At 46.9% G+C, this 240,727-nt stretch overlaps 5 protein-coding genes, 1 non-coding gene and 1 pseudogene across 16 annotated transcripts; 4 read left to right on the top strand and 3 right to left on the bottom strand.

Moving 5' to 3' along the window:
- The first annotated feature begins 460 nt into the window (after positions 1 to 460).
- Positions 461 to 24,494, top strand: LMAN2L (lectin, mannose binding 2 like). Of its 3 annotated transcripts, XM_045550145.1 has the most exons (9): positions 476 to 693; positions 1,916 to 2,034; positions 4,868 to 4,985; positions 5,780 to 5,862; positions 19,497 to 19,529; positions 20,628 to 20,789; positions 20,881 to 20,995; positions 22,566 to 22,685; positions 23,028 to 24,494. In XM_045550145.1, exons 1-9 carry the CDS (start codon positions 507 to 509, stop codon positions 23,168 to 23,170), a joined length of 1,080 nt encoding a protein of 359 aa, XP_045406101.1. In that variant the 5' UTR covers positions 476 to 506; the 3' UTR covers positions 23,171 to 24,494. The 3 variants fall into 3 exon arrangements, with proteins under 3 accessions (XP_045406102.1, XP_045406101.1, XP_045406103.1); XM_045550146.1 differs by lacking the exon at positions 19,497 to 19,529 and having other exon boundaries at positions 461 to 693; XM_045550147.1 differs by lacking the exons at positions 476 to 693; positions 5,780 to 5,862; positions 19,497 to 19,529 and adding an exon at positions 2,501 to 2,581 and having other exon boundaries at positions 1,950 to 2,034.
- A 1,740-nt stretch (positions 24,495 to 26,234) lies between these two features.
- Positions 26,235 to 78,932, bottom strand: FER1L5 (fer-1 like family member 5). Its single transcript, XM_045550144.1, has 53 exons — positions 78,848 to 78,932; positions 76,425 to 76,477; positions 75,707 to 75,798; positions 74,993 to 75,101; positions 73,558 to 73,612; positions 72,979 to 73,088; positions 71,552 to 71,680; positions 69,864 to 69,926; positions 69,059 to 69,109; positions 65,114 to 65,144; positions 64,395 to 64,510; positions 63,978 to 64,101; positions 63,482 to 63,534; positions 61,853 to 61,921; positions 57,769 to 57,812; positions 57,598 to 57,680; positions 57,426 to 57,520; positions 56,397 to 56,525; positions 54,863 to 55,040; positions 45,937 to 46,061; positions 44,963 to 45,063; positions 44,108 to 44,285; positions 43,871 to 44,026; positions 42,569 to 42,700; positions 40,936 to 41,099; positions 40,496 to 40,610; positions 39,654 to 39,756; positions 38,907 to 39,070; positions 38,641 to 38,811; positions 38,323 to 38,446; positions 38,112 to 38,189; positions 37,030 to 37,211; positions 36,296 to 36,457; positions 35,888 to 35,992; positions 34,733 to 34,879; positions 34,488 to 34,650; positions 34,315 to 34,340; positions 33,298 to 33,348; positions 33,088 to 33,192; positions 32,677 to 32,796; positions 32,003 to 32,164; positions 31,702 to 31,793; positions 31,103 to 31,273; positions 30,749 to 30,897; positions 30,333 to 30,472; positions 28,915 to 29,003; positions 28,560 to 28,655; positions 28,218 to 28,359; positions 27,908 to 28,007; positions 27,324 to 27,517; positions 27,036 to 27,145; positions 26,626 to 26,773; positions 26,235 to 26,514 (listed from the first exon to the last, which is right to left on the bottom strand). The coding sequence occupies exons 1-53, from the start codon at positions 78,930 to 78,932 to the stop codon at positions 26,296 to 26,298; spliced, it is 6,153 nt and encodes a 2,050-aa protein (XP_045406100.1). The 3' UTR covers positions 26,235 to 26,295.
- LOC123637564 lies at positions 50,026 to 50,133 on the top strand. The gene has a single exon (XR_006734932.1). It is a non-coding gene; the product is annotated as a U6 spliceosomal RNA (small nuclear RNA).
- Positions 78,933 to 83,533: 4,601 nt separating the features above from the next.
- On the top strand, positions 83,534 to 137,851 carry KANSL3 (KAT8 regulatory NSL complex subunit 3). 8 transcript variants are annotated; one of them, XM_045550137.1, is made up of 23 exons: positions 83,534 to 83,594; positions 84,653 to 84,917; positions 87,937 to 88,107; positions 97,856 to 97,946; positions 98,074 to 98,259; positions 102,103 to 102,234; positions 102,777 to 102,893; positions 103,122 to 103,223; positions 103,332 to 103,403; positions 104,564 to 104,638; positions 104,819 to 104,976; positions 107,691 to 107,754; positions 108,224 to 108,424; positions 108,638 to 108,794; positions 110,248 to 110,325; positions 112,089 to 112,280; positions 112,749 to 112,833; positions 113,238 to 113,368; positions 114,383 to 114,492; positions 114,911 to 115,133; positions 115,473 to 115,606; positions 122,078 to 122,128; positions 137,726 to 137,851. In XM_045550137.1, exons 2-22 carry the CDS (start codon positions 84,703 to 84,705, stop codon positions 122,096 to 122,098), a joined length of 2,715 nt encoding a protein of 904 aa, XP_045406093.1. In that variant the 5' UTR covers positions 83,534 to 83,594; positions 84,653 to 84,702; the 3' UTR covers positions 122,099 to 122,128; positions 137,726 to 137,851. The 8 variants fall into 8 exon arrangements, with proteins under 8 accessions (XP_045406093.1, XP_045406092.1, XP_045406094.1 ...); XM_045550136.1 differs by lacking the exon at positions 137,726 to 137,851 and adding an exon at positions 124,093 to 124,295; XM_045550138.1 differs by lacking the exons at positions 110,248 to 110,325; positions 137,726 to 137,851 and adding an exon at positions 124,093 to 124,295.
- A 6,378-nt stretch (positions 137,852 to 144,229) lies between these two features.
- On the bottom strand, positions 144,230 to 159,786 carry ARID5A (AT-rich interaction domain 5A). 2 transcript variants are annotated; one of them, XM_045550141.1, is made up of 7 exons: positions 159,678 to 159,786; positions 149,010 to 149,125; positions 147,366 to 147,504; positions 147,008 to 147,060; positions 146,501 to 146,598; positions 146,099 to 146,258; positions 144,230 to 145,779 (listed from the first exon to the last, which is right to left on the bottom strand). In XM_045550141.1, exons 1-7 carry the CDS (start codon positions 159,679 to 159,681, stop codon positions 144,556 to 144,558), a joined length of 1,794 nt encoding a protein of 597 aa, XP_045406097.1. In that variant the 5' UTR covers positions 159,682 to 159,786; the 3' UTR covers positions 144,230 to 144,555. The 2 variants fall into 2 exon arrangements, with proteins under 2 accessions (XP_045406097.1, XP_045406098.1); XM_045550142.1 differs by lacking the exons at positions 147,366 to 147,504; positions 159,678 to 159,786 and having other exon boundaries at positions 149,010 to 149,028.
- Positions 159,787 to 185,359: 25,573 nt separating this feature from the next.
- On the top strand, positions 185,360 to 192,908 carry NEURL3 (neuralized E3 ubiquitin protein ligase 3). Its single transcript, XM_045550132.1, has 4 exons — positions 185,360 to 185,481; positions 190,025 to 190,510; positions 191,448 to 191,519; positions 192,126 to 192,908. Exons 1-4 carry the CDS (start codon positions 185,454 to 185,456, stop codon positions 192,290 to 192,292), a joined length of 753 nt encoding a protein of 250 aa, XP_045406088.1. The 5' UTR covers positions 185,360 to 185,453; the 3' UTR covers positions 192,293 to 192,908.
- Positions 192,909 to 193,642: 734 nt separating this feature from the next.
- LOC123637463 lies at positions 193,643 to 203,632 on the bottom strand (annotated as a pseudogene).
- Positions 203,633 to 240,727: the final 37,095 nt, after the last annotated feature.

Here is a 240,727-nt window from a genome sequence, read left to right as displayed (position 1 = left end):
CGTGTCATTTGCACTTGAAGAGAATGTGTCTTCCGCTGTTGTTGGGTGGAGTTTCTACAGTGTCATCAGGTCAAGTTGGTTATAGTGCTGTTCAAGTCTTTTATAAATTTGATAGTTTTTCAACTACTAATACTTTGTGGATTTATATACTTATCTTTTCAGTCAGACGGGTACTACAGCAGAGGATAGAACGTTTGCTTCGGCCAGAGGAATCGTTTTATCTCTTTAAATTTCCTTTAGAACACAGAAACAAAATGGAAATGACTACATATCCCAGCAGGCCCAGGGGAACGCAGGACAAGTGCAAATAAAGGAGTCGGGGTATTCGGCCACGCCCCTTATCTGGGTTGGCAAGGTAACTGATACTCAAGCCAGCCAATTGGTGATAGGCTCACCTGCGGGGCGGGGACTTGACGAGAGCCAATGGGTTCTGGGGCAGGTGGTTCTACGAGCCAATGGGTTGGGCAACGGGGCGGGCTTTTGAAGAAGGGACAGGAGTGGGAAAGATGGCGGTGATTCTGGGACTCTCTGGGAGGTGGCAGCGGTGGCGGCGACGTTTGTCGGCTCGGGATTGTTCCAGGATGTTGCTCCTTCTCCTTTTGTTGGGGTCTGGGCAGGGGCCACGGCAAGTCGGGGCGGGTCAAACGTTCGAGTACTTGAAAAGGGAGCACTCGCTGTCGAAGCCCTACCAGGGTGAGGCGCCCGGGGCGAGGTGGTCGTGCAGGGGGAGGGATTCGGGGCCTGAGCTCTTCGGTAGAGGCTGGGGCGGCGAAAGGTTTCGTGGCCCCGAGGAAACTGATGGTGGTGGGTGACGGCCCACGGGACTCCCTCCGCGTTTGCGAGCCACAGGTCCGAAAGGCAGGGGTGAGCTCTCCCTTGCTCCCCTCCCCAAGCTCTCGAAGTTTCCAGCAGCTAGAGGCTGAGCTATTGTATGTCACTAGCGGAAGGCCCAGACGAAGGGGAGCTGGAAGTTGGACGGGAATGTGGGAAGGGGAGAGAACTGAGAATGGTGAGGAATGATTGAGCGCCGCTACAATGGTCCGGTCTCGGGATGGACCTGTGGATGTGCTAGAGATAAAGCAAGAGGAAGAACAGGGGTAGAACTTGTCCGGAGTGAGAAAGAAGATAAAATTCTGTTGCCAGGTAGAATACGTGTTCCTCTCCAGTATAGGAGCCCTATTGATAATGAAAGATTCTGGTTAGTTTTGCTCTATTTACGGTCCATAGACCCCTAAACACAGCTTATGACCCGAAAATTGATACAGTTAGCTACAAAAAGTACAAATCAGTGCAAATGGCTTAACTAACACGGTCCTTTTCCCCACTGAGGCATAGATAGGGGGACAGTAAACAATGCAAAGTACAAGAGCTATATAAACTACTACTAAGGATAATCATTTATTCACTTAGCATGGAGTGCCTCCTGTGTGTTGGTCTGTTTGCTAACACTATAGGTTATACAGACACACAGTTTTCACTTTTCTAGGAATTTATAGTCTGAGGGGACAGGGAGAAAGAAGTAGCTTCACACTTGAAGGATTGTTTAAAGAAAGAATGTGATTAAGCCCCAGAGGCCTGAGGGGCAAACTCTTTTTGGTATAACTGGGGAAGTTTTTTTTTCTTCATGGTATTAAAGTTTACTCACATATAAAATGGGAAGGGTGGATCTGAGCTGAGGTTACTGGGGTGTGCATAAAGCGATAGCTCTGATGTGCTTTGGGGGCCTTCACTTGAGAAGGGCCTTGTGAAGAAAGCTGTAGAAATGGTAAGGATTTAAAGTTTATGAGTGACAGAAGACAAGATGAGTGACATGAAAGGGAAAAAAAGATGATGGCTCCAGCTTTCAGAGGCTCTGTGGTGTTTTCTGAACTGGTTGGTGTTGAAGAGTATGAACTTATCTGCTTCTTCCCCATAGGTGTGGGCACAGGCGGTTCCTCACTGTGGAATCTGATGGGCAATGCTATGGTGATGACCCAGTATATCCGCCTTACCCCGGATATGCAAAGTAAACAGGGTGCCTTGTGGAATCGGGTGGTAAGAATCTTTCTCCCTCCTGTGCTGGTGACCCAAAAAGTCCTAAAAAGTTCAGCAGTGGCATATTGACTTAATTTTAGTGTCTATCCCCAGTATTCTGTCTTCTGTGGATATCAAGGATCTTTATTTCCAAGATTATGGTGACTGTCATAATAAAGAAATCAGATACTTAGGCAAATGCTCTCCATTGCCCTAATTATAGCAAGTAATTCATTTTGAATCTGTTTTCTGAAAAGTCTTTAGTTCCTGATTGACCTAACAGTACTACTTCTTGGGGTTTAATAACTCTGTTTAATTACTTTGCTTTGCAAAGTAGGAGACTACTCTGAAATTTATCCCAAACTTCATTACAGTATCCTCCCCTTATTATTTCAGTTTTAAGAGTCTAATTTAAAATTTTATTTTCATGTGAAAGCCACTCTGACCCATTGGTCATTTTATTTGTCCTTCTCTGGACCTTTTCTAGCTACGTTGTCTTCCTTGAGGTATGGCGACAAGAAGTGAATGCAGTATTCCTGGTGTGGCTGCACTGTGATTTTGTACAAGTGTAAGATGATGCTTTCTTTTTAGTTTCCAGGGCTCTTTCTGAATCTTTTACGACCACTTTTGGGGATGATCTTGACATCCTTTGATACTTTCTTTTGGGCTCTCATAGGCTAAGAACTTACTTTTACATGATGTTTCTCATAAGCTGTAGATAAGTGAACCGCAGAAAAGAGAACTACTTCTTTTCCCAATTCATTTTCTGTGTCAGAGAATTCTAAAGGAGCACAGGGGTAAGAGAAGTTTCTATGTGAGCTATCTGCACAAGCTGGCCCCTTAACCCAGATTGTAGTGCTGAGCTTGTTTTTGGACAGAGTGCAGAGCATTTTCTTCAGATAGAAGTGTTAAAGGGCAGCTGAAAGACTTGGGTTCTAGATCCTGCTTTGTCACTGTCCCACTGTGAGGCCAGGCAGGTTATTTAACCTCTTAGTTTTCAGTTTCTCCATCTGTCAAATGAGCTTCATTCTTGTTTTACTTGCCCACTAGGTTTGTTGTGAGAATAAAATGAGACAATAGACATGAAAATGCTGTGGAAAGTTGAAATGGTTAACAGAAATATGGGTTGTTATGTTATTACACTTGTTATAAGTTTCATTTTGGGGGCTCTTATAGGTTATTAAATGATTATGTTCAAGGCTTCATACTTTGCTGCTGTCTTGCTAGCTTTCTGTCTCTGTGTAACTCTTTTAGCAGCAATTCTAGTCTAGCACCTAGTTCTCCCCTTTTTCAGATTCTCTAATACCTATAGTCACTGTAATCTGGCTATAAGAATGAGCCATGGACTTGTTTCTGAGTTATTTGAATAGGATGCATTTGTTTGATCAGTGGTTCTCAAATGTGACTATCCATTGGAGTAGATGCCTGAGTCCCACCCCAGTGATTCTGATTTAGTTGAAATAGGGTGTAGCCTGGCCACTGGGATTTTAAAAAGCTCCGTAGGTGAATCCAATGTACAGCAAAGTTTCAGAACCACTGTTAGCCATAGCCCTGAGTAAAACTGTATAGTATTGTGTTACAAGAGGCTTAGAATCAGTAGTAGACACCTCTTGGCTTAGTGCGAGCTTCTCTGGCCCTGTCCTCTTCCCAGGGACATAATACCTGCCTATTGGCCACAGAGGAGCTTCCTGCCACTAAATTTCATTCTTGCCCTGAAATCTAAATGAAACAACAGAGAGACAAAAGCCCAAAATAACAAGACAGGGACTGGAGTAGGGTAAGCAACTGGAGATTTCAGAGCTGCTTGGCGAATGCATAAGTACCCAGCCTTCTTTCATTTTGACTATGTACTCATAATACTAACACTTTTGGAAAATATCCCAGAAATTAAAAATGAAAACTGAAAATGATCTAGCAATATGTTGCTCAAGAGTCAGAACGATCTATTTGGAGAGCCTTTGGCTGAACTCAGCTAGTCTATCTGTTCCTCCTTCCCTTCTTTCTTCATAGTGGACTTTTAACCAGAAACCTTCCTAAACCAAATACCCACTCTAGTTTCTCCTTGAAACTGCTCAGCTACTTAGAGCACTTAACCTTCCACTTGCCTCCTCCATTTTTGCAAGGTTTTGACACACAATTCAAAAAAGAAAAACAGGAGTTTCATTAGTACCCACATCCTTAATGTTTTCCTGCCAGATGCTGCCCTGTGGTGGAGATGTTGTTCTCCTCTGGTGCACTGATGCTTCTCGGCCATGGGCTTAAGGGTCTGGGGGACTGTAACCTGCCCTTCTTGTGGGAATTCTGGCTTGCCCCTCAGCCTGGCAGAGGGCCCAGTCTAGCTAATTAGAGTTGTTTATAGCATCTGCTAATTATTCCTGGAAACCGTTGCATAATGACTTGGCTTTTCTTGTTCAGTTATAATCATTGAGGCTTTGACCTTTCTTTAAATCCAAGCTTTTTAGACTTTCTGTCTGAGGGGTGATCCTAAGTTGCAAACGAGTATTAATTGAGCCATTTGTATTCTATAGGCTGAGATACTTTGCTGGGTGGATGTAGGATCACAGGAGTCTGGCTTGACATACTCTTGTCTTTTCCAACTTTGGAGTACTATCCTGCTGGGATATGTTGGAAGATAATCAGGAGGTTTATTCACTTTTCATATTAAGTCTTTTGAACAGTTGAATGTCTCAATCCATTTAATTTTATGATGTGAACACTTAGCAAGGCTTAGATTTTAGTTTTAGTCCTTATTATCTAGTATTGCCTGCATTTATGTTTTCCAAGTCTGTAGATTGCTGACAAGGTCTTTTGTATTTCATACTCCTCATTGATTCCAATGTTTTTCTCATTTTAGCCGTGTTTCCTGAGAGACTGGGAGTTGCAGGTGCACTTCAAAATCCATGGACAAGGGAAGAAGAATCTGCATGGGGATGGCTTGGCAATCTGGTACACAAAGGATCGGATGCAGCCAGGTATTGGGACCCTGGGTTGCTCTTGCATGGATGTGATGGGCCTGCCTTTTCACGTGCCCTCTTTTTGAAAAGCTTTCTTCTGCACAACTCCAGCAGTTTTCCCTCTCACTTGATGTCTGTGGATGAACAGTGGCCTGTCTAGTCTCTAGAATGGGGTCCGAGTCTCAACAAGCAGCTAAACTTGACTCATTCTGGGGTGATTCCTTGCTTCTTAATTCTTTCTGAGTTTCCCTGTGAAACCACCTGGCCTGTTGGCTGGTTGAAAGCACAGGTTCTCCTGAACACTGATGATTTCTTCTGGTTATGTACAGTGAATGATCTCAGCACTGCTGAGTCAGAGAAGAGTTATCTATTTTTCCTTGTTGTGTAGGAGCCATTGCTCCACATAGATGGCAGCCTCAACCTGATTTGACCTGATCTCTTTTGCAACAAGAAGTAGAACTTGGGAATTCAGTTCTCTCTTGGGGGCATAGTCTTCACCAAGTGTTTGTGAAGCAGAATTCTGTAGGGGCACCTTAGCAACCAGTTTGTATCAAGGAGCTACCATAGTGCTAAATAAGGGTGCAGTGGCCTTCTCTCTTTCCCTTGCCTTCAGCAACAAACAACTATAGATATTTACTGGGCTCTTGTTACAGGCCATGCACTTTGCTGGGTACTTTTACGTATGTTTCCTCATCTCAAGAGTGGCCTGGGAGTCATTTGAATTTCACTTTTTTCTCCATCATAGTGATATGTATTTCCTTTATCAACTCTTGGCTTTATTTCATTGTTCATCATCTGTTCTCTCTCTCTAGGGCCTGTCTTTGGAAACATGGACAAATTTGTGGGGCTGGGAGTGTTTATAGACACCTACCCCAATGAGGAGAAGCAGCAAGAGGTAATGGCAAGTGTCAGAGCTTAGGTCAGCTGCACTGACATCACAGTTCTTTGCTTCAGGAATGTTGTACAGGAGGGAACAGAGGGGATAGGAAGTGAGGGGTTCTTCATCTGTTGAACTTCAAAAGTTAATGTCCTTTTCAGTATTTTTTCTAGAGAGTACTGTTTATGATTGCACAGCCCTTTAGAAATAGCTATTGTGAACAGGGGCTTTTTTGTGTGTGTTAATAATACTCTGTCTTGTGCACATTAAGTAGCCACTGGAATTGAGCATGCTTGACTGTTTGGTGCTTTGGCTGCTAGACCAGCACCAGAGTAAGCTGAATTTATGTAACTCAGCTCCCCTGACTTTTAATCGATCACCACTGTGCTTTCTTCTATAGCCTGCTCACCCTTTACAGCATCTTTTTCATCCTCTTCTCAGGCCTGAACAGCAGTTCTCCTCACTTATAGGAAAGGCTATAATTATAAGAAAATTATAGCTGGGTGCTGTGGCATGCGCCTGTATTCTAAGCTGCTTGGGAGGCTGAGTCAGGAGGATTGAGTCTAACCTGGGCAACATAGCAAGATCCTGTCTCTTAAAAAAAAGGAGGAAATTGATGAAATCCCAGCATTTTGTTGGAACCTAGTATCTGGTGGTTGGCAAATGTTCTTGCTTTTTATTAGCTGACTCTAAGTGTTCTTTAGTACTTTCTTATATTGGTAACAGATTTGTACTTGCTATCCTATGGCACTACCATCAGATAGTGAGAAAATTATCATGACAGGTTGTTGCTGGGTATCCAATAGCTAAATAATATTTAGCAAGGAAGATAAGATTAGGAATGGAGGCAGAGGTTACTTAATTTTTCCCCCAAAGGTTTATTAGGAAGTTTCTAACTTAAACATTGGAAGAATAGTAGAATGATCGGTGTATATGTTAACACCAAGTTTCAACAGTTGTTAACATTTCTCACAGAGCTCAGTTTATAGGAGGTAAAATGTGAGACCTGAGATTAGGAGAATAACCTTTTGTTGTAGGTCAGTTAGAGTGGCTTCTTCATGTTCCTTCTGGGCTCCTCTTTATTCCACATACATCTAGCACTTCCTAGGTGCCAGACCCTGGGAATTAATGAGCAAGAACAGCAGTGTCCCTGCACTCAGTAGCACTGAGAATGCTGATGGGGGAACTCTGAGGCGCTAGGGGAGGACACAGCAGGAGCATCTAACCTGGAGTGGGGCAGTGGTGATAGATGTGGCTGGGGAGGACTTCTTCCAGGAGGTGACATTTACATTGAGGTCTGCAGGGTAAAGAACCAGTGTTCCATGCAGAGGGAAAAGCATATCTTAAGGTGCTGCTAAGGTGAGAGAGGATGATGAGGAGGAAATAAAGGAGGATCAGAGAGAGATAAGGCTAGAAAGAAAAGCAGGGCCAAGAGTCTTGCCATGTTGCATCCTGTAGTATTAACACCGTTCCCTCTTGAGCACATTAGCTAACCACTGAGACTGAGCAGTGTCTTCTTGGGTTGTTGGTGGCTTGGCTATTTAAACTAGCACCAATGCAGTCTGAATAATATATTTGACTTTCCCTCACCATGTACCACGTGGGGCTGGGTTTTGAAGGGTTGTGTTCCTATTGGGGAGTCTGGACTTGATTCTGAGGGGGTGAGTGCATTAAAGGAGTTTAATGAAGAGAAGGTCATCTAGATTTGCCAGTCATGCTGAGGATATACTGGTAGGTAGAAATGCATCTGAGTAAGAGATGTTGGCTTTAGGACTTGGTGAGAATTTTAAACCTGGTTCTCTGTTTCTCCCAGAAATAAATTGTTCAGACTCTCTTAGCTTCCATTTCACCATGAGATAGTGGTAGTTCTGATTTGAGAGGGTAGACCTGATGGGTTGGTTTTGTAGGGTGAGTAGATGTTAACCAAAAAAGTTAGTTTCAGATGGTAAAAATTGGGACTTCTTTTCTGACTAGTTATTGTGGTTCTCACCTCCACCTGCACATTGCAGTTACCTAGAGAGCTTTTAAAAATGTTGACATCTAGGCCTGAACCCCTGAACCCCTGAACCCCTGATTTGGTTTGTCTGAGGTACAGTCTAGGCAGCTTTATTTTTTCAAAGCTCTCTAGGTGATTCACATGTATAGCCAGGATGCAGAGAACCCCTGGATTAACATCAGGTCCTTGTTTCCTTAAAAAACTAAATTAAAAAAAAATAAAAGCAGTTCCTGTTTACTGGGTGACTGTTATGTGCCAGGTTCTTTGCAAATACTGTCAGTATTATTTTCCCCATTTTGTCAATGAATAAACAGAGGCTTAGAGAACTTAAGTGTCTTGTTCAAGATAATAACCAATATAAGATGATACATAGGTCTACCTGATTGTAGAGGCTGTTGCCTTCTTCTGCTAGGGTGACTTCTTTCTTGAAAATGGAGACATTTAGTCCAGGCGCGGTGGCTCATGCCTGTAATCCTAGCACTCTGGGAGGCCGAGGCAGGAGGATTGCTTGAGCTCAGGAATTGAGACCAGCTTGAACAAGAGCAAGACCCTGCCTCTACTAAAAACAGAAAAATTAGTTGGGTGTTGTGGCATGCACCTATAGTCCCAGCTACTTGGGAGGCTGAGGCAGAAGGATCGCTGAGCCCAGGAGTTTGAGGTTGCAGTGAGCTATGATGATGGCACTGTACAGCAGTCTACCCAGGGCAACAGAGTGAGACTCTGTTTCAAAAAACAAAAAAGAAAATGGAGACATTTATTATTTTCATGTGGTCTTGTATGCAGCTACAGTTCTTATAGCTTATATTCAGTCCAGAGAATGTAGAAAGTGTCTTCCTTTCTGCATACCGACAACCTAGAACCATCTTAGAGGGTAAAATCAAATGTATTTTGTCAGTGGTATGGTTTAATTTGATATCATACATAAAGGTGCCAGGCATTCTTCTAAGCACCTTTACATGCATTATTTACTTGTCATAACAACCCTTTAGGATAGGTATTATTATTATCTCTACTTTACAGGTATGAAACCCAAGTGCATGCAGGAAGGTTACAGAACTTGGTAGTGTCACACAGGTGGTGGGTCTGACCACTGGAGTCCAGAGACTCCAGTCTTATTATTTTACTTTATTATTTGGAGCATACAAGAAGAAAGGTGACAAATATTGTACCTTTTGAAAACTTGCAAATGACTGTGGTATGTGTGTAGAAGATGTGCTAGACAAGGACAAGGAACAGCAGGAGGGTGTTGGAACAATTCATCAGATTCCTCAAAGTAGTGGTAAAAACATTTCTCTGGCTTCTTGTTTCCTTGTCACCATAATGCACGTGACTCTGTTGCTCAACTTACTTTCTACCATGTTTGTTCATGATGAAATATTGGAAAAATAATAGCTACCAGTAATTCATCTGAGAAGGGTCTAAGAGAACTCAGTGTATAAGTGGAGTTTAGGCTTGGCATTCTAAAATCAGGAGAGAGTAATCAAAGATACAGATCCTCAGCTTTCCCATCAGCAGGATAGCAATTGTAGTTTAGATAAGTAAATTAAGAATTTCGACATTTGGGAATACAAGTTACTATCATGCCACAGTGAGGTTACCAGATTGTAAATAGTTATTAAAATGATAATTAAGAAATAGAAGATCTGGATAGACCTATAACAAGTAAAGAGATTGACTTAGTAATAAAAAATGACTCTTGAAAAGCCCAGGCTCAGGTGGCTTCACTGGTGAATTTTATTTAACATATCAAGTAAAATTAATCCCAGTTTCTCTTAAACCCTTCCAAAAAACAGGAGGGGATGCTAACTCATTCTATGAAGCCAATATTATCCTGATACCAAAGCCAGACAAAGACATAACAAGAAAAGTATAGACCAGTATCTCTTACGAATATAGGCATAAAAATCCTCAACAGAATACTAGTGTACCAGATCCAGCAGCATAAAGGATTATACACCATGACAGTATATTTATCCCAAGAATTCAAGTTTGGTTTTACATTGAACATTAATACGTTATTAGCAGACTAAAGGACAAAAACCTTATGATTGTCTCGATACAGAAAAAGTATTTGACAAAATTCAATAGCTCTGTATGATAACAACAGTCAAATTAGAAATAGAAGGGAATTTCCTCAATCTAATAAAGGGCATCTATGAAAAACCTATAGCTAACATCCTGTTTAATGATAAAAGACTGGATTCTTTCCTCCTAAGATCAGAAATAGGATAGGGATTTCCACTTTCTCCACTTCTGTTTAACATTGTACTAGAGGTTCTAGCCAGGACAGTTAGACATGAAAATGATATAAAAGACATCCAGGTTGGAAAGTAGGAAGTAAAACTATTTCTATCTGTGGATGACAGGATATAGAAAATCTTGTCCAGGCAAGATGGCTCACGCCTGTAATCCTAGCACTCTGGGAGGCCGAGGCAGGCCGATGGTTTGAGCTCAGGAGTTCGAGACCAACCTGAGCAAGAGTGAGACCCTGTCTCTACTAAAAATAGAAAAAATGAGTTGGGTGTTGTGGCACGCACCTGTAGTCCCAGTTATTTGGGAGGCTGAGGCAGGAGGATCACTTAAGCCCAGGAGTTTGAGGTTGCTATGAGCCAGGCTGATGCCACAGCACTCTACTCAGGACAATAGGGTAAGACTCTGTCTCAAAAAAAAAAAAAAAAAAGAGGATATAGAAAATCCTAAAGAGTCCACAATAAAGCTGTTATTAATACTAACAAATGAATTCAGCAAGGTTGCAAGATACAAGATCAATATACATAATAAATTTCAATTTTATTTCTGTACACTTGCAATGAACAATGTGGAGATGAAATAACAATATAATTCCATTTATACTATCATCAAAAAGAATAAAATACTTAGAAATAAATTTAACAAAAAAAATTGATGACTACAAAACGTTGTTGGAAGAAATTAAAGAAGACCTAAGTAAATGGAAAGACATCGTAAGGCATGGATTGGAAGACGTGTTATTGTTAAGATGGCAGTACTCCCCACATTGTTTTTTTTGTTGTTGTTGTTGTTTTTTTTTTGAGACAGAGTCTCACTCTGTTGCCCAGGCTAGAGTGCCGTGGCATCAGCCTAGCTCACAGCAACCTCAAACTCCTGGACTCAAGCAATCCTTCTGCCTCAGCCTCCTGAGTAGCTGGGACTACAGGCATGCACCACCATGCCCAGCTAATTTTTTCTATATATTTTTAATTGGCCCACTAATTTCTTTCTATTTTTAGTAGAGATGGGGTCACGCTCTTGCTCAGGCTGGTATCGAACTCCTGACCTCAAGTGATCCACCTGCCTCATCCTCCCAGAGTGCTAGGATTACAGGCGTGAGCCACTGCGCCCGGCCTCCCATATTGATTTACAAGTTTAACACAAAAGCTCAGCTGGCTTCTTTGCAGAAATTCAGAAGCTGAACCTAAAATTCATATGGAAATTCAAGGGACCCAGAATAACCAAAATAATCTTGAAAAAGATGAGTGAAATTGGAGGACTTAACTTTCTGATTTCAAAACTTACTACAAATCTACAGTAATAAAGACAGTATATATCCTGGCATAAGGATAGACATATAGGTCAATGGAATAGAACTGAGAATCTAAAAATAAACCCTCACATTTAATCAATTGATTTTTTACAAGGGTGCCAAGACAATTTGATGGGGAAAGAACCATCTTTTCAACAAATAGTTCCAGGACAAATGGTTATCCACATGTAAAATAAAGAAGTTATTTCCTATTTCACACCATACACAAAATTTAACTTAAAATCAATCAATGACCTAAAGGTAAAAATTAAAACTATAAAACCCTTAGAAGAAAACATAGGGTTAATTCTTCATCACTTTGTATTAGGCAGTTGTTAGATATGACACCAAAAGCAAAAGCAACAAAAGAAAAATAGATAAATTGGGCCAGGTGCAGTGGCCCATGCCTGTAATCCTAGTACTCTGGGAGACGGAGGCAGGAGGACTGCTTGAGCTCAGGAGTTCGAGACAAGCCTGAGCAAGAGTGAGACCCTGTCTCTACCAAAAAGAAAGAAAAAAGACCCAGCCAGCATTGCAGTGCCTGCCTGTAGTCCCAGCTACCCAAGAGGCTGAGGCAGAAGGAAAGGATCACTTGGGCCCAGGAGTTGGAGGTTCAGTGAGCTACGATGACATCACTACATTCTACCCAGGGTGGGAGAGTGATACTCTGTCTCAACAACAACCAAAAAAAAAAAAAACAAAACAAGGCAACTGAACGCCCCTCCTCACAACCCTCCACCCCTTTAAAAAAATATATATAAAAAAGATAAATTGAACTTCATCAAAATTAAAAACTTACAAGCTTCATAAGACATCAAGAAAATGAAAAGACAGCACACAGAATGGGAGAAAATGTAATGCAAACATATCTAATTAGGGACTTGTTTTTAGAATATTTGAAGAACTATTACAGCTCAATAAGACAACCCAATTGAAATTGGGCAAAGGATCTAAATAGATGTTTCCCCAAAGAAGATACACAAATAGCCAAAAAAACATATGAAAAGGTGCTCAACGTTGTTAGTCATAAGGGAAATGTAAATCAAAACCACAATGAGATACCACTGCACACCCACTAGGATGGCTAAAATAAAAAAGATAAGTTTTGATAAGGCTGTGGACTAATTGGAACCCTCATACTCTGGTGGTGAGAATGTAAAATGTATAGTTTCTGTGGAAAACAGTTTGACATTTCTTCAAATGGTTAAACAGTTTATATGATCTAGCAATTCTACCTGTAGGTGTATACCCAAGAAGAATGACAACATGTATCTGCACAAACCGTATATCTACATAAAAACTGTTATGTGAATGTTCATAGCGGCATTATTCATGATAGGCAAAAAGTGGATACAACTCAAATGTCCATCAAATGATAAATGGGTAAACAAAATGTGATATATTCACACAATGGAACATGAGCCATAAATAAAAAAGGAAGTATTGATGTGTGCTCCAACAGGGATGACCCTTGAAAACATGCTAAGTGAAAGAAGCCAGTCACAAAAGACCTACACATGGTATGATCCCATGCATATGAAATGTCCAGAATAGGCAAATCTATAGAGACAGTAGATTAGTGGTTGTCTAGGGCTGGTCATTGTGGTGTGGAGATGGGGAGAGTGACTACTAGTGGGCATGGGGTATCTTTTTGGGGTTATGAAAATGTTCTAAAATTGATTGTGGTAATCGTAATCGTAACTCTGAATACACTGAAAGCTGTTGGATTATACACTTTAGGTGAGTTATGTGGTATTTGAATTATATCTTAGTATTGCTGTTATTTTTAAAATGTTGATTAAAAGATGACCTGGTTGTCTCTTCTTGGCACTATGAAGTCATCAGCTTATGATCATCAGTTTTGCACTTGAACCCAGATGTTGGTGAAAAGTTGCAGGGAACTCAGTAGCAATCTTGGAGTGTAAATGTCTTTCCGTTGAAATCAGACTATAATGACAAGAGGCCTTCTTGGAATGCGAATGTTGACATGCAATCCTTGGCAGGTTTGGCCTTTATCCTTCTCTGTGAGACATGTGGGCCTCACTCTGGGGAGGCAGAAACAGTTGGAGAGTAGAGAGAAGAGCTCTCTGATCTTCTTAGATCAAGCCAACTTGGAAGTTTTGTTTGAGGCACTCCTTATATTTTAGTTTTTTTTTTGTTTTTTTTTTTAGAGCTGGGGTCTTGCTGTGTTGCCCAGGCTAGACTCAACCTTCTGGGCTCAAGCAGTCCTCCCACCTCAGCCTCCCAAGTAGCTGGGACTACGGGTACACACCACTGCCCCAGGCTCCCCATATGTATATTTTTTAACATGATAATTGTTTTTCGTCCTTTAAACTGGAAGAAAATTAACAATACTGTGCCATCCAGGTTTTTTTTTTTTAATTTTAAAAATTTTTAAATTTTTATACTTTGGTAATTTTTTTACACATTCTAGATGGATTATGTGCCATCCAGTTTAAAAACACATTCCCTCAAGTTTTTATCTTGATGAAGACACTGATCTCAACATGGTCTCTTTACTGTTGGTAGAGAGCATCTTCACATTATTAAAGGAACTCCACGAGTTCTTAAGTTCTCAGGGTTTTTTTATGCTTTTTTTTTTTTTTAGTCCTAGGTGGAACAGTGTTTTCTAAGACAGACTTTTTTGGAATCCAGGCCTAGGGAGGATTGGCATGCTCTTTAAATGTGATTTGGCATTGAGGCTGAGCTTGACTGGGGAGAACTGATTTTTGAGGGAAGTATGGAAATGTATGTATGCTAGTATTGGATGACAGCAAGGAGAAAATAATGTTTCTTTTCTGAGACAGTGAAAGAGGGAGAGAGGATGAAGAAAGCAAGAGCCAATGCTCCAGAAGATACTTGACTCTGGGTTAGTTCTTTACTTTTCTTTGGGTTTTGACTCTTGAGAATCTGATGAACGTGTTGGGCCCACAGAAAGATTCACATACACATAGATGCTCATGTATAATTTTAGGTTCATGGACTTCCAAAAGTAGAACTGTAAACAAGATCCCCCGTTCTATAGAATTGATAGCTCTTTTCGTTAACAAGAAGTATTCACATACTATTAAAATAATGGACAGCAGTGAAATTAAGATTTACATATTAGACTATATTCTAAAATTTGGTACTTGTAATCTAGGTGGGTGGGTTATGAACATCAATGTTTGAGGCACACCTCAAATTCAAAGTCTCCTGAGTTTGGAGTACTCTTTGTTGAAGTCTTCAGATTGATTTGGGTTTGTTCCAGTGGAGTCACAAACTAAGATAAATGAAATTAAAATAATTCCATGAGTTTCTTAAGAGATTGTGATTTTGTTCAAGTATGTGAAGGTCATTCAGGCCTGGAAGTGCCATTTTTCCATGTCTGCCAGTTGAGGAGCTGTGAGACCTGGGGACAGAGTCACTAGCACAGGTTAGTGGTAGCCTGGGGGCTTATGGAATGGACGGCTTCTCAGGCTGCCCAATGATGTGATAAGAATCTCACTGATCTTATGATCCACTCTGACTAGGATGCAGATTGCTGAGTTAACCTGTGTCCTCTTTATTCAGATTTCTGCATAAAGGGTTAGATGAAGATTACTGTAGGACCAGCAGTTTATAAAGGTTTGCAAGTCTGACAAGTCTATCTGTGGAAGTGGCAGTGAGTGTATTCCACCAGTGATCCAAGGGAGGGTGAAGTGGAGGTGTGGTGGGAGATGCTTCACATCTAATAGCATCTAGTAGAAGGCATTTTTTTGTTCGTTATTTTTATATTAAAGCTAATGATAGAGAAAGCAGAAAAGCCTGAAAAAACTGTACAGACACCCTTTTTAAAAACAGAATGTTGTATCATATTTTACATACTGTTTTTAAAAGCTTTTTTTAATTTTAAAATCGTCAGATGTAGAAAAATTAAGAGTATGGTGAATACTAGATTCAGATTAATCTTTTTAAAATTTTGATAATAGTTTTAGACTTATAGATAAGTTATAAGGACATGACAAAGAATTCTGGGATGTTCTTCACCCAGATTCCCCACAATGTTAATGTTTTACTACATTTGCGTTGTCCTTTTATTTTACTTGTGTGTGTGTATATCTGTGTTTACTTATGTGTGTATGTATCTGTGTGTGTGCTCATACATGTGTGTCTGTTTTTTCTCACTAAGAGTAAATTGTCTTCATGATGCTCCCTTAATCTTAAATACTTAACTAAGTGTGGGCTTTTTCTAAAAAAAAAGTTCCCTTATATAGCCACAGCACTTTGATGAAAGTGAAGAACTTACCATTGATAACAATACTGCTATCTAATCTATAGTCCTTATTCATATTTTGCCAGTTGTCCCAATATGTCTTTTATAAGGAAAGAAAATCCCAGATCCTTTGTCAGATTCAGTTGTTATGTCTCTTCTCTCCCTTAATCTGGAACTATTCTGCAGTATTTCTTTTTTTTTTTTGAGACAGAGTCTCACTTTGTTGCCCGGGCTAGAGTGAGTGCCATGGCGTCGGTCTAGCTCACAGCACCTCAAACTCCTGGGCTTAAGCGATCCTACTGCCTCAGCCTCCCGAGTAGCTGGGACTACAGGCATGCGCCACTGTGCCCGGCTAATTTTTTCTATATATGTTTTTAGTTGTCCAGATGATTTTTTTATTTCTATTTTTAGTAGAGACGGGGTCTCGCTCAGGCTGGTCTCGAACTCCTGACCTCGAGCGATCCACCCGCCTCGGCCTCCCAGAGGGCTAGGATTACAGGCTTGAGCCACTGCGCCCGGCCTACAGTATTTCTTTGTGTTTCAAGGTACATGCTATGCTGTTTAGACACCTGATAAATACATATGAAAGATTTTTCCATATTGATAGATATTGAGAGCAATGTAGCTTAGTAATTGAGTCAGGGCTCTGGAGCCAGACTGCTTGGTTCCAAATCTAATTTCACTACTTAATACCTGTGTTATTTTGGATAAGTTTTCTTACCTGTGAAATAGGAGTACTAATACCACCTCATAGGGTTGTGGGAATTAAATGAATACATACATGTCCATTACTGAGTATGGTGCCTGGCACAGAGTAATCTCTCAGTAAATGCTAGCTGTTATTCACACCAATCAATGGATTCCTAAGGGACATTTTATAAACATCTCAGCAGTAGCTGTTGTGGCTCCATTCTGTCTTCTTCTCCTTTCCTACCCTTCTTTTCTTCACATCTTGGTTCCAGTAAACAAATGGTCAGCTTACTAGACTATAGTATGATGTGGGTTGGAAAACACTGCTCCCAGATTCTAGTTCATGAACTTGTATTGGTTGGTAACAAGGTTTTCACTGGTCCAAGAATCAGAACAGTGAAGTGATTTTTCATAAGTGCTAAATGTATTCAATTGTTTTATTGTTAAATTATATAATTCTCATTTTTTTGTGTTAAAATGTCATTTTTAGACATTTGTCATTATTGTTTGTTTTGTCATTATTGTATTTTAATGTATGTAAGTGGGCAATAAAATGAAACCAAACTTATTAAACTCCAAAATGCTTTTGAAAATTTTACTGGTCCCTGACAGCCAGGGGTCTGGGAATTACTGCTCTAAGAGATGTGTGTTTGGCTCTGTGTTTATATGAGTACATGTGAACATGTATGTATCTAGAAATTAATGAGCTTAGTCATTAATTGACCATTTATTGACTCCCTCCTGAATGTCAGACACTGCACTAAATGTTTTACATATTTCATTTCATCTTCATAATTAACCCTTTGAGCTGTGTGTTATTTTCCCTGTTTACAATGAGGAAATAGAATCACAAAGAGGTGATGTAACCTACCCAAAGTTATACAGCTATGAGTGACATAACTGCAGATGGAACCCAGGTCTCTGATCACAGAGGCCATGTGGAATTTTGGCATAGAATCCATAAATCCACAAGCTCATGGGTATCTTCTCAATCAAGATATGCTGAAAGTAGAATTATCATGTAGAGGATCTTTTAAAAATAATTTTTTTTTAAAGTGGACTTGTAGTGCAAAAAGTTAAAGCATTTCTCCACCCTACAAACAACAATCATTAGGACAATAAGTGGGGAGTTCCTCCTTTCTGGTGACTCTTAAATTAGGAATGAAACTACCGCCTTGCCTGAATCAGTGTGATTCTTCAACCTTTGATTCCAGCTATATAGGCTGCTGCTTTCCAGGGGGGAAAAAATTTATTGCTGTGTGAAATCAGTGGCTATCCAAGAAACATTTCAAGAACTCCTGACTAGGAATAGAAAATAAGATGGCATTTAAAGACTTACTACTGATGTGAGCTTAAAAATTGAAGGCCAAGTCATGTGTTGCTGAAATAGACAGATTCCAGCTGTAAAGCTGTGGGGCTGTGTGTCTAGTGCAGTGCTTCTTACATTTGGCTGCACGTTCCAGTCTTCTGTGGTGCTTTTGAAAAATACATAATCGTGTGCCCCCATCTAGACCTACTGAATGAGATTCTTTGACTGAGGGACCCATAGATATGTGCAGTTGAAAGGCTCCCGCAGGTGATCCTGAGGCCATACCAGCCTTGGAAAAGTGAGGCACCCTCAGCCTAAGGATTGCTGTCATAGACACAATCTTAGAAGTTGCACCTAAACTTCGATCAGGGTTACTGGAAGTGATAAATGAAGCAAGTTGTCAGCACTCCCTGGGGCATTTTTAAGACCTTCTTTTCTTTCATTGTCTCTGAAATTATGAGCTTTCTCTCAGTGTTTAACGTGCTCACAATTCCTTGTTCTAAGTAATAGAATAGTTGTAGAAGAGTAATTTTGTGGCAATTTGATCATCCACTGATTGATTTCCTATCTTTCTGTATGCTATGTGAATTCTGCCAGTGGCATCAGAGAAGAATGGCTGGGGAGCTGCTCTGAGGCCCACCCAGACTCCTTACTGTAGCTCATGAGGCCCCATGTGCTGTGGTTGCTGCCTTGTCTCATATCAGCCTCTTCCTCAGTAGCTGTGTTTCAGACACATCTGTCTTCTAGTTCCTTGAATATGCCAACCTTATGCTGCTTATGCCCTCAGATCTTTTGGCGGAATCCCTCTAATTACTTGGGTTTCAGCTCAGATGTGCCTCCCCAGAGAGAGGTTCCCTCATCAGTCTCTGTTGTATTACCTATTTTGTTTGCATCGTAGCATTTATCACTATCAAATAATTTTATTTACTTGTTTATTGTTTTTATCTTATGCTCTAATGTCAGCTCCATGAGAGCAGATACCTGTCTTGTTGCCCATTGGACCCTCAGCATCTGGAATAGTGCCTGGATCATAATAGGTGCTTATTGAGTATTACAGGAAAGAAAGCTTTGAGCTCTGCACTGTTGCCTACCCTTCTCATGGGGGAGGGCTGAGCTGGGCTTGTGCAGAATCTCTTTTCTGGAGCAAAGTTATATACCTTTAAGACTGGAACATATTTCTAAGTCTGTCATGCTGCAATGCTCCCACGGAGCTTCTTCCTTGCCCACGTGCTGTAGGGTAGAATGACAACAATTATTTGAAAATATATGTCCATAAGGCTCAATTAGAGGGTAAATGATCCCTTTGGATTAGAGTTGATTTCATAGTCTCTCAAGTGGTGGAGTTTTGTCTTCTGGGCAAGAGCTACATCTTGAGATCCTGAGTGCAGTAAAAGGCACCTTGAATTTAGAAGAATTTAGCCCTGTTTGTCTCTCCTGTCTCTCCCCTTGCTATAGAAATACAGTAGTCTGGGTACAGACAAACTTGTGGCCTAACCTTCTGACTTCCAGAGACATAAGTGGGGCCTGCCGGGACAACGTAACACTGTGTGTTTTATAAAACTCCTTTGGAAAGCTTCAGGACCCTCCATGGGTTAGAACGTTCTTACTAGGGGACCCCTTTGAGAAAATGATGACAGTAATATACCCCCTCCTCAGAAGAATTTACAAGTACCTGTGTATATAGTTCTGCAAATAATTTTGAGGGGTTCAAGGACTTGCTGAATGCCACTAATGGACCCTCAAATTCTGTTTGGGGATTTAGGTTGGTTTGTTCATCTATCACAGCTGGGTCATAGCTCTTCCATGGCTATTTCTTTCTGACTTAGTCTCTTGTCTTCTGTGCCCTCTCTTGTTTTTATAATAACCTGCTGGACCCTCTCAGGCCCAGAAGAGGCGATATTCTCCAGGAGTTCAGGTATTCAGTTCTTGACCCACCATGGCCATCCCTTATTTCCATATGTCCATCCAATATCTGTTGTTGTTTCAAGTCCATGTGGCTGTTGTCTCAGGAGTCCCTAGTCTCTGGTCTTGACTGCATCTCCACCTTGCATGTTGACCTCCTAGGACAGTGGGGAGCTCATGAAAGGAGTGGCATGCCTCATGTTACCTTCTCCTTTCATCACCCTGCCTCTCTGCACTGCCTTGGCACTGGGCTCATTCTGGAATGGTTAGTTCATCATCTCTAAGGAAGAATTTGCTCCTGCAACTCTATTGGAGACAGGGAGCCTCTGAAGTAGATGGGAAAATGAGTGGGTTATGGGGAAACTTTCAGTTTTCTCTCTGTGGGGGTAGAACCTTGCCTTCTTATTAGTATTTTTGGGAGAAGTTATGTGTGGAGGAGGTTTAAGTGGGCTGGAAAGTGTTTTGGCTAAGAACAGTCACTATGGCTAGAAAAGCCCATCCAACAGCCCTGCTTAACAGTGTTCTTTCTAAGTCCTAATCCATGTAGCATCATATGCTTACAGAGTTTTAGAATTTGAAAGCAACTATTGTGAATGGAAAGATTCCCCTGCTCAAACAGGTATTTTCAGAATACCTGCTGTGTACAAAACACTCACCCTGGAGGGGAAGAGAGAGGGCTAAATGAACACGTGCTAAGATGCATAATAAATGATTTTTTTCTTCAAGAAGCTTATGTGGCAGCTGGGGAGACAGGTATATATACATAAAAAGGAAACCCCTAGTACTGGGCAGTATATAAGTGCCAAAAGGTGATCTCTGGGAGGATTCAAGTCAGACTCTGGAGTCTTACTGGGACCATTACGGGCCCATCTGATTGGGAGCGAGGAGAATTCATGAAGGCAAGTATGGAGTTCAGTCACTCCCCGGGCCTGTATTCCCTGAGTGACCATCTGAATGTGGGTTCTCAGGGGCTGCCAGTGATGAGGCAGAGTGGTTGTCTGATCTGCTGTAAGGGGCTCAGCTTGTGTGTGCAAAATTCCTGTTGCTGTTTGCATAGGCATTCCTAAGAGCTCTTCCTTATGGTCTCTGCTTTTCCCTCCCTGCTTCTCAGCGGGTATTCCCCTACATCTCAGCCATGGTGAACAACGGCTCCCTCAGCTATGATCACGAGCGGGATGGGCGGCCTACAGAGCTGGGGGGCTGTACAGCCATTGTCCGCAATCTCCATTATGACACCTTCCTTGTGATTCGCTATGTCAAGAGGCATTTGACGGTGAGTCCTGTCCTGGACCAGATGGTAGTATGGGCTGTCCTGCTCCTGCTCCCGTGGCCTGACCCTGATTTACCCCTTGTTTTTATTCTAGATAATGATGGACATCGATGGCAAGCATGAGTGGAGGGACTGCATTGAGGTGCCTGGGGTCCGTCTGCCCCGTGGCTACTACTTCGGCACCTCCTCCATTACTGGGGATCTCTCGGGTACTGCCATGTGCATACTTTGTTTTTCCCTGACTGAGGCCTCCTCTCAATATCCAGGCCTTGGCAAGCCTCTCAAAGGGTAGAGCAGAGCTCAGGGAAGAGATGCATTCGGGATGCATTCTTACATCTGGGCCTCTTAAGAAACCCAGGCCCAGGCTTTCTTAGTACACTTGTCTCTAGGAGCTGGTTGGTGCTAACAGAAAGCAGTGTTTGCCCCTTCATCCAGCCAGCTCTTCTAGCCTTTGTTGCGAGCCCCTTTCTGTTATTAGGCTCCTCTCTTCCCACCTGCTAATGTGCCCAATTCCCCTCCTCTTGGCAAAGCTTTTCCTTGACTCTGCTGTCCCTCTTTTGACTGACCCCTAGACTGTCCTTTTGCCCAGACTTTTGAATGTGTCGTGTGTACAGGTGCTTTTGTTCCTAACCATCCATCTCCTTACTGTGCTGCACTTAGACCTGTGTCTCTACCTTGCTATTAACACTATTGTCATGAAAGTTACTTCTGTTTTCTTGCCATATACAGTGCTCTGTTCTCGTCCTCACTCTTTGTCCTCTCTTCAGCTCATTTAACCGATTACTCTGAAACTCTTGCTTCCTTGATTTACATGGCGTTAACAGTACCTAGTTCTTTTACTTTTCTTTCTCCTCTGGTGTCTCTTTCTACTCATGTCTGATTCATAGCTTTTTATAATATTCTCTCCATGGACTTTAGCTCCAATCATAATGTCTTTTGGGAAAAGATAAGGAACTAAACTTTTGGCTCTTTTGATTAATTTATTATGGATAAAGTTAGTTTGGAACAGAATTTTCTTGTGGCAAAATGGAAAGGCAACTATCCATCTGAAATGGGTAGCAGCTACTCAGCTCCAGCCGTTGTTGCCAAAAGGAAATATGGGCTCCATGAAGCCCAATCTTCCAGGTTTTCAAGAGAAGCTAGAAATCTGAATTTTTAAACCCTAGCAGCTAATTTTTTAAAAAAATCAACTCTATTGTGTTATGCTTTTTATACAACAGAATACAGTTTGAAGAGTTCTTTTGTTTTGTTTTCCTTAAAAAATAGGGTCTTGCTCTGGTGCTCAGGCTTGAGTACAGTGGTATGATCATAGCTCACTGCACCCTCATACTCCTGGGCTTGTAGAGACAGGGTCTCACTATATTGCCCAGGCTAATCTTGAACTCCTGTTGTCAGGTGATCCTCTTACCTTAGCTTCCCAAAGTGCTGGGATTATAGGCATGAGCAACCACGCCTAGCCAGTTAAGAGTTTTGACAGATACTTACACCTATGTAGCCACCATCATAATCAAGATATAGAATGTTTCCTTCATCTGCCAAAAGTTTCATTGTGCCTTTTTGCAGTATTTAGGGATGGGGTCTTGCTGTGTTGCCCAGGCTGGTCATGATCTCCTGGGCTCAATCTCCATACATTTAGTTGAGAAAATGGAGAGGTTTCAATTATTTTTTCAAGGCCACTTCTAGTTAGCTGTGGATCAGGGCTTAAACTTAGATACTAACTCCAAAATACATACTTTTTTTTGAAGTGGCTTAAGTAATCTTTGTTTCTTTTTTTTCTAGATAATCATGATGTCATTTCCCTGAAATTGTTTGAGCTGACAGTGGAAAGAACCCCAGAAGAAGAGAAGCTGCATCGAGATGTGTTCTTACCCTCAGTGGACAATATGAAGTTGCCTGAGAGTAAGCACAGGGGATCCTGGGAAGTGGTCACATGGCTGGGGAGGAGGTTGCAGTGCTGCATGGGGTCTGAGGTGACTTGCATGCAGGGCAGAGCAAGCGAAGCAGTCCCATTCTACGTTCTTTCTCTGAAGAATATAGAGCACTTGCACCCACCTTTCACTTGTCTTCATGTTACAGAGGAGCAGCAGGAAGGCTGCTTTGTTTTTAATGTGGAAAGGGGAAGTCTAAGCTCTGGTTACCCAGAAACAGGTGTTAGAAACTGAGAACTGGACAGTCTATAAGTTGATCCCCCTCGTACTGGGTGGGTTCCATTTCTGACTTGGTTCTCTCTTGCTTCCTCAGTGACAGCTCCACTGCCGCCCCTGAGTGGCCTAGCCCTCTTTCTCATCGTCTTTTTCTCTCTGGTGTTTTCTGTATTCGCCATTGTCATTGGTATCATACTTTACAACAAATGGCAGGAACAGAGCCGAAAGCGCTTCTACTGAGCCCTCATGCTGCCACCACCTGCGAGACTGTCCCCCATGAGGTGTGGGAGAAACAGGCGCTGGCCTGAGCACACAGCCTGATGGGTCTTCTCTAGTCTCCAGCAGCTGGTCAGAGACTGTGTTCTGTCACTGGAGCTTTGAATGCAGGGATCCTGAATTCACATGGTCATCCATGGGGACATCTAACTCTGGTCTGGGAAGCCACCCACCCCAGGGCAATGCTGCTGTGTTGTGCCTTTTCCTGCAGTCCTTCCACGTGGGAGGAAAGAAGCATGGAGAGAATTTATGCACTTGTGATGCCAAAATCACAGAGCAGAGCAGAATATCATGGCCCAGGCTGCCTTGTTGTTGGACTCAGAGGACCCTTCTGCTTCATTTTTAAATCCACAAAGAATAGAAAACTGATAACGCCTCATACCTTGCAGCAATCCATTCATTGGTTTTTGCTTTTTACCCTGAGGAGCTTTCTTTGGAAATCAGGATGAAAACTTCTTCCCTGCCTCTCTTTCCTCTCTCACTCCATTCATTGTCCTGTGTGCAACCTGAGCTGGAGAAGACATTTGGATGCCTCTCAGTTGGGGCCTGGGACTGCACAACAAACTTAGTTTCACTGGCCTTCATTTGGTGGCCCTAGGGAGAGGGTTTTCTGCTTTGGCTCACTGCTCCAGCTTTCGTTCTCTAGGCTGGGTCTTAGGTCTGTTAGTGTGTCCGTGGCCTTCCTAATCAAATCATTTCAGGCCCTCCATCAAGTTTGGCTGAAAGATTGTGTGCAAGTCAATAGAAGCTTGGAAGACATCATGGATGCCTTGGGATTAACTGTGAAACTGGCCAGCTCCAGGTTTGATACTGAAAGCAACATTTATCGTGTGGTCTGACCACGTGGAAATGTTTCTGGACTCAATAGAGCCTGCTTAGCTGCATGTTTTATAATTATGATTTTGGAATTCCACTTTGAATGTTGAAAGTATGGGGAAGCTTTCTTCTTATATCCCGAGCTTGAATACTGCCCAAAGAGGACATTTGGTGTCTTTCTCTTAATGAGTAAGAAATAGTTGTTGTTTTCGTGTTCCAAGTCTGGGAGCATTAGACCCTTATCATCTGTGCCTAGAAGAGTTTGTTGTCTTTGAGCAGCCTGAGTGCTGTCTTCTATGTGTCAACCCTTATTCCACTGCCTTATCTGACAAGGGGTTACATGCTGCTCACCTGTCTGCCCCACGATTAAATTGGTTACAGGCCAGAGTCTCGTGGAGGGCCTAGAACTCTGTGCTCTCCTATGGACCTCTGTAGCCAAAAGGAAATTCTTAAAATGGCTGATGGAACCAAACATGAGCTTTTGACTCAGTGTCCTTTCTTCTAGGAGTGGGTTTGGGAGAAGTTCCAGGCCTTTTTTCCTGAGCCTCAAGGCCATCAAACCTTGCTATGTCTTCTCCAGGGATGGAAAGCCGCTAGCTTAGCCCAGAAGGAAATGGGGGTCACCTTGGCTGGGCACAGGGCTGTCTCCTTGGGCCTCAATTAAGCAGCACAGGCTGTAGTGCTCTTCTCCTAACACCTTCACAATAGCAGAGTAACTCCAGGATGCCAGAGGACAAAATGACCTAGAGCTTGGCCTTGGGACCAGGGAGAACTGACAAAGAAAATGGTGGTTTTATCTTTTTGAGTTCAAGGGGAGATTGCATGGACATGTGTGATGGGAGGACCTAGGTAGGCTCTTGAGATGGCCTAGGCAGCAGTGCAGGAGGAGGGGTTCTCAGCTGAGGAGTGAGAGATTGAACCTGTGGGGATTGTGTGATTCCAGCTCATGAGTATTTTGAGGCTTTTTTTTTTTTTTTGAGACAGAGTCTTACTCTGTCACCTGGGCCTAGAGTGCCGAGGCTTCATCACAGCTCACTGCAACCTCAAACTCCTGGGCTCAAGTGATCCTCCTGCCTCAGCCTCCTGAGTAGCTGGGACTACAGGCATGCGCCACTATGACCAGCTAATTTTTGCAATTTTTTTTTTTTGTAGAGAGAGGGTCTTGCTCTTTATCAGGCTGGTCTCGAACTCCCATCCTCAAGAGATCCTCCTTCCTTAGCCTCCCAAAAGTGCTAGGATTACAGGCATAAGCCACTGCACCTGGCCACCTTAAGGCTTTTTAAAGAGGACAGAGAAGACGTGAGATGCACTCTTCACCCAGCCTGGAGCTGCCCTTAGAGAAATGTTTGATACAAAAATAACATCTTACCTAACATTGGATGCCCTGCCTCGGCTCTTGATTTTTGTTCTAGAAACAAATGTTTCCCATTGTGAATGGGCTGAATATTGTCCTGGGCACTGTAATCCCGGGTGTGTGCTATAGGAGGGAGATGCCTGGTCCATGATATGGCTCTTCTTTTTTTTTTTTTTCTTTAGAAACAGGGTCTTGTTCTGTCACCCAGACTGGGGTACAGTGATGGGATAGCTCACTGCAGCCTTGAACTCCTAGGCTCAAGTGACCCTCCTGCCTCAGCCTCTTTAGTAACTGGGATTACAGGCATGAACCACCACTCTCAGCTAATTTTTTTTTTTTTTTGTAGAGATGAGGGTCTCACTGTGTTGGCCAGTTTGGTCTCGAACTCCTAGCCTCAAGTGGTCCTCTTGTCTTGGCCTCCCAAAGTGTTGGGATTACGGGTGTGAGCAGCCAGCTGGTGTGGCTCTTCTATGCATGCATAGTAGTGGGGAGAGCATGGGCCTTGTGCTGGTTACCCATGAGGGCCACTTCTTTCCTCACAGTCACCCATTCCCTCCATTGTCTTCTGACTTCAAAGCCTCTGAGTGGAGAGACCCTGTGGACTAGAGGTGGTGTGTAAGGATGATATCACTCCCGGTCCCTGTGAGTCTCGTCTGAAGGGCTGTCGTTTTCAGCCTTTCGTGTTTTCTTCAATCCCCCCAAATTACAAGCTGGCTCTCTGTTATAAAACTTGTTTATTTCAGTGGAAAATTACAGCCCTGTTCTTCTTATTGGAAGTGGTTTTTGAACACAGTAGCCAAAATATCCCTAGCTCCTTGCATGTGTCCCAACGACAGAAACAAGGAACTGGTAGGAAGCTCAAGGGCAGGGCTGCTGGTAGCCAGGGGAGAAAAGCCAGGCAAACATGGGAGAATTAGTCTTACGGGGCTGGAGGTTCTGGGAAAATATCACTCAGGTGATTCCTGGGTCCCTGGAGGAGTTTGAACTCACGGTCTGTCATAGGCTTTAGGTTTGAATCTGGGATTTGGAGGATGGAAGAGTTGGCATTGCTGGTGTTTCGTTGAGTGATGATGTTGAATATTTTAATGGGAGGAGACAGCCGCAGTTCAGGTTTGATCCAGTGCATGGCCAAATAGTGCTAGAGAGAACAGACAACAGTTAGCCTGAGGTAGCAACATGAAGGCGCTCTCCCCAGAGTCATCTCAAGACCAGCCAGTGCCTTTTCCCTGTTACTATGGTTGCCACTCACCGGAGCTGAATAGATAAAGTTGAATAGCAGAAGTGCTGTAATCACTGTGACCACTAAGGCTAGGAGTTTGAAGCGGTAGCGTTTCCAGAAAGCACGGCAGATGTTTCGAACAGGTGACCGAAACCACTTGAAAGAGCTATCAGTGCGTCTGTCCGTGAACAGGAGAGTTGTCAGAGAACAGAGGGCAGAGGGAACCTTTGGGTCAAGTAATCCTGAGCAAAGAGCTTTCTTTTTAAACAAAAAAGCAACTTCTGCTTACCCTGAACCCCACCCTCAAATCTGTTGTCTCCCGTTAGAGCTGCGGTGTTAGGAAGTAATTACCCCTCTCCACGTGTAGGCCCACTGCTCACCACCCCATGCAAACTGAGGACAGAGAAAGATTGGGTGCCTTTGCCCCATAGGACCCTTACAGGGGAGGATGAAGTGTAGGGTATTGGTTGGGTTCCGACTGGCCTCGCCCAGCTGGCTTGATTAAGGCTTCCTTCTCGGACAGCATCTCGAGAGTCATCTTCACTTTGCCCTAGGAACACCACAGGTGGTGGGAGGCTGAGTTCAGATAGCAGGAGTGAGGCAGTTTTAGGACCTCATCCCGGGCTCCAGAGAGGAAAAGGGATTTAGTTAAGGTCCCCAAAAGTCTGCTAAAGCCAAGTTATGTGGCTGAGCAGTCCTATTCAATAGGCACCTTCCCTAGCTCCTACCGACAAGCGCCATTTGCCATCGTCGAGGACCTGACAAGGCCACCAGCCAGTTACAGTCTTCTTCTTAAAGAGGGAGAAGTGCTTGTATTGGAGGAAGGCAGGCCACTTGGAGTCAGCATCCATCATCCTAATGGAGCACTGGCTGGCGTGCCGAGCTGGGAAGGGCATGTCAGACAAATCCAACTCCAGGACCCCTGAGCCCAGAGAAATGCTGTCAGCAAGAAGGAGCTCCCGACAGGGTGCAGTGGCTCATGCCTGTAATCCTAGCACTCTAGGAGGCTGAAGTGGGAGGATCACTTGAGGCCAGGAGTTCAAGACCAGCCTGAGCAAGGAGCAAGACCCCATCTCTACTAAAAACAGAAAAATTAGCCTGGCATGGTGGTATGCGCCTGAAGTCCCAGCTACTCAGAAGGCTGAGGCAGGAGGATCACTTGAGCCCAGGAGTTTGAGGTTGCAGTGAGCTATGATGATGCCACTGCACTCTACCCAGGTGACAGAGTGAGATTCTGTCTCAGAAAAAAAAAAAAAAAAAAAAAAAAGGAGCTTCCTGTCCTGTGGTCATAAGCCCTGTGCCAGGACCTCACCTAGGAAGTCATCAGCGGAGAAGATGTCATTGTCCCAGACCTGGATGATGAGCCGGGCTGGGAACTTCATCGATGTGGGGTCCAGGCTCCAAATGTAATCCTGGAGGATAGCAGAAAGAGTGTCCCTTGAATACTTTATTAGCCCACTACCCAGGAGTGATGGATTATCAAGAAAGAGTTTCTGCCCGAGGACATGTTCCTTATGTTCTGGAACAGCCTCCAGGCCTCTTGGGGATGTGGGGGAGAAGGAGGCCCTGGATCCTGAGGCTGTTTGTATGTTGGGGGCCCTCCACGCCCCCAGGATTGTTACCTTCTGGCTGTGGATGCACACATGCTCTGCTGCCAGGTAGTCCATGGTAAAGATGAACCGCCAGTTGAAGTTGCCCTCCCCAGTCAGGGAGTAGTAGTGGATATCTGTCTTCTGCATGTCATCCTCTAGGCCGTATAGCCACCTAGGGCCAGAGTCCTTTCACCTGGGGTTCGTGTGTACTGTCCCCATCCCTGAGCTGGAGCCCTGTGGGAAGGGCTGCCCAGCTGGCACCAGGCACAGGTAGAATTGGAGAGGTGTTCCCTCAGGATTGGGAGGCCCCAGCAGAATGACAGAACTGGGGGACCACAGGGGCTCTGCCGGAGCCTGACTGCTGTCGCTCACCCTTTGACATAGATGTCGCTCGTCTTATCTCCCCTTAAATTGCTATCCACCAGGTCCACGTTGGCAGTCTGCCAGATGATGCAGCGCAGCTCATACCTGCAGCCACTGTGCTCTGAGGCTTTGCTGAGGAATAGCTCCCCAGCTGCAGCCTTAGTGAGGGAGGAGAGGCCTGGGAGGCTGCCCTCCATGCTCTTGCTGAATTTGGGGACTTCAGGGGAAGAAAGCTCCCAGTAGAGCTTCTTTTCCCAGTAGAGAAAAGAACTACTACACCTAGGCATTTGAGGACAGTGGTGTTCTGCACCCAGGGGAGGCTGAACTGTGAAATGCAGTAGTTAGGAAACGGGCTGTCACTCACCGTTTAGGCTTTCTGGGGCTGATGTTGACTGGAGGGCCAGGAAGCCCCAGCTTCTTAGGGAAGATATCCACCCACATTTGTACCTTTCCCTAGAACCAGGATAGATTAGTTGTTTTGTATATTTCTTTGTTTGTTTTTCTTTTTATTTGGTAGAGATGAGGTCTCACTGTGCTCAGGTTGGTGTTGAACCCCTGAGCTCCAGCTATCCTCCCGCCTCGGCCTCCCAGAGAGCTAGGATTACAGACAAGCTGGGATGGGTTAGCGGTTGGGGGTTGCTGGCTTCTGTTCTCAGCAGGCTGGTCTGGGGGTCCCTGTCCCAGGTTCTGAGGTCCATTGAGGCTGCATTCCCAATGCTCAGGGGTTGGGTATAGAGGTATCAGCGAGGCCTCAGGTGACCCCCACCACTTCCCTTTTTCTTCCTTTTTTTGGCTGAGGCTATAGTGCAGTGAGGTTAGGGCATGATGGCTTCGAGGCTGATGGTGTGGTGCTGGGATTTCACTTAAGACCGGGATTTGGAGGGTTAATGCCACTCAGCAGGTCATGCTAGATGGCCAGATTGAGATCAGGGAACTTCATTTATTAAGGAGCTCAGTAACCCTGAGTATGAGGCAACTAGATGATCAGTCCAGATTTCCAGGTCATTTTATGTTCTGTAACCACAACCTAAGGATGTAAGGCTAGCCACAACGCACAGAGGTCTAAGACAGAAGATAAGGGACAAAAATAGTGAGAAAAGAGAAAAAACATGAGAGGGCAGAACTGCCAACATTGGAAAATAGACGTGTTCTTTCAAAGTACCTGACCTGATTTTATTCTTTTGAAGTTGACCTTGTTTGAGAAAACAGGTTTAATGAGAATGGTTTTTAAAAAAATGCTAAGCAGAGGACTTTGTATCCATAATGTGGTATCAATTTAAGAAATTAGGAGAATGAGATAAGCTGTTATGGTGGCTGCAGGGTGAATGATAATTAGGGTGTCTTTGGGGATTTTTATTCCTCTGTTTGGGGTTCCTTGCGATGGAGAAGAGACAGCCTGCAATTAACAGCCAGAACCAGGGCTGTAATGTCTGCACTGTCTGACCAGCTGCCACCTTCCTGCCCCTTGGGAGAGACTGAAGGCAATGCAGACATTGGCTGGGAGGGCTCCTTAGTGCCTCCCACAGGGGTGCATGGCCTCGTTTCTTGTAGATGACTTTTCCAGCTCTGAATTTCTCCATTCTAAGTGGCACCACTATCACTGGAACATCTTGCTTATTAATGAGTAAAACATACTTGTCTTCTGTGCATGTACAAACCCAAATGCTTAGCCTGGCCTTCCCCTCTCATAGTGGGCTATGTCCTAGATGGGTAGGCACCCTTATCTCCTGATCAAGCCTCATCCCCCCATAGGAGGCAGGAGTGACCTCTCCAGTCTCATACCTGCTCGATGCCTGGCTGGCTGTCGCTGTACAGTGTGCGGGTCTCCACGTGCTCAGGTACCAGCCCCTGGGTGTGCAGGAGGTACAGCGCAAGGCGTTCCATCTTGGGTCCCAAACCATGAACAGTAGGGGGTTGGGGCTCTGGGTTGGAGGGGATGGAAGGAGTGGATCTCCAGGTCATTAGCCTTCCCATCACCCTGGTAGGCCCCCCACCCTCCCTACCCCGGCCTGGGGAGTGGACCTGTTTGCCCTCTACAGGAGTTAAGGGGAAAGTGCTGGGCTGCCCTCTGGCTCAGGGGAGATCTTTCCTTGTCCTCCCCCTTCTCCCAACTCCAATCTGCAGCTCTTAGGTTCTGGAACCTCACAGATTTCAGAGGCATGTGTCTGTGCTGTCTGGCAGTGTGCTGTACTTCTCACCAAAGCTTTTCAGCTTGAAGATTTTCCCATTGTAAAAAACAGAGTCTTCCTCAGGGTTGAACAGAGGCGGAGGCAGCCCTTTTCGCTTGGCATAGCATTCCAGGAGGTAGGTTGGGGACATCTGATCCCGCCATCTAAAGGGCCCTGACCTGTGGGGAGATGAGAGGAAGAGGTGGGGAGGTCTGGGTCCTGGAGGATACTGCTTTGAGCTGCAGGGTAACCAGTGGTGGATGCATGGGTGGAGACAAGGCGGGTCTGGGCCCTGGTTCCTGGGCGGGTGTAGGCCTCTCCCAAGGGAGTGGTGGACTCACTCCTCCCCACCCACACTCCCTTGGCCTGGACGTGCCCACTCACAGACAGTAGGATTTGGAGAGCCCACAACGAGCTCCAAAGCCAGACAGGAGACGATTTTCGAGGTCGATGACGGTGGTTCCAATCTTATCATCGGGTGACAATAGGTCAAAGTCATATAGCTGGATCTCTAGATCCTTCTCCAGGGGGATGTTGCAGGTGAGTTCAAACATCCTATGGGTAAGGGTGTTGGAGCCTGCAGAGGCTGTGGGCCATGTTGTCTCCGTGCCCCGCTTGCCAGTGTCTTGGCACCCTTGGCCCCTGCTCCGCCTCCTTGTTTGTTCATGGGGAATGTGGAGAGCAGAGTGTGGGCTAGGCTGCTGTCTGCCAATAGCCATCTCCAGTTACAGCTGAAAATTTGGGATAGGCCTGGGGTGTGAGGCTCTGGGCTCCCTTCCCGGGCAGAGTTTGAGAAACAGGGTAGAACTGGACCACCTATGCATTTATCTTCTGTCTGTTGAGCACCTGGAGTGGGTAAGACACCACGCTAGGAACTCGGAGGCTGGAGAGGAGCGTGAGAGTTCTTTGCCTTCTGGCGCTGGCTCCTGGCACGGCGTGGGTGGGAGTGGAGAAGTGGGATCGGGTGAGTTGGGGCAACTCACGTGCCAAAGATGGGGTCCAGTGTGTTGGGCTGGTATGTGTCCCGGTTGCCAAGCTCTGTATTCCCCAGTTTCAGGATCACATAAGGGTCACACTGGGTCAGATATAAGCAAGGGAAGGATAGAAAATGGGGAGTCAGTCTCAGTTGGTCAGGGAGGGTGGGAGTGGGGCAGAAATGAGCCCCTCGTGCTGGATGGAGCCTGTGGGGAGTTGGCAGTATGTGTATCAGTGTGAGGGAGCTCCGGGAGACGGGTTCAGGGCAGGGTGTCAGGGGCACCTGTGCTGGGTGCGGGTGCTCTTTACCAGGCCATTGTAGTCCTGGGGCTGCAGGTTGATAGCTCGAACCATGTAGACCCGCACCAAGCACAGCTGAGGGAAGTCCTCTCTCTCAGGCCAAACCTCGAACTGGTTCGGGGGCGTGGGGGCTTCCGGATTCTCAGGAAATGGGTAGATACGGAAAAGGCCCTGGTGGGGGAAGGTGTTGGGGACCCAGCCTGGCAGTGCTGGCCAGCTCTGTAAAGCCCTCCAGGAGGTACCTGCAGCCCACATTCAGGAGCGAGAGGGTGGCAGGGATAGAAGGCCATGAGGACAGTAGAGGCAGGTGCGGCAGAGCTGCTGGGCAGGGGTCACTGTGTTTAGGAGGGTACTGCACAAAGGAACTGCGGTCATTAGGTGAGTTGCTGGTTTCTGCAACTTTCATCGCTTCAGGTTTGGACTTGTTCTCTGGCTCTGCAGCCTTGGGAGACCCAGCACAGGCCAGAGCAGGGAGTGAGAAGGCCCTCACCCTTCCTGTGTGACGGGAGGTCTCCCCGAGTCCCTGTGTTGGGTATTCTCTGCTCCTCTGCTCCCCAAACTTTCTCAAGCCCTCCCTCCCCCATCCTCACAATGAGCTTGTAGAACCAGGGCTTCTATTAGAGTCCTCTGGGGACAGAAAGGCAGCAAGGAGATGGGGCAGCCAAGCTGGGGTGGACACACACCTTGAACTCCCCTACCACAGGGCTGTCCAACTTGGGCTGCTCCTGGTAGAGCCTGAAGGTCTGGCAGAAGTCCTGCAGGCCTTGGAAGGCTGGCACAGCCTCCAGCTCACAGTCATACACCTGCAGGGGATGTGTGGGACCCGGGCTGGTAGGGAGACCATTCCTGGGATTAGGAGATGGAGGGACCACCAGCTCCTGAGTCTTGCTCCAAAGCATCTGCCCAGTTAGTGGCCCTGTCTGCTTTACTCAGGGTGGCTGGCGGAACTGTCTCCAGGAGTCTTGGGAGACAATGTGGGAACTCCCTCACTTGTTGGTTCCCAGGGAATCAAGGCTAGGTCTGCTGGCCTCTCCCAGTGGGAGATTTTATTCCATCTTTCTTTCAGCATTCTCCCCTCCTGGGGGCCTCCAAACCTTTAGAGTGTGGTAGTCTTTATACTTGTACTTGGGGGACTTGTGATCATCTCCCGTGGCCCAGAAAAGCTTGCTCCACCAATCCACTTCGTGCTCATAATGATCCTGGCAGGGAGGAGGAGCATTTTGGCCCTCGGGCAGGGAAAGCCCCCCCACCTCCCTGAACTGACTGGGGTTGTTCTTTGTTCTCTGTGGCTGAGCCTACATCACCTTGGTTGTGCTCAACTTGAAGAAGAACTTTTTGTAGAGGTGCTCTAGGAACTGAAAAATGAGAGGGTCGGCAAGGTGAGGTGAGGCAACCCACAGCGCTCGTTGGCTCTGACCTCCAAGGAGGAGAGGAGTCAAGGCTGGGGCTTACTTCCCTGGCTTCCTTGCCATTCACATAGGATTGGAGAGTAAGGAGAAGGGGAAGCAGAGAGTTCTCGTTTTCACTGCCCATGGCTATAGATAGACTAGACTCAAAAAGGGGCTGAGAGAGGCAGAACCTCCAGCCCTACTCCAACCTACTGAATCAGAATCTGCTTTTTTTTTTTTTTGAGACAGAGTGTTGCTTTGTTGCCCTGGCTAGAGTGAGTGCCGTGGCATCAGCCTAGCTCACAGCAACCTCAAACTCCTGGGCTTAAGCGATCCTACTGCCTCAGTCTCCCGAGTAGCTGGGACTACAGGCATGCACCACCATGCCCGGCTAATTTTTTCCATATATATTTTTAGTTGGCCAGATAATTTCTATTTTTAGTAGAAACGGGGTCTCGCTCTTGCTCAGGCTGATCTCGAACTCCTGACCTCGAGTGATCCACCCTCCTCGGCCTCCCAGAGTGCTAGGATTACAGGCGTGAGCCACCGCGCCCGGCCCCAGAATCTGCTTTTGATGAGAATGTCTAGAGGATTCCTGTACATTAAAGCTTGACAAGTGCTGCCCTAGAGCAGTAGTTCTGAACCTTGAAAACGTTGGGATCGCCCAGGGGCGGGGCGAGGGCAATTGGAAAAAATTCTGATGCCTGGGTCCTACCCCCAGCAGTTCTGATGGAATTGGTCAGTGGCCTGGGTCTCAAAGTTTTTAAGAGTCTCAGGTGATTCTGATGTGCATTCTGGGCTAAGCATCCCTGCTTTAGTGTTCTCATCTCCAGCCAGGCCTCACACTAGGGGCACAGATAACAGGACTCTTTAGTCTACACCCCTCTTCCCTGTCAGCAGTGGGAGAAGGTGGGGCCCCAGGCCCTTACTCACATCTCGGTGTTGCTTCATGCCCAGCGCTGTGTGGAGAGAGTACAGCCATGAGTCTCAGGAGGGCAGAAGGCTGAGGAGGAGGGGTACCAACCACACAGGGGAGCCTGCGCCTTGTCCCACTCCCAGGGACTTGTTTGTGAGGGCTGGGGAAGGGCAAGGAGAGAGGGCCATACTTGGAAGCCGTGGGGGCACGTAGTCCTGAGCCCAGGGGTCACAGAAATAGGGCTGGAGGAAGTCGATGTTGGCTTGACCCACCACAGTCTCCTGGCCGAAGATCCAAACGTCTACCACCTTCACCACAAGGGGCAGCGCGTAGGCCTCCTCTGTGGGCATGTACTGCAGCCCCAAGGACAGGTGGGGAGCATGAGGCCCCCCAAGAGAAGAGAGCTGCCCCAGCCCTTGCCCCGGGGCCTCTTACCACTATGAGGAGGAGGAAGGATTCAGGGAAGTTGGGGTTGGTCTGGAAGTCACTGATGGGTTCTGTCCTCAGGGACTTCTCCCCAAATTCCACAAGGAGCTGTGGGGAGCTCATGTTCTTCATGTTCCGAAGGCCCCAGGCCAAGATCTGCCAGAACAGAGAAGGGCAAGGCAAGGGGCAGGCAGCGCCTCTGTAGTGGGGTCCTGGCCAGCGTGGGGCTGTGCTGGCAGTGATGGTGCATTAGGGAGCATGCAGGGCTGGGGAGTGAGTCTGTGCGGACAGGCCAGAGTCTGAAGGCTCGCCAGGTCTCCCTATCCTGAGGATCGGTGCTTGTCCTCAAGGCCTGGACGCTGTCCTTCCTCCCTGTGAGGGAGGTGTCCTCAGGCCACTTGCTGCATCCTCCACTGTCCTCCAAAGCCCTCAAGTATTGCTCTTCCTCACCCGCCGCCCTCAGTTCTCAGGCGTGAATTCCTGAGGCTGCTGCCTCTGAGGCCCACAGAAACAGTGGGTGCCCAATTTCTCAGGGGTCTCGTGCTGTCTAGCTCATTGGTGACCCATGCCCCACAGAACTCTGGCCTAACAGTGACCCAGCACCCTCCAGGGAAATGTCTGCGCCTTACTTATGAGTGCCACTTCAGGGGCCCAGAGTCGGAACCAGCGGACCTGATCATCTTTTGCTCTTTGCCAAATTTGTGGCAGAGCACATGGGTCCTGATGTGAGGATCTCCGTGCTAGCTCAAAAGAGGTGAGAAACATCCTGGCATTGGGCGTCAGACAGGGCGGGGCCTAAATTCTGGCTCTGTCCCTTAGTCCTTATATCACTGTGCATGGAACATGTTGTCTCTTGGAGCCTCAGTTTCCTTCTCTGGAAAGTAGTCCCTACTGGGCAGGTGCGGTGTGAGCCTCAATTGCGATAATCAATGCTGCAGCCCTTTGTCTACTACTCACTGCAGAGGTTTGCAGTAAAATAATTTACAGTGTTATATCAGAGCCTCTGTTCTTCATTTCTCTCCTGTCTCCCTCCATCTCCCAATAGCATTTCTTGGGGTGCAAACTTTGGATCGGGCAGTCAGGGAGAACCAGCAGAGAGCTCCAGCACACTCCGGACTGCTCAGGGTGATGCTTGCCCCTTGCCCACCCCCCAGCCCCCAGCACCTCAATGGCCATCTTCTTTAGCGTGGGCTGGATGCTCTTGGGGAGTGTGTAGACCCCATTCTTCCAGGGAACACTCAAGATTGGCAGTTGCTTCTCTCTGAGCCTCTGGAGGAATGAGGTGGGAGAGAAGGGAGCATGGGGCGTCTTCGGGCTGTCCTGTTTCTCTGCCCCTCACGCCCAACTCCAGCGAGTCCCTCAGAGGGCTTCACTGGGCTGCAGAGCCCCTGGGCAGGAGCTGGCAGGGGAGAGGTTGGGCAGGCCAGCATCACCAAGCCCGAAGTTTTTGTTCCTGGGCCCAGGCCCTTCCTGAGGGGGTGGAGCTGGGCCCTGCTGGCTGTGGAGACTTGGGGACAGGTGGGTGTGGGGACACTGAGCACTATGCATCCCAGCCAGGCCCTGTCCCAGTACCTCAGTCTCGAGGATCAGCTCACAGGATGCCAAGATCTCACCCTCTTCAGCCCCCAGCTCATTTATAATGGGGTGCCACCTCATGGGAGGCAGGGTCCGGTTATGGAGATCCAGCCAGACCACTGGGGGCCACATACTCCGTCCCCACAAGTTCTCCTTGCCCTGGAGGGGAGTGGAAGTTCACAAAGCATGGAGGCCAAGCTGGCAGGGTTCCAGCTCAGACCCCTGACAAGGAAAGGACAAGGCAAGGACAACAGCTATCTTTTCTTTTTTTTTTTTTGAGACAGAGTCTCGCTTTGTTGCCCAGGCTACAGTGAGTGCCGTGGCGTCAGCCTAGCTCACAGCAACCTCAGACTCCTGGGCTTAAGCGATCCTCCTGCCTCAGCCTCTTGAGTAGCTGGGACTACAGGCATGTGCCACCATGCCCGGCTAATTTTTTCTATATAGATTTTTAGTTGGCCAGATAATTTCTTTCTCTTTTTTAGTAGAGACGGGGTCTCGCTCTTGCTCAGACTGGTCTCGAACTCCTGACCTCAAGCAATCCACCCGCCTTGGCCTCCCAGAGTGGTAGGATTACAGGCGTGAGCCACCGCGCCCGGCCAACAGCTACCTTTTATGTTTACATGTTGCTCTCTGCACATCAGGCCTTATTGGAGTACTTTCCCTATATTTTCCTCTAAAAACTCCAACTCTTCAAGGTAGGTCTTCCTCCCGCTCAGCCCAGCCTGCCTTACCCAGGAGTCACGCTGCCACAGTTCCAGCACCACGAGTGGTGGGCTTTCTTTGGTGTCCTGGGGGTTCTCGTACAGAAGAAGGTGCTGGAAGATGAGCGTCTGGGCCCACGTGGGGCCTGCCGAGCTCCTCAGGGTTTGGGTGCACTGGCTATGGTTTAGGAAGACCACCCGAATGAAGGGCCCTGTAGGGTGGAGGGCAAGGAGAGAGTCGTGTCTTCCAGCTGCCAAGTGAGGCTCTCCTCTCCTCTGCTGCTGTGGCCATTGCACTGGGTACCCAGGGAGGCCCAGGCCAGGCAGCCACTGCCACTGCCAGCTGCTCAGAGGCTGCCTCAGCATAAGCCACAGAGCAACTGGGCCATGTAACCAGAGGTGAAGGGATCATTTGGTTCCATCCACGTGAACTTCACACCTACCATGCTTGAGCCCTGGGCTTCACCAAGATGGAGGGCAGAGGCTCCTCTGGATGGGTTCTGGGGACAGGGCTACATGAGGTTGCCCTTCCCCAGCAGCAACGAGTGGCCCTTTCCATATGGGTGGTGATGCCCAGTGGACACAGCTCCCAGCAGACATCTCTGAAGCCCTGCCACCCACTGCCCTGGCTCTCTACAAACGGTGCTGCTAACAGGACAGAGCTGGAGCACACGGCTCATCTGAAACCCTCAGAGTCTCCCTTAGGTGACCGAGGACAGCCTCCTCCTGCCCAGGGCCTCTTTCCTGCCCCTCCTCTTCTGTTCAGCCATGAGTGGCACACAGTTCCCAAGCATGCCACCCTCTCTCTTGCCTGCATGTCTCATCAGTACTGCCGGGCCAACTCTCTCTTCAGTGCCCGGCTAAGTGGTCACCACTGGGGTGAAGCCCCCTCAGCTCTCCTAATCCACAGCATTGGGGTCATACCTCAAGAGGAGCCCCACCATGCAGCCTTTGTTTTTGCGCTTTTTCCCCAAACAGGGCCATGAGCTGCTTGGGAAGAGGGGTCTGCATCTTTGTCACCCCCATCCGAGCCACATTCTTTATACCACTGGGTGGCCATGTCACAGGGCCCCAGGGCCTGGGGACAGGGACAAGAGCTGCCGACCACCTGCCTTGGAATGTCAGGATGTGGTTGGACATCAGGTTCCGGGCCTGGTAGATGTAGCAGAAGAGCTGGTAGTAGTGGGGCTCTGGCAAAGAGGAGCCAGGTTATCACCTCCCGCCAGCATGCCCGCAGGCTGCCCTCTGGCTTTCCCACCTTCATCCTTCCCCAGTGTGCTGGCCTCTGGGGCGACCCAAGCAGACTCCCAATTCAGTGCTCACTGTTGAAGATGCAGTAGATGAAGGGCATGTTGGGGGGCCGGGTGTCCTCTGGCATACGCCTCATGGAGCCCATCCATGACTTGTTTTCCTCTTCCTTCTTAGCATGCTGTTTCAAATCCATAGCCTGTGCCCAGGACAGTCTCCCCTGAGGCTCTTGGGTGCTTCTTCTAGCCTGGGACTAGGCCCCCTGCCTCCACTCACAGGCCCTACCCTCCGAAGCCTGAGGAGTGGGGGCTCAGTCCTTCCCGCCCCCACCCAGGTCAGGGCCTCGCTCTCCTGGAGGTGGGGTTGCTGGCAGGCAGCAGGCTGAGGCTTTACCAAAGACCCCTCCAGGAGGAATATGGGTGCAACGCCCTTGTCTTTGTCGGGGGCTAGCCTGCGATGCCAGCAGCGGCGGCGGAACCGGCTCTGGGGCTGAGAGCTCAGGTGGAACTTGGAGCGGAAGGTGCCGTACTCCCAGCCCTCTTCTTCCCCCTTGGCCAGGTTGTGCTGTGGGGAGGAAAGCAAACTCATGCCCCCGCCATGGCCCAAGGTGGCCCTTGCCCTGCCATCCTGGCCAGGGCCCCTGCCCGTGGGCCCCTCACCTGCTGCAGGAAGGAGAGGGTCTCCTGCTCAAGGCTCAGCTCCCTGTGGTTCCGGAAGCGTACACGCACCCAGCGCCGCCGGCGGCTCGAGTGGTAGGTCTTCTCCACCGAGTTCCAGACCTGGGGCAGGCCGGAGGGCGGGATCCCCACTCCATACTCCCAGCCTGTGGGGGCAGGACCGTGGCCTCTGGGTCCCCAGGTGACGGCAGGCTGGGTGGCTGGGACAGGCCTGAGAGATGGGCCCTAGAGGGGCAAGCTCAAGGGTCTCTCTGGCCCTGAGGCGTGGGAAGGAGGGTGTGGCCACACTGTGTCACCTGAGTAGCTTGGGCCCAACTGCCCATCTTACAAACAAGGAAGGTGGGACTCAAAGGCAGCCTGTAAGCAGCAAAGCTTGGGTCTTGAGCCCAGGCCTTCAGGCTTCCAGCCCATTGCTCCTAACCTGGAGCTACCTTGGGTGAATTCAGTCTCCACAACCAAGTCTTGCTCTGGGCCAGGCCTCGGGAGGCAGTTGGGAGCTGCGCTGTCTCAAGACTACGGCCATGTGTATGGAACAGGTAGAGACCCAGCTCTCTGGAAGCTAGGGGACCCCCAGGAACTCAGGCCCATCCCACCAAGAGCTTGGCTGCGCCAAGGCCGTTGGAAGCATCCGACACCCCTGCCTGCCCAGAACAGGCCCCAGCAGCTGCAGGGATCTTGAGGCCCCAGGCGCTCCCACCCCCAGCCCTTGAGCCTGACCAGAGAACTGACCCTCATTGTCCACTGCCCGGTTCAGCTCCACAATCCAGTTCTTCTTAAAGTGCCAGCCTTGGGGGCACTTCACATTCTCCCGGGCCTCCACGGGCTGTCCGTTCTGTGGGTGAACATCGAGGGCGAGCCGAGGGGTGCCATGGGCTGGAAGGAGGCCACCTCCACTCCCTCTTCCCACACGCCTGTGTGTGCCTGCTGTGGCTGCAGCGGCCTCTCACCCCTGGCTTGCCACCCGAATAAGCACTTGATAGGCTTTAAGGACTTGCCTTTCTGCAACGTAAACTGCTCACTCTGTGTTGAAAAGCGGAGACTAGCATGTGTTAGAGGTAAGTTAGACCTGTGTTGTCCAACACAGTAGCCACCAGCTACCTGGGGCTTCTCAAAAATTTAAATTAATTAAAATAAGACAAAATTCAAATTTCAATTCCTTGGTCTCACTAGTGCCACATTCGAAGCACTAAATAGCCACGTGTGGACAGAGCAGATATAGAACATTTCCATCACCACAGAAAGTTCTGTTGGCCAGGGCTGGGTTAGGCTAGTCTCAGATTCTCTCCTTCAGCGTAAGCACTGCCTTTGAAAGAGGCCTAGAAAGGAAGCACTGCCTCCCTCTGTTGCTTCTTACAGTCTTATTTAAGGTGTCTCTGGCCTGCCATCTTGGGATACAACCCCTCTCCCCACCCCGAACAGGGCTGGAGCACTCACCCAGTGTCCCCTGGAATGTGTAGGGAGTGGGGCTCAGACTACAGCTCTTTCCATGGGGACACCCCAACTTCCAAGCCTCCACACTTGGTTGCCTAGCCTGCCCTCTAATCCCCTAAGGCGACTTTGGCTCTGCTCACCACGTCCGTGTTCGGGATGGCAGCGGGCACCCAGGCACCTCTGGCATTGCGGCCCTGGTTCTCATACACCTCCTCCAGCACCTGGCTCTTGTTGATGTCTATGTCCAGAAGGAGTCTAGGGCAGGGAGACCCCACATTCCCAGCACATCTCCCTGGACTTGCAGGCCCCAGGGGTGTCCTCTGCCGGTCAATCACGCCCCTACATGGCGTCCCTCCCTACCTTGCCCTGCGCAAGGCAGGACCAGGAAGTCTGGCATCCAGGGCAGGGTGGCAGGCAGGCCCCTGTCTTGTGCACCCCGGCCCACTGGGACCAGGCTCCATGGCTCTGTGCCCACCTCTCTGGGCTGCTGCTGATTGGCCCTCCCAGGTGACAGGAAGTGTCAGCTTCAGTAGGGCATGTCAAAGGGCACACAGGCTCAGGGCCTAACCTCCAGCCTTACCTCCTCTGAGGCTCCACTCTCCAGTTGTCCGACCAGTGCCATCCTGGGGGTGGCTGGAAATCCGTCTTGGGGAGGGCCTTGTTCCCCATGACATCTGAGAAGTTGGGGCAGCGGTACAGCCCCTCCATCCCCCACTGGTCTTTGTACTTGGCCTGATTCTCGTACTGGGGGAGGGAAAGTCTTCAGTGCCTGCCACGTCCTTCATCACATTGTGCTGGGGACACTGGGCCCCACCATGGGCCCCCCACTCTGGCCTGCCAGTACATCCTAAAAATGTGATAGCCAGGCAAGAAAGGGCCACATCCCCACTGCACAGGTGAGCAGACTGAGGCTGAGAGGTCAACCCTGCACTCAGCTGGCAGAGTGGGGTGGATGCCTGAGTCAGAACCCGGGGCCTTGATGCCACCTGCCTGCTCACTCGTCACTGCAGAGCTGGGGGAACCTGGTCCTGCTGCACCTCTGCTGCCCCTGGGCCTTCCCCTCCATATTCCCCTGCTGGGCACGCAGCCCTGCTTCCTGGCCCTCCCCCCCAACCCCTTGCCAGCTCTGCGTCTCCAGGCTGGTTAGACATATTATATATCCATCCACTCATGCAACTTAGCACTGTAAAAATATGTTTTCATTCAGTAAATTAAAAAGCCTGACACTCAAATTTTAGTTCACCTCTGCCATCAGAGTCACCTCCTGAGCCATGTCCTCCCCGGGGAGCAAAGCTCATCACCCCCTCCCTGATTCTAGAGCAGCCTCTGGGCAGCTACTTGCCCACTCCCTGGGTTTATGGTTCTGTGGGCAGATGCCCCATATCCTGCTCCTCTGACCATTCCAGGCCTTCCCCTCCCAGGACCACCAGCCTGGCCAGCCATGTCCCAGGCTGCCATGTGACAGATGAGGCCCCCTACAGTGCGGAGCCTGGTTCACCTCACAGGCTGTGGACTAACTGGGAGGAAGGTCCCAATAAACCTCCATCAGGGAGAGAGTGACCAGGCCCTGGAGGGTCACTCAGTCTCCCCTTGTCACCAAATGCCTATGGCTTGTCTGCATGGAACCCTGAGCTGGCAGCATCCGAGACTGCCCTAGTCTCTGCCACCTCTGTCAGACCACTCTCAAGATTCTCAGACTTTGGCCGGGCGCGGTGGCTCACGCCTGTAATCCTAGCCCTCTGGGAGGCCGAGGCAGGTGGATCGCTCGAGGTCAGGAGTTCGAGACCAGCCTGAGCAAGAGCGAGATCCTGTCTCTACTAAAAATAGAAATAAAAATTATCTGGACAACTAAAAATATACATAGAAAAAATTAGCCGGGCATGGTGGCACATGCCCGTAGTCCCAGCTACTCGGGAGGCTGAGGCAGTAGGATCGTTTAAGCCCAGGAGTTTGAGGTTGCTGTGAGCTAGACTGACGCCACAGCACTCACTCTAGCCCAGGCAACAAAGTGAGACTCTGTCTCAAAAAAAAAAAAAAAAAAAGATTCTCAGACTTGGTCAGTAATGTTTTTCTCCAACTGCAGTGGGTTACTGAAGCTTCGCCCTCCCTTCCCACATGAAACGCCCTGCTGGGAGGCCATCTCTGCCCTGTGAGGCCATCTACCCCCCGACCCCCACCCCAGTGCTCCTGCCTGGGCCCTGGGCACTGCTCACCGTCTCTGCGTACACCACCATGTCGCCCTGGCGGAGCAGCTGCAGATCCTTGCTGTCTGTGACATTGCCCAGCCACATGCAGACCCGGAGGTGGGCTGGGAGCGTGTCCTTCTGTCCTTCACCCTCGGGGTACTGAGCCAGAGATGGGTCAATGCCACGGGGTGCCAGCCCCCTGGGTGCAAGGGAGGGACGGAGCACACAGCCAGAATGGGTCACCCCTGCCCCTCCCCTCTGAGCCCCGGGAGCAGGGGCCCTCACACTGAGCTGGGTGCTGGAGCTGCAAGTGAATGATACGGAGCTCTGCCTTCCAGAGCGGGATGGCTATGCCTGTGAGCCATGTGATGCACAGAGGTGGGAGGGATGGGGAGATGGGCGACACTGCCTAGGAAGCTTGGGAAGGCTCCACAGAGGAGCCGTGATAATGGGAACATCAGTAATGGCACTTGCAGTCATTTATTGTCAAGTATGCCTTGATCCTCATGCCCTGTGAGGCAGGCATCATAATCACCAGGCCCATTCTACAGAGGACCACACTGAAGCCTGGGCGTGGTCAGGAGTTGGCCCAGGGCCACACAAGCCAGTGAGCGGCAGAGGCAGCATGCAAGTCTCAGTGGTTCTTGCGGGATAAGAAGGGACTCGGATGGGCACAGGAGGAGCCTTGCACATTGGTGGGAAGGGCACGGGCCAGGTACGACTGGGGCCAGGAAGCCAGAGTGGCCCGGCTGTTCAGTCTGTGGACCAGAGGGAGCTGATGCAGTACGTGGTGGCCGGGGGCCATGCCAGGGAGGCTGCACCTTCTCAATGCGGAGCTGGGGAGAGTCTCTGGGGAGGGAGGGAGCAACCCCCCACTGCCCAGGAGGACTGGAAGCAGGGAGGCTGTGGTCAGGGCCGGGCTGGTGTTCGGGGTGTCCAGTCTTATCTACAGCTTGATCTGATAGGATGGGCTGCTGCCCAAACCTTACAGGTGTTAAATATTTTAGGGATCACCCAATCATGGTCCAGGGAAGAGATGACAGAGGCTGGACCAAGTGGTGGCCATGGGTATGACAGAAGAGACAGATTTGAGGAACATTTATGAGGGACATGGACTTGGTGTCAGCCCACACGCTGACAGCCACAGGCTCCCTGTCTTCCTCTGGGGACTGTTTAAACCCCATTCAACCTGATAAAGGGCCAGAGAGAGGAAGTGGACCATGCCCTGGGAGAGGCTCCGTGGGGACTGTCCTGCAAGTTCAGGGGCTTCCCCAGGGGTGTTTCTGGGCCCTGTCCACCCCTACCCTGTGAGGACCTCCTGCTCCCCACCTGTAGGAGGAGTGTCTGTATTTTCCCACAGAACCTGCCGGAGTACAGGCCCCCTGCCTGGGAGAACAGGACGGAGTGGGCGGGAACCCGTGCGTAGGCCACTCGCTGCTCCTTGGCCATCAGCCAGATCATCACGTCTGGGAGGCTGATCTGGGGCTGTCAGGGTGGGAGGACATCAGGCCCTATGTGGCCAGGTCCCAGCCCTGCTCCCGCCCGGCCAGTGTGTCTAGTGCCTACCTCAGGGAGCACAGTGTTGAGGTGGTACAGCCAGCCCTCCACGGTGGCCACCATGTCCCTGGGCTTGGCATGCTTGGCCTTTTGGGCCAGTTCCTGCAGGACGAGGCTGCAGAGCTGCCACCTCTTCCTATCCAGGTTGGTGGCTGCGGGCTGATCAGTCATGCAGGGCAGAGGGCGCCTGTGGCCAGGACAGGGTAGCAGGGGCTGGACCTCTCTACTGCCTCCCAATGTCACCATCTCTGGTCCTTGGTGGCCTCAAGATCCTGCCCCATTCATGGCTAGCCTGCCCTGGGAGCCCTTCCCACCCCCCTCAGGAAGCCTGCTCCCTGCGGCTCTGGCTCCAGTTCCTCCTCAGCCCTCTCCCATCCTCCCAGCCCCTGCCATGCACCAGGCCTGTGCCCAAGGACCTCCTGTGGGGAAGAGTGTGTGCTGTGAGACAAGGTCAGGGCTTGGAGAAGCTCTGCAGTGAGTCTTCCAGAATAGGCAGATGCCTGAGGAGGGCATTTTGGATAGAATTAGCCAGGGGTGGGGGGAAAATGTGCAGAGATGGGTCTGTGCAGGCTTGTCCGGAGAAAGAGAAGAGGCTGATTAGTTCGCTGGGAGCCTCAGGCACAGGTGTGGGACAGCAGGGACCATGCTGATGGGGAGGTCAGAGCCGTTTTATGGAGGAGCCCGAATGGAAGGGAGAAGTGACTCTGTTGTTTGGCTCTCCAGTTTCAAGCCGGGGAGAGACCTGAGCAGCACTCCTACTTCTGAGGAGGTGGGCGTGGGGGGTGTTCTGTAGCCACCAGCCCCCTTTTGTAAGCCTGATCTAGCACAGCCCTGGCCGGCCCACCCGGGGCCCCCCAGTCCTACTTGCAGTCCTGTACCAGCTCCCGCAGCAGTTTCTCCCACTGGCGGAGCAGTGCTGGGTCCTTCGGATTCCGCATGGATTTCAGGGTGTCCAGATTGGCTTTCTGCCCAGCAGGAGAGAAACAGCGAGAGAGCTGACGTCAGAGTGGAACTCATCTGGGACAGGCCACAGAGCTGACTGGCCCAAGATGTTTCCAAGGACCTTGGGACCTTTGGGGGGCAACCTGGTGATGTCAGTCCAAGGTTGTCACATGCCCTTGCAAGGCTAGGACCAACCCCCACTGCCACCCTTCCCACTACCCAACAGAAGAAATGAGTGGCAGAGAGGAGCCAGGATGGGGTGGGACTGGGAAGCAGTGCAGCGTCCTGACCCCCTAAATAGGTGTGAGAAAGTCATGTCTGAGGTGGAGGCACCAGGGCACTCCCTGGAGACCTACCCTCCTTGACAGGCACCTAAGACCCCTTATGATCTGATCCCTTCTAGCTTCTCTGCCCTTATCTTCATGTCACCTTCATGCCTTCCCTCCTACCCCCTGAACTTCAAAAACTGGCACATTGCCATGGCTTTGTATATTATTCCCTTCTACATACCTCCCCCACAAACTCCTATGCATTCTTCAAAACCCTGCTGAAATGTCACCTCCTTTGCAAACACCACTGGCTATCCTCTCTTCCTCTCTCCTCCCACACCCCCATCCCTCTGACCCTATAGCTCTGGGTACCTGTACTGCCATTCACTACAGCCCTAGTTGCACTGCACAGTAACTGCACATCCAGCTTCCCCAGATGGTGAGGACGGGGCTGTGTTTCTTCATCCTCGTGCCTCAGTGCCTAGCCCTGCATCTGGCACATTCGTCTCAATAGTGTGGAATGTGTCAGTGAGCTATGTGACTGGCTTCCTATGATGGTGATGCAGTTTGCCAAGTCTCCCACCCACGATCTGAATCCTTCCCTGCATCTGCTTCCACGCCACTCACCAGGCGGTCCCGAGTGAAATGGAGGAGGTTGAGGCAGTTCACTCGGAAGCTGACATCCTCCCAGCTGGAGGTCACAGCCACGACAGGCTTGGTGTTGTACCAGGGCACATAATGGTAGATGTTCCCTAGACACAGAGATACATGGGGTAGGGGCAACTGAGGGACTCTGGGAGGTCTCCTCTCACTGTGCCCCTCAGAGGACTTCCCCTGGGCCACTTCACTCTCAAAGATGTGATCTGCTAACAGTGCTAACTGGAGCCCTCCAGACAGAGGCTGGGCTGGGGACAATTGAGAATGTGTGCTCATTGTGTGCGGTGTGTCATGTCACACGGCCTGTCAGAGTCCCCAGTTTACAGTGGGAAAGTCCAGGCTAGCCAAGGGAAGCAGTGTGCCTGAGGTGGCACATCCCTCTGGTGGTCATATTCTGACCCTCAGGTGAGATGCCAAGGCAAGTGGCATGCCTCAAGGTAGGAATGGGGTCATGGGCATGGCAGACTGGGTTCCCGGGCCATGTTCCTTATTGAAACAAGGGGGAAGCTAGATGAGACACAATGGATTCTTTTTCTCAACTGCACTGCTGAGTTGGCCTCAAAGGAAGAAATCCACAGAAATAAAAAATTAAAAAGACAGAAAGTCTGTGAGGCAAGAGAAACAAAGCTGACTTTTGTCCTCTGACATTCTGGCAAGTTCTTGGAGAACTTGTGTTCCTCTTGGCAACCGCAGGGGCACTGGGGGCAGGAAGGAAAGCCCCAGGCTGCCCACGGTGGGCAGTCTACAGAAGGTCCCATGTGTTACGGGCTGAACTGTGTCCTTCTCGCATGAAGAAGTGTTCAAGTCTGAAACCCCAGTACCTCAGAACGCGACCTTGCTGACAGATGGGGTCTTTGCAGAGGTAATTAGTTAAGATGAAGTCATACTGAAGTAGGGAGGGTCCTTAATCCAATATGACTGGTGTCCTTATAAGAAGAAAGACAGAGATGACAGCCATGTGAAGACACAGAGAAACAGGGAGAACCCCACATGAAGACAGAGGCAGAGACTGGAGTGACGCGTACACAAGATAAGGAACACCAAGGATTGCCAGCAACCACCAGAAGCTGAGAGAGAGATGCGGAACAGATTCTCCCTCGGAGATCTCAGAAGGCATCAATGCTGACACCCTGATCTCTAACTTCTATCCCCCCGACCTGTGAGAGAATCGGTTCTGTTGCTCTAAGCCACCCAGTCTGTGGCACTTTGCTGTGGCAGGCGTAGGAAGCTAACACACCATGCGAAGCTGGCACTCTGAAACCCAAGGCCTCAGGGCCGGAGTGAATGAGAAATAAGCTGTCACTCAGAAGGAAGCAGTGAGGAAGCTTACTTCTCTCCAGTGTGGCCCTGGGTGGCGGGGAAGAAAAATTTCCCCCAAATTAGTAACACGTAGGCTTCACACAGGTTGGCATTCTGAGTTCACGCTATCTGTATAGTCTGAAGAATATCAAACAAAAAATTTAGTGTTAAGTGGTCCCTAGGCTGGGCATGGGGGCTCACACCTGTAATCCCAGCACTTTGGGAGGCCAAGGCAGGAGGATCACTTGAGGCCCAGAGTTCAAGACCAGCTTGGGCAAACACCAAGACCCTGTCTCTACAAAAACAAAAACAAAATTATCTGGGCATGGTGGCCCACGCATATAGTCCCAGCTACTCTGGAGGCTGAGGCGGGAGGATCACTTGAGCCCAGGAGTTTGAGGTTCTAGTGAGCTGTGATGGGACCACTGCACACCAGCCTGGGCAACAGAATAAGACTCTATCTGCAAAAAAAAAAAAAGTGGTCTCTGCTTGGCAGTGCCCCAGGTAACTGGAGGAAGCAAAGGCAAATCCTCTCTGGAGAATGCATCTTTAGCTAGAACCAATGCACATGCTCCCTAACCTGGCACTTTCATACCCCATGGAAAGTCACACAAAACAGCATCAAGAGACATGTAGAAAAATGTTCAAAGCAGCTTCAATCATAATAGCCAAAAATTGGAAACAGCGAAAATATCTCTTAATAGTAGAAGGGATAAATAAATTACAGTACATCCATACAGTGGAATGCCCTCACAGCAAGGGGAGTAAATGAGCTACAGCTATACCTAACGTCATCTAGATTTGTGAACACATTTCATGAATAAAACGACGAGCAAAAGAAGCCAGATACAAAAGAATACATACGATATTATTTCTTTTATATAAAGTTTAAATACACAGAAAAAAACAAAATGGAGATGAGGAGAGTAGTTGCCCTTGGGGCCTCTGGGCTGTGGCCACTCTACTCCATGAGCTGAGCGTTATCACATGGGTACATGTTGGCCTCATGATTCATCGAGCTTGACGCTTTGGTTCATGTACTTTTCCATAGGTATATTATACTTGAATCAAAAGTTGACTTAAGAAATTAAAACACAGTGGAGGCAAAAAAAGGACAAAATATATATGTAAAATACAGTGTGTGTCAAATGGTGGAAAATGCTATGGAGAAGAATAAATGGGGAAGGGGGAAAGGGAGCTGCCACGCAATTTTAAGTAGAATGGTCACCTAAGGCCTTTCCACAAAGATCATCAAGAAGAAATTATCCAGGATGCAGCCCAGAGGGATAACAAGATAAAAATATGGAACAGAGATTTTTAAATATAAAGGACAGAATGAGAAGGTCCCCAGAGGATAGAGTGAGTTCCAAAAAGAGATAAAAGAGAGAAGAGGAGGTCATTTTCAGGGAGAAAATATCGTACAATTTTCCAGAATTGTTGGATGACACCAGCTTCAGACCCTGGCACTGAGTGAATCATTAGAATGATAAATAAACAGAGATCTGTGACTGGGGTTCTCAGTATGAGCATAGGATACAAGATGGCAATTTTCCTCTTCTGCTCTTGGATGGCTTACAAAAGCAACAAAGAGAAGGGAAATAACTCCATTTTCATCAAAACAAGGAGACAGATATAATCTGCAGACCCAAAATACACATAAGGACTGCCAAAAGCAACTGTGATCATCACCGAAGCCCTGGAGGGTAAAGTGCAGCAGAAGCCGCCTGGGGGAAAGTGAACAGCAAGACAGATAGTGGCAAGCACAGCTTGATGGCAGCAGATAGCAGAAAATGCCAGCAAAAACACACTCCCTGAAGGAGCTGTGATGAGGAAATGTGAGCCAGCAGATGAGGAAATGTGAGCCAGCAGAACTCAGAAAACAAGTAGAAGAAAAAACAAAAACATCAGAGAAAGGAAGACACAGAAGAAGCCCATGGGAGATTAGTCCCTGCAGACAATGAATGAGAGGCATAGAAATAAGGATAGAAATAAGAAAAGTGACCAAAATGAAACGGAAAGAGTCAAAAAAGGATCAGAGAGACAGACATAGAGAAAACCAGGGAGAACTATTAAACCTATAAATGGACCCCCTGAAGTAGAAAATTAAAAAATGAAACAGAATGAGCATTTTAACACAGGACTTATGAAAACTCACATGGGGAAAAGATAGGCTTTGCCACCTTGGGTAGAGTGCAGTGGCCAGATCATAGCTCACTGCAACCTCAAACTCTTGGGCTTAAGCAATCCTCCTGCCTCAGCCTCCCAAGTAGCTGGGACTACAGGTTCAAGTCATCACACCCGGCTAATTTTTCTATTTTTTTTTTAGTAGAGATGAGGCTCTCACTCTTGCTCAGGCTGATCTCGAACTCCCGACCTCAAGCCATCCTCCCACCTCAGCCTCCCAGAGTGCTAGGATTATAGGCGTGAGCCACCTGGCCTAGGATATCCTTTTTAACAAATGGTGCTTGAACAATTGGATATCCATAGGCAAATTAATTCAAAAGGAAATCATAGAGCTATATGTAAGAACGAAAACTATAAAACTTGAAAATCTTCATGACCTTGGGTTAGGCAAAGAGTTCTTAGATATGACCCCATAAAATAAAAAATAAATTGGATTTTATCCAAATTAAAAATGTCTGCACTTCAAAAGATGCCATTAAGAAAATGAAAAGACAAGCCACAGACTATTTGCAAATCATGTATCTGATAAAGGACTTATATCCAGAATATATAATGAGCTATTATAACTCAATAATAGTGCTCGCTTTGGCAGCATATATACTAAAATTAGAACGATACAGACAAGATTAGCATGGCCCCTGCGCAAGGATGATACACAAAATTTGTGAAGCGTTCCATTAAAAAAATATATATTATAACTCAATAATAATAAGAAAACCTCAATTAAAAAAATGGGCAATAGATTTGAATAGACATATCACCAAAGAAGATGTATGAATGATTAATGAGCACATGAAAAGATGGTCAGCATCACTAAATATTAGGGAAATGCAAATTAAAACAACGAGATACCCCTATGTGCCTACTATAATAAATACAATAAGAAGGACAGGTAGTAACAAATATTGGTGAGGATATGGAGAAACTGGAATCGTCTTAAGTTTTTGGGAGAATGTGCAGTTACCATAGAAAAGTTTGGTAGTTTCTTAAAAAGCCATTCTGCTTCTAAGTATCTATCTACCCAAGAGAAATGAAATCAGATGTCTGCACAAAGACTAGTACACAATTGTTCATAGCAGCTTTCTTCATAATAGCTAGGAAGTAGGAACACTGTCCATCAACTGATATGATGGAACACTATTTGGCAACAAAAAGGAATGAAGTCCTGACGCTCCACCATGGATAATCCTTAAAACATTATGCCAAGTAAAAGAATCCAGATGCAAAAGACCACATATTGTATACTTTCATTTATATGAAATATCCAAGGAAACTATTATATAGAGACAGGAGTAGATTAGTAGCTGTGTGGACCTGGGGATGGGAACAAGGGAGTGACTACAAATAGGCATGAAGAATCTCCTGGGGTGATGGAAATGTTCTAAAATTGAGCATGAGGATGGTTGCTCAATGCTGTAAATTTACTAAAAATCATTGAATTGTACAAAACAAGTGAATTTTATGGTATGTAAATTACACCATTAAATAAATTACTAACAAAATAAAAGAAGATTTCACTCATAAACATAGATGTGAAAATTCTAAACAAAATATTAGCAAACTAATTCCAGAATGTATAAAAATGGTAAGGTGTACATGTAATTATGCTGTTATAATTGCATTGTATATTATATAATAAAACATAATTATATTGTTTATGTGAAGTGGTATAATAGTAACTCAAGGTAGACTATAATAGGTTAAAGATCAATATTGTAATCTCTTGAGCAACCACTAAAAATAATCTAAAGGTATATAGCCAGTAAGTCAATAAAAGAGATAGAATACAATACTAAAAACAAAACAAAACAAACAAAAACACTTGATTAAAACAAAAGAACACAGGAAATTCCAGTGGGCTTTTTTGTAGAAATTCTCAAGCTTATGCTAAGTCTTATATGAAACAGAAAGAAACAAGAATAGCCAAAATTATTTTGTAAAAGAACAACAAAGTTGGAGGACTTATACTACCTGACTGCAAAACTTGTATTAGAGCTACAGTAATCAACACAGTGTGATAGTGGCATAAGGATACACGAATAGATCAATGGAACAGAATAGACATTCTAGAAAGAGACCACAATACACGATTAATTGCTTTTTAACAAAGGGGCCAAAGTAATTCAATGTGGGAATATGAATAGTTTTTTCAGCAAATGGTGAATTAGATATCTGTATAGAAAGAGAGAGTCTCAACCCCTCCCTCACGCCACATGCAAAAATCAAGTCAAGGGCCTGACACTCAGTGGCTCATGCCTATAATCCCAGCACTTTGGGAAGCCAAGATGGGAGGATCACTTGGGACCAGGAGTTTGTGACCAGCCTGGGCAACATCGTAAGACCCCGTCTCTACAAAAAAAAAAAAATTAGCCAGTGTGGTGGCACATGCCTACATTCCTAGCTACTCAGGAGGCGGAGGCAGGAGGATCACTTGAGCTCAAGAGTTTGAGGTTGCAATGAGCTATGAGGATGCCACTGAACTCTAGCCCAGGCAACAGAGTGAGACCCTGTCTCAAAAACATAAGAAGAAGAAAAAAAAAGTTATGTGAATGGCCAATAAGCACATGAAAAGATACTAAACACCATTAATGATTAGAGAAATACAAGTTAGAAATTACAATTAGGTACAATTTCACACCCACTAGAAGGATTCAAATGAAAAAGTTTGGCAATAGCAAAAGTTGGTAAGGGTGTGGAGCAACATTGTGTGTGAGTGTAAAATAGTACAACCACTTTGGAAAACCCAACTTTCATTCCCTAGCTATTTACCCAAGGGAAATGCAAGCATTTTCACAAAAAAGACTTTTACAAGAATGTTCATAGCAGCTTTATTCATAGAACTCCAAAACTCGAATCAATCCAAATATCCACAAACAGGCGAATGGATAAATAATCATATTTATACGATGGAATACTAACAGAAATAAAAAGGAATGAAGTACTGCTCTATGCAACAAGATGAATGAATCTCTAAAACACTATGCTGAGCAAAATAAGCTATAGGAAAAGTAAGAGTACCACAGTATGATATCATTTATGTAAAGTTATAGAACAAGCAAATCAAATCTACAGTGGTACACATCACAGTGATTGCCCCCCAGGGGCTGGGGAGATTTACTGAAAAGAAGCACATGGCAGCTTTCCGGGGTAACGAAAATCTCTACCCATGGTGGGTACACAGTTACACTTGTCAAAACTCATCAAACTACATACTTTAAATCTGTGAATTTTATTATTTGTAAACAAGACTTAAAAAAAAAAAGTCACCATTAAAAGAATGAAAAGCCAAGCCTCAATCTTGAAGAAGATATTCACAACACACAAGTCTGGCAAAAGATTGTTCCCCAGGAAAAAAAAAAAAGTGCATATCAATAAGAAAAATATAGCCAAATTGAATAATAGATAAAAAATATGAATAATTCTTTTTATAGATGAGGAAAAACAAATGTCTGTATACATATGAAAAGATGCTCAACCCTCATTTTTAATCAGGAAAGTGCAAATTAAGGCCATACGAGATACCATTTCACATCCACCAGATTGGTAAAAATTAAAAGACTGGGCAACATCAAGTTCTAGTGAGACTGCAGAGTAACAGGAATTCTCATACCATGCTGATGAGAGTGTAATTTGGTATAATCTCTTTTGCTTTGAGTTTCTCTTCCACTCCTAGGTATGTAATTTAGAGGAAGTCTTGCACTTGTGACCAAGAGACATGTATAAGAATGTTAACAACAAAATTATACCAGCAAAAAAAAAGATATAACCTAAATGTCTACATATACAACATAATTGGTGGTATAATCATATAGTGGAAAATACACAGAAATAAAAATGAACTGCAGTTACACATACCCATATAAAAAATTTAATGTTGAGCAAAAGGTGTAAGACAGATAAATACAGACTGAAAGAATCCATTTATATAAAATAAACAGTATGCTGTTTAGGGTTTTCTACACAGGTGAAGAATTAAGAAGAAAAGCAAACAGATAATGAACACAAGAGTCAGGATCATGGTTATTTTTGGGGTGAATGGATCTTCAAAGAACAAACAGGGACCTTCTAAGATGCTGACAATTTTCTGTATTTTAAGCTGGGTGGTGAGTTCAGGGGTATTCATTTTATTCTTCTTCTTTAAACTTTACATATACATTTTAGATACTTTTGTATATATATATTCTATAATATAAAAAACAAGTAGAACATTATGCTAAGTGACAAGCCAGTCACAAGGATCACATATTATATGATTCCATGCATACGAAATGTCCGGACTAGGAAAATCTATAGACACAGAGAGTAGACTGGTGGCTGTATAGGGCTGGGGAGGTGGGAGAGAAAAGGGGAGTGACCGCTAGTGGGTACAATGTTTCCTTTTGGGGTGAGGAAAATGTTCTAAAATTGATTGTGGTGATGGTTGTACAACTCTCTGAATATACAAAAAAGCTATTGAATTGTACACTTTATATGAGTGACTTGTATGGTATGTGAATTATATCTCAATAAAGCTTTTATTTAAAAAAGCAGGTAGATAAGTGGGATGCACAGAAAGGCTCTGAATGGGTGACGAAATGCTAAAGCTGACTGAGATGACAGTGAGACAGTATTAATCTGTAGCAGTAGTTCTCAAACTTTAGCATGCACCCAAATTACCTGGAGGGTTTGTTAAAACACAGATTGTGGGGCCTCATCCCCATATTATCTGATTCTGTAGGTTTGGGGTGGGATCAAGAATATTCATTTTTTCCTTTTTATTTGTATAAATTTAAGGGGTACAGTGCAATTTTGTCACATGGATATATTGCTTAGTGGTGCAGTCTGGGTTTTAGTGTAACCATCACCTCAATAGCATACATTGTACACTATTACATTAAGTAATTTCTCATCCCTCACCTCCCACCCTTCTGAGTCTCCAATGACTATTAAGAATCCGCATTTCTAACAAGTTCTTGGGTAATGTTGAAGCTGCTAGCCCAGGGACTTCACCTTGAGAACTACTACTCTATGGTGTCCAATAAAGATGTCCAATAAATACACATTAGATGAGTGGATGAATGGATGGATGCACTGGTGGTTGGCTGGATGTTTGGGTCAGTGATAGCTGAATGGTTGGATGGATAAATGGATGGATAAAGGGTGAATGGATGGATAGGAGGTGGTTCAGAGTGGCAGGGCAGAAGGCAGGGTTGGGGAAGGTGTAATGTGGAAAGTAGTGCAAAGAAGGAGTTGAATTCAAGACCTAGTTTCTACTGAGTTCACCACCTACTAGCTACGCAGTATTTGGCAAGGGACTTCGCCTTCCTGAACCTCATTTTTTCTCAAGTGTGGGTCAATAATGCCTATGAATCTTCTATGAGCTAATACCCTTGCAGTGGCTGCTCTCTACTCTTTGCTTAAATCTGACTATTACCATCGTATATCACTGGGCTGTACTGTGTGGTTGAGACTAGAGGCTTGTAATTCAGGTCCAGCTTGTTTCCATAGTGGCCAATGCTGACCTCGAACTGGATCAGGTCGTTGAAGTTGGGCATCATGGTACAGGAGAGGAAGATAACACACAATCCATACTTTTGGCGGTTCCGGTGCTTCTAAAATGATACCCGCCCCCCATGCCCAGTACATGAGCCAAGGGATGAACAAGACTATACAGACAGGCAGGGAAGCAAGGATGAGGTGCCCTGTTTCTTTCAAAAGCAATCTTTGCTTCTCTTCAGGGTAAGCTAGACCATAATTGAAACCCTCCTCATCACCTGGCCCACTCTACTCAGCCAGCCATGGTTCCTTCCCTTTCTGAAATCAGGCAGGTTGGGGGAATCTCCCTAGTCAGGCTAGCCTCTGAGTTGGGCCACCCCATCCTTATTTCAAGCAGAGGTCCCTCTCCTTTTTTGCCTAAACTCTCTCCCTCAGAAGAGACATAGTGAGCAGGAGTGTACAGCTGGGATTCAAAACACACACACAAACATGCTTACATCTGCTCTTCATGGCTCTTCTCAAGCTCCCCTCCTCCTTCCAGAAAAGGTTAACCTTTCCATTTCCTGCCCCAGCTGCCTACTATCCTTCCAACTTCATCTGTTCCCAGCATGCCTCCCGTGTGCTCAGGCCCTCTACCATCACATCAGCCCCTCTCTTGTTTCTGTTGCCAACCTCCAGTCTATTCTTGCATTCCCCCAGTTTGTTGACTAGTTCAAGTCTCCCCTATCTTAAAAAATAACTCTCCTCCTCCCATCTGAGCCCCTATTTAGCTATCACCTGATCTCATCTCCTTCAACTTTTTAAAAAATGAATTTATTTTTATTTTTTAGAGATGGGATCTTGCCATGTTGCCTAGACTGGTCTCAAACTCCTGAGGTCAAACAATCCTCCCACCTCAGCCTCCTGAGCCTTGCTTTCTTCCACTTCTCAGCTAGGGGAGTCAGCATTACTTCTTATGTCCTGTTGGCCTCTGGCTCTGACCATTCTATTTACAAAGGGTCTCTGGGACTTGCCCCCTCCTCCCAATAAGGCTTTATCCCCATTTCTCTTGATTGAATGACCCCAACTTACTCCCCTCCAGTCTATTGTTAATACTGCCCCTCCTACCCTTTCCTGTTTCAGTGGTCCTCCACTGGCTTCAGGAAGAAATCCAAATACCTTAGATTGTTTTACAAAGCCCCAAGAAACTAGTTTACTAATGGACATTATTTGTCTTTAACTAGATTAGATACTTGTTAAACTGAAATCTTATCTTGTCTTTACTGGATCCTCTGACCATCCGGGACTTGGCACAGCATGAAGTCCCCAGCAGAGGTTTCATAAATACTCAGGCAGATAGATCAAGCATTCTTAAAACCCAACAGCTTGCGCCCAGGGCCTCTAGCAGGGTCAGAGATAGGGACCCACAGTAGATCTGGGGCAAGGAAAGGGAACCTCTGTTTTTCCCTGGGTTACCTGTTTCCTGTGGTTACCTCTATCATGGTCACTTCATGGGAGAGGTCCTTCATCCTGGAGTCTTGTTGGGACTTGATTTGGGTGATTAACTCTAGGAAGACTCGGCCTCGATAAGCTAAACCATCCTTAACAGAGTCAGAAATACACTGGGGCAACGGGGAGGAAAATGGAGAAAAGGGATGAGAGAAAAAGCAGGCAAATCTCCGCCGAAAGCCCCTGTGGCAAAGACAAGGTGGTCTGGTGACTGCTTGCCTAGGGCTAGCTCCAACCACAATCCCAGGGAAGAACTCCTGATAGCCCAGGCACCCCCGTGCCAGGAAACCTCCAGGCCCTGAGCCACGCCCTGAGCACCCACCACTCCCGTTCACACACGGTGCTTTACCGCAACTCCAAGGACCCTGCTCCCCACAATGCTCCAGGCTGGGCGGGTAATGCCATAACCACTGAGTTTGCGCCTCTCTTCTGACCAATCAGGGCATACCCCACCTCCTTCACAACAGTGATTGGTCTAAGGCGAGCACACATGACCTGAGCAGGCCAATTAGAATGCTTCCCGGGCTTCCCTGTTAGAGGCAAGTGACCAGGTTCCCAGCCTGGCTGTGGCAGGAGGGGATAAGGCGAGGGGGGGACGTCAAGAGTGGGAGAATGAGAGTCTCCTAATGGCATCCAGGCTCTGGGGCCTGTGGCTCCTCCTCACTCACAATCCTTTTTTTGTTTAACTCATCAAGAGTCAGGTTTCTGGCGTTTACCACCAGTCTTGAATATCCTATGTGCTTTCCCTCATTTACCTGTGCTGTGTCCTTTGTCTTGCATGTCCTTTACACAAGCTGAAAATCTTACCCAAGTTCTCATCTCGAAGCCCCTTCCTCAGTGAACGCCTAGAGCACTCCATGTGTTCCTTTCTCGTGCCCCAGGTTTCACGGCCTCTGCCAGAGTGTGGTGGATGGAAACCAGGGCCGGGGCCTCCTGGGCATTTCCCAGGCCCCAGTGCTTTAAACGTAGTGGGTTTTACCTTCACTCTTCCCTAGTTGACATGAGAAGCTTACAGCGCCTTCTTCCTGGATCCTGAAAGGGGCCTTTTTCCCCCCATGGAGAGTCAGGAAGCTGGGGCCAAAGCAGGGTAGGAAGCCAGAGGACACTCCTGGAAGAAGAAAGGGTGAGAGGGAGCAGGGCACAGGTAGGAGAGGCGCGGGAGGTAGCGTCCAGGGCTTTGCTTGCCTTCTATCTCTTCTCCAGTGGATGAGATCTGGTTGAGGAACAGGCTGGCAGTACCAATCTCATCCTGGCAATCCCTCCTGGAGCTGGGGAGAAACACACTCTGCAAGCTGAGCCCTTGCCTGGCTCTCATTTCTTCCTTGTGTGTGCTTCAGCCTCTGCCCAGTTGCTCACCAGTCCAAGACTCTGAACTTGATGTAGCTGGAGAGGCAGGGCAGCTGTGAGGGGAAGGAGAGAGGAGCAGTGGGTGCACACTCAGATGGTCTGGTCCTCGTGGAGATTTTGAGAGCAGTTGGGAAGTCCTGAGTCTGGGTCCAAGGCCTGGTTCACTTACTAATGAGCCATTTAATCACAGACAAGCTGGATTTAGCACAGAGCTTATGGAGTTTTGGCTTAGGGTCCCCCACTTGCATGGGGCCTGGGACTTGTCATAGGATCATTTCTTAAATGCCCCCCTAATTACATAAGCTTCAAGACCCTTGAGACGTGGGTCTGGCCTGGCTGTGGATTCACACAGCCCTTCACAGTCTGAATGCACGTTCACCAAACCATCTTCTGGAGAGGTTGTAGGCCTAGAATATCTTCTTCAAGTCTAGCAGTTAACTTTTTAAACAGCAGGACATCTATCTCCTCAAAGAGTAAATGATAATAGCTGCCATTCCAGGAGGATTTCTGTTGTCCCTTGCCTGTTCTGAACAAACTCCATAGACCAGCTGAGTGAATTCTCCCAACAGTCTCATTAACCAGGTTCTATTAGTGTTCCCATTTTCATATGGGAAAACTGAGGCACAGAGAGATTTAGTCCCTGATGTTCTCATGCTACATGAAGGTGCTGAAATCTCAGAGCTCCTGACCAGTCTGCCATAACCCAGTGAGGGCTGTGAATGTCCCTATAAATACAGACATGGAATGAAGCCCATAGAGGCAGAGGGACCTGCTCAAGGTCACACAGTAAGCAGAGGAGTCAGGATTTGAACCCAAGCTTTGGAGTCTTATCTCTAATCTGCGATATGCTTCCCTTAATTATTACAGACACACACAGAAAGAAAGAAAGAAAGAAAGAGAGAGAGAGAGAGAGAGAGAGAGAGAGAGAGAGAGAGAGAGAAAGAAAGAAAGAAAGAAAGAAAGAAAGAAAGAAAGAAAGAAAGAAAGAAAGAAAGAAAGAAAGAAAGAAAAATTTAAAAAACGGGAAAAGAAAAAACCCATGTGTAAAACAGAGCTGCTGTGGTTGAGTCCAGAGTAAGACCTCAAATCCTCTCAGCTGGGGTCTTTTCTCCTTATAGTAGTTCTTGGGACAGAACCTTCCAGTTTTCCACTCTTCTTGTCTATTCTCCCCCTGCCCTGATGGCTGAGGGGCCAAGGAGAATTGAGGAAAGGGTTTTTCAGGTGGGATGCTGGTTAATAAGAAAGAAGGAAATTGCTCAGGTTGAGAAAGGACAATGGAAGGAGAGAGATGGGAACCATAAGGCGGCCAGGTCTTCTTCCTCTTTTTTTTTTTTTTTTGAGACGGAGTCTCACTCTGTTGCCCAGGCTAGAGTGCCGTGGCGTCAGCCTAGCTCACAGCAACCTCAAACTCCTGGGCTCAAGCAATCCTACTGCCTCAGCTTCCCGAGTAGCTGGGACTACAGGCATGCGCCACCATGCCCGGCTAATTTTTTCTGTATATATTTTTAGTTGTCCATATAATTTCTTTCTATTTTTAGTAGAGACGACGTCTCACTCTTGCCCAGGCTGGTCTTGAACTCCTGAGTTCAAATGATCCACCCGCCTCAGCCTCCCAGAGTGCTAGGATTACAGGCGTGAGCCACCGCGCCTGGCCCAGGTCTTCTAAAGTTACGAATCCTCCAAATTCAGATTTATGGCTGAACCATCTTTTCATCCACCCTGCTGAGACTTCTCCTCCCCTTCCTCAGTTCCTCCTCTGGTGTGCCGTCTCCCCTCCTGCCCTGGGACCCTTGGACTGGCCACTGGCACAGGTCCATGCTCAGCAGTGCCCTCAGCTCTGCTCCCTCCTGACCCGTTGGCCTCAAATGCTACCATTTGTGTGGCCCCTCTAAAATGTCTTCCTCCTTTACAAGTCTATAAAATCAGTGCACCTCTAGTCCTAGCTAATCGGGAGGCTGAGGCAGGAGGATCACTTGAACCCAGGAGTTCAAGGTTATAGTGAGCTATGATTGCACCACTGCACTCCAGCCTGGGTGACAGAGTGAGGCTCTGTTTCTAAAAAAATTTTTTTAAAAAAAGAGTCTAGGCCAGGTGCGGTGGCTCATGCCTGTAATCCTAGCACTCTGGAAGGCCGAGGCGGGTGGATCGCTCGAGGTCAGGAGTTTGAGACCAGCCTGAGCGAGACCCCGTCTCTACTAAAAATAGAAATAAAAATTATCTGGACAACTAAAAATATATATACAAAAAATTAGCCGGGCATGGTGGTGCATGCCTGTAGTCCCAGCTACTCGGGAGGCTGAGGCAGAAGGATTGCTTAAGCCCAGGAGTTTGAGGTTGCTGTGAGCTAGGCTGATGCCACGGTACTCACTCTAGCCCGGGCAACAGAGCAAGACTCTGTCTCAAAAAAAAAAAAAAAGAGTCTATAAAGTCATCCAAGGAGCGGGGGATTATGAAGCATGGTTGAAAATAATGACTCACCAGGAGGTAGACTGGGGAAGCTTCAAGAAGCAGTAAGGAGAGGGTTTAACACACTGACTGTCATGTGAGTTGTATTTAACTCAGGCTAGTTTTGACCCCGGGCTGCATGAAGCAAAACCCTGCAATTGGTTCGTAAAAACCTTGCTTGTTGATGTTCTTATTGTTACAATTAATATTGACAATTTAATTCTAAAACCTTGGATTGTGTTGCATATAACTCACGTAAAGAAAACAATAAACAATAACAAATTAGAAAGGATCATTTTGTTTTAATAAAACACCGTGGCCCCAGGAAATTTTTTTTTTCCTAGCGTGGCAGCCAATGTGTTAAAGGAGGGAGGAGGGGAGCTTATTAGCTAAGGTTGTATCTCAAGTAAATTACAGGAAAGCTGAACACTCTTTGGGTAGCAAAATCAATGTCACATAAAATGCTATGCACTTGTACTTATGAGAGAACTCAAGTTCTCCCAGCATTGTTTGTCCTTATTTTACACACAGCTTTTAGAAGCCTGACATAGAGTCAAAAGGCCAATGAGATCCACCAGAGCTTCAATAGAACTGTCTCCTACAAAAGCTGATAGGTGACTAAGAAGGACTGAAACACTATAAAAACCAGACTATAGAACCCCACAAAGAAGAGCAGCTTGGGGCCATTTAATGTAAGGACAAATAGCCCGGTACTACATATAGCCCGTATAAAAACTATGTTCCCATCGTGCCTCTAGGCCATCATCAGAGAGCTATAATTACATCATTCAGAGCAGTTTGCCTAGAAGATAAGAAAATGTATGATATAATTTAGAATGACTCTTTAGAGTGATTTGTTTTGTTTTTTAACGTGTGTGAAAGAGCACATTTAAGTTCTCCAGAAACTTTAGTGTTGCTTAATACTGGATAAAGTTAAACATAAACTATCATACCATCAGTCATTCTTCTGCCACATATTTTCCCAAGAGAAATGAAAGCCTATGTCCACACTAAGATTGGACACAAATGCTTACACAGCTTCATTGTAATAGCCAAAACCTGGACACTATCTAAACGTCCATCAGCAAAGGAATGGAGATGCAAACTGTGGTGCATCCATGCAATGGAATAGCACTCAGCAATAAAAGGAATGAACTACCGATACACACAGCAACATGGATGAGTCTCAGAATAATTAGGCTGAGTGAAAGAAGCCAGACCAAAAAGGGCGCATCTTGTATGATTCCATTTATATGAAACTCTGGGAAATGCAAGCTGATCTATAGTGCGATAAAGCAGATCGGTGGGTGCCTGGGGATGGGAGGAGGGATTGCCAAGGGGCACGAGCAACTCTTGGACTGGTAGATGTGAGAGATAAATTTGTTATCTTGATTGTGATGGTTTCACGGGTGTGCACATATTTAAATGTACAATTTGATACGTGTTAAAATATGTACAACTCACTGTATGTCAATTGTACCTCGATAAAGCTGTAAAAGTAAAGCTTTCCATAACATATCCTGGGCTTCCTCGTGCTCCCTTTCAGCCAGAGCCCCCCTTGCCATGCTTGTTGCCCCCTCTTCCATCCACACCCCTATACCTGAACTTCCCTTCTGTGTGCGGGGCAGTGGGGATGGGGCAACCATACCTGGATCTGGAAGGTCAGGATCTGGTTCCATATCGGGTTGTCAGTTGGGGCCGGTACACGCGTCTTGAGCTGGGAACGTCCCAAAGCATTGTTAGTGCCAGCCTGTCCCCTCATCCCTCCATTGGCCTCGCCTTCCAGCCCTTCCTGTCTGCACCACAGAGGTGAACGGGCTAATTCCTGGTCTAAAGACACCTGGACAATTTCTCAGCAGCTACAACTTCAGTCCTTTGGGTACATATCTCAAAGAGTTTGCCAGATCCAGATTCCTCAGTATTTTTCCTTTTTTTTTTTTTTTTTTTTTTTGAGACAGAGTCTCACTTTGTTGCCCGGGCTAGAGTGAGTGCCGTGGCATCAGCCTAGCTCACAGCAACCTCAAACTCCTGGGCTTAAGCGATCCTACTGCCTCAGCCTCCCGAGTAGCTGGGACTACAGGCATGAGCCACCATGCCCGGCTAATTTTTTTGTATATATATTTTTAGTTGGCCAGATAATTTCTTTCTATTTTTAGTAGAGACGGGGTCTCGCTCTTGCTCAGGCTGGTCTCGAACTCCTGACCTTGAGCGATCCACCCGCCTCGGCCTCCCAGAGCTAGGATTACAGGCGTGAGCCACCGCGCCCGGCCAGTATTTTTCCTTAAATCAACTTTCAACTGACTTAATTTTTAAATAGGTATAGGTATAATAACTTTATTATATAAGTGTAACACATAGATTTTATTAGATAAGTTCCAATATCCCAACAGAAAAATAGGCAAAAATACAGCCAATGGCAGCAGCAATACCCCTTTTAAAACCACCAATTGATTTAATTTTTAAGCCTAGCCTTATTCTAAGCAATGATATCTGTAAAATCAAGTGTTAGTTGGCCTTGTTAAACTTTTTAAGGTACACTAAGACAAACACAGAAATATCAAAATTTTTGAAAAATCTGTATCACTTACCACCCAAGAATATCTCACCTGGCTCCAGGGGTACCCAAACCACTCACTAGGAAAATAATACTCCATGTGGTAGTTTTAAATATGCCCCAAAATTTTTCAGAACACCTCCCTTCAAAACGTGGACATTAATTTCCCTTTCCTTATGTATGGGCTGGATTCAATGACTGGCTAGTAACAGATAGAGTGTGGTACAAATGATGGTTTGTGAATTCTGAGAAAATATATTTAACTTTAACTCAGCATTTGCCAAATTAGGGCCCTTTTTTATGCATAACAGCCATCAGCACACTTTGGAAAATTCTAATTTGTATTCATAGAGGTTCATGGAATGTCAGCAACTCTCTTGCCCAGAACCTTCAATTTACAGATGAAGAAACTGAGGCCCAGAGGGGTGGTGACAGTTTTGATGTTGTTCGTTTGTTGGCATGTTGTTTTGTTCACTCATTCATTCCTCCATGTGTATTTCGTTTTTAGTGGGCACTTTCTCCATACAAGGCCTTGGCACAGCTCTGGCATGCCGAGGGGAGACATGGCCGCCACCTCCACAGAGTTCCAGGTCCAGGTCACACTGCCCCTTAGTGGATGAGCTGGGATACAATTCCTGGGGTCCTGCCCATAAGCCCACTCTCTTCCTCCACACTAGTTTTTCTAGGTGCCAATTTCTCTAGGTCTCTCTTTTCTACACTTACCTTTTCCCCAATTAGTTCCACCTCCAACATAGGATTCACTGACTGCAGTTTCCCTGTGAGCAAGAAGTTAAAAGAATTCTGAGATAGCAGCACTATTTTCTTTTCAGAAGGAGGAAGTGGGGAGGTGATAGAACTTAAAAACCATCCCCCATAATTTAGTTTGGTGCCCCCTGGGCAGACCTGTCTCAAGTTACCACTCTGTTCCTTCTCCATCCACATAAAGGCATGGGGTGGGGGTGGGGGGCCATAGGGAACCCTGAGTCTGCATCTGGGCAACAAAAGGCATCAAAGACAGGTCAGGGGCCGAGGGCCCATTTGAAAGGGTGTCCACGGGACCCTCATAAAACAATTCTTGGTGGATTTCGGTCTCAGCCTGCCACCCCACTCCAAATCTTAAGTTACTGTCAAAAGGAATGGGGAAGCTTCCTGAGGATACAGGGTGCCACTGTGTAGGGAGCCTCAGGGCCACTCCCTCCCCTGCCACCCTGACTCTAACTGAAGTGAAGGTCCTCTGCGCAGTAGATGAAGAACTGTAAATAAGCCATGTGGATCGGAACTGCCGCTGACTTGAAGATCTGAACTTCGGTGTCATCGGCCCTATAGGGCAGCTTTTGATCTACCTGGAGAGACCAGAGAGCTGATAAAGTCAGGGCCATGGGAGGTCACAGCCAAGGCTACCAGATCTTGCTTCCCCAAGCTCCCACTTGGTGCAGGGGGAATGGGACAACCCTGCAGTGACACAACAGGCAAAGGAGGGATGTGAGGGTCCATGGCCAGTTTGAGAGCTGGGGGATGCCCCCAGGAAATAGCCAGAGCCAGGGGATGCCCCCAGGAAGTAGCCAGAGCCAGGGGATGCCCCCAGGAAGTAGCCAGGTAGGAATGTTACTGGGGTGTGGGAGAGGGGCAGCCTCACCGGGGCCTGGTCTCCCACACCAAGAACAGAGATGGTGACTTTCAGGTAGCCTGTCACGCCACTGGCAGGTTTATTTGGCTGGCAGAGGCCTAACCATTTCCTCAGGAGTGAGTGACCTGGAGAGGCAGTGGGAGAAGAGCCCACCAGTCTTTGTTTCAGGAGGAGTGGGAGGTGGAAACCACCTCGTGTATTCCAATTCCCACTCAGTGGCAGAGGAAAATGGGAGTCACTCCGACAACAAAGCAATGAGAGTATACCCTCAAGGCTGCCAGCTGTGGCCTCTAGGAAAGAGGGATCCCCTTTCCACCCTGGGAACCTACTGTTACTGGCCTGGTCTGGAACCAGACACTACAGAGGCAAGCATTTTTCCAAATCTCAACCTTGTATGTATTCTATGGCCAGATCGTGGTGGGAACCTCCACTGAAACTTCAGTCTCCCAGTACTGGCCTCAAAAAATAGAAATCCAACCTAGGCTTGCAATAAAAGGTTAGCATTTGACCCAAAGGGATACCCTGAGTTTGTCAGAGAAAGATGTTATTGTTATAAAGTAAGATAAAATACTATAAAGTACAGTAAAATATTATCAAGTACAGAAAATAATTTGTACCCGCTACTACTCCCCCCATCAATATGTTGAACATATGGGGATTTTGAGGTGTTTTGATCTTTGGCTAGATTTTTCTCAGAAGACATATATGTTTGCAACAATGTTACCTACCTGGAGAATGGTAGACAAATCCAATATCTGTCTGAAAAGACAAGAGTTGGGTGAGGATTAGTTAGGTCCTCCAGCCAAGATTTGTAATACCGGCTAACTGGGTGAAAACACTAGCTACCAGTGTTTGAGCATGTTCTCTGCTCTAACTCATTTAATCTTTACAGCAACCTGGAAGGTGGGTCCATTATCACCTCCACTCTGCAGAGGAGGATACTGAGTTTGAGAGAAGTGCAGAATCTTACAGCTAGGACGTGAGAAAGCCTGTGTGGAAAAGATCCTTAATGCTATGCTGCACCACCCGCCTGGCCAACACAGCCTTGACTCTTCCCTATCCCTGGGTGGGAGAGGGTGTCACCCATCCTGGGGGAAGAGCATGGCCAAGGTAGAGTTGGCAAAGGGAGCACGGGTTTTCCCTTTCCCCTGGGAGACAGTTTCTGATGAAAGCCTGAGGGATGCGGTGCAGGATTGGAGGTGATATGTGCAGGGCAAGGTGCCACAGAGCATTCTGGTGACCCTTGTAACCAACATCTGAAAGCTCCATAGATCAATCCCAACATTGTGTATGTAGGCCTGCTCTAAAACTCAGTCGCCCCTTTGTTCGGTAGGCAAAGACTTCCTAGATACGACAACAAAAGCACAGTCCTAAATACAAAAGCTTGATAAATTGCACTTCATCAAAATGAAAAACATCTGCTCTTCGAAAGACACTGTTAAGAAAATGAAAGGGCAGTCATATACCGTGAGAAAATATTTGCAAATCGTATACCAATAGTTAGAAAACAACCCAATGAAAATGAGCAAAAGATTTGAACAGACACTTCACCAAAGAAGACATAGATGACAAACACATGCAAAGATACTCAACATCATCAGTCATCAGGGAAGCATAAATTAAAATCATAACAAGATACCACCACACACCTTTAGAATGGCCAAAATAAAAAAAGAAGGACTATATCAAGTGTTGTTGAGACTGTGGAGCAACTAGAACTCTAGTACACTGCTGGTGGGCATATAAAAATGGTACCTGTTTGGAATTTTGGGGGAAAAACTGTTAGGAATTTCCTTTAAAAAGTTAAACATAGACCTACCACATAATTTAGTCATTCTGCTTCTACATATTTACTCAAGAAAAATGAAAGTATATGTGCACACTAAGATTTGGACATAAATGTTTACAGCTTCATGGTAATGGACAAAAACTGGACACTATCTAAACATCCATCAGCAAGGGATGGAGAAGCCAACTGTGGTGCATCCGTGCAATGGAATAGCACCCAGCAATAAAAGGGAATGAACTACTGATACACAACAGCAACATGGATGAATCTTAGAATAATTATGCTGAGTGAAAGAAGCCAGACAAAAAAGGGCACATACTGTATGATTTCACTTATATGAAACTGTATGAAATGCAAGCTAACCTATAGTAAAAGAAAGCAGATCAGTGAGTGCCTGGGAGGGGCTGGATGGGAATGTGAGGGAGGGATTACCAAGAGCACAAGGCAACATTTGGGAGCGACAGATGTGATAGATATATTCATTATTTTGATTGTGATGTTGGTTTCATGGGTGTGTACATATTTTTAAATGTATCAAATTGTATATTTTAAATATATGTAATTCACTGTATGTCAATTGTACCTCCATAAAGCTGTAAAAAAACAACACAGAATAAAATCTCAGACACCCCTAATGAAGCAACAGATCTAGGCAGTGGCCATCAATAGCTGTTAACAACATTAAAAGAGAGACCAACATACATTCTGTGCCTCCTGCTGAAGTCACTTTGCCAAATAATTGACCCAAGTCTGACCTAGGCTCTAGAGAGGAAAAAGGGAGCAGGGTATGCAAAATGATCCCCTGGAGATGAAATCAGCAAAATCCAGACTGGGGAAAATGCTATATAGGTCCAACTAGCTGTTTCCTTAACTAATAAACTGCAAGTTAAAAAAAAAAAAAAGGCAGAGAGGATCAACAGAATAAAAAAGACTTAAAATGCCTGTTAACCAACTGCAATGAATGAACCTGGTTTGGATCCTCATTTGAACAAACTAAAAGAAATTTGTAAGACAATTAGGGGAATCTGAACACTGACTAGATAGTTAATGCTATCCAGGAATTATAAAGGTTTTTAGATGTGATAATTGTATTGTGGTTACACTTAAAAAAATCTTTACATTTTAGAGATATGTACTAAAATATTTAAAGATAAAATGATATAATGCCTGAGATTTGATGCAAAATAATCCAGTGAAGAAGGGGAAGGAGGCTGAATGTAGGTAAAACACAATTAACTATGAATTGATGAAGTTGAGTGATGAGGATGTGGGAGCTCATGATACTATTTTCTCCAATTTTGTGTATGTTTGGAATTTTCCAAAATAAAAAATAATATTATGCCTAATATTTTAAAAATTAGCTTAGCGAAGGTCAGGTTTTCTCTGATCTCTACAGCTTATTCAACAGTTTGTTTTTGGTCATTGTCTGGAAATTGTGCAGTGGCCTTTATCAAAAGCACAACATTTTTTTACCTCCTGTCATCTAACCTCTCTAGAATCTTTTCTTTTCTTCTCTAGAGACAGGGTCTCTCTATGTTGCCCAGGCTGGACTCAAACTCCTGGCTCAAGTGATCCTCCCTTCTTAGCCTCCCCTGGTAGCTGGAACTATAGACATGTGCCATAATGTCCACTTAACGTCTCTAGATTTTAATTTCTAATCCTGACTGCTTCTGTAACCACATCAGACAAATCTGGTTCAACTTTTATGTAACAAAGTTGTGAGTTGTTTTTCAGTTGCCACAGACCCCCAGGTTGAAGGTCCCTCTAACTTTCTAAGCTTGCCCAGATGAACCAAGTGTGCAATCATGGGCAGAACCTAAGTGCTCAGACTGAGGAGCAGGGACTGAATTAAGAACCGGACACTGCATGGCAGGATCCAGGATCCAATCAGATTCAACCGTGGCATCACCCCAACAAAAGATCCAATCAGATCATGCCTCATTACCCTCTGACTATAAAACCTGCCCCAACCCCCAACTCCAGGAGACAGATTTGAGTCTGAGTCTCTGCAAGTACCAGGTGCTTCAGTGTTTGGCTTTCCACTGCAGGCAGACAAAGTGAACCCTTCTGTGGGTGAAATGGGGTAAGGGCAGATCATGACTCTTCATGTGATTACAATAAGTAGTGAGAAAAAAACCTTACTTCCATTTGTCCTAACTCTGCCTTTCCCAAGTGTGGTGCCCCTTTCCTAAGGTTGCCAGATTTAGTAGATAAAAAAAACCAAGATGCCCACTTAAATTTGAATTTTTGATAAACAACTACATTGTTAGTATATTTATGCCCCTGCAATATTCGGTGAAGAGTTGTGCAATATTTGGGACTTGCTTATATATTAAAGTATTTTTTATCTAAGTTTCAAATGTAACTGGGAATCCTGTATTTAATTTAGCAACCTACCTTTCCCTGATCTTCTTGGATTTGGAGAATCTTAGTTTACCCCATCATGATTGTGTAAACTCTCATCTCATCTCTCAACCTGTGTCTTTCCAAATCACATCTTTTCACCCTGTCCTCACAGGCAACAATCTTTCTCTGGGTTTCTCTAATACTTAGGTTGGCCTTTTTGGATGCTCTGTTTCCATTTCCTGGAGATTTGAACTGTGTCTACAGTATTAGGGATGTGGGGAATTCAACATGGCACCCAGCACTTTCATAAATGTTGTGTACTTTAATTCTCACAGTGACCCTATGGGTTGGGTATATTATTATCCCCATTTTACAGATGAGGAAGTAGAGGCTCAGAGTAACTTGTTTAAATCATTCAGTTGGTAGGTGGATCCAAGTTTAGATCTTTGAAAATCCAAATCTTTCCCCTAGAGTTGAGCATGGAGCCCAGCGTGGGTCTCTGTGTTTCACCAAACCTGCTCCCTTATACAGTGCTCACTTGGAATCTCCCAATCTCTGCTTTATATCTCATCACTGCGGAGTTCACCACCTAGAAAGGAGTTTCCAGAAACATCTTAATTATTCACAATCCCAATTTCCCTCACCCCCCACAGAATGAATAGTAAGGACACATCCAGGACCCTCCAGAATTTCTCTAATGCTTCCTAATGGCTGACACTTGCACACAGGTTTTCTCATTTAATTCTGAGAGGAATGCTGTGGGGTTTAGATTTTTAGTTCCATTTACTGGTGAGGAAATTTATCAAAGAAGCCAATTCACTTGCCCCTCTCTGGAGTCAACGCAAAGCAAGGTGTTGCACTCAGCTTTATCCATTACATGTCCTGGTGGTTTCCTCTGTGCCTATGTTACCAAGAACATGTAAATTCTTCAGAGGAAGGGGCCTCCTTGTTCTCCTTAGCCCTGTGCTAGGCACATAGCAGGCACCTGATAAACATGTGTTCACCATTGTTACTGGGCTCCCTCTGGCCGGGGAATAGAGTATTCACTCTGAGGAGCCTTTGGTGGCAGGAGAATCCTGGCATGTGGGAAGGGCTGGTATGCTCACTTCAGTGCCTTGTTTAGGGCCTGGCAGTTTTCAATCCATAATGTTTGTTGAATGAATGAATGAAGAATCTGGGGGACCAAGGGGTGAAGAAAGATGGAGATGCTGCTTTGGGGTCCTAAAGACAATCTGGGGTGACCCTGGCTCTGAGGCTGAGGACTGGGGGCTGAAGTGCTTCTCAGTATTGGGGTGGAATAAGAAAGTGGGCCCATCATGCCAGGGACCAGTCTGGGCCCTCACCTGGATTAAGATGATCTCATCGAAGAACTTCATAGGAATCTCATAAAAATTCTGGAAGAAGAGCTGAGGCAGAGAAAATTGGGGTGGAGGAGATAATGTTTCTTCTACTACTTCACTCAGGGACTCAATAGACCTGAAGGCTCAGAATAATGTGCTTCTTTGCCCATTTCAATGACTTTTTTTTTTTTTTGAGACAGAGTCTGGCTCTGTTGCCTGGGGTAGAGTGCCGTGGCATCAGCCTAGCTCACAGCAACCTCAGACTCGTGGGCTCAAGCAATCCTCTTGCCTCAGCCTCCCGAGCAGCTGGGACTACAGGCACGCGCCACCATGCCCAGTTAATTTTTTCTATATATATTTTTAGCTGTCCATATAATTTCTTTCTATTTTTTAGTAGAGACGGGGTCTCACTCTTGCTCAGGCTGGTCTCGAACTCCTGAGCTCAAACGATCTGCCCGCCTCGGCCTCCCAGAGTGCTAGGATTATAAGCGTGAGCCATGGCGCCCGGCCTTCAATGACTTTATGAGTACAGGTTGAGAACCCCTAACCTGAAAATCTGAAATGCTCCAAAATCTGAAACTCTTTGAATCCCGACATGACACTCAAAGGAAATGCTTACTGGAGCATTTTGGATTTCAGACTTTTAGATTAGGGTTGCAGAATCAATATAATGTAAATACTCCAAAATCTGAAAAAAGTCCAAAATCTGAAACACTTCTGGTCCCAGCATTTTGGATAAGGCATATTCAACCTATACTATCATTCTTGGGGGCCTCCGAGGCTCCTGGAGAGTTTTTTGTCCAGAAAGGGCAGGGGTAAGGAATCCCTGGAGAACCTAGCAGTCCAAGGCCCAGCTAGCTGCACAGGATGGAGATTGGAGCATGTACCTCCTTCTAGATTGCTCTGCTAGTTCACTCTACACCTACTCCCTGTGGCAGCCAGAACCTCCTTTCCCAAATGCAAACCTAGGCCTGTCACTCTCCTGCTGAAGTCCTCATGGCTCCTGGGTGCCACCCATGATGAGACCCCAGCCCACATTGTAGGCTCACCTCCAGCCAGTCCCCTCCAGCCACACCCATATTTATAAAGTCCTGCCATTAAGTCATGCTACTTCTTACTTTGAAAACACTGTTCTTTTTTCCTGAATTATTTTCTCCCATCCTGCCATCTTTCCCTGGTAAACTCTTCCTTCAAGGTTTCTGGAGTCTTTTCTGAGTGCTCTCCCGTTCCCCCAGCTTCATTACTCACTCCTCCCAGCTGCCACTGTGCTCATCTTTTATTTGTTTGTCTATGTACCAATTAATTCAACAAGTACTTATGGAGCACCTACTGCGTTCCCGACACAATGCTACAATTTGGGGCTCCAGCAGTGATGGGCTGCAGGTGGTCCGGGGCTGCTTTCATGGCTCCATTAACAGTGCTCCCAGACCTCTGTCTGCCCCGTTGTAATTGCTTATGTGTTCACGTGCTGAGCCCCTACCAGACCACCAGCTCCTCAAATGCAGGACTCTGAATGATCCCATCAGCACTCCCAGTGCCAGGCACAGTGCTTGGCCCTCAGTAGGTGCTCAGTAAGTGCTTGTGGAGCACACAAGTGAAGACATGTGAGTGAAGATGCAAGCTTGCTGGCTGCCAGAAGGAGATGCCCAGCCCCTGGCGGGCCCGCTTGCCGCTGTGCCCATTCCACCCACCTCATCGAAGAAAGGGTTGTTTCCCATCTTGATCCGGGTCTGCTGCTGCTGGCCCCCAATGGACAGCTTCACCACTGGCTTGATGTCATTGCCCATGAGCTGTCGCGCTTCAAACACCCTCACTCGAACCTGCAGAGGAGAACACCTTGGCCCCACTTCTCCAGCAGGGGCTCTTCCCTCAAGAACAAATGTCTGATAAGAAACATTCTACCCACTATGGATAGAGAACTCACAGGAGAAGGCATGGAAGAGGTGGACTTGGAGAGGGAGGTTTGGGTTGTCAAGGGCCTGGGCAGCCGTTGTAAGGAGCTGGGTCTTGTCCCGAAGACATTGGGGCTTTTTTTTTTTTGAGACAGAGTCTCACTCTGTTGCTCGGGCTAGAGTGAGTGCCGTGGCGTCAGCCTAGCTCACAGCAACCTCAAACTCCTGGGCTCAAGCAATCCTCCTGCCTTAGCCTCCTGAGTAGCTGGGACTACAGGCATGTGCCACCATGCCCGGCTAATTTTTTCTATATATATTTTAGTTGTCCAGCTAATTTATTTCTATTTTTAGTAGAGATGGGGTTTTGCTCTTGCTGAGACTGGTCTTGAACTCCTGACCTTGAGCTATCCTCCCGCCTCGGCCTCCCAGAGTGCTAGGATTACGGTGTGAGCCACCGTGCCCAGCTGACATTGGGGCTTTTTAAGCAAGCGAGTGGCATGATGAGAATGACCTCTTTGGCTGAAGAATGGACAGGAGAGAGCTGGAGGCCAGGAGTTCAGGAGGAGGTGACTGATGTGGTCCAGGGAAGCAATGGTGGTGGCTCGGGCCAGGCAGCAGAAATGGCAAGGGAGAGGTGGGGGCAGCTGGTGACATTAAGAGCTAGGACTTGGCATCCAGCTAAGATACAAGAAGAGGGCAGTCAAGGAGACCCCCAGCCTCCTGGGCAAGCAGGGAAGCAGGCAAAACCATGGCTGGAATGTCAGGACCCAGGCTAGAGAGCAGAGGGAAGTTGGTAACTCATGGGATGGGGGTTCCCAAATTCACAACAAACCGTGGACCTTCCCACAGGTCCCCTATACACTTCTCAGCCTCTCCTGTACGGTTAATTTAACTTTGCATGTGCCTCACCTTGTTTTGCCAACAATCTGAGGACTCTGGAAGGTGGGATCCCAGCCTTCCTCACTGCCTCCTCTGCATCTACCAGGGCCTGCAGTGCACAGCTGGGCCCTCCTACTGCCTCGCTGGAGCTGCTTCTAGCTTCAGCCACAGGCAGAAGTTCCCTAGAATGGCCCCTGGAGGAGCAGAGGATGTGGTGAGGGTCTGAGGACCTGAAGCTGGGTCTGAAGCTCTGCCCTTCTACCATGACCTGTGGGGAGGAGGAGACGGCTGGGGAACACAGCAAGGGTTTCAGGTGGGTCACATGGACTTTCAACCTGAATCCTCACCTGGAAGTGCTGAGGCTTTGAGCACAGAGCCCTCTGCATGGCAGAGCTGGGAAGCGGCACTTTCTGCTTGGCTGCCTCTCTTGTCGTTATGCCCAGGCGGTCTTTATACCCTGGGGAAACACAGTCCAGGTGAGCTCAGAGCCCCAGGGCTCAGGAGGTTTGGGGGCATTTCCCCCATTTCATTGTTCCTTCTCCAATGCCCAGCTCCTGGCTAAAAGCACCCCAAGAGGTCCCGATAGCAGCACATGTCCTCCCCAGTACATCCCCATGGGCCCCTCCTACCCTACTCTCTACACACTGGGGCTCTTGGAAATAACCATCCTTGTCTCCCTCTGCAGCCCATTGAAGGCTTATGTCTTATATCTTATGGGTCTTATGTCTAGAGATGATGAATGGACATATTGGGGTGGCCTCAGCCAGACGTCTGCAGATCTGGTCTCTAGCCCCCTGTAGCTTCCAGGGACCCTAACCTGGTCACATTCCTTCTGTAGGCCTCAAAGGCTGGGTCTCAAAGATCCCAAAGAGCCCATCCAGCTCTGCTTGGAGGAGGGCAGGGGTAAGCCCTAGGGAAGGACATACCTGTCTTCTCAATGTCTCGGTGGGTCATGTGGGCTACCTGTAGAGTGATAGTACACTGCAAGGCAAAGGCGGGGGAGCTGTAAGCCAGACCTTGTGATCCTCAGCCAAGTCACAGCACCCAAACCCTGTGCAGCCTGGTTGGGTTTATACCCAGGGTTTATACTCCTGTGGGGAGTGACACTGGCCATGGTAGGAGACCACACCACGGGCACCTGTGCAGTCTGCGTGGAGGGAGGTTATATGCTGGTGAGGTGAGAGCAATGGGTGACAATGGAGGGGATTTGGAGGATAAGGAGCCACATGGTGATGATGGTGGCAGAAGAGAATTCAGGAGAGTGGGGAGGAAGGGCGAGGTGACTCGGGACAAGTCCAGAACCATGGACGCTAACAGCTTTTCCCCTAGCCCAACATCTCACAGCTCATGTGGGCACTCTTGCACACGCCTCCTAACTGACCTCCCGCCTCCAAGCTCTCCTGCTTTCTATCCAGCCTCCAAACATCACCAGGCTTGCCCCCTAAACAACCCCTGCATGTCTTAAATGATCAGAGTAAAGTCATAACTCACTAGCATTGACCACAAGGCCCTTCACCTCTGCCCTGGCCAGCTGCCCAGCTGCAGCTGTCCCACCCCTGCCTATCCCGCTACTGTGGGCCAGGAGTGCAGGCAGTCCTTCCTCTTGTAAGGAGTCAGACTGCTATCTCTAGCAACAATCCAGGAAGCCAAACAATAAAGATCTGCCCCAAATGGCAAGGACTTGATTAATAACTGATGGCTGCCATGGTTTTTGTCTCCATTTCCAACTTAGGACCAACCAAAGAGAGCCGAACATTCCCCCTAACCACTCGCACAGGAAGCCCCATCCCTAGTAACCCACCTTTGGCTTCCCCAGGCCAACTTCCCTTCTGTCCGCTATGAGGCTTTCCCAGTCCCCTGGCTGCCTCCGTGTCTCTGCCAAAGCACCAGTACTGGTGGCCAAGCCTCTTGCTAAGGCGAGTTCTGAATACACAGTCTTTGCTTATTCTTGTTTGGTTGGTCTTCATCTATTTCCATACATCTTAAACATCACCTCCTCTGTAACGCTGTCCATTTCCTCCCAAGCAGAACCCTTGACTCTCTCCTGACCTTGGCACCCTAGCTTTACTGAACCTGCCCAATGTGTGCTGGAGTGCTTGTCACTGTGAGTGGCACCTACTCTAACAGACTGTGGGCTTCAGTCAGTTCTGTCTCCCAGTGCCTAGTACAATGGCTGACTCCCAGTGGAAGGCCAATTAATCCATCTAAATAGATGGGTGGAAGTGGGGATGGGTGGGTGGATGGCAGGAGGGAAAATAAGGAGACGATGGCAGTGTGATGGGGCCCCCCAAGGTGGAGCACATCACCACCTGTCCCCATTCCTCCAGCTGCCCTGCCTGGGCCTTCCTGAGCCTGACTCACGTCTGTTTGACTCATGGAATGGTTGAGCAGGTTCAAGTTCTTCACAAAATGGACCTTTCTCGGATGTTTCACCAACGGCTTGAGCACTACTGTGGCCAGGCCAATGAACCTGAGAAGAGGAGGAGCAGGTGTGAGATCCTGAGGCAGGGGAAAGGGTGTCCTCCTCTGTCCCCGGCATGGCTTTAGCTAGAGATGGTTTTTCTCCCAGAGGCCATGCTGTCCATGCAGGTCGGAGAACGCAGCAACATGGGGCATCCACCAGAGGGCGCAGGGCTCTTAACTCTGGGAATTGGCTTGGGGCTCCCAGCGCAAGTAACAGCTGATTGGACCACGGGGTGTACACCTGGCCAAAGCTGAACCACTCAGCTTCTCTGTCCTAGGAATTTTGACCCTTCATGCCACAGCTTCAATCTCAGCCAGGTGTTGGTCTCACTTGGGCACTAGAATGAGGCTGTGATGAGAAGGCAGGATTAGGCAGAGAAGCAGAGACTCAAGATCCGTGCTGCTGGGTTCCCAAGTTTGTAACCCTAGCTAATTTTTACTCTCAGCCTGGTTACCCTTCCAATATCTGCCCCTCTTTTTTCCCCTTCAGCTGACTGGAGTGAATTCTGGTCCTTGCATCTGAATGAGTTATGGATTAGAGACAAGAATTACATCACCCACCATTGCTTTGGTCACAGGGAGTTAGGCTCCTTCTGCCTCTCTCTGCCTCACCTTTCTTTCTCTTCTGAGCCCATGTCCTGAAGGGTGACTTGCAGGAAGGAGTCATTTTCCAGGGGACGGTTCCAGAGGTGCCAGATTAGGGTCTGTGGGGAGCACAGAGATGTCAATATCCTTCCTCTGCCCTTCCCATCCCATCCTTCTAGGAAATGAGGAAAGGTGTGGGTAATGGGCTGGTGCTGTGTTTCTCTAAAACCAAGGAACCTCCCTCATCTCTAATTCCCTAAGGAGATGGCATTTGCTACCTTTCACTAAGTTGTGGGGCATCCTACCTGAACTTCTGCATCTTAAACTGCAGTATCATGTGCATGTTAGGAGTTAAGGGGTTTGGTGACAGCAGATGGGGGGAGGGCAGCGTGGATGGATGGAAGAGGAGAGAAGATCCTGCACAAGGAGCTTTTTCTCTGCTTTGAGCTTCTAGGAACATCAGGATGCCCCAGTTGGACTAGTTGGTGGGCCATAGAGTGGTCCATACAGTGGTCCATCCCTGAGAGAGAAGGGCCAAGAACAGCTATGGGCAGATGGGACCTTTGTAGCTTTGCTGGATTGGAGGCTACTACTCCCAGGCTAAGATACTACTCCCAAGCCTTGAGGAAAGCTTGTGAGGCTCCCTGTCTGCTCCCTAGACCTCTGAGCAGCTGCCTGAACTCCACCTCTTCCCCCTTGCTATTGGAGTTGTCATTTCCTTCTCTGGGCTTGGCCTGGTGTCTACCTCATTCCATATGGGGTCATTCCCTTCCACCACATGAGTTCTCTTCTTGATATCTGCAAAGAAACCAAAGGGCTGGCATTGGTGGTAGGAAATATTTTAATGTCTGGGTTTGAGTAGAATAAAGAGAGCTAGAACACTCTAAGAAAACCTCAAGTCTACATTAACAGGTATGATATGGCACCAATTTTTTTTTAAGAGACAAGGTCTTGCTCTGTTGCCTAGGGTGGTATTGAACTCTTGGCCTCAAACAATCCTCCCACTTCATCCTCCCTAGTAGGTAGATTATAGGTGCAAGCCACTGCACCTGGCTTCAATTGTTTCTTTCTCAAGGAGTTCCAGAATTTCTCACTTTTTTTCACCCCATGGGACAAATAATGCTATGTGTTCATCTCATTTTCTTCCTAGCTACATATTCCCAGGATCTTGCAGCCAAGTGGGGCTGTGTGACTCATTTTGGCCAATGGGGTATGGGAGTGATATTTGCCACTGCCAGGTTTGGCTCCTAAAATCTCTATGAGACTCTCCAACTTCCTTCTCTCCTCTCCCCATAGACACCATCCTCATGACCTGCTGGCAGGGTGGTGCCAGGGTGACTCCACAGCCACAGGGGGCAAGCAGCTGGTCCCTACACTACTATTTGGAGGAGCCACCCAGGTGAGCTGTCTGACCAGCACCATCCACGCAGGACTTGGTGTGAGCAAGAGGTAAACTTTTATTGTTAAGCCACTGAAATTTAGGGTTTATTTATTACCAGAGCAAAGCCTAGTGTACACTAACTAAGACATCCCAAAGCATCTATAATAGGTTGAAAGCTCTCCATCCACTAAAACCATTCCCCTCAGAAATATTGTTAGCAGACGACAGTCTATAGCCCTTTAAAAGAGTCTCTGAATTGTTAAATTACTTTGAGCTTCTTTCCAGAGAAAGAATGTGAGAGAGTATGTGTGTGTGTGTGTGTGTGTGGGTGTGGGTGTGTGTGTGTGTGCCTGTAGGTGGTGAGAGGTGCAGGGTAGTGGATGGTATATGGGAGAAGAGGCTGGGAAGAACAGGGACAAAAGGAATAAAAAATATCAAACATAAACATGTAATCATAAGAATTTGTGGGTAAACCCAGAGTTCTGGGTTTTAGGCATCTTTGTAGTCTCCTGCCTGGCTAACCATAAAATCAGTCAGTCAGGGCAGACACATACTGAACGCCCACTACAGTCTTTAAACCTGCCAGGGGACATGAGTATGCATCCCCTTGTGAGCCTAGAGTCCCAAATGTCCAGTCTCTGAGTGTTGTCATGTTCAACAAGCAGAAAAAGATGAAAGGAATTTCACTCTTTACTCATGTCTCTTATAGGAACTACTGTGTCCTCTTTTCTCTTGGACCCGACTTTCTCCCTCCCAGCAGTTCCTGTATCCACCTTGCATATTCCCCACCTGTAGACTTTCTCCACCATTTTTTTTGGCTCCTAGCTTTTTGATATCTAGATGTACTTTATATCTTTCATTTTCTCTCATAAATTCTTTCACCTCCATCTTCCCCTTCCTTCTTGGATTTCTTTTTACTTATCTATAAAAAATGGAGATGATTAAACTGGCCCCATCTATCTCTGGAATTGCTGTGAGGAGCAGGCATCAATATATGTAAGAAAAGGCTTTGTTGGCAGGGCGCGGTGGCTCACGCCTATAATCCTAGCCCTCTGGGAGGCCGAGGCAGGTGGATCACTTGAGCTCAGGAGTTCGAGACCAACCTGAGCGAGACCCCATCTCTACTAAAAATAGAAATAAATTATCTGGACAACTAAAAATATATATAGAAAAAAAAATTAGCTGGGCATGGTGAGCGCATGCCTGTAGTCCCAGCTACTCGGGAGGCTGAGGCAGTAGGATCGCCTAAGCCCAGGAGTTTGAGGTTGCTGTGAGCTAGGCTGACGCCATGGCACTCACTCTAGCCCGGGCAACAGAGTGAGACTCTGTCTCAAAAAAAAAAGAAAAGAAAAGAAAAGAAAAGGCTTTGTAGATTGTAAAGCTCCTTCAAAAGTAACTAATATTATTGCACAGTTATTACTAGAAGTTGTAATAAATCCTGGATGTATATTACCTTTTAAAATTCTCATTATCATTTCTATGAAGGAGGGACTTTTTTTCCCTTTAAACCTCAGTTTATGGCAGAGCCCTAGTTCATGGAAGAAGGTCAAGAAGCATTAGTCCTCTTTTTCCCATAGCCTTTCCCTGGCATAACTGGGAAGCAGAGAAGTTATAATAGAAATAATAGCAATACGTTTTGATAAGTTTTGAAAGAACCAGACAGCATCTACTTCATCTTGTGTCACACAGGGCATTTTTTACATGGTAGGGGGCTGTCAAGCTATTTTTGCACTGAATGTATCTTGCCTCTTGGGGCTTCTCTCTCCCATTTGGACCCTGGCTCTCACCTCTGAAGTTGACGGACACGCAGGATCTGGGTGGGGGGGTTAGGGGCGGGTCAATCTTGGCCGACTCCACGACAAGCCGCAGCATCTCGGAGACCTACTTCCTTCCCTCCTTCCCTCTGCAGCGCTACAGCTTCCTTCTTGGAGCTCCTTGGTCCAAGGCTTCCCCCAAGGGCTCATGGGGGTGAGTAGAACCCCCTCTTCTGGTGCCTGTTGCTTAGCAACAGAGGGGATGTCACAAAGGTGGGTGGTTCTTGGTTCTGGAGAGGAACCCAGGGGAATGAGAGGAGGGAGAAGTAGCAATATAGGTGGCTGGGCCTGTAGAAACAAAACAACCTACTGCTTTGCACTTCCTCTTTCTTTTCTCTTTTCTTTTATTCTTGCTGTCCCGTGATTTCAAGATTAGGCATAGGCTAATGTTTTCGCTTTGTACAAGCAAGTTGTCTGGCGTGAATCATTGCCAAAGTCACACAATTTAGATGAGAAAATAAGAGAAGTGAGGCAATCTGAGAAAAGGTATAGGGAAATCAAGAACTGTTTCAATGAGGTCTGTGGGGAAGTCCTTCCTAATGTGGAAGCAAAACATTTGCCTAAATTTAGCTTTTGAATTAACGAGCTCTTATGCTGGCTGGGTTTGTAAAGTTAAAGAAAAACCTCAAAGCCAATACAGTTTTGGGTGGTTGTCTTTATTGCTCTCATCTGTGAAGATGGAGGTGGATCATTTACTCCTGTTGCCCACAGTAAGGCCTTTTTGCTTTAGGGTTGAATATTGTATAAATTACATCACATCCAATGGTTAAAATGAAAATTAATGAATATTTAAAAAAATGTGTATTAGTTGATGAAACAACTAATTAGCAGTAAGCAAACTATGCATTCTAAAAAATGCTTGGCATTCAAAGACTAAAATGCTAGATGTGTGAGTGTGGTGCTAAGATTGCTTTCTACTGCAGCAGATTTAAAAAGAAAAAGTAAAGTACTTCCTGGCAGTTTTTCTTGAAATCTAAACACAACACAATGCTTTTTGGTTTGTCAATGGTTTTCCAAACTAAGCATGACACAAAAGACCCCATAAAGAAAAGGCTGACAGATTTGACTGTGTAAAAAATTAAAAGTTCTTTAACATTCCATTGAATTGATAGAAAAAAATTTTTAATTACTATACAGAAAATACACTTAACGTTAAAAGACAAATGTCAAAGTAGGGAAAACACTTGCAACATATTTAATGCACAAAATTATTTAATAAGCTTTTATAGAGCAAGCTCTTACAATTCAATAAGAAAAAGATGACCCCAAAGGAAAACAGGGGCAAAGTTTGTATCAGACGATTGCCCAACTGGACAAAAAAAGATATTAAAAAAAGTTCAGTCTTTCTAATAATCAAGGAAACACAACGAGATGCTATCACCACTTTGCCAAATTGGATTCAAAAGCCAAAAAGAAAAAAACCCCACAAAAGTCAAAAAAATTCAAGCTCATTAATAAGCAAAGAAATACAACAAGATACCATTTATCCCCTCCCAAATTGGCAAAGAATTAAAAAAATAATAAATGCAAATGTACTGAGGAAGGGAGGGGGCAGAGAAAAGATACAAATCTATTAATATACAGAGTGCTAATGGGAATATAAGCAGGAAAACAGCAGAACTCTGGCCCAAGACAAGTGCCTAGGAGAGAGTTAAGGGTAGAGAGAGCTGGGGCAGGGACTGCTTTTTTTTTTGCTGTTTCTAATGATATTAACCTCAATATTTCTAAATAGTATATTTAACTAGTATTCCTGAATTTTTCAAACACGTCAGGTATTTTCCTAGTTTTATTGTTTTCCCTAGGGTATCCCTCCTGGTGTTCTCTTCTCCTCCAGGCTAGCCTGGTGGTTCCCCAGCCCCAGAGCACAGCTATTGTTCTGGGACTACCCTTCACCGTCACCTTCAGAATCCTCCTTGTCTGTCTCCTGTGTTGGCCCTGCTTCTCAGATCCCATGTCTTCCTCCTTCTCAATTTACAATTTACTCTCTCATCTTGGTGGAACACAGTTTTCAGTAGCTTTCTGAATTTTTTGAGCATTTGCATGTCTGTACATGTCTTTATTCTGCCCACACAGTTGATTGATAGTCTGACTATGTATCAGTCAGGATGGGCTACGTTATGCTGAGTAACAACTCCAAAATCTCAGTGGCTCAAAGCACTAAAGCTTGTTTTTTTCTTTTTCTTTTTTTTTTTTTTAAACAGGATCTTGCTTTGTCACCTAGGCTGGAGTGCAGTGGTGTCATCATAGCTCACTGCAACCTTGAACTCCTGGGCTCAAGTAATCCTCCTGCCTCAGCCTCCCTAGTAGCTGGGACTACAGGTGTGCACCACCACACTGGACTAATTTTTCTATTTTTTTTGTAGAGATGCCTTCTCACTCTTGCTCAGATTGGTCTCAAACTCTTAGCCTCAAGCCATGGCCTCCCAAAGTGCTAGGATTACAGGCATGAGCCACCACACCTGGCCAGTAAAGCTTTATTTGAAAATAGCAGCTTTACTGACATATAATTCACATGCCATAAATTCAGACTTTTAAATGATATGATTCAGGTTTTTAGTATATTTACAAGGTTGTGCGACTATCACCACTAATTTCAGAAAAATTTCATCACCCTAAAAAGAAAACTCATATCCATTAGCAGTCACTCCCCATTTCCCTCTTCCCATAACCCTTGGAATCCACAAATCTACTTTTCTATTTTTCAGATTTGCCTATTCTGGCTATGTCATATAAACAGAATCATATAGTATGTGGCATTTTGTGACTGGCTTCTTTAACTTAGCATAATGTTTTCAAGGTTTATCCATGTTGTAGCATGTATCAGCACTTCATTCCTGTTGGGTTTTATTTATTTATTTATTTATATTTTTGAGACAGAGTCTTGCTCTGTTGCTTGGGCTACAATGCCGTGGTGTCAGCCCAGCTCACAACAAGCTCAAACTCCTGGGCTAAAGCAATCCTTCTGCCTCAGCCTCCCGAGTAGCTGGGACTACAGGCATGCACTCCCACGCCTGGCTAATTTCTTTCTTTCTTTCTTTTTTTTTTTTAAGTAGAGACAGGGTCTCACTCAAGAGTGAGGCTGGTCTCGAACTCCTGACCTCAAGCAATCCTCCCACCTTGGCCTCCCAGAATGCTAGGATTACAGGCGTGAGCCACCATGCCCAGCCTATTTATTTTTTGAGACAGAGTCTTGCTCTGTCGCCCGGGCTAGAGTGCCATGGCGTCATCCTAGCTTTCTGCAGCCTCTGCAAAGCTCTGGACAAATGTTTCTTTTCTTTTCTTTTTTTTCCTTCCTTCCTGCCTGCCTGCCTGCCTTTTGTTTCTTCCTTTTCTCTTTCTTTGTTTCTTTGTTTCTTTCTTTCAGCTTTAATTTTTAGAACAGTTTTAGGTTCATAGCAACTTTTTTTTTTTTTAGAGACAGGGTCTCATTCTTTGCCCAGGCTGGGGTACGGTGGCATGATTATATCTCATTTTAACCTCCAACTCCTAGGCTCAAGTGATCCTCTTGCCTCAGCCTCCCAAGTAGCTGGGATTATAGGCACAACTATTTTTAAGTTTATTTTTACTTTTATTGTGGCTGTTTCTTCTCTTTAAGAGTAAATTTTTGGCTGGGCATGGTTGCTCACGCCTGTAATCCTAGCACTTTTGGAGGCCAAGGGGGCGGGAGGACCACTTGAAGCCAGGAGTTCAAGACCAGCCTGGGCAACATAGTGAGACCCCATCTCTACAAAAAATTAAAACAAAAAATTAGCCTGGCGTTGGGCGCGTGCCTGTAGTCTTAGCTACTCGGGAGGCTAAGGAGGGAGAATTGCTTGAGCCTAGGAGTTTGAGACTGCAGTGAGCTATGAACTCACCACTGCACTCCAGCCTCGGCTACAAAGCGAGAACTTATCTCTAAAAAAAGAAAGAAAGAAAGAAAAAGTAAATTTCTAATGTATAAATTCTTTTTTAAAAAATAAAAAATTTTTTCAGTGACGTGGAAAGTAAATTCTTTTTTTTTTTTTTTTGAGACAGTCTTGCTCTGTCACCAGGGCCAGAGTGCAGTGGCGTCAGCCTAGCTCACAGCAACCTCAAACTCCTGGGCTCAAGCGATCCTCCTGCCTCAGCCTCCTGAGTAGATGGGACTACAGGCATGCGCCACCAAGCTGGCAAATTTTTTCTATGTATATTTTTAGTTGTCCAGATAATTTCTTTCTATTTTTTTTAGTAGAGACCGGGTCTCCCTCTTGCTCAGGCTGGTCTCGAACTCCTGAGCTCGAGCGATCTTCCCCCGCCCCCCGCCTCGGCCTCCCAGAGTGCTAGGATGAAAGTAAATTCTTAATGACTAAATTCATGGGGACTGCTCTGGCTGAGGTGGAAAGTGTGGTGAGCGGCTCGCAGACGGGACAAAGAACCAACAGGGTGGCAGCTACAAGAACTGGGGCTGTAGGAGCGGGCTTCGTCCTTTATCCTCATTCGCTGCTGAAAATGTAGAAGGCGAAAACTCTCGGCCTCCGTGCTTTCAGCCTCGGAGACTGGCGTGCGTTCGGGGCTCTCCTCTTCCCCATTAAATTGTTGGAGCTTCGTCCTTTCCGGGCTTTGCCGCTCACCGCCCCTCCCTTCCCCGCCCATAATCCGATTCCGTGTTTTCCTCGGTGCCCAGAGCTGCCGGGCGTGGAGGCGGTAACGCGCACGCGCGCAGGGGTCTGGCCCGGGCCGAGCGCGCGGCCGGACTACTGCGGTGAGAGAAGGCTCGGCCTTGGGTGGGGGTGGCGGGCCGTCGGGGTCGAGGCCGCGGTTGGAGCGGGCGGGGGCCTCGGCGAGGGCCATTGGGCTCCCGGGGCATGCGAGGACCGGGGACTGGAGCCGGTGGCCGGGGCCGGCCGGGAGCGTTGGGCCGGGGGCCGCGCCTGGGCCGCCGTGACGCGGGCGCCGAGCCCGGCCCGGGGAAGCAGGCGGCGGGAGGCGGGTGCCAGGCGGCTCCACCTAGTCGCGAACTCTCGGTGACCTTGGCCGAGTCACTTCAATCCCCTGGGCCGGCGCCTTCTTCAGTAAAATGCGAATCATAAGCCGTGCCTCCTATATGGGCCGTTTTGAGGTCCAGTGGCGGGAACCCCTGAAGATCGCTGGAGTGGGCAGTTTGCCGGGGACGACTCCACTTAGGGTGAGGGAGAAAGGGCTTCCTGGGGTATCATTTTGTCACGGGCTTTGCGGGGGGAAGCTCTCCTTCTTAATGTCTTAAAAACTCCAGAATATTATGAAGTAGTTGCAAAACTTTTGTTTAACATCAATCGGGAGACTTGAAAGAAATGGAGTCCTTGCCATGGTTAGCTTCCCTGATGCCACGCCGCCTTGCTCCTTGAGTGCTCACACGCCAGCTGCGGACAGGGCCCTGTTCCCGTTGTCTTCAGACAATAGTGTGAAGCAGGACGCCCTTAACTTTTGAAGAATTCATATTGGTGATTCCTGTTGTTTGCCAAAACCCTTCCCACCCACCTAGGAAATTGTGGTGCTGGCCAAGCAGGTTTAGTGTCTGTCCATGTGAGGTGTTCTTGAACCATTTAGTCAGATTTCCAGTTAGTGAATTTTGTAGAGATTGAATATGGAGCAGCTCATGGCACCATAGCGTTTTTTGATGGTAATGTGGGATCTCTAGAACCTGCCCACCATGGGCAAAAATGTGCTGTATAATGGATACTCGACGTGAATGATAGTAGGTCATAAAAGCATATTAGATGGTTTAGATGGGAAGAAATTTAAAATATTGGAATTGACTTACATTGAAATTTTTTACTGCAGGTGACTAGCATGCATATACCCATCCTCTGACTTGCTGTCCCTCCACTGACATGGCCCACCGGGGTGGGGAGAGGGACTTCCAGACTTCAGCTCGGCGCATGGGCACCTCGCTGCTATTCCAGCTGTCAGTGCACGAACGGGAGCTGGACCTGGTGTTTCTGGATCATAGCTATGCCAAGCCTTGGAGTGCCCACCCAGATGCCAGTAGTGCTCGCCCCACTCGCATGCTCTTTGTCACTCCTCGACGGCAGCATGAAAGTACCATGTGAGTTTGGGCTTCTCCTAAGGGCTGCTGTTGCCCTAACTGGACAGTGATCAGATGGGGATTAGAGAGGATTTTCTTGGGGAAGATTGGGGGAGATTGTAGGAGGAGCTTGGATATTTAATTAGGCATCTCTTTCAAGCAGCATGAGGATATCTGTCCTGAATGTGGACATCTGCACATGAGACATCTTCTAACAAGAGTTAGGAAAGCAAGATGTGCAAAGGAAAGCAGACAACCTATTCCACTTAGATAATAGGACTTATGTGGAAAGAGAAAATTGAAGAGGACTATTGTAACTGGTGAAGAAAGAGACTGAAAAGTTGATTTTAAAAAACTGCCACATGGGATAACTTTTTTTTTGGAGACAGTCTCACTCTGTTGCCTGGGCTAGAGTGCAGTGGCATCAGCCTAGCTCACAGCAACCTCAAACTCCTGGGCTGAAGTGATCCTCCTGCCTCAGCCTCCTGAGTAGCTGGGACTACAGGTGCACACCATGCCTGGCTAATTTTGTCTATTTTTAGTAGAGACGGGGTCTTGCTCTTCTTGCTCAGGCTGGTCTCAAACTCCTGACCTCAATCGATCCTCCCGCCTTGGCCTCCCAGAGTGCTAGGATTACAGGTGTGAGCCACTGCGCCTGGCCTCTAATTTCTAACCTTTCAAGATTTGTTGATATGTTTTATTCTGATGATCACATCATGCCCTTACTAATTTTATAAACTTTTGGAGAGAGGTTTTGTGGTTTGTTTTAAATCTGATCTAATGTTTACTCTCTCCTCAAGTGCAGGTTTTAGTTTTGTTGGAGGTTAGAGATCTTGTACTTTGCTTCTGTAGGTCCCCCTATAGCCTTAATATGTTAGAGGTACCACAGTGTATTTTAAACACATGTGGAATAGTGATTTTTATTTGATTTCCCAATGATGTTGGCATTTTGTTGGCTTTTTTGGTTTTACAGGGGGCTGGATCTGTGACTTTAGTTCGGAATAATGTAGCATAATCTTGATGCCTGTAGCCTAGGGCATAACTGAAAAACTCCTTTAAATGGTATTGGAAATTTTTTCATGTTTGCTATGTAATGGCTTCTTGCTGTTGAAACTCCTGTGTCCATATGTCATGATATTTTCTTAAAGTGAGATTCTGTGGACTTTTTTTGGTACTTAGAAAATTAATTTCCTTTTGTAAACCTTGTTTCCATGTATATAGGCCCTGCAAGTGAGAATTTGGCATGTTCTAAGAACTCTTTTAGGCCAGTATGTCTGGAAGATGGTGGCAGTAGGGATGTAAGTGGGAGTTGGCAGAGGCTATCTCATGTAGGACTTTGATTCTAAGAATGGTAAGAAGTCATTGAAGGATTTTAAGCTAGAGATCCAATTTATATATATATATATATATATTTTTTTTTTTTTTTGAGACAGAGTCTCACTCTGTTGCCCAGGCTGGAGTGCCGTGGCGTCAGCCTAGCTCACAACAACCTCAAACTCCTAGGCTCAAGCGATCCTACTGCCTCAGCCTCCCGAGTAGCTGGAACTACAGGCATGCGCCACCATGCCCGGCTAATTTTTCTATATATATTTTTAGCTGTCTGTATAATTTCTTTCTATTTTTAGTAGAGACGAGGTCTCGCTCTTGCTCAGGCTGGTCTCGAACTCCTGAGCTCAAACAATCTGCCCGCCTTGGCCTCCCAGAGTGCCAGGATTACAGGCATGAGCCACTGCGCCCGGCCCCAATTTATATATTAAAAAGATCACTTTGGATTTTTATTGAATAGATTATAGCGCAGGTGTAGAGTTGAGAAGATGAGCTAGGCAGCCATTGCAGTTGACTGAGATGGGCCATAAATTATGATAGCTTGGATAGGGATGGGAATAGTACAAATGGAGATATATTTCCTAGGTAGAGCCAATAGGACCTGTGCTGGTGAATTGGAAAGAGGAGCCAGGGTTAAGTGGAAAGGAAAATTAGGATGCCTCTTAGATTTCTGGCTTGAGCAGCTAGGTTGTGCCATGAGTTAGGGAACATGGGGAAGCTAGGTGTGGGATGGTGGAATCAAGTTCTCTTTTAGCCATGGGTATCCAAGTGCCTAGCCCAATGTCTGGTGTAGTCGTTGGGAATGAATGTAATAAGATCATCAAGGTCGTAAAGGTAACATGATATTTGGTAGATAACCAGTAGACCAGTTTGTTTGGTGTAGTATTGGTAGGTAGCCAGTAGACCAGTTGGTTCAGCATGGTATTTTGGGTGACAAAGTTGGTGTAACGTACTGTGAAGTGGGGAAGTACCTTCAGAGCACTAGGATTTCATTAACATCATTCTAAAATAAGAAAGAACCTTCAGATGTTCAATTAAGTTTGTTTTCTGTTCTTGGCTGTGTACAAAGTGAAGTAAATAGCTAAGGATTCTGCATTCCAGGTGATCTGTCCTAGATAATCACAGGCTTTTATAAGCATATAATAAACTATCAGTTGACTTACTAACAAAAGGGAAAGTTTGTATGAATAATTTAAAATTCTAGACCAGTGCTGTTCAAAGGAACTCTCTGCAATAATAGAAATGTTCTGTACCTGGGACGTCCAGTAGGCACATATATCGGTTGAGCAGTTGAAATGTGGCTAGTGTAACTAAGGAACTGAATGTTTAATTCTATTACTTTTATTAATTTAAATTTAGTAAAATAGTCACATGTGACTTGCAGCTACTATATTGGACATCATGTGTAGGCAATCAATGGAATGTATTTGTCTTTTAAAAAAATAGCTGTTTATCATTTTTTGTATAGACTCATTTTAAAATGACTTTATGTTAGTAGGTATTATGCACCTACTAGTATGTCAGAGAGGGCAGAGATCTAGACAAGTGTAGGAAAGATGACTTTGTATCAGAATCTTCTTGTGAATATAATGTGCTTATGCATAATTTAAAGCTGACTATATTAAAGAGACATTTTTTGCAACCAGATGATTATTAAACACCTGTGTTGTGTGAAGTATGTGTGCCCTGGTCCTATTTCCTCACCTGTTTACAGTGAATCAGACGTTCCAATAGATGTGGAGACAGTCACGTCAACCCCTGTGCCGCTCTATGACAATCAAAAGGCACGCAGCGTGATGAATGAATGTGAAAGGCATGTCATCTTCGCCAGGACTGATGCGGATGCCCCTCCTCCACCAGAGGACTGGGAGGAACATGTCAACAGGTAGGCCACTCCTTGGGAGGATGGGTCACTGTAGGGTTAATGGTCACCATCCTGTAATTATTTCTTGTATCATCATCTTCATGGAAACACATTTATTGGGAGTTTATTTCATTTGCAGCCGCACAAGTCTTAATGTTCTCCTAACTCTCACATTATAACTCTTAGCTCACTATGTTCTGAGCTCCTTGAGAGCAGGGCTTGCATTGCAGCCATCTTTGCATCCCTGATCCTAAGACATTGATTAGCACACAGTAGGCATATAATAAATGTTTGTTGAATAAATAAATGAATTAAATTTGAGAGGCATTTCTAGTTCTGTAGCTTATATAATACAAGTTATGATATAGGGGTCACCCAGACTACAAAAATTAAATGTACATTTGTAAGATACTGTGTTTATATGGTCTATAACTTGGATAATGAAAATGTTTTGGAGTCACATGAAAAGCTAACAGATGTTTGGCTTTTAAAGCAAGATTTGTAATCTGTGGTTTTGAGGGCACACTTAAGCTTGTTTTCATGAGTTTGTTGGCTAGTTTTGTTCCCATGCTTCCTGCCATCCCCAGAGAACTCAGCACTGCTCTCCAAGTCATTTGTTCCTGTTCATTTGGCAAACATTTATTTATCTAATCACATAAGAGGTTTGTGGAGATATTTACATGGCATATAATACACCTATTTAATATATACACTCAATGGCTTTTAGTGTATTCAGAGTTTTACAACCATCACTACTATCAATTTGATGAACATTTTTATCACTGCAAAAACAAACCTCATACCCATTAACAGTCACCTCCCATTTCCCTCCATTCCTTGGGAACCACCAGTCTACCTTCTGTCTCTATGGATTTGCCTATTCTGGACATTTTCTGTAAGTGGAATCATGTATTAATAATATGTGGTCTTTCATGACTGGCTTCTTTCACTTAGCATAATGTCTTTAAGGTTCATCATGCTGTAGCATGTATCAGTATGTCATTCCTTTTTATTGCCAATTGATATTCCATGGTATGGATAGCCCACATTTTATTAATTCATTTAGGATATTTAGATTGTCTCTACTTTTTGACTATTATGGATAATGCTGCTGTGAATATTTGCATACAAGTTTTTATGTGGATCTGTGTTTTCAAGTCTCTTAGCTAGGAGTACAGTTGCTGGATCATATGTTAACTCTGTTTAACTCTGAGGAATTGCCAGACTGTTTTCCAAAGTGGCTGTATCCTTTTATGTTCTTACCAGCAGTGTATGAGATTTCCAGTTTCTCTACATCCTTGCCAACACTTACTAATTTTCTTTCTTATTTTTAAATCATAACCATTCTATTGGTTTTAGTTGGTATTTTCCTGACGGCTGTTTGTCTATCTATATATCTACGGTATGTAAGGGAATGTTACTCTGAGTTGGTAGGCGGTAAACATGCCATAATGCATAATATTGAACTCGTTTTTTTATTTTGGAGACAGGGTGAGTGTGGTGGCATCATCATGCTCACTGCAAATTGAAACTCCTGGGCTCAAGGACTCCTCCTGCCTCAGCCTCCCAAGTAGCTAGGACTATGGGCATGTGCCACTGCGCCCAACTAATTTTCTTAGTTTTTGTAGAGATGCGATCTTGCTATTGCCCAGGCTGGTCTTAAATTCCTGGCCTCAAGCGATCTTCCTGCCTCAGCCTCCCAAAGTGCTAGGATTACAGGTGTGAGCCACCGCGCCCAGCCAATAACTCTTATTTTTTAATAATGAAAGAGAGGTTGGAAGGGAGGTTGGGAAATTGAGGTGATTGACATGATTTATGAGGCCGGTTGGAAGTTGGAAATGAGATGGAGTAGGTATGCTTCTGTGATCAAGACAGTAGCTATTGAAGGAGGAACAGTTCTGTACCTTGGTTGAAGAACTTGGCTGAACACAGTGGCATGTGCCTATATAGTTCCAGCTACGTGGAAGGCTGAGGTGGGAGAATCCTTTCAGCCCAGGAGTTCAAGGCCAGCCAGGGCAACATAGTGAGACCCCATCTCAGTCAATCAATAAACAAACAAACAAACGTGAAGAATTTGGTTGGGGCCTTGAATTGGAATTAATGTAGTTAATTAGAGCTTAAGAAGTTCTTTAGAGCTTCAGATAAAGAGGAAAACTGCTAAGATTGAAGTTCAATTACTAGAATATTGCTGGAGTGGGTGTATTGAACAAAAGAGTTTATCACCGTTGTTACAGTTAATAATGAAAAATAATAACAATGGTAGTAACAAAAAAAGAACTACTATTTGTTGAGTGCTTTCTAGGTGCCAGTGTGCCAAGCACTTCAAATACATTCTCTCTTTTAATTTTCCCAGTAACTCTTGGAGATATATCCCTTCTTGATCTCTGTTTTATAGGATGAAGAAACTGAGCTCAGGGAGTTTAAGAAAGCTTAGTTAGGAAGTGATGGAACAGGGTTTTGTTCAAACCAAGCAGTCTGACTCTGGAGCCCAGTGTTCTGGACTACCATACCCTCTGCCTTAAGGACAATAGAAAGAGAGAAAAACCAGTTAGTGGTAACTGAGCAAGATGGTCTCATATGGTTATGCGTCCCTTTTCGGTATTGTCTACTGCTTGGTCCTCAGTTTGTAATTTCAGGAAGTACATGGGAGAACTGTGTGATGTTTTTTGTCAGTTCACCTATAGCTATGATAAAGAGGTCTTTGTAGATGATTCATGCTTATATCAAAGTGGTTAGAGACTTAATAATACATATAAATACCAGTTTCTTAATTTATAAGGAGAGCTATAGCCACAAAGCATAAGAGACACTGGGGTGGCCTGGTGAGAGTATCCGTTCTCAGTAGGAAAGTCTTGGAAGCCATTCTATTCCAGAAATGGAAAGGTGAGTGGAGAGTATGCACAGGAAGCACAGCAGAAAGGTGCATGTGCTTGTCTTTTCTTTAGGCAAGCTGAGCCCACAGAGTAGGCCAGAGTGCCCCTTCTCTTTAACTGTGGAGTCAGAAACTGCTTTAGAGAAACACTTCTTATCTTTGGCTTGTCTTTCTCCAGTTTCCATGTAGACCTCCATCCTTCTGTTATGATATTGCTACAGATTGATGTGATTCATTATAGCTGAGTTTATCTCAGATTATTTGTCTTTTTAATGTCTGATGAGATTTTGGAGTCATCCTCTCATTATTCTCATTAGCAATAGGCTTACAAATCATCTCTTTTGGTAAATAACTTTTACATATGGCTAATTTCATTATTTGATGATACTTAGCTTCAGTTTCAGAGGTCATCGTTTTATGATCCTGTCCCTAGATCTATAGCCTGTTTCAAGCTTGCGGTTCCCTGTGCTCTGATTATAATGATCTCGTTGCCATTCTTTCCCTTGACTTGATTGTTAATTTGCTGCTTGCTTTCTTCTTTCTTCCTTCTTTCTTCCTGTATAAAGTCTTGTAAAGTTAGTTTCCCACTTTGAGAACTCCATGGACTATAGAACAACTCTCTAGAACTCTGGAGTTTTTCCCTAGAGGGCTTACTGATTGCTTTTTAACTACGGTGTCAGAAACTCAACTTCCTTGTTCAGGCTTTTTTCCACCTCTTGAATTATTTTCAGTTGCAAGTGCTTTCAGATAACTTTATATGTATAGAAAATGAAGCCCTGCCCCTGCACCTGACTATAGCTTTCTTTAGTAATGGCTGATATTTTGTGAAATGGTTTAAATAAATGTCTCTGCCTGGTTTAATTGTTTAGATCAGTGGTTATCTAACTGACCTGTGGGCCAAATCTGGCCCATTGCTTGTTTTTGTATGGAATGGTTTTTATGTGGTTGGAAAAAACTCAAAAGAAGAATATTTCATGACACATGAAATTCAGATGTCAGTGTCCATAAATAAAGTTTTATTGGAATACAGTCATGCCCATGTTGTGGCAGAGACCATATGGCCCACAAATCCTAAAATATTTACTATCCAGCTCCTTATAGAAGTTAGTTGACCGGGTCTGGATCATGTTCTCGTGTCTGCATGCCATGGCTGTGTGACTTAGAGGACTTTGAAAATGTTTTATATTTGCAGGCATAGTAATATAGTCCAGGAGATGTTGGGCCAGCTTTTTTTTTTTCCCTCCAGATATTTGTCGAATGCCGAATTTCATTAGATGCACAGCTTTTGAAAGACATTTAACAAAATACTCCAGCTACATGATACTTCTCAGCATTGCTCAAGTGGACTTTAGGACATTTCTAGCATTTCAGTGAAAGAATGTAGTGTCCAAAGCAGGCTGTCTTATCTTAGAAATCAGAACTTCTGAACTCTAGCCAAAAAAACCCCCATTCTCCTTTTCTGAATTGCTCTAATTATATATCTCAACATTGTATGTATCTATGTATAAATCTTACGTTGGATGTTTGAAATTCTAAGTCTAAGATCTTTAAGTTGTTTATTTTCCCTTCCTCCCTGCCCGCTACCTACTTTCTTTCCCCTTTCTTTTTTTCTTCTAGTGTTTAGGCAAAGAATTTTACAATCTGAAAAAGAAAAGGGTGACTTAGTAAATTTCTCTGATTTTCTTTGTCTCTCCTTGTTTGTCTTTTGGTTAAAAGAAAAAAATCCTTTTGATATTTTAATATTGAATTAGTCTTCCTTGAAACATCCGAGAAATGATTACCTTTGAAAATAACAGATTTTTCTAGGACCAGTGTGATATTTTGGCTGCTTTGAATAAGATGAGCAGAGGACAGCATATTGTTCAGGTACATTCAGTTAGAGCATGAAGAACAAAAGATTATCTGATGTCATCTAAGAAATGAAAAGGCATTTTTGCACTCATAAAAATTGAATAGGTTTAGATGGGAGGGGAGAGCCACCACAGTTCCCATCAGCTCATTTGACTGTGTAGACTTGTATTTAAAATTCTTTAGACTTATATTTTAGACTTGTTTAGACTTGTATTTAAAATTCAATAAAAATTGAATAGGTTTAGATGGGGGGGACTCACCACAGTTCCCATCAGCTCATTTGACTGTTTAGACTTGTATTTAAAATTCTGTCTCCTGTTTTTAAAATTTTCTTTAATTATATCTTTTGCATGCTCTTTATCTTAATCTTGGGTTAGATCATTTTCTTCTGCCCACTTAATTTTCCAGCCTCCCACGAAGCTGACAAAATATAGAGAACATGTTTCCGTTCTTGGAATCACTTTGTTATATATTCAGCAGCAGTCCTAAGAACTTTTTCTGGGATTTTAGACTCTCAACATTGTGGTTTTTAAATTTAAATTTCAGCTGTCATTGGTATGTGGTAGTAATTTCTAAATAGCTTTCTAACCCTCCTCCCCTTTTGTTCACATCATTTTTCTTGCTCCCATCATTTTGGGTTTCAGAATAAATATAGAGTAAGAAAAACAAATAGGGAAAACATCCTGTTATATAATAAAGAACGAGATAATTTTGGAAATGCTGTTGGTGTCTCATAAATAAATTATACCTCTTTCTGTTCTTGGAATTAAAGTTTGCAGCATGATCAGTAGGCTTTGAGAAAACTCTAGAGATTGTTGAATGTGAAGAAATTGTATTCGTTGCTTAACCTGGTTGATTGTAAATGAGTATTACTGCTGGAGGTAAGGTTGTAATATAATACCACTTTCAAAATACTTCAGGTTCTTCATACCTATTATTTTCACAGAACTGGAAATTCAGAAATTTTAACACAGATAACCTTTGATCTTTCATTTCCATGTCAAGAAATTTATCCTACAGAGATATTTGCATGAGTGTATAAATTTAGATAGACAGTGTGTGTGTGTATTGGGGAGAAAGGGAAGGATGGTCTATAACTGTTGATAAATAGCAATAAAAGGTGCATAACTTAAATGTCCAGAAATAGGGTAGAACCTAACCAGCCATTAAAAACAAAGAGTTGTATTAATATGGAGGTATACCCAAGTATCTCTAGAGAACTTTTTCAAACTACTTGTAAGCATCCTCTGTCTCTTCCTGCCACCACCAAATCCTCAAGCCCATGTGAGAATCACTATACATAAGAGAAATGCTACTCATGTAAGTGTGCTGTGCATTTAAATAATGTAAAGGAAAACAAGATTATGAACCAATGGGCTGGAGCTACTCGTCCCAACAAGCCTTCCTGGTCCCAAGGTATCCTGAGTAGCCCTCCCTCTTCCCAAGTCCAGAATCTCTCTGAATATCAAACCACATCAAAAACTGACTGGATCCTGATGAAGTAGCAGTAATTAAGCCAAGAGAACTAGGGAAGAAACAGGATAATCCCAAGAAACCTAAGGCTGCTTCTAGTACCTCCACAAGGAAGGTACAAAAGGGTAACTGCTTTGGCAGTTAAGAAAGGATTTAGGGAGGCTGGGCCTGGTGGCTCACGCCTGTAATCCTAGCACACTGGGAGGCCAAGTAGGGCGGATCATTTGAGCTCAGGAGTTCGAGACTAGCCTGAGCAAGAGCCAGACTCCGTCTCTACTAAAAAAAAAAAAAAAATAGAAATTAGCTGGACAACTAAAAATATATAGAAAAAATTAGCCGGGCATGGTGGCACATGCCTGTAGTCCCAGCTACTTGGGTGGCTGAGGCAGGAGGATCACTTGAGTTTGAGGTTACAGTGAGCTATGATGACACCACTGTATTCTATCTGGGGCAACAGAGTGAGACTCTGTCTCAAAAAAACGAAAAGATTTAGCAAGGAGAGTGCTTCTCAAGAAGACAGTCATCCCGTTCTGTTTCTGTTAGTGATTTTGGCTGGTTTCATAACTTTTACTGTCATCAGTAATCGTAGCTAACCTGAATTTTTTGTTTATTGTTAGAAGGAACTTAGAGATCATCTAGTCCATATCTATTTTACGGACAAGGAGACCCACGGCATACAGCTCTTTATTGCAAAGCTGGATAGAGTCGTAGCCCCTAGTTAGGGTTGTCTGGGACCGAGTAACTGTGTAAGTTGTAGAATTGGAGATGTGGTAGGTAGAGACCCTATTTTACAGAAGGAAAAGGAGTTATTTTCCTCTTTTCTAGAGGATATTTGCTCTATCCAGGGACACTGGGCTAGTTGTACAAAGTGAATAACAAAGGGTGATTTTTCCTCCACCTGCATGCTCACTGGGCCATGTTATTGGTGTTCCATGATGTGTAGAAATTAGGGTATCTTTTTGGGTGAGTTATGATAGAAAGGATGCTACTGTATTATGTAATAAGAGAAATTGAGATTGTTGATAGTGTTTCAAGCAGCTTCCCTGCAGTTTGACTATCTTGGAATTTACTATTGAGCATAAATCATGTTTCTGTGTTTCTCTTTGCCGCACAGTACCCATGTGCTTTGTATGCTGTGGAGTGTTGAGGGCTTGAATTTGGACCCAGCTGTTTATAGAACTTAGAATGCAGTATGCACACAATTCATCCATTTATTTATTCAGCAGATGTTTAACACCCCAGTGTGTGTTGGGCTCTGTTTTGTGTGCTGGGAATAAAGCATTTAAAGAAAACCAACAGAAATACTGGCCATCTTGGCCTTTATGTTCTTGCAGAGAGAAACAAACTAAAATAAATAGAATGGATAGAACATGAGGTGTAATACAGCTGGAAAGCAGGTTAGGGAATCCCAGGGTAGGACTTGGGTGTTGTACTTTTAAATAGGGGTGAATGGGGGAAGCCTCAGTAGTAGGTGACAACTGAGCAGCAACCTGAAGGAGGTGGGACAGGGAGCCATTGTTTCAGGTCAGGACAATAAACAGCAGGAGCCCAGACTGTGATGGGAGTGGGAGACGAAGAAGGGAGGGAGGGAAGGATATGGGCAATGTGGTTGAAGCAAGTAAGTGGGAGGCACTCATGGATGGTGAGGTTGGAGAGGAAGTGGAGTCCACACAGCCACAGCAAGGACTTCTGCTCTTAACTGATTGAATTGAGGCCACTGAAGGATTTTGTGCAGAGGAGTGCTGTGATCTGACTTAGGTTTTTTGACTAATTTACCAAATTGATTTTTCCAAAAGGTTATACTAATTCATACTTCCATCAACAGAATACAGGGTGATTTATTTTCTTACACCTTCATAGCAGCATAGTATTATTAAAAATTCTTAATTTTTACCCATTTGATAGGTAAAAATAATTTATGATTTTAATTTGCATTTAATTTTGAAGTGGGGTTGACTATACTATTTTTGTGACCTACCTTTTCATGTTCTTTTCACATTGAGTATTTCATCTTTTCCTTATTAATTTTTAGAGTCTTTTTCTCTTCTAATGGGATGACAGTTACTGTTCCATTGTGTTTTGACTTTATGGTACTTTTTTTTTTCTTCACTGAAGTTTGAAATTTTTATGCAGTTACATTTCTCTCCCTTTTATGTCTTTTAGGTTTTGGGTCATCCTTAGAAAGGCCTTATTCATTCCAAGATATTACAATTTTTAGAAATTTTTTTAGAAATCACTATTTTTTCTATAACTTTGATAGTTTTATTTTTATTGTTTAACTTTTTATTCCATCTGAAATTTATTTTGATGTAAAGAGTGATACGTAAAGATCAGATTTTCTTTTTTCAGTTGGCCAGTGGTTTTCTCAGCTCTACTTAGTGACCTTATCCTGATGGATTTGAAATGCTACCTTGACCTCATTGCAGAGTCTCTGGGTCTAGCACCCACTTAAATCTTAAAAAGTAATTTAATCGCCAGCTTTTTTTATGTCAGGGAGAGTAGGTAAATATTAATTGAGCATCTTCTATTGCCTTTCTCTTAGTATCTTTAGGAAGGCTACTAGCCAGATTTAGAGTATCAGAGTAATTAAGATTGCTGGGAGTGGGGAAAGGGGAACATTAGTAAGCTCCATATCATGGTGCTGGGTGTCATGAGGTGGGGATGAGAACAGTAGGATGGGTTTCTGATTGCAGGGAGTGTACAGCTGAGTTGGAGAAGGACACACAAAGCCATCCATAAGCAAGGTAGATGTGTGAATGCCAGTGTTACACGTTGGGATAATAACATGTTAGTGTATAGGGGACAGGCAGTTCAAAAATAAATTTGCTAATTGTGTGACATATAGAAAAAAATGGAAAAATATATATGAAAAAGGGAGAGATTAGTATGGGATGGAATATTGAGGAGTGGGAGAATAGCCACTTTATTGGTTATATTTTTGCTATTTTTTTCATTCTTAAGGCTAGTTTAAATAGACTTTTTTTGAGACAGGGTCTTGCTCTGTCTTCCAGGCTAGAGTGCAGTGGTGTCATAGCTCACTGCAACCTCAAACTCCAGGGCTCGAGTGATCCTCCTGCCTCGGCTTCCCAAAGTGCCAAAGTGCTAGGATTACAGACAAGAGCCCCCATGCCTGGCCTAGACCTCTTACCTTAATCTGAGATTTTAGTACATTAAAATGCTTGCTGATCCCGTCTGCCTTTTTGTGTGAAATAAAAACTTAAGAAATTTAAATATGTCTGTGCAATGGTGCTGTGCTTTTTATTTACTAATGGGATTATTTTAGCCGCTAAGTAAATAATTAGCTTTGCTAGCCTAAAAGACTTCATTCGTGACTGGTCTAGGCTGGTAGTTTGTATATTATTAATACAAATATGTGCTGAGGTGATTCATTGGCAGGGTTCTCATCAGAATCTAGGTCTTGTGTTTTAGCTCAGTGGTCTTAGACTTAGTTACTTTCAGTTATACTCTTTCATAGTGGGAACAAAAAACATGGCATAATCTTCTTTATATGGTGTACATACATGGGGAGCATCCCCAGGGTTTGACTATAATTCCTCAGAGTTTCCCTTATAGGACTGGCTGGACAATGGCCCAGAACAAGCTATTCAACAAGATCCTCAAAGCCCTGCAGTCTGACCGGCTTGCCCGCTTGGCCAATGAAGGGGTAAGACACCAGAAATCTGCCCGTGGTGGGCTCTCCTAGTTCAGGCCTCACTGGCTGACTGACTTGTCCCCCCTATTTGCTAACCAGGTGGTCCTCATGTTTTATCACTTCCACTTACATCCTTCAGGCTTGTAATGAGCCAGTGCTGCGCCGTGTGGCCGTGGACAAGTGTGCGAGGAGAGTGCGGCAGGCTCTGGCAAGCGTGAGCTGGGACACCAAGCTGATCCAGTGGCTGCACACCACCCTTGTGGAGACGTTGAGTCTGCCCATGCTGGCAGCCTACCTGGATGCTTTGCAGACGCTGAAAGGGAAGGTAAGGCTGTGATTTGTGTCTGCCCTGTCCTAGGAGTAGCCGGCTTCTGCTGTGGGTTCAGGATGTGGGGTTGGGCAAGTCATTATCTGGTCAGCTTGGAGGGCATGGCTGAAGCTAAAGGGGGTGCTATTAAAAATACAAGATGAGGTAACATTTCATACTTGCATCTGGTGTAAATGTTTTCAGCCCTGCTGTCTCCAGGATGAGGTATGGGGCCTGAAAACCAGAGTGCACATTCAGCTTCTGTAGCCTTACAGCTTGTGGTTTGAGTCATCACTGAATTGAATTGTCATGGGGAGATGAAGGGTTTGCTAGCGAAGGAGTTTGTTGAGAAGGATGTGAGAAGCAGACTGGAGCTCAGGGTGGTGGGGAATTGCAGAGCAGGGAAGTGCCATGCCTCCTTCTCTCCTTGTCGTGGTGTGAGCCTTCAGTAGCAACACTTGGACTTTGATAATTCATTACAAATGTGTCATGACATTTCCTTGCTTTCATACTTAGATGGTATGGCACAAAGTTAAAATACTTTTGTTGGTAATTCCGGTTTATTGTTCCTTTAGTGATTGCATCAGGCCATACTCAGTGTGGTGGAATGTGGATTGTGGAGGCAGATTGCCTGGCTGATCTCAGCTCTGTCACTGATTAGCTGTGTCAACTTGGACTACTTTCTCAGTTTCCTCATCTCTAAAATGTGGCCGATGATACCTAACTACAATTTTTGTGAAAATTAAATTAGTTAATTTATGTAGAGTGCTTGGCACAAATTTGGCACATAGTAAGCCCATGGTAACCGTTAACGATTATATAAGTTCTTGAAATATTTGAGGTGTTTTGCTATGCAAAATGGCCTCAGACTACTTGGATTGATTCCATTCTTGACTTTTTTTTTTTAAATAGTTTTTGTTTTCTCCTTTGCAGGAAGCAGGCCCATCTTGCTGCTATAAGTTGCCTGGCCAACAGCTTTCCCCAGCTATATCCCCAGATACAGCTTTCAGAATCATTGTTTCTAACCTATTTTTAAGTTAAAGGATGCTGAGTTTGTTAGACAGAAGACTGGTATAGTGCTGAAGTAAAACTCAGGACTAGATACATTAATGGTAGGAAACTTGACATTTTTTTCGTGTAATAATTTATTAGTATGTTATGCCTACCATGTGCCAGGCACTGGGATGAGCAGAACAGGACTGCTCCCTGCTCTGGTGGAGCTTATTTTCTAGTGAAGAAAGAGGCAAATGGAGAGAGAGTCCCAGACTTCCCCCGTACTGCTCCTCTACAGTAGAAACCCTGGGTCTGGGCAGTGAATGGTGGGCGTGTGGGGTGTGGGACCAAGACAAGACCCTGGCAGAGGGTGGTGGCCTGTGAGTATTGTAAGCATTTTCAACAGTGTTCTCCACAGTATTCTACTTATGGCAAAAGTACAATGGTGAAGACACTCTAGGGGGATGAGTGGTAGTGACCAGGGTCCCAGTTTTCTGGTGGCTCTGCCTCATTCAACATGACCAGCATGACTTGGTAATTTCCCTAGTAAGGAAGAGTTTGTACTGCTTCCCTATGCAGTTACTGACTGGACATGTCCCATGCGAATGAGGTGGCATTCAGATATGAGCATGACAGAACACTGGAGGACTCCACAGGTGTGCACAGTTGGTTGCTGCCTGGCCATGCTGCTGGGTCATAGTGCAGGTTAGCCAGCATGGTGGAAGGCTCACAGGTACACCAATCAGCAAGAGCCTCAGACTGGAGCTGCTGTCCACGCTGGGCTGTGCTCTCCACAGTGGTTCCTCTACCATCAGACTCTTATTTTCCCATGACTATGTTTAGATTTACAACAGATACTTTGGTTGTTTCCCAAAGCATAGAAATGATTATAGGATTGTTTTAAAGTGCTTGCTGAATGTTAAAAGTGCAGGCAGATGGGGTCGTGCTCCTGTGCCAGCTACTTTCACCATTAGATCCATTATAAAGAGGGCAAAGAAGGTACAGACCCAGCCTCTTACTTGGCTGTTGAGAGTGAATGCAGAATACTGGAAAGGTGAGGGAAGTTGGGTCTTCCCAGCTCCAAGCAGAGAAGTCAGTTATTGATTAATCAATTATTTATTCTGTGTTGACAGAAAGCGAGTTTCAAGGCTTTTTGGTTTCATGAGCGTACTCTACTGCAGGTAAAGCTTTTTAAGTTAATGCAGATCAGATCCTCTGCCTCACAGTGTTGAGTGGCTCACAATTATAGAGTGAATTACAAAGGATGGCCAGTTGGGGTGAAGATCTTTGCAGTTTGGTCTTGTCCTTTGTTACTAGCTTTATGCTCTCCAACTTCCTTACTTGAATCCTCAACTTCAGTTCACCTGTACCTGGAATAAGCTCCACACATTCTTGCCTCTTGCTGGTGTCTCTGATTGGAAAGCTCTTCTGTCGCGTTCTGTTGGAGTCCTACCTGTTCTGAAGAGCCTGTCTCACTTCATATGCTGCATCTTTAGATGAAAATTGCCTAATTTTTCCTTCTCCGTTGAATGGATTGAATCATAGCAATGTGGAGTTTCTGTTTCTTTCATGGCAGTTATCAGTCCCTCTGCTTTGTTATTTGTGTGTTTGTCTTCATTTCCTCTTGTGGATTAAATTCCCCTGTAGAACTACTAGCTTGGTGCCTTGTAACAGCAATTGTTGCACAGACATTGGTTTCCCGAGTTAAACTGAGAAAGTCTAATGGTTATAGTCCTCTAATTTCTCAGGCAGAAGTCTTTTTATTCTCTGTCTTTTTAAATTAGGAGCACCTTATCTTCTCCTGGTGTCTTTGAAGTTTTACAGCCTGCATCAAACCATAGTACTCTTTATTCTCCAATTTCTCAAAACCTTTTTGTTTTTCTGAAAACTACCTCTAACATTTAAAAATCTTTCCTTTCCCCTAGGTCACTTTGACCTTTTGTGGGTAGCGTGGAATTCACACAGATATTTCTTCTCAGTGTAAGCATCAGCATGTCTGAAACCTATATTTGCACATCTGTGAGGTCATATTTTTGGTGGATAGTAAAAAGCAGGATATAGTAAATAGAAAAATGTACAGATAGAGTAGAATATATTTCTTTGGACACAATAACAGGTTTCTTTAACATGCCGCAGCTTGAAGGCAGTACTCTAGAAGAAAATGAAGATTTTTAAAGAAATTTTAAATCCGCTGATGTTCATTGAGGAAATTTAGAGAAAACAAATCTGTAAAGGAAAAAGTCACCTGTAACTCCATGGAGATTGTTATTAACATTTTGGCATATTATTGTTTTTTTTTTCCTTAGTAGACATAATTTTGCTAAACTGTCATAAGTAAAACAGAAAATATAAAAATTATTTCTGTATGTTACTACAAATTCTTATAAATATTTGAAAGTAATGCTTAATATCCAATTAGGTGAATAACTGGCTTAATCACTCCCATATGTACATTTAAGTTGTTTTCACTTTTTGATTATTATCGACAGTGAATTTGTCTCTGCATAACTCTCTCCACCTGTGTGTGTGTGTGTGTGTGTGTGTGTGTGTATGTGTGTGTCCGATATATTTTCTTAGGGAAGGTTTTCAGAAGTAGAATTGTTTGGAAAAGGGACAGGAATAAATTCAGTCCCTTGATGCATATCACCAGAGTACTTTCCCAAGGACTGTACCCATTTACCTTTCATGGTGAGAGCATGCTTTTCAGCTATCTGTTTATTTGTACTTTTGTTCCTGAGGAAGGTTTGATAGGCTTAGTTAAAATTTATCTATATGGCTCATAATGGGGCTCTGGCCTCCTGCCTGATTGTGGTGGTGGGAAGCTCTTGTGTTCACACTGGATGCATCTTTGCTCTTCCTCCTTTCTAGATCCCAACCTTGATCGACCGGATGCTTGTGTCATCCAACACAAAAACGGGGGCTGCAGGAGCTGAGGCCTTGTCTCTCCTATTGAAGAGGCCCTGGGACCCTGCTGTCGGCGTGCTTTCTCATAACAAACCAGTAAGTTGTATGGCTCAGGACTTAACTATGACACATGAAATTTTTAGACTCAGGACATAGAACCTTGGCAAGAGAATGATAAATGGCTTCTTTAATTTTTTCATTAATAACTTGTTTCATGCTCACCATAGTTTTATAAGCAAAGGAGCATTGGTTGGGATGAGAAAGGTGTTGGGATACTTGGAATTTCATGGAAAAACACCTCTCAATCAGTATTTTTTTGTTTTGTTTTGTTTGCGGTAGAGTCTTGCTCTGTCACCCTGGCTGAAGTGCAGTGGCATCATCACAGCTCACTGCAACCTCAAACTCCTAGGCTCAGGTGATTCTCCTGCCTTAGCCACCCAAGTAGCTGGGACTATAGGTATATGCCACTATATGCCTGGCTAATTTTTTCTATTTTTTGTAGAGACGGGGTCTCATTCTTGCTCAGGCTGGTCTTGAACTCCCTGGACTCAAGCAATCCCAGAGTGCTAGGACTATAGGCATGAGCCACCATGCCCGGCCTTACTCACTGTTTTTTGGGTGGGATTCTTTCTCCTTAGAGCAAACTCCCTGGCTCTCCTCTGATTCTCATCGCTTCCTCTGGCCCCTCCAGCTCCGTGTTTCCCACCTCACGCCGCCACCGCTTTTGGCAATCTCAGCTGTCCTGCTTAGGCAAGGTATGTGTTGGGGACAAGAGGAACTCTCTCCTGGGCAGGAATATAGTCTTGGAGGACTGAGGAGAAGAACATGCAGAAAGGGTTCAGAATGGATGACTTAAATGTGGAGCATCACCTAATCCTTTTATTTGGAATTCAAGGTTGAAAGTATTTAGAGTAGGTTAAGCAGAATTGAGAGAAGATTTGAAACTTACCTCTGCTGGCATGGGTGCCACTTCTTTCCTTCAGGTCATCCCTGTAGCCACCCATCTGCTGAACAATGGCAGTGGGGTAGGAGTTCTGCAGTGTCTCGAGCATATGATTGGAGCAGTGAGAAGCAAAGTGCTGGAGGTGAGAATGCTCCTATTTCAGTTCACTGTGGCACGCCCAGCATTCTGGGCTTGTTCCACGCCCATCTGTGGCCTCTTACCTTGCTGTCTTCTTTTTCTTCCCACAAAGATTCACAGTCATTTCCCACACAAACCCATAATCTTGATTGGCTGGAACACAGGAGCTTTGGTGGCCTGTCATGTAAGTAATTTCTGTCTTATTTGGAGGTTGTCCTGGGGTAGAATACTACTACTAATGATAGCAGCTGTTGAGTTCTTTACTGTGTATCAGGCACTGTGCTAGATGCTTTACCTATATGATTGCATTTTAAATTGTAGAAGACAAACTTTATTTTTTTAACTTTATTATGGAAAATATTAAGCAAAACAAAAGCAGGTATAATGTAATAAACTAGCATAATAAATGCCATGGGCCCCTCACCTAGCTTTACCAGTGATCAGCTCTCACCTGCGCTAGTTTCATCTTACTCCTGCTCACTTTTCTGTCCCCCAGATTATTTTCAAGAAAGTCTCAAACATCATAGCATGTCATTTATAGAGCATGTATCTATATAAATGATACATGATTCATTTAGAAAGCATTTATTTCTTAAAAAAAAAGATTCCTTTTTTCCTCTAAACACAAGTACCATACCATTCTCCCATCTAAAAAATTAACAGTAATTCTAGCAGGCAGAAATTAATAGCTCTGGAATTTAATGTTGTGTTCATGATCAGTTCCCTTCCAAGACATCAAGGAACCTTTTCTTTCTCATTTTATATACATTTGTATGTTTGTCAGTTTGTGTAAGTGTCCCTGACATATCTAAAGCCCCAATTCTTCTGCTTCATGCCGTCCAGGCAAGTGTGATACTTAGGGCCATGAGAGAAAGAAAACCATCTCCCTCATAGTCCCTGCTCCCAGGATGACAGAATTCAGTCAGCGATTGCTCTCAAAAATCTGGAATGTCTGGGAGCTACGTGTTAGATTCAATAGAGAGAAAGTTTCTTCACTTAAGCAATAATGGCAAAATTTGTGTTCTCTCGATTATATTTATTATTCATGGGGAAAAACAGAGCAAGAGGGCTCTAGTGGAGGAGGTTGACAGGACAGGAGTATTGAACCTACCACTTTATGGTTCAGCCACTTGCTAGGGTCCTCTAGGGCCCCAGTTCTCTAGGTAGTTGCTGCCTTGCATTTCATACTCTTACTGCAGTCATCGTGGCTGGTGCATCTGGAGGTTGGGATAGGGGAGGAGGAGATGGGACTGCCTAGTGGGTCTGGACCACTCCTGGATTCTAGGTAGGCTGATGTGCAGTGAATTCATTTGACTTTGAGACAAACTGTGCTGTTATTTACAGGTGTCAGTGATGGAGTACGTCACTGCAATTGTCTGCCTTGGGTTTCCTCTGCTTACTGTGGATGGCCCCAGAGGGGTAAGAATGAGGTGAAGCTGATTGCTGGGTCATCGGCAGCGGGAGTGAGGGTGTGCATGCCTCATCCAAGCTGGTGTTGAGGCAAACTGCAGTTGCACAGCTGAGTCTCCTGAGTGGAGTTTCCAGGTCAGTACTTCATGGATACGAACTAGCTGATTCTGAAACCTGTACCTCTTTTAGGATGTGGATGATCCCCTCTTGGATATGAAGACTCCAGTCCTCTTTGTCATTGGTCAGAATTCCCTGCAGTGTCACCCTGAAGCCATGGAAGACTTCCGGGAGAAGATTCGGGCTGAGAACAGCTTGGTGGTGGTTGGGGGAGCTGATGATAATCTCAGGTAGGTAGGTTCCGCAGAGCTGCGAGAGAGCCGTGTTAGCAGTGTAAATAAGTGAATCTGGTTTGGTTAAAAGTGGGCATTAAAAAAAATTTTTTTTTTTTGCATCTTCAACTTCAGATTTATAAAAAGTTACAGGACTGGTACAAAATATTCCCATATACCCTTCACCTAAATTTTCCAAATGTTATTAATAACATATAGCAGAAGTAAAATTCTCAAAATCAGGAAATTAACATTGATATGATACTGTTAGCTAACCTACAGACTCAAGTTTGATCACTTGTCTCCTAATGTCCTTTTTCTGGTCCAGGATCCAATCCAGGATTGTGTTACATTTAGTGGCCATGTCTTCTTCGTCTCCTTTAGTTCCTCAGTCTGTCTTTGTCTTTCATGACCTTGACATTTTTGAAGACTGCTGGCCAGTTATTTTGTAGACTGTCCCTCAGTTTAGGTTTTTGACATTTTCTTATGATTACATTGAGAGTATGCGTTTTTGGCAGGAATGCCACAGAGGGCATGTGCCCTTCTCAGTGTATCCTGTCAGAGGATACACGATGTTGATTTGTTTTATCATTGCTGCTGATAACCTTGATCACATCGTTACGGTAGGTTCTGCCACATTCTCCACTGTGGAGTGACTATTAGTAGTTATTTTGTGAGGAGAAGATACTTAGAGATTCTGTAAATATACTTTTTATCCTACTTTCTCTGGGGTAGCCATTTTTGGAAATTGTATTCCTTAATGAGGATGAATGTGAACATGGATGTTATTTGTATTAAGCATCCTTTGATGTATTTTGGAGATAAACACAGCCAAAGTTTGGAACGGTTTTTAGGAAGGTAATCTGGGTCATTGAGATGACCATGCTTAAGGCTGGAGCTTATAGGACCTTTAGTTATGTTTTCATGGAATGTACTGAAAAAGAGATTGTGTCATTTATTTGGCCTCCTTTTTAAATACTTTCAATCTTAGAGATTAATTTCAGTTGTATGTTTTTGTTTTTTGAGACAGAGTCTCACTCTGTTGCCCGGGCTAGAGTGCCGTGGCGTCAGCCTAGCTCACAGCAACTTCAAATGCCTGGGCTCAAGCAGTCCTCCTGCCTCAGCCTCACAAGTAGCTGGGACTACAGGCATGCACCACCATGCCTGGCTACTTTTTCTATATATATTTTTAGCTGTCCAGATAATTTCTTTCTATTTTTTTAGTAGAGATGGGGTCTCGCTCTTGCTCAGGCTGGTCTCGAATTCCTGAGCTCAAACAATCCGCCCGCCTCGGCCTCCCAGAGTGCTAGGATTACAGGCGTGAGCCACCGCGCCCGGTCTCAGTTGTATGTTTTAACTAGAGAGCTTAGAGCGTATACCTGCTCCCAGCTGTCTTTCAGTTTCCTACTCAGAAATGTTTTAGAGAAATCTTTCTGGCCTTTGTCATTCACCAGCTTCTTTTGAATTTAGTGTCTAGTTGTTTGATACTCAGAGCAATGTTTTCTTGGTAATTCGAACATTCTTATCTGCAGGAGAATGGATTTTGTGTATGGAGTAGCTGTGAGGGAGTGGGAAGCTGTTGGAATGCAGTTACTGAGAGTTAGATTGTGAGGCTGCTGATGAGACATATTTTGCATGGTGTAAGAGCACTGGACTGAGAATTGAGAGGCCTCAGTTATTCTTGACTCCTTTGCTAAGAAGCTTGGATAAATTGTTTAACTTCTGTGACTCACTGTCCTCATTTATAAAATGACAGTGTTACACAAGATCAGAGGCCAACCATCAGTAAATTGGGATGTCAGAATTTGGAAGCTCATAATACTGTTCTCTGTCCTGTCACATGGTACCCTCGTTCTTTCTTTGCCAGGACTCCCAGTTGGAAGCCAAGGGTTTTTTGTTTGTTTGTTTGAGACAGAGTCTTGCTCTGTTGCCCGGGCTAGAGTGAGTGCCATGGCGTCAGCCTAGCTCACAGCAACCTCAAACTCCCAGGCTTAAGCAATCCTCCTGCCTCAGCCTCCAGAGTAGCTGGGACTACAGGCATGCAGCACCATGCCCGGCTAATTTTTTCTATATATTTTTAGTTGTCCAGTTAATTTCTTTCTATTTTTTTTTTTTTTTTAATAGAGATGGGGTCTCGGTCTTGCTCAGGCTGGTCTCGAACTTCTGACCTCGAGCAGTCCTCCTGCCTCGGCCTCCCAGAGTGCTAGGATTATGGGAATGAGCCACCTCACCTGGCCGGAAGCGAAGGGCTTTAATACTACCTTTCAGAGAGGGGAATGCAGCTGGCTATGGTCACTTTCTCTTATCCCTTTTGAACTAACCTATGACCACCTTTCCTCCTCTCCTACTGACTCAGTTCAGCAGCACTCAGTAATCTCAGGGTTTAGGGCTGTGCTGAGGGACCTCTAGATGAGGTTTTAGCAATCTGGATAGAGTTAATCTATTAAGCCATAGGTATAGGACTTCTGGAGTGGCAGTCCAGGGCACCGTGCTTGGTTTCTTTACATGTTATTTTTTTAATCCCTACAACTTGATGAATGAGGCGTTATGATTCCCCATTTTGCAGATGTGGAAACAGGTTCAGAGAGGTTACATTACCTGCCTGAGGTCTAACATAGTTTTCCCGTTCTGGGCCTAGAAAATAACCAACACAGAAAAGAAATTTATTCTTATTTCCATAGGATGCCATGGAATATTTAAGAAGTAAACATTTCCTCTTTTTCATCTCTTAGAATAAGCAAAGCAAAGAAGAAATCAGAAGGGTTGACTCAGAGCATGGTGGACAGATGTATTCAGGTAAACAGTTGTTTTGTATGTTTTTCTCAGCTAAGCTTGCCTTTCTATAGCTCTTTAGGTTTGGTCTTGTTGGCAGTAGCCTCTTGGGCTCTGAAGGGTGAGGGCATATCCACTGGGGCGTTTGGTAGGCCTCAATCATAAGCAAAGAAAAGGGAAAAGAGAGGGAGAATAAGATAAAAGGAGAGTGGTGAACGAACATAAGAGTGAAGCATCAGGAGAGAAAGGGTCTATTGGAGTGGTGGTGGAGTGCGATCACCCCAGAGTGCCCCTCACAGAGGCACCTTCTGGTCTTCCCAAACCACAGCTACTCAGAGGCCTGGAGTTTGTGCCAGGCCTGGTGTGAGTGGGGAAGCACTGGCACATCTTCTGGATGACAAAGCCAGGAAGGAATCGACTGTAGTGTGAAACTCTCTGAGAGGTTCCTGTTCTCCAAACAAGGACTAATTGACCCTGGCTCTCCCTACACTAGGATGAGATTGTGGACTTTCTCACTGGAGTGCTCACTCGCGCTGAGGGTCATGTGGGCTCGGAGCCTCGGGATCAGGATGCTGAGAAGAAAAAGAAGCCCCGTGATGCAGCCCGCAGAGACCTGGCCTTTGAAGTCCCTGAGCGGGGCAGTCGACCTGCCTCCCCAGCTGCCAAGCTGCCTGCCTCACCCTCAGGCTCAGAGGTAGAGAAAGGGGGGAGGGAGGCAGGGAGAGGGAGCACTTTTGCTGAGGAACCAGGACTTCAGAGTTGGTTCTGTAGCTTCCTGGGGAATGCCTGTCCGCCTTGTCAGTGCTGTAGGCCTGTGAGTTCCTACAAGGGGAGTTCCAGCGGGGCATGCTGACTGAGTCAGATTCTCATGGCACTGGCTATCACTTGGCCTTCTCACCCTACTCAGGATCTCTCCAGTGTGTCCAGCAGCCCTACATCGAGTCCCAAGACTAAAGTGACCACAGTGACCTCTGCCCAGAAGTCCAGTCAGATTGGGAGTTCTCAGCTGCTAAAGAGACATGTACAGCGAACGGAAGCTGTGCTGACCCACAAACAAGCCCAAGGTATAGGCACCTGGCAAGTGATCCCTCTTGGGTTCTGTCTTCTGCAGTTAGTGTCATGTGGCAGTTGGAAAGTATTAGCATCTGCATATTTTCCCAGGGGAATGTGAGAGGCACCCCTTTCCTACATTTCTGTCTAGGCAAAATTAGGTTAAAATGAATACTAAGGGCTGTGCATTAGTGGGGTTTTGTGGTCACTAGTTAGAGCTTTGCCTTGGTGTTCTCGGGAAGTTAGGCTTTGTGAACATGTATATTGGCCTAAACTTTTTTTCTACCTACTAATTGGAGAAGCTACGTCGTCTTTTGTTCCAAGCCTTGCTAGCCACTCCTGCAGTTAGGGAGTTCTCCAATCATGTGTACTGGGTGATTGGTTTTATTCATCAGATTCTAGGGCAACTCAACTGGCAGCATGCCCTTTGTTTTGTCCTTGAAGAGGTAAGATTCGTACACTGAGCCCTTCAGCAAAGTTTATCAGGGTTCTCTGCAGATAGGTTTCAGATAAGGCTGGGAATTATTTGTATGATTGAAATTAAAGTTTGGAGAGCTGCGAGTGCTGTGTAAGGAGCTATAGAAGAGGGAGGGTTCAGTGGAGAGGGAAAGAAGAAACGGTAGCTCTGCCCCCACTTTGATCCACTTAGGCGGCCTTGAGGTAAGGCGTCAGTGTTTGATGAGGCATCTAGGAGCATGTGTCATCTGAGGTTCTGAGGAGCATGGGAGTACCTTGGAAGAGGCAGCAGCCATAGCTGGCTGTTGAGTAGAGAGATGCGGAGGGGATAGGAGACTGATCTCACTTCCCCTGTGTTTGTTTTAGTGGAGCCAAAGGGTCAGAACTTAAACCTAGGCGTCTTGTGAGCAGAAGGGTGAGTGGATAGGTGAAGGCAAAAAAAAAATATGAGGCTGGGCCTCTAGGGTCTGCATGGATTCTATGGTCATGGATCTTGGCCAGAGCCAAATTCTGTGTGGGCAGTGTGCCCTGAGGCTTTTGATGAAGACAGAGCAGTGGTCTGCTATGCTTCTTTCTGGACGGAGTGTTTAGTTGAGACTCTAAGGAGTTCTAGAAGGCTGATTGGTGAGCTGCTTTTGAAACAGGACCCAGAGGAGGAGAGCAGCTGCCTTAGAACCCTGGCTTTAGCAGAGCTGATGGGCAAGCAGGGAACGATAGCAGCTAACATAAATGGAGCCCTTGCTATGTGCCACGCCCTCTTCTTGGCACTCGACTTGCTGTAGTTTGTTGAGCCTTGGCCACAGCCCCATGAGGCAGGTCCAGATTATGATCTTGTGTCTATAGGTGATTCTGCAGAGCTGCTGCATGGCAGAGTCAGGTTCCTGTGCAGTAACTTTAGAAAGAGCCTCCATTGACCATTTTCTACACCTTTTTCATCTTTTTCTTATTCCCTCTCTTTTTCTCCTTTCTCTGGCTGGCTATGATTCTGTAATTCTTTCTGATTCATTCCAGCACAGTTTGCTGCTTTTCTGAAACAAAATATGCTGGTGAGGAAAGCTCTTCCTCCTGGCACCTCCTCCTGTCTCTTTGGTGAGTATTGTTCTTTCTCTCGCCTGTTTGTCCTCTGTGTTCTGCTTTTCTCCACCTCCCTCTTATTTCTGTCCCATATCTGCTTCTCATCTGTCACAGTTTGGTTTCCTCCTGTTCTTTTCTTTCTGCCTTTTTCTATCTTCTGATACTTTTTTTTTTGCTATCTCTTTTTGCTTACTCTGTAGTCTTTTTTTTTTTTTTTTGAGACAGAGTCTCCCTTTGTTGCCCAGGCTAGAGTGCCGTGGGATCAGCCTAGCTCACAGCAACCTCAAACTCCTGGGCTTAAGCAATCCTCCTGCCTCAGCCTGCCGGGTAGCTGGGACTACAGGCATGCGCCACCATGCCCGCTGATTTTTTCTATATATATTTTTAGTTGGCCAGATAATTTCTTTCTGTTTTTAGTAGAGACGGGGTCTCGCTCTTGCTCAGGCTGATCTCGAACTCCTGACCTCGAGCGATCCACCTGCCTCGGCCTCCCAGAGTGCTAGGATTACAGGCGTGAGCCACCGTGCCTGGCCTTACTCTGTAGTCTTTGCTCCTTCTCCATTCTTTCTGTTTGCTTCTCATGGTGTTTTTCTTGTTTTGTCTTAGTGTGGTTCTCGGCTCTGCTTCTCCTTTGTGTGTCTGTGGCTTATTGCCTGTGAGCCTGCATTTTCTTTTGTGTTTTTCTCCCTGCCTGTTTTCCTTTTTCATCCTGGCGGCCACAAGCCCCACCAGCCACTTACCAACATAAATCCTGTAACTCCTTTCCCTTCTACCATCTTCCTACTCGATTTTAGCCTGTACATTTCTCCCCTAAGCAATCCATCTAGCCGGCTGTGCCCTGACTGTGGCCCCATGCCAGGACCCCTCCTCCATACTTGCGTGGCTGCTGCCTGCCTCCCCTTCCCTGCTCCTGCTTGCCTGTGCTATAAAGTGGGGCTGGGGTGGACTTGTGGGCTTAAAGAGGAGGGAATCTATGAGGGGAGGCTGAAGGATAACTTAAGAGTCCCAAAGGCTTGGCTGTATGCATGATGAGTGTTTGATTCAGTGGAGGGGGAAGCCCACGTGTGAACAGATGGCTTTTCTCTGTACTGGTACAAACAACCTGGGGACTAGGTTGTGACATGGGCCACTGGTACCCAGTCACCTGGGCTAAGGTGCTCCCTCACATGGTAATTACTAAAAGCCAGCTTTCAGTCCTGGTAGTAGTCCTTGTCATTGCCTCCATTTGGCAAGTGGACCTTCAACCTTGGGCTTTTAGGGCAGGATGGGACTTTTGAGAGCCTTGTGAAAAACTCTCTGTTTTAGAGAGGACTGAATGAGCTGCTCCTCCATGGGTTCTTCATAGAATGTTTAATGTCCCCGGCTTTGTGGTGATGTGGGTAGGACTTAAAACAGGAAAATGATCACATTGTTTGAGTCTGGGAAAGACTGTTTAGATCCGCTGTAGTGAGTCCTCTGTTTTTGTTGTTGTTAGCCTTTGCTAGGCAGGGTCAGGGTGACTTTTGTCTTTTTATTCCTACCAACTCAGGTCCCCTTCCCTTCCGACTCCAGATGGGCATAGAGCCATGTTCGGAGAAAGCATGGTTAGGTTCCCCTGTGGGCGGGGCCTGAGGGGGTGGGCTTAAAGCATGGGCAGTCTCCTTTGAAGTGCGGCCCTGTACTTGGGGTGTTTTTCCCGTGTGTTCTCACACATGGCCAGGCCTGTGCTAGTGTTGACTGGCAGTGTCTATTGGGCTATTGTGGGTTGTGGAGGTTCTCACCTCAGCTTCATCTCTTAGTTCCCATTTCATCAGAACCAACGGAGGAAGCAGAGAAAGAGGATCTTAGGGTCCAGCTGAAGCGGCATCATCCCTCAAGTCCCCTTCCTGGCAGTAAGACCTCCAAGCGACCGAAGATCAAGGTGTCCCTTATCTCCCAAGGGGAAACAGCTGGAGGGCCTTGTGCTCCTTCCCAAGGAGGAGCTCCAGAAGGTGAGTTTCTCTTGGCATGTTTAAATAAGAACTGACTGAGCTCTCCCAGGATACACAGCATTGCCCCCATGGTGGCTACTGGCCCATGGCTCAGCCTCTGCCTCACTGTGAGAGGTACCCGAAGCAAAGAAGGCACAGGGTCGCACACGCAGGGAAGGTGGGCAGTGCCCTCGCCTGAATGAGGACCAGTGAGGTAGAACATGAGAGGAAACTGTTGGGTCATTCAAAGCATCATATGTTTTGTTGTTTTTGGGGGGCAGGGGGGTTCAATTGAAGATAATAAAATATTCCAGAAAGGTTAGAAAATAGAAGGAAAAATTAACCTCAACTCCTCCTACCCTAATGTGGTTCTTTTTTCCTCTTCCAATTTTTGTCCATAATATCTTGCATTTAGCCTTAGTTGTGGAACCTGGAAAGGTAGGGGCCAAAGAGGTCTAACCAGTGGCCTTGGGGTTTTCTCTTTCGCAGCTCCGTGTGGGAAACCTATCACCATGACACTGGGGCAGGCTTCAGCAGCAGCCAAGGAGCTCACAGGACTTCTTACCACAGCCAGGTGAGTCTGTTTCTTGGTCTTTCTGTGTTTTCTTTTTCTCTTTACCCCTTTTCTGAATCATGTAATGCTTCGGGAAGATGATAGATTCTGGATTCTTTCACTTATGGGAATATGACTTCTTTCTGATTGGAGTCTTTGTCTTTTGGGTCAACTCAGAGTTCATTTTTACTTAAAGATTACAAAGTGTTTCCTGGCTCTTACTGTAAGGCCTGAGATCTTTACTTTAGGCCTGACTTGTAGAAGGACTAGAGGCTGGGTTCGGAAGGTAGGACAAAGAAACTGAAGGTTCTAGCCTTGTGTCCACTGCTGAAGCTTTACTAGGCCCCACTCTGGACCTTCCTTGTGTTGCTAGGTTCTGCTGCCCTCTGACCTTTGGGTGATGGTGCTCCTTTCTATGTCTATAGGTCGAGTGCTTCTGAAGGTGGAGTCTCAGCCAGCCCAGCCCCTTCAGTAGTAGCAAGCAGCACTGCACCCAGTGCTTTGCACACAATCCAGAGCCGCTTGGTGGCCACGTCTCCTGGTAACTCCCTCCCAGGTACCTTGTAGCCCAGCTTTCGCCCCTCCTAACAGAGTCTTTTTGTTCTCGTGCTGGAGGGGGATTCTAGGAAAACATCCCTGTAGCTAAAGGATGTGCCTCTGGGTCTTAGAGTGGTCATAGAGGCTTGATGTGAAGCTGGAACTAGCTTGGGTGGGGGGATTTCTTTGCCTTTAAAGTGAGTAAACGTCCCAGTAGGCAGGGAAGGGAAGGGGAATAGCTGATAGGAGATGTATGTACAGTCTTCCCTCTGTATCCACAGGGGATTGGTTCTAGGACCACCCACCAATACCAAAATACACAGATGCTCAAGTCCCTTATATAAAATGGCATCATATAGTTGGCCGTCTGTATCTACTGGTTCCATAGCTATAGGTTTCTATGTGTGGTTGGTTGAATTTGTGGATGTGAAGCCCACAGATATTGGAGGGCCAACTGTGTTGTGTTCCATTTTGGTGTTTAAATACATATAACTGAATAAAACTGGAAATAGTGCTATACTGGGCATTAGCAGCACAAGACATTTTTCTGCCTATACTTTCTCTAACCCCCAACACTACATTGAAAGGCTAGTTGCCTGAGCCCAGTGGGGCTGAGGCATTGCAGATACCCCTCTCCTTTGAGAGGGCCTTCCTCTTTGCTTTGAGGCCATTGGACTGTGTAAGGTGAAGCATAAGTTAGGTATTTGGAATTCTTCTGGCTTAAAAAGTCCTTTTTCCCTGGAAAGAAAGGGAATTTAGATTTCTCAAAACTGTCCAAAATGTAGGACTGGTGGTTTGGAGCAGGTTGGGATGTGCAGAGTGAATCCAAGACAGTGTCTGGCATAGTACCTTTCTTCATGTGGCATCCAGTGCATGCATACCTGCCTCTAGAGACCTTCCTGGCATCTTTCTGAGGGCAGGGAAATGTCCAAGGGCAAGAGCATTGGTGTTTTAGTTGGTAGTGAGGGTGGCTGTTCTTGGGATACTTGCAAGTGATTGAGCCTGTGCCAATGCCTATTATGTCCTCTCCTAGGGGCCACATCAGCCAGCAGCCTCCTCCAAGGCCTCAGCTTCAGCTTGCAGGATATCAGCAGCAAGAGCTCTAGCCTCCCAGCAAATCCTTCCCCAGGGCCAGTTCCACAGGTGCACATCTGCTATCCACTGGGTTGGGCAGGTGTGGGGACAAGGCCTTATCAGTTTAGTTGGTTTTGGCAGGGATACTGGGTCTGGAATAAGTGGGTCAAGGACACACAGCCTTCTAATATTAACACATAGCCAAGAGCTGCCAAAGGTTAAGGTCCACTACTTACTTTGTGACCTTGGGCAAGTTTCTTGACCTCTCTGTTTCGTTGTCTGTAAAATGAAGTAATAATAGTATTTCCCTTATATATTTGTCTCATAGATTAAGTAAGATAATATATGGAAAATGCCTGGAAGAGTACCTTGCATGTAGTAGGCACTCAGTACATGTTAGCCTTTATTATTATGCTGTGGGCCCTCCAAACTCGACTGTTGCTGTTGGGCGACAGCTTCTGATCACCTGGGCTTGTGTGTCCCACAGGCCACCAGTGTGAAGTTGCCCACCCCCATGCAGAGCCTGGGTGCCATCACCACGGGCACCAGCACCATTGTCCGTACCATTCCTGTGGCCACCACTCTCTCCTCCTTGGGTGCCACTCCTGGTGGGAAGCCCACAGCCATCCACCAACTGCTGACCAATGGGGGCCTCGCTAAGTTGGCAAGCAGCCTCCCTGGCCTGGCTCAGATCTCTAACCAAGCATCAGGTAAGTCTCTCATGAGAACTGTGGGGACTCCCAGATCTGGGATCTTCCCCCAGGACCTTCCCATCTCACATGGGCAAGGTATGATGTTGAGCCCAACTGCATAGGGTCCTGGCATTGACCCTGGATTCAGCTGTGTGGACCCCATGCCCTAGAGAGGTCGAGAAAACACAGGCTGTTTCCTGTTGCCTTTCAGATTGACTGATAGGGCACAGCTGGCCCAGCTGGGGAGGAGGCTGAGGGGGGTGTGTTATGTGGGGAAAAAACTCTCCAGGAAAGGAAAGCCTCAACAAAAAGTAGAGGCTGTGACCCCAAAACACTACCTCTCTTTGTCTCTCTCAGGCTTGAAGGTTCCCACCACTATTACTCTGACACTCCGTGGCCAGCCGAGCAGAATCACCACGCTGAGCCCCATGGGCTCAGGAGCAGCCCCATCTGAGGAGCCCACTTCCCAGGTGCTGCCCTCCAGCTCACAGGTGAGTCTGCCTGGAAAGATTGAGGACATAGGCTCCAATAATGAGAAGTTTGAGACCAGGCAACCAGCTACCTGGAGGAGCCGCCAATGCACTGGACTTGTAGGCAAAACAGATTCAAATTTGGACTCTGGGGTTTGTAGCTTTTTAACTTTGAGCAAATCACAGACCTTTCTGAGTCTCCTCTTCTGTAACACTCCCTGGATGTTGTGAGGATTAAATATGTAAATATGTTCAAGTGTGTAGCAGTGCCTGGTATTTAATGTTTTCATTAACTTTCTTTCTCCTTTCGTTTTTTTTGCCCTCCCATTCTTGGTTTCATTATTTAGAGGTTGTGAGTAGAGGGTAGGTGGTGAATACTCTTTCTTTGACTAAATGGCTTTCTAGCACTGTGCCTTCCCAGATCTTAGTGTTCATTGCTTTCTTTTTAGGGCACAGCTAGGTGTTTATAGCTCCTACCCAGAAAGTCACTGTTAGTTCCTCTTAGCTGATCTGATTTTCATTGTGACCTTTTCAAGTAAAATATTTCTAATCTTAAACTGGTGTTCTGAGAAGCCACCCAAAGATAAAGGGTTAAACAAAAAGATAAAAAAATTTGAATCCAGTGTGTTTTTTTTTTTAATTTTTATTTTTTGAGACAGTCTCACTCTGCCACCCTGGCTAGAGTATAGTGGCATCATCGTAGCTCACTGCAACCTCAAACTCCTGGGCTCAAGTGATCCTCTTGCTTCAGCCTCCCAAGTAGCTGGGACTACAGGCATACACCACCATGCCCTGCTAATTTTTCTATTTTTGGTAGTGATGGTGTCTCGCTCTTGCTTAGGCTACTCTCCAACTCCTGACCTGAAGCCATCTTGCACCTCAGCCTCCCAGAGTGCAAGGATTACAGGCATGAGCCACTGCGCCTGACCTTGAGTCCAGTAGTGAGTGTACTTTCCTTCAGTATACAGTGTTCAGCCAAGACCTTTCTGTGTGTTGGCAGGGTGCTACGCAGGCTGCGTGACTGAAGGCCTGGCCCAGCCCTGTCTTTATCACCACACCAACCCACCTGGGAACTGGGGTGCTAGGTATTACTGGCAGGTGACAGTTCCTGAGCCATTCTAGAAGCTCTTTTGTCTCTTCATCTTTCCTCTTAGGGGAAAATACTGCACAGAGATCAGCACCTGACATTCATTGGGATCATAGCTACCCCTTTTTACAGAGGGGTGGAAGTGTTTTTTTTGTTTGTTTGTTTGTTGTTTTTTTTTTTTTTTTTGAGACAGAGTCTCACCTTGTTGCCCGGGCTAGAGTGAGTGCCGTGGCGTCAGCCTAGCTCACAGCAACCTCACACTCCTGGGCTTAAGCGATCCTACTGCCTCAGCCTCCCGAGTAGCTGGGACTACAGGCATGCGCCACCATGCCTGGCTAATTTTTTCTATATATATTTTTAGTTGTCCAGATAATTTTTATTTCTATTTTTTAGTGGAGACGGGGTCTCGCTCAGGCTGGTCTCGAACTCCTGACCTTGAGCGATCCACCCGCCTCGGCCTCCCAAAGGGCTAGGATTACAGGCCTGAGCCACTGCACCTGGCCATGGGTGGAAGTGTTTTTATTTTTTTATTTTATTCCTTGTTTTTTTCAATTACAAAAGCAATTATGCTTATCTTAAATAATTTAAACATAGAAATAATATAATTTAGAAAGTGAAAATTTCCCGTGATGCTACTCCCGGAGATGATATTTGCTGTTAATAGCTTGATATGGATTCTTCCAGATTTGTGTTTCTGTAGAAAGTACATTATTTTATTTATTTTGGGCAAAAAATGGTATCGCAGAGTATGGACTGTATTGTAACTAGCCTTTGTTTATAAGTCATGTTGTGGCGTATTTCCCTGTCAGTTACGTAGAGACCCTATCTATCGCTTCAGAGGCTGGCTAGCCTTTCACTGGGTGGATGTGGGAACGTGTATTTCACTAACGCTTCCTGTTAGGTAGATAATTGAGTTATGTTTTGTTTCTTGATGTTGTAAATAATGCTGTGGTGAACACCCTTGCTGCTTTTCTTGTACCTCTGGGAGCATTTCTTTTGCCTAAAGACCAATAAGTGGAGGATATGTGCATCTTAATAGCTGGCTAGCTGCTAATTGCCCTTCAAAAAGTTTGCTAATTTACAGTTCTAGCCACAGTGATGAGAATATCTGTTTTCCTATACCTTTGTCTGTTGTGGAAATCAGTTTTCTTAATTTTATCAATCTGATAGGTAAAAAATGAAAGTGTGTATTTTTCTGATTACTTATGAGATTAAGTCTTTTATGAATTGCGTGTCATATTGTTTATTTATTTGATTTATAGCAGCTTTATATATTCAGATGTTAATCCTTTATCTGTTCAAGTTGCATATACTTTATTGCAGTCAGTGACTTGTCCCTTTTTTTTTCATTGAAGCATTGAATGCTTTTAACTTTGTTTTGTTTTCAATATATTTTATATTTTTATTTTACAAAAGTAGATGTCTTTTAACTTTTATTTCTGGATCTTTTATCATATAGACATTTAAAATTTTTATATTAAAATCTTCAAATATTTCCTTCTATCGCTCCAAGGGTTTGTGTCTTAAGAAGGCTAGTCCTTCTAGTGAAGACTACACTCTAAAAAGAAAAAAAAGAAAGAAAGCTAGTCCTACTACAAGAATATAATCTTTTCTCTATAATTTTAATTGTGGATTGGGCAGGGTGGCTCACGCCTGTAATCTTAGCACTCTGGGAGGCCGAGGCAGGAGGATTACTTGAGCTCAGTTCGAGACCAGCCTGAGCAAGAGCGAGACCTTGTCTCTACTAAAAATAGAAAAATTAGCTGGGCGTGGTGGTGCATGCCTGTAGACACAGCTACTCAGGAGGCTGAGGCAGGAGGATTGCTTGAGCTCAGGTTGCTGTGAGCTATGATGACGTCACTGTACTCTAGCCAGGGCAACAGAGCAAGACTCTGTCTCAAAAAAAGAAAAAAATTTAATTGTGGTAAAATATACATAACATACAATTTACCATTTTAACCATGTCCAAGCACACAGTTCAGTAAGTAACATTGGGCACATTCATGTCGTTGTGCAACCAGCCCCACTGTCTATCTCTAGAACTTTTCTGTCATCCCATTCTGAAACTCTGTCTTTCTGTTTTCTTGTAATGCTTTTCTTTGTTTCCTTTAGTTTCTTAGTCCTCTTGTAATTTAGTTTCACATACTAAGTGAGGTAGGGATGAGTCCATTGAAATCCACTGCTCTTACATGCTAAATCACTGTGCCCACCCGGGCCCATTCTGTAGCCTGCATCTGTCCATTCCTATGCCTTATGTTATTGGGTTTTTTGTTTGTTTGTTTTGAGACAGAGTGTCGCTTTGTTGCCCTGGCTAGAGTGAGTGCCGTGGCATCAGCCTAGCTCACAGCAACCTCAAACTCCTGGGCTTAAGCGATCCTACTGCCTCAGCCTCCCAAGTAGCTGGGACTACAGGCATGCACCACCATGCCCGGCTAATTTTTTTTTTTTTTATATATATATTTTAGTTGGCCAGATAATTTCTTTCTATTTTTAGTAGAGACGGGGTCTCGCTCTTGCTCAGGCTCATCTCGAACTCCTGACCTCGAGCAATCCACCCGACTCGGCCTCTCAGAGTGCTAGGATTACAGGCGTGAGCCACCGCGCCCGGCCCTATGGCTTATGTTATTGTTTGATAATGCAGATCCTCAAGGAAGTGTCAGTTCTTCTAGTTTGCTAAGATCATCTTTATTTGTTTCTTTTCTCTTTATAAATAATAGGTTTAGAATTTTGTCCATTGCCCTTCTAAAATCAGATGAGATGAACCAAGCATAAACATTTTCTTTTGTTTAAAATGATGAGTTACTTTCATAGGTTTTGTAATCAGACTGTCTAGATTCCAGGTTCAGTGGCTTTTTCAGTGTGTCCTATTCTTTTTTGCACATCCCCTAATTTATTTTTATTGTGCATACAAAGGAAATGACCCTATCAAAAGAGGGCAAAATGAAAAAAGAAAGAAGCCAAGTGTTGCAAAGGAAAATCATGTCTATTCCTTCTGTTAATATTTGCTCTTTGGCCTGTATGTTTATTAGTAATATTGGCCTTTAGTTTTCTTCTTCGCCCTCCAACTTGTGTATGTGTGTGCTTTACTTGCTCAGGTGTATAAAAGTGATGATTCAATCCTTGTAGAATGAGATGGGAAGTGTTTTATTTTTTTTTTCTCATACTCTAAAACAATTATATAGTACAGAAATGATCAGTTCCTTGATGGTTTGGTGGAAGTGACCTGCAAAACCATTTGGGCCTGTTTTTAGGCTGTCTTCACCTTTGCTGATGACATGTTGACTGATGCACAAGTAGAACATAGATCTCTGCCACGGGATAACTTCCTCCTATGTCAGGTGGTCTTCCTGGGCTTGCTGTGGCCTGGGGAGCTGGTTAGTGTTGAAGAGATAGTACAGGTAATTGAGAATCCTCCCTTTCCATGACTAACTTGAAGCACAGAGTACAGACCAAAGTCTGGCCTCTTTCTACCTGATGCGGTTAACATGAGATTAGTTTTCATTTTATAAAATGGGTGTGTAATTACTGGCACGAGTCTAGTGGTGATTCTTTTCTAACAGGCAAGGAGATGTTACTAGATTAAGGCTTGCTGACTAGAAAGCTTCTAATGGTTACCTCAGTGTTGAGACTGCCAGACAGTATACATTGAAGAAAGAGCGCTGGACTATGGGTCAGGCCATCTGTTTTCAACCAGCTGTGTGATCCTGGGCAAATCACCTAACCTCTCTGGTCTTTGGTTTTCTCATCTAGTCTAGTAAGGAAGTTACCTTAAATCAATGATTGTTGTGGTGGGATTAGTAGGGGCTCAGAATCTTCTCAGGCTTTGGGAACATGAATTTTTAAATGCTGAGAAACAAACTACCCATTTTTTGACATTTCTGAGGCAATTGGAAGTTTGAACACGGGATAGTTGTTGATATTAAGAAATTGTTAACCTTATTACTTGTGATAATGGTATTACATTTAGGTTTTAAAGAACAATCCTTTTTTAGTTGGGGGTTACACACTACAATATATATGGATGGAATGAATTTTATTTTATTTATTTATTTTTTAGACAGGGTCTTGCTCTGTCACCCCAGCTGGTGTTGAGTGGCATCATCATAGCTCACTGCAACCTCAAATTCCTAGGCTCAGGCGATCCTCTTGCCTCAGCCTCCTGAGTAGCTGGGACTATAGGCAAGCTCCACCACACCTGGCTAATTTTTAAAGTTTTTGTAGAGACAGGGTCTCACTATTGCCCAGGCTGGTCTTGAACTCTTGGGCTCAAGCGATCCTCCTGCCTTGGCCTCCCAAAGTGCTGGGATTATAGGCATGAACCACCATACCTAGCAAGGATGGAATGAATTTAAAAAGAAAAAAGGTTGTATATACCAACTAGACTTCTTTAAGTCCTGTGCAAGTCATTAATTGTTTTATTTCTGATACTATTATTTACTGTGTGTTTCCTTTATGGGAATGGTCTATTGTGTACTCCTTACAGCCGAGAAGCTTCAAGGAAGAAGGGGAGGGGAGGGACCATGTTGTGTGCTGGATCAGAGTCCAGAAAATGGACTCCTTGCCTATGGTGACAAGATTTTTTTCTTCTCTGGCTCTCTTGTCATGCTGGCAGGCAGCACCTCTAGCTGTCTCTGAGCTAGCAGGCTCACTCTCAGGTGTAGTCATAATCAGAACAGGGTGATCATCTGTGCACAGATGGGCAGGGGGAGCCCATGAGGTTCTGATTGTCAGACCCTTCCTCATTTCTCCCCATATGTGCCTTCCATCTTCCCTCCTTTACTGCATCCTCAGAGACCTCTTAGGAGTTTCCCAAGGGTGAAATCTAGAAAAGAAGAGAAAGCCTTGGTGAAAAAAGCCACACCCTCTCTGCTGTGCTTCCTTCTTCCTAAGCTGCAGGGCTCAACAATTGATGGCTTCCTCCACACCCCTATGTGTCTAAGACCTAAAAAATTATGTTGTCATAACAGTTGTGGAAATCTTCCCTTCAGTTCTGTAGCACTTGATAACTCACTATTTTCTTTTCTCTGCAATCCCTTCCTGTCCTTGTATGTAATAAAAGCTGACCTTTATAGTTGAACAGATATTATACTGAGGTGCTTTATGTAGATTATGTCATTTAATCCTCACAACGACCCTGGGAAGTAGATGCTGTCATCTGCATCTTACAGGAGGCTCAGAGAGCATAAGTCTTGCCCTAAAGTGGTAAGATGAGTCTCTGACCCTAGAGTTTATATTCTGTTAACCACTTGGCAGCTAGAACACATGTCCTTTTGTATCCAGTTTCTTCCCTGCTGAGAGTTACTTCTTTGGAATAAATTCTCAGGAGTGGGATGATGGGATTAGAGGGTCTGGATGTGGTAACCTGGCAAAGCTTTGACCCTTGTTCACTACCTCTCCTGCCACAGCGCCTGCCCCCAGCACCCTGAAGATGCCGTGTGATACGTCCTCCTTACCAGGTTGGTGATGGCTGCCTCACGGTGGGCCCTAGACACATGCGTGGTCCTGCTGAGCTGTCCATGTGTCTGAAGACCTCTTTAAGACAGTCATTTTTGCCTCTCTGCCAACTTTCTTCAGGGTTGGGCCTTTGGGTCTTCAGAGAAATCATGAGGTTAGGTGATATGGCGCCAGCAAGGGAAGCACTGTCCTCTAGGATCTGCAAGTCCGGCTCCAGAATCCCCAGCCTCCCCAGCAGACCTGGCTGTGCACGGATCAGAGTACACTTCCTCCCCTGCTCAAGCTGAGGCTTGACGCTAGTGTCAGTGTTGGACTGAGTGCTACATTTAATGAAGGAGTTTCCTTTCGGAAGTCTGTGCTACCCCGTGTGTCCAGTTGAGAAGAGATGTCCACATGGTCTGGGGCTGCAGGAGTTAGGATTGAGAGCCCTTGCTAGGGCTTGCTGGCTGCTGGTTCAGAGCCAAAAGGGATTGTTTTAGATATCACTGTTGCCTTCACTGAGCAGCCGTAGGAGAGTGTTCCCCATGCAACTCCCCGTCAGAAACCACATCAGATACCGAGTAGCCTGCTGAGACTTGGGAACTTAGCAATTTTTGTGTTTTATAATGAAGGCGAAGAGAACTAGGCTGTCATCCTTCAGCCCCTTTGGCTCACTGTAGATGTGGGAAGCCGTGGCTCCCAGGAGGTGAAAGCTGGCCCCTTTCTCTGTTTTAGCATGCTTTGGGCAATTCCTACATCCAGAGAGTTTTCAGGTCCAGATAGGCTGAAGAAGAGGAATGGAACAGCAACGGAAGTGGCTAAAAGGATGTGCCAGTAAGCCCTGTGGTGAAAACAATTTGGGCTTTGGTCTCTGCATCTGGCACCTAAGGAACTGGTGATTCTGCTAGAGATGAGAAGAATTTGCCAAGTCAGAGGGAAGAAAGCTCAACCCCTGAAAGTCCTGTTTCCAGTGCCTGGAGGTGAAGTTGGGAAAACAAGCTACATAGTATCTTGGTCTTTGCAGGAAGCTTAGGGCATCAGAATGACAAAGTTCATAGTTCACTGTTTTTGTTTCTGAGACTTTTTGTCTTTTGGCCTAGACGTGGGAAGATTATTGGCAGTGACTCCACCATGCAGGGCTATTGCTACCAGCCTGAGCCCTGTAGGTGGTAATCTCTGGAGAAGTGGTCACCAGAAATGGAGCTCTGAGCTTTCTCATTCCCTCTTCACAACACTTGTGTGCAAAGGTAGTTTTAGATTTATCTGAGAACTTATCCTCCAGAGTAGGCTTTCTTCCCTTCTATAATGTTTCCAGTCAAGATGATGCACAGGGCAACCCAAGTGTGATCTGCTCTGTGTCCTTCTCTATAGGTGGACGGCCCACAACATGGCTCAAATTGTGGTCCAGGGTCCTGACCCACGTTGCAGTGTGTATCTACACCAGGCCCCTTGTGTTCAGTCCAGTCAGTGGTAGCCAGGAGGGGAGTGCACAGTGTGCAGGAATCTCAGATGAGGCCAGTCAGGGTGCTGCAGGTAGGAGGCTGTGTGATAGGAGTAGAGGGGGACCTTATACCATACCTTCCCTCCCTGACCTGAAGAGCTGGTCTCAGCAGTAATTCACACAGAATTAAGCTGCATTTTTGTATTGGCTGGTAGGTAACTTTCTGAACTTTCTGAAATTCAAGAGGTATTTCATAAACTTGAGGAAGGTATGAAATTTGAAAGAGGCATCCAGGATTCAGGGGTTTGATAGCTTTACAGATAGGATCATAACACGCCAAAAGATCAGAGGACAGTAAGGCTATGAGGCTATGTGGGGCTTTTAGGAATCATTTAGGACAGACAGAAGGTCCTAAACAACCCATTCCTGACTGAGGAAAGCAGCCTAGACAACACTGGAAGGGCTGCTCCTGCAAGATGCTGGCCAGGTGTATGCTGGGGCCAAAGAGGAACTAACAAGTTGACCAGCCTTTGTGGTAAATCCTAGTGCGCCTCCTGTGATGACTTCTAAGGCTTGGGCTGTACACCTCGAAGAACTCCAGAACTGTGGAGAAAGGGGAGCTGCGAGAACACTGATGGTTCTACAACTTGAGGGACCGGCGAACGGGGGAAGTGGTTGAAATTTATTGAGTCATTCTCCAATTCCCTTCTCAAACCACACTTCTTGAATAAAAAAGGAAGCTTTACCTATCTCATAGCAGACCTGGAGTCTATAACCTCAGAAGGTGATATACCATTGGTGGAAAATGTAGACGGATCAAGAAGGCCTTAAATTCTTGGATGACAGATGCATGTTGATGCCTTATGAAAGATGTCCTTGGGCTTTGAGAAGAGGTCACTGAGGGAGGAAGACCTTCTGTCTACTCTTGGTCCCAGCACTAGAACAATCTTGGGCTGGATGGGGGTATAGAGCCGAGCCCTTATGGCAGTTCTGTTCTTACCGTTAGCAAAAATAATTAAAAAAGCCAAAAACCGCCTTTGGATTGCTTCACCTTATTTTCAGTTGACTTCTCATGTGTATTCTGATAACTACCCAATAAAGTGGGCACAGAAAATATAGCTAAGATTTGCTAGTGATCCTCTCACTGATGCCAGGTGGTATGAGGTGGGTACTGTAATTCCCTTTTTACAGATGAGGAAACTGAGGCACAGAGGAGTCACACAGCAGGAAGTGGCAGAGGCAGGACTGGAACCCAGGCAGCCTGATATCAGAGTCTGTTCTGCTCTGTGCTGTTCTGGGGTTCTGAGATGGGAGACCGGAACTGGAGATTAGCCCAGGAGGTGAGGAGAGGGTGGCTTGGCCTACATGCGACCCCTTTAAGTTTACTTCCCACCAGGCCAAGAGTGAATGATGTTGCTAAGGTGGGGCTCTTGGCTGGGCCTGAGTCAGGAGGTGGGGTCCCTCACCCTCGATCCTGAGAGATTAGTATCCCTTTGCATATCCCATACTTCCACTGCCCCCAAAATAAATTAATAAAGACTTAGAGATGAAGGAATGAAATCCAACCTCCAGATTTGTGAACTTATCTCTAAGAGGACCTTCCTTTCAACCTATAAATTCTAGGCATTGGAACCCTCTTGAGTGGAGCCGTCCTTCTGGTAGACTGCTTGGAGTGTCTGGTACACCTGGACACATCTCATAACTCTCCCTTAGTAGAGACGTGTTGCACTCTTTCCCTCCCTCTCACCTTTAGTCTCACTGACTCAGGTGGGCCAGATGAAGTAAGATGAGGATTAGATTGCTTAAATGACAGCTGTCTTAAATTTCGGGCATGTAGGGACAGGGCCATAGCAAATGATAATGCAGACAAGTCTTTGTTACCGTATCTCTGTTTCAAGCATATGTTTTAGTCAAGACTGATGGTTGCAAGTAGCAGAAACCCATCCATTCACCAAAGTAGCTCTAAAGGCAAATATTCTCTCAATGGGCATTCTTATAGACAAGGGGTGTCACAGTTTTGGCTGCTTGCCTCGTCACTTCAACTGGCTTGGACTTGTTGGGAACCAGTTTTGATCCCGTCATCACAGGACTTTTCAGCTGCGGAGCCCTTCGTGGATGGCCAGTCTCTGTCTTTCAGTTCAAATTCTGAAGACAGCCTAATTGGCTCAGTCCCACTTGTAGGCTGGTTCTTCTTATCCCTTCCCTCCCAGTCCAGTAATAGTGTCCAGAGGATGAAGTCATGTGGTTCATATTATTACCTTTCTAACAGGAAGTAGAGGGATTAAAGAACACACACGCTGTTGGGCTGTTTAGATAAGTGTGTGTTTTTAACTTCAGTGATAGTATAGGGAGATCTATGTCCCCTTCAGTCAGTTTCCCCCAATGCTTACATCTCATATAACTCATAGTTCAACATCAAAACCAGTAAAATGACACTAGTAAGATCAGTGTGCATAGTTCTATATCATTTTATCCCTGGTATCACAATCGAGACAAGGAACTGTCCCATCAGCACAAAGATCTCCCTCATGCTACCGCTTTATAGTCACACCCACCTTCTGCCCCACCATTCCTAACCCATAGCAACCACTAACCTCTTCTACATCGAATGATATATTAATATTACATATATTAATATAAATGAAATCTTATAGTACATGACCTTTTTGAGATTGTCTTGTTTTCACTCAATATAATTCTCTTGATATCCATCCAAGTTGTGTCAATAGTTCATTCCTTTTATTGCTAAATAGTATTCCATGATATGGCTCCACCACTGTTTGTGTAACCATTCACCTATTGAGGAACATCTTGATTGTTTCCAGTTTGATGCTATTACAGATAAAGCTGCTGGTATGAGCAATTGTATGCAGGTTTTTATGGGAACATGAGTTTCGTTTCTCTAGGATAAATTGCCCAGGAATACGATTATTGGGTTTTATGGTATACTTTAGTTTTTCAAGAAACTGTTTGCCAGAGTAGTTGTATCATGTTACATTCCTACCATGAATCAATGAGAGATTCAGTTTCTCTGTGTCTTCACCAGCATTTAATATGGTCTCTTGTTTTTTGTTTTAGCCATTCTAATAGGTGTTCAGTGGTATCTCATTATGTTCTTTTAAATGTGTTGAGGTTTGTTTATGGTCCAGGATATGGTAGTCTAACTTGGTATATGTTTTGTGGGTACTTGAAAAGAATGTGTATCCTGCTGTTGTTGGGTGCAGCGGTCTGTAAATGTCGAAAAAATTCTATTGCTTGATGGTGCTGAGTTCTTATATATCCTTGCTGACTTTCTGTCAGGTTATTCTGTTGATTGTTGAAAGAGTGGTGTTGAAATCTCCAGCTGTATTTGTGGAATTGTCTATGTCTCCCTTCAGTTCTATAAGTTTTTGCTTCAAATATTTTACAGTTCTGTTGTTTGGTATATACACATTAATGATACTGTCTTTTTGGTGGATTGTCCCTTTTATCCTTATGTAATGTTCCCTCTTTGTCCCTGGTAATTTTGTTTGCCCCAAAGTCTACTTTATCTGACATTAATATAGCCATGCTTGCTTGCTTTATTTATTTATTTATTTATTTATTTATTTTAAGAGACAGGGTCTTGCTGTGTTGCCCAGGCTGGAGTACAGTGGCTCAATCATAGCTCATTGCAACTTTGAACTTGTGGGCTCAAGCAGTCCTCTTACCTTGGCCTTCCCAGTAGCTGGGGCTACAGGTGTGCACCACCACACTTGGCTAATTAAAAAAAAATTTTTTTTTGAGACAGTCTCACTGTGTTGCTAGAGGTTAGAGTGCTGTGTCAGCCTAGTTCACAGCAACCTCAAACTCCTGGGCTCAAGCAATCCTCCTGCCTCAGCCTCCCGAGTAGCTAGGACTACAGGCATGCCACCACGCCTGGCTAATTTTTTCTATGTATATTTTTATACATCCAGATAATTTCTTTCTATCTTTTTTTTAGTAGCTACAAGGATCTCGCTCTTGCTCAGGCTGGCCTCAAACTCCTGAGCTCAAACGATCCACCTGCCTCGGCCTCCCAGAGTGCTAATTTTTTTAAATTTTTATGTAGAAATGGGATCTAGCTGTATTGCCCAGGCTGTTCTCAAATTCCTGGCCTCAAGTGATCCTCCCACCTTGGCCTCCCAAAGTATTGGCATTGCAGGTGTGAGGCACCACACCCAGCCCCTCCTTTCTTTTGATTAATATTTGTGTAATATATTTTTTATTCTTTTGTTTTCAGCCTACCTTTATCATTATATTTGAAGTGATTTTCTTGTAGATTGCATATGGCATATGATTTTTTCTCTGCCAGTCTCTTGTCTTTTAATTGGTGTTTTTAGACTGTTTCCCAATTATATATAATTATAGATATTATTAGAGCTTACTTAAGGTCAGCCATTATAGTTTTTGTTTTCTGTTTGTTTTTTGTTTCTGTGTTTTCTTTTTCTTGCCTTCAAGTGAGTTACTTATTTTTTAGAATACAGTTTTGATTTATCCAAAGTGTTTTTGGGTGTGTCTCCTTGTATAGTTTTTTTTAGTGGTTGCTCTAAAGTGTTACATTATATTTACATAACTTATCACAGTCTCCTGGTATCCACGTTACCCTCTCCCATTTCCAATATAATTGTCTATATACTTTGAGACCCACTTTAGATAGTGTTGTACATTTTGCTTCAAACGTAATTTAGAAAACTCAAGAGAGGGAAAGTCTGTTGTATTTATCCGTATTTTTACCCTTTCCATTGTTCTTTCTTCCTTCCTGATATTCCAAGGTTCCTCCTTTTATCATTTCCTTTCTGTTTAGAGAATTCCTGTTAGCCATTTTTCTTTAGTTATCAGCTGGTGACACATTCTTTTAGTTTTCCTTTATAAGAATGTCTTAATTTTCCCTTCACTAATGAAGGATATTTTTGCTAGAAATAAAATTCTGGGTTGACCATTCTTTTCTTTCAGCATTTGAAAAATATTGTGCCACTTCCTTGTTTTCTGATGAAAAATTCACTGTCATTTGAATTATTTTCCACTTATAGGTAAGATGTCATTTCTCTTTGTGCTTTCAGTGTTTTTTTTTCTGCTCTTGTCTTGTTTTGTCTACCTCTATCACCCAGGACAGCAGTCCCCAACCTTTTTGGCAGCAGGGACCAGTTTCATGGAAGACAATTTTTCCACAGACCAGTGGGGGGGATGGTTTTGGGATGATTCAAGTGCATTACATGTATTGTGCAGTCAGACCTCTTTGCTAATGATAATCTGTATTTGCAGCCGCTCAGCAGTGCTAGTATCACTGCCTCAGCTCCACCTTAGATCATCAGGCATTAGATTCTCATAAGGAGCACGCAATGTAGATCCCTTGCATGGGCAGTTTACAGTAGGGTTCGTGCTCCTGTGAAAGTCTAATGCCGCAGCTGATTTGACAGGAGGCAGAGCTCATGCTGTGATGTGAGCGATGGGGAGCAGCTACAAATACAGATGAAGTTTCCATTGCTTACCGGCAGCTCGCCTCCTGCTGTGCCGCCTGGTTCTTAACAGGCCATGGACTGGTACCATACTATCTGCGGCTAGTGGCTTGGGGACCACAGGCCCAGGCTGGAGTGCAGTGGTGCAATCATAGCTCACTGCAGCCTCAAATTCCAGGGCTTAAGCTATCCTTCCACCCAGTCTCTTGAGTAGTTAGGACTACAGACATGTCACCACACCTGGCTAAGTGTTTTTCCTGTTTTGTGGGGTTTAAAAAAAAAATTTTTTTTTTTTTTTTTTTTTGGAGACGAGGTTTTACTATGTTGCCCACGCTGGTCTTGAACTCCTGGCTTCAAGCAGCCTTCCTACCTTGGTCTCCCAAGTTGCTGGAATTACAGGCCTGAACCCTTGCACTTGGCTCCTCAATATTTTTTCTTTGTCCTGAGTTTTCAGAATTTACTATGATGTGTCTTAGCCTGGAGTTTTTGGGTTTATCCTGTTTTAGGATTCATTTAGCTTCTTGAATCTTTAGGCATGCCATTTTACCATATTGGAAACTTTCAGCCATATTTTTTCAGCCCTACCTTCTTTTTCCTCTCCTTCATGACCCCAATGACATGACTGTTAGATCTTTGGGTATAGTCCTACAGTGCCCTTAGGCTCTGTTCATTTCTTTTTTTCAGTTGGTTTACTCTGTTCAGATTGTATAATTTCTGTTCGGTCTCCAAGTTCACTGATTCTTTTTTTTTTTTTTTTTTTTTTGAGACAGAGTCTCACTTTGTTGCCCAGGCTAGAGTGAGTGCCGTGGCATCAGCCTAGCTCACAGCAACCTCAGACTCCTGGGCTTAAGCGATCCTACTGCCTCAGCCTCCCGAGTAGCTGGGACTACAGGCATGAGCCACCATGCCCGGCTAATTTTTTTTTTTTGTATATATATTTTTAGTTGGCCAGATAATTTCTTTCTATTTTTGGTAGAGACGGGGTCTCACTCTTGCTCAGGCTGGTCTCGAACTCCTGACCTCGAGCGATCCACCCGCCTCGGCCTCCCAGAGCTAGGATTACAGGCGTGAGCCACCGCGCCCGGCCTAAGTTCACTGATTCTTGCCTCTTTCTTCCCTATTCTGCTGTTGAGCCCATCCATTGAGGTTTTCATTTAGGTTATTCTATTTTTCAGTTCTAAAATTTGTTTTGTTCTTTATATCCCCTCTTTCCTTCCTGAGAATTTCTATTTTTCATTTGTCTTAAGTGTGTTTGTAATTGCTCATTGAAGCATTTTTTATGATGGCTGCTTGAAAATCCTTGTCAGACAGTTCTAATATCTGTGCCATCCTGATGTATTTTTTCTCATTTGAGTTGAGATTTTCTTGATTCTTGATATGTTCTTTGAGTGGTTTTGGATGAAACTTGGATGTTTGTGGTGTTATCTATGAAACTCTGGATCTTATTTAAGTCTTCTGCTTTAGCAGGCCTTGTCTGATGCTGCTCTAGTAGAGTAAAGGGGGAGCTGCTTTGTTCCTGCCAGTGGGGGTGGAAGTCTAGGATCCCCACTTGGCTTTCGTTGACATTGGTGTGGAGCAGACGCACTCTTTACTGCTAGGTGGAGGTGGGAGTTTCAGCTCCCCAGTAGAGATCCTCCGTGGATGCAAGCCTGGCTGGAATGGGAAGAGGTACCCTGTTAGTCTTCCTCTTGTGGGCTCAACTAATACTGTGGGGGTTGTGTGGCCTCATTGCTTCTAGGCAGTGGTAAATGTTCCGACTCTCCACTAGGCCTTTGCTGACAGCATCCCACTGGGATGAGGGTGTGCATTGTTACTCCTGTGCCTGACTGACTTCACTTAACATGTCCTCCTGGCTCACCCGTGTTGCTGGATGGGGATGGAGATGACTGTCCAGGCTAACCACGTGGTCTCTAATGGCAGGGCCGAGATGGGCATTGGAGGCTTCATTACCACTCATCGGAATGAAAGTTTTGGTTTCCCACTTGGCCTTTGACACCACCCCCTAAATAACTAGACATTTGGAGAGATAATCACCTTAAAAAGGGCAACAGTGGACAACAATATACCTTTTCAAGCAGAATTATTAGAAGAGATGGATCAAGAAGCTAATGTATGGTGAATACGCTTAAGGAGTTATGAATAGATATTATCGATACGAAACAACAATAAGGAAACCATTTTTTAAAACCCAGAGAGAAATATTAGCTACAGAAAATATAATAGCTACAGCAAGGTAATGATGAGATAAAAAGTAGAAGGAATATGGCCAATAAATGAGTTAGTGAATTGGAAGATTAGAATTAGGAATTGCAGAAGGCATCAAAAAATCCAGGAAGTATAGAGGATAGAAGTAGAAACAGTAGAACACAAGAGTCATGGAGAGAAAGCCAGGGACAGTGGCACACGCCTATAGTCCTAGTCACTCAGAAGGCGGAGGCAGGAGGATCACTTGAGGCCAGGAGTTTGAGGCTGCATTGAGCTATTATTGTGCCCATGAGTAGCCACTGCACCCCAGCCTGGGCAACGTAACGAGACTCCATCTCTTAACACATTAACTGCCATGTGAATTGTATTTAACTCAAGCTGGTTTTGAGCCTGGGGCCTTGTGAAGTGTATTACCTTGAGAGCTTTGTGGTGCGCAGGCAACTGACACTGCCATGCTATAGCATATGTGTTATGTGATGGGATACATGTTATGTTACAGTTGGTTTGTGAGAATTTTGTTGATGTTCTTATTGTTATAATTAACATTAACAATTTAATTCCATTAACTCATGCACAGAAAACAATAAAAGATAATTTTTTTATTAAATTAGAAAGGATCATTTTGTTTTCAATATTTTTATTCTATTTTTGTAATAAAACACCATGGCCCCAAAGAAAAAAACTTTTCTTTGTAGTGTGGCAGTCTATGTGTTAGAAAAAGTCATGGAGAAAAAAATGAAAACAAAAACAAGGAAATAAATTTTAAAATAATGGAGGATAAGTTTCTAAGGATTAAGAGACCATTGAAAGGCTCTACAGTTTGAAAGGGTTCACATTGAGTCTCAAAAGGGAGCAATAAGGATAACCCACATCTAAAGACAGAAAATCCCAAAGGCTTCCACAAAGATGTGCGCCCACCAGTGTTTGAGCCAGAATCAGATGGATCTGAGACATTACAACATTAATGTTTTCTATGTATTGGAGGGAAAGCATAGAATTTAAATGTTAGGGTATGATAACAGTGTTCTTGGGCATACAAAGCTTCAGAAGATCTGCCACACAAAGACTCATTGGTGTGTTCCTGTGTTTAGTGCAGCACTATTCACAACAGGCTAGGTGGGGCGTCAACCTAAGTGTCCATCAACAGGGATAGATAAAGAGAATAGGGTATGTATACACAATGGAATACTATTTATTAAAAAAATGAAATTCTGTCACTTGCAGCAACATGGATGAGCTTGAAGGACATATTAAGTGAAATATTAATAAGTCAGGCACAAAGATAAATACTGTCTGTTCTCCTATGGAAGCTAAAAAAAGTTGATTTCATAGAAGTAGAGAGTAGAATAATGGTTACTAGAGGTAGGGAAGGGAAAACGGTTGATTAATGGATACAAAAGTACAGCTAGATAGGAGGAATAAGTTCTAGTGTTCTATAGCAGCAGTTCCCAACCTTTTTGGCTCCAGGGACCAGTTTCATGGAAGATAAATTTTCCACAGATGGGGGGCAGGGGGAAGGGGAGTGGAGGCAGAGCTCTGCAGTTCTGTAGCACTATAGGGTGACCATAATTCTCATGAATTTATTGTAGATTTTCAAATTCCTAGAAGAGTGGATTTTGAATGTTTCCAACATAAATGATAAATATTTGAGGTGATGGGTATGCTAATTACCCTGATTTGATCATTGTGCATTGTATACATGTATTGAAATATCACACTGTACCCCATAAATATGTACAATTTTGTGTCAATTTAAAAATAATAAAAGCAAAAAAATGAATAGACACCACAGACTCAGATAAAATGTTTGTAATACATATTTGACCAAAGACACGTCCAGCATAAAGAATTACTTCACTAATTTTAAAAAATGCAATAAATATTGGCAAAATCCAGTCCACATGAGAGTTTTCAACATCATTAGTCATCAATAAAATGAAATTTAAAACCAATAAAATACCACTTTATATCCAAGAGAATGGCAGTGACAACACCAAGTGTTAGCAAGGAGCATCTGGAATTCTCATACATTGTTGGTGGTAGTGTAATATGCTAAACCAGTTTCGGAGAACTGTTTGGCTTCCAGTAATTCCTCTCCTATGTATTTATAGGAGAGAAGTGATAACATATGTCCACCAAAATATTGACTTATACAAGTACATTCATAGCAGCTTTATTTATAATAGTCAAAAACTAAAAATAGACCCAGTGTACCTTAACAGGAAGATGGATGTACATACACACTGGCATTTTTACACAACGGAAAGCTATTCAGTAATGGAAGAGAACCACTGATGTGCAGTGAATGACCTGGATCTGTCTCAAGAGCATCATGCTGAATGGAAGAAGCTGGGTACAAAAGACTATGTAGTGTGACTCCACTTACACCCAATCCAAATTCAGACAAAGCTAATCTCTGGTTATAGAAATCACATAGTGGTTGAGAGGAGACTGACTGGGAGTGATACAGGAAGGTGGGTGACACTTGGATAGAGAAAATAAAAGTGAATTTCATAAATGTATGGCACCGTGTGTGAAGGTTGATGCAGATTCACACAAAATCAGGCACAGAGCCTGTTACCGGTCAGGGCTTCAGGGCTGGGAGTGCTGTGGCCAGTGGCCACAGCTCAGCCTCACCCTCCAGGGAACCACAGGCAGGAGGCATGTCCTAGGGTGACTGGCCTGGGGCCATGTTTCCATGGTGGGCACTGTGGCACTGAGCCTGGACCCTGCTTCAGAAGGGACCAGGACACCATTCCGCAGACCACTTGCTCAAAAACAAGTGCTTAGTTTGCTTGGAAGGCTGCTCTTGGGCCCCTTCTCCCCAAATATGGCAAAGGAAGCCCCTGTGCTGTCTACTGACAAGCACTGAGAAGCAGCCAGCTTTTCTTTCTCTGTGTCTCACGGCAGCTTGTGTCGGTCTGCCCCTGGCATCCTGTGCACAGAGACCACAGCACTTAAAAGGAAAGGAAGGGGATGCAGCAGGCAGTTTGGAAAGGAAATACTTACACAGGAGTGATGGCTGAATATTTAATAACTGCTACAATAATCTAAATAATATAAAAACAAAAATATATTCTTTTTTATTCTGTAAATAAAATAAATACAGCTGACCCTTGAACAACATAAGTTTGAACTACGTAGGTCCACTTGTGCATGGAGTTTTTTTCAATATAGTCAGCTCTCTGTACCCATGGGTTCCACATCCACAAAAATGCAGATTGAAAATACAGTTTTTGAGGGTTGCAAAAACCTGCATATATGGAGGGCTGACTTTTCCTATATGTAAGTTCTGCAGGGTCAGCTGGAGGACTTGCGTATGCTCAGATCTGGGTATGGGGGTGGTCCTGGAGCCAATCCCCTGCATATACCGTAGGACGATTGCATATTATAAAACTGCTTACCAAGTGATATAAGTTGTAAAACAAACTGCTCATCAGATCACTCAAATCATTTCCAAATTGTTGGTTTTTAGAAGCTGTTGGTGTGGTCTCTGTTTGACACGCCTGTCCCTAAGTCAGTACACCCCCTCCTGAGCCAGTGTTGAGATGGGAAACTGTCCTAGACTCTCCCAATGACTGCTCCACAACATGGCTCCTTTTGTGACCTAGTATCAGAAGTCTCACCATCACTTCTGCCTTATTTCATTATTTTATTAGTTAGATGAGTCACTAATTCCAGCCCACACTCAAGGGGAAGGGAATTAGGCTCCACTTTTTGAAATGAGTACAAGAATTTGTGGACATATTTTAAACTACCACACTCTGCCCTCTGGCCACAAATTAGTTACATTCCCCTCTGGATTAATGTTCTATTGTTGCTATAATAATTACCACAAACCTGGTGGCTTAAAACAACACAAATTTATTATATTACAGTTCTGGAGGTTAGAAGTCCAAAGTGGGTCTCATGGGGTAGAATCAAGGTGCCAGCAGAGCTGTGTTCCTTCTGGAGCCTTTAGGGGAGAATCTGTTTTCTTATCTCCCAGCTTCTAGAGGCTACCTGCATTCCTTGGCTTGTGGCCCCTTCCTCTGTCTTCAAAGTCAGCAATGTTGGGCCAAGTCCTTCTCATGCTGCCTTTTCTTCTGCCTGCCTCTTCCAATTTTAAGGACATTGGGCCCACCCAGATAATGCAGAATAATTTCCCTATTTGGTTTTATTTTTTTCTGGAAAAAAAAACCCAAAACACTTTAATTTTTAAGATAACTGCAAGCACCTCAAACAATGGATTATTGTTACAACATTTGTTAGCTTTTCACAATGTAATTATTGCAAAGGCATATGAATAAATGTTAACGGACAAGGTAAAAAATGAGGCACCTTAATGAATATAAAATTTAATATAAAAAGACATTCAATCCATTGACTTCTGAAAGAGGCTAAATATGCCTGTATATATTACATTCTAAAATTGTATTGCCTACTATGGTTTGGGTCCTGGATTCTACAATTTTAAGGAAATACATAAACAAAACTGTGTACAACCTGCAAAGAATCTCCCTATTTTAAAATCAGCTGATTAAACCTTAATTTCATCTGAAATCTGAATTCCCCTTTGCCATGTCCCCTAATATATTCATGGGTTCTGGGGATTAGAATGTGGACATCTTTGGGAGGCCATTATTCTGCCCACCACACTCCCATATACAGAATATACTCACCCTGTTTAAAGACCTTCCCATAGCCTCAACCGTTTACACCATCAGCTGAAGATCCAGAATGTCACCACAGATGTGGATGGAAGCTTCTTGAGTATAATTCCTCAAGTACAGTTTCTCTGTATGCAAAGACTTGGAACCAAGAGGAAATGTTTTCTGCCCCCTACATGTTCAGGTGGGACAGGTATAGGATAACCCTCGGTAGACATTCCTGTCCAAAAAGAACCTATGAGGCACATAAGAGCCACTGGTCCGTGGCAGTTTTGAAATCCACCCGGATGAATGTAGGAAGTTCCTTCATTATTAGTAGGATTCACTCCTATGCCTGTCTGGGAATGATTCTTCATGAGGTAAAGGAGAAAAGCAAAAGCTTCCCAGAAGTCCTTCCTAGTAGATTTCCCCTTAGATCTTGAATTAGTCACCTCGCAATATTCTGCCATAACAGAATACTGTAGACTGGGTGGCTGCAACAACAGACACTTATTTTCTCACAGTTTTGGAAGCCGGAAGTGCAAGATCAGGGTGCGGGCAGCATTGGTTTCTGGTGAAGCCTCTCTTCCTGGCTTGCAGACAGCCTCTTGCTGCATCCTCACATGGCCTTTCCTCTGTGCTCACAGAGAGAGAGAGAGAGAGAGAGAGAGCGCGCACGCGTGCGCTCTGGTGTCTCTTCCTCTTCTTATATGGATGCCAGTGCTTTGGATTAAACCCCATTTAACCTTATTTATGACCTTGTTTAATCTTTTTTTTTTTCTTTTTTAAAAAATTGTGGCCCGATGCAGCGGCTCACGCTTATAATCCCAGCACTTTGGAAGGCTGAGGTGGGAGCATTGCTTGAGCCCAGGAGTTTGAGACCCCATCTCTACAAAAAATAAAAAAATTAGCTAGTTGCAGGGGCATGCACCTGTAGTCCCAGCTACCTGGCAGGCTGAAACAGGAGGATCACTTGATCTCGAGAGTTTGAGGTAGCAGTGAGCTATGATGACACCACTGCATTGCAGCCTTGGTGACAGAGGAAGACCTTGTCTCTAAAAAAAAAAAAAAAATTTTTTTTTCTTTTTCTTTTTTATTTTTTCTTTTGTTTTTGTGTATTTTTTGTTTTATTTTTCTCCTATTCCCTGAAACATGAAGGATTGTTGAGACTTCATTTAATCTTAATTACTTTGTTAAAGGCCCTATCCCCAAATATGGTCATATTGGAGGTTAGGGCTTCAACATATGAATTTGGGGGGACACAATTCAATCCATAATAGATGTCAATGGCTAGAACTAGGTCATGTGGCTCCTGGCTGCCAAGGAGGCTGGGGAGTTGGGGAACAGAATTGTTATAACTGGCCACCACCAGTCATGTCCTCTTACCTAGGATGACTCTCTGAGCCAAGCCAGGATTCTGTTAGCAAGGATAAAGCGAGGAATGGATGTTCGTTGACAAGGTCTGGTCTGCCACACTGCCTGGGGGATGCTTCTGACCAAGGGTGTAGTGACGCTCTGTGAGCCCAGTGACACAGGGCAGAGACGGGGGAGCCAATTCATTCTAACCGCCACCCCCCACCCACCCCCCGCCACATACAGACAAGGAGACTTGTCCCCAGTCTCTGCCCCTGGATCTCACGCACAGATCTGGCCTGTCTTCCAAGCCTTGGTCTTCCTCTAGTCCTTCAAATCTGTGAATCATTGTGTACTTTCCATATATTCCTTTTTTTTTTACTGGCTTAAATTACCCATATGATTCCTGTTGCTTGCATTCAAAGAATACTACTAAATAGCCATTTAAGAAATAATAGTAATAACATGATATTTATTTTGTATATATAATCTATATTTCCGGTTTGCTACACAGTCTTCCTGATTTTACCACCACAGATGCAGTCTTCTTGCCAGAGGCATGGTCGGCATCTAAGTGCCCTTTCCTCTATTGCTGAACATCTCCACCCATTTTCTACAATAAATTCTCAGGGACCACTGATAAGACGGTATGAATATTTTTATGTCTTGATATATGTGAGAGGCCCGTGATAAATTATATTCGCGTCAGCCGTGTATAGCACCAGTTTTGTTTTTTTTAAATCACATCTCACTATATATTTTTTAATCAAGAAAAATAGTTTCCTCGTTTCTTTTCACATGTCTCAATTCCCAAATTAGAAAATTCCTGTCAAACCATATGCCCCAAGTCCTGGTTTGGGAAATATGGGAATGTGGCAAGAAGGGAAATGGGGCAAATGGGCAATCTTTTATTTGATATCGTAGCTACGCATGTGCATGTGTGTGTGCACAGACACATGCATACACATGCACACCTACATGCACAAGCACACCTGCATGCCTACACACACATGCACATGCATACACAAAGACCTACATACACAAGCTCACATGCATACACACGCATGCCTACCTGCACATGCACACCTGTATACACATCCACATGCATACACACAGACCTACATACACAAGCACACATACACACACACACACACACACACACACACACACACACACACACGGCACGCACACTTTTGCATGCACCAGCAGTTTACTCCTCGGATCCCCTGTAGAGTTGCCCTAGAGGACTAGATTAAGGGAAACTGAAGAACAACTGAGGGGGGCAAATCCTGCCAACAAATTTAAACCGGAGGAAAGCAAGAGGATTCAGCTGTGGCCGTATCATCCAGACTCCTTCCCTGGTTGCTTCTGTCCCATTATCATCAACCCGTAATCCCTGCCTCCTGACATCCTGGTTAAGTGTCGGGTTCTGGACAGGATTCAGATCCTGGCTTCGTCACCAGCAGTCATCTTGGGCAACCCACTCAATTTCCCTTAGTGTTATCCTGGGGGATCCAGGGATGGGTAGAACTTTCTCATAAAAGGGTTGTGAGAAAAAATAATTCCTGGGGTCTGCACGGCACCGAGCCTGCCTGTGTCTTCACTGTCTCCTGGAAAACGGTGTTTACTGGGATTGACGTTCTTCATGCAGATATTTAACATATACGTTGTCCCTTGAATACCATATGCTTGTTTCCTAGGGCTGCCACAACAGGACTTCAAACTGGGTGGTTTAAAATGACAGATGGTTATTCTTTCACGGTTCTGGAGGCTAGAAGGTCACATGAGGGTAGCGACAGGGCCGTGCTCCTGTAGGGGAATCCCTCCTTGCCCCTTCCTGGCTTCTGGAGGTGCGCTGGCACTCGGCATTCCTTGGCCTGTAGCTGCGTCACTCCCCTCCTTCCTCACGTGGCATCCTCCCTGTGTGTGTGTCTTCATGTGGTCGTCTTCTTACAAGGACGCCAGTCACATGGATTAGGGGCCCACCGTACATTAATGTGATCACATCTTAACTAATTACATCTGCAACAACCCTATTTCCAAATAAGGTCACATTCTGGGGGTTAGGAATTCAACATATCTCTTTTTGTGGGGGATACAGGTTAACCTAAACCAGCCATTTTGATTGGATGACTGCTTCTGAGCAGAGGTGATTCTTGAAAGTTTAACAATGGGCCTGGCACTGTCAACCAACAGCGAGGATGTTAATTCTGGGACTGGAAATGAGGATTTAGAGAAAAGCTCCAGAAGATGGTGAAGGAAAACAAACCTTCCCCTTTCTCTGAGGCAATGAGTTGAGCTGGGCTCAAATTCCAAGGTATGGGGCCGCCCAGAGCTGCAGGTGGTGGCTGGGGGTCTGGGCCATGCCAAGGAACTGCATCTGCTGGGTTGGTGGGGTGGAGAGGCAGCTTCAAGAAGGGTTACATGTCTTGTGGGTTATGTCTTTGTTGTGCATCCTTTCTGATTCCCAGAAACTTTAATAAAACCTCGTTAACTTTCACTGCCTGGTCCCAATGGTGCGTGCGTGCGTGCGTGCGTGTGTGTGTGTGTGTGTGTGTGTGTGTGTGTGTGTGTGTGTGTATGTGTGGAGGTGGGGAAGGGAGGGGCCGTGGCCCTTGTTTCTGAAGGACAAATCAAGGGCGGGTTCTGTCCCTCCTCCAAAGTCAAGTGTTGAATTGGCCAAGATCACTGGTGCACAGAACTGCCTCTTCATGCCACCGGCAATTTGGGTCACATTTCGAAAACACAGCAATCACCCTCGAAACGACACCAGACTTGTTCCACTTCCACTCCCCTCAGTTGGTGTGGACCCTAGACTATGCCTCTTTTCCAGCCAGTGTGGAAAGACCTTTTTCTCTTCTTTTCTTTTCTTTTTTGGACGGCCTACGTGATTTCTCCCAAGAGGCTGCCTCCCTGATTACTCCCCAGGCACCAATGCTATAGCTCTCAGGCAAGTGACGTCCAAACCAGGCTTCTAGGATTTGACTCCCCAGCCCAAGCCCTGTTCCTCCACACCCCTTGCTCGTGCTGGAGGGCAGCCAGGCAGCTCTGCACAGGAGCTGCGGCTGAGATGTGGCAGTGAGGTCAGCCCCACGGTAGACAGACCATCATCAGGCATGGTTAGATCATCACGCATAAAGACGGAGACGAAAACTGTGTGGCAGGTGAACCTCTGCTTCCCTTCCCCTCCCCTGGCCTTGGCAGACATTACTAATCAAGTGCATCACTTTGACACTGAGTCAACTCAAAGCTGCTGACAACCACTATCATTTGGTCAGAGTTGCTACCTCGGGGGAACTGACTTGGAACCCAGACACAGACAGGATCCAAAAGTCAGGGTGACTCTGAGTCAGAGCCAGACAGGAGGGCAGAGATTTTAACAGCAATAAGGCAAAGGCAGGGCAGGGGCGGTCAGGCCGGCTGAGCAGAACTCCAGGCGGGAAGGAGGTGATAACCCATGTGTATCAGAACTTCAGTTTACAGAGCACTTTCACTACATGCCTGCGACTCTTGAGGTAGAAGTGACTCAACTTCCATATCACAGATGAGGAAACAGAAGCCCAGAGAAAAGTATGCACGTGGTGTCCCCAGCATGGCAGCTGCTGTTTTGCTCACCTGGCAGACATACTTCCTCTAGGTAACAGGCCTTGGGAACACAGGTGAGCACAGGCCTTGGATCAGCTTCTCTCCTCAAAGTGCATCCTTAAGCTGGACTCACGGGCAGAAGGCAGGTGGCGGTGCATGCGGCAGGTGATTAACCACTGGCTTGGGATGGGAGGAGCCCTGGTTTATAGCTGTTGCTGATTTCTGAGAGGGTGTAGATATTCCTGCCTTGGCTTCAAGCTCCTGGCAGGCATCATTGAATGTGGAGTTGGGAAGAGCTGCCTGCAGTCCGCTCTCTGGGCCTGGAGGAGCCGGCTCCAGCTCACCAATGGCAGTGCCCCAGAGAGGTACTTCTGTCCCCCGAGCCCCGTGGTCTGGGTGTTCAGCTGTCCTCGCAGTTCTGAGTCGCTCAGGCTCTCCCCTGCCTGGGTCGGGTTTGTTTCTGCTGCTTACGAGTGAAAGGCCGGAGGACCGTCTCTGATACACTGACCCCGTGGGGGAGCCAGGCCTCAGGGCCTGTGTTCTGGCTTCCAGCTTCTTGATCGTTCCTCTCTACCTGCTGCCCCCTCAAGGGCCGAGTGGCAAGACCCTGCAGGTGGTGGGGATCCCAGGCATGGAGCCAAGAAGCCCCAAGATGGGAAGGAGCCTCGGAACCTGGAAGTCGAAGCCTAGAGTCTGAGCAGTGGCAGGCGGAGGATGGCTGGGTCCCTCGGGCTTGGGGAGGAGGGCTGGGGAGACCGCAGTGAACAGGCAGGTCACCCCGTTCAAGGGGCAGCAGCCACTGCTCAGCTCCAGGAAGTGGTCCCATGTGACCAGAAATTCTGGTTTTTAAAGAGAAGCCTGATATTCAAATTTTTAAATGTGAAATCTAATTTTTAAATGCCAGCAACTATATTAAAAGACATTTAAACATCTCATGCCACTGTTGGCAGCCTCTGGTCTTGAGTCTATGTCTTTGCTGAGCCACAGGCATCTCTCACCTGTCTGGGCTCCTGGCTGCCCCTCTGGCACTTCCCCTGCCAGCCCTTGGCTGTGCCCACCCCAGACTGTGCCCCTGCAGCCCCCTTCAGTGTGGCCACTTCTCCACTGCCCTGAGGGAGGCGGGTGGGGCCCCCTTGCTGCCAGAGCCTGTTGCTGCCCCTGCATCATGTCCTTGCTGTGCACCCCGTGTCCCTCCATCCCACGCCCCTGCTCCCTGCCACCCTGGCCCTGGCCCCCCTGCTTGCCCAGCATGACTGCTGTCCTCATGTGTGGCGATCCCCTGGCTCCCCACGTCCTGGCCTCCTTTCCTCCACTCAGTCCTGTGAACGTGCCCAATACCTGAGATGACCTCAGCCAGATCTCTGATCTCCCAGCAGCCTCTTGGTCCCACTGTCCGTCCTTGGCTCCTCCACCCCCCAGCTTCAGTTCCATGGCCCTCTGTTGCCATGGCTCTGCCTCTCTGCTGCATCAGACTCTCCTGGGCTCACACCAGGGCTACTGACCTGGAGTGCAGCCTCTTGCTTTCCAGGGCCCCCAGGGCACCGCCCTGCTGTGGCCTTGCTCCACTGTGTGAGCTCACTTGTTCTCCTTCTCCCCTCACCCAGACCTCCAACCCCTGTCGCCATCCTCACTCTGCTCACTGAGGAAACAGAAGCACTGGCTGGACTCCTCCGTTCTGTGCTGTAAATGGGGACAGGGCCTTCCCCGGGAATCGTGAGAGGGAAAGAGAGAATCATGTAAAGCTGGCACACCGAGCTGCAGGGCGAGGTTTCCCAGGAAGCATGACCTGCATTCAGCTCTAGCATCTTCTGCGGCATCCTGCCCAGAGTCCACCTGCCGGGGACGCAGACACCCACAGGGAAGGTGCATTCTCCAGACCAGCCTCCAGAGGGCGCCACAACCACAGCCCTGAGCCATCTGCGCCCAAGTCCTAGAGCCAGGCACCTGCCCATCCTTGTGCCAGGGCCAGGCCAATGTTGCTTTGCAGATGAAGAGGATCCAGCGGCTCTGCCCTATCTCAGGTAGGTCCCTGCACACAACAGGTATCTCTCACTTCCCCTCTATCCAGGCGATGTGATTCGTTGACCTATGGTCCAGCACCCAGGGCGTTTGCCTGGAGAGTGGGCAGAACTCAGCCCCCTCCCCATTCTTTGCCAACGACGGTGCCTCCAGAGGCTCAGAGATGGGCTGCACATGGCTCTGTGTGGGAGACGGGAGCTCGGGGCTGGTCACACAGATTCCCAGGCCGGCATCTTGGCGTCTCTCAGAAGGGAGGAAGGAAATTGGAGACGTCCTGCAGAGCTGAGGGTGCTCTTAACAGCGGGACCACTACTGTCTGGCCACCCCATCAGTGGTCTCACTTGGAGGGCACCTGTGCCTGAACTCACCCTCCACAGGCAGCTCCTGGGGAGGCAGAGGCTGGACAGGGTGACCTTCCTGCCCTGGGCACCCACTCCCTGGTGCCAGGCATGTTGCATGTTCCCTGACCTGGGTTCTGTCATCGGGAAGGGTGGCCCTGGGCAAGCAAGACCCTTCCCACTCGTGGCATTGGCCTCCCCATCCATGAACTAAGGAGGTCACACTAGATTGCCCCTCCTGTGGCCTAAGGTCAAGAGCATTCCTGCAGCCACAGCCCCAGAGGGCAGGGCGGGTTGCAGTGGCTCGGTCAAAGGCTGCCTGCAGCCCCGGTATCCGATATCCGGTATCCGATATCCGCTTGGCCAATAGTGGTCCTGCTTTCCCAGGGACAAGTGTGAAGCTGCTCTGAGAACAGGCTGCCTGTGGAGGGAGGGGAAGGAGAGTCTGGAAGGCTGCTGCTCCCATCTGGAGCCTGCAGGAAGGAGGCATTAGGCTGCAAGGTTTCTGTGACTTGCAGAACTTCTGTTTCCTGGAGCAGCCACCATCAGACCTGCTGGAGTTGGTTCCAATGCAGATGCTCGGGCTGAGATGGGCCCCTTCACTCCCCTTTCCCCCGGGAACCCCCAGCTATTCCCACCTATGAGTCTGCGTCCACCACCAGGGTAGACCAAATCAAACTTCCTGGTCGCTCCTTCACCCCGCTGGAGCGCAAATAACAGCCACAGGGCTCATCTCGACACCTGGGGTCCTGCGGCTTAGCTCAGGACACTGGAGTCACACTGCCCAGCTCCTCACCTGCTGACGGAACCTGGGGAAGTCACCTACCCTCCCTGAGCCTTGGACCCTCACGTGCACAAGGAGGAAGGCAACAGGCGGTGCCTGGAGGCTCAACTAGGAACGCAGGTTGAAGGCACAGGACGAGTGTCAGAGCTGCTGACATGTGAGCAGGAGGCCAAGGTTTGCTTTGGACCCGCTCTTCAGTGGGGCGGTGGCTCCAGGTCCACCTCCTTCGCTCCCCCACGGGCAGCCCCACCCACGAGCCTGCCTCCATCTCGCCTGCCCTTGCAAAGGTCCACGCCATGCACACCTCCAGTGGGGTAGATTCACATTGGTGTCTTTTTATTGGATTTTCCATGGGCTCCCTGGATGCCCTGAGTGGCCCATCCAGCTCCTGGCCTCTGCTCTCGGGGCTCTGGCTGGGCACTGCCACCCTGCACCATTCTTTCCCAAGCAGCTCGGGCTGCTTCCTTGAGACAAACCCAGTGTTCCCACTGCCTTCCTCTTTGTCTATGCCAGGCTGCCTGGCTGGGGCACGGCCCAGGTGTCCCAGTCAGTGGGCTGTCGCCCAGAGCCCCTGGCAGCACCTGCTCATCCCAGGCCATGGCAGACCCTGCACAGTGCAGCACGGTGGTGCGCGCTCTGCCCTACAGCTTGGTGTTGAGATGGAAGAAGTGGGGCGCAGCATAGGTTGTGACCGGTGGTGTGTGCCAGGCAGATGCAGCCGGGCAAAGTCTGTGGCGGAGGGCACTGTCGAAGGATGCAGGGGGCAGGTGCATCAGCCCAGTGGCCATGGGTGAGGGGCCTGTAGTGGCCAGGAAGTGGGCTGGGAAGGCTGGGATGACCAGGGGGCTGAAGGGGAGCGTGGCCTGGCCCTTTAAGGGGTCCGGGGTGCTGTCGAAGTTCAGCGGGCAGCGCAGCATGGTGCCCCTGTAGGCCTCAGGGGGGGCTGGGCCCAGCAGGCAGGAGACAGCCAGGCCGGGCCCTGTGGGTTTGGCCCCACACTCCTTGGCATCCACCTCCTTAAGAAAGGGAGACACTGCCCGCAGTTTTTTGCCACTGTGGGCAAAGCCCTCTTCCTCCAGGCTGCGCTTGCTGCAGAGGCCTGGGCTGCTGGGGAAGGCGGGCGGGGGCACGGGGCTCTTGGCTGGGGCTTTGGCCATGGGGGACACCCAGCAGGCTTTGGGCTTGGGGTAGAGGCTGCCCTTCCTGGAGCCGCCTTTGTGGAATGCAGAGGGGCGGTTGGCATCCCCGCCCCACACCAGCTGGGGCTCTTTGACGGACAGTCCCTCCTCTTTGCTGGGAGGCCCCAAGAGCACCCCATCTTTAAAGCTGGAGAAGAAGTCCCGGGGGTGCTGGCTGACAGGCTTCAGCACCTCGGTGGGGTAGGCGTGGAAACAGCCTGTGAAGATGGGGGCCGAGGGGCAGGGGCCCGCCTGAGCCTCCTCCCTGAGGCTGCTGCCAGGGGCCTGCAACCCCTCCTGAGGGGTCAGCCGGTGCCTGGAATTCTCAGCCAGCCTTCCTGGGCTCTGGGGACTCTCTGGGGGACGAACAGCTGGGGACGCCTGGGGCTCCCTGTCGGGGCCACCCGCCCCATGGCGACAGCCTTCTTCCTGGCACTGCAAGGCCTCTGCCTTGCTCACCTGGGCCAGGAGCTTCTTTTTGGCCAGTGGTGACATGATGCCATGTGTCCCTTTACAGTAGAAGCTGGACAGGAGCCGCTTATAGGCCTCAGGGCAGCTGTTGGCACCCGCGAAGGGCAGAGAGGGCCCAGAAGTCGGGCCCAGCCGTTCTGTGCTGTCCCTGGGGGGCTCCTGGCTGGGCAGTGGTGCTGGGTCCATGACATCTGTTTTGGTCTTTCCTGGCATCATCTAGAATGAGAAAAGGCCACGCCTCAGGCCTGGGTGTGAGCCATGCATCCTGACCTGGGCACTGGAGACAGTAGGGTCTTGGGAGTGCCCAGGGCCCCTGCTATCCCTTGTAGTGCTCCTGTGCAAAACCTTCAAAAGGTGCCCTGTCCTGAGTGGACACTGTCTGGCATCAGGACATGGGGCCTAGTGGGCTCCAGCCCACACCCCACTTGCATAACCGTTTGCAGAGAACCTGGAACCCCTGCAGGTCCTGCCCTCGGAGCAGGTTCGGGGTGTCTAAGCAGGGAGCCCTGCAGCCACAGCGAGGGCAGGCACTCACCTGGTCCACCCGCCGCTCCTCCTTGGTCTTCTTTGGCTTCTCAGTGGCCCCGTCATCTGCCCGCTGCTCCTTGGCCATCTTGTATTGTTTCCTGGGCTTGGCGGGGGGCAGCGGCTTGTCATCCTCCCCTTTCAGGTGCCGCACATATGGGAGGACCAGCCTGGGGAGGAGCAGGGCAGGCAGGTCGCCAGGGGGCCAGGCCCACCCCGACCGCAGGCCTCCTCTACGCCCCTCTGGGTCCCCCTCCCTCCCTGACCGCATACAGCACTGCCCCGCTGCCCGGGGCTGGGGCTGGGGCGGACACATCCTGCTCCTCCTCTGCATCCCCTCACTGGGCCAAGGCCAGAAAGGCAAGGCCCAGGTGTCCTGTCCCCGGGGCTTGCGGTGGCCACCTGGCTATACCTCTCATAGTGGCGGCGCGTGCAGGTGGCCGCACTGGTGCTGCCGGGGCTGCCCCCCAGCTCGTCGTACACGTTCTTCCAGAGGCGGCGGCCGGTCACCTGCAAGGGCACCATGTGAGGGCGCGGCGGGCGGGCGCCCCCTGGCGGCGGGGTCCTCATAGCTCTGGGTTCGCCTCGCAGGGACCAGACAAGAACTGCGTTTTGCAGCTGCCTCTCCGGCAGCGGCAGCGGCCTGGAGGTTGGAGGGGGCTGCCGGGCGACCAGCCAGTTCTGCTCTCCCCGGGACTACCCGACTGCCAGCCCAAGCAGCTTTCCGAGCACCGGGCGGGCAGAACAGATGGGAAGGGAGGAAAACCTCCTTTGAGCAGCACAGGACCGGGGAGGCAGGCCCCTCCTCCTCCCCGCTGCAGGCAGGGGCAAGAAGGGGATCTGCCTCTCCCTTCTGTCTGGAGGCAAGGACAGCTCGGTGGGCTCGCCCTGGGGTGCTGCAGGGAGGTGCCTTCCTTACCAGCTCATAGGCCCCCAGCTTCTCCACTGCCTTGTAGATCTTCCACAGGTTAACTGGAGGAGAGAGGGGCAGGCCTGCTGTCAGTCTGTGGCTCTGGCGGGCAGGAGCAGACAGCATACACCCACGCAGGGCCACTGCAACGGATGGGCAGGCCAGGCCTGGTGCACCGGTGGCCCAGCGGCCAGTGAGGATGGAATCCAGCTCCACCCATCCCCGAGCATGGAGGGGGCATCCTATTCGCAACCCTGGTAGGCTGGCAGCATCCAGGGTCGCCCAGAGTGGAGGTGCCTGCCCAATGCCCTGCCTGGGTGGGGTCCCCTACCAGGCCCCCCTCCCTGCCTGCACCCCAGGGACGCACTCTGCTTGAAGCCGAGATGGGGCACCCTCTCGATGGGCGTGTGTCGCTCCTTCATGAACTTGTAGAGGCTGACCAGGAAGGCCTGCTCCTCCTCCCGCTCCTGCTCCTCCTCCCGCTCCCCGCCTGCCTCGGGGGAGTCCTGGGAAAAGAATGGGAGGCATTGGGATGGGCCCCAGTTGGTGGGTGGCTGGGGACAAGCGGAAACCACCAGCTGTGGAGAGGGAAAAGGTGCCTGCCCCAACCCCAGGCTCCCCAAGAGCACCCAGCCCACTGCTCTGGGCTGGAGTGACTTCCTGGGTCCGACAGGGCACAGGTGTCAGCTCTTGGTGCCCCGGCCCAACGACGGGGGCTGGAGTCCAGGACCTCCCCAGAGGCCTGGCAGCCCAGAGCAGGTGGCGCCAGAGACGGCCACAGGAACGGTCCCCAGCCTTCTCCAGGCCAGGATCACTTCTTCACCTTGCTCTTAATTTTGTTACATCTGTGTCTTAGCTCCTCTGCCAGACTGTGAACTTCTGCAGGGCAGAGTCTGTGTCCCCAGGGCCCCTGGGATGAAAGCTGAAAGAATGAAGCTGTCTAGCACTGTGGGGCTGCTCTGCCAGGCCTGCGTCCACTGAGCCTCTGCCCTGGTGGCTGCCTGTCTGATCCACCAGCCTGCCGTACTGAATTTACGGAGTACAAGCTCTGGGTGTCTACTGGCATGTTGCTGTCAGGTACACAGGACTTTTGGTTGCCAGTCCCAGAGGGGCAATTCCTGCTGAAGCTTCATCAGGCAGGTGGCTCGGGGTGGTGGCGTATGGTTGAGCTGGGCTGAGGGCCCAAGGCCCATGTCCTGGCCCAAGGTAGGCTCCTGCTTGGAGAATGCCCAGCTCCCAGAAGGACATAGACCATCTGGGCCTAGAACAGTGCAGAGAGCCATGTGTTCCAAAAATATTTGACTCAAGTTTATTTCAGTGTTTTTACCTTTTTTTAATTGTAAATGTCTTCTACAATATTTCAGCATTTTTAAGGTACTAAAACCCTCTGATAATAAATGACACACAAACCCATGTGTTACCTATGAAGTTGTAACATGCCAGAGACCCGGGGGCTGCAGTGTGCAGACCTCAGAAGGCGGGCTCTCAGGGCTGCTCTCGGAGTCTGCCCTTCTAGTCCTTTCCACTGAGTCCCAGGCAAGTGGTCAAAGACTATTACCATTTGCAACCACTTTTCTACATGAATCAGGGTATTTTCTCCAGTCTGCGCCACCAAAGCAAATGGAAGCTGAGGCTGACTGTGCTCCAAAGATGCCACCCGCAGCCCCCGTTTCCAGTTCTGCGCTCATCAAAATAGCCTTGCTGAGCTCACCGAGCGACTCTGTGCGTCCACATTACAAATGTGGAGGGATGGATGTACGTGTAGTTTTACATCATAGAATCGTGCTTTTGTCTGTTTTATGGATCAAGGTGCCAGGTCATCTTCATCTGAAAAAAGGGCTCTGCTACAAAAACTGTGGGTGAAGGGTGAGTCCCCCCAACCTGCCTGGCAGGTGGGGTATAGGGACCGTTTCCCTCCTGAGAGCTTGGGGGGTGGGTCTCCAGGTTTACCCGGAGTCTGAGCACAGGTGAGGGTGGCAGGGAAGAGCCCCCGCGGGAGTCAGCAACTCACCTCCAGCTGGATGGGGCTCTGGCTCCTGCTCTGCTCACCATCGGGTTTAGGGGACGTGGGTGGGTCTAGGGGGTCACCCTCCTCTGACTGTTTCCTTTTCCCTTTGACAGGGGGTGCTGCAAGGAGAGAGGGAAGAGGAGAGAAGGGGAGGGGAGGGAGAAAGAGCACATGAGATACAGGTAGGGAGGAACAGGTGACCAGGGAGAGGTCTCCCACCCTCAACTGGAATTGGCCAGGGGAAAGGGGTACGTCCCTGTCTGCACGCAGGCTGTCCCTACACACACACACACACACACACACACACACACACACACACACACACACACACACACACACACACACGGGCTCCCATGACTGCCCCTGCTGACCCTCCTCTCCCCTCACCCCAACCCAGCCCCGCCTGCTCCACACCTGCTTCTTTTCTCTCCTCTACTCCAGCCATCTCCCCATGTCTTTAAAGGACACCCTAAACCGCCTTGGGGCCAGGCAAAGGGGGCAGGCTTGGGCCGTGGTGCTTGGGGCAACCCTGTCTCCAGAGCCTGCCCCACGTTCAGGCGCGGAGTTTCACAGCAGCTCAGCCTCACCCGGGCAGCTGCTGAGGCTCCCGTCTGTGGGCCCCCAAAGCACCATTGCCATGCTTGGACAGGATTTCCTCCAGGAATGATCAAGAAGACAGTACATGCCTGTTTGTGACACATCTGACTTTTCCCTGAGCAACTGCCTAATTCTGACTGCCCCTAATTAGGCCATAGGCTCCACTCACCTGCAAGGGTCCTGGTCACCCTTCAGGTCTCTGCTGGTAAGTCCCTTCCTCTGGGTGGCCTCTGCCATTCTTGTCACCCTCAGCTATTCACAGCCATCTGATTGAACTGCCTGTTGCCCATCTGGCCCTCTGATAGCTCAGTGAGGCCTCCCAGCACCCACACAGTAGGCGCCAGTAAGCTAGAATGAGTGAGGCTCACGACAGACCTACATGGAGGCAGGAGGAACCATGGGCTCTATTTTACTAAGAGCCCCTGTGTGCTGATGTTTGCAAAAATTCAACACCTCTGCCATTGCAAAAAACACAACCATTGGAAACTGCCTCAGGCCACGTGGCAGGTTGGCAGCGGATCCCACACCAGGAACCCACCTCTTTTGACAACCTTCCTTTCTGTTCTGTTTTCTTCTTGTTAATCTAATATGGACTGCGCCATACTCCTGGTTCACTCCAGCTCAGGAAGTTCTTATTGCTGGGAATCTGTGAGATTTCCCCTTTATCCCGGACAGAAAGACAATGTCCTTGGGAACAAACCCACACCAACATGACCCAGAGGCACGTGGTGTTAGATCTTTGGCCACTGAATGGTCTCCCCTTTGATAGTTGTTCAGGCGAGTGCTGCTAAGCCTGCAACTACTCTCTCGTGTTGTGTGGGTCCTCGGCTCTGTGTCCCTGGCTCTTTCACATACAGGCACACCTTGGAGATACTGTGGGTTCAGTTCCAGACAACCATGATAATGCGAGTATCACAATAAAGCTAGTCACACAATTTTTTGGCTTCCCAGTGCATATAAAAGCTATGTTTACACTGTACTATGGTCTATTAAGTGTACAACAGCATGTCTCCAAAAACAGCGTAATACCTTAATTTAAAAATACTTTATTGCTAAAAAATGCTAACGATCATCTGAGCCCTCAAGTTGTAATCTTATTGCTGATGGAGGGTCTCATGTCGATGTTGATGGCTGCCTGACTCATCAGGGTAGGGATTGCTGAAGGTTGGGGTGGCTGTGGCAATTGCTTAAAAAATAAGACGAAAACGAAGTTTGCTGCATTGATTGACTCTTCCTTTCACGAAAAATTTCTCTGAAACATAGGATGCTGTCTGATAGCGTTTCACCCACAGTAAACTTCTTCCAAAATTGGAGCCAATCCTCTCAAACCCTGCCACTGCTTTGTCAACTAAGTTTAGGTAATATTCTAAATCCTTGTTGTCATTTCAACAATGTTCACAGCATCTTCACCAGGAGTAGATTCCATCTCAAGAAACCACTCTTTGCTCATGCGTAAGAAGGGACTCCTCATCCTTTCAAGTTTTATCATGAGATTGCAGCAATTCAGGCTCCACTTCTAATTCTAGTTCTCTTGCTGTTTCCGCCTCATTTGCAGTGCCTTCCTCCACTGAAGTCTGGTTCACCTCAAAGTCACACATGAGGATTAGAATCAGTTTCCCTCAAACTCCTGTTAATATTGATATTTTGACCTCCTCCTATTAATCATGAATGTTCTTAATGGCATTTAGAATGATGAATCCTTTTCAGGTTTTCAGCTGACTTTGCCCAGATCCATCAGAGGAATCACTATCTATGGCAACTATAGCCTTACAAAATGTATTTCTTAAATAATAAGGCTTGAAAGTAGAAATTACTCCTTGATCCATGGGCTGCAGAATGGATGCTGTGTTAGGAGGCATGAAAACAACATTAATCTCCTTGTACATCTCCGTCAGAGCTCTTGAGTGACCAGGTGCATTGTCAACGAGAAGTAATATTTTGAAATGAATCTTTTTCTGATCAGTAGGTCTCAATAGTGGGCTTAAAATGTTCAGTAAACCATGGTATAAACAGATGTGCTGTCATCCAGGCTTTGTTTTTCCATTTATAGAGCATAGGTAGAATAGAACTAGCATAATTCTTAAGGGATTTAGGATTTTCGGAATGGTAAATGAACACCGGGTTCAACTTAAAGTCACCAGCTGCACTGGCCCTTAAAATCAGCCTATATTTGAAGCCAAGCATTGACTTCACTTTAGCCATTAAAGTCCTAGATGGCATCTTCTTCCAATATAAAGCTGCTTTGTCTATATTGACAATCTGTTGTTTAGTGTAGCCACATTCATCACTGATCTTTGCTAAATCTCCTGGATAACTTGCTGTAGCTTCTATATCAGCACTTGTTGCTTCACCTTGGTTTTTTTGTTTGTTTTTTGAGACAGTCTTACTCTGTCACCTGGGTAAAGTGCATTGGGTAGTCATTGTAGTTCACTGTAACCTCAAACTCCTGTGCTCAAGTGATCCTCCTGTCTCAGCCTCCTGAGTAGCTGGGACTACAGGCACAGGCCACCATGGCCAGCTAATTTTTCTATTTTTAGTAGAGATGGGGTCTCGCTCTTGCTCAGGCTGGTCTCAAACTTCTGAGCTCAAGTGATCCTCCTGCCTCAGCTTCTGAGAGTGCCAGCATTACAGGTACAAGTCACTGCCCCCGGCCTTCACCGCATACTTTTGGGTTACAGTATGAGGTGTAAAGTTCTTTCCTTCCTTAAATCTCATAACCAACATCTGCTAGCTTCCAACTTTTCTTCTGCAGCTTCCTCACCTCTCTCAGCCTTCACAGAACGAAGAGAGTTAGCCCCTTGCTCTGGATTAGGCTTTGGCTTAAGGCAATGTTGTGGCTGGTTTGATCTATCCATACCACTACAACTTTCCCCATGTCAGCAGTAAGACATCTCACTTTCTTTTCACTCAGGTGTTCACTAAAGTAGCACTTTCTTATTTCCTTGAAGCGCTTTCCTTTGCATTCAGAACTTGGCAAACTGGCCAAGAGGCCCAGCTTTCAGCCCTTCTCAGCTTTCAACATTCCTTCCACTAAGCTTTGTCACTTTTAGCTTTTGGTTTAGTGTGAGAGATGTGCGACTCTACCTTTCATTTGAACATTTAGAGGCCATTGTAGTTATTAATTGGCCTAATTTCTTTTTTTTTTTTTTTTTTTGAGACAGAGTCTCGCTCTGTTGCCCGGGCTAGAGTGAGTGCCATGGCATCAGCCTGGCTCACAGCAACCTCAGACTCCTGGGCTTAAGCGATCCTACTGCCTCAGCCTCCCGAGTAGCTGGGACTACAGGCATGAGCCACCATGCCCGGCTAATTTTTTGTATATATATTTTTAGTTGGCCAGATAATTTCTTTCTATTTTTAGTAGAGACGGGGTCTCACTCTTGCTCAGGCTGGTCTCGAACTCCTGACCTCGAGCGATCCACCCGCCTCGGCCTCCCAGAGCTAGGATTACAGGCGTGAGCCACCGCGCCCGGCCAATTGGCCTAATTTCAATATTATTGTGTGACAGGGAATAGGGAGGCCTGGGACAGGGGGGAACGGCCAGCCAGTGGGGCCCTCAGAACACACACGATGTCGATCAATCAAGTTTGCTGTCTTATTTGGGTGTGGTTCATGGCGCCCGAAACCAATTACAATAGTATGATCAAAGGTCACTGATCACAGATCACCATAACAGATATAATAATAATGGAAAAATGTGAAATATTTCAAGAATTACCAAAATATGACACAGACAGGAAGTGAGCACATGCTGTTGGGAAAATGGCGCAGACTCGCTCAACACAGTGTTGCCGCAAACCTTCAATTTGCAAAAAAACCAAAGCACAATAAAGCCAGATATCCCTGTATGTTCTCTCATTTAGTCCCACGAGGGATCCTGTTTTAAAGACGGGGAAACTGAAGCCAGAAAGTTGCTGGCCTCCCTGGGTGACCAGGATTCAAAACAGTCTGCCTGACCAGCGGCTGCAGTGCTTATTATCCACATTTGCAAAGCCTTGATGAAGAATCCAAAGAAGCCAGCTCGTCTCCTTCCCTCCTGCCGGCTGCACTCTGCCTGCACACCCTCCCCCTCCCTCAACTCCTGCTGCTCAGGGCCTCAGCATCAAAGGACTGCATTTGTCTGAGTGTGACCAGGGCTTCTCGCTGGAGCCCTCCTGCAAACTTGCTCAGCAGGACCCATTAGCATCACCTGGACAAGCATTTTAAAGACACTGATGCCTGGGCCCCACCCAGAGTCTGATTTAAGGTCCTGCATGGGACATCATCAGAGTTTAAAGCTCCCCAGGGGATCCCAGCGGCCAGCCAGGCCGAGAACCATGGGGCCAGAGGATCCCTAGTCCCTTCTGCTTGGTTCCAGAGTTTGCAAGCTCTGCCTGGGCCACACTTGGGAAAATCTCCTGGAGTTGGGTACTTGGGTTACCAGGAAAGGAGGTCAACAATCCAAGCCCGTTTAACCCCAGATGGCAAAGGGATTAGAGCTGTCACCTTAAGCCACAAAGGGAAACACTCTTTATCTCTGTGTCCAGCTGAGTCCCCAAATGAACTTGGCCTCCATTCTCACCCAGCCAGGGCTACCTCTCTGCCTGGCGGGGCCTTCTGGGCTGCAAGCCTTTGGGCTCCTGCTTCTGCAGCCTTAGCTGGGTGAGAGGGAGGGTCCTCTCCCTCTTTCTCTGGGGCCTTTGTCCTGTTGCTGGCTGCCCTAATCCCTCCCTTTCCATGACCATTATCCCAATAGATCAGGGTTCTATTAAATCTTCATTTGCAAAAAGGGTTCTACAATGAAAAGTAGGTTTGAAACCCACTGCCATAGACGTTGGGCACGTTGTCCTGTCTCCCAGCTCTCGCACCTCCCAATGCACAGCAGGGCTGGGCCCCCTCCCAGTGCTGCAGCACAGGGAAGGGGCTTATGAAGCGGGAGGCCCAGTCTCCCGGCTCCCCCCACTCAGAGGCAGGAGAACCCCGCTGGCCTCTGTGTGACTGCTGCAGCGGCAGCACTGAGTTCCTCACTCTGAGCTTGCGCGTGTAGGTCCGTCCCTCCCTGCACAACACTGTGGATGTCCCATTTGTAACCAGGGAGGTATATCCAATGAAAGAAAGAAAACTGCTCTCCACAAGAATGTCATTCAGACATGACTTTTTCCATTCAGGAAACAATAATGATGATAATGGTGATGACTGTTCCACTGTTTACTTTTTACACATCTGGAATCTATTCTGGTATAAGGTATGAGATAGGGATCTTAACCACCTTTTTCCCCCATTGGTTAGGTGGTCCCTGTATTGACTGAGCGACTCCATCCCCCAATGACTTGAAATGTTACTTTCCCCACAATCTCAGTGCTTACAAGGAACACATCTGGGACTATTTCTGGACTTTCTATTCTGTTTCATCCACTGTGGAATGCTGGGACCTGTGCACACTGTTTTAATTTTTTTTTTTTTTGAGACAGAGTCTCACTCTGTTGCCCAGGCTAAAGTGCTGTGGCGTCAGCCTAGCTCACAGCAACCTCAAATTCCTGGGCTCAAGCGATCCTCCTGCCTCAGCCTCCCGAGTAGCTGGGACTACAGGCATGCGCCACCATGGCTAATTTTTTCTATATATATATTTTTAACTGTTCATATAATTTCTTTCTATTTTTAGTAGAGACAGGGTCTCGCTCTTGCTCAGGCTGGTCTCGAACTCCTGAGCTCAAACAATCCGCCAGCCTCGGCCTCCCAGAGTGTTAGGATTACAGGCGTGAGCCACCGCGCCCGGCCTCTGTTTTAATTTTTGTAGCTTTGTAAAACAAGTTACTATCCAGAGGGCAAGCCACCCAATAGTACCCTTCTTTTTAAAATATTCCCTCTGAACTTTAGGATATTTTTGTCACATTCTCTTAAAAAAAAATACAACCACTAGGGTTTTGATTGCATTTAAGTTTAGAAACCACTTTGAGGAGGAATAACACCTTTATGATATTGCATCTTTCTTTCAGGACGTGTCTCCAATGACTCAGGTTCCCCTACGCAGTCCTCAGAAGTTCCTTCTTAAAGCTCTGTGCCTTTCCTGTTGACGTTATTTCTAGTTTGTTTCTCGAGTTTTGTGTAGTTAGATAATAGTGTTAGAAAAGCCCTGATAATAGTAAGACTTCACGAGCCCCCTCTGATTTCCTCATTTCATTGCTGGGAAGAGGACCAAGGGAGGCTAGGTGGCTCTACCAGAAGATGAGCCTGGGGCCTCAGTGACCAGTGTCTCACTGGGCACGAGTGGGTGTGGCAGGGTGCTAGGCTAGAGGCTTGCCGAAGGCCCTTCCTGTGTATGAGCCTGATTTCTGTTCAACTCCATGCTTGTGTCTAGTCAAGTTCAGCTCCCAGATCCTAAAACTACAGCAATAAAGAGGTTAGTTTCAGTTCCTCATTCCAACAGAAGATGCTCCGGCAGGTCTACACATTCTCAAGTCATTCCCTACTTCCCTCTCTACATGATTCACTTCGCCAACTCCAAGCAGTGCTGTGGCCAGCCTAGGACCAGGCATCTTGTACACTGCCTTATTAAATCTTCCCAGCCACCCAGAGGGTTTTATTTCCCCCTTTTAATAGATGTAATACCTGAGGCTCAGAGAAGTTCAGTAACTCACCTGAGGTCACACAGCTTACCAGTAGCAGAGATAAGATTCAGAACCACAGCAGTCTCACTGCTCTAAAACCCTGAACCCTGAGATCTAGAGTTTTATTCTTTTTTTTTTTTTTTTTTTTTTTGAGACGAGGTCTTGCTATGTTACCCAGGCTTGACTCAAACTCCTGGGCTCAATCCCTCCTCCCACCTCAGCCTCCCAAATAGATGGGATCACAGGCACATACCACTGCACCCAGCTTAGAGGTTTTTTTTTTTTTAAGTGGGAACAGGAACACCCCAAGTTCCTTATCTGTGCTCAAAGGGTGCAAACTTGCTTGCTTTCCCTCAGTGACTCTGCAGGCTCCCAGCACATCACCCCTGTTACTCTGCTAACATGAGCTGGTCTCCATTGACTACTAAAGCAGCCATGCCCTGAGATGGGAGGGGCCCGTCAAAACGCCACACCTTCAGAAAGGTGCGCAGCTCGGGCAGGGGGTGGGGGTGGGGCAGGGGCAGTGGGAGGCAGGGCTTCTACAGCCCTCACCAGTAAATCAACTTCCCTGGCCTCGAGGCCCCATCACCTTTGAATAAGGGGTGTTATCTCCATAATCTTGAGGAAGGAGATTATAACTCCTAAATTATAACTATAAGGAGGTATCAAAACTGTTGACACCTATCGAGATTCCTTTAAGAAGCTGCGACCTGTGACCTGGAGAGAGTAGGGGCCAGCTCCTAGCCAGGGAGCAGCCTACCTGGGGAAGGGGTAGGGGGAGTAGTGCAAAGGTGGAAGGGGAAGGTGCTGCGTCTGGGGAGCCCAGCGGAGGAAGAGTCACTGAAGACAAACTGCAGATGTCTCACCCAGCCTTGGGTGGCGGGAAGTCCAGGGGCCCCTGTGAACCTGCCCCTCTGCCCTGCCAGACAGTGGGCTGACATCAGATGAGAGTGGGGCAAGAGCAGAGATGGGGCAGGGGGCGCTGGCACCACAAAGATGCATCTTTTACCAAGTCAGTCGCCGCTTCTGCACCACAGTTTCCCCATCTAGCGTGCTACACTCCACAGGCGCAATGTTCTAAGCAGAAGAAAGCCAGAAATGAGGCTTCCCCAACAAACCACAGCTGAGCTTGGCAAGATCTGAAGCCTGCCTGTCCTGTTCACTCCCCCAGGGTACCTCACTCCCCCACCAGCAGGTGCTCTGGAAACATCAGCCCCGTGGAAGCAGGATGAGCACACTTGATCCTATATGCCCCTAATGCTCAGAGAGGGGCTGTGACTATTCTAAGGCCACACAGCCCTAGCGTTTACTGGGCCTGCTGGGGTTCACACCCTCCCCCTTCTCTGGCCCTCCCCAGTCACCCTCCCTGTGATGGGAAGGAAGTGACACTTCCTTTCATGAAAAGTTACTGACTGGGAACACTGCGTCAATTACCACAATAATGGTAACAGCAGCCTCAATAACAACCAGCAGACACTGCCCCACCCCCTCGCCTGAGGTTGTTGGCTTAAGTTTCTCCGAGCTTGAGCTGGAGCAGAAACAAAGACAGTCTTTGAAGCAGCCAGTCCACTCCGTGGCCCAGAGCTGGCTGCCTGGTGAAGTCTGCGTGGAGCTTGCTCCAGTGGGTTGTTTGAGGAGGAGGGACCTGCCAAGGGCTGCGCTGGAGCCAGCAATGAGGACAGAGGAGCTGGACATGGGACCCTCTCCCCACCGGGGTGCAGAGTGCAGCTCACACGACAGCCCAGCCTCAGCACGTCAGCTGCGGGAGGGAGAGTGGGGTAGATCTTGGAGCAACTCTGGCCAAGATAAGGGCCTTGAAAGGGCACAGAAAGGGAGGGGGGTTCGGGGAGCACCAAATGTGAGACTACCAACTCCCAAGCCCCCCTGGGGCTCCCTGTCCCTCTTTACCCAGCTCTGGGATGCCCTAAAATATCCTATGCCGGGATGGGGTTGAAACCTCCCCTCCCCCTGCACGTCGCTCCCTACCAACTCTGGGTAATATTTGATAACAGTAATTCCCTCTGTGATTGTTTCCTATATTCCCATTCCACCTCTGGAGAAACAAGGCCCAGAGATATTAAAAGACTTGTCCAAGATGTCACCCAACATCAGAGACAGATTCTCCGAGGTTCATTCTATCTCCGCCATGCCAAGTTTTAGGCCCCAGGTGGGTCCCGGGGCCCAGAATGGACTCTGGAACTCTGTTCTGGTGGCTGGGAGCCGCCACCCACCCCTCCTCTATCTTAGCGTCGTCTGCCGGCACAGACCCCGACGCTGCGTCGGTTCCCAACAGTGAGGCTTGGGGGGGGGGGGGCGGGCAAGAGGCACCTGTTACCCTTCCCTAAGCCCTGGCAGGACCCCTTCCCGCCAGCCCGAGACTCCCCGAACAAAGGGACGCTGGGCCCGGCCAGTGCAGTGCCGCGGGACCATCCGAGCCTTCGGGGGTCCTGCGCCCGGCAAGCCCCACTGCACCTGCGGGGCGTGGAGCGTGGCGCGACCGCAGCCTGGCGGCGACCCCTGAACACTGCGGAGGGACCGACACGCGGCGCCCGGGTTGCGCCCGGCGCTCAGGCTGAGCGCGAAGCCGAACCCCCCCTCCTCCTCGCACACTCGCAGCCTGCGCCTCTGCGCTATCTTCCCCCTCCACTCCCCGGCCGCCACCCTGTCCCTCCTGGAAACCCTGGGGGAAAGAAGAGGACAGACAAAAGAAAAAAGAGGAGGGCAAAGAGGGAAGCTACCTCTTTCCTGCCGGGAGCTGGGGAGGGTGGACAGGAGACAAGAAGGGAGAGACCAGAGAAGAAACGAGAAAAGGGAAAAGAAAAGTACGGGCGAGAAGCTGGTAACCGCCGAACGATCGGCACACCCCTCGGCTGAAAGAGGAACAGTCGATTCTTCAAAGCGCATTGAGCAAGTTCTTCAAAACCCGCGCGGTCCCTTTCAGGAAACGGCGGCCGCAGTGGAAAGCGCCCGCGCGCCCACCGGCCCGGCGCCTCTTCTCGACGGCGCCGGCGGCTTCTGAGAACCCACCGGGATGTCACGGGGGGCGGGGGCGGGGGCCGGGAGGCAGAGAAGCTGCTGCTGACAGCTGTCACAACAAATTAGCTGAGACCAGCTCGAGATTGAAACCGCAACAGGAAGTGGGATGACAGAATCGTACAGGGCTTGGTAAATTTCAGGCAAGAGACGGTGAAAAGAGTTTCGAGATAAATGCCCGGGAAGCCCCTGGCCGCCAAAACTTTTTATCTTTCCTTTTTTCGAAGAGCGCGCGCAGACACCCAGCCTCACCCCTCCCGCCCCGGGCGCGGGGCACTGGCGCCTTGGACCGGGCTCGCTCCCCCGCGCCCCCGCCCCGGAGACCACCCCAGGGCCCCCTCCGGCCCCCAAAGCCGCACCGACGGCCACGAGGGCTGGAGGAGACCCGGCGCCGACACCTGAGCCCTCCCACCGGGGCCGCCGAGCCCCGTTCCGGGCCGGGCCGCAGAGCGCTTACCCATGGCCCGGCGAGGTCCCGCGGCGCCCACCCCGAGACCCTCGGCCCACGCGACTCTCCGGACCCAGCGCTCTCGGCGCTACTGGCTCTCGGCGGCGCTCGCCGGCCGCCTCCCCGCAGCTCCGCCCCGCCCCGCTCCGCTCTGGGCTCCCATTGGTGGGCTCCGTTCTTTCGCCGGGGCTGGAGCCGCCCCCTGAGCCCGGGGATCACTGGGAGTTGTAGTGCGCCCCCCCTTCCTTGGCTTATAGACCCGGACACCTGGAATAGGTTCCTCACCTAGAGGGGCTGAGGCAGGACACCCATTGCTGCCTTGTGCCTCAGTTTCCCTAGAGGCAAAACTAGAGCCTGGAAAAAATCCTTGCTCTCAGCAGGGCACTGAGGGCTGGATGGGGTGAGCAAAGTGCTTCTGACTTTGACTTGAAAGTGGCCCTGGGCATTTCCCAACTCCCACCCAGCCCAATACAGAAGGAGAGAGTGTTAGCTAAACAAGAACCAAACTAGCAAGTCCTTGGCGTAGACTCTGTGGGGTCCCAAAAAGGCCTGGTATCCTAAGCCTGTAGGTTCTTGCAGGCAGAGAGAAGCAGCCACAAGCTGAGCAGTTCAAACAGGGGGCATGACCCCCAGCTGAGGGAGGTGGGGGTGAGGCTTCAGGTGAGTGGAGGCAGGAGGAGGTGCCCAGCCAGCCACAGTAGTAACTTGGACCTCCATGTGCAGGCCATTGACGGGGAAACCAAGGCTTGGGGTTTTAGCCTCAGCAAGTGTCTAGCTAGGACTTAAACCTTGTTCCTAGCACATAGAAGGTACACAGAAAGTCTTGTTGCTTAATTTTCTTGTTTTTTTGACACAAGGCCTTGCTCTGTCACCTGGGCTGGAGTGCAACGGCATTGTCATAGCTCACTCCAATCTCAGACACCTGGACTCAACCCTCCTGCCTCAGCCTTCCGTGTAGCTGGGACTACAGGCATGCACCACCCTACCCAGCTAATTTTTCTATTTTTTGTAGAGATGGGGTCTCGCTATGTTTCTCAGCCTGATCTTGAACTCCTGGGCTCAAGTGATTCTCCCACCTCGGCCTCCCAAATTACTAGGATTTACAGGCGTGAGCCACCGCACCCAGCCTTGTTGATTAATTTTAATACTCATAACCGCTCTGTACATTTCACATCATCATTGTCCTCATTTTATGGGGTAAAACTGAGGTCTGAGAGCTGGTAGGTGGTGGAGCCAGAACTAAACCCAGGAATTGGAGCTCCAGTGGAGGAACCCTCATACCCAGACCCCCTGTCCCCCAGTCTGTACCCATCACTGCCCACCCACCACACTGGTGTTCCTCCTCACACTAAACAGATGGACCAGGGCTGCAGTTTGATGAACCTGAAACCCTGGCCCTTACCCTTTGATCTTGACATGGAAGATCTCTTACAAGCTCAGCCCAAAACAAACCCTGGGCTCTGCAGGATGAATCCCTTGTCTACCTCATAATGGGTTGGTTTGTAAGAGCCAGCACCTGTAGTGTTGGTAATACACACATCATCATCATCAATATTTGGTAACTGCCCCAAACAATCATTATAACAGTGATCATAACAGCACATCCCACTTCGTAGTTTACAAGTCACTGTCCCCTCCAGGAGAGCCAAGGCTGTGGCGGGAGACACTACGATGGAATGCCATCAGGAAGCTCACACCTTTGTCCATTCTGTACACACTGATTGGACCAGGCACTATGCCCAAGTTTGGGGATGGAGACCTGGATCCTGCCTTCAGAGTGAAAATCTAGGCCAACCCCTCCTTCCTGGATTGGATACCCCACTGATGAGAAACTCACTAACAAAGCAGCAGCTCATCCCACCACAGGATAGGGTTATCCTGCCATCCAGGCAGTGGGCACACTCTTACAGACAGACAGCAGCTGTTGTGCGAAGCCTCAGCAAGTCAGCACCTGCCTGTGCCAACCTGGGAACGATATGATCTAAATTTAATTGCCTCCTGAGGCAACTATTTGCAATAGAAAGTAATTTACAATGGCCAATAAATCCTGTGCAAGAAAGACATCTCCATTGCTTCCCTAAAAGCACAAACACTTCCATTGCTCAAGCCTCTGCCTCACACACCTTCTCGCCCGCCACAGCCACTCTGCTCCCGCACCCTCCGACCACAGGATCCCAGCCCAGGGTGCCTGAGAGGGGTCACCCAGCCCCTCAATGTCTTGGTGTCTCTGTGTATCTCAATCAGAAAAACAAACCCTCACTAATAAGTAAACACAGTCTTCCTATAAAAATGTTATAAATAAATCAGTCTTCTGATGCTACTACCCAAATCTAGTTCCCTCTCTGTCCCAGAGGTAAGGACTATTTGCAGATTGTGTAAAGTCTTCCAGAACTGTTCCTGTAGATTTTCATAAATATATATATCCAGGGTGTAGAAAAATATGCAGCTTTGTTTTCTGTGTGTGTTTAAATAAATAATACAATTCTGATTGTTCCATTCCAAAACTTGCTTTTTTGGTCAACAATAGATCTTGGAGATTTTTCCTTGTTAGAACACATACTGGCTTCTCTATTGTAACTGCTGGGCAGTGTGCCTTCCTGTGGAACTACTACAGTGTAATTAATCCCCTCTTGATGGCACTTAATCTCTTTGCGATGACATGAATCCTGATGAGAACATTCTAGATACTAGTCCCTCTTAGAATACTTTCAGGACTCAGGGGCTTACAAAGTATTCCCAAAGACTTGAGCTAAAAGCTGCCTTCTAACTCCCACCTCCATGTCCTCACACCTCTTGTTGGCCCATTTTAGAAAGAAAATGTGGCCCTGGGGGTGTTTCCCATCCTGGAGCTCTCAGAGCTATAGGGATCATTCAAGATCATCTGTCTATTTGGCCTCATTTTAGAGAGGAGGCCACGAGGCTCAGAAAGGTTAAGCAAATTGCTCAGAGTCACATAGCAAAGTCAGTGCCATTGTTTCTTCTGGGACCTGCAAGCCCATCCAGTACACTCAGGAAACATAACTGCACAGCCAGTTTTCTGCCCAGCCAGTTTTCTGCCCTGGGAAGCTCAGTTCCCAGGCTCAACAGTTGCCAAAGGCCCCCAGGGCTTTGTTTTCAAAGAAGAAATGAAGCGGGAAGTATTTTTAACGCTGGCCCCGCCTTGCTCCCCCCAGCTAGCTGTCCAGGAAAGGCCGGCTTCACAGTGGCATTTGCAACTCATGGAAAACAACAAATGCCCAAAATAGATGATACCCAAGCTCAGGAATGGAAAAAATTGGCTCATGGTTTCAAATGCCTCTTTTAGAAAAAGACAAGAATAGCTTTTGGCCTTTGGGGAACTGTTGGGGGTGAAGGGATAGTGATCAGAGTCCCAGATCCCCAAGGGTCAACACGTGCCTGAAAGAGCTTTGGTCACTATCCCCAGGGCACATGAAAACTAGCTTCCTGAGCTTTGTCCACACTGAGAGCCACATCTGTACCTGGCCATAGGTTCTCTCCAACATCTAGCTGAATCCAGAACAACTTCCATTGTTGGGCGAGGCCTGGGCTGGGTGCACCTCCCTACCCCAGCCCTCTCCACCAGATCCCAGCATCGTGGAAACCCAAGATTCTTAACTTACTGAGCCTGAAAGGTAAAAGTCAAATTCCCCTAGGAGCAAGTGGGCAGAGGCCAAGGAGAGGAAATTTGGGTTTTCATCCCCACTCAGACTCAGTCCAGCTGTGTGGCCTTGGACAAGTCACTTAATCTCTCAGAGCCTCAGGTGCCTCATCTGGAAAGTGGGGATAACTCTTCTTTTATTCATTCATCTATTCTTCCAACATGTGTTATGTGGTCTGACTATGTGTCAGCACTGAGCTAGACACTGGGACATAGCCATGACCAGAACTAAGTCCCTAACCTTATGGAGCAGAAGATGCAGCCCCTGCCAACCTCATAGGCTTCTGAGAATCAGTCACTCACTCGTTCAGGTACTGAGCCAAGACCTGGTGCTGGGAGGAGTGAAAACACCTCTGACCAGTGTTCCCTGTCAGACACTGAGCCAAGCATCGCACACGGATTATTTCATTTACTAGCACCCAGCCCTTGCAGGGGGCACTATATTTACCCCCTTTTACAGCTGAGGACCAGAGAGTTCTAGACAAGTTCATAGGCTTACCCACAAACAGTAAGGAGCAAGGAAGGGCTGTCCGGGTGCCAAGGATCAGGATAACTAAAGCTTGGTGTAAGTCTACACTGGAGGTCAGTGCAAAACGCACTGAACAAGGAATTTTTAAAACGTGGGGCCTGTGTGGCGTTTTATAACACTTAAAATAAGATCTCAGCTGTCCCTTCAACCCTGTGTTGTAGGACTGTCCCTCCCATTTGACAGATGAGTAAACTGAGGCCCGTAAAGGGTAACCGATCCCGGCCCCGCCGGACCCCACCCCACTCCCGCACTGGGCGGAGATGAGGCGGAACCCGCGCGGGCGGGGGCGCTAAGCGAGAGGGGCGCGCAGCGGCCAGGGGAGAACTACAACTCCCGGGATGCCGTGCGACGGGGGCGTGTGGGGGCTGGGCCGCCGCGTAAGCAGGGCTGTCATTTCTTGGTATTAAGAAAAAAAAAAAAAAAGGAGCAAAAGGAAAGAGAGAAAGAATCAAAGCCTCAAGCGTCACGTCTAGGAATAGCCTCGGAGTCCGGCCAAGTCATTATAGACGATGAGTAATCCGGTTAAGTCATTTCTCTAAACACCATTCCTTGTAAGAGAATTAAAATATCAGCTTACATCAGAGGGGGAGAGGCGGCTCCAGGGGCCGGGCTGGAGCGCGGCCAGGAGGGGGGCGCGGCTGGCGCTCGGCTGCGCGGCGCTGCCCTGCCCGCGGGCCCTGGGCTCGGGGCCGGGAGCCGCCCGCCAGGCCTCAGTTTACCTGGTTGTTAAGGGCCCACGGGAAGTTTGGGACTGCCTCCTCTCGGGAGAATCGTTGTCCCTCAAGGGAGCGCCTGAAGTTTTCTTTCCTTCGGGGGTTTCAGGGTCCCTCCTCCTTCCCAGATCCAAGAGTTGAAACATTGTCAGCTTCAGGTCAACGGTCATCGGAATGAAGAGCTGGGGACCAGCCTGGGGACACGAAGAAGGGAAAGGGGGGTCCTCAACCTCCGGGCAGGTGCCAGCCTCTCTCTAGACTTCCAGGAAAGTCACGGTGGGGGATGCCTTACTTTCCATTTCCGTCTTTTCTCTTTAGTTACGCTGTATTAGGAGAACACGGGGCTGGGGGAACCGCTAGACTTTTGGGAGGGGAGTGACCGCCAGCGCTGCTTGTGGCATCCTGAGGGCAGAACTGTGATGAACTGGGCAGTGCAAGCCGCTCAAGACGCTGCCCCTCCCTCTGAGCCCCCCTCCGGGGCCAACAGCATGCATTGAGTCCCAGCTGTGAGCCGGACACAGATACTGTCTCTCCCTCTAGCCCTAACCGAGGCCCAGAGACTTCCCACGGGCTTCGCAGCCAGTCCCAAGGCAGTATAGAATAACTCGAGTTTATGGTGGCGGCCACTGAACACTCGAGGCAGGCCAAGCCCAACTCTAAGCTCCTTACACATGTTAACTCTTGCAGCGACAGGCTTGGAGAGGCTAACAGCTTCCCAGGAGGTTCTCAGCCAGTCCACTAGGCAGAGCCTCCCAGGCTCTGGAGCCAGGCCGACTGCTTTCCAATCTGGGTACCCTCATGTGCAGGGAGGTGACCTTGAACAAGTTACTCACCATCTCTAATCCTCAGTTTTTCCCTGTGTGAAATGGGGTTAGCAATGGCCACCATAAGCCTGCAACAGAGGGTCATTCTGTTGTGGTGGTCGTCCTATGTGAAAACAGCTCCCTTCACAGCAGTATCAGGACTTCGACGGGGTAGATTCTGTGTGCTTCCGAGTCTGCGAGTCTGCGGAAGAAACAAGGGAAGAAGTAAATACTTAACCCCCCTCCCAAAAGACCCAACCATCTCTTAACACAAAGGCCTCTTTCCTACACCAGGAGACCAAGCCCTGGCCACACTACTGGTCCCTCTGCATGGCCCTGTCCTGTGTCCACCCAAGGGAAGGCACAGGCTGAGTTACCCTCAGGCCCTGGCCTTGGTGACCTGGGGCTGGGCCCTGAGTCTTTCCTCCTGATCAGGTTTTCCAGGTTTTTGGGTAGTAGCTTCCAGGTGCCACAGTTTCCAGTGGATTCTAGGGACTGGCCAGGATGCCAGAATGCAGGGGTGGGGTGGTAAGTGACTCATCCCCACCTTGGGTGGGCCCCACTAACCCCTTCAATACTGGAAGCCTGGGCCTTGGGGGGAGGGACTGCTTTAATTTCTGCTCTCCAAGTGAACTCATGGGACTTTGCAAATATGAAAACTAAAGCTTTCATGCTCGCAGTGGTCTGTGGTCCGTCAGCTCTAAGAACTCAGGATCCCTTAGAAGGGTCATACTCTTCCCACGGCTCCCTATACTGTATCCCAGACCTGAAGGCCAGGCCTCTGCTTTCATCCTCTTGGTATTATCCACCCAGCAGCTGCCTCCAGTGGGGCCTGCCCTCCTTCCTGACATCTCAACAATGTTTGTTTTCCTCAGCACCTGGCAGGGAGAACCCAAGGTGAACCCAGGTCTAAATGGTCCTGTTTACACCTCCAGCCCACCTTCCTTCCCACTCTGCCAACCGAGAGCTGGCAATCTCCTCATATCCACTGTGCAGCCTTCCTGCTGCTGCACGCCCAGGAGCAAGTGTGCAACCTGTGTACATATACCTGTGCATCTGTGTGTGTCTGGCGTGCAGTGGCGCCCATAGCTCACACATATGTGCACACTGTGACTCACCAGAGAGCCTGCAAGCCCATGAGGCTTTCTTCCCCACATCTGGGGCACCACCCTGGCCTACCTTGGACACCCTGAAGGGGACAGATGGTTGTCCTTCCTGCCACCTTCTCCCCAGCTGCCCATTTGTGCCATGGTGTCTTCAGCCACGGAGCTGCCCAAGGGGACCTTTGCTCTGTCAAAACTGCCTTGGCCTCAGCAGGCTCTTCCAGGCCTGCCTGAGTGGTACCATCCACAGCTAAGGCAGAGGGATGCATGGAGGGGCTTCTCTGGGCATTGGGCCTGGGGCAAGGACAGCTCTGGGCATGGTGGTAGCTTAGCATCCACCCTCCCTGACAAATCTGGCAATACAGCCACACGAGGAGAGCTGTCCTCCCCATGTGCCATGCTCTGTTCCTGACACTGAGTGTGCACATGCTATACCCTCTGTGCCTGGAGTGCTCTTCCCCAGCTTGGTGGTTCCTGCCGCATCCACCTAGTGAACTTCTGCTCATCCTTCAAGGCTCCACCAGAAGCAGATATCCACGTGCCCCAGAGCTCCCGGCACGTGCCTCTGCTGTGGCATTTGCCACACTGGTGCTGCTGTGGTTGGTCCCATGCCCTGTGTGACTGGCCTGCAGCTACTGAGCTTCTATTCCCCGGTGAGGAGTGGCCCTTACTATCTGCCACACCATGCTGCTGGCGGGGCTGCAGCGCCCAGACACTGCTCTTCCAGAAGAGGAAGCCTGGGTTCTGAGTGGGAAGGGACCTGTCCAAGGTCCCACAGTAGCCTCAAAAGATCTTAGATTTGGCAAATAAAGGAATTGGGAAGGAACAAGAGGAAGTAAGAGGCCACAGAGGGCAGGCGCATAGTAGATGCTCACTGAAGATCCACAGATGGAGAATGAAGGGCACGTAAAGAGAGGAAGGAGGAAGAAGAGGCAGGATACCCCCTTCACACCCCCTCTACTGTCCCCTTCTCTCCCCATGCCCCCTCCAGCCATTCCCCATGGGCAGCACTTCCTAATTGTTAAAGGCGGACATGCTGCGACATTTGGGCTCCCAGCTCACACACATTCCCTTCTCCCTGGAGTCCCACGGCTGGGTGACTATGCAGGCCTGGTGGTCACGCCATCCCTCTGGCCCCAGGCTGGCAGCTCAGGTCAGAGCCCCTTTCTTTCTTTCTTTTATTTTTTTGTAGACAGGGTCTCACTATGTTGCCCAGGCTGGTCTCAAACTCCTGGCCTCAAGCAATCCTCCCAGCTCAGCCTCCCAAAGTGCTGGGATTATAGGCGCAAGTCATCACACCCAACCAGAGCCCCTCTCCTGGGCATCCCTGCTGCTGCGGGATCCTAGGTGGGAGCCGTGAGCAGGACCTGGGGTTGGACTCCACTCAGGGCAGCTGGACCTCAGTATCCTAGGGAGCTCAGAGTCCCATGCTCAGTCTCCTCATCTATAAGATGGGGATGGCATAAAAACAGCTCTCAGCCCTCCTAGTGCAGTTACTGGCATCAGAGGAGCTATTTCTTATTAAGTGCTTAGAACTGTGCCCAATGGGAGGAGTGTTCCTTAAATATTAGCTCTTTTCCACAGCCCTGGGCAAAACAGAAGGCATGGGGTGGGCCAGGGCTGGGGGAGCGGGGAGGGGCCAGGAAACCTGAGTTCCAGATCCAGCTCTAACACAGATCACCTCTTTGGTCCTGGATGGCCCCTGCCCCACTGCACCTTCCCTCCTTCTGTATGCATGTGTCATGTTTTGTTGGCTTTGGGGCTTTTTAATTTTTTTTTAAATAAACAAGGGGTGCATGAAACTTCTAATATTCTGGGTAAGTGTTGAAACAGCTCAAAAATCCCCACCTCCCCTTGTGAGTCAGTGGCAGGAGCAATAAGCAGAACTGCTAGTGACATTCTGTGAGACACATTCTGCAAAATAACAGCTGGGCAGCCCTGGGACCCCAGGGATTTGAACTGGGGCCTCCAAGATATCAGGGTGTCCTGGAGAGGCACAGAGGGCCCCAGGGATTGTTGGGGGGCACGAAACCCTTAAAAAGATCCTGAAGCCCACCCCCCCCCCTACATAATTGGAGATAAAAACAACTTCGGACGGTTAAATTAGCGTGAGGAAGTCCCGCAAGACTTTCCCTTTTCCCGTAACGGCGATTTCGATGCTCGCTGGGAAATATCAAATTCTTTCCAACCATTTTTCTTTTTCTATTTTGGTGACTTAAACACGTGCTGGGTGGACCAAGCCCCCAACCCGTCCTCAACGACCTCTGCGGGCGCCGTGCGGAAAAGTCGCCCGCCCCGCACCGCATCTCGGCTCCTCAGTGCGAGCGGGTTGGGGAGGGGAAGGGGGAGTAGGGGATGGGGTAGGGACAGGGGTGGGCCAGCGCTGCGAGTTGGGGGTGGGGGGTGGGCGGGGTGGGGCTCATGTGGATCCGGGTCCTGACAGCCCGGACTGGCGCGTTGTGGCGAGGCGGGGAGGGGAGAAGGGGGCAGGCGGGAGAGGGGGGCTGTTAGCGCACCCACCCGAGCAGAGCCCCGGCCGCGGCCCCCCGGGAGGACCAGGCGGCGATTTCGGAAAGCGCTTTCCTGGCCCAGCCGGATCTGAGTCAAAGAGGGGAGCTGGCTCAAACCGAAAGAATAATTCGGTTAGCCAAGGCAGCCACTATTTCTCTGGGGCCCAAATTACTGCCAGGCACGGAGCTCCATGGCCGCAGCATCGCTGGCCCCTCAGGCCCCGCCGAAAGTCCTGAGCCCCACACCACCCCTTCCCCGAAAGGGCCGGCACGGGCTGCGGCGGCGCAGGCAGGGCCGGCTGAGGGCAGGGTGCTCCCGCGGCCACACGGGCTCCGCTGGCTGCGAGTCGTCCCTGCCCCTGCCCAGGCCCGGAAGGTTGGGGGCCGCTGCCCCAGGTGAAGGAGGCCTCCCTCTACCCGTCCCAGCAGGCCCTGCTGTACCCCACCCTTCTTGCGCCACTCATCAGGCCCCTGTGGCCCCTGTCTGGCCCCTGTCCAGCAGCGCCTAAGTTCCTGCACACCTCCCTGGGTGCGAAGCTTTTCTGGAAGTCTAATACTGACGCCCCTGGGGATCTCTACCTGCTCTGGGAAGTGCCTGGTTTGCCATCATAGGGAACAACTTGAAACTAATTTGAGTAGGTTTAACACCTGGACACCGACCCCCCACCCACAATTTCCGTTCCAGGCCCCTTGGCTTGGCAGGCTGCCCCGGCCAGCTTCCTAGTGCTCACAGCAAGGTCCATGTTAACGGGGTTTTACTGAACTGACATTCACCCAGAGAGAAACGGTGATCTACATGAAGTAGTTAATCATTTTTTTCAGGCTGAACTGCCAGGGTGGAGTGGGCCAAGGGGCATCCAGGGGGCTCCCCTCACCAGTCTGAGGTCACCTGTGTGGATTCAGGTCCCTCTAGATCCCAGTTCAGCTACAGGTTGCCCCTCAGTCTGGAGGGGTGGCCCAGGCTTTGCAGGCACAGAAAGTCTCTGGCTCAGGGACCCTGCTGGATTCAAGTTCGTCCTGACCTCAGAACAGGTGTGGGAAGGACATGCTGATAGCTCGGTTCCCTGGGCCGCCCAGAACACCTGGCCTGGCCTGCTATGCTCCTCCCGCCTCAGCCCAGCATGCTGTCTCAGCACAAAATTCGCCCCGTAAGCGGGACCATCATGAACTCCCAGGCAGGGCCAGGCACACAGCTGCTGTCACAGGGAAAAGTCTTACAGACAGTGAGACAGCTGTGACATAGTGCTGCGTACAGGGCCTGGTTGGTGCCCACCACACACAAGGACAAGCACCAAACATGGCCAAGGTCAGGGGCATGCAGGGTCAGCTGAGCATGTGAGGGGGACATGGATGCCTGCAAATCCCCCTGCTCCGCACCCCAGGCCACAGGGCAATGCTATGGGGCAAGACCTGCAGGGCTGGGTCAGCATGGCCCCTGACCTATCAGAAGACCTGGCAACTTCCCTGCTTAGTTGTTGTCTTGCTGGGGAGTCTGGGGAGGGGATGGTGTCAAGGTAGCCCTGTGATGGGAGCCGCTCTGGGGCTTGGAGCAGCCACTAATACTGATACTGAAGTATGTCAATATTATAGTAAGTGGCTTAGAGGAGGCAGGGGTTGACTGTTAATCTCAAGGGGTGAAGGGAGCCCCTGGATTCCCAGAGAAAGCTGAGAATATGTCCATTTTAAGATCCCAAGTGAGAAGTTGGAGGCGGGACAGGAAGCGGAGGTGGTCCTGCCATACTGGGTACATTCTGGGAAGCCTCTCTGGCCTGGCTCTCAGACATGGGTCTGTCACTGAGGGATGGCAAGGGCGGCCCTAGACCTGGCCCAGAAGGGTTAGTGCCTAAGGGTCCCTCAGCTCCCCCTTAGAGCGCCATGCCAGTGGTGTGGCAGGGTACTCGTGCACTCTGGCTTGTGCACATAAACGTGTCCCATGAACTGTCTGGGTGCACCTCCGTGTGGGAGAGCACCCCTCCTTCTTGCTTAGCAGTCAGTCTTTCAGATTAACTCTAATCCCATTAGAGGGAAGTAGGAAAATGAAGAGTGGCTGAGGATGCCAGGCTGTCTGCCCTGCCAGAGGAAGTCTTGTGGAGGGAGGAGGGAAGTCTCCTGAGTTCTCAGGGGATCACTTCCTGCTTCCCTTGAATGCTTCTGCTGGGATCCCTGAGGTACAAGATCTCTCTGGAGGGAGGAGCTGCCTCAGGGCCAGTAGTCCTGGGATCATCCACTGAATCCATGAGCTTTCACTCTGGGCCCCTTACAGTTTGCTCTCCCCTGATTTTACAGATGGGAAAACCAAAGTCCAGACAGGGACAGTGGCCTGCTCGAGGCCACACTGCAGGGTGGTGGCCGAGTACTGTTTTGTGCATGCCGGTAGGTATTCTACTTTTCCTTCAGGGGCCACTTTTCCTTCAGCACTGCAGTCAGTAGTAGAGGGAGGTGGCCTGTCAACCCTGGCTCAGAGTAAGGGATTGTGAAGGGGACCCAAATGGATGCTTGTGCCCCTAGTGGTGGTAGATGCTTCATACCCCATCCCTGGCCAGTGGCTTTGATAGAGGTATGTTTTGCTAACCTCTTACCTGGGGATCTCCAAGCATGAGATGAATTCGGAGAATATGGTTGCTGGTTTCTGTACTTTTCTCCCCTGTGGTCTAGCCTGTTTATTGAGAGCTCTGCTAATCAGAATACGCAAGTGCACGCATGCACACAGGCTTATGTGATGTGCAGGGTGTTCTGGGGAATTCACTTTTCTGGGTAACTGAGGGTTAACTGGAAATCTGTGTTCTTATGCGTTCTTGAAAATTTTTCTACAAATGATGAGCATTTCCCCAACTTAGTATTTTGAAAAGTTCCACCACTTTCTAAATATGTGACCTTGGTCAAGTTACCTAACCTCAATAACCTCAGTTTCCTTATCTGTAAAATGTGCATAGCAATACCTCTCTAGGTTATGAAAGGATCTAGAATTAGAAGCAGTGCACAGCTTATAGTGTGTGCTTTAGAATTGGGGCCATTGTTGCCGTTGTTATGACTGTTATTAGCTAGTCAAAGGAACGAAGAGTTGACTGAGAATCTTTGCAGGGATTTAGGATTATGGTTTGGATGCCATTGCTCATTCTGTACATGTCAAGATTGGGCAGAACTAGCGTCAATCTGCAGTTTATGTCCCAATTAAGTCCTGCCAAGGAGATAGTTTTCTTATGATTTGCTGATAAAAGCAGGTGCAGTCACTAGGGCTGCATGCAGTGAACCGAGGACCTTTGGTCTGGAGCTCATCCGTTCTCTCTGAGTGTGTTGCGCCTGCTCTGGGGAAGCCTCAGTGGATGAAGAGCAGGGTGTGGGCTCAGCCTTCCTGGAGTTCCATCCCATCCTGCCCCATGCCCCGTGCGCACAGCCCAGGACAACACCTTGCCAGAGGGCAAGCCAGGAAAGAGACAGGGAAGGGGTGCCCCAGCCACTGAGAAGGCTGGAAGGGCACCCTGAGCCAGGGAGAAAGCTGGGCAGACTCTGGATCCTCAGCAACTGTAGGGGGATGGGGAGGGGTCCGGTTCTTGGTCTTGGCCATGTTCATTCCAGGAAACTTTTTCTGACCAGGCCCCAGACTAATCCAGATTGAGGAGTTGAGGGGCTCCTCTGCTGGCTGTGGAGGGGAGGATGCAGCCATAGATGGGGAGAGTGGTAACCAGGCACCCCACTCTGCAGGGCCACTGCCTTCTGGCCTGACCCTCACTGATGGAGCACTGCCTTCTCAGGGATGAGGCCTGGGTGTCTGCTAGTGCCCTAAGTTGGAGACACAGTCCCCATCTTCAGTGAAAGGGTGCAGGGTTCAGAGTCAGATCAACTCCCAGCTCTGCTCCTTCCTGGGTGGCCTTGGGCAACCACTTAGCTCTCTGGGCCTCACTCTCCTTATCTGTAAAATGAGAATACTTATCTCTTGGTGTTAATGTGAAGATGCAATGAGATTAGTATGTGAAAAATCAGCCTAGTGCAATCACCAGGCTTACAACCTGCCTTCTTACAACAACCCTCTTCTCAGGGCTGTTGAGAAGGGCACACAGTGCAGGCAGGGGTGGGCAAAGCCTTACAGATCCAGGGCTGAGCACTGAAGACTTGAGTTTCTGGGATGGGGACAAAGCCTTTCTCTAGTCCTCATCTGTATTCAGTCCTTCCTCAATCCTTCTCCAGATCAGTCTATCTCTGCCTCTCCATTTTCTCCCTGTCTCCCCACAGCCCACCCCAGGACCCCAGCCTTCATACAGAGGCCTGCCAGGCTGGTGTAGGGCCTACAGTAGGCTCAGGAAGTGCTTGTTATGTGGTCCCAATCCCCTTAGACTTACCTTTTTCCACCTGGAGATGGCATCCCCAGACACCCAGAGTCTCAACGTGGTGCCTGAGCTCTTGCATACCCAGCAGAAGCTGGAGGGGTGGGGGAGGGGGAGGGGATGCACACATAGTATATGGAACAATAGAATATAATGCATGGACACATACTGTGTGCAAAGACAATTCCACTGGCATCTTAGTCCATTTTCTGCTGCTGTAACAGAATACCACAGACTGTTAATATTAATATTTCTGTTAATATAATAATAGAAATGTATTTGCCTCACTCTTCTGGAGGCTGGGAAGTCCAAGAGCATGGCGCTAGCATCTGGTGAGGGTCATCCCATGGCAGAAGGCAGAAGGTGAAAGTGAGTGCATGGGACAGAGAGAGGAAGTCAGGGCAAACTCATCATTTTTATCAGGAGCTCACACCCACGATACCTACCCTACTCCCATGATAACGGGACTAATCCATTCATGAGGGCAGATCCCTCATGGCCTAATCACCTTTTAAAGGTCTCACGTCTTGCTACTGTCACAACAAGGATTAAGTTTCCAACACATGAATTTTGGGGGGGATAGATTCAAACCAAAGCAATTGGGGTGGAGGGAGATTGTGCAAAAAGGGTTCTTAGTAATAAAACACCACGTTGTATATGTATGGCACAGAAAATTTCACAAGCACTTTCTTACACCAGCTTGTTTTCATCCTTGCTACAATAGTCCCTGACTTCAAAAAGCTTATAATGTAGTTACTGGAGAAAGTTGCGAATAACTATGATACGATGCAGTAAGGACAGTGTGAGGGGGCAAAATATCCCTTATCTAGATGTATCTAGAGGTGATGACTTGAGCCAGGTGCCTTAAAATGGTAGCCAATTAACAAATGTAGTTTAATTTGTTGTTAATGAAGGAGGTGGCAGAACGCTGATTTTGATGGGAGGGCAGTTGGCAAAAAAATTTCATTTCCCAGCATCCCTTGCAGCTAGGGGTAGGCTTGGCAGTACTGGCCAATGAGATGTAAGTAGAAGTCAGCTGGGGATTTCTGGGAGTTTGACTTTCCTGATATAGGCCCCGCCCCTTCCTCTTTGTCACTTCCTTTTTTCTTCCTGCTTGGAAGGTGGGGTGAGACTGAGGTGGAATCAGAGGGTTGGTGCTGTTGCCTCTCAGTCACACACTAGCTTTAGGGCTCTGGGAAGCTCATTACTCTCTCTGGATCTGTTTCCTTATCTGTAAATCCCAGGTTGAATGAGGTACCTTTGAAGTTTTTTTTCAAAGTACTCTCCTTTGCTAAGTTATAATATGTGAACATACAGTACACATCCAAGCATCTGTAAGTATTTGGAAAATATGATTTAATTGAAAAAAAGCCTCAGATTATTGCAACCCATGTATGAAGGAGCACAGCTACACTTAATGTAAAGTAGGTGCTCCTGTAGGTTTAAAGGAAACCCATTTAGGACAGCTGCCACCCTTTGAGTCTCATGCATTTGTGGCAGAAAGAAATGACGATTTTGGCAAAAAACATCTGGCTCTGCACATTTATGCTGCCTAACAGGTGTGCAATTATTCAGCCAGTGTGAAGATGAACTTCTGTACTGCCTCCTCCAGTTTACACAGACTGGCAAGTGAAGAAATTATGTTTAGAATTAGATCCTACTGAAGGAAAATTGTAATCTTAAAGCGTCTGTGAGCTGGGTGTGGTGGTGCACCTGTAATCCCGGCTACTCAGAGACTGGGGCAGGAGGATCGATCCCCTTAGCCCAGGGGTTCAAAACTAGCCTGGGGCCGGGCCTGGTGGCTCACGCCTGTAATCCTAGCACTCTGGGAGGCCGAGGCGGGCGGATTGTTTGAGCTCAGGAGTTCAAGACCAGCCTGAGCAAGAGCAAGACCCCGTCTCTACTAAAAAGAGAAGAAATTAGCTGGACAAAAATTTTTTAGATTAAAAAAAAAAAAAATCTAGCCTGGGCAACAGCAAGGCCCCATCTCAAAAAAAAAAAAAAAAAGTGTCTGTGATTCTAACATGGAGGCCTAGAGTCAATAGCCCTTTGTTTGAAATCTCTTACTGTGATTGTCACTTTGTCAATTTTTCCTGGTTATTCTGTAAATATTTACTTTATATTTTTTGAAGTTATTAGGTACAATCATAGGTGCAAGATTGTATTAGCCTATTGGTGAATTATTCCTTTTATCATTATACAATGACACCTTTTTCCCTAGTAATGACTTTTGCCTTGTAGTCTATTTTGAAGTCTAATATTAATATTGCCATACCATCTTTATTTTGTTTAGTATCTGCTTAGTAAAATACTTTCAGTATTTCTGTACTATGTTTTAGGTGTATCTCTTATAAATAGCATATGGCTAGAGCTGGGAATGGTGGCTCATGCCTGTAATCCTTTCACTCTGGGAGGCCGAGGCAGGCAGATTGCTTGAGGCCACGAGTTCGAGACCAGCCTGTGCAAGAGCGAGACCCTGTCTCTTCAAAAAATAGAAAAATTACCTGGGCATGGTGGCACATACCTATAGTCCCAGCTACTGGGGAGGCTGAGGCAGGAGGATTGTTTCAGCCCAGGAATTGGAGGTTGCAGTGAGCTATGATGACACCACTGCACTCTAGCCTAGGCAATAGAGGGAGACCCTGCCTCAAAAAAGAAAAAAAAAATGCATATGGCTAGAGTTTTTAAAATATAATCTGAGAATCTCTGTTATTTAAATGGAAAATTTAGTCCATTTATTAATATTGATATATTTGGATTTAATTCTGCCATTTTATTTATGTTATATATACCATGTGTTTGCTTTGGTTCTTTCCTTCTTTTGGTAGTGTCTGTTAGATTGATCAAATTTTCTAGGCCAGACACAGTGGCTCATGCCTGTAATCCTAGCACTTTGGGAGGCCAAGGTAAGAGGATCACTTGAGGCCAGGAGTTCCAGACCAGCCTGGGCAACAAAGCGAGACCTTGTCTCTTCAAAAAATAGAAAAATTAGCCAGGTATGGTGGCACACGCCTGTAGTCCCAGCTACTTGGGAGGTTGAGGCAGGAGGATTGCCTGAGCCTAGGAGTTTGAGGTTGCTGTGAGCTATGATGATACCACAGCACTCCAGCCTGGGCAACAGAGCAAGACCCTGTCTCAAAAAAAAAAAAAAAAAGATTGTTACTTCCTTTGGTGGGTAGATTCTTTCCTGAGGGGCAGCCTTCTGGGATTCTAGCTTTCTACAGGGGTCTCAGTTCCATTTCTCCTTAAGGCCACACCTCTTGATCCTGGGTGGGTATTGACACCCAAGTGACAGCTCCTGTCATTTGAGCTCATATCCAAGTTCAGTTCCCCACTGGGCCACCTAGGCCAAAGCCCAACTCTGGCTCTAGGTTGTCTCTGTGCGCTGACATCTTGGTATTCCTCCACCCATTTTTCAAGTCCCACTGTGGTTCTAATGTCTTTTAAAAAAAATTTTTATTGATGCATAATAATTGTACATATTCATGGAGTACATGTTATATTTTGATACAAGCATATAACATATAATGATCAAATCAGGGTAATTGGGACATGATTCACCTGAAACATTTATCATTGCTTTATGTTGGGAACATTTGAAAGCTTCTAGCTATTTTGAAATATAATAAATTATTGTTAACTATAGTTTCCCTATTGCACTGTTGAATGCTGGAACTTTTTCCTTGGTTCTAGCGTCTTTTCAGTTATGTTTTGGTCTGAATCTCTTGGTGTTTGCTGTGGAAGTGGCACCGGTGTAAGTTTAGTCCATGGTGCTGCCAGAATCCGAAAGCAGTGGTCTGGATGTTTGGTAGAGCACCTCAGGGAGTTCTGGGGTCCTGCAAAGTTAGGCCTGGGGTTAGTATTGGTTCAGAGGGGGCGCTGAACTGCTCTGCGTGAGGAACAAATGGGGATTTGTGGGAGAGGAGATTGGAGCCGGCTCTGAGAGAGGGTGAGAGCAAGGTCTGTGGGGTGGAGGAAGGCTGTGGCTTACACAGAGTGAACAGTGAGACGTCCTGCTGGCAGAAATGTTACAGGGCCCTTGAAAATGGTGTTGGCTGACTGCAGGCAGACTGTCTGTCTGAAAGAACCGTTGGGTTACTGAAGTCCCCAGTGGAGGCACACGCTGAGAAGTAGGCCCGTGTCCACTCACAAACGGGAAGGATGAAAGGCACAGCGCGGTTTATTTGTGCACACACGTGTGGTGCCCGCAGCACGTGCTCGCATTTAGCTGCTGAAGATCCACGGTGACATCCATCCCAAGGACAACTGAGACTCACTAAGATAGAATTTGAGGACCCTGTCTTCCTTCCCTCCGTCACGTATCCTCACACACAAGGAGGAGCAGACGGCAGCAGCAGTCAACAGGGGCAGCCCAGCGTGGGCAGACACTCCATTGTGAAGGAGCATCCGTACCGCTCAGCGGCAGACGGGAGAGGCTCCTAGGGAGACAGGATGGGCTGCAGCCCAAACTTTGCTGGGGACATTGGGTGTCCTAGCTCTGCCATGGTGGAAGCTCTGCCAAGGTAGGGGCCCGGGAAATGGTCACTCCTTTCCCGAGGCCCAGGCAGTAGAGACAATGGCCACAATGAACCCTGACAATGGGCAAGAACTCAAAGGAGCGGAAGGAAGATATTCCTTACTCTCTGCTATTTTGGACTTGGTGAGGGGCCAGAAGGACCTCCAGGGATCTCGAAAAAATCTGCTGGAAACGCTGGCAATTTTTCCTCCTGGCTGGCGGAGCTAGTTCTCAGCAACAACAGCTCCTGTACCCACCTTCCTGCAATGCCCTCGCAACAGAGTCCACGCGGGCTCGGTGCCAGGTGGCACACACTGTGCCCGCGGGAGCCCCCACATGCCTGCGCTCTCTGGGGCTCAAAGCCTGCCTGCCCCCTATGCCGCTGGGCTGCCATGCCCTCTCTCTTTCCCTGCACCCCACAGTATCCATCCTCTCCTCCTCTCTTGTAATATTGGAACATGCCAATGTCTAGCGGGGCACATCACTGCCCAGAATAAAGGCTACATGTCTGTTCCCTGCAGCTAAGTGTGGCTACCCGACTAAGTTTTGGCCAATGGGAGGCGAGCTGAAGTTTGGATGATGTGTGACCTTCCGTGCTTTGCCCTTTAAGGAAGCTGGCACGCCATGTCCCGCTGTGGGCCCTTCCTCCGCCTGGCAGGAGGTGTAACTCCCCTCCGATCTGCCTGGCTTGGGGTGCAGATGCCCCTGCCAGGAGGTTCGGTGGAGCCAGGGCCTGCCCTGGCCTTGCTGGCTCCAAGGTCCTCAGGGCCCAGAGAGGCACAATGCTGTGAGTCACTCCAGAGGGAGCCATGAAGGCTCCAGCAGGAGGACTGTAAGGAACACCGATGTCCCCCTGGGTAAGGGGAGGGCCGCCCCTTCAATGGTGAGAGCTGGCATTTCCTGCTGAGTGCAGTTCCCGGTGTGGAAATGGGCTCAACACTCATTACTCATTCGATCCTCCTTCCGGCCCTCAAGGTAGGCTTCTCTATTCCCATTTTGCAGGTGAGAAAGCTATGGTTTAGAAAGTGCCAGCCCGCCCAAGGGCTGTGGCTATTAATTGGTGAAGTCCAGATTCAAACCCACCTCTGTCTGGCCCCAAAACTTGTGCACTTAATCACTCCATTGTCCTCCTTCCCTAGCAGCTCTGGAGAGTCCTCGGATTTCTAATGTTGAACAACTGGACGCCCTGCCTGGGTGCTGTCACTCATCCCTGGGTGACTGGTCACTCCTGGATCTATGTCCCCACCCCTGTCTTCGTGTCTAAGCTTCCACGTGGATTCTTAGCTGCCTTTGAGCCATCTGACTTGATGGCTTATAGCCACCTCAGACACAAATACCCAGCACTTGCCGTATGCCTACCTTCAGCAGGTCTGTGTCCCCCCGCCGGGACCTGGCACCACCTTCCACTGTCACCGGGCTTAGCCTCAGCTCTCCTATGATTCCCTTCCCTACCTCGTGCCCTCATCACCTCCTAACACTTCTCCTTTCCATGCATGCTTCCGCTTTCTGCCCGATGGCTCTTCCCCCAAAGCAGAGGGCTCCAGGTCCCTTGACCCTTGGCTCTTGCCCAGAATCCTTCAGCAATTCCCTGTTTTCTACAGAATAGAGTCCAACTTTCCTTAGCACGGCCTTTGTTGCCCTGCTGCCTCCTCCCCACATGGAAGGACCACATTCAGTTTCTCCTTCTTCCTTAATAATAGAACCCTAATTTTTAGCTGCTCCTTCCAATAAAGACTACATTTTCTAGCTTCCCTTGCAGCTAGCTATGGCCATGTGACAAAGTTCTGGCCAAAGAGATATAAATGAAAGGGTTATATAAGCCCACCAGTAAAGCAGCTTACTAGGGAGTTGTCTTAGCTCAGAGGAATGCCCGTTGGGTCTGTCTCCTTCCTGATGCCTGGAACTCTGATGTGCTGGCTGGAGCTCCAGCATCCCTCTTGGTCTACAAAGTGAGCTGGAGAATGGAGGCCAATGCTAAAATGGTGGAGCAGAAGAGTAGAGAGAGCCTGGGTTCACTATGGCCATAGAGCTGTCATGGCTACCGTGAATGGTCTACCTTCAACTTATTTTATGTGAAAAATAAATGAACACCTCTGTTCATTTATGAACAGTCTAAGCCACTGTTCTTTTGGATGTTCTTTTTTTTTTTTTTTTTTTTTGAGACAGAGTCTCACTCTATTGCCTGGGCTAGAGTGCCATGGCGTCAGCCTAGCTCACAGCAACCTCAAACTCCTGGGCTCAAGCAATCCTCCTGCCTCAGTCTCCCGAGTAGCTGGGACTACAGGCATGCGCCACCATGCCCGGCTAATTTTTTCTATATATATGTTTATCTGTCCATATAATTTCTTTCTATTTTTAGTAGAGACGGGGTCTCACTCTTGCTCAGGCTGGTCTCGAACTCCTGAGCTCAAATGATCTGCCCACCTTGGCCTCCCAGAGTGCTAGGGATTACAGGTGTGAGCCACCGTACCCGGCCTGGATGTTCTCTTATATGTGAGCACCCCTAATCCTAACTGGCTGTGCACGACGACATTTCTATGCCTTTGCATATGCTGTTTCTTCTGCCTGGATGCCTTCTTTCCTTTCTTGGCTGTTGAAATCCTATTTACCTTTCGGGGCTCAATTTTAATATCTGTTGCTCCACAGAACAACCCCAACACCTCCAGTTTCCTAGGCCTCAGTTTCCTAGGCCCTCTTGTAGCACTAACCTGAATACCAGGGCATACATGACGTGGCTGAGGGGTGAGAATTGTGTTTTCTTCAGTCTCTCTTACCCAGAACTGGGACAGTGCTTGGTATGCAGTAGGGACCAAATTAATTCCTGTTGAACACACACACACACACACACACACACACACACACACGGGCAGGCACCATGGTCTTCCCAGCACAGACACCCTGACAGCTGTGTGTGGGATGACAGGGGAACAGGGAGAAGGAAAACAAGAAACCAAAAGAAGAAGGGGGCCGCCTCCCCGTTGCCCCTTCCCACCCCTTGAGCAGCCACACCAGGCTTGGAAGCTGTGCCCCCTCCCCAGGTTCCCCTCTCTGGCATGCTCCCTGCTAGCTCCCCCCGACACCCCGCTAGGAACTCAGGTGCTGGCCGGGCAGGAGCCAGAAGGTACTAGGGCTGTGGAGGTGCACAGCAGAATCAGGATCCAGGAAGACCAGAGCAGGGCAGGCAGGGCAGAAGTGACAGCACAGACCTAACTAGGGACCAGTGCCGTGCTGGCACACATTGGCCCTCTCCTGTCCTCTAGCCCCTAAGGCCCAAGGTGGGCTCCAGCTATTGACCCAGAGGGTTTGGTGGCCTTCCAGCGTTACTGGGTGCTCAGGGCCAGGCCAACCTGGCTGAGAGCAGTGCAGCGGCGACGCAGGTGCAGCGGCGGCTGGAGCCGTGGTGGCGGGACCGTTTGCTTCCAGGGTATTGGGCCGGCGGTCAGTTCCGCTTCTGTCCACCAGGCGGCGGTGCTGGCCAAGCCTTGCGGCTCCCGGGCGGGTGTCCGAGGGAGGCGGCCGCTCGCCGAATCCACAGCGCGGGCAGAACCCGTCTGTCGGGCGGCGAGGGGATTTATCCAATATACAGTTAAGGTGCAATTTACATGCCACCCGAAGGGCTGACGGAAGGCTCTTTCCTGACGTATACGCACCTGTGTCCTCACCGCCCGATCAAGGCGCAGGACTTTCCCAGCCCCCGGGGGCTCCGCGGTCGCCAGCGCCCCAAGGGAGCATTATTCCGGCTTGGAGCACCACGGGTCCGGCTGGCCCGAACTTCGTGTTGTTGTCTGGGGCTGTTACGACGCAGAACGCTGCTCTGAACATTTGTGTGCCAGACTTTGCGGACATTCACACCTAGTTCTGCACCTGGGAGTGGAAAGGCTGGGTCATGTGGCAGGCGGACAGGCAACTGTAAAGTGGCTGCCACACTGCACTGCTTGGCGCGGGCGAGTCCTTGCCGACCGCCCGCTGCGCCCACGCCCTGATTGTTCCAGCGCCGGTTTCCAGGCGTGGCAGCCCCGTGCCCTCTGAAATTCCAGCCTGGGGGGAAACCGATGGGTGCAGGCCAAGTGCACGACGGCAGGGGTCCCAGGGCCTTGCTGGCAGGGGCCACGCAGGGCTGGACTGCATGACAGTGTCGCAGTTTGGGCTGGGTTCCCCCTCCTGCTCGGCAGCAGGCTGGCATGAACCCTGGGGCGAGCCCAGGCTTCCTCCTCTGTCCGGCTCCTTCTCAGAGCGCTGGAGGCATCTTTTATGATGCATGTGAAGGCACTTAGTAATAATAATGGGGCCCTTGGCAAACAAGGCTGACTGCCACTGAAGGGTCCCAATGAGGCGACAGCTCAGCCTGGGGAAGGAGGGAGTGTGTCGGGGGGTGCGGGGTGGGGGGAGGCGGTGCAGAGGGCTCCGAAGCCTCAGCCCCCACCTCCCCTCCCCGGCGGGCACTCCTCGGCCTCCGCGCCTCCTGCAGTACCGACTGCCGCCAACAGGGGCCGCCCAATCACCGCGCAGTCGGGAGGCCGCCCTCCCCGCTGAGGGCCGGTCCCTCCCTTCTTGGGACAAGCCTGGGCAGCCACAGCTCGCCGGCCACAGCCTTGCGTTGCTGATGGCACTAGAGGGGAAGGCAGGGTGCAGTCTCTATCGTGGGACAGACTCCGCCTCACGCTCAGGGAACCAGCTAGTTAGCCGCTGTCTGTGACGCTGCCGCTGTCTGTCAGCCGCTCCGGCGGGGAGACACTCACTGTCAGCAGACGCTTCCGAGGGGCAGGCGGGCCACCGCGCCACAAAGCCTGGTTCTGTCACTTCCTGCCTTGTGGGCGTGAACAAATTGCTTAACCTTTTTGTGCCTCAGTTTCTCCATCTGTAAAATGGGAATGAGTCGCCATGGAGAGTCGCCATGAGGATTATCAAGTAAATACTGAACTTGGAACAGTAGTGGTTTTTAGGGGAGAAAAAGTGCTGTCTTTTCTCACCCATCACGAGGTTCATGGCTTCCCTGTATAACAAAAGACAGATCAGCAAGAGAAGAGCAAACCAATTATTTAATGTAAGTTTTACGAGACACAGAAATGAAGATGCAAGAAACAGGGAAAGCTGTGTGTTTTAGGCTTTGGTTTGGCGAAGAGTGGACAGTTGTACAGAAGCATGACTGGGCAAATGGGGGAGAGTTTGGAGACCCAGGTTGTCCCCCTGTGTTACCTTGGGCAGCTCCCTTGCCCCCCTTGGCCCTGGTGTTCCTGTGTGTAAAACAGGAAGCCAGGATGAGCTGGTCTGTGGGTCCCTTCCAGCCCTGACATGCTGTGACTTTGGTCTTAGTGAGGGTGTGAGGGTGACAACAGCTTTGCCCAGGTTGACTTCCAAAGACATTGCGGCAACCCTGGCCCTCCTCTCCCACACCAGCGGGGGGAGGGGCTACTGGTAGTAAACTGGGCGGCTCAGCCAGGCCGCTTTGTTCCGATTCTTCTCTCTGTCCCTGTGTCTTCAGAGATAAGGGTGGTAATGAGGGGCTTATGTACTACTCAGTACTCTCAGGGGAGAAGGGCAAAGGGAAGGTGAGAGTGGCTTTCCTAATCTGCTGTTTTCTCAGATGCCAAGGGGCCATACTTTCGGGTAGTGTGTGCTGAACTCTGTTAGTTTGTTAGATAAATAAACACGGGAGTATGTGGTGGGGGACCTGCCTGGGCATTCCTGTCCCCTACACACCAGGCCTAAGGCGAGCTTCAGTCTCTCAGAATGTCCCCTCCCCACCACCCAAAGTCCTGCAGATGGGACCACCCCACCCCCGCCAGCTGGCTTGGGCAGCCTGACATCCACAACTTGGCCAGTAATTTTCCAGGCAGGCTGAGGCTCCAGCCCTGATTTCCCCGATAAGATGCCATACATATCTCTTTTGTGGGAATGTGGTTTATCAACAAGGTGCTCTTGGCTCCAGCCAAGGGTAACCACCCAGGGCAGCCAGCACTGCAGGTGGAGCTGGGGAGGGGGAGGAGGGAAAAGGAGGGATCTCTGGGCCCCAGCACTGCCCAGAGACTGGTGGGGCTGCCAGAGGGCCTTGGGGGGGGACGGGGGTGCCCTGAGCCTGAATCCCTCAGGCTGCCCAGCCAGAACCATAAACCACAGGGCTGGGCCAGCAGGAACCATCAACCTTGGGCCCGTTGTGACTGGCATTGACTCCTCACTTGTTTGACTTTGGCCTTTGGAAGACTGGGCCTTTGCTTCTAGTGGAGAAACTGAGGGAGCTTGGCAGGGGTGTGGTGTGGGAGAGGAGGGCCAGGGTTGCCGCAATGTCTTTGGAAGTCAACCTGGGCAAAGCTGTTGTCACCCTCACACCCTCACTAAGACCAAAGTCACAGCATGTCAGGGCTGGAAGGGACCCACAGACCAGCTCATCCTGGCTTCCTGTTTTACACACAGGAACACCAGGGCCAAGGGGGGCAAGGGAGCTGCCCAAGGTAACACAGGGGGACAACCTGGGTCTCCAAACTCCCCCTGCTCTGCTATCCTAGCCAACCTCCCCAGACCAGGCAATGCACCCTCATTTCCTGCTCCCCATGGGCATGCATGGGGCCACCCATCCCTTGCTAAGTCCAGAATAGTCACTGATCGTGGCCTTGATCTGGGGTCTTGGGAAGGGCCTAGCCTGGAGGTTGAGGGCCAGGGTACTCACAAGCTTCCAAATCAACCCAGGGCCTTGCCTCCTAAAGTAAGGGCCACAGAACCACCTGGTTAGAAAAGCAGAATCCCAGGCAGGGCCCCCAACTTTCTGATCACTTTGCATTTTAACGGGTCTCCAGGAGATTCGTGTGAACGTGGCAAGGTGAGAAGCACTAGGTTAGAGCAAGCCTCTTCCCTCCATGAGCCTCAGTTTCCCTAACAGAAGTCACAGGGGCAGAACATCTCTGACTTCTTTGCCAGAGCTAACACACTGGGAGCCAGGCCTTCACTGTGACCTTCTGTGGGGCTATTTGCATTTTGTGGTGGCTTCCAGAAAGTGGAATTCTAGCTTCAGCAAGGCTGGGGGAATGATCAACCACTCTCCTCTTCTGTCTGCTTAACCCTCTTGTGTCTGCTAGAGACCCAGGGTAGGTGTAACTTCACAGGTCCTAGGATGGAGCTGATTCAATTCAATCCGCTTCAGCAATACTGATCGAGCACCTTGTGTGTGCCGGCGGTCTGTACCAGCGAATCTCCACCTTAGAATGATGCAAGATGCTTCTTAAAACTCCTGATGCCGGGGCCTCACCCCAGCCCTGTGGACTAGAGCCTTTGGGGGCAGGGCTGGGCATAGGTACTTATTAACGCACCTTGGGCAATTATAATGCACAGCTAGGTTGAGACTGGCTGGAAGTAAGAGAGAAGGCTGCTGGAAGACCTACCAGGGCCAGGTCCCCACTCTCTGTTTCCTTCTCTCAGGCCAGCCAGCTGCAAGCCAGGAGAACTCAGCAGGAAATCACCAGGAAATTCCCTGTATATGGTAATGCATGACAGCAACATCTAATTAATCATCAACCCTGTAACGTGATCCCTGTGGCCCATAAAAAGAGGACCTGCCGAGTCTTTGGAAACCTGTCCAGTGGCCTTCTCTAGACAGTTCCTGCTAGACCTGGGAACCTGTGCCCAAGGACCGCAGGCTGATGGGTGCCCAGCTCTGCTCCGAGGCCAGTAAGTAGACCTCCTACAAGCCCTGAGCTTGGTCCCTGGACCAGGGGTGCAGGAAGTGGAGGGGGCTCTGTCATTGCTGGGGTAGAAGTTCCAGGAGGTAGAGATGTGGTCAGTGTAAAGTCTACGGGGCCTGGTAGGATTCCAGTTCTGCCAAGTCCAGCTGTGGGATCTTGGGCAAGTCGCTTTGTCCTTGGGCCTCAGTTTCCTCATCTGCAGGCTGGGGACAGGCTTACAGGGCTGGTAGAACACACAAATCCAAAGGGTAATAAGCACGAAGGTTCTCTGCGAGCCTCACCCAAGGCCACTGGCATCCCTTAGTGGAAGGGCTGTGTGTGGGTGGGGATGGAGGACCTGGTCTTTTATCACCAGAGACTGGGGCTGCACATCTCTGGATCTGCCCTCCCAGGTAAAGGAGCTGGGGCTCAGGGCCCTTGTCCTCCTGGTGGGCACCCAAGGCTCATGCACGAGCCGCGGGCTGCACCCAGCACCGCCGCTGCTGCAGCCACTGTTTGGATTCCAGGCAGGGCAATGACGTGCCATAACGGAGGCAGCGTGGGAGTGTGGGGACTGGGAGCTGGGTCTGGGGTCCCCACTTCTGCCTGCAGGAACGTGGACTTGCACAGCCTTTCTAGGCTCTGAGTGCTTCCCCAGGAGGGTGGCGGGAAAAGTGAAGGAGGCTGCACGTGCTTATCAGCGCCTGGCACCCTGACAGGCTGCAGCTGGAGGGGTGGTGATGAAGAGGATGAAGACCCACAGAGGCGGCAGCTGGGTGCTGACCCCGTATCACTCGAATTCTGAGAGCCTGGAGAGTCTGTAATTTGACTCTACCTGTCCAGGGGTGGAGACGCCTAAGACTCTGACTTGTGTTCCCTGGACTTCCTGGCAGCCAGGGTGGATCCCTGTCCAGCCCCGCACTTGGTCCCACCCCACAGCAGCAGGGGAAGGTGGGGGCAGGCAGCGTAATTGGACAGCGTCCTCTATGGACACGTCACTCTGTCACTCCGTCACTCCACTTCTCTGAGTCTCAGGATCCTGCCTGAAAATGGGGCCGATAAAAAGGTGATGTTGCTCAGGCACTTGGGGCTCTGAACCCTGTGCCAGCCCAGCCACTGGGGACAGGCCTGCTTGGAGAGCCACATTTGGCCTGTGGCCACCTCCCACACAACCCACCCTGGGAGTGGGTGGCCTGGGTGGCCCCAGTCAAAGGGTGGGAGGACCCCTGCAGTCCATGTGGGAGAAGGCAGGCAGAGTAGAGGTGGCTGGTCACACCTTTCATGCCACTGAGACCTGGCTCCAAACTCAGGCAGCAGAGTCCTGGGCAAAGTAGGTGGATGCAGCCTGCAGGCCTTTGCGGGGCTGGCAGGGCGAGGGAGGGTTGCAGCCCCATGCAGTCTCGGCCGTGCTTTGAACCGCCACGCGGGAGAGTGCGTGGGGGGAGACTGAGCCCCAGTGGCCCTTTGTTCCCCAGCCAGAGGCGCCTTGCAAGGGCCACACTCAGGCAGGTCCTGAGGGGCTGCCTGAGTAGGGAGCAGAGCCTGGGTGTGCAGCAGAGAGGAGGGTACTGAAGTGTCCTGGCCGCAAAGTGACCTGTGCAGACAACTATGTCCCTTTGGCCCCCTCCTCTAACTGTGGTGACATGACAGCATAGCTCCCACGCTGCTGGGAAGGCTCCTTATGAGTGAGCTTTGCAGACTGTCAAGTTCCCATCCAGGGCAAGGCTTGCTTCTCTTGGGCTCCCCAGGCCCTCCCTGCCCCGCTGAGGGACTCATGTAGCCACCAAGGCCATTCCCCGGGAGTTCCTCCTCCTCCCTGGGCTGCCTCCCAGCCAGCCAGGTCCTCACTCCCCTCCCCCCCGCAGGAAGTGCAGGGGCAGTGAGCTCACCTCCCCTCGCGCCCCTGCAGGGGGTCAGCCTCTGTCCCTGGCACCTGCCCAGGGGGTAGGGTGGAAACTCCAGCCACAGCCAGGACGGGCTCATCTCTGCTAGTCACTGTCCAGGCCCAAGGTGCCGAGCATGACAGGTCTCCAGTTCCCCTGACCCCTGAGCTTGGTCCCTGGACCAGGGGTACAGGAAGTGGAGGGGCTCTGTGTCACTGCCGGGGCAGAAGTTCTTTCTTTCCGTGTAGGGGCTGCACTGGGTGGAGCTGGAGCGACTCCTGTTTGACCCTAGTTCTGCCCCTGGTTGCTGTGGGGCCAGGGCCGGCTGGTTGCCCACAGTCTGCCTCTCGGGGTGGCAGCAGGATTGGGTGTGGCGGCATGTGGACAGGGCTCAGATGCTGGTCACCATCTCCCACGCTGCCCCTCGACCAGGACCATTGCTCGGGTGCCTTTGCAAGCCCACTCCAGGGCTTCTCTCCAGGTCCCAGCTCAGGGATGGAAAGTGACCCAGCCAGGGGGGTGGCCTCTACCCTCCATGGTTTTGGCTGGTTACACCTGGTGCCCCCCCCCCCCAGCCCCCTGTCTTGCCAGGTGGGCAGTGAACAGGATCCCCGGGCAGGTGCCCCGAGACTCCAGGCCTTGAGTGGGCGGCACATCACTTTCGTATGTGAATGAGACTGGGCCCTGGGAGACAGTGACCTGTCTGGGTCAGCAGCAGGGCAGGACTAGAATCCGCATGTCAGACATGGCTGATCACTGTGCCCCTGCCCTCCACAAAGTGGCCTCAACAATGGTCACAAGGACAGGTTTGATGTCAGGGCCCCCCAGTCTGCTTCAGGTCTCCCTTTGTGCTGACTCAGGAACTTCTTGCTTAGGGACAGCCTCGAGGGACAGGGAGTCCGGGCAGACCTGTCGGGACAGGAGGGAGAGGTGTGGGCATTCCAGGAAGGTGCCGGTGCGGTCAGAGAGTGGGTGAGATAGGCAGGGCTCTGGGAGGGCCCTTCGGAAGTCCCAAAGTCAGGGAGAGCGCTCGTCCCTAACGCCTCCAGTAAGGGCATTTTAGGTAGGCTTATCTTTGGTCTGTGGAGGTCAGGGACAGATTCACTGTGACCTCAAGGGTGTCCCTGGTGCCTAACAGATTAAGCCTCCCCTCCCTGGTCCCTGCTGGAAGTTTGCAGGCATGTATGTGGTCAGAGGTTCCAGGGGAAGGTGACCTGCTCTGGGTGGGGAGGGGCCTTGTTCCTCTAGGTCAAGTTTGATTGAATTGACCTCTTTTTGTTTTTAACAGCAAGGGGTAAGCCAGCTCCCCTCCCCCAAGCCAGAAAGATCAGGGCCAGGCGGAGAATGGCAGGGGCTGGCAGGAGATTAGGCCTCAGGGCTGGCTAAGGGCAGCACAGTCCTGGGGCAGGAAACTCCACCGGCTTCCTCCAGGCGGGAACTGAGAGGAAGGACTGCCCAGCAAGGAGCTTTGCCCTCCTGGCTGCAGAGTGCAGTCATGCAGGAAGTCCACTGGTTTCAGAGCCAGCCCATGATTTTGAGGGGCTGACCTGGGACCCCCTCTCCAGCCTGTACCCCTACCCCATGGGAAGCAGCCGGCCCCCTTTCTCTCCCAGGACAAGGATGTCACCATCACCAGGGGCCACGGCCTTCACAAATAATGCAGGTTCCGTGTGGAAAGTGAGAAAGTCAGACAAGCAGAGGGGGAAACCTGGAGCACAGCTGGCACGTGGCCCATTCCCTCCCGTCATCCCTGGGTGTACAGAGAATAGATGTGGATAATACACACACACGTGCCTAACCAAACCTGCTCTGGCTTTTTTTTTTTTTTTAATTTCAGGATATTACGGGGGCACACATGTTTTGGTTACATAATTTGATTTTGTACAGTTTTTGAGTCAAAGTTATAATGGTGCCCTACACCCAGATAGTGTGCATTGTAGCCATTAGGTGAGTGAATTTACCCATTCCCCCGCCCCCACCTGCTTGATTTCCGTTGAGTTTTGCTTCCATATGTGCACATGAGTGTTGATCCATTAGTTCCATTTAGCATTGAGTACATGTGGTTTTGTTTGTTTTTCCATTCTTGTGATACTTCACTTAGAAGAATGGTCTCCAGTTCCCCCCAAGTTGTTACAAAAGATACTAGATCACCATTTTTTATGGCTGAGTAGTATTCCATGGTACCACATTTTATTAATCCGCTCATGTATTCATGGGCACTTGGGTTGTTTCCACATCAAGCCTGCTCTTTCTATGTAACAACAACGGGATTGATTGATCATGGGTGGCTCACCAACAGGCATCAGTTCCTTTAGTAGTCACAGCATGATGGAGGGAGGGGACCTGAGGCTTGGGGAGGTTAATGTTGTGAACTCAGACTTGGGACAGGCAAAGTGGGCTCCTCACCTGGCTCTAAGCAGGTCTCTGGGGTTCTGGGGAGGGTGGTGGTGGTGGAGTTGCGGGATCCCAGGGAGGTTGGGGACGTGGAAATGGTCCTCTGGCTGTAGGTCAAGGTGGCCCCGTAGTGCTGCTGGGGGAGGGTGTCAAAGTGGCTCTGGAGTTTGCAGGTGTGTCAAGGTGACCCCAGGGGCTGGGGACTCTGGGGTGCTGGTGGGTCCAGGCCCAGCCCACACTGACACTCTGCACTCCTGCCTCCTCATCCCGCAGACGGCAATTCCCCGGGAGAGGCGCTTCGCTTCCACTCGGAGGCCAAGGGCGCGCAGGTGCATCTGGACACCCGCGGCTGCACCGCGCACAGGTGCGCCACGTTCCACGACGGCATCGTGTTCAGCCAGCGGCCGGTGCTGCCGGGCGAGCGCGTGGCCCTGCGCGTGCTGCGACAGGAGGGCGGCTGGTGCGGCGGCCTCCGCGTGGGCTTCACGCGCCTGGACCCCGCGCGCGTGTCCGCGCCCAGCCTGCCGCCCTTCGTGTGCCCGGACCTGGAGGAGCAGAGCCCGACGTGGGCGGCCGTGCTGCCCGAGGGCTGCGCGCTCGAGGGGGATGTGGTCCGCTTCTGGGTGAACCGCTGCGGCTGGCTCTTCGCCAAGGTCAACGCCGGCCGCCGGCTCCTGCTGCGCAAGGGCGTGCTCATGGGCGCCCCGCTCTGGGCGGTGATGGACGTGTACGGGACCACCAAGGCCATCGAGCTTCTGGGTGAGACAACCGCGGGGACCCAGGCACAGCCCCGAGGAGCGGGTGGAGATGGAGGCTCGGGTGGTGCCCCACGCCCAAGACCCTAGTCATAGGGAGGGCAGCCTTGTCCCTAAAGAGTAAGATATGACCAGCACTCCAAACATCTGTTACAGGACTGATTACGTTTCACAAAGGAAGAAACATTCGGGCCGTTGCAGTCTAAGTAGGAGTTCACTGGAGACAAAGGCGGGAAGCAAAGGGGACATTAAGTGCGAGGGCTAGAGGTGCAAGGATTCTACCAGCAGGGGGAAAGAAACCAGAGCCACCCCTCTGCCGCTCCAGAGGAGAGTGGATTTCAGGGGAGCGCAGAAAGGCAGTAATAGCCCCAGCTACTCAGGAGGCTGAGGTGAGAGGATCACTTGAGGTCAGAAGTTTGAGGCTGCAGTGAGCTATGACGGCACCACTGCACTCCAGCCTGGGCGGCAGAGGGAGACTCCGCCTCAAAAAGGAAAAAAAGTACTCGCAGTCCATCCCTGCCCCCACTGAACTGGATTTTAAAATCGTTTGCCACAGCTTCTGGAGCCTCATGCCTTGGAGCACCTGATTTGACAGGTCTGGTGTAGGCCCCAGCACCTGTGTTCTCCCCGCCTTCTGGGACACATATCCGAGTTTGGAAACTAAGGTCACGCTGAGAGTCCGCACTCAGGCAGGGCAGCAGAGAGCAAAGAGGACGGGCCTGGAGGAGGGGCGGTTTAGGAGGAAGGATCAACGTGGCCAGGAGTTGGCTGGGCTAGGTGAAGCCGGGGAAGGAGTGGTCCAGGACAGGGTCTTAAAATCAGCTGGGAGCCCCAGCACTGTAACCCAGAAAAGAAAGGAGGGAGGCCTTTGCTGCAGGGCCTGGGTGGGATGGGCACCTGGGTTTGCTCTCTTGGGCTCTGAGTTTTCCTCTCTGCCTTAGATCCCACAGGCAGCCGGTTCCCCACAACTGTGCCGTCGGTCCTCAGCGACAAGCCTGCGCTTGAGCCTGAAGGTCAGTAGCCCGGGGTCAGGACTCGGGCCCCCGGGAGTGGGGTGCAAACAGGCCTGAGCCCTGTTGCTCAGTCAAGTCTCCCAGGGGCTTCGGACCCAACGATTTGGCTCTCCCTCTTGGAAACCTAAAAGCAATTTAACAGCTCTGCCTTCTAGAACATTGGCCAACTCTAAGTTACAAGAGCACATTTATGAGCAGTTAACGTTATTTTGTTCTTGCTTTATAAAAGCAATCCACACTCATTGTAAAGACTTTGCAAAGTCAAAATAAACATTAGAGGACAAAGAAGAAAGTTAAAAAAAGTCACCCATTACCTCTTGGGTGGATTTACTCCCCATACTTTGAGTTGTAGATATATACATATGTGTATACGGGGAATTGTTTGAAGTTTGTTTTCGTTTTCTCTAAATTGGAATTTGATATGTATGTATGTACATTATGCTTTTCTTCCCAATGTTTTTTCACTTGATCACATTGTAAGCATTTTCTCATAGGTAATATTCTTCAAACCATTACTGCATAGTTCTCTGTCCTGTGGTTGTAGCATGAGTAGGCTGCCCACCCCTTGCCCCCACATGCCCTGACCTATGTTGTCCCCCTTTCTAGCCACATCGGGAGAGGAGTGTGCCGTCTGCTTCCACCATGTTGCCAACACCTGCCTTGTTCCCTGTGGCCACACGCATTTCTGCAGCTCCTGTGCCTGGCGGGTCTTCAGGGACACAGCCAAGTGCCCCATGTGTCGCTGGCACATTGAGGCGGTAGCCCCGGCATGAGTCTCTCCTGCTCTGGGGACTGGTGTAGGCTCAGAAGAGGAGAAGGCTTCGTGGTGTGGGCGGCAGATTGGGCCTAGATCCAAGCCTGGCACAGAGGGAGGAGGTGCAGCGCCCCCTCTGTCTGGAGAACAGTCAGCAGCAGAGAGAGGAGCACAAGCGGGTGGTGGCTGCTTCCCCCACCCTTTCCCAGCAGGGGCTTGGCGAGAGGAGCAAGGAGAAGCTCCTTTTCCTGCCCACGCCAGAACTGTCCTTCTGATGCAGTGCTTTGTTCAGAGGGAGGGTCGCTCTTGATCCCTTGTTTTATAGCTGGGGAAGTTAAGGTATCTGCCCGTGTCTGGTGAGAGCCCTGCACAGCTGGGGCATTAAAGAACCTGGAGCAGAAGCTGAGCGGTATCTAGGAGGAACCAGTCCCGTGTGGAAGCCGGGTCACCTCCGACAAGTCCCCCGTAAAGTGGATCTGCAGTTACCTGCCCTGCCTACCTTTCAGGGTGGCTGTGAGGTCCCAATGAGATCATGCAGCTGAAGATGATTTAACACATGAAAACACACTGTTGTCATTATGGTTATTTCCTTGCCAATTTCTGAGATTATCAAAATAAAGTTTGTCTTTCATGAATGATTTACAAATGACTATGTCCCCCTCCCCACCTTTTTTGGCAATACTAGTAACCAGAGTAGACTATGTCCCCTTTGTGGCAGTCAGTGGGAGTGAGTAGAACTGTGGACTGGTCAGTATGATGGGGCATTTGGGGACAGACATGTCATTCTGTCCTCCCCAGACACACTCTCCAGTGATATATTGAAGGAAAAAGACTTCCCATCAAAAATTCTATACCAGCAAGATTGTCCTTCAAAAGTGAAGAAGAAATTAAGACATTTCCAGATAAATAAAAACAGAGAATTTATTGCTAGAATACCTGCACTACAAGAAATACTATTAGGATTCCTTCAGATTGAAATGACATGAATGATCTCTAACTTTTGTCCAATTTTATAGATAGGAAAACTGAGGGGCAGGTAGGAGGAATGATCTTGTAAATGATGTGGAAAGAATTAGAATCCTCATTATAATCTCACTGATACAATCATTTCTTCATTCATTCATCAAATTAGTTCCAAGAACAGTGAAGCACCAGGAGTTAAAAGGCATCCTAGTATGAGCACAGGTGTATCTGTGTCTTTGGGAGCAACACTGGGGAATAAATAACTATAGTTCAATGCGGTAAGTGTTAAAATAGGCTATACAAAGAGTTTGCCAGCTTCCAGTTCAAGACGGCAGACTATACACATGTACATGTTTCCTTTTATTCCAAGGCTCAATTTATATTGCTTGGAATGATCTGAACCGATTTATCTGTCCCCTAGAAAATACAGGGAACACCTAGTGAACCAAAAACTATGATAAAAGATGAAAAGCAGATGGGATCATATTGAATATGGAAACCATGGGCCAACTTACCAGAGAAGACTGCTACAAAAGGTGGGAGCAGCTTTAGGGATGCTTTGGACCAGAACTTATGAACTGGGGGCAGGAGGGGTCCATGGTTGACTGACTGTGACTGGTTGGGGCATCACAGAATGGACAACCAGGAGAGTTTTCCTCAGGCCAGACAGTGAGCCACAGAAGTGTCTGCCCATGGGCAGGAGCAGTGAGAGGTGAAGGCAAAGCTCCAGAGACAGACAGCTCCCTAAGGAAGCAGGAACAGTCTATATCCAGAAGGCTAACTATTAGCTCATCCTGTCAAGCAGCATATCCCATCCCTTCCCCATTCCACTTTACACAGTCACGGTTGCATGTCCTGCCCCTCCTTGCAAGCACGTCATTCAAGTTAACAAGGAATCTCAGGTCCAAAGGGAAACTCACAACCAAGAAAAACCAAATATTTGCAAAATGCAAATATCATGGGGGAAAAGACTGACAACTCAGCAAAAGGAGTTCATATCTGAAAAAATAGGGCTACATATACATCTGGGTTTTAGGATAACTATAATTAGATGCAAAAGGATATTGCATTGAAAAATCTAGATACCTTGGGAATTAAAAACTTTATCATTGAAATTAAAAGCTTATTAGATGGAATGAGTAGCAGAAAGGATGAAGCTGAAAAATATGTTAGTGATCTGGGATCAACTAGGATGTACTACAAAATTACCAAGAGATGAAATATATAAAAAAAGGATAAGGAGAACAGATGTAGAAGTTCAAATATTCATCCAATAGGAATTCCAAAAGAAGAAAATAGATTAAATGGAGAAAAGAGAATACTCAAGGAAAAAATTAAAGAAAAATTTCCCAGAATTGAAGAAAGACATAGCTCTTCAGATTGAAAAAGCCTATCAATTGTCAAGTAGAATAAGTGGGAAAAAAGGACCTCATTTTGACACATACTGTTGAAATTTCAGAGCACCAGGGATAAAGAGAAAACCTAAGAAGAAGAGGAAGAAAAAAAAAAAAAACCCAAAACAGATCACACACAAAAGAATTAGAATCACTTTATCAGCAGGCTCATCCTCAGCAATACTGGGTGCTAAGAGACAATAGAAAAATATTTTCAAAGTTCAGAGGGATTTTCTTTAACTGAATTATATTTACATACAGTAATATGTACAGCTCTTAAGTCTCCATTGTGATGAGGAAATTATTTTGAAATCTAAAATTCTGTACATAGCCACTCATTCAAATGTGAGAACAAAATTAAGAAATTTTCAGATATAAAAAGACTCAAAGGTTACCATTAACAGATACTTTATGAAAGAATTATTAGAGAAATCATCAAATAAAAAAGAAAAAAACAAGAAAAATGAGTATGATGGTGAGCAATAAAAGCAAAAAAGTTGAATCTAAATAAATATTAATTGCAAAAAATTCAATAATAATCTGAAATGAAAACCACAGATTATATCAACATGGGTGGAGTGAAGGGAATACAAAGCATGTTATTGTTCTTTTTTCATTAGGAAGACATTTTTTTAACAGTATAAATGAAAAAAATGTATGTTTAATTTGTATGTTAAAGAACATAAAACCAAAATGTAGAACACTAAAAACAGAATATATGTATTCTAAACCACATGAAAAATAACAGAACTTCAATTCCAGCAATCTAACAAAAGTCATGAAAGAGAACAAAAGGATAATTATAATGTATACGGGAATAAGTCCAAACACAGCAGTCCTCATAATAAATATAAATGAGTTAAATTCACCTATTGATTGACAGGGATTTTCAGTTTGAGTAAAACAAAAAATAAGTAAATAAATAAAACCAACAAGTACAATCCAGTATAATCTTATTTATAAGAAATGCACATAAAACAAAATCCAAAAAGACTAAAAATAAAGAAAAAGATCAAGCAAATGCTGACAGTAGGCAAACAGATTGTGGCAGTCCCCAAAGATCCTGCAAGAGAACATAAATGGAAAATGCCTGGGTCTTGCAGCATAGGGGCAGATAGGAGATTGCCCTATGCTGACTCAGAAAGAATCCAGGCATCATCCCAGTGGGCTATACTCCTTTATGGGTTGAATTTTTGCTGTGAATAGTAGCATTGGTTGTTTCTGGTGTTAAAGTGAGATCACAGTTCTATACCTCAGATACCTTACTCCATGCATGCAGGCAAGACCATCAAACTTTGGGCATATCCCCATGAGAAATAAGAGGACAACCAAGAGCCACCTCCACCTCCTGCATCTGCATCTTATGCAAATTCTTTGATCTAGTTATTTATTGTTTTGAGAGAAAACCAAAGTAAAAGTTACCTTAAACTAGATCCAAGTTATTATTCTTCCTCATCATAAAAGCTGGATTAGACTCCTTAGTCTGGCCTAGTGCTCAAGTATAGCTGGATTAACATCAGATGGAGGCTGGGTGAGGTGGCTCACACCTGTAATCCTAGCACTCTGGGAGGCTGAGGCAGAAGGATTGCTTGAGCCCAGAGTTTGAGGTTGCTGTGAGCTAGGCTGACGCCACGGCACTCTAGCCTGGGTGACAGAGTGAGACTCTGTCTCAAAAAAAAAAAAAAAAAAAATCAGATGGAACAGAATTTAAGGAAAAAAGCATTACAGGGGATAAAGAGGGAATTCATATTGATAGGTGGAACAATCTGCTGAGAAAATAATAATATAGCTTCAAATGTTTATGCTCTCAATAACATAGCTTCATAGTTGGGCATGCTGGCGAGGTGGGAGGATTGCTTGAACCCAGGGAGTTCAAGCCTGCAGTGTGTGATGATCATGCCTGTGAATGTAACTGGTGGAGGCTGGAGGGATGGGAAGAGTGTTTGCATGTGTGGTGAGGGAATTAAATCCACACCATCCAGAGTGGGAAGTCTGTATCTAATTCCTAAAACTGAAAACTCACACAGTAACAATATAATCATGTCATTTACACATACAGAGGTAAATGTGAACAAAAGAGGTAGAAGAGAGAATGGAGGACGGGGAATGAGGGCAGGAATTGCTGCTTTTGTAACAAGTCTTGCAGAATTGTTTGGCTCTTTAAATTATTTGATTATAATTTAAATAAAAGTAAATCCTTAAAAAAAGCTATAAGAATATTAAAAGACCCCAGCAGTAGCAAGTGCTCCAGTCTCCAACCCCTGCCTTAGGTGTCAACAGAGACAAGTGGGAAACTTGGATTTCCACCTCATTTGGCAGTAGTAAGGCAGTGCTATCCACTCCCACTTTGGAATAGTGTCAGAGGAGGCCTGCTAAAACAAGACTTAGATAACACCCACTCTTATAATGCCCAAAATGTCCAGGATACAACCAAAAATCACTTGTCATACCAAGAACCAAGACAATGTCAGCTTCAATGAGAAAAAAACAATCAACAAATACCAATACTGAGATGACACAGTTGTTAAAATGATCTCATGAGGATTTTAAAGCAGCTATCATAAAAATGCTTCAATGAGCAATCATAAACCCACTTGAAACAAACAAAAAAATGGAGACTCAGCAAAGAAATAGAAGACATAAAAAAGGATGAAATGGAAGTTTTAGAACTGAAAATTACAACAATTGAAACAAAAAAACTCAATGAACTTGAAGATAGAACAATAGAAACTGCCCAGTATGAACAACAACAACAACAAAACATAGACTGAAAAAAAAAAACTGAGCAGAGCCTCAGTGGGGCTATCGACCTGTGGGCCTATAACTAAAGAGATAATATTCGTGTCATTGGAATTTCCAGAAGGAGGACAGAGAGGTGTGGTGAAAAAGCATTTGAGGAAATGGCTAAAAATTCTGGAAATTTGGCAAAATATATAAATCTATAGATTCAAGAAACTGAGCCAACCCCAAACAAGATACCTAACCCCCCAGAAATCCATGCTAAGACATGTCATAATGAAACTTTTGAAAACTAAAGACAAAGAAAATTCTTTTTTTTTTTTTTTGTGAGACAGAGTCTCGCTTTGTTGCCCCAGCTAGAGTGAGTGCCTTGGCATCAGCCTAGCTCACAGCAACCTCAAACTCCTGGGCTCAAGTGATCCTCCTGCTTTAGCCTCCCAAGTATTAGCCACCACACCCAGCTAATTTTTTGTTTCTATTTTTAGTTGACTGGCTGATTTTTTCTATTTTTAGTACATATGGGGTCTTACTCTTGCTCAGGCTGGTCTTGAACTCCTGAGCTCAAGCAATACTTTCCCTTCAGCCTTCCAGAGTGCTAGGATTACAGGTGTGAGCCACCGCGCCTGGCCAAAACTTCTTGAAAGCAGCCAGAGAAAAATGACACCTTACCTTCAGGGAAAAAACAATTTGATGACTGCAGAGTTTGCATCAGAAACCACAGAGGCCAGAAGGAAGAGTCATGGCATTTTTCAAGTGCTGAAAAAATTGGCAATCCATAATTCTATACCCAGAGAAATTATCCTTCAGGAATGAAGAAGATATCAAGATCTTCCAGATCAAGGAAAACTTACAAAGTTTGTCACCAGCAGACCTAAAGGAATGGCTAAAAGAGGTTTTTCAAACAGAAAATAAATGATAAAAGAAGAAATCTTAGAACATCAGAAAGGAAGAAAACAACAGAGGGAATAAAAATACAGTGAAGTCCAGCAGAACAGTGAGAGTGTAGACGTGAGCGTGTGCCTACCACTCCCAGCCTCTGTGTTTGCAGGGGCACCCACGATTGCCCCTGAACACAGGAGTCTGGCAGACTCATAATGCATGGGTGCGCAGCAAGACTCAGTGTGAGTCCAAGTACAGAGTTGTTGCTGGGAAGCAGCTGCCCAGCCCGGGACTACATTTCTAAACTCCCACCAAAGGAATATGGGATATTTCTGGGATAAGGCTTCACCGTTTCTTTTCCCATCTACTAATACTTTCTGAATTCAGAGGATGCTGAGGTTCTAAGGAATGGTAGAAACATAAGACACGAGATAGAAAGTGATGCTAACCAGGAACCCCTGCACTGGACTGTATTGTGTATGAGAAATGGACTTCTAGTGCACTAAGTCATGGAAATGGTGGGGTTTATTTGTTACTGCAAAAGTGTTTCCTTAGAGTTTTTGCAGAATTATAGCACATGACTTTTCCATTTAATAACTAAAATGTAAATCTCAACTCAATAATTTTTTTTAATTTGCTCAGCAAATGTCTTATATGTATCTCTTTATATAATTTATTTTTTTAATTGGTAGTATGATATTTTATGATTATGTTTGTGTACTTGTGCATTATATACTACATTTCATGTGTTCAAGATATTTGGCAATATACACTGGAAGAACAGTCTCATATTTCTATTAAAAATTAGAAAACAGGCTGGGTGCAGTGGCTTATGCCTGTAATCCTAACTCTCTGGGAGGCTGAAGCAGGAGAATCACTTGAACCCAGGAGTTTGAGGTTGCAGTGAGCTATGATGATGCCACTGCACTCTAGCCCAGGCAACAGAGCAAGAGTCTGTCTCCAAAAAAAAAAAAAAAGAAAGAAAGAAATGCACTAAAAATCATTCCTAAGAGGGAAGCTAATGGTGATAAACACCCACACAAAGAAAAAAGAAAAATGTCAAATAAACAACCTAACTTTAAACGTCAAGGAACTAGAAAAAGAACAATAAGCCCAAAATTAGCATAAGGAAGAAAATAAAAAGATCAGAGAAGGAATACATGAAATAGAGACTAGAAAAAACAATAGAAAAGATCAACAAAAATAAGAATTGTTTTTTGAAAAGATAAAATTGACAAACTTTTGGCTAGCATGAGAAAACAAGATTCAAATTAATATAATCAGAAATGGAGGAGACATTTCAACTAATAGCAACGAAATACAAAGGATCTTGAGAGATTACTGTGAACCATTAAACACCAACAGATAGGATAACTGAGAAGAAATATAAAAATTCCTAGACATATTACAACCTACCAAGATGGAATCACAAAGAAATACAAAATCTGAACAGACTAATAATGAGTAAGGAGATTGAATCAGTAATCAAAAATCTCCCCCAAAAAGAAAAGCCTAAGACCAGATAGTTTCACTGGTGAATTCTACCAAACATTTAGAGAATTAATACCAATCCTTCTCAAATTATTCTCCAAAATTGAAGAAGTGGAAACACTTCCAAACTCATTTTTCAAGACCAGTGTCACTCTGATACCAAAGCCAGACAAGGACACTACAAGAAAACAAAATTAAAGACCAATATTCCTGATGAACATACATGCAAAAATCTTCAACAAAATACTAGCCAACCAAATTCAATAGCACAGTAAAAGGATTATTCATCATAATCAAGTGGGATTTATCCCTGGGATGCAAGGATGATTCAACATATGCAAATCAATAAATGTTATAAACCACATTAACAGAATGAAGGATTAAAAATTATATGATCATCTCAATGAAGCAGAAAAAGCATTTGACTAAATGCAACACCTTTTCATGATAAAAACTCTCAACAAATTAGACATGGAAGGAATGTACTTCAACATAATAAAGGCCCTTGCTATAGTTTGGATATGGTTCGTTTGTCCCCACCAAATCTCATGTTGAAATTTGATCCCCAATGCTGGAGGTCAGGCTTAATGGGAGGTGTTTGGGTCATGGGGACAGATCAATTATGAATAGACTAATGCCCTCCCTGGGGAGCGGGGGTAAGTGAGTTCTTACTCTATTACTTCTCACAAGAGCCGGTTATCAAAAACAGCCTGGCACCTCCTCCCTCACTCTCTTGCTTCCTCTTCTGCCTGTGATCTCTACGCACACCTCCTCCACTTGGCCTCCTGCCATGAGTGGCAGCAGCCTGAGGCCCTCACCAGATGCTAACAGGATTGTAAGTCAATTAAGCCTTTTTTCTTTACAAAAATTACCCAGCCACAGGTATTCCATTTTGGAAACACAAAATAGACTAAGACAGTCATATAAACAAGGCTTTGCCTAACGTCATGCTCAAAGGTGAAAACTGAAAGCTTTTCCTCTAAGATCAAAAACAAAACAAGGATGTCCACTCTCACCACTTCTATTCAACATCATACTGGAATTCCTAGCTGGAGAAATTAGGCAAGAAAAAGAAATAGAAGTCATCCTAATCAAAAAGGAGGAAGTAAAGTTGTCTCTGTTTGCAGATGACTTGATCTTATATATAGAAAACCTTAAAGACTCCACCAAAAACCTGTTAGAACTAACAAACAGATTTAGTAAGATTGCAGGATAAAAAAAATCAGCATACAAAAATCAGTTGTGTTTCTATACACTAACAATGAACTATCTGCAAAAGAAATTAAAGAAATAATCTCATTTATAATAGTGTCAAAAAGAATAAAATACTTAGGAATAAATTTAACCAAGGAAGTGAAAGATCTGTACACTGAAAACTACAAAACATTGATAAAAAGAAACTGAAAAAGATACAAGCAAATGGAAAGATATTCAGTGTTTTTGGGTCAGAAAAATTAATATTGTCAAGATGTTCATATAACTCAAAGCAATCTACATATTCAATGCAGTCCCTATCAAAATTTCAATGGCATTTTTCATAGAAATAGAAAAAATAATCCTAAAATTCATATGGAACCACAAAAGACCTCAAATAGTCAAACAATCTTGAGCAATAAGAACAAATCTGGAGGCGTTACATTTTCTGATTTTAAATTATATTCAAAGCAGTATGGTACTGGCATAAAATCAGACAAATAGACCAATGAAACAGAATAGAGAGCCCAGAAATAAACCCATACATATACATCCAATTAATCTTCAACAAGGCACCAATAATACACAATAGGGAAAGAATAGTCTCTTCAATAAATGGTGTGGGGAAAACTGGATATCCACATGCAAAAGAATGAAATTAGACCTTTATCTTACACAATACACAAAAAGCAACTCCAAATGGATTAGACTTAACTGTAAGACCTGAAACCATAAAAATCCTAGAAGAAAACAAAGGAAGAAAGCTCCTTGACAATGGTCTAAGCAATGGTTTTTTGGATGTGACATCAAAAGCATAGGCAAGGCCAGTCGTGGTGGCTCACGCCTGTAATCCTAGCACTCTGGGAGGCCAAGGTGAGCGGATTGTTTCAGCTCAGGAGTTAGAGACCAGCCTGAGCAAGAGTGAGACCCCGTCTTTACTGAAACAATAGGAAGAAATTATATGGACAACTAAAAATATATAGAAAAAATTAGCCGGGCATTGTGGCACATGCCTGTAGTCCCAGCTACTTGGGAGGCTGAGGCAGGAGGATTGCTTGAGCCCGGGAGTTTGAGGTTGCTGTGAGCTAGGCTAACACCACGGCACTCTAGCCCAGGCAACAGAGCGAGACTCTGTCTCAAAAAAAAAAAGTCAAAAGATAATCCTTATTAGTATCATGGTGAGTAATGAAAAAGAAAAAGAAAAAATGTCAAAAGATAACAAGTGTTTGTGAGGATGTGGAGAAAAAGGAACTCTCATACATTGTTTGTGGGACTACAGGTTGGTACAGTCATTATGAAAAATAATATGGAAGTTCCTCAAAAAGTTAAAAATATAACTATCATATGATCCAGCAGTCTCACTTCTGGGTATACATCCAAAGGAAAAAAACAGGATCTCGAAGAGATATCTACATTACCAAGTTCATCGTTGCATTATTTACAATTGTCAAGATATGGAAACAACTTAAGTGTTCACTGACAGATGAATGGATAAAGAAAGTGCAATATATATATTGCTTTCTCAAAGACGCCATGCTAGCTTCCTGTAGGGCTAAATACTCTTTTTTCAAATCCATCCATTCACTCTTTGGTTGTACTGTTAATGCTATAACCTCTTCTCCCATTTTATCTCTTCATGTTTTTTTTACGTTTCCTTTTTGTTTTTAAGAGAGAACCATCTTTTACATCTCCAGTATCCTTTTCGTCTTCAGCAGAGACTTCTAAATCTCTGTTTTCTTTGGAAACTCCTGAAGTTTCTTTTTTAATGGTGTCTTTCTGAGCCATTTCCTTTACTTTTGATCTGGGAGTAGCTTCAGAGCTACTTCTCTTCCTCTTCCCTGTTCTGACTTCAGGTAAGCTAATATATTTCAACTCTCTAATTATTTTCTTTTTCTCTGAGGCTTGCTTTTGGGGTTCAGTAGTTTCTATTTCAGAGCCCTCAGATGTGGTTCTTGATCTTTTCATTTTACACTCACATTGCTTGTGTCCATATTTAACTCTTTTACATGGACATTGTCTTCCTTCTTCACTATTCCTTTTGTTATTTTCTTTTTCTTGTCTTCAGCCACTCTTAAGGATGAAATGGACTTATTTTTTTACGTTCTTGGGAAAGATGCGAGGTTTTCTTGGTGCTTCTTCTGGTGAGTTTTTAAGAAACTCAGCAGCTTTTGCTGCTTGTTCTTTTATTTCAAATTCCACAAAGACAAATCCCTCTGGATCTCCAGTAGACTTATAATGTGGTATGCTGATATAAACAACATTGCCACATGTCCCAGATACGCTTGCAATCCAGCTGTGATTAACATTTTTGGGAAGTAACTCCACATGCACTCTCCTCTCATTCTCACCCTTTGGTCTTTCACCCAGAGGCTTTTTTCCTCCTTCTAAATCCAGCTGTGCAACAGCTGACCTTTGCAAAGCTCTGGCTATGAACTTCCCATCAGTAGTCAATTTTTTCATTTTGTCAAAAGGCATAAGTGATACGTCAGCATATCCACCTCTAGATTTTTCTATCTGCTCTCGAAGAAATCTATCCTTGTGAAGATTTGCACCCTCAAACCAGAAGTCTACTTGCTTAGCAACATCCGCAGCACCTGTTTTAACTCGAGACTAGACTGTTTCTTTTGTTCTACTTCCTTTTTCTTTTCGGTGCTTTCTTCTTCCATTGCCTTTTCTTGACTTCCACTTTCAGTTTCCATTCTCTGTTCAATTCCCAGAACACAGGGTCTGGTACTGCATCCTACGGCCCTTCCAGTCTTCTGATCCTTATAGTCGTGGTTACTTCCACGTCATAGAACAAATGACCAAAAGTGTGATATTAATACATATATATATATATATATATATATATGTACACATAAATACTTTTTAGCCCTAAAAAGAAAGGAAATCCTGCCATTTACAACAAAATAGACAAACCTGGAGGACAGTAAGTGAGATAAGCCAGACACAGAAAGACAAATACTATATGATCTTGCTTATATGTGGGATCTAAAAAAAGTTGCACTCATAGAAACAGAGAGTAAAAGAATAGTTGCCAGGGGCTGGGGGTGGGGGAAATAGGAAGATGTTAGTCAAAGGGTACAAACTTTCACCTGCAAGATGACTAAGTTCTAAAGACCCAATGCACAGCATGATGACTATAGTTAATAATAATGTATTGTATACTTGAAATTTGCTAGGAGAGTAGATTTTAAGTGTTCTCACCACATCTGAAAAACTGAAACTATGTGAGGTGATGGATAGGTTAATTAGCTTGAATATGGTAATTATTTCACAATATATACATATATCAAAACATCACGTTGTATACTTTAAATATATACAATCTTTTAATCTGTCAATCATAGCTCAATAAAGCTAAAAAATAAAGATGTGTATATTTTCTTAAAAGCCATAAATTTGATTACATACAAATTCTTAAAAAGCTTCTGTATGACAAAAGATACTATAAATAAATCTAAAAAGCAAGATAATAGATGGGAAGTAGAGACTTTTAACATATATAACAGAGAACGGAGTGATGTCAAAATGCATAAAGCACTCACTCCTGGCATCAGCAGGAAAAACACAAATAGCTCCCAATGATAGTGGCCAAGATCACATATAGGGAAATCAATCCAGTTGGTCAATAAACATGTGAATAGATTACACTAGGGTCTGAGAAATGCAAATTAAGACAGTAATAAGATACCAGTGGAATAGAAATTGATTGGATGGTGAAATGTTGGTGAAAGGGTACAAAATTTTCCACTAAGATCCAGTACAAGGCAAGGATGCCCGCTCGTGCACCTCTACTCAACACAGTACTGGAAGTACGGGCAAGAGTAATCAGATAAGAGAAAGAAATAAAAGGCATCCAAATCAGAAAGAAAGGAGTAAAATTATCTCTATTTGCAGATGACACAATCCTATATGTAAGAAAACCCCCACAAATTCCACAAAAAAAAATTGTTAGAACTAATAAATGAGTTCAGTAAAGTTGCAGGATACAAAATCAACATACAAAAATCTCTAACGTTTTTATACACAAATAACCACCTAACTGCAAAGGGAAACAAGAAAACAATTCCACCTAGGAATAAATTTAACCAAGGAGGTGAAAGATTTGCACACTGCAGCCAGGCTTGGTGGCTGACGCCTATAATCCTAGCATTCTGGGAGGCCAAGGTGGGAGGATTGCTTGAGCTTAGGAGTTTGAGACCAGGCTGAGAAAGAGCAAGACCCCGTCCCTACTAAAAATAGAAAAAATTAGCTGGGCGTGGTGGTGCGCACCCATGGTCCCACCTACTTGGGAGGCTGAGGCAAGAGGATCACTTGAGCCCAGGAGTCTGAGGTTGCTGTGAGCTGGGCTGACGCCATGAGACTCTAGCCCAGGCAACAGACTGAGACTCTGTCTCAAAAAAAAAAAAAAAAGAGAGAGAGAGAGATTTGCACACTGATAACTATAAAACGCTGATAAAAGAATCAAAAAAGACACAAATAAATGGAAAGGTATCCAATGCTCATAGATGGGAAGAATTGATATTGTCCATACTACCCAAAGCAATCTACAGATTCAATGCATTCCCTATCAAAATCCCAAGGCATTCTTCACAGATATAGAAAAAAAGTCCTAAAGTTTGTATGGAAACATAAAAGACCCTGAATAGCCAAAAAGAAAAGACCCTGAGAAAGAAAAACAAAATTGGAGGCACCACATTTCCTGACAAAATTATATTACGAAGCTATACTAGTCAAAACAGTATGGTACTGGCATAAAAACAGACAAACAGACCAGTGAAACAGAATAGTCCAGGAAAAAATCCAAACAACTAATTTTTGATAAGGGCACTGAGAAGACATGATAGGGAAAGGATATTCTCTTCAATAAATGGTGCAGGAAAAACTGGAATTCCACATGCAAAAGAGTGAAATTAGACCCTAATCTTATACCATACAGAAAAATCAACTCAAAATGAATAAAAGACCTAGTATGACTAGAAACTATAAAAATCCTAGAAGAGAACATAGGAGAAAAGCTCCTGGAATTGGCCTTGGCAATGGTGTTTTGGATATCACACAAAAAACTCAGTCCACAAAAACAAAAATAAACAAGTGAGACCACATCAAACTAAAAGCTTCTGCACAACAAAGGAGACAATCAACAAAGGGAAACAGAAGCCTACGGATTGGGAAAAAAATATTTTAGTTCTGGAGATCTATTGCACAGCATGGTGACTACAGTTAATAAAAATGTGCTGCATACTTGAGGGCCAGGCGCGGTGGCTCACGCCTATAATCCTAGCCCTCTGGGAGGCCGAGGCGGGTGGATCGCTTGAGGTCAGGAGTTTGAGATCAGCCTGAGAGAGACCCCGTCTCTACTAAAAATAGAAATAAATTATCTGGACAACTAAAAATATATATAGAAAAAATTAGCCGGGCATGGTGGCGCATGCCTGTAATCCCAGCTACCTGGGAGGCTGAGCCAGTAGGATCGCTTGAGCCCAGGAGTTTGAGGTTGCTGTGAGCTAGGCTGACGCCACAGCACTCACTCTAGCCCGGGCAACAAAGTGAGACTCTGTCTCAAAAAAAAAAAAAAAAAATGTGCTGCATACTTGAAAATTGCTAAGAGAGTAGATTTTAAATGTTCTCACTACAAAAAAGTAAGTATGTGAGGTGATGGGTATGTTAATTAGCTTGATTTAATCATTCCACAATGTATACATATACATCAATCTGTAAATAAAATACAATAAATAAAAAAAGAAAAGACACATGTGAAAAAATGAAATAACATCTGGTCCTTTTGGATGCAATATCATATTAGAGATATATGTTTTTGAGTATTTTCTTTTGCATTATTGTGTTTCTCCTGAGTTCTGGTTTCCGTTTTCTTCTTCAGTTTTTTTTTTTTTATTCACAACAAAGGCCTTCCTTGGGGGAAAAGAAGAAATAAATTGATTGAACAAAAAAATTGGAAGCATTATCTACTAAGATCTAAACTTTTCATACCCTATTGCCTGGCAGTATCTACTCTAGAAAGCCACTCACTGCTTGCAAGAATGTCCTGGCAGAAACACTTGGGAACAAACTCTATATAGTCACTAGTGGGTAAGTGGTTATATCAACTGTGGTTTATCCGTGTCGTGGGACATTATGCTGTGGTAATGAAGAACAAGTTATCACTATATTTCTGACATATTGAATGTGGTATATAGTAAATGTCATGAATATGAAAATACATAAAATTGTGTGTGTGTGTGTGTGTTGGTGAATGCATAGCAAAGGTTCTGGAAGGATAAGAGGGGTTACCCTGGGAAAGGACTGGGATGGGGGTGGTGATTGAGAGGACATGTACATTTCACTGGAATGTTGGGACTTTTTTTTTCTTTTATTGGAGACAGAGTATCACTCTGTTGTCCAGGATCGCTCACTACAACCTCAAACTCCTGGGCTAAAGCGATTCTCCTGCCTACAAGCGTGCACCAACCATGCCCAGCCAGTTTTTTCTATTTCTTTTATAGACACTGGATCTTGCTCTTGCTCAGGCTTGTCTTGAACTCCTGACCTCAAGCGATCCTTCCCTCTTGGCCTCCCAAAGTGCTAGGATTACAGGCATGAGCCACCGCAGCCGGCCAGGACTTTTTTTTTTTTTAACAATGAGAATGAGTTTATATATTAGTTAAAAAACTAAAAATAGTTCCTTTTGGAAAAAGTCTAGTGGTCCCTCAAAAACTTAAACACAGAGGGACCATATGACCCAGCAATTCCACTCCTGCATATATACCCAAGAGATCTGAAAACGTATGTCCATACAAAACTTGTGCACAAATGCTGATGGAAGAATTTTTCATAATAGCCCAAAGTGGAAACAATCCAAATGCGCATCAGCTGATGAATGAATAAACAAAATGCAGTTTGTCCCTGCAATGGAAGTTGTCTGCTTGTTCGTTTTAGTGATGGGGTCTGGCTGTGTTGCCCAGGCTGGAGTACAGTGTGGCTACTCACAGGCACCATCACAGCACACTATACCCTGGATCCTCCTGGGCTCAGCCTCCCAAGCAGTGGGGACTACAGGTGCCACTGTGCCCAGTCATCCTGCAGTAGAATCTTATTTGGCCATTAAAAAGGAATGAAGTACTGATTCATGCCACATGATGAACGTTGAAAACGTTATGCTAAGACAAGGAAACTAATCACAAAAGACCATATATTAGATGATTCCATTCATATGAAATGTCCAAAATGGGCAAATCCAGAAACATTAAGTAGATTCATGAGTTCCAGGAGCTGGGAAGAGGCAGAAATGGGGAGTGACAACTAAGGGACATGGAGTTTCTTTTAGGGGTGAGCAAAATATTCCAAAATTGATTATGCTGATGATTGCACAACTTTGTGAATATAGTACTAAACACCATTGAATTGCACATTTTAAAATGGTGAATATGATGATAGTGTGAGTTATATCTCAATAAGAGTTACCCGACAGAACAAAACAAAACCACTCTGTAATAGAAGAACACAGAAGTGCTAGTGAGAAAAACAAAAACAGAAAGAAAAAGAGAAAAAGCGAGGCACTGTTAGCCCTGGGAGTGGGAACAGCTTGAAGAGGAGGTGCCCTCTGAACTGGTCTTGCAGGGCTAATGGCTGTCTGGAAGGCAGCGAGGAGGGGCCGAGGGTATTGCAAGGATCGGCACAGCATGCACAGAGATGGGAAAGCCCAGTGTGTGCTGGGGCGCCCTGAGAGGTCAGATTGGCCCAAGCAGAAGGAGCGAGAGCCTCCACCTTGCTCCCCTACCCTCTAGCGCTCTGCCCACAGGGCGGATGGCAGCAGGTGCGGGCGGTCCCATCTGGCTGCCGGTGGGCTAATAAGTCAGGGGTCACTGTCAGGGGACCTGTCCCGCAGTGGCCCACACACTGTGCTTGCAGGGCTCACTGGGAGAGAGGTAGGCTGCTGCTAAGTTTCACTTTCCTGGAATTCTGAGATTCAGGTTCGTGGTGAGAGGTCACTAGATTAAAGCAGTCGGAGAGAGACCGTAATGAATCATTATCACGAGGATGCTATTAATATAAACACAGTAAAAGGAAAATAAAACTGCAACCGGTGATTGTCAGTGTTCGCCATAAGCAGTGAGCCGGCTGGGCTGGCTCCAGGGACCTGCTAAGGGACTTTCCTGGAGACGAGGGGAAATTCCCTTGTCCCTGTGACTTTCGGATCAAGCTTTCTGTTAGACCAACTGGGGTGTGAGACCTCAGAGTAACAAGCCCCCCTCCCACCCCCCCTGCCCAGGGACCAGGTCACTGTGTCACCTGCCCTCCCATTACACACAGGGCTCAGCATGCTCTCCTCAGTGGGGCCTCCGTCAGCATCATCTCCTAATTGACACCCCTCCAGCCCCTCCAATCCCCTGCCTGCATGCAGAGGCCTCCCGCCAGCTGAGAAGCTGTTTAGGAAATTCCACTTGGAAAAAGTCCACAGGCAGAGGCTGGGGGTTGGGGGAGATGATTCCAGAGCCTGGTGGCAGGAGAAAGAGAGCCAAGCACGGCCCTGTCCTCCATGGACCTGCATGCCAGATCAGTGTCTGCTGCCAGTGTCCTGCTCCCCAATCCCTTCCTTTGAAGGAAGGGACAGTGGGGTCCCCTCATGAGCCTGGAGGTGGTGCCTCTGTGGCTTTTTGGTAAAGCCAGCCTGTTCATCTCATATCTACGTGAAGTAGGGGGGGCCATAGCAGGTGGGAATATGCTCATTTTACACCCAAGACAACTGAGGCTCAGAGACTGTCTGACTTGGCCAAAGCCACACAGCAGTCCATGGTATAGTTGGGACTAGATCTGGAATTGCTGGATCCCAGCCAAGAAACCCTTCTGCCTCAGGCTAATCTGTTTATGGCTGGACATGGATGCAGATCACCTGCATGGTCCCCATGCCCCACAAAGTTCCCAACAAAAAAGGGGCAACTTTGACACAAAACAGTGATTGAGATGGAAAGACGGACCTTCTGACCATGACCAAGACTGTCTGTGAGAGGGGAGCCCTTCCTAATCTCCTTCCCTGGCCCCGACGACCTCTCTGGCTTTCTCTTCAGGAGCCCTGACTCCCTCTGATCCTCTTGGATTGTCCTGACTGCAGAGAGGATCAAATGCACTTTGGTTCCTCACCTGTCCCCCCAGAGTGTATGAATCCCAGGTTTGACAGGGACTTGACTACTCCCAAGAGCCACAAGCTCTCTAAAAGGAGGAACCCAAGTGTGTCAATATGCTTTCTCCTGCTGTAACAGAATATCGCAGACTGGGTAATTTATAAAGAAAAAAAGTTTATTTGGCTCACAGTTCTGGAGGCTGGGCAGTCCAAGAGCATGGCGCTGGCATCTGGCTCAGGTCTTCTCGCTGCACCATTCTATGGCAGAAGGCAAACGCATGCATAAGACAGAAAGAAAGTAGGAGCCAAACTCATCCTTTTGTCCGGAGCCCACTCCTGAGATAACTAACCCACTCCTGTGGTAACAGTATTCGTGAGGGCAGAGCCTTCCTGACCTAATCACCTCTTAAAGATCCCAACAATTAACACCATCACAATGTCAGTTAAATTTCAACATGAGTTTTGGAGGAAGCACTCAAACCACAGCACCAAGTATTATCTTGGAGAAAATAGACTGCCTTGTCTTTCCCCAAATAGAGACTGAAGAGGATGTGATCCTTGGCTACAAGGGGAAGGCAGGCCCTTGGGTTACCCTAAGGTAGAATCCTTTCCTTAACATTTGTCAGGAAGGGGGCCCTTGTGGTCAAGGGTCTCATATTTGTGTAGCAAATGGATGTTCTCCCAGCCACAGGGAGATGTCAGGACAGTGTGTGTCCCCTTAGGGGGCTGGACTGGGGGCTGCCCCCTGAGAGGGTGGAGGCTGGCTTTTTCACCTCCAGAAATCTGATTCTGTCCATATGCAGTGGGTATGGCCATCTCTGCAGAGTGGGCCCCTGGTCACCACTACTCACAGTAAAGCCAGTAGAGACCCATGAGAATCAACCCGAATGCCTGTGGCTGCCATAGAGAGGCCTGGCTCAGACGTCTGCTCTGGGGAGTAGCTGACAGGCAGCCCCAGCATGCCCCTCACCCCACCCCCTCAGTCTTGCTGAGGCCATGCTTCCCACAGGTGGCTCCCAGCCTTTGACATGGGGGTCCCAGGTGGGAGAACTGGGAACATAGTGGGGATACCAGGGCAAGCCCTTTCCTGTGGGATGCAGGACTCTGAGCATGGTGACATGGGCTGGAGGATTCCTCCTGAGCCTGGGCAAAGCATTCTTAGAACTGTCCCAGACCCTTCCGTCCAATACTCCCTCCTTCCCCTGTCCTTTCCCAGGCACCTGAAGGCTCTCTCCACCTTCTCCAGCTGGCGCCCTTTTATCCTTCATGGGTGTTTCCCCCAATAAATGTCTTGTGTGTCTAACTGTGTCTTGGCATCTGCCTCTGGGAAGAACCAACTCCTACAGTGCCCATCAACAGGAGACTGGATGAGTCTCGGTGAGGTCACACAATGAACAAGCCAGAGCTATGAGTGTCATATAGACAAAGCTCAAAAATATCATGTTAATTAGCAAAAGCATATTGCAGAAGGGTACTTCAGGTAGAGCCCTGCTCCAGCTCAATAGCTATTCTAAGCACTTTACGTGTAGTTATGCATTTGGTGCTCACACCAACGCTCCTCATCACCCCTATTTTGCAGATGGGAAAACCAAGGAAAATCACCTCACCTTGCCTCAGTTTCCTCATCTGTAAGATAAGGATGACAATAAAGCTTCTTTCAGTGGATACTGTGGGGAGTAAATGAGTATAAAACATTGAGTATTGTGCCTGCCACACAATTAGCATCTTTTATCACCATTATTTTTATTATTTTTATTTATTTATTTATTTATTCAGCATATTATAGGGGTACAAATGTTTAGGTTACATATATTGCCTTTGCCCCACCTGAGTCAGAGCTTCAAGCGTGTCCATCCCCTAAACGGTGCGCACCACACCCATTAGGTGTGTACATACCCATCCCCTCCTCCCCCTCCCATCTGCCCGACACCCGATGAATGTTACTACTATGTGTGATCACTTAATATCAATTTGATGGTGAGTATGTGTGGTGCTTGTGCTTGTTTTTCCATTCTTGTGCTACTTCACTTAGTGGAATGGGCTCCAGCTCTATCCAGGATAATACAAGAGGTGCTAGATCACCATTGGTTTCTGTGGCTGAGTAGAACTCCATGGTACACATATACCACATTTTATTAATCCACTCATGTATTGATGGGCACTTGGGTTGTTTCTGTATCTTTGCAATTGTGTATTGTGCTGCTATAAACATTTCAGTGCAGATTTCTTTTTTATAGAATGTCTTTTGTTCCTTTGGGTAGACGCCCAGTAATGGGATAGCTGGATCAAATGGTAGTTCTACTTACTGATTGATTCTGTTTTCCTGTCTGGGGACCACCACCCCCTTGGATATTTAATTGCCATTGCTGTGGTGTCTGTACCTCTCTCTCTTGTGGTTTTCTCCAGCTCTAAGGTCCTTCATGCCAACAAGAGCTGATGAAGGGTAATGGGAACGGATGGAATGTGTGGGAGGGGGAATGACCTGACCATGAATTCTGCAGCTGAATCGATGTCAGAGCACCAGATCCTCACAGTGGAGAGAGCTCATTAGTGTGCTTTCTGGGTGAGGAAAGCAGGTGGTGCCCAGAGCCAGGATGTAAGGCTGCCAGGTGGGCCAGGGACAACCTGTGCCCAGCCCTGAGGTTGAGCCCACAGGAGGGAAGGAATGGCAGCACAGCACCTAGTGGGCACCAGGTCTTTTCCATCTGAACTCTTGTTTCATCTTCACAACCACCCACTTTTCTGAAGGAGAACTGAGGTCACTGGAGGAGGAGTGGGAGGAGCCACAGCAGAACGCAGATCCATCTGGCTCCAAATGAAGTTGTTGGTGGTGTTGTCTTAGAGACAGGGTGTCACTCTGTCCCTCAGGCTGGAGTGCAGTGGTGTGATCTGAGCTCACTGTAGCCTCAAACTCCTGGGCTCAAGTGATCCTCCTGCCTCAGCCTCCTGAGTAGCTGGGACTACAGGTGCATGCTACCATGCCCAGCTAATTTTCCTTATTTTTTGTAGAGACAAGGTCTCACTATGTTTCCCAGGCTGGTCTGGAACTCCTGGCCTCAAGTGATCCTCCCACCTTGGCCTCCCAAAGTGCTGCGACACAGATGTGAGCCACCACACCCAGCCTCCAAATGAAGTTTTGATTCCTGCCCAGTGACTGGAAACCAGGTTACTTGGCTTTGGGGCTTTCCCTGGGACACTACATGGTCCTTCTTGATCTAATCCACCATACTGAGTGCAAGGACCACGGAGAAGGCAGTCTTCTGGGAAACAGCCAGTCAGGGGCCATTTCCATAAGGTTCCCTGGGTCTGCTTGTTCACTCTGGAATAGCAGAAATTTAGGATTGCTATTTTAGAATAAAAACATCGTTTGCTTTATGTCCTCATCTCTAGGAATTTCCAGATCCAACCTTGACCAAGTTCTGATAAAATATGAACAAAGATATAGTCTACATGGGAAAAAAAAAAGAGAGAGAGAAATAGTAAAAGTAAAGAAAAGATAAAAAATATTTTTTAAAGAAATAAGTTAGTTTCTTAATTTTAAAAACCAAAAACAAAATATGAACAAAGACTAGGTGGAAGCTCAGTGGGGAAGCAGGGGAGATACTTTATCCTAAACGACAAAATGCACATCCGTACCATGTGCAATTTCTGTCCCATTCCCCTCAGGTAACATCTGTTCTCACTCTGCACTTTGAAGCAGGATTTGTCACTTTTTGAGATTCTTCCGAAAGAAAATCTGCACCGAAAGCATAGGTGAGAGATGCAGATTTGAGTAAAGATGCCAGAGCCTGTTGAGGAACGCTCTGCACATGCTTCGCCCCTGCCTCACAGCTCTGCCCCGTCCCCTCTGCTTGGCTGTGTCGCCATCTAGGGGATCTGTTCCTTCTCCTTCCCCTGACATCTCCGTTGACCTTGCTGGCTCCAGGCTTCAACACTATGGTTTTCCCTTCCCCTAACCTCCATGTTCCTCCCTCTTTCTCATGCAGAGTTTTGTTAGCCAAACCTGTGTCACCGCATCCATCTTCCTACCAAACGACAAGGACGTTCAGTTACCTAGAGCAAATACTTTTATAAGCAATAGTGGCCATTTCAATAAATGCAGAAAAATGCTTGACAAATTTCAACATGCATTCATGATTTTTAAAAATCTCTCAGAAAATTAGGAATAGAAAGAAACTTCAGTCTGATAAAGAGTATCTCTGAAAAAAATCTGTAGCTAACATCATAGTAAATGGTCAACGACCAAAAGATAATTGCTATTCAACATTGTGCTGGGGATGGGGGTGGGGGCAGTATCCTAATCTAACCCATGGAAGAAGGCTCCCCCCCCAAAAAAAAGAGAAAAAAAGAAAAAAGGACAAAAAGTAAAAGAGTGGCATAGATATTGGAAAGAAATATTGACACTGTCTTTTTTCCTAAGACAACATGATTATGTATAAAGTTCTAAGGAAGCTACAAATATGCAAATTCAGCAAAGTCACAGGAAACAAGATCAATACAAAAAATTAATTGCAATGAAAATCAGTTGTGTTTATATATACTAGCAATGAGCTATCTGAAAATGGTATTAAGAAAACAATTCCATTTACAGCAGCATCAAAAAGAACAAAAAACTCTGGAATAAACTTAACAAAAACAGTGCAAGATTTGTACACTGAAATCTACAAAACATAACTGAAAGAAATTAAAGAAGACCTAAATAAGTGGAGAGACATCTGTGTCCCTGGATTGGAAAACTTAATTTGCTACGATGGCAATGCTCTCCAAACTGATCTATAGATTCAACAAATTTGTATTCAATAAATTTCTCACTGGCTATTTTGCAGAAACTGAAAAACTGATTCTAAAATTTATGTAGAAATTCAAGGGACCCAGAATAGCCGAAACAATCTTGAGAAGGAAGAACAAAGTTAGAGAACTCACATTTTCTGATTTTAAAAGTTAATACAGGCCGGGTATAGTGGCTCACACCTGTAATCCTAGCACTTTGGGAGGCCAAGGCGGGAGGATCTCTCGAGGTCAGGAGTTTGAGACCAGCCTGAGCAAGAGCGAGACCCCGTCTCTACTAAAAATAGAAAGAAATTAGCTGGACAACTAAAAATACATATATACAAAAAAAATTAGCCGGGCATGGTGGCGCATGCCTGTAGTCCCAGCTACTCTGGAGGCTGAGGCAGAAGGATTGCTTGAGCCCAGGAGTTTGAGGTTGTTATGAACTAGGCTGACGCCACGGCACTCTAGCCCAGGCAATAGAGTGAGACACTGTCTCAAAAATAAATAAATAAATAAATAAATAAATAAATAAATAAATAAATAAAATAAAAGTTATTACAAAGGTACAGTAATCAAGGCTGTGTGTACTGAGGCAAGGCTAGTCATATAAATTGATGGAATAAAATTGAAAGTCCAGAAACAAACTCTTACATTTATGGTCAATTGATTTTTGACAAGGGTGCCAAAACAGTTCAATGGAGGAAAGAATAATTTGTTCAACAAATGGTGCGGGGACAACTGGATAGCCATATATGAAAGAATGAAGTGGGATTCCTACATATGCAAAAACATATACAAAAGCTAACTCAAAGTGGATCAAAGACCTCACTGTAAGAGCTAAAACTATAAAACTCTTAGAAGAAAGTATAGGGGTAAATCTTCATGACCTTGGATTACGGAATGGTTCTTAGCTATGACACCAAAAGCACAACCAACAACAAGAACAGCAAAATTTAGAAAAATAGTTCTTCATCAAAATTAAACATTTTTGTGTATTGAAGAACACTATCAATAGAGCGAAGAAAAAACCCACAAAATGGGAGAAAATATTCACAAATCATATACCTGATAAGGGTCTAGCATCAAGAATATGTTAAGAAGTCCTACAACTCAAAAAACAAAAATATAAACAATCCAGGTTTTAAATGGGCAAAGGACTTGAATAGACATTTCTCCAAGGAAAATATACAAATGGCCAAGAAGCACATGAAAAGATGCTCAACATCATTAGGGAAAAAGGAAATCAAAACAACAATGAGATGCCATTTTATGTACACTAGGTTGGCCATAAATAAAACAAAACAAGGCAAAAATGAAATGACAAATGTTGGTGAGGATGTGGAGAAATTGGAACCCTTGTGCACCGCTGGTGGGAATGTAAAACAGTGCAGCCCTACGGAAAACAGTATGATGGTCAAAAAATTAAAAATTACCATATGACCCAGCAATTCTACTTCTAGATTTACACCCAAAAGAATTGGAAACAGGTACTCAAACAAATACTTGTACATGAATGCTCATAGCAGCACTATCCACAATAGCCAAAATGTGGAAACAACCCAAATGTTCATCAACAGCTGAATGGGTCAACAAAATGTGGTATGTATAGACAATGGAATATCACTCATCCATAAAAAGAAATGACAAATCACAACACAAACAATACAGTTAAAACAAAAAGACATGGAAAACTCGAAAGTAAGATGGTGGAAAAATATACACCAGTTAAGTAGGAAGCTTAGATAGCCATCTTAGTATATAATAAAACAGAATTCAAGGCAAAGAAGGAAGTTATATACTGATAGGAAAAAAAGCAATAGAATAGGAAGACAAATCTATCATAAACCTAAATACACATAAGAAATATACTCTTAAGATATATCAAGCAACAAGTGACAGAACCACAGGAAGGAAATAAAATCAATATCTATGATTAGAGACTTTAACACGTCTCAAATAACAATATATTTCTAAGTAACCTGTAGGTTAGAGAGGAAATTATAAAAGTCAGAAGTACTAGAACTGAATAATAATAAAAACAATACTTCTCAAAATTGGCAGGACACAGCTAAAGCTGCACACAGAAGGAAATTGTAACTTTAAAGACCATTCATTAGGAAACAAGAAAGGTTAAAAATAAATGAGCTAAATGTTCGATTCAAAAAGCTAGAAAAGGCCAGGTGCGGTGGCTCATGCCTGTAATCCTAGCACTCTGGGAGGTCAAGGCGGGAGGATCATTCGAGGTCAGGAGTTGGAGACCAGCCTGAGCAAGAGCAAGACCCGGTCTCTACTAAAAATAGAAAGAAATTATCTGGCCAACTAAAATATATATATACAAAAAATTAGCCCGGCATGGTGGTGCATGCCTGTAGTCCCAGCTACTCGGGAGGCTGAGGCAGTAGGATTGTTTAAGCCCAGGAGTTTGAGGTTGCTGTGAGCTAGGCTGACGCCACTGCACTCTACCCAGGGCAACAGAGCGAGACTCTGTCTCAAAATAAAATAAAATAAAATAAAATAAAATAAAATAAAAAATAAAAATCTTTAATAAAGGACATACACGGATGTTCATCAACTTACAATGAAATTACTTCCCATTGTTGACTGAAAATATTGTAAGTTGAAAATACATTTAATACACCTAAGCTACCAAACATCATAGCTTAGCCTAGCCTACCTTAGATGTGCTCAGAGCACTTACATTAGCTTACAGTTGGGCAAAATCATCTGGCAACACAGTCCATCATAGAATATAGATTGTTTACCCTCATGATACTCGCCTCACTGGGAGCTGTGGCTCATCACCACTGCCCAGCATTGAGAGTGTATAATATCGCTAGTGGGAAAAGATCAAAATTCGAAGTGTGGTTTCTGCTGAATGCATATCACCATGGTAAAGTTGCAAATTGTAAGTCAAACCATTGTAATCCAGAGATTGTCTGTAATGAGGATGATCTGAATAAATGAAGAGATATACATACTCTTGAATGGGATGGTTTAAGCTTATAAAATATCAATTCTCACAAATTAATCTGTAAATTCAATACAATTCCAATAGAAATTCCAGTTGAATTTTTTTTAAAACCTGATAAACTACTTAAACAATGTCCCCCTGAAATTTATGTCCTCCAAGAACCTCAGAATGTGACCTTAAAAAATATGGTCTTGGCCTGGGGCAGTGGTTCACACTTGTAATCCTAGCACTTTGGGAGGCTGAGTTGGGAGGATCACTTGAGGCCAGCAGTTTGAGGTTGCAATAAGCTATGATGACGCCACTGCACTCCAGCCAGGGTGACAGACACCCTGTCTCAAAAAAAAAATAAATAAATAAAATAAAATAGGGTCCTTGCAGATGTAATTAGTTAAGATGAGTTCATACTGGGTTAGTGTAGGCCCCAGATCCAAAGGCTGGTGTCATCCTTATAAGAAGGCCCCACGGAGACTGAGGCAGAAGTGGGAGCAACACAGCTGCGGGCTAAGGAACACCGGGGAATGCTGGCAGCCACCAGAAGCTAGACAGAGGCAAGGAAGGATTCTTTCTTAGAGCCTTTGGAGGGAGCACGGCCTTGCTGACACCTGATTTCAGAATTCTGGTCTCTGGAACTCTGAGAGTATAAATGTTTGTTGGTTTAAGCTATCACATTTGTGGTACTTTATTTCGGCAGCCCTAGGAAACTAATCCACTAACTTTGAAGTTTATCTGGGAGACTAAAGATCTACAGGTAGCTAAAACACTCCACCGGATACACAATTAAGAACAGTTTAGTGCTAGAACAAGAACCGTCAAATAGACCATGGAATAGAACAGAGAGAAAGGAGACAGACCCGTATATTCATGAGCATTTTGTATTGACCGTCTAGTATTTGGTGTTGAGAAATGGACTCAGTAGGGAAAAAAATAAAACTGAATCCTGTTCTTCTGGGAAGAGGCTAAATAAATAAAAATAAAACCGAATCTCTATCTAACACTATATTAAAAATTTGTACTCCAGATAGAATAATGATCTAAATATATAAAACTAATAGAAGAAAATGTAAGAGAACATCTTTTGGGACTTAGGGGTATAGAAAGACAGACAAAACTTCAAAAGCAGAAATTATAAAGGAAAAAACTGATAATTTTGCTTATAGCACTTGAAATGTGGCTACTGGGAACTGGGAACTGAACTTTTAATTTTTATTAATTTAAATTTAAATAGCCATATTTGGCTAGTGATTGCCCTATTGGACAGTGCATGTCTGGGATATACCAGGAGTTCCTACAAATCATCAGGAAGAAGATAGAAACCACAACAGAAAAATAGGCACAGGACATATCCAATTATCCAAACAGTAAACCCCAGAGACTACTAAACATAAGAAGGGCTGGTCAAACTCATTAGTAATCAGAAAAGGGCAAATTAATACAGCCATGAGGAAATTATCACACATCTACAAATTGCCAAAAATTAAAAAGCTGGATAATACAATTATGGTTGAGGTTGTGGGGATATAGGAACCCTCAGGCATTGCTGGGGGTGGTGTGGACAGCCCCCAGGATAGATATACACAGAACAACATGAAAGGATTTTAAAAACATACTGTTGAAGGAAAAAGATAAGAAGCAGAGTTAAATATATAATGCAATATTATTTTCATAAATTAAAAATGCATGCACATAAAACATATCGGCTAGAAAATATGCAACAAGATACACATTGAATACACTGGAGTGGTAGCCTATGGGAGGAATAGAAAGGGACGTTGGGGGTACATGTGAATAAATATATTAATAAAACAGGAGAAGGATCTTGCATGGAAAACGATTAAGTCAATTAATGAAAAAAGATTTCTTATTAATCTCTTATCAGATATAACCCTTGTTAAACAAAAATTGTGGGACACTATTGTTTTGTTTTGTTTTGTTTTTGAGACAGCGTCTCACTTTTTTGCCCGGGCTAGAGTGAGTGCCATGGCGTTAGCCTAGCTCACAACAACCTCAAACTCCTGGGCTTAAGCGATCCTACTGCCTCAGCCTCCCGAGTAGCTGGGACTACAGGCATGCGCCACCATGCCCGGCTAATTTTTGCTATATATATTTTAGTTGGCCAGATAATTTCTTTCTATTTTTTTAGTAGAGACGGGGTCTCGCTCTTGCTCAGGCTGGTCTCGAACTCCTGACCTTGAGCGATCCACTCGCCTCAGCCTCCCAGAGTGCTAGGATTACAGGCGTGAGCCACCGCGCCCGGCCAACACTATTGTTTCGGACTGAGGCCCTGTACTAAGCCCCAACAGACCACACCAAACCAAAGTGGAGTCACTCATGCTATATGCCACATAATCAAACTGAAACTTTACAGAAGCAAATTCCCAAAAGACCCGTTTTTCCTGAAAACAGGAGATTCCAGTCTACCTGACTCAGTGTAATATGGAAGTCCCCTCTGCTTTAACACTTACAAAAAAGTAACCTGAAGTAACCTCATGTTTACCAATCAGCTTTTTTCTATTGCTGTTTCCTTGTTCTCACCCTACAAAATCCAGTGTTCTGCTATAGCCCAGGGGGAGCCCTCATTCTGTGTTGTAGAATGAAGGCAACCCAACTCATGAATCGTGAATAAAAGTCAATTAGATCTATAACTAAATTTGTTGTAATTTTGTCTTTTGACTCACTTAACCCAAGACAGTAATTTCAATGTGTTTACAATGTAGGTTTATCATAGGAAAGGCAATGGTTAATAGGTTACAGGAAATTGCATTTGTATTTTAGAGTTAAACTGTGATTATTATAGTACATAATATTTAACCCACTGACAATGACATCACTGACTTTGGTTATAATTAACCCAGCCAACATAGACTATGTAGACTCTCCAGGAGTAGGTTAATTATTTCTTCCTTGCAGGAGTTTATGCAAATTTTAAAAATAAGTGATTTGACCCACAATGCAAAAATCTCTTTCATGACACTACAACATGGAAAAGGCAATACAAATGGCTCTTTTTGTTGTTAATATTTTTATTTAAATGATTTTTATTGTAGTAAATATATATATAACATAAAATTTACCATTTTAAACATTGCTAAGTGTACAGTTCAGTGGCATTAAATACTTACATACTATTGCACAACCATCACCACTATCCATTTTTAGAACTTTTTCATCATCCCACACTGAAACTGTGTACCCATTAAGCAGTAATTCCCTACTCTCATCACCTAGCAACAATTCTTTCTGTCTCAGTGGATTTGTCTATTCTAGATATTTCATATAAGTGGAATCATATAGTATTTGTCCTTTTGTATCTGGCTTATTTCATCTAACATAATGTCTTCAAGGTTCATCCATGTTTGTAGTATATATCAGGATTTCATTTCTTTGTTAAGGCTGAATAATATTCCATTGTATGGATATACAAAATCCCCCCTTATCCTTGGTTTTGCTTTCCATAATTTCAGTTACCCACAGTCCAAAAATATTAAATGGAAATTTCCAGAAATAAACAATTCATAAGTTTTAAATTTCGTGCCACTCTGAGGAGCGTGATGAAATTTCGCACAGTCCTGTGGTGAATTATCCCTTTGTCAGCATATCCGCACGGCCTCCAGTTAGTCACTTAGTACCTGGCTCCGTTATCAGATTGTCGCAGTTGCTTGTGTTGAAGTAACCCTTATTTTACTTAATTGTTCTATTTTATGATTAGTTGTTGTTGTTAATCTGTTATTGTGCCTAATTGGTAAATTAAACTTTATCACAGGTATGCATGCACAGGAAAAAACATAATACACACAGGGTTCGGTACTATCCGTGGTTTCAGGCAGCCACTGGGGGTCTTGGAACGTATCTCCTACCCACCTGTAAGGGGGTACGACTATACCACATTTTGTTTGCCCATCCATCCCTAGGCAGACACTCCGGTTACTTCCAGCTTTGGGCTACTGCGAATGCTGCTGCTGTGACCGCGAGGGTACAAATCCCTGCTCAAGCCCCTGCTTTCCGTTCTTGTGGACGGTACCTGTGCTCAGGAGCGGCCTTGCTGGATCGCATGGGAATTACAAATGCCTGTGGCAATGTGAGAGAAATGAGCATTACAACTCTAGACGTAGCTTTCATCTATAAGACTAAGGTCACAAAGGTTGTTACTGCTGCGGTGATGGAGGCTGGGACGGAGGCGTGGGGGGAGAAGCCTCACTTTTTCACTGTGCACCCGTTTTGCTCCTTTTGAATCGCGTCGTGCGCGCGGCTGTGCCTGTCCACGCACTCCCTGGGGTCTGCCTTCAGCGGCCCGGAGGGAAGACGCGGCGGGGCCTTTTGTGGCGGCGTCCCGGGCGCCCCGTTTCCGCGGACTCCCGGCGGCGGACCCTGGCACGCAGGGGCCGGAGAGAAGCACTTTCGCCGGCGCCTCCTCGCCGGGCGGGTCCGGACTCCGGGACTCGGTCCTCGCCGCCTGCGCGCTGTGCCCCGCGCGCTTCGCCCAAGCCACGCACCGTCAGACCGCACACCGGCTCCCGCCCCGGCCTGCAGGTGCCCAGGGCCTCCCTCTCCGTGTCCTCGAGCACGGTGACAAGGGGCAGCCCCAGACTGGGAAGCAGGCACGGCCCTTCTCGGCATCGCCCCCTGCCGGCGGCACGCGGGCCGGCAGTCCCTTGCGAAAGCCCGTCGGCCCAGGGTCCTCTGTTCCCCGTTCCGTCCCATCCACCGTCCCAGGTTTTCTCCTGCCCCTTCCCCTCCCGCCTGCAGACTCCTGGTTTTGCAGAGATGAGCGGGTCCCGGTACCACAGACACTGCAGCTTTGGGTTCCATCTGCCTATTTGTGTTCAACAAACATTTGTTGAATTGATTTAAGGAAAGAGGTGGTACACAAGGGACATCTGTTTGCAAGGAAGTACCCTAGGAAGAAAACTATAAAACAAGTCCTAAGACGTCAAAGAAAATCTGAGCAGATGGGAGGCATATCACGTTCTTGCATAGGAATATATTCACGTGGGTGAAAAAATGATCAAGATCTGTAAGATAAGCATGAAATAGAGAAGCCAGGTGGAAACTGCCTTCTGGAATAATTTTCCTATAAGAACATTTTGCAACCAACCAACATAATGCCTGCGTGGGAAGAGATATCGAGACTGCTGAAACAGATAAGATAATTCAGAAATAGATGCCAGCATATGCAAAGTTAATATATTAAAAAGGAAGTGTTCCAAGTCAGAGGGAAAGGCGAGTGTGTCCCCTTAATGGCCCTGGCCAACTTGCTGTCCATCAAAAGGAAATAAACTGGACCCTGTCATGCCCCACAATCCCAAACTGAACTCTGGATGAAGTTATAAATGTTAAAACAGCCAAAACAAAACTGAAGAAAACCTAGGAGATTGGTTCCTAGCCAAAGTAGGAAATTCGGAAGCTACAAAAAAAAAGACAGATATGTTTGATTACATAATAATTTAAAGCTTTTATGGCAAAAAATACATAAGCAAAATTAATAAAGAAACAGATTAGGAAAATGCTAACTTCAATCCAGAGGACAAAGCATTATTCTCTAGAATAGAGTCTGTCCTATACAAAGAACTTTTAAAAATTTGCAAGAAAAGAAAACCCAATTTTTTTAAATGAACAAATAATATGAATAGAAAATTCACAGAAAAGCAATCCAAATGACCACTAAACATATGAAAAAGTGCTCAAATGTATTGGTGATTGGGTAAATGCAATTTAGTCACCACACTGTATCACTCTATATTCTGGGGGGCAGCGGGGACAGCTGTCACCGGAGAGGCTTTTGTCCCATTACAGGGCACTGCTTCACGTTTTTGTAAACAGCAGTTTGGCAATCTGTACTAAAATAAAAAAATACATATACTCTTCAATGCTGCAATTCTAGAAATAAACACACCAGTAGAGGCTGGAACAGAAGGAATGTTTTCAGTGGACGAAGAGCTGAATGCCGTGAGACGCCTCCTCAGGGCAGAGCAGTGTGCAGCAGTGCGGTGGAGGGATGGGAGCTCTACTGTTCTACTTGTAGGCTTTCCATGAGGTATTTGCAAAGATGTGTGCTTAGTATAATTCCATTCTTGTAAAACAAACAAGGCCTGAGGTCTGGAAACCAGCCGCCAGGATGTCAATTTTCAGGGAGAGAGAATGTCTTTCTATGCCTGTCCCCCACCTTAGAGCCTCCTGGTACAAGAGAACCTGGGAGGGGGAGTTAGGGCCAAAAGGTTGCTCAGTGAGCAAATTAACTGAGGCAAGACAGGGGAAGAATCTTGAGGAATTTTCCACCAATAAAGTCTCCCCTTCACCCTCAGGAGAGAGCCCGCCTGCAGACCCCCGGCCTTGCCTCCAGGACAGAGTGAACTCCTGTCCCTTGGGCTCGCCTCGTAGGCTCTGGGCTGACTGAGCAGACTGGCCACAAAATGTTTTATTATCTGTCAAGTTCCTCCAGGGACTGGGTCTATTTCTGCTCTCTGCTCCATCCCCCTGGTCTGTCCATTCCTCTGCCGACACCACACTGTTCTAATTTCCGTGGCTTTATGCCTTGTCTGTGCTCAGTAAGCCTGGGCTTCCTCCTTACTCTGCTGTTCCGATGTCCCTTGGGTACGATGTCACCGATCCTGTCTGCTCCACCTCCGGAATGGTCCAGCTCTGCCTCTGTCTCCCCCAGAGGCCACTCACGTCCTCTGCTGTGGTATGAGGGGTCCTGCACCTGGAGGGCACTGTCGCCGTCCTGCCACCAGGACTCAGCCTCCTCTCTGAAAACCCTGGGAAGATTCCTTCAAGGGAGCGTGTCTGTGGCTGGAGAGATTTGAGGAACAGAATACATAGTCAATTCTCATTATTCATGGATGCCATATTTGCAAAGTCGCCTACTAGATAAAATGTATTTGTAAATCCAAGATCAATACTCACGGCAGGCACTTTTGTGGTCATTTGCGGACATGTGTGGAACAGCGAAAAATCTGCGTTGACTGGGTGCTCCCAGCTGAGCTCGAACAAGGCGACAGACACTCTGCCCTTGTGTTGTAGTTCTCATCCTGCAGACAGGTGGCTTTTCTCGGCCTAGTCAGTGCCACATTTTTCACATTTTTGTCCTTTTCATTGGTGATTTTGCCATTTACAGTGACCCCCAAGCATAGTGCTGAGGCGCTGTCTGGTGTTCCTACGTGCAAGAAATCTGTGATGAGACGTGAGTTACATGGGTTTCATTCAGGCACAAGTCATAGTGCTGTTGGCCATTGTGTTCCATGTTAATAAATCAACGATATATATTAAGTAATGTGTCTGTTAACAGAATCACACATAAGACAAGGTTATGGGTTGATGCTTTGACAAAAATACCGTGACCAGAGGTTCACAGGAACTTTCCCCTGTATTTCCCCAGCAACAACGGTTCAGTATTCGTTATTACTCAGTGCTTGAGGTGACTTTATAGAACGGAACTATCGAGAATAATGAGAATTAACTATAATTTGCTGGTACAAAACACCTTTTATTGGCATCTCCTTTAAATGCTGTAAAGTGCTGTGTTTGCTGCAAGCCCAAGGAGGACTGTCCTGGCCCAGGGGACAAGTGCCTGCCATTGTCATGTGCTCCGAGCCCTCTGTGGTGGAGGTGAGTGTGCCCTGAGCAGTGTGCTAGGACTAGCACATCACTGAAACTGTCATCTTGAGAAAGGCAGACTCCCCAACCATCCTGCCACGAAGGGCAAAGATGGAAGTAAACATTCCTGTTAAATCTGCTGTCTTGTCTTTGCTGTCCCAGAGGGGCTCCAACCCACCTCCTGTGGCCGCCGCTTCTCACCTCTCCCACATGCTGGACTTTTCTGGGGCACTGGGCTGGCAGTGAGGTGGACTTAGGGCCCAGTGTCCCATATCCACTGAGTGAAGTCCCTAGGAGTCGGGTGTTGGGGATGGCCTCAGCATCCACTGTGGCAATAAAATGAACATTCAGCAAGCCCCTACTCTGTGCAAGGCACTGTGTGAAGCACTTTATAAAGATGAACTCAATCCTCTCAACCCCCGCTCCACTTAACAGAAGAGAACACTGAGGCACAGGAAGGGGTAGTGACTTGTCTGCACTAGTTACTAGTTACTTGGCTGGTCACACTGCTACTCAGCCCTGCTCCTGACATTTGTGGGGCCCAGGCCCACACATCCTAGGTCTAGGCATTGAAAAGTTTTATATCTAGCTAGCAAATTGTCAAAATATGTCTTCTCCTACCTTGACAAATATGCTGCCATGCACGCTGGAAGGTCAGGTCACATCTTGGAATTCTTGGGTTTCCTTGCTGGGACCTGGTGGCATGGGGCAAGCTGGCTCCCGCCCTGGTCATGGCCCACCCAGCCCTGTCCTACACTGCAAGGGGCCCCACAGGCACAGATGTGACCACCCCACCCACGTGTCCACACAGCAGCCACCCAGTAAACAGCAGCCCTGAACACAGGGACATGTCCACTAATAGCACAGTCACCGTGGGAGGACAGATGCTGAGTAGAGGTCTACAAGGGCCTGGAAGAGGGGGCAGGGCTGTCTGAGCTGAGCTTCCAGGATGAGGGTGTGTCCAGCCCAGGGAGACATGTCTCCTTGACCCTGCAGAGTAGTTGGCAGAGGTGGGACCTCTGAAGCTCAGATTCATGGTCTGAGGTAGTGCTACAGCTGCCATGAGGGCTGAGTGGCCTCCCAGGCCTGCGGGCTCCAGGCGTGTGTGCTCCTAACCCATTAACAGATTGGGTTCAAGAGTGATTGTTAGTGGGAAATTGACAGGCCATGCCACAGAGATGCTAGAGGAGTTTGAGGAGGAAAAATTGCAGGCCCTGGGTAAGTGGCAGCTGGGCCATGGCATTTTTCTTCCTTTCAACCCCTTCCTTTCTTCCCCTCACCGCTCTGCCCTCACCCCAAGGTCCTCTGTGAACCTGGCACTCCTCCCCAGCAACCCCCTCCTGGCATACAGCAGCCCAGAACCGGAGTCTAGCAATGAATGCTCCTCTCCGGGGCTTGAGGAAGCATGTGCTTTCTATGATCCAGATTTCATTCCCATCACTGCAGCATACACTTACTGGGTGCCTACTGTGTGCCCGACACTGTCTTCAGGGAAGCACATGATCCCCCCTCACTCCCACCTGTGGCTATGCTGAGTCAAGTGTTCTGGCTGCAGAGGAAGTGTCCAGCCAGAGGTTTAGGGCCTTGGGAGGTGGGATTCTCCGAGTGCATAAGGGTCGAGCAGGCAGGGACGGTAGGGGGATTTGACTTCTCATTGCATATGCACCCACTGACTTGTGCAATAAAACTGTTATTAAGGCCACCACTGCATTCAAGGGGCTAGGCAGCAAAGATCCCTGAGACCGCAGCTCTGCCAGGTAGGGGGCTAGGCAGAGAACAGGTGCAGGGAGGTAGAAACCCTGGACAGAAGCTATTCCAGAGGTGAGGCCAAGGCTGTCAGGCCCAGGAGCCATGGATTGAGAAGATATGGAGCAGTGTGGGGTGGGTTCAGGGCTGGCAGTGGGGGAGCTGAGCCCTCAGGAGCATGAAGGCAACGAGAGAGTAGAAAGGTGCAAACAGAAGGAGGTTCTTATGTCACGGTGCAAGGTACCCAGGTGAAGGGTGACCTGCCCAGGGTGCAAGCCTCAGTGGGACTCCCTGAGACAGACAGTACAACAGTCTCCTGGTCCAACAGTCCACCAGTCCACCTAATGGGCTTAATCCTGCAGCCACATGCAGTAAATGCGTATAGCTAGCTTTCACTGAGCACCTACTTTGAATTACAGTGAATTAGCCTTGTCCTCACAGCTGTATGACATGCATACCATTATTGTTATCCTCCAGTTGCAGCAGAGGGCATTGAGGTCAGTGAGGAACGTGTCCAAGGTCATATACAGCTAGGAAGTAGCAGATCTGGCATTGCTAGCCATGTATTCCATCATGATACTTAACTTCTCTGAGGCTCAGTGTTCTCAACTAGAAATAAAGATAATAGCAGTACCTACATCCTGGGGATGTGGGAAAGGTTCCTGGGTTAATATATGTGAAAATTATAAGAACAGGCATAGAATTAAGCCAAACTAGTGGTACCTATCGTTAGCTACTCTATAGGTTCATTCCCGAATCTGGAACATTGACAACACTGAGACCTTGAAATTGAACTTCAAGGAGGCAGGTGGTTGGAGATAGAGCAGAAGGAAGCTCTCTTGGAGGCACTGATTTCTAGCACAGAGGGGCTCCATGACTGGCAGGACTATTCATTTGCACTCAGAATCATTTCCTAGCAAATCTAGTTGGCTTGGTTAAAATCGACCAGTGAAGACTTATGCTTCTAAGATGGGGTAACAAAGTCTAGATTACCCTCCCTCCTGAAATAACTACAAAAGCAGACAAAATATATAAAACAATGGTTTTCAAGATGTTAGATGGCAGACAACAAAAGACAGTAATCCCTGAGCAATGAAAAAGGTTGTGAGTCCTGTGATTGGTCTGGAGCTTCCAGACCAGTGTGCAGGAAGGAGGGACCCAGAGAGAATCCAAAAATTTCCTAGAATTGAGAAGACTGATCTGGGAGTTTGGGCAGGTGAGAATTCACGGGGCAGAGCAGGAAGGAAGAAAGCTACACTGAGAGAGAGCTCTGGAGATCTGAGTACTGATCACTGAGTGCATGTAAGAAAATTATATGTTTAGTTGTAATTACAAGCATAATTTCCTCCCTTCCCCAAGGTCTGGGAAAAAACTGCCAGAAAGGATTAGGGGACACAATCCTGGAGATAACACAGAGCCAGAAAAAGCTCCAGTTGCCACCAGCGGGGGTAGAAAACCTCATCATTCATGGGACATTGGGTAAATTACTCAAAAGGGGTTTTGACTCAGTAGAGGGCAAAATTAGATCTAGACTGAAAGCTGCTCTGGCCCCACATAACAAAGTTTAAAAGAAAAAAACCCAGCTCGGTGGCTCACTCCGGTAATCCTAGCACTCTGGGAGGCTGAGGCGGGAGGATTGCTCGAGGTCAGGAGTTCGAGACCAGCCTGAGCCAGAGTGAGACCTTGTCTCTACTAAAAATAGAAAGAAATGATCGGGACAGCTAAAAATATATATAGAAAAAAATTAGCCGTGCATGGTGGCACATGCCTGTAGTCCCAGTTACCCGAGAGGCTGAGGCAGTAGGATCGCTTGAGCCCGGGAGTTTGAGGCTGCTGTGAGCTAGGCTGACGCCACGGTACTCACTCTAGCCTGGGCAACAGAGTGAGACTCTGTCTCAATAAAAAAAAAGAAAAAACCCAAAAGCATCAACTGTTTCCATGTTACTTGTGTGCATCCCAGAACACAGAATAAAGGAATATAAACATATCTAACCTCAAGCAACATAAAATTCCAAATGTCTATCATCCAATCCAGATTTACCAGGCATGCAAAGAAGCAGTAAAAATATGACTCCTTGCAAGGAGAAAAATTAATCAATCACAACTGATCTAGGAATGACACAGATGGAAGACCTAGCAGACAACATTCAAAACTGTTATTATAACTGTATTCTATATGTTCAAAAAGGTAGAGGTATGTAGGGATAAGGCAGAAAAGGAAGGTCGAGAGAGCCTGAGTGCAGCCATCTTGACCAACACCAGACCCTAACCACCCTGAACACGGAAGTCACCAGCAAGTCACCAGCCCACGATTCCCCAAAGACAGATCAATTACTAAACTGGATGGCTTACAAACTGTCTGTGCTTACCTTTCTTTTTTTTTTTTTCTTCTTTTTTTTTGAGACAGAGTCTCGGTCTGTTGCCTGGGCTAGAGTGCCATGGCGTCAGCCTAGCTCACAGCAACCTCAAACTCCTGGGCTCAAGCGATCCTCCTGCCTCAGCCTCCCGAGTAGCTGGGACTACAAGCATGCGCCACCATGCCCAGCTAATTTTTTTTCTATATATATTTTTTAGCTGTCCAAATCATTTCTTTCTATTTTTAGTAGAGATGGGGTCTTGCTCTTGTTCAGGCTGGTCTCGAACTCCTGACCTCAAGTGATCCTCCTGCCTTGGCCTCCCAGAGTGCTAGGATTACAGGCGTGAGCCACCTTGCCCGGCCTGTGCTTACCTTTCTGTGACAACAGTTTATAATTAACTTTTATGGCCTGACCACAAGGCAATACTGGTCACATACAACTGTTTCCCAGTGGGGTTTTGAACACATAAAAATGTTACCATTGCCCCATCAGAAGTCCTCCTCCTGCTCAGGAGAGGACCCCTGCTCTATCTGTGGGGTCAAATCCAGTGTCTGTCTCTGTCTCAATAAACTTTTTGTTGCTATTTGGCTCACACTTGAATTCTTTCCTGCACAAAGCAACAAATCAACTTGGCAAGTTCAGGGGATTTTCCTCCCTTCACTGGGACATGTCTTGCATCAGAGGGAAGACTGATCGTGTTAAGTAGAAGTATGAAAAACAAGCTGAGCACAATGGCACACACCTGGAATCCCAGCTACTCGGGAGGCTGAGGTGGGAGGATCCCTCGAGCCCAGGAGTTCAAGACCAGCCTGGGGAAGAGAGTAAAACCCTGTTTCAAAAAAAAATTTTTTTAAAGGAGGAAAGAAAATAAAAAATAACGATAGAAAACACAAAAAGGATCCAAATTGTATATCTAGAGGTGAAAATGACAATGTCTGATATGAAAAATATACTGTGTAGGATTAAAAGCAGTGTAGACAGCTACTGTAAGTGAAAAGATTAATGAACTTGGAGACACAGCAACAGAAACTATCCAAAATGAAACACGGAGAGAAAAAAGACTGAAAAAAAAGTGAGCAGAGCAGCAGTGAGGTGTGAAACAATGTCACGTGGCCTAATATACATGTAACTGGAGTTCTGAGAGTGCAGGACAGAAAAAAATATTTCAAGAAACAATAGTGATAAAATTTCCAAATTTGATGAAAACTATAAACCCACGGGTCCAAGAAACAAAATAAATATCAAGCACAAGAAACATGAAGAAAACTACACCAAGGTACATCACAAGCAGATTGCTTAAAACTAGTGATAAAAGAGAACATCGTAAAAGTAGCCAGAGAAACAAGACGCATTCCATAGAAAGGAACAGAGATACAGGTACAGCCTACTTCTACCTGCCACAAGTGAGCCCCTCTCACAGGGGCTTTGTCTCCCTCCAGGTTTGCGCTTCAAAAGGATAAGCTCTGGGTCCTTAAGGGAATCTTCCTGAGTGGTGAGATTGGCCAGAGGCTTATTTCGTCAATATAAAGATTTACATACCTTTGAAAGTGACCCGGATAAAGGCATTTTGAAACGAAAGGGAGAAGGGGAGAGAGATCTGTTCCCTGATTTTCAACTGGGAAAATTAAGCCTTCTATTTTTATTTGTATCTGCTCCTATGGGGGCCTGACTGAGCCAGCGCAAGCTCCCTGGGCTTGTCCTGAATTGACCAAGATTATTTCTGCTACATAACAGAATGAGAACGTAAGCCAGGGATTCAGTTCAATTACAGAAAGTTTTTAAAAATTAGGTTTTTTTGAACAGCTGAGTTGCTACTGCTGCACACCATTTAAAGTGTGAGAAGAGTTTGAAGTGAGAAATAAAAATAAAACCCTCAGTCCCCTAGTCGACTGAGTGGACCCCTTCTTGGCCAAGGGGATCCCAGAGAAACCTTAAATCTGAGTTCCCAGCCATGGTTGGACAGGAGGGCAGATACACCTTGTTATACCCTCTCTTTGCTAACCACCGTTGTGAAACCATCTATATTAAAATAATGTAGAGCCATAAGGTATAAATAGTAATCAAAGCCTGATTTTTATTCATATCCATAGCTCCTCCCATAACCTGTTGAATATGTTTATCTGGCCAGCCCACTCCGCACAAATTCTCCTTCCCTTTACCCCTCCCTGAAAGTGCTTGGTCTCAGCTTCCGCCCAAGGCTATGCTTCCCCACCTGCAAGATGGCCAGCCCACAGGCTACAACCCTTTGTGAGAAATAAAGCTCTCCTTTCCAAATTTATGAACCTTGTGATTCTTCAGTTGACAGAAGGCAAATGAGATTTCCTTCTCACAAAGTAGAGCACATGGCTTTCTGACTGGGAGGAGGTCTAGGAGTCTGAAGCTCAAAGGCCCAGGCTCAGTGTGGGCTTTCCTGAAGTCAGACAGAAAGAGGTTCAGGCCTGTGCTGTTACTGGCTGTGTGTCCTGGACAAGACCCCAGCCTCTGGGCCTGTGGTCCCATAGTGCTGTTGACAAACAGTCCTGATTCTCCCCACTCAGCTCTCTCTCATTCTGTTTCTCTGTGTTTGCCTGTTTTATCAGTCTCGGTCTCTGTCTCTCTTCCTGTCTCTCTCATACACACTTTGAGACCCTGTCTCAGGACTCCCGGCTACTTCCTGCCTCTCTGTGTCTCTGTCCCTCATTGCTAGGCCTCAGCCTCCAGTGCCTGCCTGCTGCTGGCCTCAGGGCTCCCGGGGCTGGCTCTTCCTGAGTGTCCCCTCCTGGCCAGGATCCTGCCTCACTCCCCAGCACAGCCTCCCCCGTCCAGCTGCCCCTGCTTCCAGAGCCTGAGGAGTTGCTTCTGCAAAGCCCCCTCCTGTCCTCTGCCCTGCAACCTCCTGGGCTTGTTCCTCATCCTCAGGGCCTCGCACCCACTCTGGCACAGACCCTATTTTGTAGTGTTTGGACTCCTGTTGACACCCCAGTCTGCCCTCTGAGGGGCTCGCCTCTTGGCTTTTTCTCCTCCTCTCTGGGGCAGACCCGGGCGCCCGCTCCTGAGGAAGACGGTTCCCCCTCTCCTGGCTCAAGGCTCCCCTGTCTGCATCTTATCCCCAGGGTGGGCCTCCTGGGCTTCTTCTGGGGACACACCTGTGTTCCTTCAGGCATTGCTCCCTCGGCCTGCCATCCCCACATGCAGCCCCTCAGTTGGCCCCCACACCCTGCCAGAGGCTGCCGCCAGCACTAGCGAGAGGGTCCGGGGCTCAGAGATGCTGGTCTGGCCCAACAGGTCCACAGCCCCTGCAAATGCTGGGCTCTGACTCTCCAGTCCCATGGGGAGGGTGAGAGCCGTCTGCGAGTTGCAGGTCCTCTGCTTGGTGTCTTCTGGGGCACTTTCCACCAGGTAACTCCTGTAACCCCGAGATGACCGTGCTGGGGGCGGGCAAGGCCTTTGGCAGCGAGAGCACCCGGTGTGCCATCTCACCACGGGGCAGCAGCAGTCCCCTCTAAAGGAGCTCTGTCAACGGAAAAGAAGATAAAATCTATAAAATAATTTAAGGAGGTTTATTCTGAGCCAAATTTGAGGACCATGACCCAGGGCTACACCCACGAAGACTTGAGCAGGTGGACTTGCTGTGCTTGGGTTACAGTTTGGTTTTATACATTGCAGGGAGACAGGGGTTACAGGTGAAGTCATAAATCAATACATGGAAGGCAGACATTGGTTTGGCCGGAAAAGATGGGCCATCTTGAATGGGGGGAGGCTTACAGGTTACAGGTGGGTTTAAAGATTTTTTGACTTGTAATTAGTTAAAGACATGAAACTTTGTCTAAAGCCTTGGAATGTTTTAAGATAAGGAGGTCTGTTAATCAGAGACAAGTCACTTGACATATATTTGTTGTATAAATTGAGGACCTGTAGGTTTGTCTTGCATACCCTTAGGCCTGTTAATGGGTTACAAACGATGTCTCCAAGAAGGGATGGGGGGCATGATGAGGCATGTCTGACCTCCCTCCTGGTGACAGGGAATTTAGTTTTAGGATATCCCCTTGGCCAGGAGGGGGTCCCTTCAGTCAGCCAGTGAGGGGTGAGCCTTAAGATTTTATTTCAGTTCACAGCACCATGTGTCCGCTACTGTGGGAACAGGGCAGGTGGGTAGGGTGGGGACCTGTTGAGTCATCTGACTTCATATCTCCTGCTATTTTGCCCTTGGGGACAAGTGGCAGAGGAACAGGGAAAGGACATCCGAGTCTGACCTGGCCTGGGACAGGAAGCAGAAGGCAGGAGGCTCTGCTTATGACCCTCCTCCCCTGAATGGTTGATGGGCATTGACCCCTGGGCTGGGTGGGGACATGGGTCCCCCTATAGAAAGACTCTCCTGCCTCCGCAGCCTCCAGACGTCAGAGGACCCCTTTGAATGCATCCTCATGGCTGTCAAAAGGGCCAGAGCACAGGGCAGACAGACACCTCGTCTGCTCTAGGAAGTCAGAGGCCAGGCAGCCCATGGCAGAGGTGGCCTCTGGCCTTGGCCCGCTAAGTGATGGCTACGCAGCTCAGGGTTCTGGGGGTCAGGTGAGAGGACACCAGAGCTGTCCTCCATGCTGCCTCAGTGGATTAACCAACTCTCCTGGGCTCTCCTTCCCACCTCGGAGATAGGGTGGGCATCCAGTTGCCTCCATCCTGGTGATTAAGGGCCCTCTGCTGGTGTCTTGTCCAAGGGGTGTCCTGACTTCCAAGGCATTCTGTTCCTACTGCAGGTCCACTTGTGGTGGACAGGGATACTCCGAGTTCCTTGCCTGGCTGGAAGGCAGAGGGAAAAGTCAAGAGCCGCTTCTCTTTTGGGGGACATGCTCTATGGCCTTGGGACCTGTTGGGTGTTCAGAACTTTCCCTCCATCATCTTTCACTATTCCTTCCCTCCATCCTCCCCAGCGACAGGCACCAGGGAAGGAAATTTGTTCCCATTCTAAGCTGGAGTCCTTAAATTCAAATGCAGAGAACAACAGCTAATGCATCAGTGAGTGGCACAGTCTCATGTATAAACTGGCCTCCCCCTCTCTGACAGACACAGGGTATATTGCTCTCTTGGCTCTGGGCTCTCCTACGTGCTGTGCAAGGAGAATGAGCGTGGCCTCCCACCCACTGGCTGGCTCCTGGGAAGACAATTCAAGGCATCTGCACAGAGGGTGCAAACTGGCAACCCCAGGCTGATTCTGGCCCATGGACATGTTTTAATAGGTCTGTACTAGCCCAGGCAGTGAATAAGTTTGCCACTAAAAAATTGGAAGATTTCCCGTGTATACCTGGATTTCCAGCTCTTTCTGAAAAAACAAAGACTTGGCAACATCGGGCCCTAATTCTGGCAACAGGTGTGCGGAGCTGAGCAGTAGCTGCCCCAACCCCCACACTCCCCACCCTGCCCAGCTAACCTACCCGACATCCTGCCATCCTCACTCAGACGCATCACCCACCTTGCCCTGGTGGCATCTTGAGTTTGCTGCTGGTGTGGGGACCCTGGTTAGGGCAGCAGCCTCCAAGCATCCTTGAGAAGAGGTTTCAGAGCCCCTCGGCCATCCTGCCAGGCTGCACTGCCTGCTGGACGCCGACAGGTCTTGCCCTGGCCAGAGGGCGGCACTGCAACGTAGGGAATGGCGTTCTGGGCTGGGCCAAGAAAGGCCGGATTCTTCTCCACCTCCTGCTCTGGCTGGGAGTGGCGCTGGGCAGGCTCATTCCTGCCCAGACTGCAGCTTTCCCTCAGGTGAGGAATGCCCAATGACTAGTTGTTAAAAACAGCTTTGAGGTATAATTGACATACAATTAACTCCACTTATTTAAATTGTATAATTTGAGAAATTTTGATATCTTTGAGCACCTGTAAAACTATCACCACAATTAAATCATGAATATAGCAATTACTCCCAAAGTTTCCTCCCGTCCCTCCTTGCCTTCCACCTCCCATTCCCAGACAATTACTGATCTGCTCTTTGTCATTGTAGATTCGCTTACATTTTCCAGAATTGTTCATCTGGCTTCTTTCACTCAGTATAATCATTTTGAATGTATCCATGTTGTTGTGCTTTGCAACCATTCATTCCTTTTTATTGCCTAGTATTATTCCAGTGGAGAGATACACCGCAATTTGTTTAGTTGTTTGCCTGTTGATAGACATTTGAGTTGTTTCCAGTTTGGGCACATTGCTCCAGTTTGCAATGAGAAATTTGTTTCTCCTCTGGATAAAGCCAACACAGGTCTCCCCAATTACCACAGTAAAGTTAGGACAATCTATGTATGACAAAGTTGCTTTTAAGTCCTCTCACTTGTAACTTAAAAATAAAATCCTAAGTCCCCCTGTTGACTGAATGGTCCTCTTGGCCAAGGGGATCCCAGAAAAACCTTAAAACTGAGTTCCTGGGCATGAAGGGAAGGAAGATCAGACACACCTCATTATACCACCTCCCTTTTGGAGTTTAGACACAACAGTTGACCGGCATTAATGTTAAAAGAGAGATCATAAAACTCACAGACTCTTTGTGACAATAAGATACTAATTTATTAACAGGACTTAAGGCCAGGCAGGGCAAAGGTTAAAGCACCTGCAGGCCATCTATTGGCTTAACAGATCAATTGAGTATATTGTGGCTTCTCTTTGATTAACAGACTTCCTTATCTTAACTTAAAACATTCCAAGCCTTTAGACAAAGATTTATTTCTTTAACCAATTACAAATCAAAGAATCTGAACCCACCTATAACCGGTTATGCCCCACTTTGAGATGTCACACCTTTTTGAGCCAAACCAATGTTTCCCTTCCATATATTGATTTATGATATTTACCTATAATTCCTGTCTCTCTACAATGTATAAAACCAAACTGTAACCCAACTGCCTCGGGACCATTTACTCAAGGCTTCTTGGTATAGCTCCCCAGGCCACAGTAACACATATTTGGGTCAAAATAAACCTCGTTAAATTATTTTACAGAGTTTGGGGTTTTTTTTTCTGTTAGCACTTTTAAGATTTCTTTTGGGCCAGGCATGGTGGCTCACACTTGTAATCCTAGCACTCTGGGAGGCTGAGGCGGGAGGATCATTTGAGGTCAAGAGTTCACACCAGCCTGAGCAAGAGCGAGACCCATCTCAGCTAAAAATAGAAAAATTACCTGGGCATGGTGATGTTCACCTGTAATCCCAGGTACTCGAGAGGCTGAGGCAGTAGGATCGCTTGAGCCCAGGAGTTTGAGGTTGCTGTGAGCTAGGCTGACACCATGGCACACTAGCCCAGGTGACAGAGCGAGACTCTGTTTCAAAAAAAAAGTATTTCTTTTGGCCCTGATATGTAATCTCACAGAGCCTGTGGACCACATTTTGGGCATGTGACTGAAGAGACACTAGGGGCTGTCTGGATGTCTCCCATATGAGTGGATAAAATAGTCCATTGATTTCCAATTACTTTTTTTCTTTCCAGCCTCAGAAATTTGCTTTTGGGAGACGTGAATCTCTTGAGAGCTCCAAGTTGGGACAGGGGTACTAAAGTGTCTGCAGGGTGCTGAGGGGCTGGGGTGGGAAGGGAAGGGTCTGGCAGGGATGGACAGAGGGCTGGAGGAAGAGGAATTGGAAAAGGTCTATGAAAGGATTCAAGGAAGCTAAAGGGAAGATCAAAGGTGGTAAGAGGAGGAAGAGGCAGTGGAAAAAATGGGAAGGGAAGGGTCTTAGAGAAGCCAGTTTGGGGAGACTTTAAGTTTCCCAAATAAGCCATTGAAGTTCCAAATTACCCTCAGCCAAATCATGCCAACGAGAGAGAAGGTGGACAGAGGTGGAAGACCATATAGCCGGCAGGGGTTCAAGAAGGGAGTTTCAGTCAACTGAGAAGTTCCCATGGGATGAACAGGATCAAATAGAACAAAGAGTCTTCATGATCAGCTGGGAAAGAATCTTCCAGGCCAGGATGTGGGGAGTGGATCCACACTTGAAACAAAGAGCTAGGAAGAATTTTCCAGCCCAGAGCCAGGCCTACTAGTCAGAGAATGAATCATCCCTACTCCAAACAAAGAGCTGGGAAGAAGGACTTCCAGCCCTGCAGGTAGCTTTCAAACAAAGAAGCTTGGGACTTTAACCCAGCTTCTAGAATACTCAAAATCTTAAGAATCAAAATCTGTCCTTACTAGCTTCAATAGGCATTTGTCTGGAGCAATGGTTCAGGAGTCTGACCCACCAGTGGGTCCCAAATCAATCAGTTAAGAGTGAAGACCAAAGCCCTGGTAGATTTCAAGGCATGCCCCTAAGGTCCTAATGTCCCAGTGTCCAGTGATGGCTGATCATATGTGAGTCACAGCACCATAACTGTTAGGGAAAAATTATTCACTGCTGCTTATTACAGGTGGCAAGGCAGACTTCACTGAGGACCTATTTCCTTTATTCAGGAGATAGGTGTAGAGACTACTGCAATGGGCCTCTGCAGTAGGGGAGAGAGAATGGGCTCAATTCCAAACACAACAAGGAAAAGTGGGAATTTGTAGCCAAGAAACAGGGTGGGGGTCAGCTGATAGAAAACTACTAAGAGGAGAAAGCAGGGGTAAGGGGGGTTCTGGCTAAACCCTACTGATGGGATGTTTGCTGAAGACAGGCCAGGGTGATCAGACATCACCTGGAGGAGGGTGGAGAATGAGAAACCCGGCAGGGTGGGTGATATTGAGGGTGGGGCGTCCTAGCTAGACCAATGTAGCAGGATTCTTGATAAAACTGAACAATGCAGAGATGAACACAGAAACCCCAAATTCAAGACCTACTTGAGAAGATAGGTCTGGAGAAAATAAATTTCTGTTGTTCAAGCTGCCTAGTCTGTGGTATTTCCTTATGGCAGCCCAAGAAGATTAATATAGTCCCCTGGACTTAGGTACTAGCTTGATTATAATTTCTCTTTACAAAGGGTTTCTCATAAAAGAATTCTTTCCCCTTTTTATTTGTGGTGATGACATTTTCTGAGCCTCTAGAATTGTAACTATCAGAGAGAACTTTCCTTCTACCCTCTGAAGGTTTGATATTTAAGTCTATGAAATAAACTAATGGTAGAAAGATTAGCAGGAGAAAAGGCATACAAATTTATTACATGCATATGCATGGGAGAGTCACAGAATATAAGACTCAAAGAAGGGCCAGATGATTGAACTTTCATAGCATTGGAACAGGGGCTTGGGACTTCCTGGGGGAGGTAGCCACAAGCTGTGGGAGGGTGAGAAGAGGAAGGCACAATGAATAAAATGTTGTCTTGTGCCGATAGAGCCGCAGGTAGTCTCAGAGCTGCCCTCAGAATAGGTGAGGCCTGTGGCAGTCTCTGTCTGGGGCAGACATCAACCCCTAGTCTCTTCCTGTGATATGATCTTTCCTAGATCTGTGTTTAGGCAGGTAAGGGGGCCTCAGAGAAAGTCCCTCCTTGCATTGCTATTTGTTAATGTGGATTCCCTTTACAGATGTAAATTTATTTTACAAAAGGACAGCTTTTCAGAGCTATTCTTGTGTCTGCTGTTTCTATGAATAGCCATCTCTCAGTATGTCAGAGAAGTATATTTGGGGTGGCATACTTTAGTCTGCCGCATAACACATGTGTCAGTGTCAAGATTGGGCTGCTGTGGCCAATCCAGGGTGAAGGGTCAGTAAGAGAACAATCTCAATGGTGGAAGTCCTTACTGTCCCCAAGCTCCAGACACTGCCCCATCCCCTACCTACTTGCTTCTCTAAACCTCCCTCTTCTCTGTCTTCCAGATCCGAGTGACTGCTGGGTGCATGGAGCCAGTGGGCATCATATTTTAAGGAATGATTTGTTGGGCTTGGGCCCACCATGCACTCTAGTCTAGCCAGAGTCCCTCTCTTGTTTTCTTTACCCTAACCAGGCCTTTGGCTCTCGTCCTCTGAGTGGCACTGTTAAAGCAGAAATGCAGGGAGAAATAAAAGCAGCTTATTTTTGCCCTGTGAGCTACAGAAGCCCCCTTGGCCATGAAGGAGACACACATTCTCTGAGCTGGATGAGAAGGAGGGGAGCATAGGAAGGTTAGAGTTTGGGATGGGTGTTAGGGTAGAAAGCCTAGGAGGTGCTAATGGCACAGGTGGAGAAAGATTTCTCACGCAGAAATTAAGATATAAAATTAAAAAGTTTATTTTATCTTCTTAGGAGAGAGAGAGAGAGAGAAAGACCAGGGAGATGGCGTGCCATCCCAAAGAAAGAGAAGGGGGTGCACCCAGAGAGGCCAAGTGGCTTGCTGCTTTTATGGGGACAAAGAGAAAAATAGTAATTGTAGAGTAATTAGCAGGCAGCTGCGAGACAGACGAGACAGTCCGACTCTCTTTGTTGTTTTCTCTGTTCCTGGAGACTTGGTTATCTCTGAGATGTGGTCAGGCTTATCACAGGGGATGTGATTTTGTCCCTGAGATGTGGTTTTGGGCAGGAGTTTAGCCCCCTGCTGTCCATTTAGGCGCTTCTCAGGAACACCTTGAGGCTATAGAAACAAATTCTAAAAGCACTTTCCGGTGAATGTACAGAGAAAGATTGACATTTCCTTTCTGTCTGTCCAGTCTTTTCAGATGTTTGTGAAAAAAATCCCTGCAGGGTGCCTGCTAGCTAGGGACAGAAACGGCAGAGAGTAGGGAGTTGATGCTTGATCTTTGGATGTTATTAGGAAATTTCAGGATTAGGTATTTTCCTGTCATTTCAGCAAGGCAGCTCTTTCAGTGGGTCCTTAGGGAGGGGCCCATCACTGCCTCCTAGACTAAAACCCTCAGAGGAGATCAAGGGGACCCCAGTGGTTTGGGGATTACAGAGCAGTTCTGGAGGCTGCAGGTCTGAGGTCAGGGTGCCGGCCAGTGGGTTCTGTGAGGACTCCTTTCCTGGCTTGTAGATGGCCTTTTCTCAGCACATACTCATGGAGAGAATGAGAGCAAGAGAGCTCCCTGGTGTCTCTTCCTGTAAGGAACCAATCCTGTCGGATCAGGGCCCCACCCTTATGACCTCTGTAACCTTAATGACTTCCTCACACATTCAATCCATAACAAGGACAGTCCTTGTAAGTATTGCGCATTAACAATCAGAAGCAAGTCAGACAGCCAAAAGCACTCCAGGGTGGAGCAGCAGATTGGAACCCCAGGAAAGCTGGGCTCAGAGCAGGCTAGGTCGTCCCGGAGAGCAGGAGTGGGCTGGATTCCAGCAGGCTGAGGCTGAGGCCAGTGCCAGCCTGGCTGGGAGCCCCAGAGGACTCTCGGTGCCGGGCATGA

Source organism: Lemur catta, chromosome 4 (genome assembly GCF_020740605.2).
Source record: "Lemur catta isolate mLemCat1 chromosome 4, mLemCat1.pri, whole genome shotgun sequence".
Classification (NCBI taxonomy): Eukaryota; Metazoa; Chordata; class Mammalia; order Primates; family Lemuridae; genus Lemur; species Lemur catta.
Note: the sequence above shows the minus strand (reverse complement) of the source record. Positions and strands in the feature narration are given on the sequence as shown.

Bases quoted from the DNA above. Each gene is read 5' to 3' on its own strand.
- KANSL3 (XM_045550133.1), top strand. From the start codon at position 84,703: ATGGCCCACCGGGGTGGGGAGAGGGACTTCCAGACTTCAGCTCGGCGC. The intron at 88,108-97,855 runs GTAGGCCACTCC...TTTCCCTTATAG, and splicing joins TGGGAGGAACATGTCAACAG to GACTGGCTGGACAATGGCCC. The intron at 104,977-107,690 runs GTAGGTAGGTTC...TTCATCTCTTAG, and splicing joins GGAGCTGATGATAATCTCAG to AATAAGCAAAGCAAAGAAGA.
- NEURL3 (XM_045550132.1), top strand. From the start codon at position 185,454: ATGGGTGCCCAGCTCTGCTCCGAGGCCA. The intron at 190,511-191,447 runs GTGAGACAACCG...TCTCTGCCTTAG, and splicing joins CAAGGCCATCGAGCTTCTGG to ATCCCACAGGCAGCCGGTTC. The intron at 191,520-192,125 runs GTCAGTAGCCCG...CCCCCTTTCTAG, and splicing joins GCCTGCGCTTGAGCCTGAAG to CCACATCGGGAGAGGAGTGT.
- LMAN2L (XM_045550145.1), top strand. From the start codon at position 507: ATGGCGGTGATTCTGGGACTCTCTGGGAGGTGGCAGCGGTGGCGGCGA. The intron at 20,790-20,880 runs GTGAGTCCTGTC...TTTTTATTCTAG, and splicing joins ATGTCAAGAGGCATTTGACG to ATAATGATGGACATCGATGG. The intron at 20,996-22,565 runs GTACTGCCATGT...TTTTTTTTCTAG, and splicing joins CATTACTGGGGATCTCTCGG to ATAATCATGATGTCATTTCC.
- FER1L5 (XM_045550144.1), bottom strand. From the start codon at position 78,932: ATGCTGCGGCTTGTCGTGGAGTCGGCCAAGATTGACCCGCCCCTAACC. The intron at 56,526-57,425 runs GTAAGCTTCTCA...CCGTTGCCCCAG, and splicing joins GGATCCAGGAAGAAGGCGCT to TGTATTTCTGACTCTGTTAA. The intron at 32,797-33,087 runs GTTTGGAGGCCC...CATCCCCTGCAG, and splicing joins AAGACTACCACACTCTAAAG to GTGTATGACTGTGAGCTGGA.
- ARID5A (XM_045550141.1), bottom strand. The intron at 147,505-149,009 runs GTGAGTTGCTGA...TTCTTTTCCCAG, and splicing joins AGAGCCCCATCCAGCTGGAG to GACTCCCCCGAGGCAGGCGG. The intron at 145,780-146,098 runs GTGAGTGCCTGC...TTCTCATTCTAG, and splicing joins AGGAGCGGCGGGTGGACCAG to ATGATGCCAGGAAAGACCAA.